A 288,358-nucleotide genomic window follows, 5' to 3' on the forward strand; every position below is an offset into this window, starting at 1 on the left:
CAGTCCAACATATGCGGAAGATGCTAAATTGGGAAAAGTTGTGACTGGTATCCTGATTCACGATATTGATTTTCTCTTTGAAAGTAACAATTTCTGGTTATAAGCAAAATAATGAGATTTAGGGGACATGCTGATTAAAACAGCAGGATTCTTGTGCGAGGAATGGACTACAAAGTGTTCTGGCTTATATTTATTAAATTTCTGGGTGGATGAGTTTGATTTCTGTCTTTGCACAGCCTTTAGTGGACACAATATGGGAAATTTTCATGTTTAACCTCAAGCTTCCGCATCCACCACTCCCCTCCGGATATCAGTGCTCAACCACACCATGCTTACATGCCACATAATTTGGGCAACACAAGTACAGTGATGGCTTGACCCAACACAAAATAAACCTCTCAGTGCACAAGTGATTTTCTTCCTCAGATCCACGAATTTCAGGCTTTGAAAGAGGGGCTTCTGCCTGTTCTACAACTCAAAAGATAGGAAGAAAAAGGGAGAGCGAGCCAGCAAGAAAGAAAAAAAATAAATAAGCAAAACAGCCCCCTTCCAAGGATGCTCAAACCGGATTCACATCCACGTTTGTTTGCGTCCTAGCAAGCCTTAGTTAGCTGTCAAGGTCCCTTTATAACGCTGCAATGATTCCAAACGCGTTTTTTTTTTCCTCCCCCCCGCGCAAGGCAGCTTCCTTTCCATCTGGTTGATGTATATACGAAGCAAAAGTGCCAGCTTTCCCGCGGGGGAGAGGGGGGTGGTGGCGGCGGCTATTCGCAGAAACCCGGGAGGCTTAATAACCGAAGAGCCTCGGTCTTTATCTGTCTTTTTCACTTCCCCTTTGACAAGCCGAGGGACGCCGCCAAAGGCATCTCGGACTCAACTCGGCCCGTTCGGACATCTCCGAGTAAAGAAGCAGCCCCACAGCTTCTCCACGTTGGCGGCCGAAAGGAAAGCAAAGGCTTCCCGATCCGGATCCATCCCTCCCCATCCCGGAGGGAAGCCCAGCCGTTTCCCCCCACCCCCGTTTTGTGGAGCCCGCGGTAGCGTCTCTCTTTCTTTCTTTCTTTCTCTCTCTCTCCATCCCCACATGTTAGCTTGCCGCCCCGATGGACGGAGGTCGTCGGCGCTGAGTATAAATTAGCTCCGGATAAATTCTTCAATTCGCCCGGCTTTCCTTTCCTTTCCTTTCTTTTTTTTTTTTTTTCTTTCTTTTTCTTCCCCCTCCTTCGGCCGGCTCTCCCTTTCAGTGCCAGGCGTCTTTGTGCCCAATTAACAAGCAGCTCTTTTATAACCTCGGGAAATCCTGCCTTTCTCCCTAAATGGGAGAAAATGAAAAGATCCCAATCTCTCCCTCCGAGTCTAAGCCCCCCCTCCACACACTCTCTCTCTCCCTTCTCCCCTCACTCCTCCTCCCGCTCTCCCCGAGAGTCTAACCCCCCACCTTCCCGCCCCCCCCCCCGGCTCTCACTCGGCGGAGCGCTTCAGTCCCGTTCACATGAAAATTATGCCAGCTCCAGTGGCGCGTAAAATTGATGTGAACTGAAAGAAGAAGCGGGATCGGCGCGATCTCCCCCCCCCCCCCTTCTCTCTCTCCCTCTTTCTCGTCTCAACGGGGGGTTCGGCACGTTGCACAAGGCCGAGCTTGTCTCTTTAAGGAGACATTGGCCCCTAATTAGTCCGCATTCCTCCCGGTGTGGGTGATACAGCGGCGGTGAGTGGCACTGGCTGGGGGTGGGACGCAGCAAGGTTCAATGGAGGCCTTCTCCTCCTCTCCTCCTCCAGCCGCACACCTCCCTCATCGCGCCACCACCCAGCAGACAAGCGGCAGCGGCGGCGGCGGCAGCAGCAGCAGCAGCAGCCGTCCCACGTTACTTTGATTGACAGCTGAACAAATGTTTCCCCTGTTCGAACGCCGGCGCAATCGAACGTCAGCAATCTCAAAGCTCCACCTCGGGCAGAGGGAAGAAGGGAGGGTTGGGGGAGGTCCCCTTCCAACGGATCCTTCGGATTGGCCACCGCTCAGGACGCGTCACTTCCCCACGTGGGGGAGGTCGGCGAGACTCGTCTCTCCTCCTCCCTCTCCCTCCTCCCTCGCTTCCCCCCGCGCCGCCGAGCCGTAAGCCCATTTGTCAGAGGCGAAATGATGGGCATTAATACAGAACGGCGATTAATGAGTGGCCGCCGCTGATTGGTCGTTGTTGACGCCCTCGGTGGGAGGAGCGGTTGGGGGGAACTAGACAGGAGGCTAAAAAGGTTTCGTGCTGCCTGACGGGAATGGTAGTTTCTGATTGGCGTATGTCGTCGGTGTCAGCTCGAACGAATGCTTGGATGAAGGACTACGCGTCCCAGGATGCTTTGCGGCAGCCTCGTCTTCCGATTGTTGTGAATATGTATCAGAATGTTAATGATTCGCTGCTGCTAAATTTGGTCAAAGGAGTCACCTCGCCAGAGCGTGTTGTTAGAGCTGGTCAGAGCGGTGGGTTTGGGCTGCTGTTGCGGTTTCGTGTTATATTGTTTTGCGTTGCGATTTGCCAGAGTTGGAAAGGAAAAGGAGAGGATTTTTTTTTTTTTAAAAAAAGGAAAATAAAAACTCCTTTGATCAAGACCGTGTTTCTTCATTTTTAATTTTTTTTTTTTTTTTTTTACAGAAGGGGAGGGAGAACCAGAACCATTTAAAGGGGAAGGAAGAAGGAAAAAAAAAACCCACAACAAAAGGTTATTGCACTTAGCTATTTGAGGACGCGCATAATTGCTAGGGAGAAAGACGAGAATAACAAGCGATTCTTTTCATTTCGGGAGTTCTGAAAGAGGAGGTTGTTTTTTCTTCTTCTTTTCCTCTCCTCCCTTATCGCGCTCCTCTCCTTCGTCGCGAAGGGCCAAGCAACTAAGATCGATAAAAGTTTTCAAACGGAAGAGGCGGCTACGAGAGGGATCTCGGCGAGAGAATCCGATCTGGTATGAACGGAGTTGTCCTTTGCTTTTCCTTTGCTTGCCGTTTAGGGGGACGGAGAGAGGGGCAGCCGCAGTGAAAGCAGAGCCGACTCGGGGAATCGAGAAGCGAGCCGAGGGAGCTGGCGCCGCCGGGAGCCGCGAGCGAGAAGCCTTCCCAACGCCGAGACCTCACCGGGGAACCGGTCCACGAGCGGGGCGAGAGGCAGACGGACCTTCGGAGCGCCGAGGCCCTGGGCGTGGGAGCGCAGCAACCGGGGGAATCGACCGGGGCCTCGCCGGCGATCATGCACGCCGGGCAGTGACAGCCTCTGTGGAATGTTGCTCGGCTTCCCTTTCGCCGGGGAGAGAACCGTCGCCGCCGCCGCCGCCTCCTCCACCTCCTCCTCCTCTTGTGTCTTCTTCTTCACTCGTGTCCGCGGGGTGGAAGAAGAGCCCGGGCAGAGCCGGAGGCGCTCTTTCAAGCGCCAGCGTCGGGCAGCTCCGTCCCCTTCCTCCGTCTCCTTTGCATTGTTGCCGTTCAAATCAATGAACCGAGTTTTCCGGCTGGCCCAGAGCACCCACTAAATCGGTTTGGATGATTCGCGATCTGAGCAAGATGTACCCTCAAAGCAGACACCCGGTGAGTAGCGGAGAGGCAGGGCGAAAGGGAGGGTGGGTGGAAGGAGGGGGGGGGAGATGGCGATTTTGGTGGCGCCCGTGGGGGGAGACGACACCCACCCAACCCCCCCTCCCCACCCGCGAAAGTCTTGTTTACGAAATGGGAGGGGCGGAACCGGGAACTGGCGGCGGTGGCGACGGCGGCGGGGGACCGGCGAGAGAAAACAGATTAGGGACGATCCGCAAGAATAAAGAACAAATCTCTTTCCTCCACCCGCCATCCCCCCCCCCTCCGCCTCCCCGTTTGCCTCCCGCTTTGAGACCGCAAACGAGAGGAAAGAGGGAGGGGGGGGTGGAAGCGACGGGGAGGGAGAGTTGGGTGAAACAATTGAGTTGTAGCCATTTTCTTATTGTTGTCTTTTGGCTTTCCGGGCTTCGCGATGTCAGGGAATAATGTTTACACTACTTCCGTCTTGCTAGCCTTTGAAAGCTTCAAAGGCGATCTTGGAGTTGGGAGCGCGGGGCTTGCTTAAGCTGAATTCGGTTTCTGTTTCTCTCTGGGTGCGCTGTCCATTTTTGCCTTGTGATTTCACCTCCCTCCCCTCCCCACCCTCTTTGCTTACTCCTCCTCCTCCCCTCCTTTTATCCTGATTAATAACAACCCCCCCCCCCGGGGCAACTGTTGTCTACTTTCACCTTGCTCAGCTTTGTGATTGTGGGTGCTTTTGTTGGCACGGAAAGATGAGCAATCAAAGGCAAGACGCTCCCTCAATTAGAGAGGCTTACTTGAGGTGTGGACCAGACTTAGACTTTGTGCTTGTGTAGGGCTAGGAGAGCTCTTGTGATGAGGAAAGAAAAAAAAAAACAAATAAACCCCGTGTTTGTATGTGCGCGCACACACCTTCCCCAAAGTGAGTTTTAATCGCTCTTTCCATCGGTGGCGGTGAGGTGACTTCACTGGGTGTGTTGATATGTGTTATGTGCACTAGCAGGCTGGCTTAACACAGGAGTAATTAAAATATTTTATATTCTGATGACCGCTTCTAGGCACCGCATCAGCCTGCTCAACCCTTCAAATTCACCATTTCTGAATCCTGTGATCGGATTAAGGAGGAGTTTCAGTTTTTACAGGCTCAGTACCACAGGTAAATTAATTGTGTTTACTTTCTCTGATCCTGCAACTTGTTTCTAGTTTGGGTTTTCTTGCCTCCTGTTTCCCCTAAAATTCATGGACATGTATGGGGAGTGACCCCCTTCTTTACACAAATTATACACCTATCAGTATGAAGAAGAAGGTATCTTTCTCAGTCTAAACACTTCCAGGTTGTAGCCTTGAAGGCTGTTCTTTTCAGTCTTGCTTGGGATGCATCTCCCCCTCTCTCTCTCCTTTTAAAATTGTGCTTTTCAAAAGGTAACAGCCCCACCAGAAGAAAAGACCCTCCCCTACTTTCTGAGATCTCAGCTTTTATCAACCTGTTTTATCTTGTTGTCAAAGACTGACTTAAACTGCGACCTCTCTTAGCAGAACAAGGTTCCCAAATATTACAAGTGTGCTTTTAAACATTGTCCCGAATATATTTGAAAACCCTTTATCCAGAGCACTTACATTTCTCCCTGAATTCACCCAAACAGAAGATTTTTTTTTTTTGCCCCTGAAGCTTAGCCTTGGCAGATCTGTTACCAACCTATAAATAAAAGAGCTCTTATGAGTTCAACAAAGCACGATCAGAGAAGCTGTTTCAGAAATGGGAGCTTTGGAAAGGAGGAGGCTAACATTTCCCACCACCTGCTCCTCAAGTTGGGATTGCAAAGGGGGAAAGAAAGAAAGAAAAAAAAGGGGGGGGGGCTTTTTGCTTTTCCCTCTCTTTTCTCCTGGGTGCATTTTGGTTTAAATATTGTTTGGGTGGTGCATTTGTTATTGCTCATTTTCTTCATTGGTGACAGCGGGACGATACCAAGTGCTGATTAATTAGACCTGGAGCTGGAGTGTTTGCTCATTATCCTTGGGGGGGGGGGAGACTTTATACTATTTTTTGTTTTTGGACAAGAAAGGTTCCCCCCCCTTGTGGTTTGGTTTATTATTATTATTTTTCTTAAGTGAGAAGAGTGCAAGAAAGGGTTTATTGCTCACAAGATGTCGCTTGTGGATGCTGTTGTGCTGCTTTCTTTGAAAACTGAAAACCTTTCAACTCTTTTTGTCTCCGAGTGGTTTACTCTGAGTTACATTGTCTGTTTGAGGGCAAGCAAGATCACACGGAAAAATCAGTTTAGTGGTCTTTTTGAAAGAGATTTTTACAGTAGCATACAATGTTATGCTTTGGACATAATCAGCTTTCTCAGTTTTGGTGTTTCAATATTTTTTCCCCTCTCTTTTTTTTTCCCCAGGAAGATTATTTGTTTTGCTCTTTTTCCACTCTCCTCCAAAATACCTTGTCCATTTGCTTCAAAAAGTTTCCTTATATCTTGTCTGAGAAAAAACCAGTGTAATTGTCAACAAAGGACACTAAAGGGATGTTCAAAGTTTTTTTTTATAAATTTCATCAACGTTACATAAGTGACTTGCAGGGAATGCTTACATATATATTAAGATATTTTAAAAAGTGATTATGTTATATATTCAGAGATGGTTGTCTTTTGTCTCCCTTTCCTCCCCCTCCCAACAGTTTAAAGCTAGAATGTGAAAAACTGGCCAGTGAAAAGACGGAGATGCAGCGACATTATGTCATGGTAAGCAGCATAACCAGTTCAGAGTGTCTGTTTTGTTAGTTTGGTCTTCGAACAGATCCAAACGTTCCAGTTGCTGCAGGCAGCTAGCTAGTGTGCCATAAGGATGCTATTAAGAATGAAGATGCCAGGATAAAAGGCTGGGTTTGAAACCCTTTTTTGAATGCTTAATGTTGATAGCCCAGGTGTGAATTTACCTTTTATGGTTGCTCAGAGTCCTCTTGGACCTTTTTATGATCAAGCTTCTCTTGAAAGTGATAGATGCCCTCCATGGGTCCTGCAAGGCTGAGAGCCCTTTAAGATTGCACTCTGTATTTTAAGTATACAGAATCCTTGCACCCCTTCATCTATTGACCGATCCGGGTAATGTCTGCATTTTCATACAGCTTCAAAGGGAAAGCTGACAGGTTTATGCTATTCCCTTCCCTTGAGATGTGGAATAGTCCTGTATCTGTGTGTCAAAGGAAGAAATGTACATTAATAGACGTGAGGGAACAGTTTGCTCACATCTTAATCAGGTTTTCATTCTTAAACCTGTTGCTTATGAGCAGGCTTCATGTTTAATTGGGGATGTCAGCTATCAGAAGGTTGGAAAATATTTCGGTACTGTTTTTATTTGCCGGCTTGTCCAAATTCCCTTTATCGGTAATTGGCAAATGATGGTGTCTCCATACCTAATTTTTCTGATAGATCCTGGTAACACCCAAAGAACTGTTTTTTTATCTGTTCCTCTGTATTTAAGATGGGAAAATAATTGCTTTTTTATGTGATGGAGTGACTCCGTTTTAAGGAGGACAGTAACCTTGAGAGATATGCTGCCTTCTAGCCAAAGCAAAGCTATCCATCAAAGTTTATATTCTGGCTTTCTCTTATCTAATGTGATTGGTACATATGGTGCTATCTGGCAAAATTGAGCAACCATTTGGTGCAAGAAAATACAATGATGTAACTCGGTAGCTTTGCCTGTGTGTTGGTTTCAGAACACACACATATATATATATGTGTGTGTTATATATATATATATATATATATATATTATAATATATATATATTATAATATAGATGCAGCTATTCTATTTTTAAATATAAAATATAGGATAAATTTCTGTTATTGCCTAAGAAAAGAATTTTAATGTCTGCTTTTTAGCATTTCCAACATTTTAGCATTTTTATACTGAAAATGTATATATGTGCATATCTAATATTTAATAATTGGATTTGCCCTCCTGCCCGTATTTAAGTGAAACTTTCCTTTTTTGGAAATTTGATCAGTGTAGAATTAAAATAGACAACAATTAGATGTGCTATAATATGAAAGACGGAACATTTAACTTTTACATAGCACAATTCTTCAAAAGTCTACATGTGGGTATTGTGTCCTTGCCAATTCTAAAATAAATCAATGTTATTTTTTTTCCCTTAGTATTATGAAATGTCGTATGGGTTGAATATAGAGATGCATAAACAGGTAGGCAAACTAGATTTTGACTCTTGTCTTGTGGTTAAAAACTGTTTGTTGTATTTTACTCAATTCTGCAAAATGTGATTGTTTCAGCAGACTGAGGGAGCCAGTCTTAATTATTTTATGAGACAAACCCTTCTAGCTATGCCTAAGAGAAACTGTTGTGTTATATTAACAGCTCTCTAAATACTGTCTTCTTTCAAGTATTTGTTGTTTGCAAAATCAGGATTGTAGGTTAAAGTTGATTATTGTCAATTGTTGCTTTTTGATGCATATACCAACTCCCACCCTAAAGTAAATCTAGCGTGAATGAGTAGTTGTCTTTATTTTAAGTGAAACAATATGTAAGTAGATAAACTGATCGGGCTACGTAGATTAAAAATGTTGCCAAAAATGAATTGTTGCTTCTTCCTTCCTTCCATTCATTAATTTATTTACTCAATCGTGCATGCATCTGTCTCTTTTAGAACCAGATATAGTTCATGTAAATGATTCCATGCTGAAGTTTAGTCCTGGATTGCAGTCTAGCAGTTTAGCTAAGTTTAATAAGTTGTTAACTGATTAAGGAGCATAGCCTCATTGATAACAAATGGAAAAATTTCCTGACATAGACCCAAATATTTTGATTAGCTTTACAATGAGAAATTATTCAGTTTCTTTATTACCATGATTTTATTTTAAAAACATTCCTAAATAAAGTTACTTTTTAAAATCCTCCTAAAACAAAGAAGTGTGGCAAGGGAAACATCTGATTTATTTGATCAGTAGCGAATTCTAAACTTGAGAACATTTAACTTGAAATTCTACTTGTGAGTTCATCCTAGAATTGCACAATTTATGAGGATAGTGTAATTAGAAACTTGTTACACTGGCCAGAAAGTGTATTTCATAATATGTTTTATTTCAAATCACTGTCTTGCGATATAATGAACTGTGTACTATCAATATTTAATTGTCTCTAGTTCAGTGTTGGAAATATGCACAGCTTTTGAAATTAATACTTAAGTCAACAAATGGGTACTGTAAGTGACATCAGGTGCATGACCTTTTATGAATGTTGTCTTAACAAAGGGAAACTTTTTGCTGAAATTAATTCAAAGTTCAGCCTTTTATCCTTTTAATGCACTCGAATAAATGACTATAACTTGTATAAATAGGATGATTGCCAAAACCCATATGTATCATCCATGTATAGAGTTTTCCACAGGTTTTCCAAATCAGCCACCAGCCAGTTGTCCCACGTTATATTTACACTAAGTAGTTAAATGCGTGTACTGAAACTTTCTTTAAAATATCTGTTAGAAATAAAAGGTTTGGATGCAAAATCACTGAGGATTCTTGAGGCAGGGTGAGAAAAAAATGGCACTTTTTAACTTTTATTTCCAAAATCTTACTTTGTAAACAACCTGTATTACGGGATTGAGAAACTTCTCCATTTTATACCTACGGTGGTTTTGATGGAGTGGGTTAAATGAGGCTACCATTTCCTCTACTTACTCTCCTTTCTATAAGATTAGTGATATAAATGCTGCATCTTCACAAAACACAGTCTTAATACTTTTCCATCACATGCTGTAGATGAAATGCTTCATGGAAGGATATTTTTTTTTTAAAAAAAATCTTTGTCCACCTCTCCCTGCTGTACAAGAAGAGGGTTTGGTGATATGGATTCAAATATGTTTCCCCATCCAAGCTTCGGCTGTGGCTGTAACATTCTTTTCCGACCCTTTTCATCTGATATTACAGAAATACTGAAGGCCGCCCTTTCAAAACCTTCAAGCCTCCACCTTAAATCCTTCCATCTTGTTCTTCCTCTCTTGATCTCCCCCCCCCCCCTCCTCCTCCACCTCCTACAACCCAGTTCAGACTGACTGATCTGCTTTGGGGATTATTTGTGGGTTTTGTTTTTCAATTCAATCACATAAAAAAAAAAAATCCTGAGGGCAGTTTATCACATTATGGAATCCTTGCAGCTCAGCAAACCACCAACTTATTATATTTTCTTTCTCCGTGCCCCTCCTCCATCTCCCCACGCCCCAACACAAAGCCGAAAGACCTATCCATCTTTATTTGTTTTCCTAGGCAGATAGCCTTGGTTTCTTTTAGCTTCTTTTCCAGATGTAGTGGCTGGATGCCCTTGTAATGGAAAGCAGGCAATAATGCGGCTGAGTTGCCCTGCGGCATAATTGGGTCTAGTTCTCTAGATAAGGTTAGGCTTATTCGCTTATTGGATTTGCGTCTCAAAAGTGGGGCTCCCTGGAGTCCCTGAAAGTACCCTAGTAATTGGTGACCCTGATATTTGAAACCTTTGTGTATTTTTTTTTTTTTTCTGTTGAGGCATCTGTTCTTCTTGGCTGCTCCCGGCCACAGAGTATTTATTTTTAGAGAAATTTTTCATTGGAACCGAAAATGATTGCTGTGCTGGTGTCAAACCTCTGTGATTTACCAGATTGATCAAAGGATAAATGCATAGAGCATTCTCCCTCCCTCTCTTTCTCTCTCTCTCTCCCCCTCCCTCCCTCTCCCTCTCTCTCTCCACATGCACTTCAGGGTGGGGTGAAAAGGATGTGGTGTGGTTGCTTGCCTTCCCCATCTCTTTTGCTAGGCTGATCATCAGTCATCCCGTGTTGGTTTTGATAGAAGACTATTAAAGTGAAACCTATGGGGAATTTGTCATTCTGAAAGGAAAGCTAATGTAATTAGTACCAATTAAAGTACATTTAGTAAATTGGATTTAATCTTAATTAAGCCTGCATAATGTTGCCAATTTTTAACAATTATGTTTGAGAACATAATTAATTTAGATTTTGGTAACTGGGTAAATAGCATTAGACTGATAAAATGAATTCTCTGAATTATTTTGGTCTTTTTTTTAAAAAAAATAATAATAATAGAAACTAACAACCTGGTGTGTGGTATAAAAACTTAAGTGTTTAATTTGTGTTTAATTTTTCTTTTCGGCAAAGTCTGCTGACACCAGTAAGTTGCCCTAGAGGCATTTAAGGGTCTCAGATTGGGGCACAGGGGAGGGGGAAATTGCATGTTTTTGCTTCAGAATTGGGCATAGAATGCCACTGTTTCTCCTTCTGACTGGATACTGTTAAAGCTATGAATATATTTATCTCTGTTGACAGTACCTTGAAAATTCTCTAGATCTCTCCCCTCCCCAATATTTTATGGCTTATGAATGTAAAAAGCAATATGTGAATGTGGTTTGCCAGGATAGAAAGGAATGAAAAAATAAATGGTTTGGGATATGCTATAGATTTTTGCTACAATTCCCTCCCTTTTTCTTCTCACATGTCTGAATTCCTTTGGCTCATCTTCCCCCCCCCTTCCCCATTTTCTGAGCTTTGCATAATGGTGCTTATTCCAAAAGGGAATACTGTGTGATGGGCATACATATACGGGTACGTGTGCCATATATTATAGCTTTAAAAAAAAAAATCAGGATTTTGTTGCATAAATTTGAATGTTATTTTTGTTATGCTAAGTAGATTGTCATACTGCATAAAAATATTCTAAATCAGAGTTTGTGGGTTATTCCCTTATAATGAGAATCAGCACTTGGCTACAGATAAGACACTTGCAAATAGGACTGGTGGGAAGTCAGTTAAATTAATTAGACTTGAAGGAAATCTCAAACAAATCTCTCTCTCTTTATTTTGTCTTTGAAGAAATCAGAACTTGAAGCTGGGCATATTTTGAAAAACCATTTCGAAGGAAATTTCATTCAATCCATTCTTTGCTCCTTTTCCCCTTTTTGCACCAATCCAAGTAAATTTTCTTCCAGGTCTTAGGCAACAATCTTTGGAGTGCTACTAAAATATTAATTAGGCTGAAATGAAAGGGCTCTGGCCGGCTGATAGGATATCATAATCGTAGCTGCCGCATTTGATGGTAAATGATGATAAATGGCATTAGGAACCTTTTAGCAAACTGTAATAACTACACAGAGGGAAGTGGTATGGATTTGCATTATATCTGATACCCTCTGGTACCAAGTGGATTGCCAATACTGCTTGTTTAGCATTTTCTAAGGGCAATAGGATATTGATTTCTGACTTACAAGGAACAGCTCTATTTTCACCATTGAAAAGTATTGCGGGTTGTTAAGATGAAATAGACTTGAAGAGGCCTGACTGCTGCCCATCATGGAGCGAATAAAGCAAAACTGCCAAAGCATGGCGGTGCAGTGAGATGGGGCCCTCAGCAATTTGTTGCTATTAATTTACCATGCTCGACAGCAAATCAATCGGCATCTACTTCATCTGCTGGAGAAAATGCTGTCCAGGGCAGATAAAAGGCCTCGGCGTAGTACAGGGAATAGGCAGGATTGGCCAAGCGGAGGCGGCAGTTAATGTGTAAATAAGTGAAATCAAGGCTGCTGTTGCTGCAGAGGAAGCTGTTTTTAATTAGGTTGGGGGCTTTTATATGGAGCTATTTAAGAAAAGAGCGGAGTAGAGCAGTGGAGGGTTGAGGTTGCGGGGGGGGGAGAGGAGATTTATCGCTGACGGCGGTTAATATATGGTTTGTATGACAACCTAGCCTTGAGTCCACTTACTGCTTGGGCTTGGGTGAATTATTGCATCCAAGACTTAGATGGGAATCCATTTATTTAATTTAGAACCAACCAACCACTCTTGTTCAGCCCTGAAGCTATAGGAGGCTGGTTATTGAGAGCAGCTGGTATACAGGTCCTTGACTTACAGCCATTTGCTTAGTAACTGTCTGAAATTACAACAGCACTGAAAAAAAAAAGACTTATGACCCGTTTTCACATGACTGTTGCCTCCCCACAATCAGGTGATCAAAATTCAGGCGCTTGGCGACTGGCATGTATTTATGATGGTTGCACATGACCTGGGGTCATGTGATCATTTGCAACCGGATCTCCGAACTGCTTAGAAAGTTAACAACCGGTTCTCCTGAATAGGTGCGAACTGGCTGAATCCCACCACTGGGTGTAACTCATGGGCTTAGAGGAGTGTTTCTCAACTTCTTCAGCAACTTTAAGATGTGTGGACTTCAACTCCCAGCATGCTGGCTGTGGAATTCTGGGAACTGAAGTCCATGCCTCTTAAAGTTACTGAGGTTGAGAAATACTGCTGTAGAGAGCAGACACTCTTTTGTACGCATTAGTGTGTTCTTGCTTTCAAGAAGCTATTGTATCAGAAAGTTTCTGTTCCTGTATCTATTCTCATAAACATCTCAGTGATCGCTGGAGATTAAAACAAGATCACTTTGTAATGTTCTGTTTATTTGACCGGCTATTTAGCCAGAAGTTTTGGATTGTAAATTGGACTGTATGTGTGAGTAGAATTACAAAATGTACATGTGCGATATTGATTTCTGATTGGAGATGTATTGCTTTCTACTTGAGAAGAAGCTGGAAAACCAGCTAAAATTACATAGTTAAATTTTGCTCTTCATTTTTAAACCTTAAGGAAGATTTTGTTTAAAATATGAACAATCAGAGACCCGTACTGTAGGACTGGAAAGCGAAAATAAAGTAGATTAGAAATGCAAAGGTAAACACCAATAACAAAGCTTACTTATCAAATTTCAAAATATAAAGCAAGAGCCGATGAGCAAAAATTACAGTCAGCATTTCTTCATTTAAGAAGATCTATCCACCACCTTAAAATTGGTGCTGTCAAACTGTATCTGACTTTGGATTCATGCAGGTCTCCTATTGATTCAGCTTTTTTTTTTTTTTAATGGAAATATTAATGACAGGATTAGTGGAGAAATGGCATAGGCAAACTTGCAGAAACCAACATATGAGAGGAAGAAAATATTATTGGAGATTAGATCACCCAGTCACTTCCAATCAAAGGTGTAGAATTTTAGATTAGATTTTTAAAGCTAATCAATAATTTTTAGGTATGCCTTCAGCATCCAAACAGTGTAAAAACCAACCCTATGGAGTAATAACTTAGGAGAATAACATTTCAACAATAGAGTTAAAGAGTTACTGCATACGCATTCTAAAATATAAATTATTCAAATTCTTCTTTTTTTTTTTTAATGGGGAAGGAGGCTTTTAATTTCACTGCTGCCTCTCTGTCTCTCCCTTTTTAGCATGAGCCTCATTTTCCTGCTTCTAGAGAGAAGAATCATTTGAATAATTACATTTTCTTTTAATTGGGAAGAATGTTTATATAAGGTTACATTGTCCCACAGGGATGCATAGTGGAGAAGGCATCTAGTTTGCATAATTGGGGATGGGCTGTACTGCATGCATACATGCTGTTTGATCATAGGCTCCATGATATTTTTTTTTCTTAGCATGGGTTTCTTGCCGCTTTTTAAATGCATACAAATGTTGGCACTGCATTATCTGTTGAGCGCTCATGATTGCTTTGTTTCTCAAACCAGACACAACCTATGGTTGACATACCCAATGTCTTTAAATATTGGTGCTACAGTTCTACCGTGGTATGCATAAGCAGCGATATGAAAATTTATTATTATTTCATCATGACAACCAATTAAAATGGGGGAGGCAACATTGGACCAGTATTAATTCATCAATAGCAGTTGTTATTTGCCAATAGCAATTGTTATTTGTTATTACTACATGGGAGTAATTCCAAAGTGGCCTTTTCTATAGCAAACACTGCAAGTAGAAAAAGAAGATTATGCACAGAGAGTGTTGCAGTTTCAATATACTTTGGCCAAATGTGGTTGTTTTATTCAGCATGGGCTGCTCGTAAGCATATAAGTTCTCCCTAAATTTTAGCTAAAAGTTCCACTTAACTCCCATCAAATAACTCGGGATGATTTGCGTTTGCATTTATGGAATGATTTAAGCATTCCGTTTCCAGATGAAATAAATGCCATGGATGAATTTGTTTGTTAGAAACCGAGTACGATTTTATGGACCCTAAATGCACAGCCTGTTGCAGATAATCATTTGGCTATACAGTGTTCAGAGATAGTTTGGCTACTAGTTTTCCCAAACACGTGATCAATTGTATTTGCAATTTCTTGCCGACTGCTAAGCAGAACCGGAATCAGTTGGACTGCTTCTACTTGAAAACATGCCTCAGCTTATGATGGCAAACCAATAATATTATTCTTAAATGAAGTGGGTAAACCAAAGACCTGTTCTGCCCCAGCTACGGACCCCAAAGAACGCAGCACACACAAGTCCATACAAACCTTAGTTTACTAATTAAAGATTACTAATGAGCTTTCTTAATAGTTGTTCGAACACAAGTACAGTTTAAACCAGTCTTTTCTGAACAAGGGCTGTTAATTTAACTTCATTAACAGCCGACAAGAATCCAAAGAATAATAACTCAGTTCTGAGGTACAGTATTTCAGATAATCGTAATATTACTGTGGTTGGCAGAATGCCCAGAAGCAATTTGCAGGAAAACTGACGAGAGAAACAAGAGCCGAATCAAACGTTTCTGGAGTCAAGTCGCGAAGGAATTTGAACAAAGTTGCTTCCTGCAAATTGCATCAGTTGTCGTCCTTCCTTAAATAGGCTAGGGGAGTGGCCAATTAACCCCAAGCCTTACTCTTGAGGAGACCTCCTCCTGAGGAGCCACTCCTGCCTTTTAACAGCTCTGCGTGCTCGTGCATCGAGAAGAGGCTCCTCCTCTTCTTCCTCTTCACTTATGGGAGCTTCTGGAGATTCTGAAGGCCCTGGCTGAATCCCCGCCTCTGGCACCACATCTTCTCCAGCCTCCTCATTGTCTGACTCGAGTGCCAGCTGCACAGGCTGCTGGCGCAGCACCACACCAGCCTCCTCGCTGTCAAAATCAGCTACTAACTGCACAGGCTGCTGATGGGCCACAACAAGACCAGTTGTCGGTATGTTATAGCCAGTGGCGGGTTTCAAATCTTTTTACTACCGATTCTGTGGGTGCGGCTTGGTGGGCGTGGCATGGCTTGGTGGGCGTGGCAGGGGAAGGATACTGTAAAATCTCCATTTCCTCCTCACTCCAGGGGAAGGTTACTGCAAAATCCCCATTTCCTCCCGATCCGCTGCGACTTGGGAGGCAGAAAATAGATGGGGGCGGGGCCAGTCAGAGGTGGTATTTACCGGTTCTCCGAAGTACTCAAAATTTCCGCTACTGGTTCTCCAGAACTGGTCACAACCTGCTGATACCTACCTCTGGTTATAGCGTAAATCAGCAGCCCCCAACCTTTTGGGCACCAGGGACCGGTTCCAAGGAGAGAGGACAGGAAGGGGTGTGGTTTTGTGTGCTTACCTCATCCCATGGGTGGGGCTTTGCTTGTTTGCGTGGCCTGGTTTCTGGCATGTCCATGGACGGGACCCACTTATTTATGTTGCAATCTCAGTGATACTAGAAGAAGGCTTCATGTGTCTGGAGTAACACTGATGATGGGCCTGTGCAACGGATAGTAAGCAAACTCCCTTCCCAACATATGTTGTATAATGATGTGCAACATTGGAATGGAATGTAAAATTCATGACTACAAAAGTAATGTTTGGAAAAGCCTGTTATTTTTGTTTGGTAGGTTTCATATATTGTGCTCCCTTAACCATGAAAAAGAAAATGTGTTCTCTGTGTGGTTCAGCTTAAAACAATTTACATAATAGATTTTGAACAGATATTTTATTATGCTGTCTCCTCCCACCTCTTCACATTTCCAAACCTGCAGGCTGGAACTCGCCAGCTTCAATGGAGTGAAACTGAAGCAGAATGACCAACTTTGGTAGTAGTTTATGGGTTGCAGTGTAGCTTTCTCTTCCTCTCACAACCTGTGAAAATTTTGTTAATGGGTAGATAAGATATTATTTACATTTTAATTCAATAGGATAATTTGTTGTCTTTAAAATATCTTTGTAACTGAAGAGGATATTTGTAGCTTAGAGGTTGAACTGTGCTCTCTGAGTTTGATGGTTTTCCTGCAGACATTTCATTACCAAACTAGGTGACATTATCAGTGTGGCAAGAGAGCAGTGCAGTAACATCATCAGTGCTGCAAAAAAAAAAAAAAAAAGAAAGAAAAAGAAAAAAAAATCCCACCAAGCTCAGAGAGCACCAAGGATCCCACAAGTATTTGTATCCCTGAGACAGAGACAGAGAAAGAGAGAGAGGGAGGGAGGGAGGGAGGGAGGGAAAGAAATTGAAAACATTTATCTTTGGGGCTTTTTATATAATGCTATGGATTAACTTGAGTAGATACCTTTCTAGTAACAGTGAAGACTTAGGCCTTTTCCTTACAGCCATGTCAATTCTTGAGATCAATCTGAGTTGCGCTGTCCCTGCAGGTTCTGTTTACATGCCTCAACACTGAAGCCAGATAGAGTTGCTGCTCTCATACAGTTTAACCTAGCGTAGTTTCAGGGCATCAGTTAGTAGTTTCCCTGGCATCTTTTGCCATAGGAAAGATCAGCTGAAATAATTTCATTGATGCTGCCATCTAAAGACCGTCTTGATTACTGCAGGTTGGAAATATAAAGTATATTTCCAATCTGCAGAATATAAATCCTTCCATTCTCGGATTCGGGATGGCTTGGACTCCGATTGGATGAGTCCACGGGAGGAGACCGGGGCAGGCCTTGAGAATGTTATCTGGGAGGAGTTTGATCCTGTGACTCCCGAGGATGTGGACAGGGTTCTGGGTAAGATTAGTGCCGCCACGTGTTTATTGGACCCGTGTCCCTCCTGGTTGGTACTGGCCTCCCGGGAGGTTACACGAGGCTGGCTCCAGGGGATTATAGGTGCTTCTTTGGGTGAGGGTGCCTTTCCTGCTGCCTTGAAAGAGGCGGTAGTGAGGCCCCTCCTCAAGAAGCCTTCCCTGGACCCGGCTGAATTAGCCAACTATCGTCCAGTCTCCAACCTTCGTTTTGTGGCGAAGGTTGTTGAGAGCGTGGTGGCACGACAACTTCCCCGGCACCTGGATGAAGCTATCTATCTAGACCCGTACCAGTCGGGCTTCAGGCAGGGGTACAGCACAGAAACGGCATTGGTCGCGTTGGTGGATGATCTCTGGAGGGCTCGGGACAGGGGTTGTTCCTCTGTCCTAGTCCTATTAGATCTCTCAGCGGCTTTTGATACCATCGACCATGGTATCATGCTGCAGCGGTTGAGGGGGTTAGGAATAGGGGGCACCGTTTTGCGGTGGTTCTCCTCCTTCCTCTCCGACCGCTCGCAGTTCGTGTTGGCAGGGGGGCAGAGGTCGACCTCGAGGCGTCTCGCATGGGGAGTGCCGCAAGGGTCGGTCCTCTCGCCCCTCCTGTTCAACATTTATGTGAAGCCGCTGGGTGAGATCATCCGTGGTTTTGGAGTGAAGTGTCATCTGTACGCTGACGATACCCAGCTGTACATCTCCACCCCAGACCACCCCAACGATGCCCTTGATGTGATGTCCCGCTGCCTGGAGGCCGTGCGGGCCTGGATGGGGAGGAACAGGCTCAGACTCAACCCCTCCAAGACCGAGTGGCTGTGGCTCCCGGCGCCCCGATATAGTCAGCAGGTGCCATCGCTGACTATTGGGGGTGAATCTTTGCCCCCCGCGGAGAGGGCTCGCAATCTGGGTGTCCTCCTGGATGCACGGCTGTCTTTAGAAGAGCATATGACGGCCGTGGCCAGGGGGGCCTTTTATCAGGTTCGCCTGATTCGCCAGTTGCAGCCCTTTCTGGATCGGGACGCCCTGCGCACGGTCACTCATGCCCTTGTTACTTCCCGGTTGGACTATTGTAATGCTCTCTACATGGGGCTCCCCTTGAAGAGCACTCGGAGGCTCCAGCTGGTCCAGAATGCGGCCGCGCGGGTGGTTATGGGCGCAACCCGTTATGCCCATGTGACACCCCTCCTGCGCGAGCTGCACTGGCTCCCGGTGGTCTTCCGGGTGCGATTCAAGGTGTTGGTTACCACCTTTAAAGCGCTCCATGGCATAGGACCCGGGTACCTCCGAGACCGTCTTCTGCCACCAATAGCCTCCCACCGACCAGTTCGTTCCCACAGAGAGGGTCTCCTCAGGGTGCCGTCAGCCAAGTTATGTCGGCTGGCGACGCCCAGGGGGAGGGCCTTCTCTGTGGGAGCCCCAGCCCTGTGGAATGAACTGCCCCCGGAAATTCGTAAGATATCTGACCTCCGGGTGTTTCGCTGCGCATTGAAGACCCTGTTGTTCCGCCAGGCCGGACTATCAATACAATAGTTTTAAATTGGGGTATTTAAATTTATTGGGGTTTTAAATTTGAGCCATTTATTTAATTATTTTAAATTTTATATCATTGTTTTGTTTGTGTTTTTAAATAGGCTGTACACCGCCCTGAGTCCTTCGGGAGAAGGGCGGTATAGAAATAAAATTATTATTATTATTATTATTATTATTCTCCACCATTCATTCAGAATGGAAGAAACTTCTTGGATGAGAAGCGAACTGTCTTCAAGCAAAAACAAAGAAATTCCAGTTGCCTTTTGAAAAAGCACCTTTGAGTGCAGGGAATCAGAAAATTCTGATTCTAACCTGCAGATAACCTCTATATTTCTGTACCTGTGACTTATTTCAGTGAATTACTGATCTTCTGGGAAACTGATAACCCTGCTAGTTCACTATACCTATGTCAATTCCTCCAAATCCCTAACTCCGTGATGGCGAACCTATGGCACGCGTGCCATAGGGGGCACACGTAGCCATATCAGTGGGCACATGAGCTCAGCTCCGGCGTGCATGCGCGCACTGGCCAGCTGATTTTCAGGCCTTCTAGGCCCACCAGTAGAGAAACAGGCTGTTTCCAGCCTCTGGAGGGTCTCCGGGGCGGTGGGGAAGGTCATTTTCACCTTCCCCAGACTCCTAGAAAGGCTCTGGAGGCTGGGGAGAGCAAAAAATGAGCCTACTGTGCCATCTTGTTCCAGGAGCGGGTATGTGTGTGGGGGGGTTCGGGTGCACATAGAATTATGGATGTGGGCACGTGCACGTGTGACCCTCCCTCCTGGCACACCATGGCAAAAAGGTTAGCCATCACTGCCCTAACCCATATATGTACGTGTATGTAAATTGGTTCTGAGTTGGTCACTATTTCAAATGTATCATTCTTTTAGATCAGGGGTGTCAAACTGGCGGCCTGCGGGCCAGATGCGTTTCTGCAGACCATGGTCACCCCAGCTCCACGAAGGGAAAAACATTGCAAAAGTCACATGACAGCAACGTGACACCGCGAGTTTGACACCTGTGCTTTAGATGGGCTAGACCAGGGGTGGGCAAATGTGGCTCTTTTACAACCTGTGGACTTCAACTCCCAGAATTCCTGAGACAGCCAACCTGGCTCAGGAATTCTGGGAGTTGAAGTCCACAGGTTGTAAAAGAGCCACATTTGCCCACCCCTGGTCTAGACTACGGGTGGGCAAATATGGCAATTTTACCTGGCTCAGGAATTCTGGGAATTGAAGTTCATAGGTTGTAGATTTGCCGTAGTTGCCTGCACCTGGTTTAGATGGGGAAAATAGGGATGGAAGTAGAAGGCTAAAGGAGTTTCAAACTGCAATAACTAAGAATAATTCTAGGCCGCTTTAACAGTGGATGGGATGAGATGGAGGCAAAGTCATGAGGATGTGTGCAAATAGTTGTGGGCAAGCAGGATGTGAGGAAGCCAAACGGGTTGTGGGAACGCTGGAGGCAAGCCAGTTGACTCTCTATCTCAAAAAAGGTAACTCAGTCCAGCTGCTGAGAGAGGTGGGAAAAAGCACTTCAAAGAGTCTCCAACTTAATTAACTCACTAAAGTATAACTGAGGCTGGGAAGTTCCAATTATGGTTTTTAAGATTCTATATTTACTCCAGACTAGTATTAAAGAGGCCTGACAAAATCTGTGTTGGCCTTTGGCCTTGATGGCTAGGTGAGGTTTGATGGGATGAATTGTTAAACTACTAGTTATCTCCAAACTGGCTATGGGTGTTGCAGTGGGCTGTAAGGCCAATTGGGGAGGGAGGGTTGAGAGTTGCATTGGATATATGGGGGTGCAGGACCTACACTACCTCTGCTTTAATCTGGGCGAAGTCATCAAACAGGGGCAAACCTAGAATTGGGCAGGAGGATGACTATAAAATGAGGAACAGCCCTCTAAGAACCTACTAGAGTCTCTCTGCACCATCAGGCATAACCCTTAATTCATTATCTCTATTTCACTTGCAATTTACTTTGCTTTTTCTATGTTTCTGCTCTAAAAACTACCAAGCTCAGTGCAACAAGACTAACATGTGTCCTCTACTAAAGCTTAATAAAAGTATTTTGCTACTTGGAGGCAGTGTCAGTAACACTCTTGTAGTAGAGAGATTGTGGAATAGAAAGCAGGAAAGAGGGCAAGAGATATATAGAAATCCCCCCCCTCTCTCTCTCTCTCTGTGTGTGTGTCTCTCTCTCTCTCTCTCTGTCTCCCTCCCTCTCTCTCTTACACACACACACACACACACACACACGGGGGGGGGGATGAAAAGGAAGGGGAAGGAGGGGGGAGAGAGATAGTAACAGTAGTACATATTTGAGCAATTCACCAGTTTTACACTGAAGCTCTGTACTGAAGATAGAAATGAAGTTGGAGAAAGCAATGTGAACCACAGTTGCTACCTATTGAAGGAAGGAAAGATTCAGCCAAGGCTAGTGGGCCAGATTTGGGGTTTTTGTTTGTTTGTTTGTTTGTTGTGTGTGTGTGTGTGTGTCTCTCTCTCTCTGTGTGTGTACTGTTATACCGATAAAACGGGCTATAGAAGTTTGGCAATCCTGCCTGGAGGCTGCGAGGTTGTTCAGATTAATGAATTTACCTTCTGCAACACCTTGGGTGCTCTTTCCTTCACAGTGGGGTGGGTAGAAGTCCAGCATGTGTAGTTTTTCTTAGCCTTGCACAGTAGTGATTACTCCCGTGTCCTGGCGCAGAATATAAATATTGAATAAGTGGTGCACTTGCTGAGTTTCTCACAGCTATAAATGGTACTTCTTTTGGTCAGGAGTTCACTGCCTTGTAAGATTGAAATTAACACCGTTGATGTGTTGTGCTTTTAATCATCAGGTTAGTTAATGTTGTGATTTTTGGAATACAGCAGCTTAGCAAACCCTAGCTAAAAATATGTAAAATCTCATATTTCCCTTAAAACCATACTCTGTCCAAAATTTAAAAGCAAGTAAAACAAAACAAAACAAAAGATTCTCCGATCCAGGCAAACACCACAGCTTCATTCAGAAAATGTTTTCTTACTACATAGTCTGTTCCTCTAATATAGAATTCTAGCTGATTAATTTCTTCCAAAGTAGAAAATCCTACTTTTCTGACTCAGAAGAAATAGGAAATAATGGCTGACCGGAGACTTTTGCATGTTTTTCAGGCAAAGAGGCGAGGAGCTTAAATATGCAGACAAAAGTCTCATTCGTAGTTATTAAACTGAAATATGCAATGCAGCTATAAGCTTTCGCCAGCAGTGAGAGAAAATACCTTATGTGGTCTTAAACTTGTTTTAATGTTGAATGGAAACGGGCTCCTCATTTTATCCAAATGCGCACAGTACATTAAAATGCATCGGGTACGCTGCTTGTAAACAAATCTTTCTTTTTGAATAGTGCTTTGGGGTTTCAGGTGAGATTTATCTGTGCCTATCCATTGATGGCATCATTTATGAGGAAAATGGATTCCTCCTGCCACTTTGAGCTCTGCTCCAGAGGAGAGACTGCAGGCAGAAAAAAGGAACTCTCTTGTCTACCCAGGCTATGTTGGAAGTCACCCTTTGTCATTTTAGGCTTTCTTGTTTTCCAGCTGACAACAGGAAAGAGATTTAGCATGCATAGTAGAATTCCAGCTCCTAGTTATTGTCCCCACTGAATGCATTAATCCTTTGAGGAACTCCTTCGGTAGACCAGCAAAACACCAGAGAATGCAGCAGTGAAGCTTGCTTGTTTTTATTGTGTTATGGTTCAAAAAACATAGAAATTGCAACTGGATTTAGTAAGTGTGGAGAAAAGCACTTGAGGGAATGGCTTGGCAAGAATAGAGGATGTGATCGGGAAGAATATTGAAGCTTTGATGGTTGTGAATGAAAAGATAAAAATAACCCATCATTGAAATAACAAGGATGGGGGAGTCTAGGCTGATGTGAAAAGTAGGAGTGCTAAGTGATACCACTCAAGCTTAAAACAAGATCTTTGAAACAAACATTGGCAGAGATCTTTGATAAATTAGAGTTTTTATTCAAGTAAATGAATATTATGACTCTCTTGAGTGAAAAGCACTGTTTGCTTTATCCCTACAATTAAAATAGCATGTGTGGAACTTGTCTGCCATAAGTGAGTCTCTGCAGCAGACTGTTCCCTTGCACGGAGCTACTTTAGATAACTTCATATTTGTATATATCTTTTATATCGAAATACTTAGACATAAATACTCTGATAACAGATAAAAGCTTTGTTAAATATTACAGTTTATGTATCACTTAGTTCTTGCACTGTGAAATTGTTGGAAGAGGCCATCTCTCCAATCAGAAAAAAATACCTTCGACTGCAGACGAAACCCAGTTATATAGCTACACCAGGTTAAACTGAAGATCCTGTGGAACTTCTGAAGTCTGGGAAGATAAGAAGATATAGAAGATAAGAAGATATCAATTGGGAACATAAGCTCAAATTAAATTAGATTAAGACAGAACTCTTATTTACAAGGGAAAAAAAGATGACAACCCAACTTCATTGGTCCCATTGGCCATTCTTGGCTTATGTTGCCCTCCCCCCATCCCAAAGTAGGTGTTTGGTGAATTGGTGGTCCTTCTGAACACTGGATCTCTGCTGAGGCAGCAGGTAGAAGCCATAGCTAGGATAGGTTTTAATTTAGCACATCAATTTGCAAATTTTACCTTCATTATTTGCTGGCCAGAATATGTGAGGATTGGGATGAAGTATACATTTTATTAAAATAATGTCTTTTTGGTCCAGCTTCAAATGTTGCTCTCACAGACTGAACACTCATTGCAAGATTTTCTACATCACCCAATATGCAGATAGTTAGGGAACTGATTTGGAGAGCACTTGATGGGAGGTCTAGAATTAGAAAATGATGTTCTTTAGACAAGGGGATCACCCAACCGGCAACCTTAATCTAAGTGAGTTGAACTGATGAACATGTTTTGAGTGGCATGATATGCTCTCAACTAATAAGTGAGAAAGGACATAAGCTACATTATATTTAACATAATTTAAACTTAGGTCTAATGGCAGTTAATTCATGTAACTATAATAACATCATTATTGCCCCAGAGTATGCTTTTTTTTGCTCTGTAATATTAAAGGTTACAGTTCAGTGGGAACATTTGGAGGTCTCTGGAGGAACTGCATCCTAGCTTTTGACAGGGAAAAATGCCTTTAGAACATTGAAGAACTCTGACTACTTACTATGTAAACATAGGAGAAGATTGGGCAGAGCTGGGGGTGGAGTTAAGCATGTCATCAATTTGGAAACATTGTGTGCCACAAAGAGTTCAGGTCCAACCCCTCTTGAATTCCGTTGACCCTTACAGTATCTGGTGCCAACTTAGTATTGAACTTTAGTTGACTAGGTTCTTATGTGTAAGCTTGAGCAATAAATCCTTTTTGAATTGCAACTTTTGATGTACAGTCTTGATCCTTGGTGCCTGACAGTAAGCGTTCTTGGGAATGCTGTATTCCTGCTTTCTCCAATTTGCTCTCTTCACAGATGTGTTAAATTTCAGTTCTCTTGGGCATTGACCATGTGTAGATGAGGATTATGGGAGTCAGAAGTGCAAGTACATCTGATAGGCTACTTGTTTGGGAAAGACAATTGTAGTCATTATTCACTGCTTTTATGCTTTGGTGATATTCCTGATTAGAATAAAGAAAGGGGAAGAGAAAAAGGGTTGTAAACATATGCAAAAGGAAAAGAAGTGGGAGAGGGGAGACATTGTTTAAAGCAGGGATGTCCAACCTTGGCAACTTTAAGACTGGTGGACTTCAACTCTTAGAATTCCCTAGCCAGCCATGTCCACCAGTCTTAAAGTTACCAATGTTGGATCCCCTTGCTCTAGAGTCCACAGTAGATTTCCAGATGTTTGCATCCCATATATCATAGACCTAACCATGTTGACTGGAAATCCTAGGAGTTATCATGGAATCAGTTGATCAAAAATGTCTGAGCCAATGACATTGGACTTCTCCATATGCTTCTCAGGGAAGCAGTTAGATCAATAATCTCCAACTTTGGCAAATTTAAGACTTGTAGATTTCAACTTCCAGAATTCCCTAGCCAGAATTTTGCCAAGGTTGGACACCCGTAGTTTAGAGGCTATCCAAACTTTCCCTTGTCGTTGTTTCATGAATAATATGAAATAAATTGCTAGAATCTCTTCTATTACTCTGCTGTAAACTTTGCTTCCCTTTGACTAATTCTATGTTAATGAGTATCTGAGAATAGGATGGACTTGTTCCTGCATGGATGCAGGAGAAATTCTGTTTCTTTCCTTTCCTCTCCTATTATGGGTTGTTTTGGAAAACTGGACAATGTAGTTATCCTGGCACAAAAGGTATTGCGCACATCAGGCACAAGTCAATCAAAGTCTACATTAAAGCCTTAGTCTGAGGAAACCTTGCAGAGAAAAGGAACAATGGGAAGAAATTACTTAATTAGTTTTCTCTACACGTCTCTGATTTCCCTGCAGTACCATTCACTCTGTATGACAGCCTTCCCATTTCACAGTACTTTCTTTGAAAGATGGCAATGTATTAGCATGTAAGACAACTAGATGGAAAGGGGAGAGAATCCACCACAGCAATAAACACTGTCTCCAGTTCTTGAAAGAGGGTAGGAGGTTAAAAGAAAGTGTGTGCCAGACACTTACAAAAAAGACAACTGTTCTTGAGAGAAGAAGCTGAGCTTCCTTCCTTCCTTCCTTCCTTCCTTCCTTCCTTCCTTCCTTCCTTCCTTCCTTCCTCCCTCCCTCCCTCCCTCCCTCCCTCCCTCCCTCCCTCCCCCCCAGTCTACAAGTGAAAGGATATATCTCTTTACATTATGTCTTTTAGGGTGATTTATTATGGTCAATTTCTAAAGTTGTAAACTTAATTGTATGCCTTTTAAATAACTGATTAATTATGTATATATCTAGAAACTGTTAAGAGCCAGTTTGATGTAACGCTTAAAGCATCCGGTTAGAAAATGGTCTTGTATTAGACAAGAAATCAGCAGGGTGACTCTGGGTCAGTCACTCTTTACCAGCCCTAAAAACCCAAAGCCATTCAGCGTGCCAGTGTTTAGCTGAGGCCTGCTGTTCTTCATCCAATACCTGCAAGCATCAGGATAAGATGATCATGCCATTGCTTAATTTGCCAGGGGTAGAGAGGTATAATTGAGTAACATCAATGAGCATATCAATGATACCTCACCCTATGATGATGGATGAGTTGATCGAGCGGTCTCAGGTAGATGTTAAAAAGGAGAAGAGAAAGCACTGAATCCTGTGGCACCCCACATAGCAGGGCCTGAGGGTAGGACCTCTCCTCTCCTCCTGATTCAGCGCTGAAGGAAGGAAATGAACCAGCACAATAATGTGCTGCCCAGCCTCGACTTCAGAGTTCATGCAGAAGGATACTATGGTCAGCGATATCAAAAGCCACTAAAAGGTCAAGTAGAGTAGCGGTCCTCAACCTTTGCGGCTGGGGGGAGGGGAACTGGGCAGCATGAGCAGCGGGCTGGTGTGCATGCACAGCTTAACTCGCACGAGCAGCCTGCTGGTGCACATGTGTATGCACGCGCAGCTGAGCTGCAAGTGTGTGTGCCAGCCTGCTGCTACTGTGAGTTGAGTTGTGTGCATGCACCATCCCTTGGCCTAGTTTTGAATAGGTTATGGCCCAGTAGTTGGCTGTAGCCCAGGGCTTGGGGACCCCTGATGTAGAGCAAGGATGGATGTGGTAACCCCATCCTCCCATGCCAGAGGTCATCCGTAAGTGCAGCCAATGCTCTTCTGTCCTGTCCAAATTCTGACTCAAAAGGATTCAGATAATCTGCTTCCTCCAAGGTCCTTTGAAGTTGTTCTACCATCTTCTCTACCATCTTGGAGATTAGATACTGGACAAAAATTGTTCATATAATTGGGTCCAGTGATGGCTTCTTGAGAAAGGGGAGAACTGCAGACTTTTTGAGAAGCAAAGGAACAACGTGGTCACACGGAGAAGATGCTATAGATCAATGATGGCTAACCTTTTTGCCATCGCGTGCCAGGAGTGGGGGGAACATGGGGGGGTTACTCATGCACATGCCCACACCCATAATTCTATGCGCTCCACCCCCACGCATGCGTATGCGACCCCCACCCCCCACTCACAACATTCGATGGCCCGGTGGGCCCGTTTTTCTCTCTGCCCAGGCTCCAGAGCCTTTCTAAGAGTTGGGGGAGGGAGAAAATGGCTTCACCCCCCCCCCAGAGGCCCTCTGGAGGCCAGAAGAGGCTCGTTTGCCAACTTCCAGTGGGACTCCTAGAAAGGCTCTTGAACCTGGGGACAGCAAAAAATGGGCTTTCTAGTCCCACCGGAAGTTGGCAAATGGGCCGTTTTTGGCCTCCGGAGGAGGAAGGCCATTTTTGCACTCCTAGAAAGGCTCTGGAGCCTGGGGACAGCAAAAAACGGGCCTTCCGGTCCCATAGGAAGTTGGCAAACGGGCCTCGTCCGGCCTCCGGAGGGCCTCGAGGGGGGAGGGGAGGCCGTTTTTGCCCTCCCCAGACTCCTAGAAAGGCTCTGGAGCCTGCAGACAGCAAAAAACAGGTCTTTCCCACCATCACCCCCCGAGGCCCTCCAGAGGCAGGAAACAGCCTATTTCCCTACTTCTGGTGGGCCCAGAAGGCCCAAAAATCAGCTGGGGGAGCTGAGCTTGCGTGCCCAGGTGGCATGCGTGACATTAGTTCTCCATCACGGCTATAGATGATACTCAATTGTACATATCTAATCATCTCCAGAGCCCACTTACATGACACCATCCATGTCATTTTAACAAGCCAGGAGGAGCATGGATCCAAAAAGCAGTGACTGTATTCACTGTCTGAGACCCTCTCTGTTTTCTCAGGTCCAACAGGTTCAAACTGTTCCCAGATAACCAGGCAAGACTCTTTTCTAAATATCTCCTCTGGCCCTGTGACAAAGTCAGCGTCCAACTGGGAACAAATCCAAATGACTTTATCCAACAGATGTTAGGCAAATCCCTTTGTACATCCCTGTAAGAAGATTTGTTCACCCCTCTTACCCAGGAGAACTCATGTCACCCAAAACAGGGCTGCAGGACAGCAGTTGGTGGGTGCACTTAGGGCAGAGAAGTATTGACACTTGGCTGCCCTTACTGCTACAAGGTAGGCCTTAATAGCAACTCTAACCCATGTTTCATTAAGTTTGTTCTTTGTTAAGCATCATCAGTCCTCAAGATGTCTCTTCTCCTGTTTCATCTCCATCAATTCTTCCATAAACTATGGGAAACCACAGAATCCTTGAGAGGAGAAAGGCCCCATGGGTGTGATTTGATCCAAGACTTTAGCTGCCCCCTTATTCCAAGTAGCAACCAAGGCTTCAGATGGACCCTGCAGAGGACCAACAGGGATAAACCCCCAGCTCCCATTGAAACCACATGTACTGTATGCAGTGATTAAGGACAAATCTAGTAAAGAAAAAATATTATTTGTTCCCAGCTTTAGAGATACGCTAGGATATTCATTGCACCTAAAATAGGACTAGAACACGGGGTCTCCTGGTTCTAATGTAGTGCCTTTAACCACTACATCAAACTGGTTCTCATGTTAGGATATAAATCTGTATTAATATTGGTGTGCTGAGTCCAAAGCATTAAGGATTCTGTAATTATTCATTTGTTGAAATTAGGAGGTATTCTTCAGATCTGGATGAAATGCTTATTTGGAGAATAACTGCTTTGAATCCCTTTACACCAGGGGTGGGCAACTGTGGTCCTTTTACAACCTGTGGACTTCAACTCCCAGAATTCCTGAGACAGCTGTCTCAGGAATTCTGGGAGTTGAAGTCCACAGGTTGTAAAAGGGCCACAGTTGCCCACCCCTGCTTTACACCCTCATCCACTGCAGCAGTACATAGGGTTGCTGTTCCATTAGCAGCATACAAAATTGGGTGACAACATTAATATGGGAGGAAGTTCAAAGAGTAGCAATGTTGCCAATCAAGCGTATGGAAATTGTAGGACTCAAAAGGCCTACAGAAGGCTTCAGTTTTGCTCAGTGGCAGCAAAACCACAAAGGTTTTTTTTTTTTTTAAAGAACATTAGGGAAGCAAAAGATGTGGTTTTCTCTCAGTATGTCTTGTCACCGGATGACTTATGGTTAGCTTTCACAAATCTGACCAGTGTTATTTTTTTTTTCCTTCCTTCACATAGTTCCATCTATTTTACAGTCAAAAGTACTTGTAATTTTTTTTTTCCTATTCACTTTTAAATAATAATGGGAATGAGTTAGTATAGTGTTATTCATCCATTCAGAGACTGAATATCTTATTCATTTATTTAAAGTATTTTTATATCACTTATACTTACATTACCAGATTATCGATTTTCAGTGGCATGATAGGACCTGCTCGCCAAGAAATGAATGGGGCCAGGATAAAGAATATTTTATTTTCTTTATATGTTATTAAATATGGCTAATATTACCTTCCCAAGTATGTAATTATCCCTTCTGTCCCATTACAAATCGTAAGTCTTCTGGTAAGATTCTGTTGTGAAGACACTGGATGTGGGACACAAAAGATCGTGGGATCAGAAATATTACAATTCTTAATTTAAATAGGATTTGGAGGAGGAACAAATAGAAAACAAAGGTTTTTTCGCCTTTGTATGAAAAGGCGTTTGGGGGGAACTTATTTGAGAGTTTGTTTGGTGTAACTGGTAAAAGTGGGATTCACACGTTTCCTCCACAAGTAGCTGCTACAAAGATATCAGTCTGTCTTGTTCAGTGATAGCTGGAAACACGATAGGATTTGCACGTTCTTTGTCACCAGTTCTCTGAATATCACTACTTGCCCTGAGCGAACGACTAAAGGAATCTGTCATCTCCTGCCTCAAGAGACTTAGAATGCTTTAGTAGCTATGGTGAATGGGTAGTGTGTTTGAAAATGAGAGGTTTGCTCGAATCACTTTTGTCTGTGAACTTCGCTGGGTGGTCTTACATACCTGATTCTTACGTACCTGATTCTTGGACAGCCTTTTTTTTCAAGAAAGTTCTGGATGCATTTTGAGAATGCAAGAAGTTAGTGGCTGAATGAACAAACTTTGCTAAAATGATTACACAGGCTTATAAGTTGTGTGATTCTCTTCCATCTTCTCTCTTTGGAAAAAAACAAAAACAAATCTCATGTCCAAATCTCATGAATCAAATGCTGAAGACTTTGAAATGAAGTGCAGTTTAATATATTTTACATCAATAACTATGTAACACACACACACACACACACACACACACACACACACACACACACACACACATTTTATAGTTCTCGTGATTTCCTGTGGCTAATTGTGCCATAGTTCTCCATCTCTTGACTTTGTGTCTTTCAATGTAATTTTCTCCCTTTCAATCCAAATTGTGTATTATTTTCTCTGTATATTATGAGCCTTAAATGGAAAAAACCCAGTCTTGATTTAGACCTTAGTTGATGTTTGGAAAGTGGAATTAAATTTCTCACACCTACAATTTCTCACACCTATAATTTCTTACTCCCCCAAAAACCCCTTTTTTAAAAAAATGGATGATGTGTGGTAGAATCTCCAGACAGACTGGAGGAGGTGTTAAGAGGGGACCAAGTTTAGAGTCTTTGTATTGAAGCAAGCGGCCGAGGCCTGACCTACCCCAGAATCCCTGAAGCCTTATCTGATGCAAGGGAATGCAGTCAGTCTGGTGAGATTCTTGTAACAAATAGAAATAAAGCTTCTGTTTGGGACTAATCATGAGTGAGTCTGGTTGCTATTTCCTGGCATCATGATTATTTGTATTTTGAGTTCTAAGGACAGCTGTTGAAGGGGAGGGGCTCCATTAGGGGAACAAAACTTATCCCAACTCTAGTGTTGACAGTAGGGTAAAGAGTTTTTTGGTACTCCGGGGAAAGCTTTCAGATGAGTGAGAGAGTTCAAGTGCCAAGTCATGGTCCTCACAAGGGCTACAGTTGAGGGTAGAAAGGGAGGAGGAAGGTCATATGGACACTTCTTCCCTGCATTTGAAACAGCAGCAAGGTTGGCTCCTTTGAGGTCCCCCTTCACATCCTCAGACAATTCTTTTCCTGGTTGAGCAGATGAAGTAAAGTACTGCTATCTTACCTGGGCTACGAAATCCAGATGATCTGCTCTTCCATGATACTGGTTGCAAAGAGTAAGGAAGATGACATTGTGAAGAAAAAAGCAAGTACTGTTATCTAGGTAGAACATTCTTTAAGCCTTCAGAAACAAGGTAACAAACAAGGTAGCCCTTGAGAAACAAGTGCCTCAGGCAGACAGATCCAGGGGTGAAATCCAGCAGGTTCTGACAGGTTCTGGAGAACTGGTAGTGGAAATTTTGAGTCGTTTGGAGAACCGCTAGCGGAAATTTTGAGTAGTTCGGAGAACTGGCAAATACCACCTCTGGCTGGTCCCAGAGTGGGGTGGGAATGGAGATTTTGCAGTATCCTTCCCCTGGAGTAGGGAGGGAATGGGCATTTTGCAGTATCCTTCTGCTGGAGTGGGGTGGAAATGGAGATTTTGCAGTATCCTTCCCCTGCCATGCCCACCAAGCCACACCATGCCACACCATGCCCACCAAGCCACGCCCACAGAACTGGTAGTAAAAAAAATTGAATTTCACCACTGGATAGATCCCTGATTCATTAGGCTATCAGAAGAGGAGGTACAGCACTACTATCAGGCTTGCAGGCTTATGATATTATGAGCCAATCTCAAGAAAGTATAGTTCTAGTTTTTTTGGGATTGATTTATTCATTTGGTTTGGCCTACTACTGGTAAGTAGGGCTGCAACAAGTGGATACCATTAGAAAGTGGCTCCTCCTACCTTTGCTCATTTCTTTCCACTCTTTTGTTACAAGACAAACTACAGTTGGCTGTCACTGAGGTCACCATCAATAACATTTGAAAAATGCTCTGTTTATCAGTATATGTGTTTATATATATTAATCAATTGTGAGTTTTTTGGATAGTAGCATTGGATCCATGACTGGAGATTGGCTTTCTTTGTTTAGAAATTCAATATATGTTAGGCTCAGCAATTAGCTCTGATGAGTCTGTTTGAAAGATAGCTGAAAGCAGCCTCACCCACAATATGGCTTCAACAAATTGTTAAGAGGATGGAGGTTCAGATATTTGCCTTGGTGAAGATGAACAGCGTTGGGTATATTTAACTCTATCAAGTCTGATCAGGGTGCATAAGAACACGTATGCATTTGCCAATTCTTCTTGTAATAAAATCTAATTAGAATATATTTCCAGATAATTTCCAAGGTACATATTTAGCAGTCTACAAAGATGGCTTTATTGAGATATTATTACGTGGTATTTTCTTTAAATTTTTTTGCACATTTTCCCCTCAAAGGCGTTAAGTATAAGAAAGCGTTTGTGTGGTCTGTCTTTAGATGAATGGATTATGGCCATATTCTAGTTTTTTTCAGTTGTATCCTTCTGAATAACTGGAGGATTATATCTTCAGTAGATTACTTTCTCTGAATTGCAGTTGGATAACACCTGTAGACTAGGGGATATAATACTTGGGTAATTATACTTAACGCACTGGCAGGTTAGACATGCAGAGCAACTTACAAGCAACATAGTGCCTTGTTGATTCTCTAACCTTATCATTAGTATCTGAGATCATTTGGCTGCTGCAAGTGTTGTGATATATTGTGCTGCTCGGTTTCAGTCAAAAGCATTTGCTTTCGTAATTCCCTGTGCTGTATGATGCAGGTTTAAACGCTTTGAATAGAATCTGGCCATTGACAAAACCATGTACTGCAAATTCAAATTGAGATCACATAAAAAGGCCTTGAATTGAAACTGAAGCACAAAACATAATAGCAACCTTGTACAGGGAGACCAGTTTTTCACACTATAGTCAACCTGGGCATATGCATAATATTTGTTTAAAGCTTTGCATATTCTAACTTCATTTCATGAATTTCTGAATTTCATATTATTACTAACATGGTTATTTTTATCTGGCTTTGGATGTGCATACAGCTGTAAACATACAAATATATTTATAGGAGGCATGCTTTTGCATTTAACTAGCAGTGATTTGCTGTTTAATAAATTTTTAAAATTATTATTATTATTTTAGATTTGGGGACTAAAAGGAAAGATTTCCTTGAGCTCTAGCACATTTTTTCATGGATGGCTCAAGTCTGCATGTTAATCAGCATATCTAGAAATTCAAAAGTAATTAAAACTTGCTTTCAATTTTACTTGTAAAATAAACTACATTTATATTAATAAAGTACAGCAGGAAAGATAGTGCCAAAGAAAAACTGTTTAAAAATGCCAGTTTCCTAACCTGCTGTCTTCCAAAATTGTTAGATCTGCAACTCCCAATATTCTCAGTTAACATCTGGAGGGCATCAGGAAACTGTTTTGAAGACAATTATTTTGACACATTTACTTGGAATATAATCCCCATATTCAGACCCACCAGTGTGCTTAGTTAATTTACCAACTGTGCATATTTGGAGAGAGAGCTCTAATACCAATACTTTGGGAGGACAAGCCGCTTAGGTTCAAGTCTGTGTAAGCCAATATAATTGGGGTTTGGTAAAATTGCCCAAATAGTTAGGAAAAAAAAAAAGCTGAAGATTGTAGGAACAAAGAGAAATACACTGCATGCAGATGATTTCCAAGGAGGTATTAATGCTTCCCAAAGACCTCTGTCTAGTTATGTAGCTGATACTATATGGTATCATTAGATACCATTTTATTAGAATATAAATAATTATATTCTAATAAAATGTTATAAAATACTTTAGGTTTTTTTTTGTAATAGTGTAACCAAACATCAGTATAAACATTGATATATCCAGTTGGTCTAGTGCTTAAGACACCAGGCTAGAAAGCAGGAGACCGTGAGTTCTAGTCCTGTGTTAACCATGAAAGCTGGCTAGATGACCTTGGGCCAGACACTCACTCTCAGCCCAACCCACCTCACAGGATTGTTTTTATGGGGATAATAGGAGGAAAAAAGTTTTGTTGGATATGGTTGCCTCCTTGAGCTATTTGTAAAAATAGTAAAGGCAGGATACAAACAAACAAACAAACAAACAAACAAATAAATAAAAAATATTGAAACCAGACAAATCTGTTGGTGAATTTGAGATGCGTTTTGATTTTGGAAGCTATTTGGCTCAACTCCTGCAATAATGTGGTGCCTTAACTAAATCTGTTTTTTTTTTTAAAAAAAACAATAGTTTCACACTGAGTAATGTGACTGTCAACTAACCTTCTGTGATTCCAGAGATGGAAGTGGGCTGGGAGGGGAGGGTGGAGAGATATATGTGAAGTCTTAGTGCAGGTCCATGTCCTTAAATCTGTCAATCTCACAATGCTGAGAACAAAGGAGAGAAAAAATAGAAAGAAATCATTGTCCCTTTTCTAGTTGCTGCAGGTCCTGTAGCAACAGCATTATCAACAACATCTCACTCTCACTCTATGCTAAAGGGAAGAAATAAATTACTTGCACCCTCCCTCCTTCATGTTGCATTCATTTGTCTGACTGTCTGCAGAAAGAGCCCCACAGCGGATCCTGTTGGGATGGGCTGAAAACCCATCCGCCACCTTCCATCTCAAAAGAACAGCTGCAACTAGTATTTGAAGCCTAGGAGGTGGGGTGAGGACGGTCTCTGTGCAACTCGGGAAACAGTTCAGCCTCAGCAATGATAGAATCACGCCATCTCATCACAAATAAACCACCAGTTTAACAGAACTTTCAAGTGCACCTTAGCTGAGCAGGAAATCAAATGCTTCAGCCGCCAAAAAGAGACAATATAATGGAAAAATTGGGGTTCAGGGCCAATCCTGGAGCAGCACATCTTACAGGGGGCTATTTCCTAAGGCAGGGGTCTCTTTATACTTGGCGACTTTAAGACCTGTGGACTTCAACTTCCAGAATACCACAGGCCATCATTCCCTCGGCCTAAAATAAGGGGTTAAAGACAAAGTCACTTTCTGTGAATCAGTGTGTTCAGAAAAACTCCCTGCCTAATACTTAAGCATCTGTTCTTGCCTGAGCCATCCCTGAGTATTGTTCGGAGAAAGAGAACCTACGGTCTTCTAGAAGTTGTTGAGTTACTAGTAAAACTTAATGGCTTGGGCAAACTAAGAAATGTGCAGGAAGGCTGGGATTGAAATTTAGCAACTGGAGAGTCACTTACTTACCAGGTGGTTTATCTACTCCTATACATATCTTTGGATCAGAATAAATTACCTGGTTGTGCAAATGGCAATCCTGAATGCATAAAATTGATAGAAAAATGCGTGGAGCACAGGCCACCTCAATTATAGGTGCAATTACCGTATTTTTTGCTCCATAAGATGGTCCTGGCCATAAAACACACCTAGGTTTAGAGAAGGAAAACAAGAAAAAAAAATCTGCCTCTACCTCCCAGCATTCATGTGGTATTCATCTGGATAGCATCCTTGCAGCAAACAGCAGACAGCCTGGTCAGCTTCAGCACGTTATTGCAGCCCCAGCATGTGGTTTGTCAGGGCTCTGCTCGGTTGCACCCACCACTGGTCAGCTGAGCGATGGCTGGATCCCGGCCTCCTGTAGCCTTGCCAAGAAGCCTCACCCAGAAGACTGGGTGACCGGAAATGCCACCATTGCTGCCTCTTCCATGTCTGTTGCGTCCGCTGTGAAATGCTGGAGCTTTCACCGGCGAGCAGCTGATCGGCGGTTGGATTGGCCTCCCAGAATAGTGCTGATCAGCTGTTCCAGGAAGCGAGGATTGCTGCCACCATTCGCTGCGGATCGCTGCCGTCATTTGCTGCTGCTGCCTGTCACCCATATTTGCTCCATAAGACACACAGACATTTCCACCCACTTTTTTGGAGGGAAAAGTGTGTCTTATGGAGCAAAAATACAGTACATTTGGCTCTGTTCTAGTCTAGAGAAGTATTTAGGATATTGGAATAGGACTGGGTTAGGACTGTGGAAAACTAGATTCAAAGCTTCTGTTTGACTATGAATCTTATCAAAATGTGACTCAATCATTTTCTCCCAAACAAGTAGTTATTCTGAGGATAGACAATATACTTTTCAGTTCACAGATGGAGCTTGCAGAGGGAGAAAAAAGTGGAATACAAATGCAATGATAGGCAGCTTGGTGTAGTAGTTAAGGTGCTGGACTAGGAATGGGAAGATCTGAGTTCTAGTTCTGCCTTAGATAAAAAGCTAGCTGACTTCGGGTTACTCTCAGGCTGTAGAAAACATAGGAAGAAGGCAATAGGAAACCATTTCCAAAAATGTTTCATGGACTTGCCATGCAGTTCCCAGGAGTCCAGTCTGAATTAAAAGGCAGGAAAAAAAAGAACCATAAACCTCAGTACATACAGGAATATTTAAAAAGGTGATTGAGGCTAAAGAGGATTACTTTGTAATGGTGGGTGGAACCAAACCCCCTCACTCTGAATTCTTGTGAGAAAAGTATATGCAATATGAATCAAGGTAGTGTATTTACTTGCACGGAATCAAAATACAGGGGGAAATGGCTCAGCGGTTAGACTCTGAGCTGTGTCAGCTGGAAAGTTGATGGCCTGGGTTCAAGACCCGAGCACCGCCAGGCAAAATGAGCTCCCATTACTTGTACCAGCTCCCGCCAACCTACCTGATTGAAAGCATGCAAATGCAAATAGATAAATAGGTACCACTACGATGGGAAGGTAACAGCGTTATATGCGTCTTGGTGTATAGTCATGCTGGCCACATGACCTTGAAAGTGACTTTGGACTACGCTGGCTCCCTTGACTAAGAAACACCGCCCAACAGAGTTGGACATGACTGGACAAGAGAAACTTACTTTAATCAAGATGCACACACACGCATACCCGAATATGTATATCTTTCTAGAAAACTTTTAAAAAAATAGTATCATGGGTATGCTAATGCTGCTTTTCAAAAATGATTTTGTGAAATGATCCTTTTTAAAATGCACCCATCATTTGATTGTCAGTAAAGACTACTTTAAGAAAATGAAACCGTTTGTGTTCTCTGGTCATCACCAGAGTGTTTTAACGCCTGGGAAATGCTTTTAACTGTTAAGAGAAAGAAGTCACAGACATGTCAGTATTTGTTAATGTTTCCGACAATATATGGCAAGCCCGGCTATCCTTTTTAGGGTTTGGCATGAACAATCACCCTTTTATTGGGCCATTAATGCGCTTTCAGAACATTGTGCCATGTCCACAGGCCATAATTTAGCAGCTGTTTATCAGAAGCTTTCATAAAGCACTGAATAGTCTCCTTACATCCAGTGGCCCTCACATCAGCCTTTGAGAATCTGCCTGCTTCTAAATGGGAGATCTGTGCATTTAGTTGTTCAGAGATGTGTGTGACCCACATAACCTATAAATTTGATTGGAAGTTACAGTGCTGGCATAGGCTGATGGATAGCAGATTAGAACTCTGATTAACCATGTGATTCTCAGGCTGGCAATATATTGTCTAAACAAGATTCATCAGATGCAATCAGAATTTCAAGTGGTCAGATGAAATTCAAATGGGCTAGGCAGCTTCTTCCCCTCTACCCTTGCCAACCTCTTCCTTTTCTTCAGAGGGGATATTGTCTTTATATCCCCCTCCCAACCCAACCCCCCCCATTCCATTTCCATTGCTGAAAATACAACTTTGATGAATCTGCTCCTCGCCCTAAAGCTGTCTGTCTGTTGTTCATCAGAAAGCAGGTCGCAGTTCAGTGAGCAGAAGAAAAGATTTTAATAGAAGTTCTGCCAAGGGCTGTAATGCATCATTTTAGAGCCCTAATTACATTACAATGACAAATATCAATGGTGACAACAGCAATAACCTACATCCTTTAATGGCTGTGCTGGAAAAAAGGAGTTTGGGCGCTGTGCCATTAGATTAGACTCGGTTTCAAAACAGAGGCCATTAGAAGTGTGTGTCCACAGTATTATTGGCCGATAACTGAAGCCCACTGGAAAGGCTTGTAAATAAATGCCTCTCTAAAGCATGGCCCCCTGGGACAAAAGGAGCAAAAATTAGATGACCATGGAATCAGCAGTGTTTCCGAGGCAACTTTAGCTTTCAAAGTGAAGAATTGCCTACTTAATTTTGTGAAACCCTCCTGCTCCCCCTCCATCTCTGCCTCGCTGTGCCCTTTCCACCCCCTCTACCAATGCCTCCTCCTGCCAATTAGGAAGGATCATAAAAACTCTGTCGGCAAAGCACTTGAACGAAGAAAAAGAGCATCTTAAGCAAAAGTCAGCTTCCTTGAAACAGGGTGCAGAACATCGGAGAACATTTTGCCCTAGCTTCGAAAAAGAAAATCAATGCAGATAAGTTGGTGTGCAGTATTAAATGCCAGCTTCTATCTTCAGGAAATCTTGTTATAAATATTTAGCTCCCGAAGAAGACTTGTTTTTCCCTTTCTCCCTCTTTTTCTTAATTCTTTGTGCAAAATAAATTAAATTAAATCATGCTGGATACTTCTATAGCTGTTTGAAGAATCAGGCTTTAATGGTATCTCCTGAAAAACAGCACACATCGCCACTGTGTGTTATAGAATATGGTTTCCGGCCTTTAATAGCTACTGGTACTGATAGAAAAACAGAAACACTCCCCCATTCATATTAGAATATCTGACAGTCTTAAGCCTTCCCTACTTTAATGCTAAACAGTGAATGTGCAGTCACAAATAAAATTTACATTTAGGGTTATCATATAGGACAAGGGTCTCATATACTGGCACCGATCCATATCATGTCAGCAACCGGTCCGCGCAAAAAAGTGAAGCCCCATCCACAGGATGCAGGCAGCACAGAAAACCATGCCCCCTCCGGTCCATGGAAAAACCTTTCTCCATAGAACTGGTCCCTGGTGCCCAAAAGGTTGGGGGCCACTGAATTAGACCCCCCCTTCTGAACAACCTCTACAGCAGGGGTGTCCGAATTTGGCAACTTTAAGACTTGTGGATTTCAACTCCTATAATTCCCCATGAGAGTTGAAGTCCACAAGTCTTAAAAGTTGCCAATGTTGGACACCTCTGCTGTAGAGGTTGTCTAGTAGCCACCCAGATGTTTGCATCCTGTGTACCGCAGGCCTAACTATGTTGTCTGGAAATTCTAAGAGTTGTCGTTTTAACAGATCTTAAGGAAACATTGCTAAATCAGCAGTTCAGGATTTCCTTTGCGGCAATGTTTTTCAGCGTGGGGACAGGAGAGGAAAAATTAGAAATTAGAAGAGTGCAGTAAAGTAAAGGAGAGTAAAGAAGAGTTACATGGGCTTTTAATAGAAATGTAAGTCTCATAGAAAGGCATCTGAGCATCTTGACTACCACAGGTTAAAAGATGTACAGTCCTGTTTCAACTGTAAATGTTCGGTTTCCCCCTGCCTGTTTGTTATGCTTCCTGTGGTCTGAACCTCAGTGCTTTTGACGCCTCTCAGGAGATTGCACGTGTGAGGGTGGTTGTTGAAGAAGCCTGTAGTTGCACACCCGTGCATGTGCATACACACAGACTCACAGCAAGTGATTCCTAGGAGGGATTGCAAACTAACTAAAACAAATCAACCAGGCAGCCTAGGGGTCTTTTCTTTTTCCGCTTGTGGTTTTTTTTTTTTGTGTGTGTGTTTTTTGTTTCTGTTTTTTGCTTTCTGGCCATTTGCCAGCAAAGCAAGATGTAAAGTTGCCTTTTTTCCTCGCCCCATTGCTGCTTTTGTCTCTTCGTGCATCATAACTGAATGGATGGCTTGTGCTACCAACCACCACTAGTACTTCATCCTTGGATTCACTCTGGCCTTCGCCCTTTGGCTCTTTTCCAAGACGCATTGCCTGCCCTAAATGGCTCGTTATATGTTTTATTAAGTCCTTTAAAATCAAAATAACAAGATGTTTCACGAATCTAGGATTGGGCTTTTTTTAAAAAAAAAAAGCAGGGACACATGCAAACACACACAATCTGCATGATTTATGTAAAAATCCAAGCCTTTATTGGTAACTGCGGTTGATATTTGGGCCTTGAAGCAAAGAGTAACCATGGAGGATATTCCTGGCATTTAAAAGGATTTGTCTGGAATTTCAGCTAAGTAGAGCAGTGATGGCGAACCTTGTCGGCACTGAGTGTCTGTGCATGTGCGCCCGCTGGAGCATTGGAAATCTGAAGACCAGCTGGCCAGTGCTCACATGCCTGTTTTTTTGCCATTTTCTGGGCCGTTTTTCAGGCCATTTTGCAGGCTGTTTTTAGGCCTAAAAACAGCCTGAAAAATGGCCTGAAAACAGCCCCCCAAAGGCCCAGAAACGGCCTTTAGCCATTTTCAGGGTGTTTTCCAGTGCTCCAGCACCCATGAAGACCAGCTGGCTGGCGGAGCGCGTGCCCACAGAGAGGGCTCTGTGTGCCACAGGTTCGCCACCACGGGCTTAGAGCATTGTCTTAGATGTGGTAGACCGGGATTCAAATCCCGACTGCTAGTCTTTTTTGAGAGCAAGTTTAGTTAAGGTACCAGGCTGGAAAGTGGGAGACCGGGAGTTCTAGTGCCACCTTAGCCATGAAAGCCAGCTGGGTGACTTGGGCCCAGTCAATCTCTTTCAGCTCAATTCACCTCACAGGGTTGTTGTTGTGGGGGAAATAGAAGGAAGAAGGTGTGTGGAATATGTTTACCACTTTGAGTTATTTGTAACAATAATAAAGGCGGGATATAAATAATCAAATAAATAAACATGCTACAAAGTCAGATTGTCATTATGGAAAATTACAATGGAGTGAAACATCCTCATTGCCCAACTGCAGTTGTGTTGCTCTTCTGTTACTGTCTTTAATAGGAAATGAATACAGGTAATCCTTGATTTATGACCATAATTGAGACCGGAACCTCCATGACTAAACAATGCAGTCATTAACTGAGTCATGCTTGATTTTACGACCTTTTTGGTTGATCATAAGCGAATCCAGTTTCCTTGATTGACTTAGCTTGGCAGAAGCCCTCTGTTGCAAATGGCAATTTCATGACTCTGGGGTACCACAACCATAGTAAATATATGCTGGTTGTCAAGTGCCCAAATTTTGATCCATCTGACCATGGGGAAGCTGTGATGGTCATAAATGCGAAAATCAGTCGTAAGTTGCTTTTTAGCGCTGTCATAATTTTTAAACGGTGAATAAATGAATGGTTGTAAGTTGAGAACCCTCTGTATAAAAGAAAGGACTGAAGAACAGTTTGAAGAAGCCCAGTGACCAGAATAATCAGTCTACCACTAATAATATCTTTGTACAGGTTCTGCAGATAGGACAAATGGTTTTTCTTGTGCCTGGAATGTTATATAATCCCACTGTTATTTTTTTGTAGGGCACTTATACCACAGTATCCGGGTGCTTTAATTTCAGGTGTCTCTGTGTGTGTCCTCTTAGAATATGAATTCTCCTTTGCAGTAAGGGAGAGGTATCTTGAATTCTCCTTTTGTCCAAATCTCCTCTTACAATTATCTGGTTTAACAGGTGGCAGGTTATAGCAAGCTGTGGGTGAACACCTCAAACAACCCAATTATTTGCAATAGATGTTTATTTGATGGTTAAGATAAATCTCTGGCTTTGAGGAAAAGATTTAGATCGACTTCTGGGTGGCCAGCCCCAAGTCTTGTAAAAACAATGAGTCAACCATTCTGTTTAATCACCGTTTAATCATGAGAACGTTAAAATAAACCTTGGTTCTCACTTCATTTTCTAGCATTCTTTAGGTCTTTTATTGTTTGCCTTCATCCAGCAGAAGAACAGGATCAGCAAAAGTGCACACCTCATCACTGGAAGTTGCATATAGCCCTTCAAATGTTTTAGATCGGGGTGTCGAACTTTGGCAACTTTAAGATTTGTGGACTTCAACTCCCAGAATTCCCCAGCTAGCATGATTCCCCATGTCTAGCTGGGGAATTCTGGGAGTTGAAGTCCACAAGTCTTAAAGTTGCCAAGGTTGGACACCCCTGTTTAAGATCCTTCTTAGTTGTTGCTCTTAAATTACATGGTGTTCTACTATGCAAAATGTGGCACTAAAGACTAAGAGAAATTGCACAGGGCAGGCAAGAGCAGCCTTTCCTCCCCTGACACATTTCAAGTGAAATACTTTACTTTTCATTTCACCTCCTAGTAGGTACCATCATTGCATTTGGCTTGACATTTTCACTTCATTCCACCTGCTCAGTATCCCATTCTGCTATTTCCACTTCTTCTCTTCATCTGATTTTCCAATTATTTTTTTTTAATCTTATACTTGCGTTTGTTTTCTTTTTGCAGGCACATTGCTGGCTATTGATGGGGGAACCCTATCTCTATCTAATGGGTGTTAAGTTGTCTAGATACCGAGAATTTTATTTTCAAAAATTGAATGATATTGATACTAAGTTCTGGCTCTATGCAAGATTTATGTCTTATACTGGAAATCAAAGAAGGTTGTACTAGTTGAAAGACGCGCGCGCGCGCGCGACACACACACACACACACACACACACACTTCCAGCATATAGTATTTTAATTTCATGGGGAAACAGACTACTTCTTAAAATATTCTAGCTAGTACAACTGTAGTACAACACTGAATTTTGTTTATGGGGCAAATGTTTGTACCATTTCAAAACCATCATCCAAACAAAATTCTTCCTAATCACATATTGCCTAATAATATTTTAATGGATATCTCATTTTATTTATTCAATTTACTTATTTTTAAATTTTTTCGCTGCCCATCCGTCCTCGAGGTTTTATTACAATTGGAGTAGAAGATGAAGAGATTTAGTGGATCTAAACATTTTAGGAGCTCCATCTATGTACTACTTATTTTCTTAAATCTTTTCTTTCTTAGTGTCAGCTTACATGCTTTCATGCTCTTCTTTTTAAGTCAAAAGAAATAGTAGTGTTTTTCAAGAAGGATTGAGGACCAAGAGTAAGACTGCTGCTTATGGTCACTCTTATCTTAGATATCTCCTATAATGTGCTGTATAGGATTGCTGTTGTAAGACCATTCAGAGGTTGTAGCTGGTCCAGAATGCAGTGATGTTGAAAGTTATGGCATGTCTATGGCACATCGCTGTTTCATGGGCTTTACTGGCTCCTAATTTGCTTCTAGGTGCAATTCAAGATGCCAGTTCTGTAAACCCCTTCATGGCATGGGGCTGGGTTATCTGTGGGATCATCTCTCCTTGATAGTTTCTACCCATCTCACTAGGTTCAACAAACGGGGCATATTCCAGATTCTTTCAGTTAAAAAAATATCATCTTATGGGGCCTTGGAAGTGTACCTTTTGTGTTGCAGTGGCTGCCTACCATAGCCCAGGAGATCAGTTTGGCCCCAACCCTGCTGGCATGTTGTAAAATGTTGAAAACCTGGATATGCTGCAGGGCTTGGGAGTCAGAAGGTTAGATGGCCTGTTGAGAGGTTTTGTTAATTGTTTTGTTGCGGATTATCCTCGGTGAACATTGTAAATTTTTACTCTTTGCTAATATTGTTTCAACATGTTTTTATCCTTCCAGAGTTAAAATTTACAAGATGGACAGCCTCATAAATCAGATAGATAGATAGATAGATAGATAGATAGATAGATAGATAGATAGATAGATAGATAGATAGATAATAGGATTTAAATCTTTGTTTTATTCAGTCTATTATAGTTTGTTCTCTTATCAGTTATAAAAAAAACCCCTGATGTTTAGCCTCAAACCATGGGAGAGATGATAGTTTGAGAGTGGTACTATTGTGATTAGAACTACATCAAGGATTTTTGTAACTCCTGCTTATCCTCAAGCAGAACGTAATTCACAATTATTTATACATAAATATGCTTAAGGACATCAAATTCTTTTCACCCAAGGCACTATAAGCAGCTTCACTGGAGCTTGGGAACATTCCAGTTTGAGCAAGTTCTTGAGCCTTCAGGTTTAGAAAAGTTTTCATTTTTCAGGATTTTAATTCTCAGGTTAGCACTATAAAAAAAGATTTGTAATTTAAATAAGATATATTGCTCTACTTAAATTTGATTTCTGTGTATCTGAAGATTTTTTATATTTATTTGGAAATAATTATAGTGCATTGCAGTCCTAATGGACCCCGAACAATGAACAACAATACTACTCTCTTTCTCGTGACTGTGTAATTTCTTCTGGAAATCCCCACTACCTTTAATAATTCACCTACTCTTTCCCCAGATCAAGATTACATCAATTCAGCAACTTTAAAATTAATCTTATTTTACACTAAGAGAGTTGTTCCACCAGCAGTATAGCCACATTATTTTGTACCAACTGAAGTTTCTGAGTTGTTTCCAAAGGCCAGCCACGTGTAGTGTGTATTATAGTATGTAGTGGGTGGTGTAAATAACCTTGAGGAAGTGGGCGTGGGGGAGGGGGAAGAGAGAGGCAGCCAAGACAATGGTCAAGGAATCTATAGCCAAACCGGGAATGTAATTTGAGAAATGTTTAGACTTGTCTCTATAGTTCTCTTTAGGATAAAGGCAAGGAAGGGGGAGGTATATTCAAACCTGCAAGATTGTGGCGCAGTGGTTAGAATGCAGCACTGCAGGCGACTTCTGCTGACTGCTGGCTGCCTGCAATTTGGCAGATCGAATCTCACCAGGCTCAAGCTTGACTCAGCCTTCCATCCTTCTGAGGTCAGTAAAATGAGGACCCAGATTGTTCGGGGAAATATGCTGACTCTGTAAACTGCTTAGAGAGGGCTGTAAAAGCACTGTGAAGCGGTATATAAGTCTAAGTGATATTGCTGGTCTGGCACTATAATACGGTAATAAATGTAGTTTTAGTATTTATAGCTTTGGTTTTCAAGTTTGGTCCTCCTCGAAAAGCTGATATAGTAGATCAACTAGATGATGATCAGTTGTGAGTTACCATCCGAGTTATAACTTGGAGACTGGCTGAATCTGGATGTCAACCCTCCCCCCCCCCGGACTTTTCCACAGTTTCCCAGTTGCTGCATTAGCAGGACTTAAGAAAGAGGTCATGAATCACCTTTTTTTGGGTGGGGGGGGGCAACATAACCTCATCCTGAGTCACTGCTAAGGCCAATGTTATAGCATTTCTCCATTCATTGCCCACAAACAGCAACTGCAACTTCATCAGGTTTATTTCAGCTTGCTTCAGCCCATTCAGTTCCTCATAGCTTCCAGACACTAGTTAAAGATTTTGGCTCAGGGGAATTATGTAGAACTGGGTGCCATCAACATGTTGATGATACTCATCCTGAACTGATGGTTGGCCTTTCCCAGCAGCTTCCTGTACTTATTGAGTAACTGGATGGGGGAAGGCTTAAGATGCCATATGGGACTACTGACTGCCTCAAGGCCTTTCCCCCCATGACCATTGATTGGAAACCTGTCACTCGGAATTGGAATCACCATAAAAGGGAATACTCAAAATTTAAAAAAACAATCCAGAAATATACTATCATCACTATTCATGATATCAAATGCTACCAAGAAGACTGATAGAACCAGAAGGGCAGACTCCTACCATCTAAATCCCAACAAAGTTTATCTAACTTGGTCTAGTGGTTAAGGCACCCAGCTAGAAACCGGGAGACTGTGAATTCTAGTCCCACCTTAGCCATGAGAGCCAACTGGATAACTTTGGCCAGCCCTTCTCTCTCAGTCCAACCAACTTCATAGGGTTGTTGTTATGGGAAAAATAGGAGGAGGAAAGTGTGTTGAAAAGCGGACATAGATAATTAAAAAGGATATAAATGGAAGGAAAAGGAAGCCTGTTTAATTTTCTTGGTGTCCTCAATAAAAATTACAGAAAAAACTAGCAACTCCCCTCCCCCCAAAAAACACCCTACTTGTATATGAAGTATGTTTTTCCAGCATCAGAAAGATAGATTTTTCAATTGCAATAATTTCTGCACAAATCTTTATGTTTAAGAATATATGCTGGTGACAATATAGAATCACCGACGACACTCTTTTCAAACTTCACCTTGGAAATGTATATTGAGCCATGTGATCTACAGAGAACAGTGATCAATAGAGAACAGCGATCATGGATTGGAAGGGGATGGACTGAAACCGATTACTGGAATCAGGAAATAAATTAAATCTGTTGATGAGTCTGCTGATGGACAAGGGAAAAGAAGCAGATAATTTTCAAGGTCACAATACAGAAATGTTTGAATGGAATCCATTTTATTTTATTTTTTTTAAAAAATTAACACTAAAAAAGTCAGACAATATTTGGTTTCAGGACTATGCCTTCTAATCCATAGCTGACACAATTCAAAATTACACAACTTCACCATCCACTTCCTTTGAGGTCCATAAACCAGAAGAACCCCATATTGCAACATCAGATGCTTGCTCACCACAGCAGTATCTGCCTAATTGCCTAGTTGCATTCATCTTTGCCTCAAAGAGCCTTGGACATCTACTGTTATATAGGAGTTTGTGGATGCAGTATACATAGGGAAGAGTGAGTGTTTTGCCACTCTTAATGTTACCCCAAAGGCTCAGATGTGAACTCTTGCCAGTGTTCAGTCATGTCCATTTCTGCTTTTCTACTATCTTCTCTTCAAGCATCTTTTCAGTCAGCTAAGCAAGAAGCTGTTTGGGATGCAACTGGGAGAGAGAGAGAGAGAGAGAGAGAGAGAGACCACCACAGGAACAATGTCTGCTATTTAATTGTGCTGCTAGTATTCTGTGCTCTTCCACGATTTACACAAGCTTAATGGTGAAGTATGGAGGAGGCTCTTTTGTCATGCACAAGCTTAGACCTAAGTTACCCTTGATTTCTTTGAACTTTACAATTGTCTAGATTGTATGCACCCTTCAGCAGGAAATAAAATGCAAGGAACAGCAGCAGACCAAGATCAGCAATTAGGAAGTGAATAATGGTCAACTATAATCACTCGCTGCTCTGAGAGTTCCTTGCAAACAGCATGTGCCTGAGATTCAGTGCAGGGCAGATAAATTAATTTCCATCACTGAACCAATCTGTCTACAAAGACTCCTTGAGACCTTAACGACACATTAACAAGCTATATTGTTCATATACTTTCCTTTTTCTTAAAACATTTTTTTTCTAAAAGAAAAAAAACCCCAAACCCAGATCATTTCTTTAAGATACATGTCACGGGTGAAAAATGTATTTTTCTTCAAATAATAAAAGATGGTCTAGATAATATTTCATATTTACATTACTCCCCTTTTAGTGAATAACACTCTAATTAAATAATATTCCATCTTCTTTTGATCTACTAATATATATGTGACCTAAATTTCCTCAAGCTGGAAATTGTTCCAAGACTTCTTTAACATGTTCATATATTCTGATTTTTACAGGATTGAACATCTTTTCAATATGCTGCATATGATCAAGGGATAAAAGTCTGTAGAGTATTAGAAACGGAAGGGGGAAAGAATATTATGATTAATGACAAACAATTTTGTGCCTCTGCTTCAGTTTGGAATATCTTGACTCTGCAAACAAAGGCATAATTGCAGAACGGGCAGATGTAAGAATTGGGGAACAAGATATGATCTGAAAATAACCTAAAACAATAATTAGGGAATAGAGCGAAAGGCCCAGAATATGCATGAATTCACTACAACAACTGGCACAGTGTTACAAAGAGGTAAATTGTAGATTTAGTCCAGATTGCCCAAGTATGCAGTAAATCTTGGTCTCTTTCAGAAAGAAAGGATTGGGGGGGGGAATGATATACTAGAGCAAGACCTTTTAAATTAGATCCAGAAGAGAGTTACACAGATTGCTTTTTGTTTTACTAGTGCTGGATTGAGCTTTTTTTAAAATGCCGGAATGAATTCTGTCAAAATATTTGGACTCTATTGTGTACATAAGCTTGCATGCTGATAAACCACAGCCTTGACCAACAGGTGTACATTAGCCTACAGGACTCCGGCCTAACCTACTTGAGTAAATAAAAACAAGGATGTTGAAGTCCCAAATTAAATAGCTCTGCAATGAACTTTGTATCAGGGTCACTTCAGACAATTGTTGTGATATTTGCTTGACATTCCTGCTTTGGTTGGCTCATCAAGCACAGCTTCCTTTCATGCAGGATTAAAACTTTATGCCATTGTAAACATACGTGTACATATTGGCTACATACAATCAGTTGGCTATTGGCCGAGAGCCAGGATGCACAGGCATTTGGAGTAGTTAATATCACTCTGAGGTCATGTAAACTGCCATTCCTTGCTGATTTATAAACAGTTTATATTGGGACAAAGGCCTCTTCCTACAGACTTCCCCTTCAGCCGTCATACAATTAAATCTATACATTTTAATGTTTATATTTCTTTCAGTTTCTCTCAGATTCTCTTTCACATGTACTCTTTGTTCAGTTGCCTTCATATTTCTTCTTTTGAATATTATCTATCTTTTAAAAACTTGAGGGCACGGATACACTTACAGGTAGTTCAACTTACAAATATTTGTCTAATGACCAGTCAAAGTTACAATGGCACTGAAAAATGTGACAAATGACCATTTTTTACTCTTGTAACCATTGCAGCATCCCCTGGCATGTATTTATGACAGTTGAACTGTCCCAGGGTCATGTGATCACCATTTGTAACCTTCCCAGACAGATTCTGACAGACAAAGTCAATGAGGGAAGGCAGATTCGCTTAACAACCATGATTCACTTAACAACTGCAGCGATTCACTTAACGACTGTGGCAAAAAAAAGTCATAAAATGGGGCAAAACTTCCATAACAACTGTCTTGCTTAGCAACAGAAATGTTGGGCTCAATTGTGATCCTAAGTTGAGAACTACCTGTAGCCTCTTGATTTTAGCATCACCAATCAGTAGGAAATGTGAACTTTGATCATTAGTAAGTTCTGTCCAAAATTGGAACTGCAAAATAAAAAGAGTAATGTTGGATCATACTGAAAGCCTGTGAATCCATCATTCTGTTTCTACAGTGCTTCATCAAACACCTATCAGCAGCAGGAGAAAATCTTATAAAAATGCTGACAGATGTATTTTCTCCGCAACTTATATTCAAAAGCGAAATGCCTCTGGTGCATCTTACTTACAGTTCTTGTGAAGAACAGCAGTTGGTAATTTTATTCGCCATGGACCTAGCTCACGTTAAAGCACATCTACATGAAGGTGATTGCTTTATCTTCAGGCATCAACTTTCACCTTTAGACTGTTCTGGATTGCCTATCATTCATTGGATTATGAGAGAAAGGGAGAGAGTGTGTGTGTTTAAAAAAAAAAAAAAATCTTCCCCTGCTTTTTCTACACCATCCATCATTTTAGGCCTTCCCGCAGCATGCTTCCAATTTAGAGCCAAATTCCAGAACAGTAGCTCCATTAGTCTATTGTATTATAAATACAAAGTATTTTGTTTCCCAAGGTTTCCTAGGTAAAAGCTTTCTTTTCAGTTAACAATGCATGCTGATGAAAGATATTCTCATATGTAAATGCAGACCCTCTTAACATTTCTTAGAATTAGATCCCGAGATTTGTAAGTCAAAATCCACACAGTGGGGTGCTCTTTTGCAATCCTCTACTCCTAAAAAGGATTAACTAAAATGGTTAAAATGGGGCCACAATACCCTCTTTACATCTACTGTAAAGAGAGCATTGGATAGAAATTGTGAAAGATGCTATTCATGCAGGGAGACTGCATCGGAATCCACAAGTTGATTGCCTTATTAAAATATTTATAAAATGCCTTCCTACGCAGCGAGACCATCACTGCTTTGCTTTCTCCAGCCTTTTCATCTGAAAGTAGTAACCATAAGAAGTCTTATTGTTACCCAGTAACCTCACTGACTCTCTTAGGCTACCAGATCCCATTATTATCTATAGTTTAGGTTCCAGATTCCATACTTTAGACCAGTTTTTCAACCTCAGTAACTTTTAAGTAGCGTAGACTTCAGCTCCCAGAATGCCACACAGCCAGCATGGGGAATTTTAGGAGTTGAAGTTGCTAAGGTTTGTTTGTTCGTTTGTTTATATCCCACCTTTATTATTTTTTTACAAATACCTCAAGGTGGTGAACTTATATATAATGCTCCTTCTTCCAATTTTCCCCAAAACAGCAACCCTGTGAGGTGAGTTGGGCTGAGAGAGATTGACTGGCTCAAGGCCACCCAGCTGGCTTTCATGGCTAACAGTAGGACTTGAACTCACGGTGTCCCATTTTCTACTTTGGTGGCTTAACTACTAGACCAAACTGGCTCTACACTGCTTTGGACCCCAGTTTGTGAGAGTGTCAGTCTAGGCCACACTGTTGTGGCATAGTTTGTCAGGAAGTGTTGGGTTTAATAGCTAAAGCCCTGTTGTCAGAGGCAGAACTGGAGTCCTTTTAAATTGGGGAAGGGAAAATGGCAGTAGCAATGAAGGAGAATGTTGAGTGAGAAAGTGCAGAAAGGGGCTGACAAAGAAGGTGTTGAAGGCCAATTTTACAGCGACTCTGCTCCAGAATATTCTCAATTTGAAGGGGAGAATGAATAATTGAATAATGATTTTAATATTGTTTCTTCTGGGTTAACCAGGATTAAAGAAGAGAAGACCTAAGGAGAAAAATCAGGCAACAATATAAACACGAGAAAAGAAACATATATATATATATATATATATATATATATATATATATATATATATATTCAAATTTTTCTTTCCTTGGTTTTTTTTTTAAAGAATGAAGTTCCCTCTCTCCAGTGCTTTTAGTTTTGCATTATAATGCCCCCTTTTTAAGATTAGTCTTTGAAAATATGCAAGATGAAGTCATGTATAGCATTAGAAAATAATTCCATACATTATCAAGTTTTAAACTAATAGGCAGCTATGCTGCTAGGGTTTAATATGTTTTTAATGGTGCTATATAATAAAAAATTGGCTTGAGCAATCAGTTTTCTTTTTGGCAAGTGCATCATTGGTGGGATTTATTACCAACTTCTAAAATATTTTTGTAGCAAGATAGCTAAAATCTTATTAAACCTTTAGCTGATGTCATAACTCATTGCCTCAATATGGATGTCTCTTTCTCATTGATTTTTTTATATGTTTTTCCTCGGATTTTTTACATTACACAACTGCTTAAATTACATAAAATGCCACTTTTTCCCTCTCTTTCTCTAGCATTAGGTATCGTCCTAGCTTTGCTTTTACAAAACTAATGCTTTCTTAAAGAAATAGAAAACCAAAGCTACAATCAGCTTACCTGAGAAGTCCGGCTGAACTCAGCAAAACTTTTGAATAGAAATGTAGGCATTTCATTGGGAATTACTGAAAATAAGCTCTGTTATAATGGTAGGAATGAGGCTTAATTCTAATTAAAAACAAGTCGGATTATTTTATATAGGACACCTTATAAAACATTGCCTAAAAAAAAAAGATTTTAAAAAATGCCAAATAGTACACTTTCATATGCCAATATATAAATGACCCTTTCTATCTTGTTAAAACAATAAAATAATCTGTAATTCTCAAAAAAGGGGGAAAGCATATTCTCCATTACTGTACACATTACATTTTATACTTTTTGTTCTGTACTTTATACTTTTCACAGTTCCATGTGTTTTTTAACTGGAGAATTATTAAGATACTAGTAGCTGCACTGATCTTAACATCAAAGATTCTGTCTTTTAATCTTTTTTTAACAATACGATGCTTTTTATTATGGAATGTTTTCATGTTTGTTTGTTTGCTTATGGTTGTTTTTTTATTGTATGCTGACCTTAGTCCCTTTGTGAGATGAGGATCCAGATAAATGTGAGGAATGAATGAATGAATGAATGAATGAATGAATGAATGAATGAATTTTATATACCAATAAAGACTTCTTATTCAAGATTCAGAATTTTCTTAAGCAGGCTATGAAACTGAATCATTCTATTTATGTAAATATTCCTTTAAAAGTCATGAAGGAAGAAAATCTAGTTGCTCTCTCATCCTACTTCAGCAGAATTCCCATACCCTTTAATATATTTTTCTCAAAAAATCACCAGATATTTGTGGAGTGTAAAGTATTGCTGAAAAGACCTATTTAGTCTGTCAGAAATGAGAGCAAACTCTTTAAGGTAGTTCACATAAAATAAAGACCAAAACCTTTCGCTTTGTAAACTTCCCTCTGTATTTGACTGAAATAACATGAGGAATTACCTGTAAAAGTATGTTTTCAACTTGCTTTCTACTTTTGGTTAGTTTGCAATTACTTTTGGGGGCAGAATGCTCTTTCATGCAAAATCATGATCCAGATGACAGATGTACTTATACTTGTGCAATTTTGATTTCCTCCTTTTGCTGCAACCCCTTGTTGTTCTTGGTATGCAATCTGATGAAAGGGAAAGAGTTCAGATCCTTTCCAATCAATTAAAAAAATAATACTGTACTAGTAAGAAACTGAAGTTCTTGACAAGTATATAATAGATGGTATCTGGATATCTTTCTGAAAGCAATTTGAAATTTGCATTTTGAATCATACTGTATCGGTTCCCAGCCTCGCATGTTGAACTTCAGGTTACTTCTTCATTCAGTCCAACCTGAAAGACTTTTCTCAATGGCAGCAATTCACTAGGGGCTCTGGAGAATATTTTTCACCATACATGCCCTGACTTTCTTGCCCATTTTGACCATTCTTTTAAATAGATGAAGGTAATCTGATTCTTGGTTCTACCGAGGGTCTGTAGCTCTGTAGCAACAGATGTTTCTTGGAATGGTTATAGTGCAAGAAAAGAAAATAGATTTGAAAATAGTTCATCTGCTAATAAAACTTCAAAAATCTTTTCATTCTTATAATTATCTGAAACTAGTTTTTTATTTCTGACCGTTCTTCTCCTCTCTTGTCATAAGTCTTTAGGTGTAATAGTAGTCCTCGCTTACCAACCACTCATTCGATGACTGTTTGAACATGTGATGGCACAGAATGTGAGGTATCTATGACCAGACTTCAAAATTCTCTTGGTCACACCATCTTGGTGGCCACATGGTAGCAATTTAGGTGCTTACATTTACAGTGGTTGCAGTGTCCATGGTCACATGATCACTATTTGTGACCTTCCCTGTCAGTTTCTGTCATGTAAAGTTAATGGAGAAGCCAGCACAGAAAACCACAATTCAGTGTAGTATTTTCTTCCAGTCTTCTTGTGCTCATGTCCTGCCACATCATCTGTACCCTGGCCTTCCTGCACTTGCATGTGACCTTAACAAGCCCTCTCTGGGATCCCCCGACTCATGCACTACCTGCACCAGTACTCCAGAGCCCCACGCAACACTGCAGTGTTGCTTATCTGGGACTCCCACCACTACCTGATTAACCTACACATCTTGTGGTTGCAAAGGCAAACAAAACTGTGATTTTCACTAAGCGATATGGTCATGTGACTTTATGATTGCATCGCTTAGGGACAGACATCCCAATCCCAAATGCCGTTGTAACCTGAGGACTATCTATATATGCTTATTTCCTTAATGGGCTGAATGGAGTTTTCTTTTGCAATCCTGTTTCTCGTATTTGTCTCTTGTTTTTGAATCTATAATTCATTGCTCCTGCAGTGATTTACCATCCTCGTGGTTGGTCCTCACCCACAATGTTTTTGGTAAAAATCTTCAGCCTACGTCAACCTTTTTTAGTACAATTTTGGCTTACTTTCTTTTCTCAGGTTCTTTCTATAGACCATTTTATTTTTTAAAATCTTTTCTTGCTACTTTTGCAATTGTTAAGCCTTCTCATTTGGTTGATTCTTTGTACTTGTACCCCTTTGAATTTTGTTCATTTCTTCTGAATGACAACTCTATATTGTTCTTCATTTGCTGTTTCTGTCATTTTGAGTCTTTATTACTTTTCCTTAGTTTTCCAAATAATCTCTGCCATCCTCAAAAGCTTTGTTCTTCCCTTTTTTTATCCAATTACCTAGAATGATTTCTTTATTTTGCCTCCTAAAATGATTACTTATGCCTTAAATTTGATTTTATATATTTATATTTATATATATGGTATATCTTTTAAGCAGATCGTTTTTCTGTCTTGAATTTGTGCATTTTCACTGAGTTCTAACATTTTTTCCTATTCCAAATCTCATTTAGTTCTGCTTTGAGTTTTGATTTTAAAACTGATTCTTGTTTGTCATCATTAGTTTTCTGTTCTGTGGTTTCTAAATTGAGCATTTTTCCTCCACCATTTGAATTCTTTTTTATACAACTATTTTACCAATTGGTTTCTATGTTAAATTTGTACACTATATTTTACCACTGTAAATTTATTTGTCTAAATAAACAGAATATTTTATTTTATTTTTGCTCGGTATTAATTTTTTGAAGTAGTTGGTAATTTTCTTTCTCTACCATCCTCAGCTACTTGTATTTATATTTATATATCTGTCAAGCCCCCTTCATTGGAGTCTGAATTTGTGGCGGAAAATGAGCTGGAACAAGAACTGATAGCGAGTGAGAGGGCAGCTCCGTTGGCCTTGGAGGAAACTGGGGAAGGGCAGAGGCAGTCCAGACAAGGCTGTTCGGAATTAGTAAAGTGTTCAGGCAGGGAGGAATAGAGGTAGGATGAACAGGAGAGACAGAGCTCAGACAAGGAACAAGAACCACCCCTTCCTGATGCAAGGGCTCCGAGAGTGCAGAGAAGGCGTGATCAGTGCAGACAGAGCAGGCCACTTGTGAGGAGAGTGCCCCGCCCAGCTTCACCAGGCACACCTGGGGAATGAGACTTAAGGAGACACCATGGGGAGGGGCATTTGTCAGGAACAAACACTGAGTTCCTGAAGTGTTGTGTGCTGACGTTTGAACTTGCCAAGAGTCCTTGCATTCCTTGTTGGCATTTTGGACTAATTATCTGGATCTTTTGCTCCTTGAACTCCTGCTCTTGTTTTGCCAAATACATTTGGGATTTATTGCCATGTAGCCTTGGTGAAGACAGTGCTGGGCTGGACTAATTGCAGCCAGAGGCTGCTTGAGGTGGTGTGGGGAGTTTGTTATCTCTCTGGTCTGGGACTTGCCAGAAACATGGGAGGGTTTGGGGAGATTTGGAGCAATAAAGGGGCAGTTTGAACTGCCAGCTGTTTTGTGTTATCTCTATGCCAGGTCCTGGGTCATCACAATATCTGTATATTGATTTTAATGATATTTGTCCATGTTGTTTTCTCTTTTACTTTTCTTAAATGTTTTCAGGTCACTGTAACTGAATGTGTGTATGTGTGTGTGTGTGTGTGTGTGTGTAGATGGTTCCTTAAAATAGTGTATCTAGCATTTTGGGATTTTTATGTTATTGTCCAATGGAATGAATGCAATTATATAATTTTCATCGATTATTTGTTTTTATTATTGAATTTATATCACATGTTTTAAAAAATTTAAGACAGCCTTCATAGTTTTCTTTCATCCCATTTTCATTCCACAACACTACATTGTGATATAAGTTAGCTGAGAAAGATTGCCTAGTGCAAAATCATCCAATAAAATATTATGGTAGAGAGTTGACTTGAACCCGAGGCACCACAGTGCCAGTCCAGAATTTTTAGAACTACCTCTCACTGTCTTCAGTACAGATTGCCTTTCACTAAAAATAGACTCAAAGAAATTAGTGACGTTTTGGTCATAACTTATTTTGTCCTTGTAATGTCAATGCCTCTACTCTGAGAAACATTAAGTTAAGTTTTTGTTTCCCATCCTGACCACCTCATGACCGTCTCCTCATATTTTCAAACTATATCTTTTGCAGATACATTTTTTTCTTGTTTTTCCTTCTAGCTTTGTAATTTTTAAAATGTTATTACAACACCTGCTTTATATTTTATATTCGTTGTACTTTTTTGGACAGTTTCCAAAATTACTTTCATCAGTAGAACACATTATAGCACAGTTATCAAAACATGAGGCAGTTAAAGCATACAATGACTGTGGCCAGCTCTATGTTCCAGACCTGACCTTCCAAAAATACAGGTCTTTGACTCCAGACCACCCAGATTGCATGTCTGGCCTTTTAAGAGAATACTACTACAGACTGAACAGTTAGAAATACCACCTGAGCTGTGTCTCAGTCTATCATGCCTGGATCAAGTATCAAGTGGTTCAATGAAGTTTGGTTTCTTACAGGTCCTGGCAGCAATTCAGGACTTACATGTCCATCTTGGTATCTAGTATCCTTTTTAAGAGGCGGGGGGGGAGGGGGGAGGGAGGGCGGGGGGGGGCGGGGAGCTGAGACTGATTGTTATGTGGGTATCTTGTACGTTGCTATCATATGTCATTCCTAATACCATTGTAATCATTGTATATTTTTATAACTTTCAGTTGTCAAATTTACAGAAGTTTTACTAGTTTGAACTCTACACATGTAGGTCTGGAAAAATTGTCACTGTGCTATCCTAGAAGTAAAAAGGTTCAATAGGCAGTTGTAGGCTTCCTACCGTGTGTGTGTGTGTGTGTGTGTGTGTGTGTGTGTGTGTGTGTGTGTGTGAGAAATTGGCCTATTGTATGGATAGTTCCACTAGAGAGGTGCAGCTGAGAGATCTCAGATGTGTTGGGAAGAGAAAAGAAGTTTTTCTGACACTACAGAATGCAAAGGCTGGAAGGAAAGATCCTTAAATGAAGTCTAAAATAAAATTAGTAGGACTTACAGTAGGTTGCATCCAATTCTGGAAAAAAATGTTTCAGGAAATAAAGAATAGGGTAAAGACATGTTCCACTTATATTAAAGGAAGGAAAATTCTATACAGGTAGTATTAGTATTTGACCTATGACCATAGATGAGGCCAAAATTTTGGCAGCTAAGCTGTTGAGTGAACTTTGCCCCATATTGTGACCTTTCTTGTCAGAGTTGTTAAGTGAATCACTGCAGTTGTTAAGTTAATAACACGGTTGATGTGTGAATCTGGCTTCTCCACTGATTTCGCTTGTCAGAAGGCCACATGATTCTGAGACAATGCTAGCGTCAAATATATGAACCAGTTGTCCGAATTTTGATTGTGTGACCACAGAGAATGCTGCAATGGTCACAAGTATGAAAAATGGTCATAAGTCACTTTTTTCAGTACCATTGTAACTTTGAATTGTCACTAAGCAAATGGTGGTAAATTGAGGACTACTCGGTATCTGAAATGTCTGTGATTCTGAGAAAAGCTACACAGAGCTATCCTTGTCCAGGATTCAGTATGGAATGTCAGAATGTTTTTGAATCTTTTGGAAATAAGTCTCATACCCACCATATTTAATATGTAAGAAAAGAGCAAAGGAAAGTCCTACATACATTTGACTTCAAAAGAGAAGACAGTTGAAAGATGATGAGTCTGTAAAAAAGAACATTGAAAAGGGGAAGTGAACACAGTCATATCTCTTCAGAATATTTGAAGTCACTTAGAAACCTAGTGGCAGAAACTTAACTAGAATACATTCCACAGAGCAGAAAATATACCACCGAGTTGAAACTCTGATCTGTCTCATAACATAAAGAAAGAAAGTAACAGGGAAAAAGAAACACTTTCAAGGGGACTTGAAGAGAAATTTTACCCAGATAAAAGGGATATAAAAAGTGGCATACATTTGCACAGAAGACATTATATGAAAGAAGGGTTTCAAACATTGATATTGAGGAATAAACTGTTGATAATATTATGTCTTTAAAACAACAACAACAAATTATTCAAAAATTAGGTGGGTAGAAGATGGAGAGAGAAAGCTGAACAATTGCAGAGATGAACAGCCTTGGAATAGATGAAATCTCAGAGTTTTTGTTTTTTGTTTATATATATATATATAAAGAGAGAGAGAGAGAGAGAGAGAGAGAGAGGGAGAGAGAGAGAGAGATGGTACATTGCAAACTTCTTGGAGCTGGAAGTTTCTGGAGTTTTCTTTTCCAGAACTTTTTAAAAATACTGTATATTTTCCCCTTTAAAAATAGCAAGAAATAATACCACAAAGTATGATCAGAATAATTCTGGAGTCTATGGAAAATAGGTGGTGGAGCTTATAGATGGCCTTGGGTCTCTGGCTATTTACCCTAGCCATTTATTTATTGATTTGATTTGTATGGCTGCCCATCTTGCGTGAGCAACTCTGCGCAACTCACAGTTTGGATAATGAATGTTCTTGATCTAACAGTAAGGCCAAGCTTTCTATTCTGAGATAGTAGAGTTCCCTAAAGCTAGCCTTGTTCCTACTTTTCAAGAGGTATGAGGTCAAGTAGAATTAGACTCCTATGGGAACTGTAAATATTGGAAAAAAACTCAGCTGTTACTGTATACCAGTAGCAGGTAACAGGGTTTTTTTGCTAGAGAAAACAAACACTTTTCTCGCCCCCACTCCTCCCCCCCCCAGTTGTTTAGACTCCAAGTATGTGTCTGGAAACAGAGTAATATGATCAGGGATGGGATCAAGTGTTTTCAGTCAGTTTTGTTTGATTAGGGGTTTCAAAGGGAGAAAGGATTTATTAAGCCCTTTTGAAGGTTAAAATGCTCATGTGAAAAATCACTAAAATTTCTGCAGCTGGAAGTCAGCGGTTTTGCCACCAGCATTTAATGACACAGTCTGTGGGTGTTTGGGGGATTAGGAGCTTGCATGTGACCCATAAACTGCAGATTACCCACCCGTTCTGAACTCAACGGGGATTTTTATTGCAAATGTGGAAGATACCACATACCTCAAACCACTGGCGGTTCTTTTTTCTCAAGCATGCAAGCTACTGAAGCTGCTATGGTGCAAACTTGAAAAGTATGCCATTATAACATCTGGAGTCAGTCCAAAGAGCTGAGCTGTCTTTATCCAAATCACCACTTTAAATGCACTTTCTTTTTATATGTGACCACAATCATATGCTTGCAACTTGTTGCTCACTAACTTTTTCTTTCTCATCCATAGGCGGAAATTGTCAAGAGGCTGAATGCCATATGTGCCCAGGTCATTCCGTTCTTATCCCAGGAGGTAAGGGTGGTTGTTTACGTGTGCTGACCTCAAATTATAGGGAATTGCTTTAACTAAAGAGGAGTCAAGGGCTATGGGGCAACACAAAGCTTGAAAGTCTTTATATTTCACTTTCCTGTGGGTTTCACTCTTTGTCCGCCCCATTGGGTTAATATTAACTTGGTCATTGTGTGGACGCATGAAGCAATTTTAAATCGTGATCTACCTTATTTGTGCCAGCAGCATCTCCGCCTTTAGTACTTAGCACAAAAGCAAAAGCAAGCAGGACTCGGGATTCAGTTTGTGACAGCAGCCAGCTGGGTGGCTCTGGAAGCTGCAGGCAGGATAAGAAAATTATAGGCAATCTTTTTACAGGAGTTGTTGACCTGGTGCCCTTCAGATGTTTTGGATTACAACTTCCACCAGCTCTAGTCAGCAATGCCAATGGGATAGTAGGAGTTGTAATCTTAAAATATACCGTCTGCCTTATTTTCCCCCTTGACAAGAAATAAGTGGAGCTATACTGATAAGGAAGACTTTATCAAGCTATATAGGAAAAAGCCACTGACAAAGCTGCCCTCCTTGCATAGATCTACCCTTTGTTCTCTTTCCCTTAAATCTGCCTTAGTTGTTAACTTCATAATATGAGAAGGCCAATTTTGACTTGTAAAACCAGTTGAAAACAGCTGCATCCCACAGTGCTTCATCCTGCTGCAATGCCAGTTAGGTTCAGGCTACTTTATACAAATGTTTGCCTGTCATGCCAGTACATTGGTGCTCAAAAATATGAGCCTGTCAAGCTGGTATCTAATAGGAGATATTGAAAAATTGCTAGAAAGCTGTGATTTATGTAGCCTTCTTGGCAGAAAATATGATGCTCTAGGCAATAAGCAGATTAATACAGGTGTGTCCTTCTCTATTCACCTCTTCCCCAAAGCCCCCCCACTCCTCCCCTCCCTCTCACAATTCTTCATATCAAGAAAAAGTTTTGCTTTGGGGAGGGGGAAAGAAGCAAGAGTAATTTTTCGGGCAAGGAGTGCTGAATACTCAGTTTTTGATGCTAAACGGAACTTCTTGGTCTACGTTTCTTGGAACTTAGTTTACTCATAAGGTCTGTCCTGAGTCAGTATTTTTTATCTGTTTCCAATTAATAGAGCTTGAGTTTCTAGTAAAAAGGCTAATAGTCCTCTGAATGAGTTTGTATCTAATCTGTAATGTGAAACATGCTAGTAGTTAAGAATACTAAACATTCTCTTCTAGATTTGTAGTTTGTTTACTTACATCGGTGATTGCAGCTTTTGAATGTTTCTCTCTGGAATTCTGAGGCTATATCTCTTTGCCCATTTTTAGGTAGTATCCCAATTTACAAAATCAATTTTTCTTCCACGTATAATCAACAGAGCAAACTTGAAAATGGTGTGGGGGGGGGCAGTAATTATTGATTTATCCACTAAAATTACAAATACACCTGCAGCGGTTGATCAACAATACAAAGTGTCTTCTTGTATTGCTTGATCTTATTGATTTCCTAAACAGGTATTTAAGGATAATTCTCTGCATCTTGGGAATCTCTTGGGTGCTAATTATATAAGCATTGCTGTGCTTCTCTTTCCCCCGCACCCCCCACCCCCCATCTTCCAATTTTCGTACATCCTGTCATATACTTGCCTAATTGGGATAATGTGACTCTGAAAAGGGCACATATCAGATTTTCTAATAGATTTTAGGTTGAATTCTAGAAGGAAAACATTAACATTAACATTAAGGGTTATATTAGTCTCTCCCTTTGCTCTACACATAGGCATGTTCCTTGTACTGTGAACAAGGAGTTCATACCAGAAACTAAATTAGAATATTCTCCTTTTCAGTGCTACCACCCTGCTCTCTCCTTTCACCATCAAACATCTGGTGTCCACAGGAAACATATTTTTAAATGGCAATAACCACAGGTTTTTGTTTAAGCAATGTCTTCCTAGAATTGTGCTAATCATTGCTGAAATGTGTCAAATTCTCCCACTTCTCTTTCTAAAAAGGTTTTTAAAAACCATATCCACAAATGAACTCTATTTAGAGTGGAACACAGTTGAGAAATGAAGAATATTGAATCTCTAACATTGATTTCTTAGTTGATTAGTTTCTCTACTACTTCACAGCTCTACCTTGCATGGGTAATGATTTATTTAGTAATTTATCAGATTTGAGTTGGAGGTGGAGTTGACAACTAGGCCAGCCACATCCAGGTTAAGTGTTCTCTTTATTAGGCTATATTAGCGTTATTTTGTTGTAAATGAATGCAAACATATGGTCCATTTGAAGAGCATTTGGGCAGTATCTAGTTACAAGCTGGAATTAAGGAGAGAGAGCCAACAAATAATGAATGCTACCAGGCACAACACTGCCATGCATAAGAGTGAAGAGATAGGTGGCATCTGACCATGATAGATAAAGACAGGGCTTTTTTAATCTAAAAGATGCAGGAGCTGTTTTAAAACAATGAGTTTAGCTAGTGGCAAAGTGGCACTGGTGTCATTATTTTGGCTCTGCTTTTTGGTTGACACATTCATGGAATAGGATGAGGGGATATGGGAGTCCTATAAAGGGGGAAAATGGGGGTTGAAATGTGATATTGCATGAAATCTCCATATTTGTTTTTTTTATTTCTATGAAGCCAAATGTTAAGTCTGTGTTCTTCTTAAATTATATATTTGGGGTTTGCTCTTAATGGGGAATAGATGGCTGAGAGACAATTTTTATGTACTTTTGGGTCAGAAACTCTTTGCTTTGTTCCAAAATCCAAATTTCTTAATGATTCTTCATTATCTTTGACAAGCTAATCTCCCCAAAGATTATAGATGGCCATATAAATTTGATATAGATAAAAATATAAAATGATGTCTTGTGTACTTCGTGCTTTTGAAATTTTTAATGATGACTTTTTGACATGTTTATTGTTTTATATCTTTGTTGTATGCCACCCAGAGTCAGTTCTTGTGAAATGGGTGGTTGTATAAATTTTGTGTATATGTGTGTGTATGCCTATGTATCTACTTATCTATAACTCTATATAATACCACATGTTCATTCTGATGTATGCTATAAAAATCAGTTGATAGTCCTGTAAGAAGACAGACCAAAATGAAGAAAGTGAGTGTTCAAGGAAAGTTGAGAGTTTAGCAAAAGTACAGAATCAGTATCTTAAGTTTTAAATTATTAGTATCAAATTTATTTGCCACTCATCTCATAGTTCAAAGTGACTCCGAGCGTCTTATATCCAATATCTAAACAATGTACAAATATCAAAACAATTATAAATATTACAACAAATTAAAAATTACATTAATTAAAACAAACTAATAACATGGGTTTGGAGGGGAAAGGTGAAGGACCTTCTCTGTTAATTCAGCAACCATCTCCAGCCAACAGCTTCTTCTTCAGGACCTCATGCCAGCTGGCATAGCCAGCTTTTCCTGAAAGCTAATGAGAGGGGGTGGATCTTATCTCCATGGCAGATGTTCCAGAGGGCAGGGACCGTGGCACCCAAGGCTCTTTTCCTGGATCCCACCAGATGCTATTTCTTGGTCGATGGGATCTGCATAGGCCCCTTCTGCCAGCATGAGTGGGGCATGCTTTCCACTGGAGAAAGATGGTTCCATTGATATCCTGGATATGTGCTCTAAAGCAGGGGTCCCCAACCTTTCGGACCTCAGGGACCACTAAATTCATAATTTTAAATCCCGTGGACCACTCATATGATCTGCTTATTGACTGGCTGGGTGTGACTGGGTGGGTGTGGCCAGCTCGATGTCACTCTCGTCGAGGGGCACCTCGCTGGCCTCTACTCGCCCCTCCCCTCCCCCCCACTCCTCGCCTCCCCACCTGAGCTCCTTAGGCCCCCTACAGGAAGCAGTTGTTGGAGCTAAGCAGCCACCATGAGTAAGAGTTGGCAAAACAGCTGGCTCAGTTCAAATTGGATCTGGCTGAGAAGGAGGCTCAGCAGAAGCACCTCACTGAGGACTAGGAGCATAGGCTTTCTAAGCAGAGGGAAGACCTGCATGAGTGCAAGGCCAGGTGCCAACACCTGGAGGCTCAGCAGGCTGAGATGGTCAGCCAGTTTCAGGCCATGATGCAGTCCCACTGGAACAAGGCCCTCTGGTTCTCTGCCACCAGCGGCACTTCCCTCCAGCCTTCACCCAAAGCCCTGCACCAGGAGGCCGAAGCAGACCCCAAGTTGGAATTTCTGTCCCCCTCCAACCCACAAAAATACCCCGAAGGAGGTCTTTGCAGCAACACAAGTGTTCATTGCACGTATCTGTCCCAGGGGCCGTAGTTTGAGGACCCCTGCTTTAGTGCAATATAAAAAAAAAACAAGTTTTTCTGCAGACCACCAAAATTTTATTGTGGACCACCAGTGGTCCACGGACCACCAGTTGGTGACTGCTGCCCTAAAGAGTTTAACGCAGAAGTGATTTTTCCACATGTTTTTGGAAGGGCCACTTGTAAAGATTATGTTAGGTAGCTCTTACTTCCTATTGTCAGTTTCAGCATCAATACAGGTACAACAGTTCAGTTAGTGACTGTTAGAAGTTACAGTGGCGTTGAAAAAAGTGACTTATGACCATTTTTCACACTTACAACTGTTGCAGCATCCCCATGGTCATGTGATTAACATTTGGATGCTAGACAACCGATGCATATTGTCCCAGGGTCATGTGATCACCACCTTCTGACAAGCAAACTCAATGGGGACACCAGATTCACTTAACAACCATGTTACTAATTTAACAACTGCAGTGATTCACCTAACAAACATGGCAAGACAAAGTTGTAAAACGGGGCAAAACTCACTTCACAAATTTCTCACTTAGCAACATAAATTTTGGGCTCAATTGTTGTGGTCATAAATTGAGGACTGCCTGTAATAAAAATCCTAATTGTAATCTCATTCCACGGAAGATTCCAGACCTGCTATCTTCCAGGTTTTGAGAAAGGTTACTACCCAGTGCATGCTCAAAATGGATCCCGTGCAGAAAATTACAGGTAGACCTCGACTCTTTTACCATAATTGAGCCTGGAATTATGGTCATAAAATGAATAGTTAAGTGGATCACCATGTAACCATGCTCAATTTTATTACCTTTTTTTGCAGCAGTCGTTAAGCAAACACTATGATCATTAAGTGAATCCATTTTCCCCAATGGATATTTTTGTGTGATGGTATGATCAGTGGTGGGATTCAAATAATTTAACAACCGGTTCTCTGCCCTAATGACCAGCTGGGTAGGTGTGGCTCAGTGGTCATGTGACCCTGTGAGTGTGGCCAACTCAATGTCACTCACTTCGATGGGCGCTTCGCCTTAGCTGTTACAATGTAATAAGGGTTAACCAGAGAGGCAGTTTCTGTAAGCAGGGCAATAAAGATTAGGCTAGAAACACCACCAGAATCTTTCCTTCCTGCCTTCCTTACAGGATTAGCTCTGTAAAGTGGAAAAAAACAAAATAATATTTCTTCTAACAACTGGTTCTCTGAACTGCTTAGAAAGTTAACAACCGGTTCTCCCGAATAGGTGCGAACTGGCTGAATCCCACCACTGGGTACGATGCTGCAAATGTCTGTAAATGTAAGCCAGTTACCAGTGCCCAAAATGTGGGGAGACCATCAGAACTTCAAAAATAGGTCATAAGCAGCTCTAGGGAGATCTGTCATTGTTAAGGGAGGACTACCAGTAGAAGCAGCTATCATAGAGATGAATTAATCACAGCTTTTCCTAATTGCTTTAAGGATTACATCAAGTTAAGTTTCTGGTGAATAGGGTGGATATGTGCAAGTAGCTTTCTAAACTAAAATGGTTTCTGTTATGTTCTTCCTGGATTTCCCCCATCTAGTTTGTAGCGCTGGGATTTTTCGGTGACCCCCCCCCCCCTGTGTATTTACTAGCCAGATTTAAAGCCTCTTAACAAGGTCATCAATTTGCTGCCATCTGCCATGATGATATTGAAACTGTAATCTCTCACAAACCCCAACAACTAAATGGGACTTGTAGGTATTTCTATTCCACAAACACACCAGAGAACATTAGGTTAGAAAAGGCAAAATTTTCTTAATCATAATCATGAATTACAGGTTTGTTTGCATGTTTCTTAATTAAATGAATTGGTGTCTTGATTGGGAGTGGTCTGTAGGGAGGGGAAGAAGAGAGGCAAATGATGAAATGTGTATAGTGCTATCATGCAGATACAACAACGTCGGGATTCAAGGACACGGTTGGAGGATTGGTATAATGATGTCACTGTGCCCCAACGTCCATTGGCTCCATTGGTGTTGGTGCTGCTAGTTTTGATAGTGTTGAAGTAGCAAGTTTAATGGAATATTAGAGTTCCTCGGGGTGTTTTTTCCCCCCTCTATCTTAGAAGCATTGATGTTCCAGTATAGAAAATATTAGATATCTTAGAAAGGAATGCAATGCTTAGAAATCCTTTTAAAAGGTTTTGTAAGAAATTGAAAAGGACAAAACAGCAGGTGGTATGGTTTTGAAAAATGAAAGATTCTACAGCAAACAAGAAAATGAATGTTATGATATGGAATTTTACTGCTTACTGTTTTTACTTGGGTTGTTGATAGATTTTCTGTGGTGAAGAGAGCTCTGAAAAGTTTTTTTTTTCCCACCAATAGAAGAGCAATGCTAACATTTGCTGGTTCAAATAAGTAAATGACATAACTTGTGTCTTTTATATGTTACAATATTTATTCTCAAAGTTAAATAATAAGAAAAATAATCATGCAGATATTGGTTTCTTTTTTTTTTCTTTTACTTTGGTGGAATTGCTATTTAACTCTGACAGATTTGATGCTATCATTTCTCTGCTAGCTTGTTTGCATTTTTTAATTAAAAGTTGAAGGTTCCACTTCGGTCACTAAGGTTTTGTAAGTTAACCCTATGCAAAAGCCACGTTCAGTGGAACTCTCCCCAGGTACAGTATTTTAATGGGTTGTGGTTGTTTTTAAGTGAATATTTAAGAATGAAGATTTTATTTATTTATTTATTTATTTATTTATTTATTTATTTATTTATTTATTTATTGGTTCGATTTATATGCCGCCCTTCTCAGGAGACTCAGGGCGGCTTACAATGCGTTAAGCAATAGCTTAATATACTTTGCGTTAAGCAATAGCTTAATATACTTTTATATATACACCTGCTTAGTAGGGCTTTCGCCCCCTCCCCCCCCCAAGCGGTGTTCTTTTTATACAAAGTCAGCTTCTTGCCCCCACAATCCTGGTCCTCATTTTACCTACCTTGAAAGGATGGAAGGCTGAGTCAACCTTGAGCCTGGTGAGATTTGAACTTGCAGTAGTTGCAGGCAGTTGGTGCTACTTAACAGCACTTTAGTCGCTGCGCCACCAAGGCTCTTGATGGAAGAGAATTAACTCATTTGAGTATAAATAATAGAAAAAGAGGATAGGCCATAGCAATAAACAATCCACAGATGATAATTTTAAGGCTTGCACTATCTGTACACTACTGGATAATTTGTCCCTGTGAGTTATACAATATATGGCAAATTGGGCTTTGCATTGCTTCTAATTGGTAGTCAATAAGCTGCTTAAAAGTGCACCAGAGCGCACACTTAGCTGTCTCTGTAACTCTGTCTTTGCCTAGCATTGTGCAGAGCCTGTGGTTGCCAGTGACACAATCCCTGGAGAAGCTGCAGCAGTTTTGAAGAATTGAAGGCAGGCTTTTGCACCCTGAAGCATCTTTTTGAGTTTTGAATCCAAATCACTGTGTAGCTTTTCTTGGCAAATGGAGTAAGGAGAAGCCATTCCAGAAATACAAGTACAGAAGAATTGTGAGATGGTATCTTAGGTTTCTTTGATGCTTTTGTCCTGTAAGGACTATTTTGGAAGAGATCAAAGTGCCTGCAAGCCTGTTCCTTCCTCTGGACAAGCTGGAGGAGAAGGGAGAGCCAGGGCAAAACTAATTGTTTCTACCAGCCTAGCCTAGCCTCTGTTCACACACCATGAGTTCATCACTGGCTCATTGGAGAAGTTGTAGCTACCCGATTGACTCACAGTAAAAACCAGAAGAAAGGGGTGTGTTCATATGTCATATTGAGCCTAACTGAACCCACAATGGCTTAATATTCTCCTCGAACACTTTATGGACAAAAGGTCTGAAAAAAGTAGTGTATCTTTTTGACGGGCTATTTTATTTGTGAATATCAGAATAGAAGCAGCTTAAAGAAATTGTGTTTGAAACCTGTAGTTCAGAAGATGGAGACATTACATTCTGGTGAAAACACTCACTGAGGTTTGGTTTTTCTTTTCTTTTTTTTAAGTATAAAGTATAATTGCAAAGGAATTTAAAAGAGGCTGGAAAATGTTATCATTCCTTTCTTTATTGTGCCTGTGGGAAAAATGAACAAAATGCTGGGACTGCATGCACTGATAATAGTGCCAGGTTAACTCGTTGCACTGCTTGTTAACTTTGTAAGAGATCAGTGGCTTGTTTGATGCAAGAGATCATCATCAAATTCACCAGGGGTTTCTTGCTAAGGTTGAACTCACTATTGTACAAACTATTTTCAGGGCAATTTAACCAGTAATCTGTAGAACTTTTCAAGAATATAAATGATGTTGAAGACAAATTAGTTATGACAGAGGACAGTTTGACCAGCTTCTTATGTTTTATTATTTAATACTTTATATTATATTTTTCTATGTTACATTATTGTTCTAAAGTCATTTTAATTTTGCACGTTAGGACCAAACTAAAAGTTAGAGCAAATACTTGGTTGTCATACTGAATGGCTGACTGTTATTGAAAATAGTATTTCTTTGTTCAATTTTACCTTCTAGAGATGGAGTGTTTGCGTTTAGATGCTGCTGTTGTTACCATTTTTATTAGGAGTTTTGCTATAGTTAGAACAGGTTTATTAAACTTTGTAAACCTCATCTTTGTGAAGTCACATTAAAAAACATGTAATACCAGAAATAATGCAGAAGGAATCATAATTTCGCTGTTGCACCTGAGTCGGCATGATATAGTGTAAGTGTTGATTACATTTCAACCAGAACCATCTTTAAGATGGTTTTCTTCTCTCTGGGGAGCCTCATTTGCTATGTTACCATTTAATTGCTTGCCAGGAAAGAAACTGGTAGAGGCGGTTACTTTTTATTCATACTGCTGCTATTACTTTCATGATTTGCCTTGCCACAATATGGGTGAAGAAAAAGAACAGAAAGATCATGATGTTATTAGCAGTAGATCTTCTAGGTCTAGACCAGGAGTGGGCCTCATGCTGGCTGGGGAATTCTGGGAGTTGAAGTTCACAGATTGTAAAGGGGCTATCATTTCCTACTCCTGGTCTAGACCATACCTATGAGGAGGGACCTAGAGTTGTTGAGTCCTCGCTCTTACGATGAGGTCCTCGCATTTACAACTAAGTCCTCGCACTTACGATAAGGTCCTCACACTTACGATGAAGTCCTCGCACATACGACGCGAGGCCCTGATTGGCTAAGACACACCATCCAGCCAGCGGGAGAATACTAAATCCTTATTGGTTGTTGGTTAGACAGCTATGGTATAAATAGCTGTCAAATGCCTAGCTCTTTGCTCTGTTTCTCTCTAGCTGTTCTGTTAGTAATAAACGTTCCTGTTTGACTTTACCTGGTCTCGCCTCAGTTACTGACCCCCCGGGTTGCCCTACAGAGCACTGGCGACGAAGGTGGGATCCTGAGGACAGAGACAGGTTGTCAACAGCTGAAGTCACTAGTGCTAAGCCAAAGCGCTCAGCTGAGTCACTAAACGACGAGACGTCGTGTTAGAGGAAAATTCCCTCAGAAACAGAGCCCATCCGTCTAAAGGATGGCACCTCCAACATTCACCCCCTTCAACCAGGCTACAGAAACCTGGAAATCGTATGAGGCACAGTTCGAATGTTTCTTGGATGCGAATGACTACACGGGGCTGACCAGCAGCCGGAAAAGGGCGCACTTCTTAAATGCCTGTGGTCCTGAGATGTTCTCTGTCGCCATGGCCCTGCTAGCCCCAGTTCCAGTACAGTCGGTGCCATGGGAGGTCCTGAGGGAAAAGCTCAAGCACCACTACGAGCCCACCCCATCGCGCATCGCCCGCCGGTACACTTTCAGGCAAATTTTGCAAGCAGAGGGAGAGTCCATTAACCATTACATCGCCTCCCTCAGAACTGCTGCTTTAAATTGCGAATTTGCTGACCTAGAAGACTCTCTACTGGAGCAGTTTGTGTGCGGTGTGAGGGACCTGAGGGTGCAACATCACTTGCTCAAGAGAAAGGAGATCACCCTCACAACTGCCATTGAAGAGGCGCAGGCTTGCGTTATCAAGCAAGTCCACTTTAGAGATTCGCAAATCGCACACCAGCGCCCCTATCCACAAGCCCAGCACTGTCCTCTCAGAAGAACTAGACCCTGAGGTAGCTGAAGAAGAGGACGACGAAGTTAGCCGCCTCAGAACTGTCAAAGGACAGGGAAACCCCCCAAACAAAGCCTTCACGGGGTCTCCCTGTCAAAGGTGCGGAGAATTGCACCCTAGAGCGGCTTGTCGCTTTAAGACCACCATCTGCCGCAGATGTGGTAAAAAAGGACACTTGGCACGGGTCTGCCGGGCCATTCTACCTGGCACACCATCCAAGCCCACTAGCAGACCGTTCCAGAAAGGGCCGAAGCCGGGCGGTGACTGTTTTGCCATTTCCAGGGCCAACAACGCCCCTGTGAGGTCGGCCCGCCAAGCAAAAATCAGTCCCAACAAAAAAATCTACCTCACGGTGACCATTGAAGGAACCCCTTGCCGGATGGAGCTGGACACAGGGTCATCCAAATCTCTAATCTCTGGGATACCCTGAAGCGGCTGGCCCCAAAGATGCGCAAAAGCGCTCTCCTGCCAAGCCAAGTTCACCTCAGAGACTACCAAGGCAATGACATTCCCATTCTAGGTGGCGCCAATCTCTTGGTGGAACACAGAACCTTCACGGGCAAGCTACCCCTGCTCAGCCTGCTTGGACTTGACTGGTTTGGCGCTCTGGGGCTAGGCATTACAGGCATCCATTCCACCACCCCGCATGATTTTGAAGACATCCTGGCAGAATTCGCAGATGTCTTTAAGGAAGAGTTGGGTAAATATAAGGGTTCACCCATCACCCTCAATCTAGATCCTAAAATTGCCCCTATTAGGCTTAAGCCTCGACGAGTGCCTTTTGCACTCAAGCCACTAGTTGACAAGGAGTTAGACAAACTCATAGCCCAGGGCATCCTAGAGCCCACAGACCACGCCTCCTGGGAAACCCCTATTGTCATACCCATCAAACCTGACAGGTCAATCCGCATCTGCGCGGATTACAAAAATTCCGTCAATAAGGCGCTCCAGGCCAACCCATATCCAGTGCCCGTGGTGCAACACTTGTTGCACTCCCTGGGCAAGGGCTCCATTTTTGCCAAACGACATGGCACAGGCTTACCAACAGCTCCCCGTTGATTCGGCCACGGCTGCAGCCCAAACAATTGTTACACACAGGGGAGCATTCCTTTGCCATCGTCTCCAGTTTGGCATAAGCGTTACCCCGGGCATCTTTCAGGGCCTTATGGAGCGACTCATGCAGGGGCTGCCTGGAGTCATTCCATACTTCGATGACATCATCATCGCAGCTTCTAGCCCAGCAGACCTTAAGGGGAACTAAGGATTGTCCTGTGCCATTTCCAAACGGCTGGCCTCAGGCTCAAGAAAGAGAAATGCAGGATTGGGGTATCCCAGGTAGAATTTCTAGGCTATCTAATTGATGCCTCCGGCATACACCCCACACCATCTAAGGTAGCTGCCATCAGAAGGGCCCCCACACCCACTAATAAAACAGACCTGCAAGCCTTCCTTGGCCTCTTAAATTTCTATAGCTCTTTCCTCCCTCACAAGGCCACTGTAGCTAAACCCCTTCACCGCCTCTTAGACAAGAAGACCCCTTGGCGTTGGGGCACCCGAGAAGCCACGTCCTTCTCAGCAGTCAAATCTCTTTTGACATCTGAGGCAGTCCTCGTCCAGTACACAGACAGCCTCCCCTTAATCTTAGTAGCCTACGCCTCCCCCTTTGGTAATGGGGCAGTCCTCAGCCACGTCCTTCCTGATGGCACTGAAACCCCTATTGCTTTTTATTCACGCACGCTCTCCTCCACGGAGCGCAATTACGGGCAAATTGACAAGGAAGCGCTGGCCACCGTGGCGGCCATCAAGCACTTCCACAAATACTTATATGGCCATCCGTTCACTCTTGTGACAGATCACAAGCCCCTCCTAGGCATATTAGCTGGCAACATTACAACACCCCAGGTTCTCTCCCCCCGCATGTCACGCTGGGTTGAATTCCTGGCTGCCTATTCTTACACCCTCATTCACCGCCCTGGCAAGCACCTTGCCCATGCTGATGCTCTCAGCCGCTGCTCCCTTCCCATCTCTGTATATGACCCCTCTCCTATCTCTCCTGTCCTTCTAATTGACTCTTTACACCTGCCAATCACCGCTGCCGACATCGCAGCCCACTCTGCCAAGGACCTCACTGTCTGCAGAGTTTTAGACTGGGTGCGCAGGGGATGGCACCTGGGAATGTGGGACCTGAGTTCAAACCCTACCATATTAGGCAGCACGAGCTATCTGTGCTGCGAGGGTGCCTGCTATGGGGCGATAGGGTTGTAGTGTCGGCCAAACTACAACAGCCAATCCTAGAAGCCCTGCACGAAGGACACCCGGGCATAAGGAGAATGAAGTCCCTAGGACGCAGCTACGTCTGGTGGCCGAACTTCGACCACGCAGCCGCCCATGGGTTGCGGGATGCCAACCCTGCCAACTCTCTAGACCAGTGGCCCCCGCTGTCTCTGTTAAAGAATGGGAAATGCCCAAGTTGCCCTGATCAAGGATCCATGTGGATTTTGCTGGGCCCTTCCATGGGCAAACGTTTCTAGTGGTGGTAGAGGCCTATTCTAAGTGGGTAGAGATAGTCACCATGGCATCTACCACGTCTGCTGCACTCATAAGAGCCCTACAAAGACTCTGCCACCCATGGGCTGCCAGACGTCATTGTCTCGGACAATGGCCCCCAGCTATCCTCCGCAGCCTTCCAAGTGTACTTGGCAAGCCACGGGATTCGCCATGCCAGGGTGGCACCCTTTTGCCCTGCCAGTAACAGGCTGGCAGAGAGGGCTGGGAGGTCCGCCAAAGAAACCCTGTCATGTTACGGCCATGGGGAATGGCAAGAGAAACTGACCCGCTACCTGTTGGCACAACATGTAACTCCATGCCCCTCGACCAACAGGAGTCCCGCGGAACTTTTGATGGGCCGACGCCTCCGCACTGACCTCGACCGCCTTCACCCTTCCTACGCCCCAGAAAAGCCCCCAGACTCCACTGGCAGGCACCTCAGCTTCGTTGTGGGCGACCCTGTCTATGCCCAGAATTTAGGGGGGGAGCCAAGGTGGCTCTCCGGGACCATCGAACAAGTCACCTGCCCCTACTCGTACCAGGTCCGGCTGCCCGATGGCCGGCTATGGCATCGCCATATTAACCAACTAAGAGCTCGCTTAACGCCCAGGCCAGAAAACCCAGCCGACCTGGAAGACAGTGCAACAAATCCAGTCCCTGACTACTTACCCATATTCCCTGACTCAAACCCGCCTCCGGAACCAGTCTTACCATTCCAGCCGCCCATGGAAGAAGTCGACGTCAGGGTGCCAGACGAGTCACAGGGAGTTCCACCGATAGCAGAGACACCTCCAGCTCCTGCCGCCGCCAAACCCGAACTGCGCAGATCTACCCGGCCGCGCAGGCGCCCTGCCTACCTGGCCGACTACGCCTGCTCCGTCCAGGGGGAAGGGGTGTTGAGTCCTTGCTCTTACGATGAGGTCCTCGCACTTACGACTAGGTCCTCGCACTTACGATGAGGTCCTCACACTTACGATGAAGTCCTCGCACTTACGACGCGAGGCCCTGATTGGCTAAGATGCACCATCCAGCCGGCGGGAGAATACTAAATCCTTATTGGTTGTTGGTTTGACAGCTATGGTATAAATAGCTGTCAAATGCCTAGCTCTTTGCTCTGTTTCTCTCTAGCTGTTCTGTTAGTAATAAACATTCCTGTTTGACTTTACCTGGTCTCTCCTCAGTTACTGACCTCCAGGTTGCCCTACAGAGCAAGAGTGGTATTCCCAACATGCTGCCTTCCAAAGTATTGATACTATAAATCCCAAAATTCTTAGCCAAGGTGCCATACTTGCTGACATTTCCAAGAACTGTATTCCAAGGGTTATCTCTGAGCCATAGCATTGTTATGACAGTATACACAGCAAACGCGATGACCATGCTGGATTTCGTATCCCGAATCACTAGTCAAACACTTCCCAAGCGTTTAGGACTGTGTGATGTATCGGCAGATTATGCGAGCAGATCCCAGTAAGATGGCCTTCTGCAGCTGACCAATGGTGATCTTGTCAGCGCCAATTGTTTTTAAGTGCTTGCCTAGGTCTTTAGGCACAGCACCCAGTGTGCCGAGTACCACTGGAACCACCTGCACTGGTTTATGCCAGGGTCTCTGCAATTTGATTTTCAAGACCTGATATCTGGTGACTTTTTCAAGTTGTTTCTATTTTTTTTTTATTTTTATTTTTATTATTATTATTATTATTATTATTATTATTATTATTATTATTATTATTATTATTATTATTATTATTATTTATAGATATAGGTATACTTATCTTGTGAAACAAATGATTCATAGATAGATAGATAGATAGATAGATAGATAGATAGATAGATAGATGATAGATAGATAGATGTGTGTGTGTGTGTTTGATTCATCCCATTCTTTAGCTTGTGAGGAGTTTCTAAAGTCGAAACAAACCAATGTTTAGTGTATAGTTACAATAGCATGTTTAAGGGCCACTGGCATGGTGACCTGTCATGGTTTCCTGTTGTTTCTTCATCATGCCTGGAGAAAGGACAGCTTTGCTGTTAAAGCTTTATTGGGAAAAGATAGATGTCTATGGAGATTCTCAGTCATGCAGGTCTGAGTTGTCCCAAAGGTGTTTTTTCAAAAGGCAACTAGACATTGTTTTTCTTTGAAGACGTTTTTGCTTCTCATCCAAGAAGCAGGCATGATGAAGAAACAACAGGAAGCCATGATAGGACACCATGAAAAAGCATCTTTGGGTGAAAAGAGGGAATTTCTATATTTACATTTGCAAGAGACCAATGTGAGATTGGATTTAAAATATTAAATAAAATGTAACACAATAATACAGGATATATTTATTTAATGCATGTTGGAAAAGTGTTGAATGTACTATTTAATAGAGTCCAGAGACTGTTTCCCTGTTTGTCAACTTTTTGTAAAGCCATATGATTGTGTTGCGGAAAGTATAGTTATTCCCTATTAAGAATATACCACACTTCGTTAGGAAAATGTATTTTCCTTCTCTTTTACCACCTCTTTTTAATTCAGCTTTGAGGCACACAATACAAAGCAGTAGCAAACTGACATCCTTTTTAATAGAGTATAAATTTCCTAAAATTTCTGATATTGTCTCTTAGTTTTTCATCTTCCTTTTATCTATTTTCCACTTCGTTTTTATCAATACAGTAATAATCAGGAATGTAAAATCTCCTTTTTCAGAAATGTTGTTTTAGAAATTTATCAGCATATGGAAATCTCGAAGATTTTCAGAATATCTGGCCTGGTTTTCTTTGCAGACATGGCTTCCAGTATGTTTGATGTCAATTTATGTGTGACTGAGAAATAACTGTCACAATTCTCTTCAGGATGCCCAGAATAGTAGATGAGTGTTACAGGCATTCTGATTTAAAAAAAGACTAATGTTTAGTTTGCACATGAATATGTTGCTACCAAAATATCCGTATACGTTGTTGCATTGTCCTCTTTTCTGTATTGTTCTTTTTCACTTGGAGATGCTGCAGTTTCTATTCTGAGTAATTACCCCAATTGTAAAAACATTTTTGCATCTGTGTCCTAATGGTAAGTTTACTATGATTAGTTGGCCCATGATGGGAATAGTGTGGCATTAGCCTTTGGCCAATACTCAACATGAAATCTGAGAAATGCTTTATAAGGTAAAAGAAAAGCTCAACAATTTCATATCCTGTTGTTAGTACGGTATACTGCATATTTGTCATAGAATTGATGTGAATATTATAGTATGAGAACTCTAGTCTTCCAGGAGTTATAATGCAGAGTAAGAAGGGCATACACCACAAATTAGCATTAATAAAGTGCAGATTTGACATAAATATTTATGAGAACTTATTTGTGGCGCATTTATCCAGAGTCATGCTATAATACAGCATTGGGCAGAAAGTAGGTTATGGTATAATTGTGGCACTCTACATGATTTATTGTGGTCCAGTTTGTGCCTGATTTCTTGCAAAAGCTTGTAATCTCATTACATATTTATTTTAAAGGAAGAAGACTTGGAGAACAATTTAATGTTGAGTAATTATACTTTATCTATTAAGGTATTCAAAGCATTCTTATTTATATATTTAAAATATATTGGAAAATTGAGGAGAATTTAATAAGACAGTGAGTTAGATCACTGTTATGAGACTAAATGAATGAGAGTATATACACTTTGCCTCTATAACTTGCAATATAGCAACATTACCAATAGATACAAATGAAATATTTCCTGTTGGTCAATATAAGTAGAATGGATGATAATAAATTCCCTCCACAAGTAATGAGTATTTTGCTTTCATTCCTATCCCTCTGCCTTTACTATGATATCATTTTTTTTGGATCATTTGCATTTATGATAAAAGAGAATTGGTGATTGGTGGCAATTACGACTATTGCAGCTTCCCCGCAGTCATGTGAACAAAATTCAGGCACTTGGCAACTGACCCGTATTTATGACTATTGCAGTGTCCTAGGGACATGGGATCTCCTTTTGTGACCTTCTGACAAGCAAAGTCAATGGAAAAGCCAGATTCACTTAACCGTGTCAGTAACTCAACAACTGCAGTGATTCACTTAACAACTATGGCAAGAAGTGTCATAAAATGGTGCGATATTCAATTAACAAATGTCTCACTTAGCAACAGAAATTTTGGGCTTAATTGTGGTTGTAAGTCAAGGACTACCTGTATTTTACTATCATCTTTCCTACTCTTAGGAAAGAAAAACTAACTTTGCTACGGGCTTCATTCACTTTCTCAGCATAGTTAAATTTTTTTAGCAAAATGATTTTTTTTTTTAGATAACCTGGAGGCTACTGTGTTCTTTTTCCCTGAAAAAGAGGTACAGTGGATATATATATAAACTTCATGAAATGCCTTATTGAAATTTGTCAAGGTTAATATCCTACTAATGATTTATAATCCCTTCTCTCTCTGCCCAGTCTATCAAAATTTTGTGAAATGTTTTGAGGTTCCCCCTTCTGTTGCCTATGGCAAATTTTGTAGTTTTTTTTTTTTCTTTCTTATTTTCAGATTGAATCTTGAAACAGGCTCATATTAAATTAGTTTATTTTCAGGTTGCAAACTCAAGAAAAAAATAATGCCTTCTCTTAGTCTCTAAATTCAGAATCAGAACTAATGCAGGCCCACTTTTTCTAGATAAAATTTATCTGAATATTTTATCATGTGATAGATGTTCTTTATTCCATGTGCTTATTAATACAATGTCTTTGATTTTTTCTTTGTCCAGTTCTTTATAATTGATGACATGTCTCTTACTATATTTACAACCTTTATTTCCCCGTATGCTCTAACTCACCCACTTCCCATCAGCATAAAATAAATCCCTTAGTTCTTTTTTTCTGCCACTATGAAGTATTAAGATATTTTTTAAAAAAATAAATAAATGAATAAATTGGCTAACTCTTTGAGTAGGAGTACTAGTGATATTTTTGGTTACATCTATTTTTCTAAATATTTAAAATCATTTTCAAAATATATGCAAAGTCAGAAGGTATTCCAAAATGACTAAATTGCCTTGAAGACTAAACGAGTATTCAAAAATGCATACATTAATGCCTAGCAATAATTGCTTAAAGTATAAGAATTGTGTACCTTTCTATTCTTGCCCGAATACTGAAAGGAGACCTCAGATTTGGAAAGAGGATGCGATTAAAGCTTCCTTATGCTTCTCAGCTTTTGGATTATCTGGGAATTAATGTAGTCCCAACCTATTAGCGTTGCCCTGAGTGGTGCTGATAAATTGTGTCAGATGGAAGTTTCTGTTGTCTAATATACCAAACATTGATTAGAAGTAATCTTATTAGGCTAAGCTTTCCTAAACATATTAAGCCCTGTTTGAACTCCTATGTTATTATGAGCAGGAAAGTACTCCTTGGCTTCATCTCCACATAACCTCTCTCACAATTCTCTGCAGAGATTGGTGCCTCATATTGTCTCTAAACTCGAACCTAGCATTCAATCTGGGCTCTGAGTTGTGTAGGGAGTTAACATGTGTTGATGGACGTCTACAAGAAGGCTTTGATTTTTTATTTATATTCCACCTTTATTAGTTTAGAAAGATGGCAGATTTATTTAATACTCCTTCTTCCTTCTATTTTCCCCGCAACAATAACCCAGTGAGTTGAGTTGAGCTGAGAGAGAGATATTAACTCAAGGGCACCCAGCCAGATTTCATGTCTAAGGCAGCACTAGAACTCACAATCTCCTGGTTTCTAGGAGGGGGCCTTAAACACTAGACCAAACTGTCTTATTTTCTAGGTGTGGATGTAACCAGTAGTAGGTGAGGACAAGCTAGGTAGGACAAGATGAAAGCACAAGATGAAGGAATCACCAATTACAGTATTTATAACAATAGGGATCATTTTTGGAAAACAGTGGCACTATGATTACAGGGAATGCCTGGCCACCATCTCACAATAGCAAAATGAAATAATACATTTCTATTGCCTTTATTTTTATCTTCCAGCGATGTTGGTAAATATGGGTTTTTTTAAAAAAAGAAATTTTATGCAACATCGTTAATAGCAAAGATTTATATGAAGGTTTTTGTTTGTATTAAACTGGTTGCTCTAATTTTAGTAAGCTTAGAATTTCTAGAATCAAGGCAAGATGTCTCCAGCTTAAATGTGCCTGTCTTCTTACTATTTACCCTTCAGTGGCATTTGGTTGCATTTCTTCATGCTTTATGGAATTCCATTCTATTTAAACATGTTCTGTGTGTTTGTAGTCTTACGTCAGTTCTTTGAAATTGCTTGTGATTAAATAGATCTTAATGTGTATCTGGAAGTTTTGTATTTTAATTATATTTTAAACTCAACATGACTCATAATAACTATGAACATTCCTGGTTATCTCTTGGATATATTCATGTAATATTCTAGGCAACAGAAATGGCAATATATTCATTGCCTTTTTCAGGATGTTATCCCCCCCTCCCCAATTTCCCAGTCTAATTTACATTTCCATTATTCCCTGGTAGTATTCTGCCTAAATAGAACTAGGCCTAGACTAACTTTAGTTTAGCTTTAGGCCCACCATCCTACTTTTTCTTTCTTTTTTAACCTTATTTGGAAACAAATAAACAATACTTAATGAGGCATAATTGTATAACTCTAATAATATATGCTTTTTTTGAGGGGGTGGAGATGTATGAATTTTTTTCTTGAGGAATTCTTTTGATAAATGTAACATAGTTACTTTTGATATACAGTGCAATGCCCCTGCAATATATCTATTCTACTAATACAATCTACTCTGGAATAACAGCATTTCATTGTTTTTCATTATTCTACCAGATTTCTCATTTGTCTGCTGTATCTATATTATTTTATTTGCAGACACTCAATAATTATTGGTTTATAAGCCCTATCCATCGGCTTATTTGTACAAATAACTGCTACATGGTGTGTCTACTTATTGTTCATGCAAGTAGACTGCTTGAGGGCATTTATTTGTGTGAATGAATTAGCAGATATATTACTGAAGAATCTCTGTTTTGCTGTTTTGGCATTTGCATACAATACTCTTTTGTCCCTGCTTTTGTTTGTTTAACTATTCCTTATCTGAAAAGAAATATTTCTATGTTTTTAGCATTTACCAATGTCATATGCAGTACATTGGTTTTTCTAGCTGACCAAGATTAATCTCATTTTTTCTGATCCATCCATGCCTTAATTTCTAAAGCTTTTCTCCAGTTTAGAATATGGAAATAGAGAGGAGAAATTCTTATTTCATCTTTTTAAATATGATGGAGAGAAATAGACTTGCCATGCGCTGCATCTTAGGACACTGTATCTGGGAAATACACTGGGAACTTTAAGATGCATAGTCTTCAACTTCCAGAATTCCTGAGCCAACAGGCATTTTGAAATTGCCAAGGATGAGAAACATTGCCTTAGGACAGTGGTGGGCAACTATGGCCCCTTTAAGTTCTGTGGATTTCAACTCCCAGAATTCCTGAACCAGCATGGAGTTGAAGTCTAGAGATTTTAAGGGGCCATAGTTCTCCACCTCTGCTTTAGGAGGTACTGGTGGTCATGGAACATCCATCAGATTTGGGATTACATTTGCTTACTTTTGTGTCTCAAACAGTTTATAGACAAATATTGCTTTCTCTTGGAACACCTATAAATTTTTTGAGACAAGTTATATATCTTCATTTTTATTTCTATATTTTGTATCTCTATTTCTTTCTATCTCCTTGGCTTGGAGCTGGGGACAGAAAGCAGAAGAGAATATTTGTCAGTAGGTGTTTGGAAGTCAGATTCCTTGTTAGGTTCTGAGGACATGTCTACATTTCTTCCATTCTAGCTGAGGATGAGACTTTTTATGGGCCTATATTGACATACAATCAACTGTTAAACCAATTTCCCAACTTTGACTAATGTGTAATTGGAGATTTGTTCCTCATAGTAAGATAAAAATAATAACAAAAACAATACACACAATTACTAAACTAAAAGGTGGAAATTAGAGACAAAAATAGTGCCAAGATTAGAAAGGAATACAAATACAAAGAGAAGATTTGAAGAAGAAGAAAATGAGAGTAAATAAAATAAGAGATCAAGAAAGAATAAAAACCGAAGGGGCAGTCTTAAAAAAAATAGAATGTTTTCCAACCAATCTACTATCATCAGAACAAAACGACAATTCATGGCAACAGTGTCTAGGACTGCCATGTCACCCTGGCAGGATTTTACATAGTATTTTGTCAGTCTTTTTTTGTTTTTTTCTTAATGCAGGCATTATTCTTTTTAACAATTTGTGTTTATACGTAACATTGACTAATATGTAACATTGACTAATGTACACTACTGAAAACATTAAAAAATATCTATGGTTTACATTTTATAGTACAAGAATTGAAGTAGATGATGGGGGGGAAGTAGGTAAAGAGATCTAACAAGGAATAAATTATAATTAGAAACTTCAGAAAGCTGAATATGTAAAAATCAATACAATAGTGTGGAAATTAGAGGCGGAATGAACAAGAAATGAATAGAAGCAGGACCTAAGACGCAGAAATACCTCATGAGAAAGAGAAATGGTTCCTTCGGCCTCTTTGGCAAAGTAGGCAATCAACAGGCTCAGTATTTCTGTCAAGATCTTGGAGGTAGTAGAGCTGTAGATCTTTGCAGTGCTGTTGTCTGATGGATAGATCCCTCACATATAAAGCATTCTTCTTCTCAAAATGTCTGATAAGGATGCCATATGCCCAATTGCTTCTTTTCTTAAAAGATTTAAGCACTTACCCTTCTTTTCTGATAGTAAGGCAAAACTGGAGTTATCCTAGCATCTGGCTGATGGGAAAATTATAAGTTTAGCTAGCACCCTAGTTCTTCTTGAAGCATCGTTCCCTAGATGAAAATCCTTATGTTGTTCTGGTCTTGTAAAGCTTTGAATCTATTTTGTGAAATATCTTCTTAGCTGTTGGATGAATATTGAGCATCAAATCACATTTTCTAACTGAACATATGGTCTTTCTAACTGATCTTTATGAAACAAACTCTATATGTCTGTTATGGCTCTTAACCATAGTTGAGAGGAAACTGTAGTTCTTTTGTGGAACTAAAATTATTTAGCACAAAAGTTGTCAGACTCCTTACAAAAACTGTAGTTTCTGCAGTTCTTTGAAGGTAGGAGAACTCATAAGAGTTAAAGCAACGTAATATTTAATAATCCCACATCAATTCAATTTTAGATTACTTATCACTTTTTTATGCTAATTCCTATATGGAGAGAGAGAGAATTTTGAGCATTTTGTGTTCAAAACATTTTGAACATCTGAGCATTTTATTTGGTTAGTAAGTGTATGCATTTCAGGGAAACATGTTTAAAATGGATACCTTAAACTTCACAGAGACCAAAACAATTGAAAAATAAGCAAAGATTCAATATGTAAATTCCTGTAGCTGAGCTGAGTCTCCAATAGCTGTGTTCTGAGTTAGGTTTACAGTTGTAATAATCTTAAATATAGTAAATTTTACGTTCAGAATAATGTCAGGATGTTTAAGCTATGCTCTCTTGCTCTTCCACTTCTTTCTATTTTTCTTGCCTTTCAGTTGCTTCAGCTCTTGATTAATTCCTTTGTTGCATAAATAATAGCAAGGCTGGAACAAATTGAACAATATTAAAGCTAAACAAGCAAGCGGATATCTGAATAATAGAGAATAAGAATTAACATTTTGTTTGGGGGAATTTATTTTCCTAATCATGAACTGGTGGTGAAGGTCTAACACACTCCTTCCTTTCCAAACACATTGTTTTGTTCATAGTATTCTGTTGTCTTCAGCCCAGACAGTTGTTCTTGCAACCCAAGACAATTATTTCTGGCGTAAAGGATTGATTGCTGTTGCTTCTATTGAGTTAGCTGAGTTTTCTGTCTGGGAAGTAAAATGGATATTGAATTCCAGTTATAATCCCTTAATTTAGATAAAATAAACCCTCACTTTGACCTATCTCCGCGATGGCAAACCTATGGCACGCGTGCCACAAGTGGCATGAATAGCCATATTGGTGGGCATGCGTGCTCAGCTCCGGCATGCATGCATATGCCGGCCAGCTGATTTTCGGATCTTCCCCACCAGAAGTAGGGAAACAGGCTGTTTCTTGCCTCCAGAGGGCCTGGGGGAGGGATTGGGGAAGGTCTGTTTTCCTCTCTCCTCAGGCTCCAGAGCCTTTCTAGGAGCTTGGGGAGGGCAAAAACGGCCTTCCCTACTCCCAGAGGCCCTCCGGAGGCTGGAAACAGCCCGTTTGCCAACTTCCAGGAAGTTGGCAAAGAGACGTTTCCGGCCTCCGGGGGGAGGCTGTTTTTGCTCTCCCCAAGCTCCTAGAAAGGCTCTGGAGGCTGGAGAGAGCAAAAAAAGGGCCTACCGCACCCACCGTGCCATCACGTGCCAGGAGCGGAATTCAGTGGGGGGGATCACACACGGGGGTGGGACACATAGAATTATGGGTGTGGGCACGCATGCGCACGACCCCCCCTCCCCCCCTCCTGGCACACGATGGCAAGAAGGTTAGCCATCACTGACTGATTAGTCCATCTAGAATTCTTGCTGTTTAAGGCACATATTATTTCAAGCCTGCATGCAGTTTTTAGTTTATTTTTAGAGGAGGGAAAAGGAAATAGGAAAAATCTATGCTTAATTCACTAGAAAGCAAATAATTTTATTCTGTTTCTGATCTTCATTTATAGCACCAGCAACAAGTGGTGCAGGCTGTGGAACGTGCCAAGCAAGTGACCATGGCAGAACTGAACGCAATCATTGGGGTATGTGGTCTTTCCATTTTAGTCTTTTAAAAACTAGCTCACATTCCTTTTTTTTTTCCCCAAATAATGTTTTTGTTGTTAGTCCTCCTAGATAATAGTAGTAATAATAATAACACACTGGGAACCATTGGACTTTATAATTTGGTTATATTGCACTGCTGCACTTGCAACAAATTGGCCTTTTGTTCAAATATAGCTTGGACAGTGGAGACTTCCTAATTTCCACTTTGCAATCAGGTCTGCCATTGACCATGACTCACTTTCATTTCCTCAAGCTGCACACTATAAAGGAGTATAAATTCAGAAAATGATTATTAATTTGATATTGATCTACAACACCGAGGTTGTTGGCTAGATGTATATCTAAGGATATACATCTACGTTTCCTATGTAAACCAAGATTTTTATGCAGTCCTACATATATATATATATATATATATATGTATGTATGTATGTATGTATGTATGTATGTATGTATATTATATATGAATATATATATATATATATAACCTTCATTTACCCAAGGTATCCACGTTCATGAGCAGTTTACAGCATCAGTTGTGATAGCAATCTGGAATGCAGCAATGTGAACATGGAGAAGCATCCACAGTGGAAAATCGTGTATAAGATAAGAGGATTTGCAGAAGCCTTGTGTCTCTCATGTTCTGCATTTAATCATCCATTTATTTTTTCAAATTGTAATCTATTGCTCAAGCCAAAACTCTCAGGGTGGCTAACTGTAACAATTCCATGTCAAAGCATGATAAAACATTAATGCAAGACCACATCTCCTAAGAGGAACAAACTATCAGCTACAGCAAATGCATCTGTGTATTTTGGCCTTCGGATCAGACTATTTTTTTCTTCGCCCGCACAAGTTGTTTATGGTTGTGGATGCCTTTGGTGAATGAAGAAAAAAGTCCAAAAATAACATATGTGGAGGATCTTTAATGCATTTCAGACAAGGTTCCCCAAACATGTCATATTCTGTGTGTCTAACAGTTTTCACAAGGTGCATTAAACACACACAGAGGAAGAATTAGAACATGGACCTTAGCAGGAAGAGTTTGATGTGCCAAAAAACCCTAGGGCAATGATTCTAAGCCCATTAGTCTGTAAATGGTTGGGCTGCCTTATCAGGATGTTGCAGGAAAGCATATTGCAACTTCAAATTGTATTCTTTTATTTATCTGGAATCATACAATTAAGTATTTTAACTTATCCCCCATTATAATGAGGCCTTGATGGCCTCTTGTAATTTGGCATGATAGCAGTCTTTCTGTATAAGTGGGTTACATTGCGGTAAAATAATTATATTTTGGACTGCTTAGCCATATCTAGGGAGCTTTGGATTGGAGACTGTGTATGTCTCTCTCTCTTCTCCCCCCCCTCCGTGTGTGTGTGTGTGTGTGTGTGTGTGTGTGTGTGAGAGAGAGAGAGAGAGAGAGAGAGAGAGAGAGAGAGAGAGAGAGAGCGCACACTTTCTTGCAATTTCAGCTACTTGCATTTGAAAATTACATCCAAATCACCGGCATGCAGTTTGTTGGCGAAAGGGCCACATCTAATTTTATGCAACAGGTTGAAAGTTGCACTCCTAAAATGGACAAAAAAAGTGCCTGTTTTGTGGGAAGTGAGACGTTTAAAGAGTAAAAAGGGTGTCTTAAACATTTGAAAATCTTAAAGCACCTATTTTGTTCCTTTAAAAAGGCCAAACCTTTGGGCCCTACCCATTATGGAAGGATTCTAGGGGTCCCTAGAGAGGATCTTGAAGGACTGTATAAGTGCTAGAGCAGTGATGGCCATCGCATGCCAAAAGTGGGGGGAGCGCGGGGGGTGGGTCGCACACGCGCATGCCTATACCCATAAATGTGCCCTGTCCCCCCGCGCATGCGCACATGACCCTCCCGCACTACCCCCGCTTTTGGCACGCAATGACACGATTTTCACACTCCCCAGGCTCCAGAGGCTTTTTAGGAGCCTGGGGAGGGCAAAAATGGCCTTCTTCACCCCCCCAGAGGTCCTCCAGAGGCTGGAAACAAACTGTTTCCCAACTTCCAGTGGGCCCAGAAGGCCTGAAAATTAACTGGCCAGTTCGTGCATGTGCACTGCAGCTGAGGTAGGGCAACACTCGCGTGCCCACCAATATGGCTCTACCTGCCACCTGTGGCACGTATGCCATAGGTTCGCCATCACAGTCCTAGAGGTTGAGAAGACTTACACAGTATGTTCAATACAAAAAGCTATAGGTCCCAGGGGGAAATCAGTTTATACAGGACATTGTTCAGTTGTAAGCAGAACTTTAGCAACAACTTGGAACTTTCACCCCCATGGAGTAGTATTTGAGCATTTTATTGAAAATCATCAGTTTTCCTCTGAAGTAAGTGGTCTTCAGAACTGACATATCATCACTTGGGAGATTGGATGAATTGGCACCAGTACCTTATCAAAGAGATTTCTGGAAGAATTGAAGACTTCAAGTTCCTAAAACTTCCTTTCCGTTTGTATAGCACGTTGGGGGAAAAAAATTTTTCTTTCCTTACTATTGATTTTTTGTATTGATTTTTTTCCCCTTTTTGTTATTCTTTAACAATAAAAATATAATAATAATAAAAAAGAACTGACATATCATGCACTATAATTCTTAGTGTCCATTTGCCATTATGTTTATATTGACTTTTGATTGTTTAAGAACTGGCATGTTTAACTTTAGAATCAACTGGGATGAGATTTTTAACCTTATATATTAACTTTAATGTGAAAAGTTATTATTCATATATGGCCAAAAAAGCTTCCTTCTCTATATGGAGCATGAGAAATATAGTATTTAGCTAATACGAAGAGTCCTTGCTTAATGGCCATTCATTTAGCAACTGTTCGAAGTTATGATGGCGCTGAAAAATATGACTTATGACTGGTTGTTATATTTATGATTGTTGCAGCATTCTCATGGTCATATGAATGCGATTTGGATGCTTGTCAACCATCACACATTTATAATGTTTCCCACAGTCATATGATTTCTATTTGCAGTCTTCCCAGCCAGCTTCTGATCAACAAAGTCAGTGAGGAAGCCAGCAGAAAGTCACAAGTCATGATCACATGATGTCTTGCTTAATGACTGTGGGTGATTCCCTTAATAACTGGGCCTGCTGTAATATGTTCAACAGGGTGATCACATGATCACTTTGCTTTGGGATGGAGTTGCTGGTCCTAGTTAGAGTTGTTAAGCAACGTTGAATACGCCTTTATGGTTTCTTAGGGTTTTTATTTTCATTATATTGTGTGACTCACTAGTAACATTTTTTTTTTAAAAAAAAAAACCTTATTCAGAAGAATTATAAAATACAGGTGGGAAAAAAATCAGTAATAGTCCATGATTGATGTCTGTAATTATTCAGTTAGGGCTGGCTGTTTAAGTTAGCGTAATGAAGACCATAGCATTGTGCCTTTGTTTTTATCTTTTTCCTTTTCTGTACAGAATGTACAGAAAAGTCGCTCTTTTAGAAAATGCAGCATATCAAACACACTTTGAAATGCTAATTATTCCATTTACTTTCATTAAAATTCAAATTGTTGAGTGAAGATGTGGATAAGAGTTGGTGAATAATCAATCTGTTGTGAAGATATTCCTTCATTTATGCTTCTTACTTTTAACAAGAAAATAGGAGTGCTCGCTAATCATGGCCAACAGTACTGTAAAAGCGAGACTTGTTTTTCTTTAATAAGCTGTTTGGAGGGCTTTTTCCTATCCTTCTGACCACAAGAAAATATCAGCAGTCAATTAAAAAATATAAACGAGGGGGAAAATAACTCTTATATCCTCTGAAGTGCCCCTTAGAAAGAAGGGGTGAATCAGACAGAGTAGATTGTATATAAAAAGTCATGAACAAGTTTTGCTGTATGTCTTTACATTCCAATAGGAAGACCAGAAGGTGAATAATTTTCCAATTAGTTTTCGTTATCTAATAAAAACTACCCCTATCCAAATATTATTTAGATAAAATAAATTTCTAAATGTCATTTGTAATGTAATTCTTTTCAGCATAAGTTATGAAAGTGCAAGCTTAGCTTCACTCTAATTTTTAGGCATTAAAATAATTGGACATTGTTTTAATCTGGGAGATTGTAGTGTATGATCTTGGATGTATACAGTTTGTTATGTTTTCATATGGAAATTATACTTTATAATCAGTTAGTATCTTCTGTAATAGAATCTATCTATTCTAGCGGATATCTCCAAAACTGATTTTAGAAATAGGTTTTAGATTCTCTAACTAAGGGGGTCTTCCATAATCTGTTGCCCTTCAAACTCCTCACTGTTATTTGAAAAATCATGGTAGTTGAAATCTAGCATATCTACTGGACTCAGAATTGGAGAAGACTTTCTACTTGGCCCATATATTTAAACCAAGAAAAAAAGAGCCCTAAAGGATAACTAATTATGCTATGAATTTTCCTAAATATCTATAACCAATGATATTTCATTTATCCCATTGCTTTGAGCGTATTTTCTTTATCCGGGAAAACAAGACGTAAAAGATATAAATAATTAGAAGTGTGAGTTTGTTTTTTAAAAGTATAGTTCTATATAGTTAAAAATGTATGAAAGAAAGATACAGAACTCATCAAGAATTTGTTTAAAGGAATTCAATCCTGTTTGAATGTGCATACTATTGATCCTTCATAGTCTGATGTTAAAATTTCATGAAACTCAATGAAACACCTTGTTAACTTTACAATATTCTCCCTTCATTGGTAAATGAAGCAAACCACTGATCCATGCTATTTAAATGCAGAATGCCAAAGTGAACTTGAAATATGGAGAGATGGGTTGTTCACTTGACAGTAAACTAGTTGTGTTTAATGGAATGAAACACTTATAATGACTTCTTTCTCAGGTTATGTTCTGTTGAAAATTACTGACAGATTGACACAAGTTAAATATTAGCTGTTCTTTCTTTTTTCTTTTTTTTATTTTGGGGGAAGAAAAATGATTGGAGGCTGGCTTTAAGATGAAGGCAACAATTATTGGTGAAAACATAGCAGTTGTTATTACTGCAGAAGCTATTTTGCTCTATTGTCTGTAGAGTCACCAGGAATAGAACTCAACTTGAGGCAGTTTTCATGATCAGATTAGATGCGTAATATTAAGCGTTCCTCTTTTGTTTCTTCACATTTTCGGAACAGCTTATATATAATTACTTGGTTTTGATTTTTTCTTGATATAGAAGGATTATTTCTGCTCACAAAACAAGTTGACCATGCAGAAGACACTTGCTCAGGATACATTCGGAAAGATTTTTATTTTTAATTGATTCCAAGCCCACCGTTTCCTCTTTTCTGATGAGTTCCATAAATCCAAAGTAAATTTTTAGGGGTTATGGGGCAGTCTGAAAAGAGAACTATGGAAATTAATTAGACTTGTAATTATAATATTGCTGTAGATCCCATTATAGCATGTTAATTGATTGCAGTAAAACATTAGTAAAGTTTTACACTTATTAAAAGCAATGAGATCAGCTAGCCTTATCTGTATGATTATGGCTTAGGAATGGAAAGGTCACACACTATTGGAATAGTACACATTATATGGTTTTCAATCAGATTTTTTAAAATTTCAAATGTGCTGGGCTAGTGTGTATGTGTGTTTATTGTTTTCCACAGAAATCTGGTTTGGGAACTGGCTGCCCAAAGGTGCAGTTTGTCAACCTAAGGTAGAATGTAAGCAGAAGACTGATGAGGATGAATAGGATTCCCTTTGTTGTTGGAGGAAACAAATGCTTTCAAGTATCTTTTTTTCAAATTTCTGGAAAGTATAGCACACAGAGACACACAAACACACAGACACACACAGACACAAACAGACACACACACTTTTACATGGTACATTACACACACACACACATATATATGTGGTCCTCAAAATCCCCATATTTATAGGTAATCCTCAATTTACAACCATTCTTTTAGTGATTGTTCAAAGCTAAACTGACACTGAAAAAAAGTGACTTATGACCAGTTTTCATATTTAGCACCGTTGCAGCATCCCCATGGTCATGGGATCAAAATTTGGACACTTGGCAACTGGCATGAATTTATCATGGTTGCTCTATCCTGGGGTCACGTAGTCACCTTCTGGAATCTTCTGACAAGCAAAGTCAATGGACAAGCCAAATTCACTTAACAGCCATGTGACTAACTTAACAACTACAGTGATTCAGTTAAAAACTGTGGCGAGAGAGGTCATAAAATGGGACAAAACTCACTTAACAACTGTCTTGCTCAGCAACAAAAAAAATGGGCTCAATTGGGGTTTTAAATCGAGAGCAACCTGTAAATATGGGGATTATTCTCCTTGGAGAGAGCAATTTAAATATGTAAAAGGTGTTTCCTTACTGAAGTTGCAAGGTAGAGTGGCATTTCCATCTTGCTTTCTTAATTCTGAGGCCGTAATGACTCCAGGAGGAAGGGATTAAAATCTCTCCCTAAATATGAGGGACAACGTTCGGAAAAAAAACAAATATAGAGGTGAAATAGTTTCCTGATTAATTTTTTGTATCATTCCATTTATTTATTCAACTAATTAAATCATGACTAAAGAGATGTGGGTTTGGGGTTTTTCCATGTGGGTGTATTATCTAATTGATCTTGACTCTAGGGCAGTGATGGCTAACCTTTTTGCCATCACGTGCCAAAAGCAGGGGGAGTGCAGGGGGGGTTGTACACGTATGTGCCCACATCCATAATTCTATGCTCCCTGTCCCCGTGCATGTGTGCATGATCCTATCCCCCTGCGCTTCCCTCGCTTTTGGCGCACCGGGCCGGTAGGCCCGTTTTTCGCCCTCCCCAGGCTCTAGAGCCTTTCTAGGAGCCTGGGGAGGGTGAAAATGGCCTTCTCCACTTCCCTGGAGGCCCTCCAGAGGCCGGAAATGTCCTGTTTGCCAACTTCCAGTGGGCCCAGAAGGCCCAAAAATCAGCTGGCCAGTGCATGCATGTGTGCCGGAGCTGAGCTCGTGTGCTCACCGATATGGCTCCCCGTGCCACCTGTGGCACGCGTGCCATAGGTTCGCCATCACAGCTCTAGGGGATTGATTGCCCTGCAGTTTTCTTGGAAAGATTTCAGAAGTGGTTTGCTATTGTCTGCTTGTTAGGGCAAGATCAGAATTCACAACACAGTGGATTCTAATTTGGTGCCTTACCCACTACAACAAAACTGCCCTTAAATCAGTTTGAGCTATTGTTGAAAGATTCTGAGAAAATTAAAATTAGGGAGAATGTTTGCCTGATGAAAAACTATAGCAAACTGATACAATTGTGTTTCTCCTCAAGAGAATTAAACTGGAAGCAAGAAGCTGCAGTTCATATCCGCTCTAAATGTTAAAATTAACTCTTACAGCATTTGTCAAATTTATTGTGATGGTTTCTGAAAATAGAAAAGGAGTTGAGATTTTATGAGTCTTGTGTGAAAGAATACCAACATCTCTCCTGAAATCTTAAAATTTCAGTGTGGTCGATTGAAATTTTACAGGATCTCAAAGAAAGATGGTCACATTTCATAAGATTGGCAATCTTTTTAAATTTCAGCTATTTCTTTATTACCCCAGTGACCTTGAATGCTGTTTGAATGTGTGATTTATTCAAAGGTTTAAAAAAAAGAAAATTAACAACAAATAATGAAATACGAAATAAGGTACTTTTTTTTGCATGTGGGTGTCTTTCAGTTACTCTTGACTCTTGTCAATTGCTTAGACAACTCTCTGCAGTTTTCTTGGAAGTGGTTTACAACATGAGCTATAAGAATTCTATAATAGATGGTTGAAAGAGAAAAAGATTTTGGGAAGTGACACTCTTATCTTTGGGGATTGTCACTCTGCCCTTTCCTCATCAATATTTACCCTCACCAAACAAAGACTGATTTTCCCCCCTTCCGTGTGGTTTAATTTCACAGGGTTTTTTTCCAGTTTTGTGGTGTAAATTGTTTTTATTAGTTTTATTCTTGTATTTTTATGGTTTTAACAATATGTTAAAACAACAACATGTAACTGCCCAGATTAGGTGGGACTACAAATATTGTGTTATATATTCAGGGACAGAACATTCTAGTTATCACTAGATTCATTCAAAAGCAGCAAAACCTCTTAAATCAGCCATAAATGTACTTCTTAACTAGAAGAGTAATTTATTTATTTATTTGACAACATCAAAAGAGAGTCTGGGTGGCTTACATTTTAAAACAAAACAATGATCTGTAATGTACAAAACACAATGGAAAGTATACAAAAGCAATGAAATACCCACAATAGAAGAGGGTTGTCAGGGTTCCAAGTAATGCGCCCATAGCAAACAGGACTCCCAGGCAGGTAGGTTCCTCAAAGAATAGTTTTATTGGACATATCATATTGGCACAAGCTGGTGAAAACCGACTCTGAATGTTCCCGCGGTTTTCACCTAATTTTTCCCCTTTCCCATACAATCAGTCACATGGTCCAATCAAGGTGCTGTCCGGTTGCCTGGTAACTTCACTCCTCCCTGGCCACCTGTGGGAATGTCCTTGGTTCCTAGGCGAAAGTATTTTGTTTTGGCTACTAAATCCCAGCTATTTCTATTCCCCCCTCCCTATCCCTGTTTCGGTGTGGCAACACTGAAGCTTCAAAATAACTTTGGTCAAGTCAGCGTCAGGGTTGACAAGTGGATTATAAAATTAACTAAACTTGCAGAAATGGCAAAACTGACCAGTTTAGTGAGAAAAACAAATAACAAAAATAGTTTTGAAAGATCTCTGGATTTTTTGGTTGAAAGAAGAAAAGATTGAATTTATTATTTTGGAATTTGGAGACTAGAAAGGCATGAAGTGGATGGGAAAAAAACCATGATGATGATACTTATTTGACAGGACAAACAGTGGAAGGCATAATTCTGTTTTCTTTTTTTCTCATTTCTTTCTGTATTTTTTTCTTTCTACCTTTTTCTTTCTTAATTTTTATTATACAGTATTTTAAAATTATACACACACATACAATATACAATATACATATTTCTACCTTTACAAAACTTGATAATTCTTTACCACATTTGGTATCTATTGATTTTAATTTCCTCCTGTATGCATGCTACCAGTAACATGTATATGTAATTATATATATATAATTGTCTGATATACAAATAGACACTTCCAGTTTTTATTATTTATATTGTGGCCCACAAATGAAGACAAGTATTTCTGTACCTGTTTATCACTGAGAGAAACATAGCTAAAATGTAAGAACCAGGTATACAGTGATGTTCCAAAAAATACAATTTAGCACCAGAAGTGCTGAACCTCAATTTTTAGCAGTGACACTTTAATGATAGGAAGCCTGCAAAATTATTTGCTATCAATTGTGAAGGCAATAACAAGCCTTGGTGGTTTTTCACACTCTCTGTATTAAGTGCTTTCAGAATGACAGCGTAAACTGTGTTAGAGAACTCCAAGGAAGTAAAACTGATTAAAATGTTCATGCTTGAATGGTGCTGATGGAATAGTTCATTTGGACTTTCTCTACCTCCTGCAGCTCAAGCTGAAATATTAAAATTCAGTGGATTTAAATCTCTCTCCCCTAAGCTCAGGGAAAAAAAAACATTACATTTTAATAGGTTTTAAACTCATAATTCACTGGTTTGGAGCAGTGCTATTAAATCTATTTAAATATTACTTGTATTACTAAGGAAATGATTTAAATGATTTTGCCTGTACTATTTCTGATTCGTATATGAATATGAAACACACACACACACACACACACACACACACACACACACACCATGTATGAATTTATCATTTTAAAAAAACATCATTCTGGCTGGAGTATTTTTTTTCAGTGTTTTGCTTTATGAATTTAAAGTATAATTATTTGGAATATGTTTAAGAATTGCTAAAAACTTTATAATAATTCTCCCTTCATATTGCACAATGATTAGCTGAAGGAATTTGTATTTCTCACTGATTCACTAGTTGTCAACATACCAGATTCATGGAAGAGAAAGCAATGCCCCCCCCACCTTATTTTATAAGGTTTTCTGCTTCTTTAACAAGTAGCCCATCGGTCATAGCTTTCACCAGGCTGGGCTAAGAGTGACAGTCAAATGGACAATACATTATCTTAGCTTGATAAATTTGAGCTTTGGGAGGGAATAGAAACCTTTGGATGGTCATGTGGGATAGATAAGTGCATAGACATTCTAATAAAAACTTAGCATCAGTGCATGCTATTATCCCCACGGTGCCACTGGTCCGTGGCTCATGCTGCTAAATGCTAATGCATTTTTGTACCGGTGCTTAACACAGGAAGGGATTTCTGTCTCTGTGTGTGAACGGGTTGCCTTTTGCTTTTCAAATGAGTTTACTCTTTGGGTCTCTGGTCTGAAACAAAGGTTAAGAAATAAAGGCTAGGCTTTCGGTTGGCATAATTTGGCATAGCTCCATTGATTTCATTTGATTTCTCCCGGTTGAGAGTGTCTGCTCCTGAATCTGTACTAGGGCAGAGAATTTGATTGTGCCCGCTGATTCAGAACATTTTGATTTAATGTGGAAGGGAAAGCCACATTTTTTCTCTCTCCTTCAAATATGGATGGTTAAATCTGACTCTATTTAGTGAAGTCATTCCCACCAAATGTGCGTGTTTTTAGAGCTGCCATTTCTCTGAATCAGAGGTGGTGTAGGGTAAATTAGTAATAGACTATGACCTCTGTGCAGTGATTACTTATTTTCCTAGCTTTTTATTGTTTGATCAAAGACTCTGCTTATATTACACTGTGCTTGGAGCTTTAAAGCTGTACAATAAACTGGCCACCTGTTGTATACTGTACACAGATTGCTGTGATGGCAAGACAGAAAAGAGGCTTGGCTTAATGAGGTACCTACTTCATGTTGTTGTTGTTTTACATTGTAAGCAATGCCAAAATATATCTTATTTAATCATAATACTATGCATGGAACAGGAATGATAACTTGGCTCAGATTTGCCCTGAGATTGGTTATTATGTGATTTGGTACCTATTTCTGTTTCGTTGTATGCAGCGTAAATCGGCTTAATGCATTCTTGATGAATCCCATTTTTTTTCAGTGAGTTTTATTTATCCTCTGTTTCATTCTTATTAACTTGAAAGCAATGATTGTTAGGCGACGAAGCCTTCTGAAACTGCTTCATTTGTGGTTACACTAATACAGTGTACAGAGTATACATGTTCTCAGTAATCTAGTTCCTGGTGTTGTAGTATTGCGTGTATTACCTAAAACAGGGTTGTCCAACCTTAGTAACTTTGAGACCTGTGGACTTCAACTCCCAGAATTCCCCAGCCATCCATGCTTTTCAAATGAGTGAAATGCTGGCTGGAGAATTTTGGAAGTTGAAGTCTGTTACAAGTCTTAAAATTACCAAGGTTGGACATCCCTGATCTAGTACATTTTTAAAAAAATGTGATGTCTCCTTTATTGTAATTTTGGCACCAAATACCATTTTGTTTTCCATTACTTTTCATCTGTAAAGTTTCTTCTATATTTCCACTGTTTGAATATGGTTTATTTTTCCTGGTGATTTGTATTGTAATCCTTATCTGATTTAATTTATATATTTTATCTTGCTTTTGTTCTCCATGTGAGCCATTGTGGAAACTTGGTTATGGAAAGGAGTGCCTGTAGTTACATTTAAAAACCAAACAAACAAAGATATGCCTGCTTTTATTGAGTTTTCACTTTGCCTTTGCTTACTTTAAACAAACTTTGCCAGTGAGTTTTTTTCTCCATTGTATAAAGAAAAATAGAAGTAAAACCATTTGTTTTGGGGGATTTTTTTTCTCAAAAATTCGGTCCTACTGAAAAAAATAAGTAACATAAAAGTTAAAAATGACCCATTTAGAGTCATAAGGAAAGCAAACAATCGGGGCAAACCGTTTAGCTCAATTACTTCAATAAACCCAAATGGAAAGGTTCAGCAGAATATTTTTTTTCAGATCGTATCTTCCCAGATACAAGCTTTCACACGTGCATGCTCAATATTTAAGTTTTTTGTTCCATGATGATCTTGTATTTGAGATTATTGGCTGTAAAACTGAAACATGTGTTTCTTTATCATGATTTTCTCCTATTCCAGACTGAAGTATTATTATTTATAATAATTAAGTATAATTATTATGAATTATTAAATAATGCATAATAATTCCAGTTTGAATGGAGAAGAAGGTTAGTAGGATAAGCATCACATGAAATTGTAGGGAGCCTAATAGTTCTCTGTGAATCTTCCCCCCCCCTTTTTTTTTTTTTTTGAAGATTTGATTTATTAATACAAGGCTGGCCTTGCCTCCTCAACTCATTTTGGTTGCGCGGCAAGCAACCAGAGGAAATGGCAGGACTGGCTGTGCATGTGTGTGAGTAGTTGGTGGGGAGGAGTGGCTTATTTTGCAGGGGTTGCTTATATTATCACATGGGCTGAAAAACTCAATTGGGCTTATTATCTGGACATGTCTTATTTTCGGGGAAACATGGTATATACTGCTTCACAGTGCTTTACAGCCCTCTCTAAGAGATTTACAAAGTTGGCATATTGCCCCCAACAATCTGGCTCCTCATTTTACTGACTTCAGATGGATGGAAGGCTGAGTCAACCTTGAGCCAGTGAGAATTGAACTGCTGACATTCCACAGAATTAGCCTGCAATACTGCATTCTAACCACTGTGCCACCATGGTTCTTTGATCAAACTAGTGATCAAATTATGCCCTTCCTAAAGTAAACGTTTCACGGGTCCTAAAGCCAGGCAGTACTAGCCGGATTATGTTGCTTTTCTGTACTTCTCTAAAAACAACAGCCACATTGATTGTGACAAAGGTAAGGGAACTGGAACAACTTTGTTCTCTTATATGTAAATCTCTGACACCTTTTAATCAAGTTAGTATTGGACGGAGGAGCCAGATGGCCCAAACAAGGCAAAGCCGTATCGTGGATGAGAGAAAAATCAGTCATCCAACAATGCAACATCACCTTGGTTGAAGAAAACCCAATCAGGCATTTCTTAGATAATTAACGTGTGAGTAAAGGATAAAACAGTCAGACACAGATTTACATGCTCCTTTATTTTCTATATGCTGACGTTGAGTATCTGCAGTGATGAACCTTTCCCATTCATATAGATTTTCCCATATAATTTAAAAAGTAGAAAGCTAGGGTTGTAACTTCCATCTGAAAAGTGAAAAGCAGCCTAGACTTGCAATGTCAGTAGGAGCTACATATTAAAACATTGCCTGGAGGGAGACTAAAGTATTGTTAGCTAAGTGTTTTTTTTTCCCCCACGAGAAAGTCATACACAGAAATTGTGTTTGTGTTTTTCCATAGATAAAGTCTGTGTTGTGCAACTTGACTGTTGCATTGTGTTTGAGATTGGGATATGCTCTTATCTAGAAATACTACCAGCAATAGACATTTGATGATATATTTTTTCAATGCTCCTGAGCTCTGCCAGGAATGATTTTGGGAAAGATGTAATAATTTACTTTTAATAGCTGAAGGGGGCATTGCATTGGAGGCCATGACCTGTTCTCTGTCATGTCAAAGAGCAAGACATGGAATAATTTTTTCAGATTACAAAAGACCAAATTCTGATTGAATGTTCAGAAGTCTTTTTAGTAATAAGAGCATATTGATAGTGGAACCAATTCCTTAACAAGGTAGTAGATTTCATCCAATACAGATAGCCCTCGATTTATGACCCCAATTGAGCCCAACATTTTTATTGCTAAGTGATATGACTATTAACTGAATTTTGCTCCATTTTACGACCTTTCTTGCCACAGTTGTTAAATGAATCACAGCAGTTGTTATGGTTTACGATTGTAAAGTGAATCTGGCTTCCCCATTGACTTTGCTTGTCAGAAGGTCACTTAAAAGTTAATCACATGACCCGGGACACTGCAGCCATCATAAATATCAGTCAGTTGCCAAGCATCTGAATCTTGATCATGTGACCATGTGAAAAATGATCATAGGTCACTTTTTTCAGTGCCGATGTAACTTTGAACAGTCACTGTTGTAAATCGAGGACGACCTGTATATGCCATCAGAGGTTAGACAGTCATGTGATAGGGATGCCTTACATGGAAACCTCTCTGTACTGAGCTTTGGGGGAGGGTGGGGATTTGCTGGTCTAAATATCTCCATTCAATTTGTGATTGTAAGAGTGCATAATTTCTGCTGATAGGATTTTGATTCAGTATTCCAGATTAAAGTGCATCCAGCATTCTACTCTTATTTTACCTTGCTGTTTCCATAACACACTTTCCAGGTTTCCTTATTATTCCGCCTCACCCATCTAATACTCATACTCCTCCCCTCCCTTTGTAGCTGTTTTCATATGCAGTGTGATTTGAATCACAATACCGTTGAGAATATTTTTAATTGGATGTTGCTTCTCTTTTTCCCAGCAGTGAGGAAAGGATGTACCATACAGCATGTATGTGGGTTGAGATATGAAGTGAGGTTTTTGCGAGATTAATTTGTCAGTTAACACTAAAGTGTCTTTGAGTTGGAAGAGGAGGTTAGGACTGTTTGGATAATGGCAATAAGCTTTCAGGGTCTGTAAGGGGAAAAGCACTAGATTACTCTGGCATTGTGCTGGCTGGAAAATATCCAGTAGAAACCTGAATACTTTCCAGGAAAATTGGCTTCTGAATGTGCTGACTCCAACTAGAGGACATTATCAACTAATTTGTCCATAGGATACATGTACATTGTTGTTGTTTTTTTAATTCGTTAACTTTTTAGATATGGGCAGAAGGCATCCTCCAAACTTCTGTTATCATTATTTCAGATTTCACGTTAGGAAATGACAGTGAAATCAATGTTAAAAACTTTTAAAGATTCTTTTCCGCTTCGTATGCTTTTCCATCAAATATACCAAATGTCAGCCCGGTTTATTATTTCTAGATTTTTGTACCTAGGGATGGAATGAATTGCATGCCATGTGCTGATACTTAGATATTTATGAATGCATTTAGACTCCCTTGTCAAATATGAAAGTTGCACGGAGGGAAAATTGGACATATTTCTTGTAAAATACTTCAAAATATTTATTATTTATTGAAAACATGGTGTAACTGCTCATCTTATATTGAATTTTGGGCATCTCCCAATCAACAATAAAAAAACAACATAATTCATATATCTACTAAAAACATAAGCATTAAAAAACTGGCACGAAAGTTAAGCTTCCAAAATCCTTGTTAAAGCCTCTCATCCAACGCGCCCTATCCTATCACTTGGAGGTAAAGCCAGATCTTAAGTGGTTTCTGGAAAGCTAGGAGGGTAGAGGACTGCCAAACTTTAAGGGAAGGGGTATTTCACAGAGCAGGGTCTATCACAGAAAAGATACACTTCCTGGATCCCATAAGGTAGCAGTGTTTAAGGGAAGGGGCTAGGAACATGCCCTCCCTATCTGGTCCAGTAGGACAAATAGATGCCTTTAGGGAGAAGTGGCCCCTGGTCTTGTGCCACATAGGGCATTATAGGTAATAACTAGGTAATAACTTGAATTGTACCCAGAGGGAAACTGGGAACTAGTGCAACTCACACAATAGAGATGCCATATGGATAAACCCATCACTTCATACACTGCCTCATTCTGGGCCATTGTAGCTCCCATGTAGTCTTCAAGGGTAGCCCCATGTAAACCGCAGTACTCCAAACTGGAATGGCCAGCCAATTTTTTTTAAAGATAAAATGTGCCACCCCAGACCACCCCAATGATGCCCTTGCAGTGATGTCCCGCTGCCTCAAAGCCATGTGGATCTGGATGGGGAGAAATAGGCTCCGACTCAATCCTTCCAAGACCGAGTGGCTGTGGCTGCTGGCGTCCCGATATAGCCAGCTGATACCATCGTTGACTATTGGGGGCGAGTCATTGGCCCCCACAGAGAAGGCTCGCAACTTGGGTGTCTTCCTGGACATGCGGCTGTCTTTAGAAGAGCATATGACGGCCATGGCCAGGGGAGCTTTCTATCAGGTTCGCCTGATTTGCCAGTTGCGCCCCTTTCTAGATCGGGACTCCTTATGCACAGTCACTCATGCCCTCGTCACTTTTTTTTTTTTTTTAATTTGATTTATATGCCGCCCTTCTCCGGAGACTCAGGGCGGCTTACAATGCGCTAAGCAATAGCCTTCATCCTTTTGTATATTTATACAAAGTCAGCTTATTGCCCCCACAACTGGATCCTCATTTTACCTACTTTAGAAAGGATGGAAAGCTGAGTCAACCTTGAGCCTGGCGACATTCGAACCTGCAGTAATTGCAGGCAGCTGGTCTTAATAACAGGGTGCTTTAGATCACTGTACTACCAAGGCTCTTCCCGACTGGACTACTTCCCGACTGGACTACTGTAATGCTCTCTACATGCAGCCGTGCGGGTGATTATGGGAGCGACATGGCGCTCACATGTAACACCTCTCCCATGCTTAATGTGCCCCTTGGTTTAAAGATATTACTTAAAACATTTGATTCCAGAAAATAAAGCCATAAATGATTGCCTTAATTATAAAGTGTTTAATTATCTTGTAGAATACACTTATTCTACAAGAATAAAAGAGGGATGGGGGAGGAACAATCAAAAGGTTGCTCATGATGGTGATTATGATCAATCAAAATGGAACAGTGATGAATTATGGGAAGAATAAGGTGAAATTCTTTAGCCAGTAAATGTGGAAAAATTGCCCTTGGACTGCAATTAGGTGAAGGCTTGGAAAAACCCAATATAATATTTATGCATTATTGACTAGAGCAGAGGAGAGTGGAATATATGGTTTTGCATTGATAATAGGACGGGCTGATTTAATGGAGCAGAAATGCTTAAATTAAATACTTTAATTCGTATCTTTGAAATATTGGCCTGGTAATTCTGCTGGTGTTTTAAGATTTAATATTAATTTGAACAGATGCCCACTGTTGGCTAACTTTAGAAAATTTGGCTTGAATTTATTTTTTTGGCAAAAGCATACGTTTTCATTTAAATAAAAACTAAGCACTGATTAATCTTTTCCAAACTTTAGAATAATATTGGCTTGATAGATTGTAAACCCAATTATGAGTTTAAAAAAAAAAAAACTCCAGTTAAAAGAAGGGTTCAATTAAATGCCCTTCTTTCCAGTTATGAATTTGAAGGGCAGAAGAAAAACAAATACGTGGAGAAAATTGGAAGAGTTTTGAAGCAAAGGAGTAGGTGTATTTTTTTTTAATGTATAGCAAGACAGTTGTTGGCCCTCCCTCCTTTGAAAAGAGTCTTAAAACAGGAAGGAAGGAAGGAAGAAGGGACAGCAAAATGAGACTTCATTTGTTTAAATAGCATGGTTTGGGAAAGCGAAAGCCGATTTTTAAAGTCATCTTGCGAATTATTGTAGGTGCAAGTGTGAAGTGAAAGAGTTCCCTGTTCGGGGAGATTGAGTGTGACATAAACCCTCCCTCCCGCCCTCCACCCACCTTCCTTCCCTTCCTCCCACTCTCCTCTCCTTCAGCAGCGACATCAACAAACCATCTAGGCCACAATGGTTAGTACAGCAGAGAGCTTGAAGCAGCTTGGGCTGAGGTCAAGCACTCCAATTCTAACCTCTCAAGGGCTTTCTCTATGTGTTGCCAGTGTACTGGTAAAAATGACTTTAAACTCTTGTCAGCGCAGCTACTGGTGCATGCATCGCAGTCCCACTCAAATAAACCTGTCACAACACAGAGTCAGCAGCTAGAGAAGAGTACAAGGGCAGGCCTCTAGCTTTTCATTCGAGCATCACTAAACGTGCACAGAGTGCCCAATTATTTCAGCATTATTGAGCAAGCCTACAGGAGGACCCAAGCCTTGCTACATTAGATTTTCTTTAGTAATTTGCTCAAGTACCGCTGAGGACACTTAAAGGACTTTAAACGGTGGCTGCAACCAGTTTCCTTTTCTGGATTGTTAATTCAGGTTTCCTTTTTTTCAAATTAACTCTTGCTGCATGCTGGGTGGCTGCTTGGGGAGAACAGCTTTAATGCTTGCTTTCTCAATTTTCAGCTTTCTTTTCCTTCAATAAATAAATAAATAAATTAAAAGCAAAACTTAATGGCTGCCTTGATAGTCAACTTGTGCATTTTGATTAGACTTTCGGTGTCCTTACGAGACTGCTCCTGGAAGAATAAGACTGAAGGAGTTTCACTTCAAATGTCAAGGTGCTATTTTCCTTTTGAATATAGTCCATGAAAAATAATATCATAGAGCGAATAACGTTGCAACCTCTCCCCCTAATCTTGACTTGAGCCAGAGTTATTGTTTAAGGCAGGCGTTCAGAGGTAATGCATTGCATTAAGCTTTGGTTATAAGCATCGGTCACAGCCATTCTTTATTCTCATGTATACCATGTTTCTGCCCTTTTGTTTCTTCAAGGGTTGGAATAATTTGTAGCAAATCAGGATCATTGATTAGTTGACAGCCCTTGAAGACACATGAATCCAGGACCTGCACATTGTTAGCTACGCTGAAAGTTTCTCTTCCTTGGAACAAATGCAATAACTCTGTTTAATTTTTCACAGCAGCAGCAACTCCAGGCCCAACATTTATCACATGGACATGGCCTTCCAGTGCCTCTCACTCCACATCCTTCCGGATTGCAGCCACCCACCATTCCACCCATTGGCAGCAGTGCGGGCCTCCTAGCCTTGTCAAGTGCCCTTGGGGGGCAGTCTCACCTACCAATCAAAGATGAAAAGAAGCATCACGATAGTGATCACCAAAGAGGTAAGACTTATTTTCTAGGTTTCAGTTTTCAGAGAAAGTTGCTTCGAATGTTAAAAGTCCTTGCCAAGTTCCTTGAGTTTTTTTTTTTTCACTTCCTACCATTGTCTTTACTTCTGCTGTAACCTTCTAGTGCAGTTCTGCTGTCCATCTGTGTTGGCAAATATGGGAGCTATAGCTCAAGCTAGCCAAAAGAATCCAGATTTGGAAAGGGCATTCTTTTACCCTGTTTCCCCGAAAATAAGATCCAACCAGAAAATAAGTCCTAGCATGATTTTTCAGGATGCTCATAATATATGCCCTACCCCCAAAATAATCCCCAGTTAAGATTGTCAGCCAAATGGGTGCATTTAGTGCCGTATTTTCCCCAAAATAAGACCTAACCAGAAAATACACCCTAATGTGTCCTTTGGAGCAAAAATAGAATAGAATAGAATAGAATTTTTTATTCGCCAAGTGTGATTGGACACACAAGAAACTTGTCTTGGTGCATATGCTCTCAGTGTACATAAAAGACAAATTAATATAAGACCCAGTCTTATTTTCAGGGAAACACGGTAGTTCTCCATTTGTCTATTTTAGACTCTAGGTTTTGGGGCAGAGCCCTGCCTATTTAATGAAGAAAAGTTAAGGGTTCATTCTTGATTCTTCTAAAGCTTGGTTGGTCTATGAATGGAACTGAAGAGAAAGTGGCATTCTTCTCTACAAACATCCAGCATGTTTTAATAATGGGAGGCAATCAATTCAATCACTTTTTGTTTGCAGTGTTTAGGACCATAAAAGAAAATGGAAAGAGTTAATAATTCTTTAAGATTCCATGATATTGAAAAGCCCTGATCTTATCTATTGAAGGGGGATTCTCTCTGACTTTGGATTCTTCTCTACAAATGTCCAGCTTGTTTTAATAATGAGAGACAATCTGATCTCTGAGATCAGAGCCATGTTTCCAACCTCATACAGGGTTCTCCAAAGAATCATATGAGCCAGTGACTGTCCCATGTCCTGTTCAGCTTCATACAAAGTCTCTATAAGCTGCTATGGCATCTTTTGAAACCGACTTTATTTTGCAAGGACCAATCTGGGTCAGCCTTACTTGAGCAATTCTTATTCTTCTTCCATAGGAGAAAGTGGCCAATAACTGCTGGTTATTATGTTTATGTGTGCAATAGGGTTAGTTAATATACAATAATAATGGCTAGAAAAAACTGTGAACTGTCTAAACAAAGAAGAAGCCATTTTTAGTTCCATGACAATGGAATAACAGGGGAGGAGAAAGGTGCCAGGAAAATGTGATCATAAATAAACCAATGTATCTCAGTGTGTGTAATTAAATAACTGTGACATTTTGGTGTTTTATAATACATAGGTGACAATTTGGAAGGGTAGTGTTATTAAACATTAAAGATTGAGGAGGCCTATGTGCTAAGAAATAAGGATCAACCAGTAAGCATGCAACTGGTTTACAATTCTCTCTTGAAAAGATGTTCAGCCCTATATAATTTTGTGCTACTGCTGTAGCATCTTATAAAGGCTCTTGATCGACCAGTTGTGGTTAATGGAATCAACTTTAAACATTGGTTGTGCATGCTTAATAATTAACTTTATAAAAAAGTTAATATCTTTGCCATTTATCTTTTCATGGAGACTAAGGTTGTGGTATGTTTTTGGAGATAGAAGAAATACACAGTCTTGTATCAAATATCTTATATTTCTGTCTCTTTCCTTCTCTCATTTGCTCATGTTGCTGCTGCTGTTCTGCTTGAAGACAGAGACTCCATAAAGGTAAGATTCTATTTCACAGATGGAAGGAGTGAGCTAAAAGAATTGCAGTGCATTTATAACAATTGAACTAAAGCATAGGAAAAGTTATTATGGTAACTAGATGGTGATATCCATATTGATTAGTCTTGGGTAGACAATTTTAAAGCACTATATACACGTTAAAATTCACTGCTGGACTCTGTGAGCTTGTTATGTACCATATCATCAGAAGGGTTTTCCATTGTCAGTTGGCATGGAGATGCTTCTATTTTTGTTCTGATATACAGAAATCCCTTCCACTGGGAAAGGGCTGTAGCACATCTACTGTGAAGAACCTCTATGAAGATGTAATTGTTATCAACTGAGAAAAACATTGTCAAGTCTTGTGCAAACAGGGAAGAAAAGTGGCCTCATTCTGCATCATATATATGTACATATACATATACATATACATATACATATACATATACATATACATATACATATACATATACATATACATGTATGTATGTCTCTCTCTCTCTTCTTGTTTGTTGGCTAATTCTTGAAAATGCAATCTACTGTTGTCAGAAACTTACTGGGGAATAAAGCAGAAGAGGAAGATCCTTCAGGGAGATGTTTTGTGTACCATGGCAGGAAAGATTCATATCAGAGTCTTCCTGCCTATCAATCTCCAAGGAGTTCTTATTTCTAGCGTATGTCTCCACAAGGGCTGAAATGGCAGAGAATAAATACATCATGGGCATGACTTTTATCTGTTAAATGGCTTAAGTCCCATACTATGAACCCTATAATGCATATTTCAGTGGGGTTAGCATTGGCATCTGGAAGATTATTTATATTTCAACAGGCCTGTACAAAACACTGCCTTTCAGAATTTTTAGTCAGAAAAGCATCCTAGATCTGGCACTAATCTATTGCTAAGCAGGGACATCTAAGATTGTATACGATGTAAAGCAAAGTATTAAAGTCCTTTTAATCGTTCTGAAGTCTGTGGGTTTTTAAAACAATGTTTCTGCCAACTAGTTTCAATAGCGACTAATATGAAAATATAAATACTAAGACAATTTCATTAATCAAAGAACAAAAAAGGCTGCAACAAATAAAAATCTGCCCAAAGCACAGTAAAATTACTTAAGCCAGAAAATAAATTAAAAATCTTTATTTTCTAAACAAAACCAATGAACCCGCCAACTCCTGTGGCATAAGGACATCAGAAAAAGCTTTGGCAGAGCATAAAATGAATTAATTTCATGCCATCAACATTTTATGCCATCAACGTTTGAGAGCAGACTGCACATCCAGAATGGATTCTACGTTTCATTTTGGTTCTTTTGAAGGAGATCCATAGATGGGAAAAAGCCAATCTCGCCTCCATTGGTAACATTATAGTATTGTTTTAATATTTATATTCTGCCTATTCTGGGCAAAGCTCAGGGCCTGGCTGAAATTTTTTAAAAAATAAGAACAATAAGGGCAAAGAGCAGAGAACTGAAAGTCACAGCAATACTTCAACTGTGGATGTAATGTCTCTTCTCTTGAGTTAATTATTTGGCTGTTAATGAAGTTCCAAGCATTTTTTTCTAAGACAGCTATTATTTAATTTGGACATAATCAAGATATGTATCGCAGTGACTAGGCCAATGTTCCAAAGAAGACACATTGTTGGCAAACAAATCTTAGATAGTAAAGGTTTTTAGTTGCCTAAAAATAATTGATGGTTAGATTGAGCAAGGAAAAGGTATGGGGAAAAGCATCGGGGGTTGGGGGGAGGATGGAAGAAGAAAATTCTGGTTTCCATCATAAATACTGCAAGCTTTCTTTAGTCATATTGTATCTCATATTCTCAGTCTGTATTTGTCAAGCACAAAGAATCTTACGTTAAGTTGCAGTTTATTATCAAGCCTATATACAGGAATCTAGTCAAATAAAGTTCAATACCAACTTGATAAAGGTCAATGGAATTCAAGAGGGGTTGTATTTAGGCCATTTGTGGGATTGTAACATCTCTAGACTGATGGCTTATTTAACTCTGTCCCCCTCCGCTCTTCTCCTAAAATATTACATTAAAAAAAGCCAGTTCTGGACATTAGAACAGATATTAATCAGGTACCTATATTTATTGTATATACCTGATACAGGTAGTCCTCAACTTATGACCACAATGGAGCCCAACATTTCTGTTGTTAAGTGAGACATTTGTTAAGTGAGTTTTGGCCCATTTTACAACCTGTCTTGACACAGTTGTTAAGTGAATCATAGCATTTATTAAGTTAGCAACATGGCTTCCCCATTGAGTTCACTGGTCAGAAGGTCACAAAAGCTGATTGCATGATCCCAGAACACTACAACCGTATGAACAGTTGTCAAGCATCTGAATTTTGATCATGTGACCATGGAGATGCTACAATGGTCATAAAGGGTGAAAAACTGTCATAAGTCATTTTTTTCAATGCTGTTGTAACTGAATGGTCACTAAAGGAACTGTTGTAAGTCAAAGACTACCTGTACATAGTATAAACCACTGATGTTGTACTTTGAGTTGATCATGGAATTATGAGTGTATTTTACAGATGGGGGAAATAGGTTTACGTTAACCAGATGAAGGGTAGAGAAATGAGATACCTAAAAGCCGTTCCGTCGAGGCTTCATGGTTTCATTTTTTACCAGTTCTTGGTCTCTTTTTTTTAATATGAAGACAGAGGTCTGAAGCTTGATCCTCAAATCAATCCTTTGCTGGTTTTGTTGGCTATTTTGTTATGTTATAACAGAGTAGAATTGACCTTGTTCTTGTCAACTTCACAGTTAACCTCAGGGTTCCTAATAGCTACAAATTGATAGGAACTGTCAGTTTTCAATCCACAACAATTTTCAGTATGTGTAGCTGTGGCAGATTAAAAAGAGGGAGGGAGAGAGAGAGGGAGAAGGAGAGGGAGGGAAGGAGAGAGATAGAGGGAGAGAGAGGTCCCTGTGACACAGCTACGTTCGGCTTTTCTTGTCACAGTTTACGACTTTTCTTGCCACAGTTCCGAATAGGCTGCAGCCCCTTAGTAGGCTGTGGCTCAGGGGTGGAGACCCCTGATGTAAAGAATAAATCTTATCAACTGTCCCCTTCGGTGGTGACATGTGCTGAATGCATCCAGCAAGACCTCACTTTCCTTTGAGGTCTGAAGGTAGGATTGAGGTAGCAAGTCTGAAGACTTTCATTGTTGTGAAGTTTCACTCTAGAACTCCTCCCCAGTATGTATGGCCAGGTTGTCCGCTTTTTGATCTTTAGAAAGGCGTTGGATTAATGAACTAATGTGCTATTACTGCTTTTGCTATGTTTTTGTTCATTTTTCATATTGTTGTGTGCCAAATTTATTTTACTATGTATTAGAAGATTAAAGTCTGCTATTTTTTCAATTGCTTCGGATGGGGGTGTATAAATACTTAATGAATTGCCTAATGAATGCTGAATACACTTTTCAGTTTTCTTTGAATGTGCAACCTTCTAATTCCAATTAATATTATGCTTTCAATATAAACATTGACACCCCCTTCTTTCCCCAATAAGACATCTTGTGATTAATCAAGAAACTGCATCTTTCAGCCATTCTTAGTGTCTCTTCCATTTTTTTCTGGTTACCCAGAAATGCCAAACCAGTAGTTGTCAGGCAACTACCAGGCGGCTAATCATATACAACTGAACAACTGCTTTTATTGTACTTTTAAAGGGTAGTCCTCAATTTATAACCATAATTAAGCCCAAATTTTCTGTTGCTAAGCAAGACAGTTGTTAAGTAAATTTTGCCCCATTTTATGACCATTCTTGCCACAGTTGTTAAGTGAATCATTGCAGTTGTTAAGTTCATAGCTGTTGTGACCCCGACTCCTGAGCCTGTCCTAACAGAGGAAGAGGACTCAGGAGGTGATGGGGAGGAACTGACAAGGCCTCCCTCTCCAGGATCCTCCTTTCTGGCAATGCCTCAGGTTCCATCCGAAGGCCAGGAGGAACAGCCTGGGATGTGCCAGGAGGAAGGCATATCGGAGCACCAATTGATAGGGAGCGAGGATGATGAATCCTGGCTTGATCCCAGGCAGCGTCGGAGGGAGAAGCGTGCGCAGCAACAGAAGAGGTGTGGGAGGGCCAGAGATTGAGCTGAGTCACGGAGCCACGCCCCACCAGGAATAAAAGTGGGTGGGATTGCTCTTCAGGCTTTGTGATGGACAAAGTTAAACCCTGAAAGTCACATTGTGATCTCTGAAATTCAGCTTGGATATATTTTGGACTGAATATTGACTAAACTCTTGTCTCGTGGATAATTTGTTGCTCCTGGAACGAACTGAAGAGAAGTCCTCTTCTGCTTTATGGGAGTGACAACGGTCTTGGCAGGCATTTGGCGGTTTGCTGCCAAAATCTTGGTCTGCCAAGAATTCTAATCTGTTTACCTAATAAAATATTGGCAGGCGTCCTTGGTATTACGTTTGCCTGTGTGAGGAAGGGGGACAGAATAATAGCATGGTTGTTAAGTGAATCTGGCTTCCCCATTGCTTGTCAGAAGGTCGCAGAAGGTGATCACATGACTCTGAGACACTGCAACCGTCATAAATAACTGCCAGTTACCAAGTGTCCATATTTTGATCATGTGACAACAACGTTGCTGCAGTGGTCATTTTTTTTGAAAAAAAATGCACTTTTTTTCAGTACCATTATAACTGTGTGGTCACTAAATGAATGGTTGTAAGTCAAGGATTACTGCTATTGGATCACAAGTGACTGTAGCTATTTCCATGCGTTTTTCCATAGTAGGATGTGCAAGGCTCTTTGATTAAAATAGCAAACTTTATATAGTAAATTCTTTAAAAGCTAAATATTATGAACTACTATGCTTGGCGGGTTATTTGTTTCATTTTTTTCCAGTGTAGGAACACTGAGAATTTATGGTTAAATATGCTTTTGAAATTAAACCTAAAAGAGGCATATTAATAAATTGCTGAGTGAGTTGTGAGTGTGTATAAATTCTCTTGCTTGCTGGCCAGCAATGCTCAAAAAGTCAAGAAAGGGCAATGGAAATGAACCAATGAGGTGTGTCATTGTTTGGTAGATGAGACTAATTCACCTGTCATTATTTGGGTTCCTCCTTTCTAAACCATTAGGTGGGCATCCAGTGTGACAGCATACAAAGTACAACTCTTTTTCCACTGATTTATTAGACAATGAGAGCTATAAATAAATGTTTGTCTTGTACAGCCATCAAGTAGCAAAGTTGGATTGTCTCTGCATCTCGGGCTTGTTGCCAGCTTTGCAAGGTGAAGTAGTTTGCTAATTTCTTTAAATGTTATCCATAATACCCAGAGTAGCAGTTAGTTGCTTGTTCTATTGATCTGTTCTCTCTTAAGTGGCTCCTGGTTAAGAAAGGCTTTTTATGATTGTCTGCTATGTGACTTGAGATGGTTTTTATTGGCCAGAACGTGCCAGTTGCCAGCAGCTGGAGACTGTGTGCTTGTATGAAATAATTTATTCATGCAAGATAATGCTCCTTAACATTTAACAGGTAATGAACGTGACATAAATTTCCTGCTTGCTTTTAATTTTCCCTTTCCTCTTCTAATGTGCAAACAGGCAGCTTTGGTGCTCTAAATAATAAGTAATTTTTGGCCATCTGTCAAAAGGAAATTTCAATACAAATTTAAATTAATGGTGCCTGAAATTTTTTATAGCTTCTCTAAAAGCCTCTAATGTGCAGAAAATTCTGAATCTGCTGGTAGTAATTAGTGTACCATGTAATGAGGATGTGGGCAACATTATGCAGCCCCAGTGTAACATTTTGATATGGTAGCAAAAGTTTGATTTATACAAGGTTGTGGCTGGGTTTAATTGTGAGAGACGCTTTCAAGTGTTTTCTTGAAGATACAGATTATTAAGCAGGGCAGATTTTAGAACAGCTCATAAAATGTAAATTTAGGTGTTGCTGTAAGAGTGAAATAATTAAGGTAAGCGACTCACTGGTATGCAAAGGAGAGAAACCTGTCCAATTATATTTATGTTCTAATATTTTGGAAGAGTGCTATTGCCCTCATCACATGGTTGTCAACTTTGTCATTCATTCCTTCCCTTTTATGTTATTATTACACTATTACTATGGTAAGTCCTACGCCCCCCCTCAAATTCTCCCCAAAATAAAGGATTTGTGAAATAGCAAAAGAACTAAATGTTTATTATTACATATTTTATTTATGAGTTGCTGTGTAACTGAAACTATTTAGGCAATGTATGCAATAAAATTCATGAAGAGGTATCCTTAAGCTAGAATGCAAACTCTTAAAGAAAAATAGGATGTTAATTATTCATCCTAAAAAATGGATACAGAATTTTTTCTGACTGTTTTGAAAAGAAGGGTTAAAGATGTCCTAAATCTTAAATTGATATCTATAGCATAGTTCAGATAAACTAGAATGATCCTTTTTTTTTTTTTTATTCACTGTAAATCTGTAAATCTGAGTTTCTACCAGTAAGTTAACTAATGAAATGAGTAATATGAGTTTTAGACAGTAATGGGACATAGTGAAATTTACTTCCAAATGAATATGCAGAGAATAGCACTGCTCATGGTTCTTGTCTATGCTTGTTCTTCATGCATTAAGCATGTATTGCTAGACTGTTTTGGAAACCTTGTGGCTCCTTACTCTGTCCTCAGCACTTGTGAATTGACTACCAATGGAGAAACACTCAGTTTCTGAGGTCCAGGAAAGCCATGAGAAACAATACCCTTGCCTGTCCATACACTTAAACCTCTGGTGTTTTTTATTCTTGAAAAAGCAATGTGATCTAAATACTGGCACTTTCCTATCTATGCAGTCCTTGATTATATAGATCCCCTCTCATGTGGATTAATTTATACAGAATAACAGAGTTGGAAGGGACCTTGGCAGTCTTCTAGTCCAGTCCCTGCGCAAGCAAGAGACCCTGTATCATCCTAGACAAATGGTTATCCAATCTCTCCATAAAAACCTCCAGTGATGGAACACCTATAACTTCTGGAGGCAAGCCATTCTACTGATTAAGTGCTGTTAAGCCATTATGCAGTGATGAATGTGGAACTTGAGAGAGATCTATACAGGGGATAAAGAATGTTGGTGATGAGAGATTTGGAGGAAATTAGGGAGGTGTGTGTATGGTCACTAAACTATCAAAAGCTCTTCTCGGGGTTGGGGAAACATATTTGTGTCAAGAAGGCCACCAGCAGGATGCAACACATTTGCTGCACTCAGTTTCTGCTTCCTTAAAGCCATCTTAGTTCAAATACATATTTTTTCCATGACCCTACAGCTACTGTGAAACTTTTTAAGGAAGTCAACTACTAACTGCTGCAAGATGCTAAAGAAATAGGGGCGCTAAGGCTATCAGATTGCCTTGCCAAATAACTTTGTAAATATATTTTTGCCATTGCTTAAATACTACATCAGTCATCATACCAGGCACAAGAAACTAGGAGCCAGGATAGAGTTTAAAAGCACTGCGAATTTATTCCATGCAAACATACACTAATCTACCAACAGTCAAAGCAAATTGGTGCTAGATAAGAGTCAATGGACTTCAGGGGGAGGGGGGGCAGGACATGTCTCTTTCAAGGGCTCAAGGAGTCCAGACTGATGATGCGTTTGTCTTTGCCCTTGGGCTCCGCCTGGTATTGTCTGGAATAATAATAATACATTTCTAACCTCAAAACTCAGAATGGTTTTGAATATCAGAAAGGCCTTTTCTACAATAATAAGCTGCAAATATTTTGCTAGACAAGATTTTTTTATTCCATGCCATGCTATAACCATTGACCATTAGATGGAACTTCTCATTAGATCCCATCCTGTCTTTGAAAAGTCAATGGTTATTTTATATGGTGGAGGTTTTTGTAAAATATTCAACAGTATTAATGGAAGAGGCGCCAGTTAAATTTGCATTTTCTAAACAAGTTACAGTGTGACTCTGGTCAAATTATGAGGATTTGGCCACCAATGAACTTAGCTGTTGGCAGTAGAAGAAATACACTGCTGTCAGGCCTATTGTATCAGTTAGTGGTGAAATTGTTGCATGCATAATTGGGCAATGGGAGTCTACAGTTGTAGCAGATATCAATGTGTATGTAGAGAGAATGACCATCCATGTGAGTAACAATACACCATGGTTGCAAGAACAAGAGGCTACTCGGATGGAGAAAAATTGTGGGGATCAAATCTATCTATGCTCCAATGAACTGCAGCAACCTTGATGGGTGAAGGGAAGATTTGCAAAGGTTGTCTCACAGCCCAAGAAATTCCTGATAGTGTAAAATATTATGGGAGATTTTGTAGCAAGGCATTTGGGGATAGAGCAACTGAAATCCATTCATCTACGAATGCCTTTTGTCTTATTTGTCTTTCAAACAGAAATAAGAAACTATAACCATATATTTTGTGAGGACTTGTGATGCTGTTGAGAGACTGAACAAGGTGACATAAAATAGTCTGGGCCTACTATAAATCTAACCTATTTCTTATGATGCAGCTGAATAAAAATAGTGCCTTGAATTCTGTAGAGATGCACTAGTTTCCATAGCAGAGCAGAGGCGAAATACCATTTAACAATTTGAAATACAGATGTATTTGTTTTTAATCAAAAAAAGCTAAAATGGCCCAAACTCTGATATTTTTCTTTGTATGGAGAAATAGTGGGAATTGAATCTGGTCTCACAGGACTTGTAGGGATTAGCTCCGTTGGTCCCCTGCTCAACATAGCTGAATCTCTTGAAGTAGTAGTTCTGATGATTAGATCAGAAAAACAAGAGTGCTGGAAAAATTGTGCTGTGTAATTAGAAGAGATTATTTTAAGAGCCCAGGAGTCTGGTGATTGTCTTGCTCTCTGTTTAGAAATATGGCAGATGGTCAGAAACCACAACGAAGAACCCCACAATTTATCAGGCAGGCTACTATTTACTCCAACTCAAAGGATGACATGAATTTAGGAGAGTATTTTGCAAAGAAACCCAGGGTGAATTACCCTTTCATTTAGAAGGAAGTATTAGTTCTAATATTGGAAAAGGAGGGGCTGGTCCTTTCCTGCAAAATAATTAGGGTTTGTTTTTATTTCAATTTATTCTGATCTTGCAGTACAACATGTTGTTTGGCATTAATTGATACCTGCCTTGGGGCATATAGACTGTGGGGAATGTTACAGGTGCTCTAATATCTGTAATGTAATTGTTTGTGAACCAGATGAATGAATATCTATGGGGCTCAGCCAATTCTCTGATGATGAAACTTGAGTGGACTGATGATGTGATTGGGTGAGACAAGCTTGCTTGTTCAGCATCACATCTACTAAGCACCGAAGTGTAACAAATATTAATTAGCAAAGCTTTAATTTTTATATTAGTTTGTCGTAAATGACTAACACTGCATTTTTCTTCAAAATGTATTTTCCTGTTGACTTAATATTCTATGCATATGTATTCATACAGAGACACGTATGTATGTATTTAAATTGCAATTTAATTTACAGTCTGGTAAATTGACCTTTCTACCCCCACCTGCTTTGTGTTTTTTTACATATGTTTCTTATGGTGTTTGTTGTATATTGATGCTGTTTTATGCATATTAAGTAAGCATGGAATGTTTATTTAAGGCTAACAACATATAATTAGAATGACTTATTTTACTATATACTTACTCAATTAATTATTTAGAATAGGGACCTTGGAGCCCAGAGTACAGATGTTCTAGTTACCCAGAAGGCAAACATCTTAAAAGACCTTAACTTCCAATATTGAATAGATCCGTCAAATACGTTCACTAGGAACAGAATGTGATATTGGCTGTGAGGGACTGAAATGTGAGTAAATTTGTTGCTGGGCTTCCAGTACTTCCAACTGGGTTTTTTTTTTTTTTTTTTTCATACATCATGGTAAACCACAGTACAATGTTTTGGTTTGGATTTGTATGTTGTGTGAATCTAGCCCACTTTATTTTCTTTGCCATAGTTTGTGGCCTAGGTTTATGCATGAATCTGCCTATTTTTGGCTCATTCATACACTATGATTAAGCAAACTATAGCTTATGTTGATGTATGAACCCAGTCTGAATGTGGGTTCTCATTACTGAATGATCCTCTCCACAGAAATGTAGTGAAGAGGACAGTAGGTCTACTGTGACTGACATAACTTTCCATTTGTGGGAAATCCTTTTTGTGTAACATAAGAATCGGTTAATCATGTGAATCCACATCTATATACTGAGCAGAATTAAGGTGAGCATAAGATGTGATTTATTGAGTAAAACAGTTGTTTTAAAAATGGGTAAGCTGTTGCCCACTTCAAAGTTTTCTACCTCCGAATATTTATTTCTAAGAAAAAAGGGGAAAGAAACTACTGAACTGTGTCTTGAGATTACCCAAACCGTCATATAGTTTTACTATCACAATTAGCTTTTATGTTGTAATATTGAAAAGTGCTGCATCTTCTTCACACATAAAAAAGTTTGTGAAAAGAGAATAGTTATATTCCAATGCAAATGTAGTAAAAATATTTTTTACTCTGGCCCAAGGAAATACCGGTAGGTGTTATTGTTTGGCAAATTTTAAAGTGGTTTCTTTTTTCTCTTTCATATATTAATTTTATAATTAATCTGTAAGTCTCTTTTGAGTCAATCTTGATTACTCATGATATTGTGGAAATGTAAAGTAAATTTATTGGCAAATATTCAGGAGTTGTTTGCCATTGTGTTTTTCTGAGCTATGACTTCAAGGAACCTGGGCAGTTGCTTGGACTGTACTTACATCACAACTGAATATTGATTGTTCTAGTTCAATATCATTGACAGTGATGCGAAACATCTCTCCAGAGTTTTAGACAGGAATGTTTCCCATCTTTTCCTGGAGGGACTTGAGTCTGGGAACTTGTACATATAAAGCATATGTGCTACCATTGAACCATAAGGCCTTTTCCTTTAAAGATCTCTGCTGTTTACTTTCAGCACACTAATGTGCTATATTATGGGGAACTAGAAATTTATGGTGGCTGATAGGCTGATCTTATTTCTAAGAGTGAACAGGGACTTTGCTCACTATCCATGATATTAAAATATTGAATTTTTATTAAAAGGAGGTCCTGTGGCTGCTATCCATCAACATTACTATTTTGTACTGCTAGAAGACAATATTTGTAGCTCATGGTTGAACTTTGGGGTCTTTGATGCTCTCTGAACTTGGTGGTTTCCTTGCAGAGATTTCATCAGTTCTGATGATGTTTCCTAGTTTGGTAATGAAACATCTGCAAGAAAACCACCAAGCTCAAAGAGCACGAGTTATTTTGATTATTCCTGCAGGGAATTCTACCAGGGGCAGCTGCATTTAGTAAGGCCATGTCTTCTTCACCAATGTAATGAATGCTTTCCCCCATATATGTAAATATCTGTTAAGATCAAGAGAAGTAGAATTCTTTGTTTTGTGAATGGTAGATTCAGAAAAGTCATTTTAACTTTTGCAATTCCAGAAAACCAATGTATCCCTAATTAATTCAATGTGCTTTAAAAATAGTGGAGGAAAATAGTGGGCTCTAAATGTTCGCCATTTGGAAAAATCTGATAAGAAGGAATTAAATTATTTCCTCTTCAGTTTTTCATGCCTAATTCTTTTAATTAGGCTAAACAAACACATCTTGGGTGACCCATTGCTTCTGGCAATTTTTGAAGTACTATATTTTCCTAAGCAACATTTGGCCTTTTGAAGAACAAAATAAAAATGGAAATGCTAATGGATTTTTTTTTTCCAGCCAACTAAAGGGAAGAAAATAAAAATGTCACCATGGTAACAAAGCTGCTTTCTAGATGGCTTCCTAAGATATGCCTGAACTAGAAGCAGATGTCTGATTTAAGAATCTTGCCTCCTTCAATGTAAACAAATAACTTCTAGGCAGGTGTTGGAAATAATATGGAAATCCTATTAAGGGGCCCAGAGTTCCTGTCAGTCAGGAAACCCCGGCCACAAAAGAGCTGGTTGTTTGAAAAGAGGCAGAGTAAATTCTCATTAGGCTTTAGCTTTCCCAGGAAATGATTGTCTTTGCATGTTATTTCTCCTGTGAATCTATTGATCCATTCTGCTAGCCCTCTTTTCCCCCTCCCTCTCCTTTGGGGGGTGGGATTAACACTTGATAGGGGCTGCTGCTCCAAGATTTGTGACATTTGTGATTTTAACCCTTAGCCTCTTCAAGGAAGATGGGAAAAGACCCTAACAAAACCTCTTTAGTCCTAAACCCTTGCTTGTCTGTTGAGTGTGAAAAAACAAATTAAGGTGGAGGGGGGGAGGGAAGATTCTAGATAAAAGCCACTGCATTAGGGTATTGGTGCAGGAAGAGAGACCCTGTACACTTTTGAAACAACTGTTTAAACTTCAGTATCATCGATACCAAATGTTTCTGGCAATTGGAGAGTTTGAAATCACTTGCAGGAGGACAGCTCAGATTAGATTAATTTAAAAAGTGATTTAAATGAATGAAGGCTCCCCCCTCTTTTTTTTTAAAAAAAAAATAGGACTAGGAGCAATTAACCCACATACAAATTTATTTTATCATGGACTTATCTAAATTTATCTTTAGGAAATAATGTCAATATAACTTAGATTTGGCAACTGACTATCTTTCCCACCCTATTTATGAATATGTTGACTGGTGTGTGTGTGTGTGTGTGTGTGTGCGCGCGCGCACCATGGCTGTGCATAGCAATGTGCTTAATAATACTCTGAGGGTTAAATGTGGATAAACACAAAACAAGGCTCTGAAAAGCCTTGCTATTATCATGCAGCATTTCTTGGCCTATAGTCCCTGAGACGCACTTCATAAAGCCAATAAAGCACACACTGGTGGTCTCCTGTTGCCCTAGCAACGGGCCATAGGGCACAGTGTATGTGAAATGCATGAACATCTGTGAATTAATCTTTTTTAGTTTGTTCTTTTCTTGGCCCTGATTGGGCCATTCTGGCTTGCGCTTGTGACAATGCGCGAGGAGGGATAAACTGAAGAGTTCCCCTGGGCCCTGCCCTAAGTGGTTGGCAGAATGGAAAGTGAAGTGAGATTTATCCAGGCAGTGCTTTCAGTAGTTGAGGGATTTAGTCTGACAGCCCTCTCGGTGGGACGTTATTAGCTTACTTTCTTCCTGCATTGGGGAAATGAATAAAAAAAAAAAAACCCAAGGAAATCTAGGCATGATGGGCTTGATTGGACGACCACAAAAAATAATCTGGGGAGAAAATTGAAATAATCACTAGGGTGTATGCTATAGTCCACTGGACCTTAACACACACACACACACACACACACACACACACACACACACCGAGAGAGACATACCCACGCTTGTCTTTTATCGGGCGAGGGGGGAGGGAGAGAAAGGAAAAACACATTCAGGAAAAAGCCCAGATGGAAACCTGGAAGACCGAGCACTGCCCTTTGATTAGAGCGCATGTTGGCATCTCCTCTCAGATCTTTAAATGTGAGAGCTGAAATGGTGGCGGTGGTGAGTATTGTTTTAGTATTGCTGGAGCTGGAGCGCAGCTCTTTGTAATTGCAAAACGGATCGACATCAGCCAGCAGTGAGCTGTTCAGATGAGCCTGCGCGTTCGTAGGTAGTGCGTCTTTCCAGGGCACCCCTTGGGCACACTACAACGTAGATCTTGTGTTCGGCTCCTAATGTCAATACCAGATGCTCACTTGTAAACTGCTTGGCTTACCCTTGTTGTTTTCCACTGTGTCGCTGAGAGGACTGTAGGGGGAACACTGCGTACGTCATATAATCAGTTAATGCTGCATGCAGTCAGTATCTTAATGAAGTGAAATACAGCTTTAATCTGCTAATTGCATTAAGAGGGCAACAGATTGCTCTGTATTTTTCTTTCCTCTGAGCTATAAGCTTATCAAAGAATACCAAGTTGTGTTCGAGTGATGCGTGTTGCATTCAGTCAGCCCTTAACTATTTATATCTAAATATCAACTGATGGAAATTTTACCTCTCGGCGGTCTGGATCTCCTGAGATGGAATATCTTTCTATGAATATTCTTTGTTTGGGGAATAAATAAAAGTGGAAATTGCTGCTGCAGTAGTTTTTTATCCACATGCAAACTCAATGCTAGTTTAATTGGAAGATGAACTACTGTACTCAGTGGGGCTTCTACTGTAGGAAATGTTACAAATTGCAAATTTTATTAGCCAACAAATTTCAATTATATGACAGGTATCCAAATACTACTGATTATTGAGTTAAAGATAAGGATAAATGGTCCTTAATAATATTTACCTTGGAATAATAATCTTTGGATCAGGGTTAAAAATTGGCCTTATATATCTATCTATTAAGCAGCATGAACCACTTTTAATGGTGGAAGAAAATATCCTGTACTTATTAGAACAGACAATAATAGATGTGATAATTACTAACGTAAACTGTTATAATTACACCATCTGATGTAAGTCCGTTGGCATTTTTACTTCATATTTTTGCTGTAGTGAAATACAAGATGTTTGGGTGTGAATCAAATTAATGATTTATGTTTGTTTAGAAGGACTTTGAATGTATGAGTCATTTTTAGCTTGTAAACTACCGGTAATTTGTATTTTCACTTGCTGTCCTGAATTGATTTTATTAAGAAGCATATCTTGTTTGTTGATGGTTGATGCGGCTGTCATTACTGTCTTTGATTGACCGCTTTGTTCTTTTTTTATACTCTGCTTCTAACAAATTATTTTTTTTTGAACTATTGTTTCTCATCTACAACTTAAGCAGAAGTTGGGGTACAGCTTTATTATGTAACTGAGTGGCTGGAATGCCATTTACTTTTGTTTTTATATTCCTATGTTCTACTAGCTTTGCATTTACATTGCTAATAGATCCAAAACCCAATAGATAACAATAAAAGCAGAAGATGAAGAGCAACCACATAATTAAAACAGGGCATTAAACTGTGTGTGTTTGTGTGTGTGTGTGTGTGTGTGTGTATGTAAAAGAGAAAGCGGGGAAAATACGTCAGGAGGATCAGCTGAGAGAGATTAGGAATTTTTTCACAAACTCAAAATTGTTTATCAAAAAGGACACGAGAATGAATAGCAAGTGAGTCTCCTGGGGAGACTCTTTCAAAAGGAGAAGATATAGTCAACAAGGTTTCCCCACTGATTGTCAGCTGACTGCCTTCAGAGAATAGAGGCACCCAGAGAAATCCTCTTGCAATGGCCTTAGTACATGAGTGATGGTGGTGGGTAATGTTTACTTATCAATGCTTAACATACATAGAATATTCATCAGTATTTATGAGACATGATCTGTTTCACATATATTTTTCACATATTCATGTAATATTCTGTTTCACTTAACAGAGGCAATGTGTTGTAGTGTTTCAAGTAGTCCATTAGAAGCTTGGAAAGGTTTCTAGTTATCTCTGAGCCATGGAAAGCCACGAGTAACTGTGAACCACTCACTGCCTCTCAGCCCAACCTAATTTGCAGGGTTGTTGTTGTTTTAAAAATGATTTTATTGAAATTGTCAAAAAGGAAGATAAAAGTGAATGCAAACCAGTGTAGAATAAGGGAAGGAAGGAAGGAAGGAAGGAAGGAAGGAAGGAAGGAAGGAAGGAAGGAAGGAAATAGCCAAAAGTGCAGAATAAAGAAGTAAAAGAAAATATAAAGAAATAGCTTCTGATTTCTTTATAACAGTTATAAAAATAAGAATACATTTATCCCTTACTCTGGTTACAACATGACTCTCAATTTTTCTATAATCAATTTTTTCCTAATCGTCAAACCATAAGTCATGTTCCTTTTTTCTGTTTCACGCAAAAACTAAAGGGGTTTTTATCTATCAGTAATAAACATAAATAATGTCTTTTCTCTAATCGAAGAAGTCAATTTGCCCATCTCAGCAAGTTCCATCATGTTTATCATCCACCTCTTCATTGTGGGTAATGTCACATCTTTAAACCATATAAAAATCTTCCTGCAGTTATCATGTATAAAAAGCAAGCATCATGATTCTTTCCCCGCAATTTGTTTATCCATCAGTACCCAAAGAAAAGCCTCTGATTTCAATTGTATATTAATCTTTAACATCTTCTGAATTAGAGTATGTATTTGAACCCAATACTTTCTGGCTTTTTTACACATCCATCAAGCATGATAAAATGTCTCTTTTTGTTGTTCATATTTACAGCATAAATTTTCAGTACCTTTATACATTATAGACAATTTTTCCAGTGGCATATATAATATATCATTTATAAAAACTCTCTTTAAGATTATAACACACAGTGTAACTTTCAGTCCTTTCAGCCACATATTCTCTCATTGTTTCATTTGTAGGTTCTGTTTCAAATTTCAGTAAAAGTTTATACATTTTAGCAATAACACATCCAACATTTGTACATGGTTATGTTTCAAACTGTATCTTATACTGTTCAAAACCAAACGTTATTTTGTCTCCTTTAAATCTTTTTAATCTTTGTATATAAGAAAATTGTTGACAAGTATGTCCTTCTGGCATAAGATCTTTTCTTGTACTAGTTTACATTTCCCTTGACAAAACTCTGCTATCTCATAATAAGCTAGCCATTTGTGCTTCTTTATCATTTCTCATCTATAGAACACACTTGGGCTGAGAAACACAAAAGTGTTTTGGGCACAATCTGAGTTTATATCTATTCCATATTTTCAGTATGGCATGCTGACAAAATGATTTTTAAAATTTTGTCATATTATAAATATCCATGCCACATGAATCTCAAGTCATGGTCTCTTAGTTCTAAAAACCTTTTACTTCTATTTTTCAACAACATCCAAATTGTTCATCCAAACTATACAGCAAGCTGTAAAATATAATTTCAAATCAGGTAAAGCAAATCCTCCTTTTTCTTGTATTGTACATCTTATATTTAACTCATGGTTTTTTTCCCCCTGCCACACAAATTTAGATATATCCTTCTGCCATTGTTTAAATGGTACATCAGTTGTCAAAACAGATATTGTCTGGAACAAAAATAACATTCTATGTAAGACATTCATCTTAATCACAAAGATTCTCCCCAGCAATGACAATTGTATTTTCTTGTATCTTTTTTAACTTCATTCCATGTGTGAGTTATTTCAAAATAGTTCAATTCATATTTGTCATAATGATATCCAAGTATTTTACCTTCTTCTCCATCTTAAAATCCATTTTATTCATCAATTCTGTTTGATCTTGCATTTTCATGTTTTTGTTAACAACTTTCTCTTCTGTTTATTAGTAAGATTAAAGCCTGCTAATGTGCCAAAAATTTAATTTACCCATTAATATTTCAACTCACTTAAAACATCTTCTATAACCAGCATCAAGTCATCTGCAAAAGCTCTTAACTAATGAGTCTTTTTTTAAAATTCTTACTCCCATATGTCCCAGAGGTACTGTTCAAAATGTAACTGGACTTTCTTGTTTCTTTCTTTTTTTTCCCTTGAAAATGTTTCACTTCTCATCCAAGAAGTTTCTCAGATAACAAGCAAAACTTTTTTTCAAGGAAAAAAAAAGAACAAGGAAGTCCAGTTGCCTTTTGAACAGCACTTCTGGGACAACCATGACCTGGATGACTGAGAATCTCCATAGATTTTTACTCCCAATCCTCTCATCCTATTATATGACTGTTCAGTATTTCAACAACCAAAATAAACACAAGAGGAGACAGTTAATAGCCATGCCTTATTCCTTTTTGTAGCTCATATGGTTTTGTTAGATTTCTATTAACAATAAGGTATACTTTGTCTGAAGCTAAAATTATTTTACCCATTTTAAAACATCCTCTCCCTTTCACATCTTCCAAAACGTTAAGCAGAAAAGTCCAGTTCAAATTATCAAAGGCCTTCTCTGCATCTAAAGAAGTCAATGCAGCTTGTTTTTCATTATACTATTCCAAATATTCTAAGATGTCCAACACAATTGTAATATTGTCCTTTTAGGTAAGAACCCACATTGGTTCTCATGAATAAATTCTCACAAAATTATTTTCAATCTATCACTTAGAATCATTGTGAATTAATATTACTTTAGTTTAAATCTAGCAATTTATTTTCTGCTAGATTTTCTCCCGTATGTTTTTTTCCCCAAGTATTATTGTATCAAAGAACAGTAATATTGAAGTGGGGTGTGCAACTCTTTTATTGCTGAGTTCAGAACATAATAGAAATATTGTGAAATTCCACTTCAAAACTGTCCTATTTTCAACAATTATCTGTCTTGTGGGCATATAAAAAGTACTTTGTGTTGAAGACGAAATAACATAAAGGTTTCCATGTTCATCCAAGTAAGCAGTATGAACATAGAAAGAGAAGCACTATTTCATCTTATATCTAGACAACACTCCTAATAATAGCCAGAGCTAGAGTATATTTGGTCCTGAGAATCTTTTCTCATAAATACTTTTATTGCTTCATTGGCTGTTTTACAATCCCTCCTTTTCATGTCTTCTCACTTCCCTTGATATCATTGTATGATTTTTCTCAACTTCTATCTTTCACCCTTGTTTCAGCCAACTTTTTATTATACTCTCTAAAATCCTACTGTACATTAGTCTAACCAGGTCAGTCTTAGCAGTCATACTTTTTGGAAGTTAAGGGAAGTGATTTCACTTTAATTTCCAGAAAATTAAGGCTATATTTGACATTGTTAGACTCACAATACAATCAGAAAGAATCTCTACCAAGCTTGAAGCTAGTGAATACCAAAGGAAGAGCTGAAAAGCAATAAAAGTAGAAACAACTTCAGGAAAGCATTGTTATCAGAAAAACATAGGGAGTTCTTTAGGTGATTCAAAAATAATAACTTCACATCTCAACAAGGGGCAAATCTGAGCAAGGAGATCTCAGTTCAACATTGGTTCAGCATCTCAACAAGAGGAAATATTTTGCCTGATACTTGCCTGACTATAACAATTTGTTTAGTGTTGAAATATTGCATTTTTATACAGTATTTACAACTGTGATATACAGGTAAACCACACATTTTGACTATAATGGAGCCTGCCGATTATGGTTGTGGGTCATAATGGTCACACCAAAACAGGTCGGTCACATGGCCATCCTGATTTTACAATTTTTTTTTTTTTTTTTTTTTTTGTGGTGATCATTAAGTTAATGTGGCAGTCATAAAACAAAAGTCGTGGTCCTCAAGTGAACTCTACAGTTATTTAGTGAAGTCATTATTCACTATGATGCAGTTTTGCCAAAAACCAGAACTGCTAGTTTTTGGCAAAATCATCATAAAACATGATTATCTGACCATGCAGATGGTCATAAATGTGGGTGTGTTGCCAAGCACCCAAAGTGACCAGGAGGTGTGACTGTTGGAAATTAAGATCTAGGTCATGTTCCCTTTTTTGCATCTGTTGTAATTTCTAAGTGACTTGTCATTAGTGGAGGACTACTATTACGTTAAAGTACTTTTATGTGACTGAAATTGAGCAGATTTGAAGATATTCAAGGTCTTATAGCATAGGTAAATGGCCATGTTGTCAATTGATCAGCAGGCCACAATTACTACTCTGTTGAAGTTTTAAATTTCCTTTATGGAAATGCTTAACTGATTAAGTTACATCTCAGATGGTTACCAGATAAGCAAAATATTGATGCTGATGGAAAAATTATTCCAGAATACAATGAAATTAATTATAGTGGCCTTAAGTGCTAATGAAATAATTGACAGGGAATATTAGGAAAAACAAATCAACAATACATAAGTTTAACAGTAAAACCAATTACTATTAAGTCCACTGGGTATATTCACCAGAATGGTGAACGGGCCTGGTGGCTCAGCAGACTAAAAGCATTGTGATTAACACCAGCTGTCTGCAATTACTGAAAGTTCGAATCTCACCAGGCTCAAGGTTGACCCAGCCTTCCATCCTTTCTAAGGTAGGTAAAATGAGGACCCAGTTTGTGGGGGCAATAAACTGACTTTGTATAAATATACAAAAGTATGAAGGCTATTGCTTAACGCATTGTAAGCCGCCCTGAGTCTCCGGAGAAGGGTGGCATATAAATCAAATTAAAAAAAAAAAAAAAGCTGGACAACCACTTTTAAAAAAATTATAAACCTTGATTCAAGCAGGCATTAGACTCAATCGCCTAAGCCACTCATTTCAATTAAGCTCTTGGGCATAAAATTACTGTAATACTATAACAGCTCAGCAGTTTTATTGCCAATCATCCTGAATTAGAATAGTGATATTTTCCAGTTGAATCTAGATGCTAATGAGCATTAATATTGTATACTGGTTTAAGATGTTGGACTGTGCCACTTTGGCCAGTCACTTTCTTTCAGCCCAATTTTGTTACAGAGTTGTTATTGTGGAGAAAAATAGTAGGAGGAAATTTTTTGTATACTTTTTTCCCCCCCTTTTGTGAAAGCTGGTCTAAACTCTCCACTATTTAGTATATTCCCCCTCCTGCTTTTTGGGAAAAGAAATGAATGTCTAAAAGAAAAAATAAGAAAGTGAAAAAGCTAATTGGGAATGAAAAAGAAAATATCAATAAATAAAATGTATAGTTGACATAACATTTTAAATTCATTATTTCATTGATTAAATAATTAATTGAATATATACTGCTGCACTGATCTTAAGAAATAACCGAAAATCACTACAAAACTCTAAACATTAATATTTATATTGTCACCACTATTTGTCATTACTCGTAAAGTAAATGAACTTGTAGAAGGAGAGCAAACTAAGCTGGAAGGAAGGGTTAAACATGCCATTGGTTTGAAATCATTGCGTGCTACAAGATATCTAAATCCAGCTTACCCCCATGAATTCTGTTGACCCTTATTTACGATCAATTTAGTTTTGATGGTTAGTTGACCAGATTCTTGTATTAGATGTAAAAATAATAAACTCTTCTGTGCTTTGAACTCAACTAATCTCCCTGGCAACACATGATTTTACAAAAATAAATAAATAAGAAATAACTTTAAAAATGATTAAAACAATGTTAAATTCTAAATTCCTTCTGATTGTACATAACTGGTAGTTACATCAAAATATTTATAAACAATAAAATTGCTTCTGGTTACTTTCTTTCTTACATCAAATATTTTCTCTTTAAAAATACCTACCTTCAAAAATATTTGAATTTGCCTTGTTGTGTGACATGTGATATATATATATATATAGAAGCTTTTATTGCTTAAATTTCTGTTCTGGATGTGTACTGTTAGTTTTGCCATTGCTGCAAAACTAACAGTACACATTAGGTTAGGTTTCACAGTTAAATCTTCCAAATCTGATGTTATCAGCAAAGTACCTCTTTTCCAATGCTGGACAAAATTTGTTCTTGTATGTAAACTTCCTTGATTTTCTGAGCAAAAAGTCTATACTGTGTATAAATCTATGAATAAATATTCCCTCCCCAATTAATGACTTTAAGAGACTTTTGACATCATCAAATTATTTATGCACTTACATATTGATTTTTTTTTTAAAAAAAGGGAACATATATGTGATGAAAATATATGGGGAATTGAAAAAAATAGCCTAATTTCATCCATATGCAGTGCTTACTCTGTAATAAAATCTAAATCATTATGCAACATTTTGTAAGTTTATATATTTATCTATATATTTATTTACTCTTAAGTAACATTAAGTTCAATGGTACTTATTCTTAAATAACTTGAATTGCAGCCACCTTGAATAGATTTTGGATCATGAATTGGTTTGTGAGTCCCTAAATTAAGATGGCTTTTAAAATTATTCCAACATTTAAACATAGGGCTGCAGAATTAAATTAATTTTCTACATTTTAGAAAATCCTAAATCCTGGATTATTTAAAAATTATGTATATGTGTTTTCCATTATATGGTATTAAAATATGTTTAGATGACTTGCTTATTTAATGCCATATCCAATGCTGCTAGATTAAGCTGAAATATTCAGTCGACTTAATAGACTTATTTACAAATGTAGTCAGTTGTAGATACCTTCTTTCTATTATATAAAAGGATTTTTAAAATACATTTTAGTACCTACTTAATGAATTACCATTACCAAACTCTTGCTCTCGCCAGATATGATAACACTTTGATAATTGAACAGCTTCAATATAACAACTCAAAATAGTTTTGATAGGAAGTTGAATCTATATATTGCATTTATATCCTATTCCAAGAAGATAAGGTGATGTTTAGAGGATTCCCAGATACTCTCCTTAGAGAAATATGAAAGTTCACTTTATATGGGCCTTTTTCTGTGTGTGTGTGTGTGTGTGTGTGTGTGTTGTTTCAACCCCCAAAATTAGCTACCATAAAGTTATACTTTTATTAAAATCAATAGATCTAGTTCTCAACTAGCTGTGAAATAGTTAAATGGTGATATTTGCTCATAGATTCTGTTGATTATTATATCTGATTACTGCACATGAGCACCATCTTACTAAATATTTGCAATATACAGAGATGCTGTATGTTTGCCCAGGGCTCCCTGTCGATTAACCTGCAATTAATTTTGGCCATATAGAACTTAACAACAACAACAAACAATCATTATTAGCTTGTTAATTGATAATTGACTTATTGCCCCTTGTACCTTGTTTCTGCAACGGTGACTCAATGAGCAGTTTGGTTGTTTAGTCCAATCTCTAACACATTTTCTTAATCTAATAATGTCAGCCAAATACTAGCCTGAAACCTTATAATATATTTGACACAAGACATCGTTTTATTGCCAGTATTACCTAATTTTCACCAGCAATTTCCTATTAAATTTAGAAATTAAAGAATATTACATTCTTAATTATGCTCTTTCTTTGGAAAACCAAATATAAATCACCTGTTCTGTGTTAATTTTATACTTTCTCATTCTCCAATTAACATGAGTATGGAGGAAGGAGTAAGAGGTATATCACCAACAGATTGCTGAAATGATATGATATTGAAATTTGTTTGTGATAAGATTCTCTTTGTCATAGTACATTTTTGCAATGGCAAGCATTTAGTCCTGAAAAATTCAAACATAAACCAACCATAAATAGCAATTATCTATTGCTACTCTTGCCTGGCACTTATGTTAGAGTTTTGCTGTAGATTTCATGACTTCAATTATTAAGCATCTTAATCTTGTGCTCCCACCTCAAATGATGCTGCCCAGTATAAAACTAGGTTGCAGTACTAGGCATAATTACTGCTTTCCCTCTTTTAATAAAATGTTACACGAATTTTTTATGTTAATATGACTTTCTATTAGTGATTTGGGATGGATATTAATCTAATCCTTAACAAGGGAGAGAAATGGAACAATTGGGACAGTGTTTCAAAGAATATGCCGTAAATTGGCACATATGCAAGATATATAATGCTGCATCTCCTCATATTTTTATTATAGATACGTTTGCCTTAATCATTCATCTTCTGTCCTGAAGTTAACATTGTCTTGTGTATTTCCTCAAACCATTATATGTAGATGACAGACTAGAGGCGTGATTTTTACGAAATACTTATTTTATTTTACCAAAGTAATATATATATATATATACATACATACATACATACATACATACATACATATATATATATATATATATATATATATATATATATATATATTCTTTATATTCTGGAATGTGTGAGAACATTGGGCACAACCAGGACACTTCCTTCCAATCCGTGAGTGGACAAAAAAATACACCCTGGTATAAATCTTAATTCCCACATTGCTGATCCATATTATCTCTCAGTATTAAGACTGACAAGTGGTGCCGACCTTACTGGTGTAATGCAGGACAAGTTAAGAAAAGTGATTGCTGGATTCCCCTGGCTGCATTTCCCTTCCTAGTGAGGGTCACCTATCACCAATCACTCTTCTTAATATGTGAAGATGGGTAAGTATAGATGAATGCTTAGGACAGTGAGCCACTTGTCACCTCGCCTGACTAACAGGTGACAGGTGAGGAGTTGTTCTGCATCTGCTATCTGTCAGACTACTTCCGAAAACAGGTCTGGTGCTCTTCTAAATGAACACTAGGCCCATGTCCAGGAATAACCTGGCTGCAGAGCACAGGTCCATATTAAGGCATTTGGTACAACAGAAAGCAGCAATCAGTAACAAGCTGTGAAAGCTGGGCTTCACATGAATAGGATGCCTTCAAAACAGTCTAGCTTTCAACAGAAGAGAAACTGTTCCTCTCCTTTCCACCAAAAAAATCCAAAAAACCCTTCCCAAATCCTGGCTGGCAGCACTTGGAAGCAGCCTCTGGAAGAAGAGGGAAAACATTACTACATGAAATAGCTTAACACAGTGTTAAGGTCAGGGGTGGGTTCTACTTACCTTTACTACCGGTTCACAACGGGATCACACACACACACTTGTTTTGCTCGTGCATGCGCATGCACAGATCGCCGAAGACGACATCCGGGGCAGTGGGCAGGGCCTCCTGCCGGTTTTACTACCGGTTTTTGTGAACCGGTCCGAACTGGGGGCAACCCACCACTGGTTAAGGTACTTCAACCTGGGCCTGGATGAAGAAAACAACATGAAGACAGTCGAATAAAATGCAGGGGTATTTTAATGTGGCGCTTAGGAAGACGAAACCTTTAAAGTATATACTTGATTAATACTTTTTTTCAGTTATCAACATTCACATATTTAGCTTGACTGTGCAAAGTAGGTCATTGTTTGAGTGGTTCCTTCCTGAGAAATCAATATCATCCCAGGGAAGTGAGATAGAATTTGGGCCTGTTCATTATGGGGTGCTATAAGTCTCTTTACTTTTCCCTTACTATTAAGCATCTGTATAAAGCCATGAGGTGAGATCATTTGTGGGCATGGGGCAAAGGTGTTGTCAAAATGCTAATGATACCCAGGTCTCCATCTCTGCCCTCCTGTGTCTGTAGACAATTAAGGCCTTGATAGGAAGAAATAGACTCATGCTGAACTCCATGGAGCGACTGAGGATCCAAAGCCTTCTGAATCAGAGATGGTTCATTTATACCTCTGGTTGAGGTTGTGTTCCCTCATTACAGGGATTAGTTCACAACCGAGACTCTGTTGTGACCTGTCAGCGGCCTGTGCAGATAGTAGCTGATTCCGACAGCAAGGAGGCTGGTTTGGTGATGTGCCAGCAGCCTGTGCAGCTGGCACTCGAGTCAGACAATGAGGAGGCTGGAGAAGATGTGGTGCCAGAGGCGGGGATTCAGCCACGGCCTTCAGAACCTCCAGAAGCTCCCATAAGTGAAGAGGAAAAAGAGGAGGAGCCTCTTCTCGATGCACAAGCACGCAAAGCTGTTAAAAGGCAGGAGTGGCTCCTCAGGAGGAGGTCTCCTCAAGAGTAAGGCTTGGGGGCTAATTGGCCACTCCCCTAGCCTATTTAAGGAAGGACGACGAGTGATGCAATTTGCAGGAAACAACTTTGTTCATATTCCTTCGCGTCTTGATTCCAGAAACATTTGATCGGCTCTTGCTTCTCTCTTGTCAGTTTTCCTGCAAATTGCTTCTGGGCATTCTGCCAACCACAGTAAGATTACGGTTATCTGAAATACTGTGCCTCAGAATTGAGTTATTATTCTTTGGATTCTTGTCGGCTGTTAATGAACTTAAATTAACAGCTCTTGTTCAGAAAAGACTGATTTAAACTGTACTTGTATTCGAACAACTACTAAGAAAGCTCATTAGTAGTCTTTAATTAATAAACTGAGCTTTGTACGGACTTTGTGTGTGCTGCGTTCTTTGGGGTCCATAGCTGGGGCAGAACAGACTCACAGTTCCTGCTTTAGCACAGGTGAAGGCTGTAGCAGAGCAGCCTTTGTACAATATCATGTGCGGCTTTTGACCTTTCAAGGGTCAGGAAATGTTGCATGTCCAGGTTACCTTACACTTTGCCTATTGCAGTTTGCTCTATATTGGGCTGCCCTTGAAGGTCAACTGGAAGCTGAAACTGATTTAGTGTGTGACTACTCCGAATTAAATTAAGGACACCTAAATTTGCCCATGTTAACACCCTTTTTCTGGGAGCTGTATTAACTTCCGATAGGCTTTCTAGGTGCAATTGAAAGTGTTGGTTATTAATTTTAAATGCAAGGACTAGAAATTTCCATGGTTGCTTGCTGTGGAATAAATCTGCCTGTCCAGTGAGATAATTGCCTTTTGCTAGTAAATGTTCATTTTAGGATGTATGAGCATATATGCTTTCTATACATGCCTGCTTACTCAGAATGTGCAATACTTCAGATTCACTTTAAACAGATGCATGTATGGATGGATGGAGATATGAATGTAATTCTTCTTTGTAATCCTTTAAAGCAGCCATTTTTCAGCATCATGTAGCTATTCCAAAGGACATCTGTTTGACCCTAAGAAAATACAAAGCTGCTTTAAAAAGTTGTAGACAAGTGGCTATGTCTATGCTTTTACCCAAACAAGAGGCCTGTTTTAGAATGGAATTTAGACAAAATACAGTGTGAAATATAAATCTCTCCCCACCTTCACACATAACATGCTGTGTTGAAATAAATTGGAGGACATATGTTTTTGTCATGGTAAAATGCAATTTAATAAATGACAATTTGGATCCATGCCTTTTCCTCCATCACATGGGAACACTTTTGTAGAGTCAGTGATTAAATGCACGCACTGTCTATTACACTGTTGTTTTTAGATTCCTTTCCATTTTCTCCTAATCTAATTATATCCTTGTCTTCTAAGTAGTGCTGGTAGGCTACCTTGTGAGGTTCCCAGCTGAGCAGAAGTTAGAATATTAAGGATCCACTGCCTTACTCTTTCATCCAGTACTATTCAAACACGATGCTTCTTGCTAATCACCCACCTCTGAATGTTAGCACATAATGAGAGTGTCTCACTGTGTTTTCTCATCAAACTGTGGAGTATAAATATATCCTCAGAGATACAAGCAACCAACCTCAGATAGTTACCACAGATACATATATACCAGAATCCCCTTTGTAATCGTACCCAAACATATTTAGAGAATATATATATATATATATATATATATATATATATAAAATCAATATCAGTTGAAAACTCTCCAGCATTAAGTTGGTCTTTTAAAATAAATAAATGAAGTTTACTCCTGTCCTCTGTGTTAGGATTTGCCTAATGCGCCTTCCGCTTAACAAATTGGACAGCTGGTACTTCCTCTGAAATATTTGAGGAGCTGTCCTTTAAGCAGTTTATGTGACGAGCCTTGAATAATTCATGCACGACAAATGATTAGACAAGGCCTCATCTATCTGGCTGAATTATTCTGCATGTTTGCTGAAGCAGTAGAGCGGGAGAAGAGCATTTCCTCCTCCAGAGGGTTTTACAGTGGTAGTATTGACCCACCCCTGGTTATTGGGTTTCAGCCTTTTGTTGACATTGTTGTAAATGAAAGCGGCCTGGACAGGCCTTGAGCAGCTGGGGTTGGATAATTGTGAAGGATTTGCTGTGCGTTGCTGTTACCCCCGGTGTTTGTAGTGGGTTGTTTGCTTTGCCTTGTGTTGAACTGTTGACAAAAGCATTAGATACAAATGGGAACAAATAAAGTGGTGAGGTGCCAGGAGGGCCTGGCAGGCAGACTGGTTTACAGACTGACTGAGATGAGAGCTGTCGGCACTTAGCATGGATGGGAAAGTTCCTAGAAAGTTCCTACACTATTTGCATTTCTCTCTCTCTCCCTCTCCCTCCCTCCTTCTCCCTCTCTCTCTCTCCCTCTCTCCTTCCCTATTTCAATTGCTGTTTATAGGCAAAGATGTTAATACGTCAGAGTAAGATTGCTTCTCCCCTTTCTCTGCTCGAGCATTTCTTTGTTTTTATTCTGGGTGGAGTTTCAGCTTTGCCCTTGGCTGTTAATGTGGGTGAATCTGGTTCATGACATTGTAAGAGTTAAGCATACAAAAAGAGGGGGGAGTGGAAGAGACGGAGAGTTGAAAAGAATGGTGGGGTGGGAAGGCAGTTGCAGGATTAGACTATTGCCCATTGGAATGGTATAACCAGCAGAATTGAAGTCATTTACTGGAACGCTTTTAATTTGGTTTAAACAAAATGCTCTTTTGTATATTCAAATAGGGAATAGCTCAGCTGTTGTGAAGCCAGAAAATTAATGGTATTTTTAGTGAAATAGGGAAAAAAGCATGTCAACAACATTGCTAGGGATGATAATGCTGGAATTTTTATTCATGAGGAAATATCAATTCAGTTTACTGGACAGCACAGTATCACTGTGAGTGACAGCTATCCTCCAAAAGATGGTTTCATTTAGTGTTTTAAAAGGAGGATGAAATTTGAATTCTCCCCCCCCCCTTTCCCTTTTGCTCTTTCTGATCTTCATAAAGTGAATGGAGTTTATTACAGAATTTCTGACTGCGGAGAGTCATAATCTAGCAATGGGGAGATTATTAGTGGATTTGAAACCAAGAAAATTGTGGTGCGTGAGAGAGGGAACAATTCTACAACATAAGGGATCAACCCCTTAAAGTTGAATTTGTTCTTTACCGTACATACAGTAGAATTGTGAAAGTGGTTCACAAATCATAAGACATAGAATCATACCTGTTGATCAGTTACTACTTATGAATATATATCTATATCTATCATCTATCTACCTATTTATCTACCTACCTACCTACCTACCTACCTACCTACCTACCTACCTACCTATTTATCATCTATGCCTCTTATCGATCCGATTTTTCTATTGTATACCTAGATGTTACCCAACTATCATTCAAGCAATAATTTTTCCACATCAGTAGTGGTTTCCACTTACCTTTGCTACCAGTTGTGGGTACTGTGAGCACATGTGCGGGGAATGCGCAAAGCGTCCTTGATGACATCTGGGCAGGTGGGCAGAGTCTCCCACCGCTGCCACTACCAGTTCGCCTGTTCCACAGCTGTCTTTTTTTAATCAGAAAAGACTTAAAAATGCTCACAATAAGCAAATATGTAAAATGCAGACAATATTAGCTTGGCTCACACATGTTGTAAACTGTTAGTTTTAAACATAGTTGTTTGTATAAACCACATACATTCTACTAACATAAGAACCATGGCTAAAAAAACTATAGAGGCTGGATTGACAAAACATGCCAAAACAAAAGAAACCACATTACAAATTCAGTCATTGACACCTTTCCCCATAAATGGTAAATATGGTCAAGAGCTCCTAATCTAAAATGAAAACAGTCATAGAAGAAAGGAAATCTGTAACAAATTATTGTAGAGTGGAATATTCCAGGCCATTTTGCTGGAAAGTTATATCTTCTTTGATGGCTTTTTTTCCCCTACTCCTCCTCTTATCCAGTTTTCAGGGGGGGGGGGGTTCTTTTCATTCTGTCTCCCTCCCCCCCCACTTCCCTTTACATTCCATAATTGCTGAAGACATTAAGTCATCATAGGAATCTCCAGTATTTCTGCCCTTCCCCATAGACTTAATTTCCCTGGATTTTTTGCACTTCAGCTAATCCCAAGGCTCTGCTGAGCCTCCTAATCCTTCCTGTTTATGTGTGAGTGTGTGTGTGTGCGTGCGCACACATGTATGTATTGATATAGTGGTAGAGTTTGTGCTGCTTAGTAGCCTTTTATAGAAAGAAAATGGTATTTCAGTGCAAGGACAAAATTTTTGCTGCTTGAATATTTGAGGCCTTACTGGACAATTCAAGGTCTGTTGGTGTGAACCTTTGGATAGAGGTATTAGCTAACTGAGGTGCTGGATAGTTTTAACTAGATGCAAATTTAGAAGCCTTTTCTGTGTGTAGTAGTTACAAGTGAACTTTAAAATTTTAAAACAAAGCAAAGCAAACTGAACCACTTCATAATGTAATAGTCATTTCCAACTCTCCCTTTAGAGCCAGCTGTGCATGAGCTATGGGTATTTCTTTATTGATTTATAGACTAGGCTCATATATTGTTTTAAGTCATGGTTGAACCCTGGTTTTATTGAATAAACTGCAGTTGATTATGTTTATGTGATACAGGCTGACAAGGTTTGCTTATTTTATTTATTCATTCACCCTCATTTGCATGTCATCCCATCTAGCGATTGTAGGAGGCTTGCATTATAAAACTGTCATATTAAAATAAAAACCATAAATAAAATAAAAGTATATCAACATGAAACAAACCAAACTCTCTATCACAACAATTAGAAATAATCATATTTCTGGAAGATAGCAACAGATAGCAAATGCAAAGAAGCTGAAGAAATAAGCCTACCAGCTAGCTGCTACAAGAACATTACGCAGACTAACTACAAACAATTGCACGACAAAGTAACAACAGTGGTGCATAGGAATATTTTTGAGAAATACCATTTGCCTACAATCAAGAACTGATAGGACCACAGAATATACAAAGTAATAAAAACTGGGGGGGGGGATGAAGTGCTTTGGGACTTTAGAATTCAAATGGATAGGCACCTACCATATAACGCCCCAGCCATAACAATAGTCAATATGGAAGACAAAAAATTCTGAATAGTGGACATGACAGAACCTGGAGACAGAGAAGAGAAAGAACTGGAGAAAATCACAAAATTCAAAGACCTGCAAATAGAAGTAGAATAACTGTGGCAAAAGAAAGCAAAAGTAGTGCCAATAATAATAGGCACCTTGAGCGCAATCCCAAAACAACTGGAGTACCACTTGAACCCCATTGGCATTGACAAATTCACTATTAGTCAGTTGCAAAAGGCAGCTTTATTTGGAACAACTTACTTCCTGCAACAGTACCTTTAAACACCATCAAACAACCACATCTGCCTATACCAGGCCAATAGGGGGATAAAAATATCAAACTTAGTCCAAACATCTGGCTTATTGTGTGGCAAACCATCATTTATTACATTTATATGCCGTTTGACTTCCAGTGACTCATAGCACATGATAATTAGAAAGTGGAATTTGGATTTTGTCCTGTAAAAGTAACCACCTTTAAATTGTCCACTTTGGTCTGGTAGGTCTCATGAAGCATCCCAAACTAGGATACCTACAGTTCACATCTGAAGTCTGATAACTAAGGATATGGTTTCCTAGACAACGTTTATGAAACGTTAACTTTTGCAAAGAACTAAACCTACACCAGAGACATTGTTATCTTTGTCCCTGCTGGGTTATTTGTATACTGGAGTAGCTTGTTTGGAAACATGTCTACACTCCTTAAAATGATACTGCCAGATTGCTACCGAAGCATATTTTTCTCCTTCTGTTTATACAATTTCATTTCTAAACTATTTAAAATGAAGAATGCGAGGCTATATAGTATTCAAAAACCCTTCCAGATTATGGTTTTGTTTTTATTTTGTTGTGTTTAAAATGCCTATTCATTATGAGAACGTTAAGAATAAAGCTAAGAAAAGCTCAGCTCGAGTGTTGGAGCTATAATACTAACACATTAAATCCCCTTTCCTTGAAAGTGATTGTAACAGCTGGATTGACCCTCGCAAATTATATAATGTAGGAATATATGCCAGAACACTGTTTTACTGGGATTACTATAATTCATTGTTAACAAAAGCAAAATGAAATATGGATTCTCTTATGGAGTACTCATCAAAAGACATTTTCATGAATCTGTAAAGATAACTCATTTGAATAGAACAGAAAGTTACATGTATGATATCCAGCTATGACACTATGACACTTACTGTGTTGATAAAATTTGGGGAGGTGTAAACAACAAAACCTGTTTTTCAGCTGTTCTGTTGTGAAGTAAAAAGTTATTGGCCACTCAGTGCTGACATATTTTTTCTTACAGATGCAATCTCCTTTCCTTCTTTTTTATTTTGGCTGAATTTAGGATCTTGTGGTTGGGATAGGGCTCATAATAAACCAAGCAATGTTTGAAAATTATTTAATATTTTCCTTTATTCTAAATGTAGTAACTATTGGTTCTAGGTTAGATAATGGAGAATAGTATGCCTAATCAAAAGCTTTCTGGTTTGATCAGAAGGACTAATTCTTACCCAATTTATTAAGTTGTGAGGTATAACTGTACAGATGGGGATAATGTATCTAATATTTTTTTATTACTATTACCAAATTTTATTTAAAATTAGTAATATATGGGATGTGCTTTCTTCTTTGCTTTAGATCAGCATTTCTAAAACTATGTCAAAAGCCATCACTAAAGGCAGTTCTGTCACAATTTATTAGGGCAATCTTTGATAAGCTCATGAAATGTTCAAAGTGTAAAAAAGGTTGTACCCCATGATTATCTTAATGTCTTCAGAATTGCATTTGGAATAAATTATCTGCCTTTTCTCTGCAAAAACTTTGAAAATGATTGTCTCACTAGAACAATAAAAATATATTTCTACAGTTCTATAATTGCTACTGATACTAACTCAAGGGAACTGTTTTCTTTTTCAAAAAAATGGTAGTGTGGAGTTTTCTTTGAAATCAGACAAAATAGCTATTAAGTCAGTGTATAATTGTTTAGAATGAGCCAATTATTTACACATTTAGTAGAGCTATAATAAATAATTACTCAGTTGGAGAATCTACTAGAGTTAAAAGTACAGCATGTGAATGAACTCAAATTCTGTTAACTTATTTACAAGTTATTCTTAAAAAAGAATGCTAATAAAGTTCATATCTAAATATACTAGAGATGTTTAGAACAGATTCATTACAATGCTGGAGAAAATCACTAATTATAGAGTTCGTATTGTGCATTAAACTGTAATAAGTTCTGTTTGATTTTAATTTAATGAAGGAATTTTCAAACTCTGTATCATGATTCCTAACACATTACAAATAATTTAGATGGGCGGGTCACTGTTTTTTTTAAAGCTACTGAAGCTTGCATAGGGAAAGTGAGTGGCAAAGCCCATAGCACTCGTGTTTTGACAAGGCAAAATGGCTTGCACACCCAAAGTGAAAACACTTAAAGTTCACTTCCACTTTGTGTGGGCAAGTCACCAGGGAGACTATCAAGCCATGCTTGGTTTTGATGGGAATTTTTCTTTTAAAAAAAATCAGTAAAACTGAGAATTGGCACATATATAAATAAAAAAAACACTTTTCTTTTAATGTAAGAATATTTAATCTTAACTCTTGAAACCTTATATTTCATTAACAAGTAATTCCCAAATCCATGTTCTGTTATTTGAAGTACAGTGTTTTCCAGGCAGACTGCCATTTGTTTATTGTATATAGCAAATCTTATTTCTGGGTGTTCTCTTTTTAGCCAGAGCAAGAGTGTTTCATTTTCCGTAGCAACAACCAAGTTTTGAATGATCAGTCAAATAAGTTGCCATTAGCTACAGTCTTGGAACAAAATTCTTCCTACTGATCACTCTTCCAAAGTGGATGAAAACAGAAGTTGTGTTTAGCCTATGGACTATTAGCCTACAAATATACATTGGCAATTCTTTCCATAATCAATGAGTCATTGTTGTTCATCAATATCAGGGGGAAATGCTACATTTTCATGAACTACTACAGTGCATAGTATGGATGTGTGGGGTTCTGCAGGGGTTAGTGTTGTCTGCTCTCTTATTTAGCATCTACATGAGACTGCTGCGTGAGATCATCCGTTACTGTAAAGTGAGGTATCATCAATGTACTAATGATACCCAATTGTGTATCTTTGTCCTTGGCAAATTAACCATTGCTGTGGCTGTCTTATCCTGGTTCCTGGAGGCTGTGAGGGTTAGGATGGGTAACAGCAAGGTTCAAATGATCCCTGACAAGATTGTGTGGTGCTGGGTTTGAAATACTCCGACTTTGGGATTATGCCATCTTTGGTGCTGGATGGGCTTACATACATGATATTCCTTTTGAAATCTACAGTTAAATTGTGGCTTGGTTATATCTCAATCACTGTTAAATTTCAGTTGACCTCCACATTTAGGCTTAGTTTGCAGGATTCCAAGCTCAGTCATTGGCATTACCAATTAAAAAGACAGGTGATACGGGAAGGCGTTATTCATATCCTGGTTCCTAGATACTTTGGGTCAAGTATATAGAATATAATCCTATATAACCAGATTCTACTGTCCCTACTTTCACTGCAGCAGCCAACAGGTCATCCCAGGCAGCTCTTACTTATACTGAATTGATTTGTGTGTGTAAACTCATGATGTTCAAGCAACAATGACATCCCGTAAGTTTTGAGATTGTCACAGCCCTTCTTTGTGTCTAGACATGTTATTTCCTCAAATCAGCTTTATACCACCACTATCTTGATCCCCAGGCTTTTTCTCTTTTTTGAAATTGTGTTTGTATCTGTTGCCGAGATTTATTAGCTTTTACCTACGCTGACTGCACACCAACTCCTCTGAAACTTGCGCAAAGACTTATGTGTGCAGAACTTTGCCGTCCATGCAACCAGAAAGGAAAAGGAAGTGTGTATTAGGAAAGCACTATATAGTTGCAAAATACTTTCCTTTCATGGAAGACACCAGTGTGCACATCACGTGCAAGAAACAGGGCCAAAGCTCTCCATATGCACAGATACATGCAGATACAGACAGTCTTTAGTTAGCTACCATGACTGGAACTGGCAGCTCCTTCATTAAACAAAATGGTCACTAAGTAAAACCGCACCTGGGCTTCAGCCTTTCTTTGCTTTACAGACCTGTGAAGGTGATAAATGGTGGTAAAGTTACTTTTTCATCACCATCGTAACTCTGAATAGTCACCAGACAAGGCAGTCACTAAAAACAAACCAACTGCCTGTCAAGACTGTGATTCCTGGGCATTTTGGCCTTTTACTGTATGTGGGCCTAAGTAGCAAGTTCTTTATCACTAACAAATAGAGAAGAGGTTTTTTTTTGGACAGGGGAAGTTTTTCCCATTTGTTTCCTTCTGCAGAGATCCTTATTATTATCTTGTGTCGCTTTATTTCTATTAGCTTTCCACCCCATGATGATGTTCCAATTACTCTTTCCCACCAGCTTTGCTGCTGAGGTCTTGGATTCCCTTCACTGCGATATTTCAAGCATGGTTGATTACTTTTCCACCCTCCGTTGACTTTCACATTTTCAGTACTGGAGTAACTGTACCTCAGTGGCGTTGCCTGTTTTCAGGTCCACAATTGTAGAGGAAACTGGCCTGTAAAAGGATTAAGAACATTAAACATTCATCCTGGCAGTGACCCTAGCTTCAGCTTTAAGCTGTCTTCTGTACCCCTGCGCCTCGGGAGGAACCAAAGGATCCACATTCCATTCTATTAGAATTGTGTTATACAATAAAACTGGTATTCTGTACTTAGTTGTGAAAACTAAACCGTCTGTATTGGCTGTACAGGTGATCAAGACATAAGATAAATTTATTAAATAAATGTTGTTTTTTTTTAAAAAAGCAAACTCTCTTTGTAGCTTCCTGGATGAATTCATTTAGTTTTCTTGGCAAGATTTTTCTTTCTTTTTTTAAATTTATTTTCCAGTTTATGCCAAGCCTTACCATTCCTTGGAGGTCTCCCATACAAATCTCTAAATGTCAGCTATCACACCTGAGCTCTTGAGGCCTTCTGAGGTTTCCCCTCCCCCCCCCATCCTATTATTATGCAATGCTATTGCTGGTGCCACTTCCTTAGCAATTTGCCCTATGTGGGTTTTCTAAATAGAAGCAAACAAAAAGGAAAAGAAAACTTATTTTTTTCCCCAAAACTCATCAACTTTGTAGAAGGGAAGATTCATATTCTTGTTATATAGGACTTTGTTCCCTGTTAATTAATTAATTTCACTTAATCAGCAATTAGTGAAGTTAATTAGTGGGTAAAATGCCATATAAACATCAAATGCCACCTCTTAAAAACCAGAGTTTCTATTAAAAAGTAATGATCATGTCCTTGAATTACTAGCATCAATCTAATTATCTGAGAAAGCCAAGGAAAAGGGATCCAGGCATAGGTGAGTTGTTTATAAATGAGAAGGGATATACACCAATGCCCAAGTGGCTTCAAATATATTTACACTCCAAAGGTCAAATTATTTTGCATGACGTTACTTCAGAGTAAAACAGAATCCGTCAGCAGTGCATTTCGTTGTGGAAAACCTCCGCGGAAGTGCAAAATCAGCCACATAGCTTTCTTTGAAGGTCATTTTCCTGCTGCGCTTACTTTATCACTTTTTATAGTTTCTTTTATACTTTGAGCAGGGTTTGCAACCACAATAATGTCATTCAGATAATTATGGTGTAATTGACCATTGAGCTGAGCATCCTTGGCTTTAACTAGGGTTTGTTTAATACCTCAGGATGGTCAATTATCTCATAATCCTGACTTTGTTGGGAATTATTGTTTTAATTATTGCACTCTAAATACATCATTGTCCCAGCGCTGTAAAGCTTCACAAGGGAATGATTACACTTTGCAGAGGTTTTGAGTTCCCAGCCTTATTGCATGGAAGACTCCCTGCCTGCCTTTAGTCATTATTTCTAGTACTAATTTCATTGCCTTACTTTTTCTTCTCTGCCCACCTGAGGTCAACTGCCTGATGCTTTATCAAATGGCTGAACAGCATGGCTGGGCAAAAGCCAGTTGCTTAGTTTCTTCTTTATTCAGCTGTATTGCTTTCCTCCCTTCATTGCCCTTGGAGCCATGCATGTTAATGTAAGTAATCTTCAGCAGACATTGGGGGTTGAAGGGTAATAATAATTTTTGGCTTGTTCAAGTGATCTGAAGGACTAATTATTGCAAGCAGACAGGACATCGATGCTTGCCCTCATGCTGATGAGATATTTATGACTTTCTAAGAGAGGTTCTATCACCTTGTTAATGATCAGGAAAAATGAGCACAGTCATAATGGGACTTGTTACCATCAATGTGCTGAAATCTAAAATTATGTTAACAGACAGTGTACCAACTCCATTCATAGGTCCGATTAGTACCATCCTGTAGATCACATTTACATCCACCCTAATTGGTGGTATTGCACTCTCACTATGCTGGGTCAGTGTGAACATTTCTAAATGAAGTAGTTCCTCTTATAATACGCTTAACGTATCGTAGAAATCAAGTGCCTTAGCAAGGGACTGGATTGGCTATAGAGATATCATGTGGATGGAAATGTCATTTATTTATTTTTTAATTTATTATTAAACTTGCTGTGCTGTCCATCTCGCTGAGTTAACTCTAGGTGGCTTGCAGCCGTAAGTCATTAAATAGTCCTGACATAATTATTGTAACTCTGATGATAAAGAAAACACACTAAAAAATGCTTAGTCTTATCAAACTAGGTAGAAAAAAACCCTCTAAATGTAGCTATTGGTATCTGTAGTATTAGCTAATAACCCACTGTAATTTCATGTATGCTTTTAAAAAGATGTGTGTCTTAATCTTTGATTAAGATTTCCGGGTAATGAGTATGGAACATTCATATAAGAAATTAAATCTCCATAAAGGATGAAGGAAGTAATTTGACTCTTAGATTGACCCAAGACCAATTGTTTTGTCCGATTGCCTTTGCCAGACCTAATTGCAAAAGTCCTATTGCCTTTGCTAGACTTAATTGCACGTTTGATATGAAAACAAAATTAGGAAGATGATATGGGTGCTTCTTTCAGGAAATGTGAAATATAAAAATGGGGGGGGAGAAATGGGATTTGTACTTAAACCATAGGTCTGCTAGCAGCATACTACATGATCTTTGCTAATTCAATTCTTTTAGTAATTAATTCATATCCCACCAGCAGCATATAGAAAGCATTTTAAAATAACAATACAAAGATATTTCTGTGTTTTCAAACAACGGAAAACAGTTCTTGTCATGGCAGTGCATTTAATTAATCATATTGCAATAATTAAAGGAATGTGGAAACTTCTCAGAATGTTTAAGCTTAGCCTATGAAGTTAAAAATTATGTTGTAGGTAGAAGCAAGTAATACTGTGTACTATATCAATGGTCAAAATCTAATTCATTTTAAAAATGATTTTTAAATGGAAAAACACGTGTATTTACAGAAATTCCAGCACACTATAAAAAATCAGTAATTTTTCAATATGGAACAAAATGTTAGTCCTAAAATAAAGATATATGACACTTTCTATCGTTGTGTATTTTACTACAATTTCTTGTATTTGGAACATGATGTCTATATATTTTTTTCAATATTTGAGTTTTCACTCACCTTATATTTAAAAAATGAGAATTTGCTACTTCAGATTCATTCTGTTGTATCAACCAGATCTGAAACCAGCCAGTTTCATATTAAGTTACAATAGAGTATAGTATATGAACCTTCTTCCATGGAATTAATAAAACAGAGAGTGAGAGTTGCATTTACAATCAAAATTTTCTGTCCCACTTTTTTTTCAGGAAATCAAAGTAGTATTCATAACATTACCTTCTTATAACCTTTTTGTCCCTCACACTTACTTTTCAAAGAAATATAGTGATGGTTTAAGGTTAAAATGTAATAGGTTTTCATGCCAGATTTGGACTGGATCACACCAGCCTTAGTTCATTCTAAACAATACAGTTACTGTAATTTATTTTGGGGTAACTTATCTAGTGCTGGCTGTGTCTAGGAGGTGTCATTTTGGTGACTGAAACTGAAACAGATGTGTTGTTCACCCAATTCAAATATACACTGTCCAAATCTACACTGTCCAATAACGTTTTCCTTCTTACTATTTCCAATTTTGACAATTCTGGTCTCTAATCACAAGCAGCACATCTTGGTTAGTTGTTCTGTCAATTTCAGACTGAATTTAAGTAACTTTAAAACATTTTTTTCTTCTGTATCAGTGGTCAGAGGAAAACCTTGGATAATTGTTACACAAAAATGATCTTCTGACTGAAAGTGTCCAGTTCCAGTCCATTTCAAATTGCTGATGCCGAAAATGTCATTAATTCATTTCTTCTTCCGCTGTGTTGAACTTTCTCATATTCCCACTCTGTTTCTGTTTTTGCAGCTTCAGATTTTTATTTCTCAAATGGCACATCAGCAACTAGATGTTGGAAAGAGGTTAATTTGACCCTGTCATAAACTTCATCAAAAGATCCTTAATTCTTCTTCTGCAACATATTGAACTCCATCTGACTCTGGAACCTATAATCCAGCATCTGGACCCACAATCACAATTGAGCCCAAAATTTCTATTGCTAACCGAGACATTTGTTAAGAGACTTTGCTCCATTTTACGAGCTTTCTTGCATCAGTTATTAAGTGAATCACTGCAGTTCTTAAATTAGTAACATGGTTGTTAAGTGGATTTGGTTTCCCCATTGACTTTGCTTGTCAGAAGATCGCAAAAGGGGATCACATGATCCCAGAACACTGTAGCCATTATAAATATGTGTCACTTGCCAAGCATCCAAATTTTGATGATGTGACCACGGAGATGCTGCAATGGTCATAAGTGTGAAAAATGGTCATAAATCACTACAGTGCCACTGTAACTTTGAACGGTGACTAAATGAACTGTTGTAAGTCGAGGACTATCTTTATATTGTCAGTCACTTCATACTGTCTACCCATATGGTTCTCTTGCTAAAATATAGGAGTGGTTTAGCATTGCTTTGCCCTGTATTTAAAATTAGCTCCTGTGTATCTGGAAACAACATTATTTTCACTACAGTATTAAATTGTAGCCTGACAAGTAGAATTCATGATTCCGGAACTAGTGTGGCTATCCTTCCTGTCAATAATTGATGTCACTCAGGTTTCTTGATATAACTTCATCCCTACTGCATAGAGAAATCAAGTGGAGGCACAAAACTCCATTTGTGCAGATTGCAGCATAAATGATTTATTGAAGCCTATACACAAGTATCTGCTCAACTAACCATCAGCGCTAAACTAGTGCTAGATTAAGATCGAGGGAATTCAAGGGGGCTGGATGTGGTTCTCTTCTGGCAATGCAAGGACTCTAAACCTGGAAAGTTTAAGACTTGGCTGGCTGGCTGAGGAATTCTGGGAGTTGGTCCATGAGTCTTAAAGTTGCCAAATTTGGAGACCCCTGCTCTAAACTGATGATGTGTTTTACTCCACATTCTCTTCCCCCCAGCTCTACCGCTCTTCTCCTATTTGTGTGCCATGTCTTAGAAACAAAAAAATAAAAAATAAAAATGGTAATGATATAATTGTCATACTACTTCTCTCAAAATTCAAATGCACGCAATCTTCTCTTAGACACTCCCAGCCTGGCTTTCTGAACTCATCAGAAAGCTAATATGCTCATTTTAAAATGATTTTCTTTTTCTCAGAACTGTCTCTCTCTGCTTATTATACTCTGATATCAAGGTCAGGCTTCAGGTACCATAACAAGAGCACTCCTTGCAAATACATATTTGTCTACACATGTTCCAAATTGTTAAGCTACTGAGCAGCATAGATTGGCACAGTGTGCAGCTCATCCTTTAAACAGCTAATCATAATTAGCTACTTTATCACACTAGTAGGGTGTTCTAAATTATAATTTTATTAAGCACCACAATCAGAGATCGCAACACTCTTTGTAGCAATGAAGCTAACTAGATTGAGAAAAATATATCTATGTTATTTCAAATTTATGAAAATAAATACTTGGGTTGAAATCAGAGTGGTAGTTTACTCTTGGCTCTTAAACCATCATTCTAATTGTCATTCAGTAATTAGTTTTCTCCTTTATTGCAGCCAATTACAAAGGGAAAGAGAGAGATGAGTCATAGTGAATTGAATTCAAATTATAATCTGTCTTCTCTCCATTTGTACAATGAATATAAATGGAGCAAGGGTATTTTTAAGACATGCATAAGACAATTTGCATAAAGATGTGTAAAAAAACTACAGATTTTAATAGCACTGGGATAGAAGGAACTGGCCCTGCTTCTAAATGTTTCTTCTTATAGATAAAGGAAGCTTAAAACATCTTTCTATTGATCCCTTCTTTAATCAAACTCTCTCAATATAATATTAAGAAATAACAAGGATGGGGGAAATAAAGCTATTATCTAGGAATGGAAAATGGAATATACATAAATCATACTTATTAAGAGGTACGCCAAAATTGTATGTTTCTGATGTAATTTTTATGGTCCAATCTATGTTTTTATTTACGTTACGTTACTGGTGCAGCCTAGGACCAGACCACTTGGAAATCGCTTCTGTCAACTAATGCTAAAACATGAATCATAGGATATATATTCAGATACACACTTTCTGTATCCATCTCATGTTTCTTTGCACAAACAATACATTGTTAGTGTTTAGTTTTTGATATCTTTGTTGCAAAGTTTGAACAGGCATGATATTCTTACATGAAGGAAATGTAATCAAGGACTTGGAACACAAAAAGTTGCAAAAAATATTGACTGCATCATTTTCTTCCACCAATCTAATGTTAGTTATGTCCTTACTTTTTAATTATTCAGAAATTATTCACTAATAACTATAAAGTTAATTTTGGCTGAGTTAAACAGATTGTTTTGTATTTCTACATTGGAGGATGTCTATCACGTACTGTTCTCTGTTTTATGAAGTGCAGAGTGCAGAATAATGCAATTAAGTTAGAAGAAGGAACAGTTTCACCATGAAACCAATTTGTTTAGAGAGGAGGGGTTCACTCCTTTCACTAGAAGGTCATGGAAAAGGTAGATAGATAGTCACCTCTTAGCGAGGCTTTAATTTTGATTCCATTCCACTGAGTGAAGGATCTGAAATGGTGCTTTGCAACCCAATGAATCTCTGATTAATTGTTTTTCAGTAATCCACGTCAGAGTAGAAGTGGTCCTTTTTTAACAAATATAAGTTCCAATTCTTTCTTTATTTCCTTCATACGTGTCCTGAATCTTGCAGAAAAATTACTAATGCTAGTATGGTATTATTATGATATAGTTTGCTGGATAGTTTGTGTATGTGCTTGTGTGCGTTTGTGGGTCTATAAGCATTTCAGTGTGGGGTTTTGGCTGGGGGGGGGGATTGTGTGTGTATGTATTGTGGCACTAACTTTTGTGCAGCATTCACACATCAGAGGAAATAGTGTTTTCTCTCAGATTTTGTACTGAAACCAAAACACAAAATACCTGCACCAGTACATGGATCTGCTGGGGCAGAAGTACCCCAGCTTTATCTTTCATGTAACAAACTGAAAAGTGGCTACTTGAAAAGTAACTAGCCTAGTTTTTTTTCCATTGACATCAGAAAACTATGATGCCTATTAGGAATTGCATCCTCTGGGGACTCTAGTAACCGGTCTTACTAGCTTATTGCAAAGATAACCTGGAAACGTTTCCTTTCAGAGATCTGTTCACAAGAAATGGTTCCACTTTGCCATGTTGTGTTGCAGGTCTACTTTTCAAGTAATGTAAGCACGCCAGCAGCCTATTCCTTTCAATAAAAGTCAGATGGCTCTGTTGGTAACTGCAACCTGATTCTGAAGTGGTAGACTAGCATTTTAGTTGCTGCTGTGTTGATCCAGGAGCAGCTCTCATGGAGAGATCATTTATATCTGCTTATCTTAGAAAGGCGTAGATTGCTCTGTCCATGCTGGCATAGCTTTTGTTCTCTCATCGGGGTGTGATATAAGCAAAGCTGGAAGACTGGGCCATCAGTCATCTTTCCTTCTCTTTCCCTCTCATTTTAGAGCTCATCTGTATCTCCATCAGCAAGTTTTAGAGCCTCCGAGAAGCACAGAAACTCAACAGATTACTCTTCTGAAAGTAAAAAACAGAAGACAGAAGAAAAAGAGATAGCAACTCGTTATGTGAGTGAAACCATGTACAGTATATTTTTCCCTATTATTTGTTATTTTATACTGCCGATAAGGATGCACCAATTTCACCCCCAAAGAGTTTTAGGCTGTTCTGTACAGTCACAAAGGGATCCTGTCTTTTGTCTCCAAAAACCCTTCTCAGCTGAACTTAGGTCAGGAAAAAGAAAATATAACAAGCTTGGCTTTCCTCCTCAACACAGATGCCTTCCATGTTGAAAAAATATGCCAAAATGGAAATGGTACCATCTCCCAGTACTCTCTTCGACAAATATGCAAACTTTCCTAAAGCTGTTGCATTTCTTTTATACACCTTAAATTTATATTCTGCCTTTCTGTTTAAGCGAGCAGTTATTTTTTAAAAAATAACAAAAACCTGATATTAAAAGTATCCCACAATTAACAGACTAAAATAAATGTATATTTACTGATCTTCTAAATGTTGGGGCTAATTTTTATAATTTTTTTTTAAAATGCCAAATGCATTTCTCAAGAAAATTGTTCTATAACCTAGGAGTGATGCAATAGGAAGTCCTCTCCCGCACACCAGATAGACAAGCTTTTTTCTATCCAGAAAGGTCTTTCTGCAGATATCAACATTCAGAGAAGTTTGCGATGAGAGAGGTAATCTCTCAGATAATCAGGTTTTAAAGTGTTTAGCCAATACCAACATGTTTACGTCTGCCAAACAAGTAAATATTTTGTTATAATATAAGCACTGACTGATTCCTGTTCTTTACTCAGTTATCTATTCAGATCCTGCATTTGCAACATCCAGTTGCAACTTCCAGAAACATAACATGCTAAATTAGAAAGGGAGGGATACTCATTGCCAGCTTAAAATTCCTGACGAGCAATCTGATGAGATTGGTGTTCCCAAGCTCCTTTTTTATAAGCTCATCCAAATTTTGATTCATCGTCTAGTCTGTATTACTCCAGAAGCAATGATCTACTAACCGAATATTTAAAAATATAACTGTGGCTTGTTGTATTACAGCCCAAGGGCAGCTATATGGATTAAAATGAGTTTTAAAAAGTCCCAACTGATGTTGTTCCCCATTTTGCATTGCATTTCTAGAGCTTTTGATATTTAAATGAAAAGTATAGTTTTGACAAGCAAGTGTTTTTGGGTACTTAGCTGTTTTCTTCTTCAATGCAGGATAGTGATGGTGAAAAAAGTGATGATAACTTGGTGGTTGATGTATCCAATGAGGTATGTGCAACTTTACTTTGGGAGGCATAATTTATTGCATGTATTCCTCAGGTAACATTGAGGATGCTTAGAAAATGGGGGAGTGCTACACTGCAGGTGGCCTATACACTAATAGCAGATCCTACTTCACTCCCTGCATACCTTGTTTCCCCCCCCCCCCATCTTTTTACCATCACTAAACTTTTATTGCTACATATATTTTTATGGTTTACTGCTTTTAACTTTGTAAGCCACCCAGACTCACCTTGTCTGAGATTGGTGGTGAATCAATATAACAAATAAAATATAAAAATAGTTTTGCTTTGCTGTAGTAAAAAGGTATCATTGTATTAATCCATATCTTGAGATGGAAGTATGATTTCTTTGTGAATAATGATTTATGCAGGCAGGAAAATATAGTATACCATTCATGAACTTCACTATGGGATGCAATCACAAAAGAGCCATAAGTTATTCACTGGAACAAGTAGGAGACCTTGATAATCATTACGCTTCTTTTTTAGGATCCGTCATCTCCACGAGGAAGCCCAGCACATTCTCCAAGGGAGAACGGCTTGGACAAGGCTCGCCTACTCAAGAAAGATGCACCAATTAGCCCAGCCTCAATAGCATCTTCAAGCAGCACTCCTTCTTCCAAATCCAAAGAACTTAGCCTTGTAAGTGACTGTACAATCCACATTCATCTTCATAACTGTGTGTGCACTGTTGGGTATCTAACTTGAGGTGGAAGATAATGAGATGTGTCGCAGTAGTACATCATAATATAACACTAAGTTCAATATATTTCTACCCAAAAAATATATTTTGCACCTCAGGATCTTTTGGAGTGATAGAAAGTATTTATTCAGCTATCCAGGTCTGAAAATAATGTATCTATCTTTTATTGTATTTTTTTCCTGTCAGGAAGCTTGCTATTCTGTGAATAAATAAGAGTACACAGGGGTTCTTTGAACCTTATTTTATTTTATTTTGAAATGACAATTTACAGTAATTTTAGCTTCCTGCTTGGTTGTGAGTTGGTTCTTGGCTTTATTTGTGTTACTTGGCTATATTCAGCTACAGTCATATTCTGCCTAAGAAATAATATGTCATTTACAATAGCCTTTCTTTTCTTGCACAAGTCACAATTTAGAGAAAGGCTGCTTGCAAACTGAGAACAGTACTGACTTCCTTTGATTGATATTCTGTGTATGTATATGAACTTGCATGAGAGCGACTAGTTGTTTTTCTAGGATCTCGATCTGCTACAATTTCCTCACAACTAGTCTCTTCACCTAAGATTTTCACATGAATATTTAAGACTGAGGCGTGCAATTTAGTGGCAGTTTTTAAAGTCTTTTGGTGGCAGTTTTTAAAGATGTTTGGAGGATCATATGTAATTTTGATGTTACAAAATTGTCACACTAAGGAGGTTCAAACATAAATTTCAGGTAGCATTCAACTTTTTTTTTTTTTTTTGAACCTGTAACACGCTTAATTATTAAAGGAACTTCTCCAAGTCACGTTTAACTCTTAATAACACAAAGGATACAACCCTGTTTTTCTGTAATTATGCAGAAATGTCTTGCTGTTGTCATCTTCTGGCATATACTTCAAATAATGCTTGTTACATGAATTTTGGTAATCCAGCATTTTCAAATTTGACCCAATAATATTTTGCTTGAAAATTGAGTTAATAATAGAAGAAAGCTGGTTTTGTGTAGAGGTTAAGATACCAAGTTAGAAATTGAAAGAATGTAAGATCTGATCCTGCACTAGGCACAAAGCCAGTTTGGGTGATTGTGGGCCAGCCACTCTTTCTCAGCCCTAGGAAAGAGACAATGGTAAACTACTTCCAAAAAACCTTGCCAAGGAAACTGCAGGGACTTGTCTAGGCAGTCGCCAGTAATCCCCCTGCCACCCCCTAAAAAAAGAGTATAGGGCTGGTGGTCTCAACCAGGAGATAAGCAACACTGTTGCAATTTCAGGAAATTAATAGGATAGACTTAGTCAAATCACTAAAATCCTTAACTTTTTCTAAGGTTAGACTATTTTTTTCTTACAAATTCAAAAATACAGAAGATGGATTCCTATTTAATGTAAAGAAAAAATTCAACTCTAATAAAAAGAGTTGACTATAAACATAGTATATACCGTAATTAGGAAGATTGTTAAACTTCTTTCTGCTGAACAATTTCAAGCAGAGGTTGGATATCCATCCAGCAGGGATGCCTTCATTTAACTGCTACGTGGAGCTTTAAAGGCGTCTTCCAATTCTGTGATTCTATGTCTCATTTTATTCAGTTTTAGATAGGCTCTAGGTAAATATGCATAATCTGCGAAGCAAATATGCAAAGGAATTGTGACAATCTAAGGAACTGAAGTAATCTAATACAGGAGTTTTAAAGGTATTGCTTGTTTTGGTTATGTTGTGTGGTTATAATACCATGTTCTAGTTTATAAATTAGGTAAAGGGATTTTTCACATTCTGAGTATTTAGAAAAAGCTGATGTTTGAATATTATTAGTTTCATATTACATGTTAACAGTAAATAAGACTGAATTCTCATGAGCGTAATATGCCATTAATATTTTGCAGATTTAGATTCAAACAACCACTGCTATTTCTCAATACTGTCTCAGCTTCTATCATTCAATTTGCTTGAACTCTATTGTTAGCACAACCAACTGCAGGTTGGACTGCTATTGGATAATACAATATCCTGCATTTTGTTAAATGAAATATTGTTTGCTCTGTTCTGTTCTTTAAGTGAAATATTGTTCGTTAGTTCTGTTCTTTATTCTGTTCTTTGGGCAATCATTCAACTTGGCATGTTCTGGATGGCGAGTGGCAAGGAAATGTATGAAATAACAAAATTCTTTGGTTCAAATAATACAATGGTTTAGTATTCATTATAATAGCCAAAGAAATGCTACATCATACATGTGTTCCCTGTTTTAATGCCTACTAAAAAGTACACCAATGTAGATCTCAATAAAATCAACTTGTGCAAGTTTCATTCACTGTGATTTTTTGCATAAAATCTGCTTCTTTCCATATCAGAATGAGAAATCCACCACCCCTGTGTCTAAATCAAATACCCCAACTCCACGTACTGATGCTCCAACACCCGGAAGCAATTCTACACCTGGATTAAGGCCTGTTCCTGGAAAGCCACCAGGAGTTGATCCATTAGGTTAGTAAATGTAATTGGAGAGGGGAAAGGGTAGATTTGTCTGTCAAGTATATGCTGCGTGTTGCATGCACACAACTGTAGAGTATTGAATGTAGATCTAGGGTCAGATTTTATGTCTTCCTTAGATTTGCTACCTCATCTTGGGCAAGTCTCATCTGGTTTTTCTAGTCTGACATTGTCCAAATGGGCTGATCTACAACTTCTGTAATCTGTAATCAGCATAGCTAACTACCATTATGATTGAAGATTATATGAGCTGTAACGCAACACATTGGAGGGAATCCGATTGGGGAGGAGTGAAATACACCTAGACAGGGATATTTCTTACAAACTTGTTCAAAAACAGGATTAGTCTTTCTACTCCACATTATAGGAGAAAAATTGTGTCTGAATAACTCTGTGTAAAAAAACAACGTGCTATTTGCACTCAACATAGGAAATGTCTGTAGACTTTTTTTTTTTTCAAAGGGCACCTGGACTGTTTTTTATTTGAGGAAGAAGACATTTTGCTTCTTACACAACTGATGAAGCTTCTTGGATAACAAGCAAAACATCTTCTTCTTCCTCAAATAAAAAACAGTCCAGTTGCCTTTTGAAAAAAAATAAAAAGCACATTTGAGTCAACATTTCTTTTGTTTATGAATATGACATTTTTAATTGGAAGGATAAACTCCAATATTGTTAGCAATATGTATGATTTCAGGGAAGAAAGCTAATAGGATGCGTGAAAGTCCTTAAAAAGGATCTATATGTTTAAATTAAAAAATCCAAGGGAAAAAATAGGAGTCAGTCTAGCTGCGTTATTTTAGGATGTGCTATCTGAAAATAGAATAAAACAAACTATACCTCAAGAAAATACCAGATACCTCACAGCACAAAGGTGTCAGAAGGACTACTGAGAATGTATGTTGAGATTAGTGTAGGTTGTTGAGAACTACAAAAGAAATGTTTAAAAAGGGGGGGGGAGTCAATTTATTTGAAAAAGAAAAAGAAAAGAAAAAAATCAGTGTACCAACTACTCAATGTTAAAATACTAACAGGTAATGAAATATGGCTCTTTTTCTTCTGCCAAGAAAAATGTGTCCCATTTAGCAGTGGTCAAAGGATTGATAGGGATTTGGGAAACCTCATCTTAAAAAAGGGTTCAAAGAAAGTTTAAAAAAGAGTAACAAAAAGGATCAAAAGCCTGGAAATTAAGCCATTTAATAAGAAAGGGAGAAAATGAGTATCTTCAGTTTTGAAAAGACCAAGCAGGAATATGTTATCATTCTTTTCATTCCTAAAAGAATGTTACATTAAATAGCACCAGGTCTGATTGATGATGAAATTATAGTTTTTAGTTACAAGAAGACAGATATCAGTCGAATGTAAGATAATACTTTTTAACAGAAAAAGCAAGTCAATAGGGGAAACCGTTGACTAGGGAGGTGGTGAACTTCATTCTTCTGCATAGGTAGAAGACTAGATAGCCGCCGGGCAGGGATTTCTTCATTTGAATTCCTCCACTGAACTGAAATAGCTTCTTCCAGTTCCGTGATCCTAGGTCCAATTCCTTCAATTTTATTTGGGACCTCTTCAATCATGGAGAACTTGGGAAGAATCTCTTTGAGTAAATTTGCAAAGGAATTATGACACTCTATTTTAGCCCTCTAAAAACTGAGATAATCCAGTACAGGATCCTTGTAATGTACAGCTTGTTTTTCTTTTCTTACCCACCTGAATTTCCCTTTCCTCAGTCCAGCATTTTCTTATGATATGATTTCTAAATAGTCTTTCCTTTTCTCCCGTTTCTTAATTTTTGTAGCTTCAGGATTAAGAACACCCATGGCAGTCCCATGCCCTTATCCTGCCCCGTTTGGAATAGTACCCCATGCTGGAATGAATGGTGAACTGACCAGTCCTGGAGCCGCATATGCGGGTTTGCATAACATCTCTCCTCAGATGAGTGCAGCAGCCGCAGCTGCCGCTGCTGCAGCCGCCTATGGAAGATCTCCAGTGGTACGTTTCATGCATATTATACAATAGTAAAAGGTGATTATGCTGGGAGGAGCTTGTTTTCAATAAGATGGTGGCTTATAAAGACTTCACTGTTTGCTGGGTTAAAATTGAAGTGTTCATTGAGAAATGGGATTTACTTAAGATAATGGTTGCTGATAGTATTTTTTGTGTTAGAGACAATCTATACCATGGAGGACACTGGACATTATAATGACTTAATTCCAGTGACTGCAATTCAGAAGTATTTGTCTATTTCTCTGCCGGGCAATACATTGTGATTGCATGAGTTACCACTTGTCAACCTTTGTGCTTATCTAGGGACTGATTAAGGGGGGTGGGGATGGGGGGAAAAGGTGGACATTGCATTCTTTGTCCAGATTATGAAAGTTTTGAATACAGGTAGTCCTCAACTTACAACAGTTCATTAAGCAATTGTTCAAAGTTACAATGGCACTGAAAATAGTCACATATGATGAGATCCCGCACCTATGACCATTACAACATCTCCATGGTCATGTCATCAAAATTTGCCTCCTTGGCAACTGGCATGTCTTTACAAGGGTTGCAACATCCCAGAGTCATGAGATCCCCATTTGCAACCTTCCCAGCTGACTGGTGACACAGGACCTTCCTCCCACTTGTGACACTTCCCGTAGAGGCTCACCTGGTACATCAAGTTTTCCAGGCACCAGATAACTGCTGTTCCATTTTTATTTTCCCAGGCATCTATCGAACGGATAGAATTTTGAATTTCAGTTAATCTCTCCAGGGCTGCTTTCTACTTCTGTTTACCGCTTTCCTGATAATTGATGCCTTAAAGGATTTCCTTGCCACTATCTTCAGAGGCCCTGTGTCTCTGAATATTATTTGATGAGGTGGAAAGTCTCTTTGAAGCAAATGAGTGGCTAGTTTTAGAAACAGGATGTTGAATTGTGGACCTTGGCACAGTCCAGTATGGTTTTTAATCTTTGTAGAATTGCTCTCCATAGTAACGTTTGATGTAAGACTGAAAAGCAGCGTTCCAGCATTTCCCATTAATGCTTAAAACTTTCTTTGTTCTGTTTGTGGGAAAACTCCAGGTTGGTTTTGATCCACATCATCATATGCGAGTCCCAGGCATTCCTCCGAATCTGACAGGCATCCCAGGAGGAAAACCGTGAGTGTTAAACACACTAACTCAATCATATTATTAAGCTTTTGTTCCCTTTGCTTCCTCTCGATACTGAATTCCATGTGTGGCAGAGGGTGGTTAATCCTCCTTTTAATCTTAAAAGCCTATTTGGCAGTTTTTCCTGTAGGAGACTATATGCCAAGGGTATCAGATGCCGTGGATAAAAGAAGGGCATAGGGAAGGGGTTATGTTTCTGCAATGGGGCATGCTGGACTAAGGTAACTCTGCTTGGCACAGAAAGACAAATTACAAAAGGCTCTGTGGTGTGCATGTCTTTAGTGTTTTGCCCCTCTGTTTTAAAAATAATTCCTTTGTGCACAAAAGAAGCCCTGCGATGAAATGCAGACTTACTGGATTCCATAAACAACAACGTTGCACAAAAGAACACTGGAGTGTTCTGTTTGATTGAAAATACCGAAAAAGAATTATGATATCATAGCGCACAAATGGATCTTTGAGGAAATTGACTAGCTGACCTACTGTAACTAGCTTGGTTGTTAAGAGAAACAATTATAGAAATAAAGTATAGAGTTTTCACCTCCTTCACTTCTCGGCAAGAGAAAAGTACACAACAAATCTAGTATAATTATTTGAGCTCTTCTTGTGAAAGCAAGCAGCAACTTAAATAAAGTCCAATAAGACTAAGGAGAATGACTTGCCCAGTTATATAATGGGTGTAGGATGATCATATATGTAGAAAAGATCTATATATAGAAAATATATTTAGTTGACCTATCCTGAATGATACCATTCATGAAATAATAGAATTGCCATGTTCAGTTCGTAACTTAGGACTTAGATCCTTTATAAGTAGAAGTTTGGCAGCCATTGGCGAATAGTTTAATCTCCTCAAATTCTTGCCTTTGTAGCTTAAGTCCTTTCAGATATTTTTTTATAATGTGATTACATTTTCAATCACTCAGTAGACTATATGATAGTATTTATTTATCTGAAAATAAAGAACAGGCAATGTAAAACCCTCCAGCTGTTTTGGATGGCAGTTGATATTATCTCCAGCCAGTATGAGCAATGGTTGGAATTGATAGACATTTTAATCCATAACTTTTATATACAGTAGCACTAAGTACCATTTCCTTGACATATTTTAATTAAGTTTACTTTCTTTTTCTGCAAAAAAGGAGGCAGGTTTCTGTTTCAAGGAAGACATTTGTGAGCTATCTTCACTATCCTAAATTAGATTTCCATGTGGACATTGTATCTATTAACTATACATTTCCTTACAGTATGCTCTAGATACATGATGGTGAATCTATGGCACACATGCCAGAAGTGACACACAGAGCTGTTGCCCATTGCTTTTCCAGGTTCCGGCATGCCGGCCAGGTTGCCTTCATGTGCACAGGAGTGCTGGAAACTGGAAGAGCAACCACCCAGGGTGCATGTGCGCGCCGGGCGGCTGCTCTTCCGGTTTCCAATGCGCACATGCACACATGCTCCCATTTCGGCACGTGGTGCTGAAAAGGTTCACCAACACGGCTCTAGTTCAACTTTAATAAAGTTTTATCTAAGGACTTCAACACATGATACCTTAAACATAGCAATTTTAAGCACTGGAATGCTCTTCCCCTGAAAGAACATTTGCAGAAACTTGTTGATAAATTACTTGCAGGTTACTATTTCCCTGACTGTATAGAATGCCCCAAGCTGCCTTGTGTTCCATTCAAAATAAAAATATCTTTTCCACTCAGCAACAACCTAAAATATAACAGTATAACATTATGTAGTTTACAAACTGTACATTAGCGTTAACCATGTTTAGAAAGTTGTCATCGGTTAGTAGATGAGTAATTAAAACAGGATTTCTCTCTGCTTAACCTAGAGCGTACTCATTTCATGTAAGCGCTGATGGTCAGATGCAACCTGTACCTTTCCCTCCTGATGCCCTCATTGGGCCAGGAATTCCACGTCATGCTCGGCAGATTAACACTCTAAACCACGGGGAAGTGGTATGTGCAGTTACTATTAGCAATCCAACAAGGCACGTGTATACTGGTGGAAAAGGATGTGTCAAGGTCTGGGATATCAGTCATCCAGGAAACAAAAGTCCTGTCTCTCAGCTGGATTGTTTGGTGAGTAAAAATAACAAGAAATCTTTATTGGGGTAACCCATGAGAATGATAGCCTTAGAAGATTATCTATGGCATGTGTATATAATTCAGTGGCTGTGATATTGTAATGTGTAGATATAAGTGGCTAAGAATTATTAAGCTTTACTAGTTTATTAATTCTTTAACCATTTCTTATAAACGATGGAATTTAATGAATGTTAAAAGGATCTCTCCACTTTTTAATAGAAATATCATGCTTAAGAATATTGGTTACGTGGCTAAAGGTAGGCAATGTAGTTAAATCGAGAGGTAGAAAGATCCTTGTTTATAAATACAACCATATTCCTCATGCCACAAGACCGTCTTCTAAAAGTCTTTCTTGCCTGTCCAAATTTGTACTGGAGGATTCCCAATCCTTTGGGACATATTTTTTAAAAGTTCATCAGCTTTGCCATTGACTGAAACCAATGTGACAGTAGGATACCTTAATAGAAACACCATTAAGCATAACTAGCTAGAAGTAAAATTTTAATTCCATATTCTTCACTTTAAAGCTTGATTCACTACACTTCAATAGGTTGGTACTTTTTAGAACACAAAGAAACAATTGCCTCTGTTATTTTCTCATCTTTGAATAAGAATCATCCAAATCCAAATGGCAGAATTCTGTTAGTACACTGAGGCAAGGTAAAACTCCCACAATAGATAGGAGAATATTAATTAATTCTATATGATAACCAGAACCCCATTGGTGAGCATTTCCTTATTCCCGTATTTAACATTGTTGTTTTTACTGAAAACACTACCAAATGAAAGTAGGCTGAACTCTATGAGCAGATTACGAAAGGTACAGGTGGGCCTTGTTATTAGCAGTCTCATCCATGGTTTCGTGTAGCTGTTAATTATAGGCTAGAACCCAGTATCCACATTAAACAATTTAATTTATCTTCGTTTTTTGACGTGCTGTTCTGATCTGTTTCTCATTTTGCATATGTGCAGAAATCTGCACCCGTCCTCTGCCCCCACAATTTCCCAGTGATCTGCAGCATTCTTGTGTTATCTTCATCTTCCTGCATTTTATTTCCTCCACAATGAAAATGAACAAATGCACAGCAGAGAACTGTGATGAAGTAAGGGGCAGATTTAGCACAACATTTTGGGAGAGAAAAGGAAACTCTCTCTACTCCTGATGGATCTTAGCATCAAGTTCAAAAGCGAGAGAGAGAGAGAGGGAGGGAGGGAGGGAGGGAGGGAGGGAGGGAGGGAGGGAGGGAGGGATCGTGCTATTTCTCAGGGCTCTAGGACCAAATCTTTCTCCTACCCATAGATGTGGTGTTTTTGTCATTCAGCATATATCTACAGATCATGAAACCTCTGTGAAAGAGATCCATCTGTATTTTACTAGATCACCCTTGCTGGAGCATTCAGATTTTTGGAACTTATTAGTCGTAGGGACATATTTTACAAAGATAACTCTTTGCTGAGAATATGGCTGCATCTTAAAGAACAACAAAGCATTGTTTCATTATTATTTTTTTAGCCCTGCATTCCTATAGTTCACGAGCTCATTAAAACCAAGAGGGAATACCGTAATTTTATAGATTTCAGTTTCATTTTATTATTGCTTTTCTTTCTTCTGAGTAATCTCTTGGTGGTGCTTTCTGTCTCTACAGAACAGGGATAACTACATCCGCTCCTGCAGATTACTCCCCGATGGCCGCACCCTGATAGTTGGTGGGGAAGCCAGCACATTATCCATTTGGGACCTGGCAGCGCCCACTCCACGTATAAAAGCAGAGTTGACATCTTCGGCTCCTGCCTGCTATGCTCTAGCAATCAGCCCCGATTCCAAGGTGTGCTTTTCCTGCTGTAGCGATGGGAACATTGCAGTATGGGACCTACACAATCAGACCCTGGTCAGGTAGGTCGATCAAACAAGATTAAAAAGCATTGGTAAAAGGAAACTGTTGCCATGTTTTGAAGTACTGTGCCTTACCTTTCAGAATCTTTCTCCCATCTTTGATGTTCTGTCTTTTAGACAGGGAAGAATGACAGGGCCTGTTGTGTGCCTTGCAACCTTTTCATTCCATCGTGGAAGAAATTCATCAGCAAAGTGCTGTTTCCCAACAGAAACCATTAGCCGCTCTTTCAACCTTAAGCTGAGCTTGAGTGTGTGTCTGTCTTACTGCCTGCCTGCCTGCCTGCCTGTCAGCTGGCAGTGAAGAGCTAGATTTCTGATTCGTGCAAGACTCTATTGATTTTCCAAATTCATAGGATGCCTCAGGGCATCCACTAGAATGTCAATTATATGTAGATATTGTAGGGAGATTAAAATAAAACGGTGTCTCTGTAACTGGATAAAGAAGAACTGGATGGCAATAGAAAATATATGCTTGCAGATGGTAATAACCATGTAGATATGATTTTGGGATCCTGCCAAAGAGTGTCACTAGTATACCAGTCATTTGTGTTTTTATTCTTTTTTTAAAAAAATCCATCTTTGCCTTTGTTGTTTCTTCTTTGTCTCATTATGAGTCCTGGGGGCAGAGGGGGGGGGAGAAAAGAAATGTTATGTCTGAATTTAATTTGCTCCTGAGATCTGAGGGCAGGGCAGGTAGTAAACCTAATTAAATAGAGATAAGAGTATGAGTAGCCCCAGGCTGGGAATTCACAGATATATTGGTTTGCAGTTATCTCTAGTGGAAAGGAAAACTAAATGAAAACGAATAGCCTGTGCAGAATCTAAAGAATAATTCTCTGTGAAAACATGAGATGTCATCAGCTCATAACCAAATGGAGGATATTCTGTATTAAAACCACTTTGAAGTCCTGCTCAGATGTTCACAGAGCCTATCAGATCAACTGTGTGGAAGGAAAGCAGAGAGAAAAATGCTTACTCCATCCATCTCCCTCTTCTTTTCAACCTTTCTGTGTAGATGTCTTTGCATAGCAAGATGCCCATTCTGTTTTAGGATCCTGGAATACCAGGCAATATTAGGCAGCCTCCATGGAGGCTCTGTAAGGATAATTGTGCCCTAGGCATGACGAGCGACATGGATGGCAACAAATGATAGAGTTAACAATTGGTCATATGCAGGATGTACTTGTCTTATCAATGATTGAAGGTGCTTAAGAATCTTGGTTTTTTTAAAAATATATATATATAAAGAATTGGTTTTAAATATCATTTAAAAAAGGTCTTACTCGGATAGAAGACATGGTCCTGGGTATATACTGAGCTGTTAAATATCTTTATTTGATTATATTCCCCAAAAATCATAACTGGAACATTCTTTGAATTACTGTATTTTTCGGATATAAGATGCTCCAGACTATAAGATGCACCTAGTTTTTGGGGAGAAAAACAAGAAAAAAAAAATCTGCCTCTGCCTCCCAGCAATTGCCTCCTTACAGCAAACAGCAAGCCTGGTCAGCTTCAGCACAGCCTGATTTAGCACAAGCAGCTGACTGGCAGTTGGATCAGCCTCCCGGAATACCGCCTATCAGCTGTTCTAGTCTGTGGGGATCGGTGCCAGCCATCGCCGCTGCCAACTATCACTGCCTCTACGTGCCCCATTTTTGACCTCTGCTTCCCATTTTTGGCCTCCACATGCACCATTTTCTGTCTCCGGGCACCCCATTTTTGGCCTCCATGCATTCCATTTTTGGCCCGTTCCAGGAGATGGGGATTGCCGCCGGCGCTGCCTATCCCCACCGCTTGGAACGGACTGAAAATGGGACACGCAGAAGCCAAAAATGGGGCACACGGAAACTGAAAATGGGGCACACGGAGGCTGAAAATGGGACGCGTGGAGGCCGAAAATGGGGCACACAGAGATGGTGATAGGCGGAGGCAGCTATGGACTACAGTGGCGATGGGCGGTGGCGATCCCTGCAGCCTGGAACAGCTGATAGGTGGTATTCTGGGAGGCGGATCCAACCACCAATAAGCTGCTCGTGCTAAATCAGGCGATGCTGAAGTTGACCTTGCTGTTTGCTGCAAGGAGGCAAATTGCTGGGAGGCAGAAGCCGAAGGGTGGGGGCCGGCGGGTGGGCAGGCATTTCCACCCACTTTTTTTTGGGGGGGGAAGTGTATTTTATACATCAAAAAATACGGTACATAGATCTCTTCAGAATAAATATCACAGTAAGAGGCATTATTTTATTGAAACAGTTAGCATTTAAAAAACTGGAATTGAGGGCTTTTATGATACAGAACTCTTCTCCAAACGTAACCCTTTATTTATTAATTTGTTTATTGCTGATATTTCCATGCTGCTCTATGCCAGACTTTAAAAAATGTGTTAATGTAGCAGGTTAACCTTATATTGTAATAAAACACATATCCTTGCTAAGGGCCTTTAAAAATATCAAACCCCATTGCATTTATGCTTTTGAAAATGTCCTTTCCTTTGCAGTCTTAATCTATACAGATAGTTTTACTTTACTTATGACCACATTTTTTTTTTTAATTTGATTTATATGCCGCCCTTCTCCGGAGACTCAGGGCGGCTTACAATGCGCTAAGCAAAAGCCTTCATTCTTTTTGTATATTTATACAAAGTCAGCTTATTGCCCCCACAACTGGGTCTTCAATTTACCTACCTTAGAAAGGATGGAAGGCTGAGTCAACCTTGAGCCTTGGAGAGATTCAAACCTGCAGTAATTGCAGGCAGCTGTTCTTAATAACAGGGTGCTTTAGACCACTGTACTACCAAGGCTCTCGGAAGCACGTGTGGGCATATTTGGGGCCAGAATTCCATTGCTAAGCTAGGCACTTATTGAATCATGTCTAATTTCACAATTTTTGCCATGGCTGTTAAATGAATCACTACAGTTGTTAAGTAAATCATATGCTCGAGATGCAAATGTGACTTCGCCCATGACTTTTGCTTATCAGAAGTCAGATGGGAAGGTTACAAATGGGGAATCACATGACCCTGGGATGCTGCAACCATTGTAAATACATGCTAGTTGCCAAGAACCTGAAATTTGATCATGTGACTATGGGGACACTCGTAAATGCAAGGATTGATTGTAAGTCACTCTTTTCACTGCCTTTGTAATTTCAAATAGTTGCAAGAATTCAGAAAAGTGCTTCCAGCATTTTAAAATTCAATAGATGTCCTTCTCCCCTTTAAAAAATCATTGCTTTGCTTTCTCTATTATTTGGAGGAACTCTTTAAAATCGGCATGGAAGCTTTTGCAATATTTTAGCAGAAGAAAGTTTTCCAAAGTGATTGTCTCCCAACTTGGCATCTTTAGGCAATTCCAGGGCCACACAGATGGAGCCAGCTGCATTGACATTTCTAATGATGGCACTAAGCTCTGGACGGGAGGCTTGGACAATACTGTGAGATCCTGGGACCTGAGGGAAGGGAGACAACTGCAGCAGCATGACTTCACATCCCAGGTACTCTTCTACAGAACCCATGACATATGGAAGTCATTGTTCTCTTCAGTTTTGCTTTCTAGATTAGGCCATGAAAAGAAGAATTTTTTAACATTGTAGATTTGGGGAGATAACAGTTCTTTCTTGATCCCCAAGAAGTTATTGAGTCTTATTCACAAGTTGTCAGACTGAATGAGTCCTCTAGATCAGAGATGTCCAACCTTAGCAACATTAAAATTATGGATTTCAGATCCCAGAATCAAGCCAGTCATGCTAGCTGGGAAATTCTGGGAATTGAAGTCCAAAAATCTTAATGTTGTCAAGGTTGGACACCGCTGCTCTAGATAATCATTATCCTTTCTGTAGAATTTACATCAAGATAATTTCTTTAAGAATATTACTTCAGTCCCTCTGAGCAATAGCATTTAATATTACCCAGCATTAATTGGGTTTTAGTTATAGGAACTTATTATATTGATCTACTGCAATAGATCAATAGATCTTTTGAAAGAAAACCGTAGACAATTTTTTCTTTTCTTTTGGTTTTTGTCTTTCAAAGAACAATAATTATGTCACTAGATATCTAAGTCATAATAATCTGTGTGCATTTATAATTTCAGATCTTCTCGCTGGGCTATTGCCCTACTGGAGAATGGTTGGCAGTAGGGATGGAGAACAGCAATGTTGAAGTGTTGCATGTCACAAAACCAGACAAGTATCAGCTCCATCTTCACGAGAGTTGTGTGTTATCCCTTAAATTTGCCCATTGTGGTAAGCAATTTAGTAAATGCTGGCTTTATCGTCTGTTTGCTCAATATATTTCTAATAGATACAGAAAAGGAAAAATACTGTTTAAATGTGCATGTGTGACTGAATGTTCGGTGCAATGTATTGCTTTGACCAGAAGAAAACACAAATGGAAACAGGGAAATAAGAAGTGGAGCTTTGCTGATGTAGAATTAATCCATTTCCTCTAATTATAATATAAAATGTGTTTTCAGGCAAGTGGTTTGTAAGCACTGGAAAGGATAATCTTCTGAATGCATGGAGAACACCCTATGGAGCCAGTATATTTCAGGTAAAAATCATTACCCGGTCCCTCTCCCTTCAGCCCCAAATCATGTAGACCCATGTCAACTTTGAGAACTCTGGACTTCAACTCCCAGAATTCCCCAGCCAGTCATGCTGGCTGGAGAATTCTGGGAGTTGAAATCCACAGGACTTAAACTTGCCAAGGTTGGATATCCCCGACGTAGACCTAACGATCCAGTCCAGAGCAGTTCAGGAAGGAGAAATGGAGGAAGATAATATGAATATTCTCTGGGCAAATCCCAGGGATGGACTGATATCATGAGTTTTAAGTGCTTCATTTGATTTTAGCTTATGTCAGATAATAATTGCCCGTACTGTATAAACTCTGTCAGTGGTAGATTTTACAAAGCACATCCGTTGACCAAATCTGCTCTCAGTAGTGTTGCAGTATTCATCCTTTGAGAACATTATATAACATTTTAAAGCCTTGCTGTTTTTAAGCCTTTCATTTTATGCTGAATCCATTTCCAACCCCATTGCTGAAATTGCTATTAAAGAGAAATAACAGTGGTTTTTCTTCCACACCTATTACAAAATGGAATCTTTGTAGCAATCAGAACTTTTTGTGGTAGGCATGCGTGCATGTAAACACGTGTACACACAATAACAACAGTATGATAACCACAAGGATAAATGCTATAATAGGAGAAATCCGTGCAATGTTGAACAAAACAGTAGAAGCAATGAAAGAGAAACAAGGCATATGACTCACTAGGGAGAATTTAAAAGTGCTTTTGGTGGCTTTGGGTAGTACTCTGAAACCAAGTATGGAGACTTCAATCATTTGTCTCGGAAGCACGTGTGGGCATATTTCCCACTCTTTTCTTGATCCCAAAGATCTGTTTTCCTGATTCCAAGGATCTGTTTTCTTGATCCCAAGGATCTTGTTTTGCTACTCTGGAGTCTGGCCTTCCTGAGCCTTCCTCTCACCCCACTCGGTCTGCCTTTTGCATTTTTCTCATGCCACGCCTCTATTTGGTTTGAGGCCTGTTTCCCACAATCAGGCAGCAAAACCACAATTGGCTGACAGGATCACTGAGGCCTAATTGTTCCCCCTGCGAAGCCTGAATTCAAACTAGGTTCCAAGTTTTTTCTCCACCGCATGGAGCATCTGACTGATTTTTTTTTTTTCAGCTAAAAGTAGGCTTTGAACTGTATTTAAGCAAACCAAACCATTCATTTTCTATCACAAACTGCCTCCTCTGTGGGCTGCTTTTAGACATCTGGTTATCCCAATTGGTTATGAATACACATTAGGTCACTTCTGTTTTATTTAAACTCTTCAAGGCTGCAAGAAAGAAAATAATACTGTGTAACAAGTGTGTTTTGTTGATTTTAATCTCTAGAGAAGAGTACATGTATGCCAAGTACAACCTTATTATTCTCTCAAGCCTGGAGAGTTAACTGCAATTAAGTTTGAAGATTCACAGACTGGAGAATAATACCAGACAGGAAGCAGAAATGTATAATTGAACCATCCTGTAACTGTTTTATTTCTTAAAAGGAACTAATTTACTATTTCATCTGATTTATGCAGAGAATGGTTAACACATGCTTTTTCTTTTTCTTCTTGTTTTAGTCCAAAGAGTCATCTTCTGTACTTAGCTGTGATATCTCTGTGGATGACAAATACATTGTCACTGGCTCTGGGGACAAGAAGGCTACAGTCTATGAAGTTATTTATTAGAGACAAATCTGAATGAAAACCGTACTCCTTCTAGTAGCACTTTGCTGTATATTACTTTTATTTTTCTCGTTTCCCGATCTGAGGGATGAAAATGTTCAACACGGTTGTGGAATTTTCCCACTAGACTTGCTATTTAATAGCAAGCGCTCATTAAGAACATATAAAACCAAATCTTCAGCTATCTACTTGGAAGAAGATGGAATAAGCATACTTAACAGGGAACTGACTCTTTTAATTATGTAACATAGCTGTAATGTATTTATTTTGTTAAAGAAATCTTTCTAACAAGGAACTGACTAAACAAAGTAGTCAGCGTCTGCCTTGGATTTGAAGGTGTGTTGCATTCTTGATGACTTTTACGTTGTTGGGTTGTATGTGACTGTTGGGAAGCAAAGGGAAAATATGATGTCTGTGTGTGCATGCAAATTATATATATATCTGCATAAGTTATGCAGATATTATTTAAGCCAAGAGTTTCATTAAGTCATGTAGTTTAAAAAGAATACAGTATTACAAATGGCAATGACCTAATTCACATTAGCCTGTAGAAATATGAAATATGAAACATGCTAGAGAAACAGGATCTTTCCTCCATTACTTATCATGCCATTCAGATATGGATGGTCATAATGTCTGAACAGGATACAGAAATTTCAGTAATGATAGGCCCACCTCCCAGACTATGGATTTGTCTAGAAATAACACTAATCTATTATTAAGTGTTGCTTGTATAAACCTTCCGAAAACCACAGGCTTTTTCTGTAGTATATTGCAATGAAATGAAAAGCATTCATTTTCATTATAAATAAAATATGGCTGCTTATGTCTACTGAGACAAACTGGTTAATATTGAGTGGGATTTATAAAAAAAAAAAAACGTACTTCAAATCATAGTTGATAGTCTTGTGTTTATTTCTCCTAAACTAGCTTTCCTCAGGCTATTCAGCTGTTTTGGATGTTAACAACTATCTCAACCAATACAGCCAATGACCAAGAATAATTTTTGATCTCCTTGAAGTTGCTCTAGAATAAAAGGAAGCTTGTAAATCCAAGGCTTAGCCAGATTTATTCCCAGAGCAGAGTCTTATGCAACTTGGACACTATCCAGTTGAGTTGACTTTCAACTTCCCAAATTCCCAGCCACTGCTTTTTCCTAAAGTTTACACATCTGGAAGGAACTCAGGTCAGGGAAGATTGCGATAATTACAATTACCAAACTGTACTTGAGGTTTATGTCTAAAAACAATAATGGACAACAAATCTATACATTTTATCAATCTATATTGCATTGTAGTCTCTCTCTTTCTCTTTCTTGCAAAATATGTATCCATCAAAAATTAGAAAGGAGTGAAATCCTATTTTACCATGTTCTATAGAAGGGGTGTCAAACTGGCGGCCCGCGGGCCAGATGCATCATATGCAGGCCACGCCCATCCCAGCTCTGCGAATGGGAAAAATGTCGCAAAACTTCAGGTGATGGGAACGTGATGTGGCGCGTTTGACACCCGTGTTCTATAGCCTCTACTCATCTGCAAGTTTTATTTAATAAGACCACTTTCTTGTTATTTTAGCCTGAGTTGTCAGTGACTCATGTTTTCTCTGGTGGCTTGGTATACAAACTAAATATTCTTATGATGTTTTACAAATCATTTAGGTAGTTCAGATAATATCCATTTCTGATTCAAATGAGTATTTCCTCAAGACCTGCTTAAAAATAATAATATTGTTTTGAGGATATGCTCTGTTATGAGAGGCAACCACATGCAGAGGCATGTGGGATCATGCATGTTTTTGTGGACCCCATATTTTGAGCAAATTCAGTAAGTTCATATTTCTAAGGGAAAATTAAATACAAGAAATTGTGAAAATACATGCCAAAACCAACTATGCTCTTAACAAGTTATTTTAAGCAGCCATTTGACAGTGTTTTGTCAACCCCCTGTAGAGTATATAATGGCTATACTTTGAGACATTTAAGTAGAATGCATTGGTCAGAATTTTTAATATCACTTTTATTTTGTATATTTCAGAGAGAAGTACAATAATGTGTCTCAAAGATCATCTTCATTCTTTCTGGATGTTTTTGCTACATTTCTTTGAAAAGAAAGATACACGCCTTTGGGCAATTTTGCAGTTCTAAAGATTACAGAAAAAAATATTTGATACATTCATTGGAGATGGCACTGAGAAGGGAATGGATTCCGACACAAATACAAACTATAAAAGTGAGGACCTCAGAGTTAGAATTTAGAAGAGCACTCATTCTGAAGTGCAGAACAAAATGGATTTTTCACTCGGAGAAGGACTTGCTTTATTTACCGCCAGTTCTATCCAAGTCTTAGTTGAAAGTCTCTGAAATGGACGCAGGCTGAGCCATTGTGCCAGAAACCATGTGTTATCTTTTTATGTTGTTGTTGTTGCTGTTAAACTATGATCTGTGACATATTCCTTTTGAATGCTTTAAAAAAAAAAAAAAACCTTTTAAGTCTGTGGATCTGCTGATGTACAGTGCCTTTGCTGCTATGGATCAAAATCAAAAGAACTGTGTAGATAAACCTTTATTGTGTAAGTAGAAAATTACTTAATTTCATACTAGAAATGGGTTAATGCTGCAAGTTAAAATGGACTGTTCATTGAAGTTCCAAATGTGGTAGCAAATAATAATATTAATAATAATAATAATAATGTGTTAAGTGCTCAGTGTTTGATGTCATTAACAGTTTCGTAATACTCTACAGTGTAGAAAGATTTTGATACTAAACTGTGTCATTGTACATAGTTCTAATACATTGTATTGACCACAAGTACTTCTATAATGGTAGGTTATTGTTTGTGCATTCAAACTTTTAAGCATTAAACATAAGTAACTTGTAAGAAAAGATTTTTTTCTAGTTTTTCCTTCTTTTGTGTGATACAGTATGAAACCAGCAAACAGATGTTATTGCTTTTTCAACTTACGCTAAGAACATATGATGTATATTAAAAGGTATTTCCCATTCCAGAGTTTTTTTTTTTTTTCCTGAATGAGTTTATTAAACAAAAACATTGTGTGATTATATGAAGTGAATTGTTTGGCAACTTTGTAGATGTTAGTGCCAGATATGGTTTCAGCATATGGTTTCCATTAATATGTCTTTCTTCCTATAGTACAGCTGTAGTGACCCGCTTTGCATGTGGCTGTAAACCACAGTGTGTTTGGTTGTTAACTTAGGGTGGCATGTGAGCCATACCGTTCTGACTTGTTCAACAAATCACTGTTGTGGGGAGGGGGGGACTCTTATTCTTAGAAGAGAATATTTGAATTTCAGGGTTGAACTGTGGGGTCCTTGGTGCTTGCAGGAAAACAACAAAGCTCAGAAAGCACCAAAGACCCCATAACAGTTCCAGAGACCCCTCTTAGTTCTTTATTCAGCCTATAAAAACACAAGATTCCTTCCCAGGCATGAATGGGGTGGGTGTACGCAATTATCTTACATCAGCTGAAAAGAACAAACGTTGCTGTTAAAAAAACCAAAAATAAATAAAGTATAAACGTGAAGTATAAACGGTTAAAATATTGGTGCTGAAGAGCATAAAAATATTTGAAGATTATTCATATTTAATAGAGTTGTATGTTGCATCAGATTTCAAAGAAACAACAACGAAAGGCTTCTAAAGGTGTTGGATACTCACATGGCAGCTGCCAGAAACTCCTTAAAGTAGCTGCAGCTTTTCCCAGGTTCACATGACTGCCCTCCATGCTGTAACATAACCTCAAGAAAAGACATATTTTGTCTAAGAGAGCAATAGCACTTAGACTTATGTACTGCTTCATAGTGCTCTCTAAGCGGGTTACAGAATCATCATATTGCACCCCAACAATCTGGGTCCTCATTTTACCAACCTTGGAAGGATGGAAGGCTGAGTCAACCTTGAGCCAGTCAGGATTGAACTCCTAACAGTGAGCAGAGTCAGCCTGCAATACTGCATTCTAACCACTTCACCACCACAATTCTATGTGTGTACCCATGTGCCCATTTTTCTCTCCTCCTTTCTCAGCTACCTTTTAGCTACCTACCGTGTTTTCCCAAAAATAGGACATGTCCCAAAAATAAGGCCAAGCCTGATTTTTGGGGTGGGCCTAAATATATGCCCTCTCCTGAAAATAACCCTCCCTCTCTCACACACAGAGGTCCCTCAACCCCCCCTCCCAACACTCCCAAAGTAGCCACATCCCTGTGAATTCCTGTGCCTCCCGCCCCTTTTGCCACCCGCAGCACCAACCATAGACTTCAAGCGCCTGCTCCTGTTCCTGCACCATGGTGGCGGCCCGCCTACTCTCACCCCCATGCTCAGGCATCTGCATAGCCTGCACTACAGAGCACCTGCCACAGCAGTCCCAGCGCAAGCATCACTGCCTTCGGGCTTCCTTGGCAGGGCAGCCACCAGCGGCAGAGAGGCCTCTATGTGCAGCAGGTAGTCACGGACTACAACGGCAGTTGCGGGTCTCGGGATGGCTGAGGTGGTGCAGGTGTTGCTGCTGCTGCCGCCTATGGAGGCCCAGCAGCAACACCTGCAGCCAAGCTCAGCCACGGGCGAAGAGCATTGGCCATGGCTGGGCCAGCCGAGCTGTGTCTGTCGAGGCTGCCCTTGGCGCGGCTTCCCAGCGTCTCGCTGCCGGGTGCCTGGAAAGAGTAAACTGAACCTGCGGGAGGAAGGGTGGGAGGGCAAGGGTCCCGCAAGGCTCCCTTCCCCAGGAAGAGTCTGGCCTGATCACCATCCAATCTGGTGACTCCCAAGGCAGAGGGGCTTTCCAGACTCTCCAGCGGGTGCTCCGGTCAGTCAGTGGTCAAGCGATCGGACCAGAGAGGAGCAGAGGGGAAGGGGACGCCCCCGGAGACCATCACCATAGAGTGGGAAGCACACTCCCAGAGCGGCCGCTATCCTGCCTGGGGTTTGGAAGCCGCAGAGGTAGAGTTTGGGGTAGAGAAAGAAAGACTTCTGCTGCTTCTACTTTTGTCTGCATGCAAGGAAAGCAGCAGAAGTCTTTCTTTCTATCCCCCAAACTCTACCTCTGCGGCTTCCAAACCCCAGGCAGGATAGCGGCCGCTCTGGGAATGTGCTTCCCACTCTATGGTGAAGCTGAAGCTTGACCCTGCAGGGAGAGCTGGCCCAGGCCGTGACTTCCGCGCGGGTGCTGGTGGTGGGTGCCAGCGGCATTGGCTACAAGTTCCTCAAGGCACTGGTGCTCACCGGCTTAGCCCACATTGACATGGTAAGACCTGGGAGGCGCGTGAGTGGGGGGCAGGGACAGACACGCAGCTTGGTGCCTTCGGGCCACTCTCGTTCTACACACATATCCCACAGGAGGGGAGGGGCTTGATGGCATGTGAAGGGAGCCTCTCTCTGCCGGATTCCTGGCTGTGAGTGCGCAGGCTGCCCAGGGCCTCCTGCACCCCTGAAATAATAAGACCCCCGCCAAGCCCTTATTTCGGGGTTAAAAAAAAATAAGACCCCGTCTTATTTTTGGGGAAACACGGTATGTCTATCCTGGTCTTGCCCCCCTCATTTATTTATTTATTCATCCATCCATTCATTTACTGATTCTGATGAAAGGCGGGAATATGAAAGAGAGAGAGAATCTCTATGTGGGACAATGATTGGTATATGTGGATTGGCTCAAATGTTTTTTTTTTTTAAGCAAAATATTTTATGGACAATTTTAATCCAAAATTATTTACTACATTTTGTAATGCTATGCTTACATATACATTTATCATGGAGGGGTATATTTCCAATTCAGCAAAAACCACGGAATTATAGTCTTTATCTAGAACTACAATTTTGGAAGCTCTGGATGTGTTAAGAGCATCCAACAGAAACTTTCCATGTGTTTTTTTATGACATTGCCAAAAGGCATTGCTAAACTTAAACATAAACCTGACTTAGGTTATGATATAAATACATTCTTGCACCTCAAATTTTGTTTTAGTAGTTTTATGAATAGATTAAAAAACAGATCATATCCCAGTGTATATTATCCTTAGATATCCAAGACCATAACGGATGAAAAGTTTCAGAAGTGAGTTAGTCAACACAGCAATAAAACTCCAAGGCTGTTTTATCCCTTTAGGTCCTTCAAGGTTTGATTCATAGGGTGAGCCCTTCCTTCTATTTATAGCTATCAACCTAGATTTTGAGGGTAAAGTGTTTGTCTCCTTTCATCTCGCAAAGTGTTCAATAAATTTCAATGCTGTCGAAGTGGATCATGTCGTATGGCATGATCATCATAGTATACTCATACACTGCAGGGGTGAAATCTACTTACCTTCCTTACTGGTTCGGAAGTGCACGCACCGCATGGGCGCTCGCTCGCTCCACTCACGCACATGCATGCATCATATGGGTGCGTGGACCCTCTGCGCATGCGCAAACCCTTCTGCGCATGTGCAGAGGGTAAAAAACAGGTTACTTCCTGGTTAAAACCAGGAAGTAATGACGACCGGGTGGGTGGGCAGAAACTCGCACCGCCATCGCTACCAGTTCTTCGAACCACCCGCCGCCATCCTTACCGGTTCAGCCGAACCAGTCCGAACCGGTAACATTTCACCCCTGATACACTGGCTTCAACTGCACACTGAATGGAAAAAGATAGCCCACTGGACGTTTTAGGATTGCACTGATCAATTCTCAGTGAGATGACGTGTGATCCCTGTTCCCATCTCACCTTGATGCTGATTTTACTGACAATAAGATGAAGTTAAAGCTTTCATTATGAAGTTATCCTTAAAAGTTGTTTTCTTCTCAGCATTTCATTGCTGTCATGCTTCCAGGTGGCTTTCTAAAGGTACAGTACAGGTAGAAGAGCCTTGGTGGCGCAGCAGACTAAAGTGCTGTTAAGTAGCACCAGCTGCCTGCAATTACTGCAAGTTCAAATCTCACCAGGCTCCAGGTTGACTCAGCCTTCCATCCTTTCGAGGTAGGTAAAATGAGGACCCGGATTGTGGGGGCAATAAACTGACTTTGTATAAAAAAGAACACCGCTTTGGGGGGGGGCGAAAGCCCTACTAAGCAGGTATATACAAAAGTATGAAGGTTATTGCTTAACGCATTTTAAGCCACCCTGAGTCTCCGGAGAAGGGCAGCATATAAATCGAACCAATAAATAAATAAATAAATAGTCCTCGACTTGCAACATTTAGTGACTGTTCAAAATTGCAATGGCACTGAACATAGTGACTTATGGCCATTTTTCACACTCATAACTGTTGTGCCATCCCCATGGTCCCGTGATCATGGCAACGGACTCATATTTATGACGGTTGCAGTGTCCTGGGGTCATGTGATGACTTTTGCAACCTTCCAACAAGCAAAGTCAATGGGGAATCTAACAACCGTGTTACTAACTTAACAGCTGCACTGATTAACTTAACAACCATGGCAAGAAAGGTCATAAAAAGGGGGAGCAAAGCTCACTTAACAACTGCCTCACTTAGCAGCAGAAATTTTGGGCTCCATGGTGGTCGTAAGTCGAGGACTACCTGTATATGCTTCCCCCCTGGGTGCCGTTGGGTAGTTCTCATTTGCTTGGGTATATTTCTATTTGAGGTATATTTATATCATATGCAAGGTTTTGAAAAAAAAGAATGTGTAATCAAAATTGGAATTCTAACACGAATAAGTTGCCAGAAGATTAAGCTCTTTGGAATGGATGAAGATGTTATAATCCTTATTTGTACAAAGGATTGTGCACTAAGATTTTAAGGGGTTGGTGAAGAATCTGCTTATGTAATACAGTCTGGGGCAACAACAGAAGCATTCACATGGGCACAACAATGATTGATGCTTTCAGCTTCCCTTTTTCCACCGTGGGCCCCTTTTATGTTTAACAGGAGAGATGAAGCGTGAAAAAATATGCTACGGAAGTTTCTTTTTCACAAGCTCTTAAATTATGTACCTGCCACATCTGCTTTTGAACCAAAAGTTTCTTAACCTAACCTTTGAGACCGTGTTTGGAGTACAGTAGTATCTCTGCTTCACGGTAGTTTTTCTTTTTTTTTCTTTTTTTTTTCTTTTTAATGTCAAACCCAATAAATGTTTTTTTTTTTTACTTTTACCAAATGATTTTCTGTCCCGGTTACAAGGAAACAGTATTACGGTGTCTTTTTCATTATTAAAAAAGGTGTAGTCTGACATTTACAACTTGTCCATAAATCTGCTCTTGACTGCAGTAAAGCATATCTGTCATTCACTTGCTTCCATATGGATTGAGTCAAGAATGTTTTTCCCAGTCTTTATAAAACTATCTTTTTGTAGAGACCAAGAGGACTATCTTGCCAGTAAAGGCGAGTGTTTTCCAATTTCTCAAAATAGAATGTTAGACGGAAAAAAGAATGTCCCAGAATATGCCGCTGAACATTTTGAATCGCGCCTTCTGAAAAACTGAAGCAAAATGTAAGATGCGGCATTTTGAGGCCAACATTTGAGACAATATTATAATTACAGTTTTCCATTCTATATAAATAGTAAAGTCTATGAATTGTCACTCCCCCCCAAAAAAAGATATCCAATGGGCAATTTTGTGTGGGTGGGTATGTGAGTACACAGGCAGTCCTTGATTTACAACCACAATTGAGTCCAAAACTTCTGTTGCTAAGCAAGACAGTTGTTAAGTGAGTTTTGCCCCATTTTCTAACCTTTCTTGCCACGGTTGTTAAGTGAATCACTGCATTTGTTAAGCTAGTAACACGGTTGTTACGTGAATCTGGCTTTCCCATTGACTTTGCTTATCAGAAGGCTGCAAAAGGTGATCACGTGATCCCAGGATACTGCAACCATCATAAATATGAGTCGGTGCCAAGTGTCTGAATTTTGGTCATGTGACCATGGAGATGTTGCAACAGTCATCCATATGATAAATGGTCATAAGTCACTTTTTTCAGTGCCCTGTAACTTTGAACAGTCACTAAATAAATGGTTGTAAATTGAGGACTACCTATATGTGTACAGACTCAAAATTGCTTTTGGGGAAAGAATTCGGCCAATGGAAAAAAAAATGGTTTTAAAGGATATAAATTTTCTATGTTGGGAAATGAAACAAAATTCAAATTTTAACCAAAAGAGAAAGGCAACGGGGAGATGACACTAGGTATAATACGTTAAATGTGCCTTTTTGATGACAATCAGTAATTGCTAAAAGCATCTTGTGGTAACCATGCTGCTTGTCAAGAGTGTTATCTATGTAATTTTACCCTAGCTAAATTTTCTGAAGTAGGCCAAATTGCTACACTGGGTCTCCTTTCCAAGCAGGAAGTGGATAGCCTCTAAGCTCAGATACAAAGAGAAAGGCAACTTTATTTATTTCTGAAGATGGGTCCTTGTGGCAAAGTGCCTTTTTAATGCCTCTCTTCCATTATGCTCCCCAAATTAGGGGTTGCTTCGAAAAATTAGATGTCATAAAATCATTCCGAATCATTCTACTAATGGATAAAATGCTGATACCTTTAGAATTAAGTTTCTCTCCCTGTGGAGAGCAGGATTTGGTATAATTAAAATCAAAGCACGCTATAATTCTCATCCAATATAGACTTCCTGGGTAGCCTACCTTTGCATTTAGGTGATTGGAAGTGAAGTGGAAGATCTGTTAAGATGATGGAGGAGTGGAAGGAAAGCAGAAGCGAGAGAAATGTTTTTTTTCTTTTCTTAAACTCATAAAATACTATTCCTAAATATGTATTGCTCATCTTGTGTGTAGCCAATGCATTAAAGCAAGGGTGTAAGCTTATGTCTGAAAATTGCTCTATTTTTCAAAAGATGTTATTGGTTACATGTCATTGAACTTCCCAGGCATCAGCATTTGATGGACTTGGACAGACTTCATGAATAAAGTTGAAACTAATAATACAGTTGTCTTCACCCTTTCTGTTGGCTGTCCTGGCTTGTGGAAAAAAGACCATTAAGCATATCATAGTGATAATCGTGACGGGTTAAAAAAACGAAAAGAGTGAAACACCCAAGGGATCATTGATACAAAGTAGGAGTATTTTACCTATCAACTTTTTAACTTTGAGAAGGTAAAGGTGCTATAGAAGGAACTCTGTTAGAGCTAATTTGAGCTCCAAGCCATAGTTACTAGCTAACTTTGTTAGCTAGTAGCCACATGGAAACCATGTGGTTCTTTCCCTGCTTGACAGAGCTATTGTCCTTTCAACTAAGCAAACTTGTAAAACTATACATTCCATAATAAAACTGGAGATGAATTGGAATTATGTAGGGATTATAACTTCTAGTGTCTTTTCCTTTTGCATAGAACTTTGTGTTCATGTGTTTCAAAGGGTGAGAGGGAATGTATTTATTTTTATTTTTATTATATATATATATCCCTCAGAAAGAAGCAACTCTTACCTAAACAGAAGGGGTGATTCTGATTTATACATACAAGGAAATTCAGTGAGCTCAGGTTATTGTTGTAAAGCAGGGGTGTCAAACCCGCGTGTCATGACAGCGTCACGTGACGTCTCGGGACTTCTTTCCCCTTTGCTAAACTGGGCATGGCCAGCATGGGATGCATCTGGCCCATGAGCCAAGAGTTTTACAGTTCTGGTGTAAAGGATCTCCTAGGGCAGTCTGCAACCTTAAACATTCAAAGAGCTATTTGGACCTGTTTCCCACAGAAAAAAAAAAACACCGGGAGCCACCAAACCCTTCCTGTGCTGACTATTTCTTGAATGGCCACAAAACTAGCATATGTAGTTGAATTAAATGTTCTGTTTTCTTCTGAAACTTTTCTTTTCTTGGATTTATCCATGATTGGCCTACCAGGAGTTGAAAAGCTCAGTAAATCGTGTGCCAGAGGGTGTCGCACATTGGCAGTTGTGATGCATATTTTGAGTGACAGGGAGCCGCAGCAGAGGGGTGAAAGAGCCACATGCGGCTCCAGAGCCGCAGGTTGCTGACCCTTGTCCTAGGGAAATAACACGTAGGTGGGGTTTGGTTAACTAATCTTTGCTCCCAATTTAAAGTTTCCCTTGATGTCTCTTTTTTTCCCCTCATGTTTTATCATTACAGATAGATTCTCCTGTTATGTGGAAGGCAAAAAAAAAAAAAAAATGCAAACAATTGAAGGAAGGTCAGCAAGACTACCTTAAGCATACATACTTCAGTTTTAGAATTAACTATGGAGAGTCTTTGAAGCCTTCAAGAGTGATGAAAAGAGACAAGATTCTACTTACGTTCGGAGGGGGCTTAGGGCAAGCATACTATCCTGCCCCTTTGCATCACCTTCCGTTCAGAGTGAATAAAAAGCTATAGGAAAGAGCCTCTTCTGTGTCAAGAAACTTGGGAGTCTCAACTAAGCGGAGAATCTCTATCATCAGAAGAAGCTTTCTCCTCCAACAACCATCCTCTAGTTGCGGAGGCTGATGTGAAGAGGGTAGGTAGGGTTTGTTCTTGCTTTCTCTGAACATGAGTAGAATCTCACAATTCCTTATGGAGCGTGAGGAAAGCTAAAGTTAAACCAGAGTTCAAGAGGAGGACTTAAATTATGGAAAATGGCGAAAGACAAGAAGGAGAAAGTCTACTTAGCACAATAGGGAAGCCACAATAAAGCACGGGACCTGCCATAGCATTTAGGCAGAGTAAATTAGTTGGGTGTCATGAGAGGGCAGCACATTGTTTGCTTAATGCTATTATTACTATATTTTTAACACCAAGGAGGGGAAGTGGTGCTTAGGAGATTTTCCTCCTCACCTGCCAAAATAATTTAACTAGCTTTGGTATTATTCGGCTTGACACAGAAGGGATGGCAAAGGAGGAGCGCCATTGGCTGCTGCATTCTGCCAAATAGAAGCAAAATTTACAGAGCCAGCTTTGCATTGTTAATATGAACTGTTTTGTTTTTTTTTTAAAAAAAACAGCATGTTTTTAAAAATGCAATTCTAAACCAGGGATTAAAAAAGTGCCATTAAAATTTTCTTTTTCGGGGTTAATGTGTGTATACGTGTCTGCATTAGGGGTGGGTTCTAAAAATTTTTACTACCGGTTCTGTGGGTGTGGTTTATTTTGTGGGCGTGGTTTGATGGTCATGTAACAATTCTTTACCATTTAGCAGAGGTACTGGTCTACCAGGCTTTTAACTGCTTGCAGAGCTGTACCGGTCTACCCATTTGTTTTTGGAGCATCCCGGTCTACCCATTTGTTCTTGGAGCGTCCTGGTCTACCCATTTGTTCTTGGAGCGTCCTGGTCTACCCATTTGTTTTTGGAGCATCCCAGTCTACCCATTTGTTTTTGGAGCATCCTGGTCTACCCATTTGTTCTTGGAGCGTCCTGGTCTACCCATTTGTTTTTCGAGCGCACTGGTCTACCACCACACTGCCTTTTAACACTGATCAGCTGTAGGGCGGCCCTTTGAAGCCCTGCGGCAAGAGTTTAAACAGTTTTTTCCTTCTAGCCATTAGCTGGGACTCGGGAGGCAGCGAATAGATTGGGGGTGGGGCCAAATAAAAGGTAAAAATAACCCGGGCGGGGCAGGAGGGCCCAGATCCTGAACAAAGAGAACCGGTTTGGTGATGTCATATCATCACCGCTACCAGCTCGGCTGAACCGGGCCGAACCGGGAGGAACCCACCACTGGTCTGCATGCATTTGTACAAATTTTCATTCCATAACGTTGAGAGCTAATCTATTTGGAAGATGTTTGGCCAACTTTAAAACAGTCACATACCCTCTTTCAAGCCTTTGTTCACAGAAAAATAATCTCCCTGATCTTCTTTACAGGGTTGTTGTGGTCAGTACGTGAAGTCCTTCATACATGGAGAGTGCTGTAAAAAAAATTAAAAAGCTAAGCGTTATTAAGTTGGCTGTGGTGAGTTCAATAAAAATTTATTGCCGAGTAATTGTGCCTAGCATTGCAGTCTTAGTCACAGATGGCGATCACTTGCATAATTTCATTAGAAATGTGAATAGCCAGGATTTGCTCTTTAGGCATTTCTGCTCTGGTTCACAAAAGTTCACACTGGCTGCAAATACAAGGACAGTGAGCGTAAAAGCAAATTTATCATCATGTCTTTTCTCCCATCCAGCCTGCATTCATCACTTAAAGTAATCAGTTTTGTTAGCTGTGGATTTCAGCTGATTGTGTGACTTTTTGTAGTCCATTAAAATTCCAGCTCGGTGAATTAATGTAAGAATAGCCCTTGACTACAAATGGCCTGACAGGGGGAGATGTACGAACTAAGCAACACTTTCCTTGTAATCTACAGCCACTCCAACTTCTGGCTGCCTATTTTTTTTTTTTTTTTGGTCCAGCTCTGCTTTTATATGTCTAGTTAAAAATCTGTTAGGATTTACTGCAGGCTTTGTTTATGCAAGGATTGGAGCTTTGGATTGTGTCAATTAGGCAAACGCAAGGAAGTGAAGGCTTCGGAGGTGAAACCAATGGATCACAGAGCAGGTTTGTCGGTGGGAAACCAGCTGTAGGATTAGCTGGGAAAGGAAACTACTGCGCTTTTCTGGCACTCACCGAGGGTGTCAAACAGCAGTCTGGAAAGATCAACTCTGATTTGTTTACATGAAAGCGAGCCGAGCTCTTCACTGCTGACAAATTGTGTGTGGCACATCACAACATTAAAGTTTACCATAAATCACTTAGTTCTTGCCAAGATGAAAGGAAAGTTTATCCTTTTGGTGCTCGTACACATGTGTCAGGGTGTGTGTAGCAGTCTCGCCCATGACAGCCTGATGGCTTGTAACAGTTAAAGAGGCCGTCAAAGATCCCTTTCACATACGCACACATTCTGTTCTGTTTCTCTCTCACACAGCCCTAGGGAGTACTTATTAAAAGACAGAATCCAGAAACAGAACAACAGAACACCCGGCTGTCACTCACAGCTCAGAGCTCAAACCATTTATTAATAAGCTATAGCCCATTCTGGACAACAAACAACACTGCACTTTCTCTGGCATCACTTGAATATTCATACTTGAATATGAACAACCACCCACCTTGATGCCGATTCTCACAGGCAACAAGAAACAATGATGCTAACATGGGAACCAGATCTTGCAACAAACCAGATATCTACTTTGCACCTCCATTTGCAGCAACTATCAATGGCCCCACTAAGTACCCCCATAAGATTAAGTGCACTATCAGAAGGTCATACAGGTAGTCCTTGACTTGCAACCACAATTGAACCCAAATTTTCTGTTGTTAAGTGAGACATTTGTTAAGTGAGTTTTGCCCCATTTTATGACCTTTCTTGGCTCCGTTGTTAAGTGAACCACTGCAGTTGATAAGTTAGTAACCCTGGTTTTTAAATGAACCTGGCTTCCCCATTGACTTCACTTATCGAAAGGTCGCAAAAGGAGATCACATGACCATGGGACACAGCAACGATCATAAGTATGAACCAGTTGCCAAACATCTGAATTTTGATCCCATGATCACAGGGATACTGCAAAGGTCGTAACTGTGAAAAGTGGTCATACGTCATTATTTTCAGAAAAATGGTACTTTGACTCCCACACTGAGCGAAGGGTTTTTCAATTGCCACACATCAAAGGTTTCAGGCCATCTCAGAAGGACTCAACAAACACAATGGGATTTTGACACACTACAATTGTTAATTGATCATGTACTTGTAATCAGTGTCTCATGTAACATGCATCTATACAACCAAACTCCCTTCCCTTCCCTTCCCTTCCCCTCACCTCAACCCAATCTAAATCCTAAATCAGACTAGCTCACTGTTTCCTAACCACAACAACTTCCAGGTTGTGGGCTTCAACTCCTAGAATTCTTATCAAGTCAGAATTCCATGCTGATTGTGGAACTTTGAGATTTGAAGACTGCAGGTCTGGAAATTGCAATGGTTGGGAAAAACTGATCTAACCGCTCGATACATCTGATGAAGTCAGTAGCAGCTCATGAAAGCTTATGTCTTTTAATCAAATTTGTTGGCTGGAAAATGTGTTCCTCTTGATTTTTCTCCCTCACGTACATCTCTATAATTCTCCTTACAATTCAATTTCACTTTTCTTCAATGAAGCAGCACCATATCCTAATACCATTAGCTTCATTGAGAGAACTGTGCATTCAAAGCCCCACCTCTCTTTACAGACATAAAAGGATACACTCTGATTGCATGGGAACAGCCACCATCTTGGCTTTTTCTATCCTCCTCCCACTTGTGGATGGATGCCTGTGCTTTGGTGACATCTAAAAGAGAAGGGGAAAAAGTTGGTTTTTACACTGTTGGATATTTTCTAATTTTCTCCCTTTGTGAAGCTGGGGAGATAAATTAAAACTGAACAAACAGAAAAGGGTATGTAAACAAGGAGGCAGGTTTATCAGTGGGAAAGTACAGGGAGATATTGTTCTTTTTTTCATTTTGATTTTTTAAAAAAATCCTTTAATTGGCACACACACTCAAAAGTGTGGGAGTTTTTGTCACTCATTTTCCAGAATAATTACCTGACACACAGATCACATCTGTGATCAAGACAAGCAGGGAGGAGAAGGAGGAGGAGGAAGAGGAGGAGGAGGAGGAGGAGGAGCAGCAGCAGCAGCAGCTCTGGTGGCTCAGCAGACTAAAGCACTGTTATTAACATCCACTTACATCTGCTGCCTGCAATTACTGCAAGTTCAAATCTCACCAGGCTCAAGGTTGACTCAGCCTTCCATCCTTTCTAAGGTAGGTAAAATGAGGACCCAGATTATGGGGGAAATAACCTGACTTTGTATAAATATACAAAAGTATGAAGGCTATTGCTTAACGCATTGTAAGCCGCCCTGAGTCTCTGGAGAAGGGCGGCATATAAATCAAATTAAAGAAGAAGAAAGAAGAAGAAGAAGAAGAGGAGGAAGAGGGAAGGGGAAGGGGAAGAAGAAGTTTTGTGAAGTCACAGTGAAAGACAGCACTCCTTGAGCCCTTTTCCTTTTGACTTCCATCAAACTGATGCATTTGCTCAAAGCAAAGGGTAGCCATTTTTTTCCTTTCTTAAACTTGGAAGCTTTTCCTGTTATAGAAATGGCAATCCTTGCAGTAAAGGCTCTATAGAGGCACTTCTGGTGTAATAACTGCAGTAATAAAATAATTCAGTCACATTTAATGTTTGATATCAAATATTCTTGTATGAACTAGATATACTTTAATCACATATAGTGCTTACTCTTCAGTCTGGATACTGCATACATGCACTCTGTCTCACATGCACGCACACATGCACAAAAACACATCCAACATGCATATTTTCAAACAAAATACATTTAAATGTGAAAAAACCCTGATCTTCACTGCAACCATTGCGATATTATCATAGTTTTTGCTTTTGAAGATGAATTGATTTGACTCTTGTTAGTGCCATGTGCATACATTTTCCTGATTGCCTATTAATTCAGTTGAATATGCATTCATGAAATGACAGTGACAACCATTTTGTTTTGGTAGAAATAAGAGGAAAAGGCTCAATTGCTTTCCTGTATAGGCAAATATACACCTGTTGTAAAGGGGCAAATATGGCCCCTTTACAACAGGTGGACTTCAATTCCCAGAATTCCAGAGCCAGCCATGCATTCCTGAGTCAGGAATTCTCAGAGCTGAAGTCCACAAGTTGTAAAGGGGCCATAGTTGCCCACCATTGCTATACAGGAAGGAATATTTACTTTCACCCTAAGGTAGTGGTGAAATCCAAATTTTTTTACTACTGGTTTTGTGGGTGTGGCTTGGTGGGCGTGGTGTGGTGTGGCTTGGTGGGTGTGGCAGGGGAAGGATACTGCAAAATCTCCATTCCCACCCCACTCCAGAGGAACGATACTGCAGAATCCCCATTCCCACCCCACTCTGGGGCCAGCCAAAGGTGGCACTTGCCAGTTCTCCAAACTACTCAAAATTTCCGCAATCGGTTCTCCAGAACCTGCCGGATTTCACCCCTGCCCTAAGGGGAACAATGATGAACCTTACAACCAACTGTAAGAAACAGTTTTCTTCTATTTTATCTCCCTTTCTTGATTAGCACTGGGGAAGTGTCAGACTTCTGGCCCTGGTTTGATTGTAAATCTCAGTTCTCTAGAAACTCAACCCTACATTCTGAAATTAGATAGCAGCAGTTTCACTGAGTCATCTCTGATAAATTGTTTTTCTGCAAACAAGAAGGAAGGTACATCTCAGATCAGTTTACTGCAAAACAGGAATAAAACCCTATATAGCACTCTGTCTGAAAGAAATCAGTAAACGAGTGAATAAAGAATCTTTAACTTCTTAAGACACAGACATAATAGTTGAAAAAGACATTCAACATAGATCTGAAAAATAATTTTAATCAACTAAAGAGCATTTTGGAAACAAAATTGGAATGAGTTGTTTGCAGCCCAATTCAAAATAAAAATTACAGATTTGTATACTTTGGAATTCTTCAAATCTTGATAGACTTCTCAAAAGAGAAAAGCCAGACTGTGTAGTTTGTTCTCTACGTTTATGTATCTGAAATACAAATATTCTTCCATCAGCTTGAATGGTTGCTCTGATCAATGTAATATTTCACTCTATTAAATATTATTCTCTATTAAAATATTATATAGCATGTTGATATGCTCAAAGTGCCAGCCTTTTTCCTTATTCATCCTCTGAATGATATCAACAGTGTGTTCTTCTTAATAATGGGGAATTGAAATTCAGAAATATAGTTATTAGGGCAAATGAATTGTGATATTATAGCTCATGTATTCCCTGCTCTTTTAGACAAGAGGCAATAGGCTCATCTGCTTTTGTCTTTGCAGACTTTTCCGAATTGCTCTGACAGGGGTTTTTGTTTGTTTGTTTGTTTTTTTACTAAGCACAATTCTAATAGGTCATGATGTGGTTATATTAGCTCATGATAAAATAAATTCACCAATTATTGATATTTATTTCTGCTTATTATTTAATTTTTGTATCACCATTTCAGGCAGAAATTCCAATTCAGAATGGTATGCAAGCTCTTATAAAATATAACCATAGAACATTATAATAGAAATCCATTTCAGGTCATGTTGCCAGCCTTTAAGATGGAGTTGTTGCGGTTACAGCATCACTCCCAATTAATAAAAACTGGTACCATTTTAACAAAAAGGAGACGCACAGGTGTAATAGTAATAATCACTGAAATTGTCATCTATGGAATAAAGAGTCTATTTCATTCAACTCTTTGTTTGCAGCTTACAGTAATTAAAATGTCCTGAGTACCAGGGCATCCATACAGTTGTTCTGACCTAGGCTCCCTTAAACAGCAGGAAGCAGAGTCTTGGTCTCAGCAAAACCTCTTTTATTTACACGACTGCGAATTACTTTCATTCACAGTCAGCAAGGCTTGTCCAAACAGTTTTTCAAAGGAATAGTTATCACACACCTTATCTTGCTTGGCAAGCTGCCACGAAACTTGTTTCCAAATGAGGCAAATGAAGCAAAAGGCAAAACTTGGCACAGAGTCTCACAGAGTCACGGAACAAATGAATTGTTTCCTGCAAAAGCCTTCTCCCTGTTCGCTCCTCTTTTGTTTCCTATGGGAGGGGCCAATCATCTCCAAGGTGTGGCTTTACTCCCAAGTCGACCCTGCTTTCTGAGTTGTTCCTGTCTTCTTCTTTTTTTTTTTAATTTGATTTATATGCCGCCCTTCTCTGGAGACTCAGGGCGGCTTACAATGTGCTCAGCAATAGCCTTCATCCTTTTGTATATTTATACAAAGTCAGCTTATTGCCCACACAACTGGGTCCTCAATTTACCTACCTTAGAAAGGATGGAAGGCTGAGTCAACCTTGAGCCTTGGCGAGATTCGAACCTGCAGTAATTGCAGGCAGCTGGTCTTAATAACCACCTTAATAACAGGGTGCCTTAGACCACTGTACTACCAAGGCTCTTCTGGCAGCTCTGTGCATGTATACACTGGGAACAGGCTCCAGCTGTTCCTCTGCCTCACTGCAGTCTAGCTCCCTCTCTGCCTCCGATGCAGAGCCCTCGCCAAGGCGTTCCCCAGCCCCCAGGACTGGCCCAAGTTCCTCCCCAACCTCCTCACTGTTTGACTCTGCTGCCAGCTCTGCTGGCTGCCAGCAGGTCACAACAACAGGTTGTATTTGTCAAAAAATAAACATGGTGGTTATGACTGTGTGATTGAAGACCCATTCTCTGTTTATAAACATTGTAGAGGTAGCACATTAAAAAAAGAGAGAGATGGGGCTTGCATCACACACTTGCAACTACTAACTTCACATTTTAACCAATTAACATGTCTGCATATCACAGTACAAAACACCCACAATAAATATATTCTAATGATTACACTAAACAAACATAAACAGAGCAGTTGTGGCGCAGTGGTTAGAATGCAGTACTGCAGGCTATTTTTGCTGAATGCCGGCTGCCGGCAGTTTGATTCTCACAGGCTCAAGGTTGACTCAGCCTTCCATCCTTCCAAAGTCAGTAAAATGAGGACCCAGATTATTGGGGGCAATAGGCTGAACTCTGTAAACTGCTTAGAGTGGGCTGTAAAGCACTGTGAAGCGGTATATAAGTCTAAGTGCTATTGCTATTAAAACATCTACCGTATGTTGAATTATTTGAAATTATGGGTATTTTTTTTAAAAAAAGGGAATATCCTAGTTTTCTTTTTCTTTTCTGTGGGATTTGGCAATAGAGTTTGGTACCCTTAGCCAATTGCTTCGTTGTTGATTGCTGTCGGTGATAATTTTCTCACAATGTTGGTGTTGAGTGATTTTTTTTTAAAAAAGACAGATAGATTAGAGCCAAGTAATGCAGTTCCGAGAATGACTATCAATATTCATCACAGCAAGCTTATTCCTGGACAGGTAGGTGATGGTTCATGGAGACATTTTGTCAAAAGAATGGAGAGAAGAGCTGGCTCTGAATCTTGTGTTACTGGTTTGATTACATGTTGATTACATGGCTGTAATTTGCAAATAAATATTCTGGAAGGTACAATGTATTTTTAATGAATAAAGGAGGACCTGATCCACACCTACATACATTTCTTTTGCTTACATTCATACCTTTGCTTATGTATGCACCTGCTTAGCTAACCATACAAGAAGAGGCTTGCTCTTCTTGCATGGTTAGTTCCATGAACAAATAAACCACTGCTGTTCCAAGGATCACAACCTATAGAAAAGCATGTTTATAATTATGAAATACCTTTAGTTTAAACAGAAAGAGTTACCTAACATAAGTTGTGAAGTTCTAGATATCTCTCTGGCTACCATTCAGTTCACTAAATTCCATTCTGGCCATTACTTACACTATATGAATGAAATTAAGATTCACCTTAGGAACTGGATTGGTAGAAGTTACAGTTACAGTCTGTCTGTTTGTCTGTCTGTCTGTCTGTCTGTCTATCTATTCATCCATCTATCCATCCATCGTCTATCGTCTATCTTCCTCATGCAAAGAGCAATATTTGAACCTTAGGGTTCGTCTCCTCCTGAAGAGAGGGTTGAGTGTTAAAAGATATCATTTACCACTGATATCTGCTTAATATCAGTAGTATCCTTCTACTTAGCATAGAGAGTAATGTTTTGATACCATTTAAGATTTCACTTCTACATTAAGATGTACGCAATTCGTAAATATTTCTTCCCCAATTTCATAATCATTTAAGCAGTTATTCTGGTGACTTTCATGATATAATTGTCCAAATTTCACCCATTCTAAAAGAATGGGCAAAGTGTCACATCATAGCTATTCTATTAAGATGATGATGATGATGATGATGATGATGATGATGATGATGATGATGGTAGCTGTTCTATTTAAGCTATGCTATGCAAACAGATATAAATTAAAATACTTGGAGAAGACCTTTCAGTATTCTTCTTTGCCTAAACAAATGAATGCATTACTAAGCAATTTATTACAACACCCCTAATATTGCTGCTGGCCACTTGCCAAGGGCCAAGAGTTTCTGGGCAGATCTGAAAAAGGGAGCCACAAAAGAAAGCTGTTACCACAAGGCACAAAATACTAGCCTTGGAAAATATAAATCCTGCTGTGTGTAGAAACCCAATTAAACATTATCACAGATCCTGTCTTCTTCAATCCCATTCCTTCTCACCACTTTCTTGCATTATAAGTGGTATGGTATGTGTCTTCCTCAATCTCAGGTCCTCTACCAGAGAGACTGGGAGTTTGAGGTTCTGTGCAGTATCTTAGTCGTTGCCTTCTTCTGGACAGACAGTTCTGACATTATTATCCTGAGATCTGTTGGAGACACTTTCCCAGTTTAGGAATCACTGCTCCAAGTACTTCTACTGCCACTGGGACTACTTTGGCCTTGATTTACCACATTCTCTCCAGTTCCTCCTTCAGGCCCTGGTACTTGTTCAGCTTCTCATGCTCCTTCTTCCTGATGTTGCTGGCACTGCTATATCTATCACCACTGCTGTCTTCTGGACTTTGTCAACCACTACAAGGTCTGGTTGATCTGGATCTGCAAATTTCATAGGATCCTAGCCCTATTATTTTCCACAACCTTCTCTGGAATCTTCCATCTGGACTTGGGAAAGTCTTGTGCATACACTGTGCAGACATTCAGTGCCAGTTACTTGGTTGTGCCATTCAGCGTACACAGTTCCTGCCTACACCTCACATCCTGCCACTTTCATAATTATCACTCCATGGTTTTCTTGGAAATGATCGGTGGGGCAGTACCTTTGTCCCGCCATGCCCTCTAAAGGCTGGCCACAACAATCATGAAGAAGTCATGCAAAATGAGAAACCAATGTGAGACTTGAAGCATGAGTGGGTAATTCCATCAGACCCCAGTTGAGCAACTCACTCAGAACAGGGTTAGTGTCATTGGGAAGCAACCTAGAGCTTTGCACCCAGGTTGACCTAGCAAGATTTGCCACAAATGAATCAAAAGAGGAGCAAATCCAAGTTCAATTTTTCTTATGGGAGAAAGAAGACAACCATAAACTTCTGAACCAACCCCCATCGACTCCAGATCTTGTTTTTCATAGTTTAGTTATTTGTTGTTTCATGCTGGAACATAACCCCTATGAATAACAAGAGCCACCTGTTACTCTTCTGCATCTTTTAAAATTTGATTTAATTTTAACTGTGTTTGTATCATCTTTAGAAAATGTTCCACATCTGCAAATCTGCCTGATTCTAATGCCTGGAAGCCTTTGACAGGAGCCATAACTTTAGAAGAGCTAAGACAGAGAGGAGGATACCAGAATTTGTTTATAAAGGGGATATTTCATGTTGGAAGACTTGTCCAAGTGATCCCTTGACCTCTTCAAGGCTCTTGTGATTACATTAGCCACAATGTTAATCCCACCATTCTCCCAGCGATTTGTATAATTTTATTCTAAACATGGCAGAGCCAAGCTGGGGTATGAAATAAACACAAGTGAACCACAAAATGTCTGCAGAGATGAAATTCAGTAGCAAGGATATATGTGTGTGAACACATATCCTGATATCCCCAAACACCTCAATATTCTGTACTGCAGTGCAATCTGCACACTGAGTATAAAGAGCTGCAAAGGTTTATAAACCTGGCTTGCTTATTGTACCCTCCATAGTTGGTGGCTCTCCTGAATAAAAATTTCCAATTTGGGGCAAATTTCTGTTTTATGTTTACCTGAAGGATACCTGTTTGTGTCCTCTCTCTCTCAGCCATCTTCACAGAGTTTGTATTCAAAGGAGAAAACATGATTTGGAGCACAATTAGACATCCATATTATTTATTTATTTATTTATTTATTTATTTATTTATTTATTTATTTATTTATTCATTTGATGTATTTATATGCCGCCTTTCTCCCGAAGGACTCAAGACGGCGAACACAATTTTAAAAGCATGCAACAATAAAATCCCCTTAAAACCAAATAAGTAATAAATAATAAAATATTAAAACCCAGAATCATAGTCAGCCCATTTGTTTGAACAGCCAAGTCTTCAGGTCACGATGGAAGGAGCGGTTATTATATTATTCCGTTTGGAAGAAACTGCTTTATTTATTTTTTTCTGTGGAAGAATAATTTTATACAAGGAGGCAAGGTCAGATATAATATGTAGCCTCATGTATGCTCCAGATTACCTTCTTCCACTGAAATCTAGATTGCAGCACAGCATTGCACGCTAATAGTCCATACAAAGCTTGGCAGATTTCAGTAGCTGGTAGAAATATTGAGGGTGTGAAGGCAACATCACTCCCGTGGTCCCTCAACACTTGTAGATGACTTAGAAGTATGTGAAACTGTTTTGTTGATTATACTTTCCTTCAGAAAACTCAAGGCAGCTTACATTACTCTTTTCCTGTATTCTAAATTTATCTGCAAACAACTCAGTAATCTGAGTTGGCTGATCCTGCAAGAATTACAACAGCTCTGGAAAGATGGATTTTTTACTAATTGAGTGCTTAGACCAAGCGTGGCTGGCTGAGGAGTTCTGGGAGTTGAAGTCTATTGGTCTTAAAGTTGTGACAATTGGACACCTCTGGTTTTGACCTTAACGCCCGTCAGTTCCAGCAAACTAATTCAGAACAACTGGAAAGCACCAAGTGTCCTATCGCTAAATTATATAAACAATGTGAGGGAGTAGCTGAGCCTGCCTTGGGGAAAAATATAAACATGCTTATTTGTTGCCTCCACAGCAAAGTATTTAGATGTACACAATTAAACAATCTTCTGTGTATATCTAATAATGTGATATGTGAAGCAGTCCACTTTTTAAAAAAAATCTTCCAGCTTCTTTTTAAGGGGGCAAAGACCAAATCTGAATTTTTAGTGAATTGATTGAAGTTATCAATTTTTAGCAAATTGATAACTTCAGGCAAGGTCAGAAGATTTTGACCCATCCTTCTCTTATCTTAAATAAGGAAAATATGTGGAGCATGCAACATTTTATATCCAGTTTATTGGGTTTAAAGATAAAGATAATGTCCTGGGAATAATCCAAGAAAGAGATTGCTGAAATCATTCCTGCTTCTTTCCTCCTCTTTGTCCTTTCTCTTATACTCTCAGATTTTTCAAATTAGTTTCAGTCTTTCATTATGGACAATAAATTTAGTTTGGCCTAAAAGAACAGCAAACCAATATGAAGTTATCCTGCTATATGGGCACTCTGGTGCATCCAACTGCTGTCTCTGCAAGTACGGCTTTATAACACTTTAGACTGAAATAAAGCACCTTGAATTCCTTCCAGTAGAGACTAATAATACAGACTGCTATTTTCTATAGCAAAAGTGCTGAGCTTGCAGAAGCCAAAAAGATGTAAATTATTTGAGAAGATGTGTTATACACACACACACACACACACACACACACACACACACACACACACACACCAACAAAAGTGTGTATAGTCAAGGCTATGGTTTTTCCAGTTGCAATGTTTAGTTTAGTTTTAGTTTAGTTTAGTTTTATTAAATTTATATACCGCCCTACTCCCGAAGGACTCAGGGCGGTGAACAGGCACAGGATAAAATACAGAAATACAAAAGTTAAAAACAATTTAAAACCAAATTAAATAATTTAGCCCACGACAATTAAAATCCCAATAAATTTAAAACAAATTAAAATTTCAATTTAAAATTTAAAAGAAAGGGGAGAAAAATTAGACCAGGCCGGCTTGCTGGAATAAGAGGGTCTTAAGAGCACAGCAGAAGGTGCGTAGATCCGGGATCCTCCGTATCTCTGGGGGGAGCTCGTTCCAGATAGTGTTCCCCACAGAGAAGGCCCTCCCCCTGGGGGCCACCAGTCGACACTGCTTGGCTGACGGCACCCGGAGGAGCCCCTCTCTATGAGAGCGTACCGGCCGATGGGAGGCTATTTGTGGTAGTAGACGGTCCTGTAAATAACCAGGTCCTAAGCCATACCAATGTATGGCAATGTGTGAAAGTTGTACCATAAGGAAGGCTGAACACCAAAGAATTGAGGCCTTTGAACTCTGGTGCTGGAGAAGACTCCTGCGAGTCCCTTGGACTGCAAGGTGATTAAACAGGTCAGTCCTAGAGGAAATCAACCCTGACTGCTCTTTAAAAGGCCAGATCCTGAAGATGAAATGCAAATACTTTGGCCACCTAATGAGAAGAAAGACTCACTGGAGATGAGCCTAATGCTGGGAAAGATTGAGGGCAAAAGAAGAATGGGACGACAGAGAATGAGGTGGCAGGATGGAGTCACTGAAGCAGTAGGTGTGAGCTTAAATGGACTCCAGAGGATGGTACAGGACAGAAAGGCCTGGAGGAACATTGTCCATGGGGTCATGATGGGTCAGACACGACTTCACAAATAACAACATCTACTTTCTATCTATCTATCTATCTATCTATCTATCTATCTATCTATCTATCTATCTATCATCTATCTATCATCTATCTATCTATTACATACATACAAACTGGGGAAGGATGTATTTCTCTCCCAGTTCCAGAAAATGTTGCAATGTATGCCCTGAATCAGATGGAACCATGAGATACAGAGCTGGCAGGGTAACCTACAAAAGGAAAGCAGATACTTAACCAAGTCCTGAAACTGATGCTGACAAGGAGTGATCAGGAGGCTGCACGTCTGCTTTGAGATGTTTTCTTCCCATTGCCTAGATATCATTTATCGTCATACGAGAGGGCATGAACTTCACACAATCTATTTCAACAACTTTCCTTTTACTTTCTAGAGTTACCTGAGTACATGTACCATCTGGGCCTTCTGATAGGTCCATAGTGTACTCAATTCTAGTTTTGGAATGCTGATCGAGGAACATTTTGATAGGTTCAAAGACTATACACCAGAACTGTACATGCTTTGATAAATATTTGGAAGGAGTGCTTGGGATATTCAAAAACATAACACTTCTCTGTGTGATTCAGTAAACATTCCATTATTTACAGACTTCCATCGGAACATGGGGAGAAAAAAAAATCTGTGGTATCTTTAATGAAGCAAATCTTTAAAGCGATAGATATATAAGGCAATTTTGTGTGACCTGAACTTTTTACATTATCTATAATTATTACAAGCCAGTTCTAAAACTTGTTACTAAATCTTCAAACTAAATTCTAAATTTAGTTTCTTTTTATATTTCAAGCATAAAAACTAGAAGCAATATTGCAGTAGAAACAAGACCAAATAAAATCTCTTTGTTTAAAACCATTTACAGTACATTGCCATCTTAATCAAATCTATTTTTCCCCTACACACACACACATTCTAAGGGGTTGGGGACCCCTGATTTATATTAACAAAGATCACTATACTCTTTGAGATTCTTTAACGTTAAAGGGAAAACTCTTTTATATTCACTTTAAAACTCTAAACATTTCTTAAGAAATTTTAGCTTTACCATTAAAATCAATTAATTCTATATCTTTTAAAAAATTGTTTAAGTATACATCCATATTATGTGTGAACAGTGTTAGATTTGAGCGTCATTCATATTGATCCAATTTACCACAATATTAGTGTTCTTTTTCACATTCATCAAATTTAAATAATTATCTTTATATTATTTAAACATACATAAAAAAACCTAGCATCTATAAGCCTTTAATTTTTCTATCTATTATTCTTTTATTCTATAGAAAAACAAATTTCCCCTAACTAATTTATTTCTGCTTAAGATTCTAATGCATCCTTTTTTAAACTTCCTTTTAACATACATTTTAACAAATTCACAGGAAGCCTAAAACATGAATGTACCCTACAATTAAGAGTGGCGAGATGGGTGAGGAGGGTCTGAGGTACTTATTCTGAATAATTCTTGAAGCTTGCAAGTATTGATGGTACTATGTGAGTTTGATCCTATACATCAGTCTGAGTCCAATTGAAAGGGATAAAAAAAATCTGTTTCTATAGGACTGATGCTCAATCACATCTCCAAACCTTCCTTGGAAGGGAAGACCAGACAGATGTTGTTAAATATTAGGTTAAAAAAATGTTTTTTTTCTTGAGATGTGGTGCACCACCATCTCCTTCAGGGCAATGGATGCGCCATCTTCTATTCAAAGAAGAATTATCATCTCTCAGAGCCAAACACACACATTCGTACACAAACTCCTGAAGACGTGAGGTAGAACATGGGCCTAACCTGCAATTATGTAGAGTTGCATTACAGAGAATTCTATCCTTATTATCCAAATGCAAAGTGAATCCCAGATGACTTAGCAAATTGTTGCCCTAGTCCACTCATTGGATTCCATTCAAGTGAGTCTATTCCACAACAAATACGAATGATTTTTTATCAGCAAAATGTCTAACAAACATGTCACAGCGATCCAAAGAGAGATATGAGAATTAGTTCTCACACAGTCAGTGAAAAACAACATGACAGAAAATCTGAAAATTGCAAAAACAAAGGACAGATGGAGACAAACCAGCCCACTCAAAGGAGGAGGCCAAGTAATCAGTTAGAAAGGGCAGGGAGGAAAATGAAATCCAAGGTTTGAACATGGTTTTCTATATATAAGGCTTATTATTGATTCCCAGCCGTTTCTGACATGCTTTAATTATGGCTTCTTACTTTCTTCCATAAATATTTCTTATCTGCGATTCCTGGATTTCTTGTGAGTTTGCCATCATGGTTTGTTTCTGCCATATAAAGCCTGATAACAGATCATCCCATCACTCTCTTTCCAACAAGATACGTATTAACATTTGCTGACCCAGTAATGATTGAAAACTGCTTATTATCACAATGTAGGCCTAAAACTGATTTCATACAGTATCTGCATTTGCTCCTACTAATTCCTCAGGCTCTAGGCCCTGTTTTTAGTCTTTCATCTCTTAAGAGTTCCTCAGTCAATCAAGAAGTTTCTAGAATTGGTGAACAAACAGAAGCTACTTAAGGACTATCACACCCAATGTCCTCATTGTATCTACATTCCAGAATTCACTCAGACATATAGTTTGCCTGCCAGATCAATGGCAAAATCTATAAGGTGTGTGGTTGGACCAGCCAAAGCATTGAATCAAAGGTATCAAGGAGCTACATGTTAACTAAGAACTGATGTACCTATGACAAAGAAGTGATCACAATGTCCTTCTCCTTCAAATCACTGTTCCAAGGTAAAAGCTAGATCCATTGTATTATCATTTCTATGAATTTGGCCTGTTAATCAGGGACAGGCTCATGGTTACCACAGAGATCATAAATTTCTGGTCCTTCCCATATCGCAATTCTAGGATTTTAAAGACTGAAATGCCTCACTGTCAACATTTGAGAAAAATCATCAACATTGTGATGAGCTCTGAGCTAAGAAAATAATTCTATTGTGCTTCAGAGCATGAAGTACATCCTCAGAATCTCTTTTGGGCCTCACAGTCCAATTCAGGCATTCACATTCAGTCAGTTTGAAACAGAACTCCTAGTCACAACCAAGGTTTCAAAGGATCATCTCCCTCACCCTCCAGCCTTGGACTTGCAAGATGAACTTCAAATCTAATGGACAAATCTCTGTTAAGGCAACATTACCATCCTCACTTAACCAGGACTTACCATAGTTACACAGAACAGATGTGCTTGTTCATTTGTTTTAGGGCAAATTGATAGATTAGTGAGGCTTTATTGCCAACAGCTATCTGAGTCTCTAGGACCATGATGGTGAACCTATGGCATGCGAGCCACAGGTGGCATGCGGAGCCATATTGGTGGGCACGCAAGCGTTGCCCTAGCTCAGCTCCAACACGCTTGCACATGCTGGCCAGCTGATTTTTCAGGCCTTCTGGGCCCACCAGAAATTGACAAATGGGCTGTTTCCGGCCTCTGGAGGGCCTCCAGGGGTGGTGGGGAAGGCTGTTTTCCCTCCTCAGGTCCTAGAAAGCCTCTGGAGCCCGGGGAAGGCGAAAAATGGGTTACCGGGCCCACCATGCCATCACATGCCAAAAGTGGGGGGACCATGGGGGGGTCATGCACGTATGCATGGGGGGCAGGGTGCATAGAATTATGGATGTGGGCACGCACACGTGCAACCACCCCGCACTCCCCCCACTTTTGGCACATGATGGCAAAAAGGTTAGCCATCACTGCTCTAGGACATGGAGAAGGCTGTTGGACCAGAAGAGGGACCAACACCAAATTGCCAGTTTGTGTCCTGGAAAAGCTGATCAATACTTCTTGTTGTATCTTCTCCTGCTTGTCAATGGGGAGATGTGGAATGAAGAGTCCTAGACTGTTTCACTATCAATCACTTATGCAGAATTCCTGCCAATAAGTCATTAAAATTATTCACTATCTTCCACCTACTAACAAAATAATTCAGCTATCTAGTCAAAAGCCACTTCTGCTAACCCACTCTCCATCTTAACAACCCACCCATAATTAACTGTACCCCCATATTAAAACCAAGCTCATCCATCATCCTACTTCCATTAGGGTCCCAAAGTTAAGAAGTATAACTCACCCATGGCCGCCCTCTGCCTCTCATCTGCAGAGTTACAAACTTTGCCAGCAAGACTTTATAAAAGAGGAGGACGCAAATTCAAAACTAAGTACATTTGGACTGTGTTGATTGAAGGCGAATGACCTTCTACCATGAGGTCATCCCATCATCTCTTGGTTTATAATTAGCTTAAGCTCTGCTAAAAAAAGATCTAATATTAGAAAGTTTCTATCTTGCAATAGCTAAATCTAATAGTTATGTTTTACACTCCATCTCCAAAAAATGGGGAGGACACCAATAATCTTTAGATAATGATCAACGATACAACCAAATACTGCTTCTCTCTGTTACATTGACCAATGTCCACATTCCATGTTCTATGCTGGTGTGGTCATAGTTTAACAGCTATCATATTTTCTTTGTTCTCCGGCTTTTCTCTGGATTTCCTTAACTATTTAGTTGATGAATAGTTTTTGTAAACTCCAAAGCTTATATACTATTTTGTAAAACTCCAGCTATTAACTTTATATGGATTTGGATGCATGTCTCTCTTAATAATTCTCCTGGGGAGCATTACTGGGTTATCATGACATTCTAAACTGGTCATAGCAAAATGTCCTATATGTGGTTTAAAAATAACATGGGTTCACTAATGCTCTGGAATGATGCTCTTAAACTTCCATTAGCTATCAACTCCACACTAGCAAGGAGTGTAAAGTTACAGCGAGATGTCAGACTGAACTAGCTGGGAATGTGGTATGCAATTTAGAGGAAAGTGATTCTAATGCTTGCACTCTTTGCTTAAACCATCTAAAAGGAGCAGAAAAATGTTACCATCACACTCAAAGAGAGATTTATTTATTTATTTATTTATTTATTTATTTATTTATTTATTTATTTATTTATTTATTTATTTATTTATTTATTTATTTATTTAATTTCTATACCGCCCTTCTCCCGAAGGACTCAGGGCGGTGTACAGCCTGATTAAAAGCACAAAGACAGACAAAATTTAAAAATAATTTAAAATTATTAAATAATTGGCTCAATTATAAAACCCTCAAATTTAAAATCCCATATTTAAAACCGATTAAAATCTTTACATTGATAGCCCAGCCTGGCAGAACAACAAGGTTTTGAGGGCACAGTGAAAAACACGGAGATCGGAGATCTTATGAATTTCTGGGGGCAGTTCATTCCAAAGGGCAGGGGCTCCCACAGAGAAGGCCCTCCCTCTGGGTGTCAGTCGACATAATTTGGCCGATGGCACCCTGAGGAGACCCTCTCTGTGGGAGCAGACTGGTCGGTGGGAGGCTACTGGTGGCAGAAGTCGGTCTCGAAGATACCCAGGTCCAATGCCATGGAGCGCTTTAAAGATGGTAACCAACACCTTGAATCGCACCTGGAAGATCACTGGGAGCCAGTGCAGCTCGCGCAGGAGGGGTGTCACGATGCAGAATATTTGGTTTAATCAAGACAGTGTCGGTAATAATCAGAATTGCAGTTGATTGGGAAGCAAGACAGACAGACAGTCGGGGGGGAGAGAAGTTGGAACTTCTCTTTTAGGTCAGAAAGTTGGGAATGAGGCTGGATTCTTCATTGCACGCAAAACATTCTAAGAGCATTGTGGATAAAATAAGGTGAAGGAGAAGAACTCAGGACAATGGGGGAAAGAAATTTTATCTGAATAAGCTCTTTTTAATATGCACAGAGGTATATAAAGTCTTTAAAAGAGTTCAATTATCCATTATGCAGTGGTTAGAATGCAGCATTGCAGGCTAATTCTGCTGACTGCCAGCAGTTCGATTCTGAGCGGCTCAAGCTTGACTCAGCCTTCCATCCTTCCAAGCTCAGTAAAATGAGGACCCATATTGTTGGGAGCAATATGCTGACCCTGTAAATTGCTTAGAGAGGGCTGTAAAGCACTGTGAAGTGATCTATAAGTGCTATTGCTATTATATGAAAGACACATAAGAGAGATTAGATAGATCCTTACTAACTGCCGTTTTTATTAGTAGTATGGTAATTGGCCAGCAAATGTAGACTTTATTTTTATTTTTCCTTTAAATTGGATAGCCTTCCAGTGGTCTAGCCACTGTACAGTACAACTGGCCACACTGTGCAGACCTCAGCTACTGAGAAAGAAGAGCAGATGAGGCAAGGAAAGGAGATTTAAATCCCTTTCCCATTTTCCACTCATCCTCATCCAAATTAAACATTTTGAAATTGTTATTTCAATTGACTGTCCTCTCTTTTTTTCCTTCCTTCCTTCCTTCCTTCCTTCCTTCCTTCCTCCTTCCTTCCTTCCTTCCTTCCTTCCTTTACTCCCTCCCTCCCTCTCATCCATCCATCTTCTTTCTTTCTTTCTTTCTTTCTTTCTTTCTTTCTTTCTTTCTTTCTTTCTTTCTTTCTTTCTTTCTTTCTTTCTTTCTACATTGATTTCTTGTGCCATCTTTCATCTTTCCTTGTTGCATCAGTTAGTTAGTAGTTATATTTTTACTACCTCCTTCAAATTCCAACTAATCTGGACTCTTTGTCCTATTGATTTCTCCTATGTATATTTAAATATTATGGTAAATTATGACTTGGGAGCAGGTTACCTGAGGGACTGCCAGTTTTCATGAGTCTCTGTCTATCCAATTTGACCTAGCAGGCATCCTATAATGGGGCATGCTGCACATCCTGTTAGCCAAAGAGGATTGGCTGATGGAGACTTGAAGACAAGCCTTTTCTGCAGTAGGCCTGCAGCTCAGAAGGCAGCTCATCCTCCCCTCAGAAATTAAAATGGCCCTAACCTTGATAGCCTTTTGTAAGGCTCTAAAAACTTGGCTGTGTTTCTGAGTCTGAGGTGCTGAATGTGCTAAGGGCCCCATTTCCTGCCTTCATTGCTACCTGGCCAAGTATGTCACGTGTTGTATATATTTATTTTGGACTTTTTAATATTGTTTTCATTATTTTGAACTGTTTTTATTGCTTTCATTATAGCATATTTTTTGAATTGCAAGCTTCTCAGATTCATTGTTTGAGATGGGCAGTTATAGAAATTGAATAAATATTGTAAATATTAAAAATTGCTTTCTCGATGTTCCAAGGATGCACCTGAGTACACCTGCTTCAGTTTCATGTCTCACTTACAAACAGAACTTTTGGCTCAATTGTGGTTGTTAGGCCGAGGACTATCTATAGTTCATTTATTCATTTTTTAAATTTTATTTATTTATTTATTTATTTATTTATTTATTTATTTATTTATTTATTTATTGAGTACTTATTAGATTATATATATATATGCATGAATTGAATACATAAAATGAATACAATTAAAGGGAACATTAGGACAAGGATGGTAGGCACTTTGCTGCTCTTATGCACGCACCTTACAGACTTCTTAGGAATGGGGTGAGGTCAACAGTAGATAGTCTTAGGTTAAAATTTGGGGAGATTTGGGATGAAACCACAGAGTCAGGTAGTGCATTCCAGGCATTGACCACTCTGTTGCTGAAGTCATATTTTCTGCAATCAAGTTTGGAGCGGTTCACTTTAAGTTTGAATCTATTGTGTGCTCGTGTGTTGTTGTGGTTGAAGCTGAAGTAGTCATTGACAGGTAGGACATTGTAGCAGATGATTTTATGAGCTATGCTTAGGTCATTTCGAAGGCGACGTAGTTCTAAGTTTTCTAAGCCCAGAATTTCAAGTCTGGTGGCATAAGGTATTTTGTTGTGAGCAGAGGAGTGGAGGACTGTTCTTGTAAAATATTTCTGGACACGCTCAATTGTATTAATGTCCGATATGCAGTGTGGGTTCCAAACAGATGAGCTGTATTCGAGAATAGCCATGGAGTTTAGGTAGTTGTTAGTTGTCTTCTGGCTGAATTCCATGTTCCCATGGTTGTGACCATGATTTTAGGTCTTCTTATGACTCTGTCTTAAGATGTGACCAGTTTGCATTCAGATGACAGGGATTATTCAAAGAAAAGAAAGGGGAACAGTTCTTCAAACTTCCCTTGGCTAGAACAGCCAAAGGAGATTAAACGAGCAAACCCCTCAAAATCTTTCCTGGCTCTCAAAAGGGGAGAAAGAGAGTTCACACTCAACATGAAATCTATTTTTGTTTTCCTCCTGGGTCTATGCATCCAAATGCACTTTGCAAGACATTTTACCTACTCTGAATTGCACTAGTTCTGTTCTCCTTCAGCTTTCAAAAGTGTTTATGATTGTTAAAATAAGAATGAAAAATAGGGATGTGAAACAGATGTTATTTTCTCCCGGCAAACTGTCATTTGTTGCTGCAATCCAAGATCTCTCTTTTACAGACAGAACAATGAGTCCAAATGAAAAGACTATAGGCTGCTTCTGCAAACAAAGGATTTTGACACGTGGGGCAGCTGTGGTGGCAAAATGTCACACTTTGCATCTTTGTACTGGCAAATACTGCATTTAATGACCATCTATAGCTTCCTTTTATTTCAAACAGCATCTAATAAATTATAGATATTTGCAGCAAATATACAGCTAGTTCAAGGAACAAACGGAATGACAGCTGAATGGTGGGGTAATCCAGAATGCTTTGTCATTATAGTATATTTGTTGAGATATGAGTCTTATTTGCAACACTTACAGTTATCTCTGTATATGATATTCAGAATTGAATTTTCAACAATGATCAACCAGAAATTGTGCAGTATTCTCCATGAAGAAATTTCAGTGGGAATGATTGGCCACAAGTCGAGTTGGAAAAGGGTATACATCAGCTGTGAAAGATGAGGTCCATGCATGAAGGTCCAATTACCAGTAAACTAATTTATTGCTAATCATGCCTATGCACAGGAATCTTCTCAACTAACAGCGAGCATCTGCTTGGAGTTTTTTTTTTTTTTTTAATTTGATTTATATGCCGCCCTTCTCCGGAGACTCAGGGCAGCTTACAATGCGTTAAGCAATAGCCTTCATTCTTTTGTATATTTTATACAAAGTCAGCTTATTGCCCCCACAACTGGGTCCTCATTTCACCTACCTTAGAAAGGATGGAAGGCTGAGTCAACCTTGAGCCTTGGAGAGATTCGAACCAGCAGAAATTGCAGGCAGCTGTGTTAATAACAGGGTGCACTAAACCCCTGTGCTATCAAGGCTCTTAGATAAGGGTCCATGGAATTCAAAGAGGGTTGCACTTAGTCCACTTGTGACTATGTAGGGATTCTAGGAGGATCCCTTTTTAAACTCTGTCCCTAATTCTGCCATTCCTTCTACAGCATACTCTATCTGCTATCTTCAGCTTTTGAACAAAAGGGACAATATAAATCTAGGCAATCAATAAATAATAAGTAAATGGTGTAATCGAATCTTAACAGAATCCAGCCTGCATATGTGGGAGATTACTTTTCTTAGCCTTTTCATTTGCAAATCCTTTTCTCTAAAGTTGGCATAAGACACACACACACACACACACACACACACACACACACACACACAGAGAGAGTAGTGTGTTTTGGTGTTGTTTTGTTTTTTTACATTCTGCAGCTTTTTTTTTTTTCAGTGTAAGGAATTTTGTTATTTTATTTGGAGACAATAACAAGATTCTGCAACAGTGAGAAAAACCAGATCCATTTTGTAGTACCTTGGCCCCCAAGACCACACTGCCAAAATCTTGTGACCTAATATAAAACGTTTGTGGTATTTGTTTGTTTAATTTGTGTTTATTATGTTTCTTAACTTACATGTTTTATTTTAAAGACTCATCACCTCCACTCCACTCCAAGGGTCTGAAATTTTGGCTTATTTAATTCAACCTCATAAATTATCCTGTAAATGATACTAGCTACCCTTAATTGCAAAAGGATTAGTTGCTCCATGTGGATGGAGGCAAGGAAAGGATGGAGAATTTGTGCCTAACAGACATTACTGAAACACATACTTTTATACTGAAACTTTGCTTACGTGACAGATTGCAAGCTTCTGAGAGTGAGATCTGAAGGACCACAGATCCTGCCTTGAGCTGAGAATAGGGACAATTAACATCTTGAAAAGTCAGACGAGAGCTGGGAGGGACATTGGAAGTTTTCTAGTCCAACCCTCTCCTCAAGCAGGAGACCACAGGGGTGAAATCCAGCAGGTTCTGACAGGTTCTGGAGAATCGGTAGCAGAAATTTTGAGTAGTTTGGAGAACCAGTAGCAGAAATTTTGAGTAGTTCGGAGAACTGGCAAATACAACCTCTGGCTGATCCCAGAGTGGGATGGGAATGGAGATTTTGCAATATCCTTCCCCCAGGAGTAGGGAAGGAATGGGGATTTTGCAGCATCCTTCCCCTGGACTGGGGTGGGAATGGAAATTTTGCAGTATTCTTCCCTGCCACGCCCACCAAGCCACACCACGCCCACCAAGCCACTGGGAGCCCCTGTATAATTTTAGACAAATGGCTGTCCAGTCTCTCCTTAAAAACTCCTATTGATGAAGCACCCACAATTTATAAAGGCAAGCTGCTCCACTAGTTATCTCAGTGACATCTTATACAATTGGCCAAACTTGGACTCAACATTATCTCCTCTGGCAGAGTTTCTCCAAGATGAACGATTCTGTCTTTTGTTTATGAATCATTTTTAGTAGTAATGCCAGTTATCACCAATGTGGTTTTGCATATTGCGTGCTCTACCATTAAACAATGGATAATGCCATTCCATGTCTCTCAACCTAACATACCTCCTTGTTTGCTTAGCAAAAATGAAATTATTCCCAAGTACAGCATCTCGAAAGAAATTATTATGATTATATTCCACCTTACTAGTTAACCTAAATATTTATTCCTGCATGCTGAATTTCACCCTGTGGTTCTTGAGGCTGGTGAGCTTATATTTTTAATTGCCCTCCTTTACTCAGATTGCCCGTATTCATTTAAATGATCAAATATGAAATTTTCCTTTCCCTGCATGCTTTCCTTTTCTTTGTTTTCTATAGATTTAAATGTGACATGAAACTGTGCAGCACATTTGTTATTCTTGAATGCTCGCTGAGAGCATTTTATAACCCAAGAGAATACACATAATTTTCTGCTTTAAAGTCATAAGAAGTTATTTGTCACTCAATCAAAATAAAAATGTCACTTCAGTATGGATTTGCCGAATTGACAGAGTTTTATTTTCCTGAGCAAAACAGACAAATCCCTATTCCTAGCTCACTAATATTTGCAGTTTTGCTAATTCTTTCTTCTTCTTCTTCCCCCTCTATCTTGTCAGGAAATGTCACTTAATGGAAGTTTTAAGACAGACATATACTTGTAGTACTAAGTTCACACCACAGATGTGGCAAAATTAACATTATGATAGTGTTGAATCTTTTAATAATCTTTGATTTTTTAAAAAAAATCTGATTAGTTTGTCTCCCAACGGAAGAACAAAAAATGTTCTTTGACCCTTTGAGAGAGGATATTTTTGAAGTTTGCTCTGTCAGTCACTGGAAAATGATTTGCATGCTGAAGGGTTTGTTGCATATGATCAAAATAGCCCATTGAATGTTGTTGTTTCCATTGATTTAATTAGACAGCAGATCTCTTTAGAAAGTGTTGGGGAAAACACCAGTAATTAAAACCACGACGGTTATCAAATGTAAGTATCATATAAGCTTTTATGAATGAATTTGTCAACGGGATGAAATGGAGCCAGTGAAAGCTGTATGTGCATGCAAGACTCGTTTCTGAACACGATACCTTCTGCAGCTGATGAAATAGGCTTTGATCCATGAAAGCATGTGATAATAAACTGATTAAGTTTTAAAGGGGTGCAAGCTTCTTGTTTTTGCTCCAAGAGCTAAGATGGCATTATGCTGGGAAACATCCTAATTTCCTCTGCTGTGAAGACAGATTTCCCTCGGTTGGGATCAATCTGCTATCACACTATTCAGGTGCAAGAAAATAAAATTAAGGGATGTTTGATGAGTTTGCATGTTTTAAGCCTGTGCACTGCCCAGCGTCACTTGCATGAGATGGGTGGCAATATAAAATGTATACATTAATTTATTAATTAGATCTAAATCTGAAGAAAATGTTAAGGGGAGAGAGAGAAAGAGAGGACAGCTAAAAATCTTCCAGAAATAAAAGTTGGCGTCTTTTATTTGACAAGAACTGAGGTTAGAATGAAGAATGAATGAAGAATTCCGAAGTTAATTAAGCTATCACTATGCTGGTGAAGATAACAAAAGGGTAGCTATCAATCCTTTGTTACTTATAGGCAGAAGAAAGAAACTTTGGATTTAACCCTCCATTAGGTTTCTCTCTCTGTATGGATTCTTGAGCTCAGAAGAAATACCTTTGGTCCTTTTGAAGTCACTGTGATTCCATAAAAGAATTGAAATATCCAGATCAGTTCCTGGTCTTTACTGTGACTCTGTTGTATTTCAACAAGAATAAGAGGCAGTCTTGATGTATTATTTCTCCCCTGTTTGAAGATCTTCTAGATTCTATTTAAATAAATTTGAAATATTGCATCCAGTTCTGGTCACCATGATACAAATCTGATGGTGAAGCCATAGAAAGAGTACAGAGAAGACATACTAATATGCTAAGGGAGCTGGAGGCTGAACTATATGAAAAAATTTTGAGGGAATTAAGTATGTCTAGTCTAAAGAGAAGACTCAGGGGTGACGTGGTAGCCGTCTTCCAATACTTGAAGGGTGCAGAGATGAGGGTATCGATGTATTCTCCAAAGCACCTGAGGGCAGGGGTGGTATTCACTTATCTTCACTACCAGTTTGTAAATGTGAGCCACCTGCAGCAGCCACTACTGATTTGCCTGAACCGGTTAAAACCAGCTGAATACCACCACTGCTTGAGGGCCGGACAAGGAGCAACTTGTAGAAGTTCATTGGAGGGAGATCCAATCTGGAAATTAGGAGGAATTTCCAGATAATCAGAACTGTTAATCAATGGAACAGTTTGCCACCTGGAGTTGTGGGTGCTCCATCATTGGAGATTTTCAAGAAAAGACTGGGCAAACAATTGTCTGGAATGGTATAAGGACTCCTGCCTTGGGCAGTGGGTTGGAGGTTTCTTTCAGCCTGATGGGTCTAAGATTCTAAATAATATATATATTTATCTTTTAAATGTATTGCTTTTCAATACAAAAAGGTGGCCTGATCTGTAGATCTGTAGCATTCTCTGTTTTGGAGGCCTTCAGCCCCACCACATGAATATGAGGGCTAGATTTCCCAAGTGGCCTATGTTAGCTCCAATCCAAGATTGGATCAAGCAGGAGGCAGGGTTTTGTGACATCTTTGCTTTTGGTTGTGTGGTAATAATAGGGTTACAAAGATCAAGATAGGAACTAAGTCAAAGAGCTTGCCCAATCCATGGTTAGCAAACTCTGCCTGATGCTCTTTAATTTTCCATCCCCAGTTTATTGCAGGTTTCGTTTTCAGAAGGTGTGGTGCTACACCACAGGCAGAGGTGGGTTTCAGCAGGTTCTGACCAGTTCTGGAGAACCGGTAGCAGAAATTTTGAGTAGTTCGGAGAACCAGTAGTAAAAATTCTGACTGGCCCCGCCCCCATCTAGTGTCTGCCTTCCCAAGTCCCAGATGATCAGGAGGAAATGGAGATTTTGAAGTAACCTTCCCCTGGATTGGGGTGGGAATGGACATTTTACAGTATCCTTCCCCTGCCATGCCCACCAAGCCATGCCACGCCCACCAAGCCACACCCACAGAACCAGTAGTAAAAAATTTTGAAACCCACCACTGACAGGGTATCGGTAGCCTGGCCCTTTAGCACAATGAACAATATTTGTCACATTGTGGGTATGAATTGTCCAGAGCTTGAAGACTCTCTCTGGTTGGGGAATGCTGGCTAGGGAATTCTGGGAGTTGAAGTCCACACATCTTCCAGTAACCAAGGTTGGGAACCACTACCATAGAGACTTCCTGAGACCAACTGTTTCTCTCCTTTCCATTCCCTTCAAAGTCTGGAAATTTCACACAATATTTTCCCTTAGGCTTTAGAGTTCAAAGTGGGACTCTTTAGAAGCTGCTGCCTGAAAAATTCCTTTTTGTGTCAGGTGGAAGAGCCTGACTTGTTTGTGTATTTTGCTAGGCAGTCTACATGTTTATTAGTGAGGCATGTCTATCAACACATGCCCACATGTTACCTAGGGATCTAAAGCTGCTATCAGACTCCAGGAACTCGTGTCTTTCCATTTTTAAGTTGCCTTTGCTGCACCACCTGCTTTTCTGCCCTTGTTGAAATATTTATTTTATTTCCTTTGTGCATCTGCGTTTGTTCTGAATGTGTGTGTGTGTGTGTGTGTGTGTGTGTGTGTGTGTGTGTGATTGTTTAAAATCCTTTTGGTGCTGAAAAACCTAGCGCCTTTTTCTTGTCAACGTACTTTCTTTTAGCCTTCGGCTGTCAGCGTTCTTTCTGAAGCTCTTTGCTCTTGCACGATCCTTTATTTCATTTGTGAAACCTGTCATTTTATAATGTCTACAGCTCTTCATGAGATGTGGCATCTCCCAGCTTCAGATCCATTAGCTGTTCTACTTTATTCCAGATGATTCCAAAGTGTTTTGCAAGTTCTCCACTTCACTGCACTTAATCAATGGAGACACTAAGCAATAGATGTAGTTGGTAGATATTAACACAAATTGAGTCGAAGCTGCTGGTTTCCCATTTCTCCAGGTAAGCTACTCATTATCCTGTGTGACTATATGCCAACTGATTTGAATGCATGAGAATAAACAGAAATAACTATTCATCCCAAACTTTCCTGCCCACCTTTTCTGCTTATATTAAGGCAATTCTCATTAGGCAATTCTTTTCTGGAAGGAAAAGATTTACAGGAATGTTCCAGCAGCACCAGCCAAAATGTAGTCCTACTGTTTAGCGTTGAAAATATCAGAAGGAAAAAAAAAAAATTGGAATGAGCTTCCTCTTACCTGTATTCCCAAAATGTAACCTGAAGTTGGCAAATCATCCAAGAAAATATTTATTAGGAAAATGTGCAGTAACAAATGAAATATATACACAAAGTTTATATTACTTATAATTTATAGAGGAGAATATTAGTAATTCAGATTTGAAATGAGGGGTCCTTGGTGCTCTCTGAGCTTGGTGGTTTGCTTGCAGGCATTTCATTAATTTTGGTATTGAAAGTTCTGCAAGAAAACAATCAAAGACAGAGTGAATGAAGTCCCCCCCCCCTTTACTTATTATCTGTTGTTATTTTTATCGCAATAACCATGTTATTTATTAGTATTGTGGATATTAGATATTATTGTTGTTATTTGTGAAGTTGTCTCCGGCCCATCGCGACCCCATAAACGTTCCTCCATGCCTTCTTGTCAGTGGTGAAATCAAAAATTTGTTACTACTGGTTCTGTGGGCGTGGCTTGGTGGTGGGGGTAATGTGAGTGGGTGGGCGTGGCCAATTTTTTTTTTCTTTTAAAACCATTTTTTCTACAACTTCTTCGGCAAAGAGGTTGTAAAAAAAATGCTTTCAAAAGGCTCTGACAATCCCAGCTGAGTTGCTTGATCGGCAGAGGCTTTTTTTCTTTTAAAAGCCTCTGCCGATCCGGCAACTCAGCTTGGATCATCAGAGGCTTTTAAAAAAAAAAAGCCTCTGCCGATCAGGCAATTCAACTAGGATCATCAGCTGATGATCCCTTTGATGATTGCAGCTGAGCCGCGCGATCATCAGAGGCTTTTTTTTTTAGTTTTAAAAGCATTTTTTCAGCCGAAGAGGTTGTAGAAAAAATGCTTTTAAAAATTAAAAGAAAAAGCCTCTATGATTGTGTGACTCAGCTGGGCATGGTGGGGGGAGGCAGGGATTTTTGTTACCGGTTCTCCGAACCACCCGCCTCCATCGCTAACGGATCGGGTGATCTGGTCCGAACTGGGAGCATTTCACCCCTGCTTCTTGTCCTCTACCATCCTCTGGAGTCCATTTAAGCTCATGCTTACTGCTTCAGTGACTCCATCCAGCCACCTTGTTCTCTGTCGTTCCTTTCTTCTTTTGGGCTCAATCTTTCCCAGCATTAGGCTCTTCTCCAGTGAGTCCTTCCTTCTCATTAGGTAGCCAAAGTATTTGAGTTTCCTCTTCAGGATCTGGCCTTCTAAAGAGCAGTCAGGGTTGATCTCCTCTAGGACTGACATAGATGATTAAAATAAAATGTGGCGACCAGAAGATATTCAGGGGAAGTCGATAGTGTCAAAATAATGGGTGTGACCAGGAAATCATAGCCCCATCTCTTATTTACGGGGTGCATCACACAAACAGAAAAAATGGCAGCGGGTTGATCACTCGTTGCACTGATACCCACCATTTTGTTGCCAATTCCTGGAGGGAGAGGGGGTGCCTTCCTTATCCCAGATACAGTAGTGGCCAAAATTGTGGAAACCTTTTGGGAAAAGTGTATTTTCTAAAACTTGCTAATAACACCACTTTTTCTTGGAGTAGTACCATAAAATTATATATCAATGGAAAGATAATTTAATCAAGAATGTAATGCAATAACTTTTATGAAGGATTTGCTATTAGAATAGCAGTTACAGTATAAAGAAGAAAAGTGAAACACATAGAAAAAACAAAATATACAAAAATTATCACCATAGAAAAACACCAGATATTATCACGTCAGTTAATACTTAGTTGGGTAACCTTTAGCATGAATTACAGCCTTACAACATCTTCCCATGGAGTGAACCAAGTCTTTTAGTTCTGCAGCTGTTATAATGTGAAACCAAGATTGAATAGTTGCTTCTATTAACTGGGTTTTATTGCTGGGTTGCTTCTGACTAACAAGTTTCTTTAGTCAGCTCCATAGATTTTCAATTGGGTTAAGGCAGTGGTGAAATCTGAACTGGTTTACTACCAGTTCGCTGGCCAAATAGGTTATAAAAAAATGCTATTAAAAGTAAAAAAAAAAAAAAGGCTCTGATGATCAGCTGTGATCGTCAGAGCCTTTTTTTTAACCCTTTAGAAGCATTTTTTTAAAAGAAGCGAAAAACCGGCCTTCCGGTCCCACCAGAAGCCGGCAAACAGGCTGTTTCTGGCCTCCAGAGGGCCTCTGGGGGGGGGGGAGAAGGCCCATTTTTCATGCTTCCCAGGCTCCAGAGACTTTCTAGGAGCCTGGGGAGGGTGAAAATGGCCTTCCCCACCCCCAAGGGGCCCTCTGGAGGCCAGAAACAGCCCGTTTGCTGACTTTTGGTGGGACCGGAAGGCTTGAAAATCAGCTGGCCACGCACACATGCGCGCTACAGCTGAGCTAGGGCAATGCTCACATGCCCACCGATATGGCTCTGCATGCCACCTGTGGCACGCGTGCTGTAGCTTTGCCATCACAGACCTAGAAATCTTCATTTAGTGACTGCCTCATTTATCAACCATTCACACTTTTAACCTTTGCAGATCTGTAAATAAAGGAAAGTTGAAGTATTGTTATGGTTTCACTTAGCGACTGCTTCACTGAACAACCAAGTTGCCAGTTCCAATTGTAGTCACTAAATGAGGAATTCACATACTTTTTAATATATGGTAACTATTTTGTTTGTAAGAGGATCATTTTGGACAAACTAGGTCAGGGGTCTGCAACCTTAAACACTCAAAGAGCCATTTGGACCCATTTCCCACAGAAAAGAAAACACCGGGAGCCACAAAACCCTTCCCGTCCCTGATTATTTCTTGAGCAGCCCCAAAACAAGCATATGTAGTTGAATTAAATGTTCTGTTTTCTTCTGAAACTTTTCTTTTCTTGGATTTATCCATGGTTGGCCTACCAGGGGTTGAAAAGCTCAATAATCGCGTGCCGGCGGGTGTCACACATTGGTGGTTGTGACGCATATTTTGAGTGACAGGGAGCCGCAGCAGAGGGGTGAAAGAGCCGCAGGTTGCTAACCCCTGAACTAGTTACTTGCAGAAAAACTCAGTAGAAAATCATTACTAATCCTCTTTCATTGGTCACCTCTACTGCTGAAATGAAGGCTGATGTCCTTTGATCACAAATATTCACCAATATTATTAACATAAGCCTTTCATTTAGGGAAAAACATGTTTACATGTAACCACTTCATGTAACCACTTTTGTCAGAATTCCAATGGAGGAACAAGAAATAATTACCTTTCTTAGAGACTCATTTGATATGGTGTATTCTCCTCCTTCTCCTTTTGTTTATATTCACTAAAAGATCTTGAGTTGCAACAATTCCAACAGAACTGCCAAAGATGTCAATGTGGCTACAAAAGTATCTTAAAACTAAGAAAGTACATTCAGAAGGGAAATGGAAAGGAAGACTATCAACGGTTAGCTTGGAAATGTAACAATGGAAATAGGACTGTGAAAGCTTAAATTGAACAGAAATTATCAAAGGATGCGAAGAGTAGGGGGAAAAAAACAGGCTTTTTAAGATGTGTTCACGGGAAAGGAAAAAGAAAGAATTTGTATATTGGTGGCCTAATAAAGAAGACACATATTAACAGACAAAAAAAGAAAAAGATTCCCATTTTATTTTATTTTTTTTACAATAAAAAGATTGCGAAGGCCATGTTGAAGGGGCAGGAATGAAGTCTGTGATCAACAGAAACATGGTTAAAGATTGTCACTTCACTTGGAATGAGTTTAAGTTTCCAGGACCAGATGAAATTAATCTTTGGGTACTGAAAATTGTATGGCATATCATAAAGAGATCAATCTGCAAGCTTTTGAGAAGAATGCTCTAATTATGGTAGTCAGCATAGATCTGTCAAAAACAAATCTTAATAGACAGATCTGTTTTGTTTTGTTTTTAATCAGCTATCACCCTTAATGGATTATGGGAATGCTGTACCATACAAACATATATTGACTTCAGTAAAATATTTGACAGAGTATCCCAATACATGTTCATTAAAAACCTAGTTAAGTATAATTTGATGTCTTGACAATTACATGTATACTGAGCTGGCTCAAAAATTGTACTCAAACAGTGCTCATCCAATTGGAGAGACAGATTAAGTGAAGGACCTTGACGATCAGTCCAGTGTATTCTTTAATAGTTTCATTAATGCTTTAGATGAAGTGGTGCAAGGAATGCATTATCAAATCTGCAAATGGTACAAAATTGGATGGGATAGAAGGCAGAAATAAAGCAGTCTTAATGGGCTGGAAAAATGGATGGAAAATGCCTGAACTAAACTTAATAGAGAAACTTGGCCAATAGGAGTTGAAGAGTTCCCACCCGCAGAGTGCAACAAAACATCTTAGATGGTAACCATGATGAAAATCACATTGGGAGAAGACCAGTGGTGGGTTTCTACTGGTTTGCCCTGGTTCGGGTAACTCCACCCACCTGCCCAGATGTCATCATGGATGCTCTGGATATGCATGGAAGGTTCTGTGCATACGCAGAAGTGCCACACACGAGCGAAGCAAACACACACACACACGCGCATGCTCACAGTTCTGAACCAGTAGAGATGGTAAGTGAAACCCACTACTGGAGAAGACTAAGTGACCTATGCTATGAGCTAGAGATAAATTGAAGGGAATATTATGGGACATGCCAATTAAAGACAGCATCTTTTTTTAGGCCCACCATGAGAGGGATTTCAGAATGAACCCCTCCTAATTTTGGAACAGGTTCAAAGAAGGGCAACACAGATGGTCAGGGAATTAGAAAGTAAGTCCTACAGAGAAAACTGGGTCCATAAAGCTTTGAGAAAAGATGATTGAGATGTAGTATGATAGTACCCTACAAACAGACCACATAGAAACAATTCAGTGCCAATCTCTTTCATTCCAGAATGCAGAACGCAGGTGAACGGGTTTGAATGACATTCTAATTGAACATTACAAAAACTTTCTTTAAAGCAAGAACTCTTTTTATGATGGAACCAATTACTCAAAAAAAAAGGTGTGGGCTTCCTTTCATTGGATGTATTCAAGAGGAAGTTGAACAGCCTTCTCCCTGGGATGTTCTACTTTGGATTCCTGCACTAAGAAGAACATTGGACCCTTTAGCTTAAATGGTGCCTTTTAACTTAACTCTATGCAGTGAAATGAAGCCCATGGTTTCATCAGAAACCTTCTCCCATATAGGTTCTCCTAAAAGACTTTCACCCCTGAAATTTGAACACTGAACCATTTTAGGATTACAAGTAGTCCTTGGCTTAGGACCACAACCGAGGCAAAAATTTCTGTTGTTAAGAGAAACATTTGTTAAGTCAGTTTTGGCCTGCTTTATGACCTTCCTTGCCACAGTTATTAAGTGAATGATTGCAGTTAGTTAAGTTAGTAACATGATTGTTAAGTGAAACTGGCTTCCCCAGTTTGCTTGCCAGAAAAGTTGATAACATGACCACAGGACACTACAATTCATCATAAAGATGAGCCAATTGCCAAGCGTCTGAATTTTGATCATGTCACTACGGGGATGCTGTAACAGCCATTAGTGCCAACAGGGTCAAAAGTCACTTTTTGGAATGCCGTTGTAACATTGAACGGTCACTAAATGAACTGTTGTAAGCCGAGGGCTACCCTGTTTACAGATAGAAAAGCCTTCGTAGCATAGTGGGTTTGGATGGACAAATGGGATTAGAACAGGGAAACACGGTGAATTCTCCTTTCTTTATTATCTGCTCCAGTTGAAATGGTGAACTTTTGCTCCAGTTTAACATACAGATGTCCACAGGGAGAGGCAAAAGTGACAAAATATATGCTAGTTCATCATGATGCAAAACCTGCAGTTTACAACCCATGACACATGTCAGGACCAGGGGTGAAATCCAGCAGGTTCTGACAGGTTCTGGAGAACTGGTAGCGGAAATTTTGAGTAGTTCGGAGAACTGGCAAATACCACCTCTGGCTGGCCCCAGAGTGGGGTGGGAATGGAGAATTTGCAATATCCTTCCCACAGGAGTAGGGAGTGAATGGGGATTTTGCAGTATCCTTCCCCTGGAGTGGGGAGTGAATGGAGATTTTGCAGTATCCTTCCCCCACCAAGCCACGTCCACCAAATCACACCACGCTCTCCAAGCCACGCCCACAGAACTGGTAGTAAAAAAAAATGGATTTCACCACTGGTTAGGACGTATAGCTTGGCAGCATGATGTCGCCGCATGTGTGTCCTTTTGGCTTGATATTTGATTGATTCCTAGTCTGGAGGAGTAGATTCAACAATGCTTCATACGGATAAGGAGGCACGTAGGCCTCCTGATGAAAAGTTAACTGGATTACAAATTCCATTAATACTGACCACTCTAAATGCAAGGGGAAAGTGTGAGACACTAAGAACAAGGAAGTCTTTTCAGAAATCGATCCCGAGTAAGTGGATGACTCATTGAGCTAACACAGCACACAAAACTGATGTTTTGGCCAGAGCGGGAGAAAAAAAAATTAGGGTGTTTTTTTTTTTTTTTGAGATAATCTCTCCATCAATTTCTAAAGTTACTTATGGGAAAATTGCAGAGCTGTGTAGCAAACTCTGAGCTCTTCCCTTCTTTGCCAGCCTTTGATTATCCTGGAGAGAAACCATATTTTAAGAATTTTTCATTTCTAGCTAAAACCACTCAAAGGGAAGCTGAGCCACCGGGCAGCCAACTCTGAGCTTTTCCTGTCCTTGAAAGCTTTTGCTTATCCCAGGAAGTCTCTCCCTGAGCCAACTGAGGCTGAGTCTCCTTGAAAGACTGGATGTAAGCCCATTGCAGCGCAATGACAAAGCAGGCAGAAGTCTGCAGAGGGTCTCACCTAAAATGGACTTGTAGTTGCAGCCTCCAGGAAGCTGCTGAGCTTTCTAGGAGTTGATCTTAATACCTCCAGTCAATGTGATGCCTCCTTAGACCACATGGGTATCCCTGGAGCAGCCCTACTGAGTTGTGACATAGCCTGGAAGATTTTGTCAAGCTAAGTCCAAGAATGTCCCAAAGGACCTTTGGGACAATCATGACCTGGATGATTGAGAATCTCCATAGACATTAAGCCCAAGAATGATGCAGACCAATTCTTCCAGGATTCAGTTCTTTATTTGCATACACACAACAGAATCTTTTCAGACTAAACCCTTACTACTCTTACCCTAACAGATATACTATAAGTGATTCTGGAGAGTGTCTATCCTAACTCTCTTCCTCTTCTCCTAACCAGCCCTGAGCTATGCTGCTACTTGTCCTCACCCCCCACATTCTGGAATATACTCCTTCCTTCCTGGGAAACTTCTGCTTCACCGTAGTCTATTGCAAAGTTATCTGTAAAGTAGTTGTGTATGGATCAGAAAAAAGAGTGATACATCAATAGTTCCCTGAACTGCCCTCACCTATGCCAAGCTGTCCAAGGAAACCAAGAAGCACCCAGTTAAAAACACTAAAAAGGTAAAGGTAAAGGTTCCCCTTGCACATATGTGCTAGTCATTTCCGACTGTAGGGGGTGGTGCTCATCTCCGTTTCAAAGCTGAAGAGCCAGCGCTGTCCAAAGATGTCTCCATGGTCATGTGGCTGGCATGACTAAATGCCAAAGAACGCTGTTACCTTCCCACCAAAGATGGTCCCTATTTTTTTACTTGCATTTTTTATGTACTTTCAAACTGCTAGGTTGGTAGAAGCTGGGACAAGTAACGGGAACTCACCCTGTTACGCGACACCAGGGATTTGAACCGCTGAACTGCCGACCTTTCAATTGACAAGCAGTAACAGTAACAGAGTTGGAAGGGACCTTGGAGGTCAACTAGTCTAACCCCTGCTCATTCAGGAGACCTGTACTAGGGATTTGAACCACTGAACTGCTGACCTTTCTGATCGACAAGCTCAGTGTCTTAGCCACTGAGCCACCACGTCCCTTAAAAGCACTAACAAGTAGCTATTGCAAGGGAACACCAACCTTAATTCTCTTCCTTCTATGAACTTCCGGAAGCCCAGTGTTCACCAGTCCTTGAGAATCAGATCTATAGACAGAAAGTTATATTCCCTTCCTTCCTTCCTTCCTTCCTTCCTTCCTTCCTTCCTTCCTTCCTTCCTTCCTTCCTTCCTTCCTCCCTCCCTCCCTCCCTCCCTCCCTCCCTTCCTTCCTTCCTTTTCCCAGTATTATCCATCTTTATTTACAAGTTGACTTCTCAGTTTCCTTTCTCTTTGTTTACCTTGAGCCTATCTACCTCTAGGCAAGATTGGCAGCAAACAAGTCAATGAGTGAATGAATGAATGAACAAATGAATGATCTGCCTTCTCAGTCTCTTTTTCTTCTTCTCTCTGCACCCTTGACCCTCAAATTGAATTTCTTCTCCTTGCTCATCCAACACCTTCTATAGGAATAGTTTGCACAGACCACTTCGCTCTTCCTAAAAACTGCTGGGTATGTACAGACCCATCAGTAGGGCCCCAAATTCTTCATTACTGTCTCTCAAGACTGTTTAAATGCCCTTTCCTGATTGAATGCAATTTCTCCAATGATGGCTACTTCAATGCTATTTCCCACCGACTTGCTTTCCTTCTGCACATTTAATGGAAAACCCTAAACCAACACTTGGAAGCAATTACATATTCTTATTTCCCTCTAGCTTAACTTTCTTTTTGTAAGAAAACCTTGTTCGGTTCTAGGATTTCTTTTCTTTTTTATTATTTCAATGTTTGGTTTCATTAGTAGCACTCTTTTATGGCTGCAGGTAGAAACCTCTGTAAACAGATTTCACTTGGGGGAAAAAAACACTTATTTAGCATGACTCCGGAGACCAGCTCCCTAATAAATTTCTTACACCCTGCAGTATTTTTAACAGTTAACACATTACCTTGCTTATACACGATCGATAAGAGAGTTAATTTACATCCTGTAAAGGTGGGAAAAATGCTCCCAGTATTAATCTTTCTGGTCTAATGCTAATTGCCAGTGCATGTATTGTAGCAATGTGTGTTAACACCAATGCAGTTAAGGGTTTGGCAGCGTTCCTGCAATATTTATTGCTGTTCTTCATGATGTGAAAGTTTGTAATAAAAAATAATTTATAGAAATCTGAAGTTTGGCCCAATACTTTTGCAAATATATATTCATGCTAATTTTAAGAAATAGTGTCTTTGGTATTAGTATTGGGAAGTATTATTTGATTTTCTGGAAGCAAAAAAAATAGATCTATTCATGGACTATGAATGCTAACATGCTTGTGAAGAAGGCACAGAAGAGGCTGTACTTCCTGAGAATGCTCAGAAAGATAAATCTATCTCAGCATCTACTTCTGTCCTACTATCGCAGCACCATTGAGAGTGTCCTGACATACGGCATTCATGCATGGTATGGGAGTAGCTCTGAGGCGGACAAAAAAGCTCTACAGAGAATCATTAAAACTGCCCAGAATATCATCAGACTCCAGCTACCAGCCCTGGACGACATCTTCGAATCTTGCTGTTTGAGAAAGTTGCATAACATTCTCAGAGATTCTTCCCATCCTGCTTACAATCCTTTTGGACAGTTGCCTTCTGGCAGAAGATACAGAACAATTAAAACTCAGACCACATGTTTTCTGAATAATTTTTATCCCAGAGCTATAATTGCACTCATCAGTGAGCTGTTGGACAGTATTACTTGATCTGTTGTGTGGATGTTTGGGTGGTTTAGGGTTGGGGAATTGTGGTGGGTGGGAGTGTTTGGGGATTGTTATGTGTGTTGGACCTGGTCTTTGGGTGTTAAGTGAATTTTGTTGTATGGGTATACTGTATATACTCATGTAATGACAATAAAGTTGTTTTGTTGTTGTTGTTGTTGTTGTTGTTGTTATTATTATTATTATTATTATTATTATTATTATTATTATCTTTATTCATTAAATATGAAACTCAGACAACTGAACATTCAAAAATGCATCACAAATACCATTGATTGGTGCTAATGGTTGATACGGGGTGCTGCCAGCGTCCTAGGTATCAGCCAAGTACCTTCTTAAGATGTACGATGTTCCAAGTAGCGCAGTTTTTTGCAGTTCCGCTGGTGTTATTGCAGGAAGCTGCAATTTGCTGAATTTGTTATAAAATTCTTGGACATGGTACCAAGTGCCCCAATGACCATGGGTATCACTGTTGTTGTTGTTGTTGTTGTTGTTGTTGTTATTATTATTGTTGTTGTTGTTATATGTTTGTTTTTATCCAGTATATCAGATGCTTAAAATGTTATATCTTATATGTTTTTTAATGTTATAAACGGAGTTTTACCCCTGATAAAAGGAGTAAAGAAGAGCAGGAGTTTTTAACACTGTCCACCCGCATGGTTTATCCAAAAGGTATCCAAATTTTATTGTTTTATCCACTTACATAGAAACCTAGAGCTTGTTCTACCCAAGTGGCAAAGTGTGCATTACAAAAATACAGATCTTTCATGCTCTGACCAAAAATTAAAAAAAGAAAAGAAGGAACAATATGTCAAAACTTTATATATTTCAGTCATATATCGAGGACTTGATATCAGCCCTATTAAATATGTTTTTTGGATCATTCTAAAACATACTTAGGTTTAACATTGTTGAGTCTGTGCGGTCCTTGTTGGACTTTGTGCTTGGTGGTTTTCTTGCAGACCTTTCATTACCATACTAGGTATCTGATGATGCAACGTAGTTTAACAGATTAACAGAGTTGGAAGGTACCTTATAGGTCATCTAGTCCAACCCCCCGCTCAAGCAAGAGACCCTACACAATTTCTGACAGATGGCAATCTAATCTTTTCTTGAAAGTCTCAAGTGGTGAAGCTCCCACAACTTCTGAAGGCAAGCTGTTCCATTGGTTGATTGTTCTCACTGTCAGAAAGTTCCTCCTCATTTCCAGGTTAAATCTCTCCTTGGTCATCCATTATTCCTTGTCTGGCCTTCAGGTGCTTTGGAAAATAGCTTGGCCCCTTCCTCTCTGTGGCAGCCCCTCAAATATTGGAACACTGCTATCATGTCTCTCCTGGTCCTTCTCTTCACTAGACTAGCCATGCCCAGTTCTTGTAACCGTTCTTCATATGTTTTAGTCTCCAGTCCCCTAACAATCCTGGTTGCTCTCCTCTGTACGTTTTCTAGAGTCTCAACATCTTTTTTATAGTATGGTGACCAAAACTGGATGCAGTACTGTAGGTGTGATCTTTCTAGGCTTTATAGAATGGTATTAGTACCTCATTTGATCTTGATTGTATCCCTCTGTTAATGCAATTTAGGATTGCATTGGCTTTTTTGGCTGCTGCTGCACACTGCTGGCTCATATTTAGCTGGTTGTCCACTAAGACTCACAGTCACTGATATTAAGCCTGGTTTCACCCAGTTTATATGTGTACCTTTGGTTTTTCTTACCTAAGTATAGGACTTTACTTTTCTCTACATTGAATTTCATTTTGTTAGATAGGGTCCAGTGTTCAAGTCTGTCAAGATCCATCTGGATCTTGAGCCTATCTTCTAGGGTGTTAGCTATTCCTGCCAGCTTAGTATCATCTGCATATTTGGTAAATTTCTCTTCTATTCCCTCATCTAAGTGTTTATGAAGTTGTTGAAGTAGTTGATGTAATGAAACGTTTGCAAGTAAACCACCAAACACAGAGAGCACCAAGGACTTCACAGTTCATACCTGAGCTACAAATAATCTCTTCTATTAATGTTGGGCCTCTCCTTAAAGTCAATCTTAAAGGACCAAATGCAAGGCCTGTGTCTAGAGTGGAATAAAAATGAAAGGAGATTCCTTCAAACCAACATCACAATTTGAATTGCACCTCCCTGCACCTCCCTATGTAGTTTGCAAAGATATTCATGTAATTGCTAAATAGGTCACATCTCATGTCATATATATTTGGAACAGCAATCCTATATTCTATGATTTTGGAACTACAATCAGTGCCTTTTTAATCATAGGCACAACACTTTTTTTGAGATCAAAAGCTTCATTTGAATCTTGTGGAATATCTTAATCTAGACAAGGGAAAATTGGACTAGACAAAGTAGAAAAAGGGCATGTTTAGGATGGAAGTCACATATAGCATAGCATAGCATAGCATAGCATAGCATAGCATAGCATAGCATAGCATAGCATAGCATAGCATTTATACTTATATACTGCTTCACAGTGCTTTACAGCCCTCTCTCTAAGTCCTCTACAGAGTTCAGCATATTGCCCCCAACAATCTGGGTCCTCATTTTACCCACCTTGGAAGGATGGAAGGCTGAGTCAACCTTGAGCCTGGTGAGATTCGAACTGCCAAATTGCAGGCAGCCGGCAGTCAGCAGAAGTAGCCCACAGTACTGCATTCTAACCACTGTGCCACCATGGCTGCGCCACCATGGTCCACATATGTCTTAAACTCATCATCAAATCAAATTCTTATTACAGTCAAAGACTAACATAAGGGTCTTCTTTTTCTCATGTTGGCCATGTTGAATTTAGGTTATAAGATGTAAAGTTTCACCACATCTGAAGAATGCTGTTATGCATCTCCTGAGCTAGATTTGAATTGTTGTATCCACTGTGTTTGTATCTCCAGCTATATGAGACTCATGAATTCCTCCAATGCTTATAATAAAGGATGTTCATGTTTAAATTTTGAGAAAAAAGTAAAGTTGTCTCAATATGCTAACCTCCTCCATCTGCATGCAACAATATCTTTACATAGAGAGAGAGGGTTATTATTAAATATGGTATTATTTAAATCTCACTAGATGGATAATTACCAGCGGAAGTAAATTAAGCAGAGACATTCTGGATTTAATGAATTATTGCACAACCATTCTCTAGTTCATACACTTTCTGAAAAAGGTGTAAGAAGATACTGCAATTAGTTGACGTACTATAGCTTATTTAAAACCAGAGACCATTATACAATAATTAGATATATTCTTCCATTGCCTAAAGTTTTCTCAGCATCAAGTAAATTGCATCTTGAGTAATGCATAGCACTGGTCACCACATAAATCAAGATTTCATTTTTTTTCTTTCTACCAAATACAAGGCCAGTTTTTAAAGTATGAAATGTATTTTTGTTGATTAAATCAAAATATTTTAATTTTAAGATTGGAAAACTTCCATCCTCCTCCTCCTCCTCCTCCTCCTCCTCCTCCTCCTCTTCTTTCTTCTTCATGCCAAAAATTATAAGAGAAGTAGCAATTTTAGAGAGAGTTTTATGGCTGAAATAACAAGACCTGTTCAGGTGTTCCATTTCACTTCCAGTTCTCTGAGAATGTCTTAAAGGTTTCCTTACTAGCGAGATTCATTCTCCCCACCCCATTTTAACTTCAGACATATGGCAGCAAAATTGTTCCTTGGAAAGCTCAAAGCTGGATGACAAATGCTTCTTTCCCTTCTGGTGATTCATCCTCAGTGTTTTTTAAATAGCAAGACATTGATAATGTCTACCAATCTAAGCCAAGTCAAAGCTTCCTACTGTTTCTTCATTAATGGGTCTTTGTAATGAATTGCCTTTTCCCACTGCATCAGTTGAAGAAAATCCAGATAAAGCAAATTATTAAAATTCAAAATTCAAGGTTGTTACCATCACTGTGGCAACTAGATGTCTTTGCTGAATTGGTAGCTGCAATTGAACCCTCTTTGAAATATATTCAAATGCTCAGTTATTACGGGGATCAGCTAAAGTTCTTTATTCCAGATATACATCTTGGATTGAAAATGATTTAATTTATTGCATTAGCTATATAATTTATTTTGGGCAACCCAGATAGTAGTACAGAATGTGAAATATGTCAGATTTCTTCCTAGTTATTCTAATGTAATGAAAAGTTACGAGACTGATGCAATTCTGCACCACAATAATTTTTGTATTATATAGAAAAATGCCAAATAGGACGTATATGAGGATCCAAAATCATTCAAATTTATACCAGCTGTAGTAATAATTAGGAGCTTTTGTAGAAATGTTCTACTTACAACTTATAATATATATTTTTTTTTAAAAAAAAAACCCTTCCAACATTTTACCCTGCAAACCATTCCTTCTTGGAAAGGCACCGTAAAAATATTTTCCAGTTTTGGGGATTCTGTCTATTGGAAGAACAACAAACTGAAAACCTTCCACTGTGCCTTTTCAAGAAGAAAATTTGTTATTTCAACTTCCTTCCATTTCAAATATATGCATTTTTTAAAAATCCAGGTCCAGTTACATAGGCATAAACTCAGGTTTTCTTCTAAAGCTCCATTTGGTGCCAAATGCAGCAGCCCACATGGTTTTGCGCAGACCCCGGTGTGCACATATATTACCTCTCGTGTGGGAGCTGCATTGGCTGCTGATTTGCTTCCAGGTGTAATTCAAGGTGCTGGTTGTCTCCTTTAAAGCCCTTCATGGCTTGGGACCAGGTTATCTGAGGGACTGTCTCTTGCCGGTCACATCTACCTGACCCATTAGAGTGGGGAGGCAGGGACTGCTGCGGGTCCCATCCCCGAGGGAGATACACCTGATAGGACCCAGAAGAAGGGCCTTCTCTGTGGTGGCTCCCTCTCTCCATACCATGGTATGGTATGGTATGGTATGGTATGGTATGGTATGGTATGGTATGGTATGGTATGGTATGGTATAGTATATAGTAATTTTAGAGGTTCAATCATTATGCTGAAGCCAGGAGGTGGGGGATAGTTATTGCTTTTTGTTGGTTTTTATATTGGGTTTTTATTTTTGTAAGCTGAAAGTGACTTGGGCAGACATGTAAATTTTCTTAAATAAATAAACAAACAAAATCTGTCTATTCTCAGTCTTATCTGGCTGAAGTTTTATAAAAGGCAGAGACAGAAACCTCCACAGACAATCATTGTGAGGGATGTGAGTCACTTTTTCTCCATACAAGGTTATGGTGGGGAAAATAGGAGGCTGGGCATTAAGTAGGTATTGTCCCTTGAGTTGATCCAATCAATTTATTTTTGAGAAAAAGAAATAAATAAATGCCTTGGTAGATCACTATGAACATCCACCCCTTAGGTACAGTACCTGCACTGTGATACCACACCTAAAAGGAAAGGGGGAAAGGTTGTGTTGCAACATATTTTTCAGAACTTGTTCCTCCCATCCTTCTGCAGGTGCCTATAGATAGAGGTCTTCTCTAGCCTCCTTTCTTAGACTAAAAATGAACCAACTTTTTCAGACTGAGGGCATTTGGTGTCTGTATGATGCGTCAAGGGCTATTTTCAATCATTCTCACAAAAATGGGTAACATTGGAAAGGTCAGGACAAAAACAATTTAAAATGTAAACCTTGGTGCTTTTTGTTAACTTGAAGAATGTTTAATCTAAATTTAATTGAAATTCAATATTTCTAAAGTGTTGTGTCATGAAAGTCACCAGAATATTGCTGCCATTTTGTGGAAAGGATCTGAGGGTAACATATCGGGGGTGCATATTGTAGTTGCCTAACTCTAACTAAAAAAATGGTCCAATCTTTATGACATTGAAAAAGGCCAACTTTAGAAAATGAAGGGTGGATTGAAGGATCCAAGAATACCACATATGTGATATACCACACTTGTCTTGTATACCTGAACAAACATTCTCCATTTTGAACTTCTGATCAACCTACTTCTGTCGGTCATTGACAAAAGACACAAATTGAAATTTGGAACTACAAATCTCCTACTTGAATCACCACAACACTTTCTTAAATCATCTATGCCAGGGGTGTCCAACCTTGGCCGCTTTGGGACTGATGGATTTCAACTCCCAGAATTCCCCAGCCAACAACTGCGATATGCAGCTCTTGAGAATGTTACCCCGATATCCTTTTTTACAAAAGGGCAGCAATATTCTGGTGACTTTCATGCATGGCTGGCTAGGGAATTCTGGGAGTTGAAGTCCACAAGTCTTAACGTGGCTAAGGCTGGATACCTCTGAGCTAAACCAAGAAGAAAAAGTAGACTAGCCCGAAAGAGGGGAACATAGGTGAGACACTTCCACTCTGCGGAAGAATGCTTCTTCTGTCTCATCTGCCTCAAAAACCTTTCCAAACATGACACTCCTCAAATGTAATATACTTTGATAATAAACTAGATTAACTTTCCCCAGTGCAAGAGAAAGGCCACCTGTTGCCAAAATGTCCATGTTCTTGTTGGCTGTCTTGTAACTGTCATCACTTCAGTGCAATCTGCACCTAACATGATGGAATATAATGAATATGTCAGGAGTTGGCCGTCAGCCATCCGAGTACATGAAAACTTGGCTTACGTACAGTGTCAGCGTGGAGGCCTTGCCTATCATCTTGTGCAAAGGATTTCTGCACCACTTGATTTGTTTGCTCAGGGTTTGTTTTTCTTGGAGGGGAACACATTTACTGAATGGCTTTTTGACAGCCCATCCAAACATTTGCAGTTTGGGAAACCAGTGCTTCCTCTTGCAAGCCTCTTAACTAATGGGCGGTATGAAATGCCACTGCTGCTGATTGCACGAGGTGTTTATTCTTGGTATATTACCATGGAAAGGTTTAAATGAGGCTTGAGTGTTTACTTAGGGTGGAATAATCCCATGATGTAAAAAGACTCTTACCGTTTCAGAGCTACCCTTTTAAATCAGGCAACTGTGTGTTGGTTTTTATGCACAGGCAGTCCTTGACTTACAACCATTTGTTTAGTGACTGTTCGCAGTTACCATGGCACTGAAAAAAAGTGACTAATGAGCATGGTGGTGCAGTGCTTAGAATGCAGTATTGCAGACTAATTCAGCTCACTGCCTGGAGTTCGATCCTGACCGGCTCAAGGTTGACTCAGCCTTCCATCCTTCCAAAGTTGGTAAAATGAGGACCGAGATTATTGGGAAAATATACTGACTCTGTAAATCGCTTAGAGAGGGCTATAAAGCACGGTGAAGCAGTATGTAAATCCAAGTGCTATTGCTTTTGTTTTTCACGCTTGCAACCACTGCAGCCCATGGATCTATGTAAGCAAAATGTGCGCACTTGGCAACTGGCATGTATTTATGACAATTGCACTATTCTGGGCTCATGTGATCACTATTTGTAACTTTCCCAGCTGGTTTCTGACAAGCAAAATTAATGAGAGAAACCAGATTCACTTAATGACTGCATAATTCACTTAATGACTGCAGCGATTCGCTTAACAACTGCAGCAGAAAAGGTTGTAAAAGGGCTGCAAAACAACTGCTTAACAACTACTTCGCTTAGCAATGATATGTTTGGGCTCAATTGTGGTCATAAGTCAAAGACTACCTATTCTTTCTCTATTGTGGACTTTATTTTCTTTAAACAAAAAGGGACACATCCAATATTGCATAAGGGAATGTCGACTCCTGTGATGGGACTGAGCTTTTTCTCCTTTCATCCCTAATGTACCCTCAAAAGCCACTCTGGGGTTTAGTGGGACACTCTCAGGGGTGCAGGCAAAAGATGGGGAATTCTGATCTGTACTAATTGTTAGATTTCATCTATTGTTATTGTTTGCAATGTTGCAGGATCCAATCTGAGTCAGTCACCAGGGACCACGGATTGGTTCTTCCAAGCTTTTGGGCTTGTCCTGGAGGTCATCCTCAGGGAACTTCTCAGTCTCTAGGATGTGTCTATGTATCGCCACACATTGATCAGACTCCATCTTGAGAATTGTACCTCGTTCTGGGTACTACATTGTAAGGAAGAGTAGAGAACATGACGTATGTAACACATACAAAGAACGATAATGAAAATGATCAGGACACTGGAAAGCTACAGGTAGTGGTCACTTAACAACCAGTGGTTTAGAAATCAAAGTTACAATGGACCTCCCCAGAACTACTTACGATCTGATTTGGAACTTCCAACAGTTGCATGATCATATGATCAGATTTGGAGCACTCGGCAACCAGCTGACATTTACAGCTGTTTGTGATGATCTGCTGTTTGTGGTGATGTCAACGTGATTTTTAGTGTTTTTCTTTTTCTTTTTCTTTTTGCTGGTTTCTAGCATATACTTCAATTTCTAGTAAAAAAATGCCCATTAGGGAAAATGGGTTTGCTTAATGACTGTGGTGCTTGCTGAACCACCACTGCAAAAAAATTCCAAAAATTGGGTGGGTTATTGATCACTTAATGATCACTAAGTTTTAATGATCATTCTTCTACACAGGAATTATTGAGTCTGTCATCTGCACCTCTGTAACTGTCTGGTTTGGCTCTGCAATCAAACAAGACAAACATAGACTTCAGCGGATAATTAGAACTGCAGAAAAAACAATTGCTACTAACCTGCCTTCCATTGAGGACCTGTATACTACACGAGTCAAAAAGAGGGCTGTGAAAATATCTACAGACCCCTCACATCCTGGACATAAATTGTTTCAACTTCTACCCTCAAAACGACGTTATAGGGCACTGCACACCAGAACAACTAGACACAAGGACATTTTTTCCCCCTGAATGCCATTACTCAGCTAAACAACTAATTCCCACAACACTGTCAAACTATTTACTAAGATTGTATTACTATTATTCTTCTCAACCTTCCTATTACCTACAGTATCTTCTTCTACTTATGATTCTAACCTTGTTGCTTGTATCTTTATGATTTATATTGTTTTATTTAATTTCCTAGTATGATTTTGATTGCTTATTTCGTATCCTATAACTATCATTAAGTGTTGTATTGTATGATTCTTGATGGATGTATTTTTTATGTACATCGAGAGCTTATGCACCAAAGACAAATTCCTTGTGTGTCCAATCACACTTGGCCATTAAAGAATTCTTACTACCACCATAATTCCAGGCTCAATTATGTTCAGAAGTCAAGGATTGAGTTAGGAAATTCTGTGTTTAATTCTGAATAAAATTGCTTGCAGCAGGGAGGTGATATGATAGCATATGTTATTTTCATGCAATTGACTGGGTTTCCCATGCACACAAAAATGCTAAAATTATTCTCCATTGTCTTTTAGCTGTTGTTAGTTGTGAAGTCGTGTCCAACCCATCGCAACCCCAAAGACAACGTTCCTCCAGGCCATTCTGTCCTCCACCATCCGCCAGAGTCTATTTAAGCTCACAGCATCAGGCTGTCCTTTCACCACCAGATACATCCACACAGCTGAACGTCCTTTAAGCTTTGGCCCAGTCGCTTCACTCTTTCTGGCGCTATTAGTACTAGCCCTCTGATCTTCCCCAGTAGCATATTGGACACCTTACGACCTGAGGGGCTCATCTTCAAGCATCATAGTCTTTTGGTACTATCCATGGGGTTTTCATGGCAAAGATACTGGAATGGATTGCCATTTCCTTCTCCAGTAGTCACGTTTTGTCAGAGCTCTCTCCTATGACCTGTCCGTCTTGGGTGGCCCTGCACGTCATAGCTTGTAGCTTCATTGGGCTACACAAGCCCCTTCACCACGACAAGGCAGTGAAATACAGGACTAGGATAGTATAATCTGTCCTTCTCTTCATTATCCTTCACGTTTGCTCTTATTTCGTAAGAAAGACAAGAATCCCTTATACCAATATACATGCCAGGGTGAAATTCAAATCCAACTCTAGCACATTTGGTTATGATTAGGTTATAAAATCAGAGGAAAATAGTTCAAAGTGGTTGTTAATGAATTGGCCAGGATTAAGATTATCTTTGTGACAATCAGAAATAAAATTAAAACGTAAGTAGTTTGCAAAATATTCCTTCGGGGAATATTTGCCACAGATGGGATCACAGAGACTTAGACATGAGCCTTATCTAAATCTAGCAGCAAAAGAGAAAGTATGAAGGCCGGGAAATTAATAATGGAATGAGCTGAGGTTAATTGGCTTGAGAAAGATGTTCTTGCTCGGATGGTAGATTATGGTAATAATTCCTTCCCTTGGGCGGAAGAGGAGGAAGTTATGAACATTGAGGAAACCAACTGTGACTGACTTGCAGCCTCCCTTAACATGCTGTAAAGATCATATGTAGAAGAAAGACAGCAATGTTTGTTGAGTGTATATATTTACCTGGGATGCTGCTCTTTGAGTATCATTCAAGCTTTGGTTATTTTTGGATGTAGGTAGGTTTGATTGACTTGGTAGAATTAAAATTAGGACTCATGAACACATGGATTCTTCTCATACCCATGACAAGAGATTCCTGACGCTGTTCTGATTTCTTGAGATCATCTACATCTGATTGAGGTTAGATCTTGTAAAAAATTTCCCCAGCCACACTAGAGCTGCTAATGACATAATGGTTCCCACGAGACAAAGGCATTACGGAAATGGTCCCAACGTCGGTTACTTTAGCCTTCCCTAGATATTACTGCTCAAGTGGTCATGCTTTTAGACATGCTTATCATATTTAGTAAGGCTCTCACAATGACAGATGACTCTATCAATGTCAATTTCTCTTGGTTTCAAATCTGAGAGTCATTTAATCCTCTTCTGCATCCATTACTTCTCACAAAAAATGAATAATTTTTGTGCATCTTTTTTTAAAAAATGTACAAATATTTTAATACAATGTTGCATAATGTATGTATTTTTGCAGTGCATTTTCATTGATATGATCTCTTTTGGTGTGTTATTCTATGTTGTATGCATATATTTCCAAAGGCCTTTGGAAAGAATGACTAGTGCTCTTTCTTTCTTTCTTTCTTTCTTTCTTTCTTTCTTTCTTTCTTTCTTTCTTTCTTTCTTTCTTTCTTTCTTTCTTTCTTTCTTTCCCATTGTTTTTCTTTTCTTTTCTGGTGTTTTTGTGCTTTCTGTACTGTTCTTTGTTTTTCAATTGCAAACCCAATGATGGGATTCAAGCAATTTAACAACCAGTTCTCTGCCCTAATGATTTCTTCCAACAACCAGTTTGCCTAAGTGCTCAGAAAGTTAACAACCGGTTCTCCCAAAGTGGTGCGAACTGGCTGAATCCCACCACTGTGCAAACCACTAGATGATAGAAATAGGGGAGCATATACCATTAATAAGTTGGTTGCACAGTCAGCCAAATGTTTAGGCTGGAATTGGCATTTTTGTCCACCTACTTGCTAAGAATCTGAGAAAGGCAGATGTTGTTGCTTAATAATATTAAAGGTATCATTGCAGGATGTAAGCTCTTCCAAGTAAAGCTGCCTCATGAAACTGACTTATGGTGATTTTGTCAATGCTGGTAGTGTGCAAGTGGGACTCCAGATGTTTTGGGATTGCAACCAAGGCACCTATTACTATTGATACTATATTTGCTTTGTTTTGCCACAGTTGTTCTACTTCTATTTGCAGATCTTTATATTTTGGGATTTTCTCCAGTTCTTCTTCTGCTGTCTACAGATACTTCAAGGGTTCACTATACAGATGTTTTTGTCTTTCTTATTTACAACTGTGAAGTCTGGGATGTTATGAGGCAGGTGCTTATCTGTTTGAATTCTAAAGTCCCAGAACACTTTAACTTCTTAATTTTTCCTTACTTATATACTTTGTGGTCCCATCAGTTCTTGCTTGCAATCAAAAGTTGTACCATTGTTACTATTTTGTCATGCCAATATTTGTAGTCAGTATATTCAACCTTCTTACAGCAGCTAACTAGATGATCCGCTGCTTCTTTAGTTTTTTTGGGAGAGGTGGCATTTGCTGTCTTCTCAGTTCTTGTTTTGTATCCATTACTGTTATTATTATTTCATCTTTTATGCATTTTATGCACAATGTTCTCTCTTATGCAATTTATATCTCAGGATCCAGGATTAGGCCTAAGAATAGTTGGATTGTGGTATAAGTATGGAATATATAAATAAGTATGGGGGCGAAGCATTGGCCCCCATGGAGAGGGCGCACAACTTGGGCGTCCTCCTGGATTCATGGCTGTCTTTAGAAGAGCACTTGATGGCCGTGACTGGGAGGATTTTTCATCAGGTTCTCCTGATTTGCCAGTTGCGTCCCTTTCTGGATCGGGACTCCTTACACACAGTCACTCATGCCCTCGTCACCTCCCGCTTGGACTATTGTAACGCTCTCTACATGGGGCTCCCCTTGAGGAGCACCCGGAGGCTCCAACTGGCGCAGAGTGCAGCCGCACGGGTGGTAATGGGAGCAACATGGCATTCCCGTGTAACACCCCTCCTGCGCGAGCTGCACTGGCTCCCGGTGGTCTTCCGGGTACGCTTCAAGGTTTTGGTTACCATCTTTAAAGCGCTCCATGGCTCAGGACCTGGGCACTTGTGGGACTGCCTACTACCACCAATAGCCTCCCACCGGCCGGTACGCTCTCATAGAGAGGGGCTCCTCCGGGTGCCATCGGCCAAACAATGTCGACTGGCAGCCCCTAGGGGGAGAGCCTTCTCTGTGGGGGCACCTACTATCTGGAACGAGCTCCCCCCAGAGATACAGAGGATCCCGAATCTGCACACCTTCCGCCGTGCTCTAAAAACCTTTTTATTTCACCAGGCAGGCCTGGCCTAACTTTCTCCCTCTTTTTAAACAATTTTTAATATTTTTTAGTATTTTTAATATTCAAAGTTTAAATTTGTTTTAAATTGATTGGGGTTTTAATCTGTCTGGGCCAAACTATTTAATTCGATTTTATTTCTGCTTTTTAAATTTTGTATGTATGTATTTTATTGTTGGCTGTTCACCGCTCTGAGTCCTTCGGGAGTAGGGCGGTATATAAATCAAATAAAAGTAAAGTAAAGTAAAGTAATATACATGATAGGGAGAATGTCATTAATGTCAGGAGCGGGTTTCAAAACCCGTCACTACCGGTTCGCTTGTAGGTGCGTGTGCACTTGTGTGCAACACTTCTGCGCATGCGCAGAAGAGTCCGGGTGGGTGGGTGGAGCCTCTCACTGCCACCGCTACCAGTTCGCCTGATCCAGGGTGAACAGGTAGCAACTCAACACTGATTACTGTATAAATCAACAGACTGAAGGGCAAATTCTGTGATCACTTGGGCAACAAAGTAAAGAATTCATTCTTGTCTGTATACTTACAAAGAATCCTGTGTTCAGATGGGTTTATGGATATGTTTTTTAAAATTTCAAGTTCTAACAAGATGCAAACTATAAATAGGCAGAAAAAATAACCTTGAGGAACAGGAGGAAGAACTGCTACCAAGAGAACAGTCAGATAAGAGAAATCCGAGTCCAGAGCAGTACTGTAATCTGAGTAAGCATCTCAGATATGACCCTCTCTAGGACAGGTAGTCCCTGACGTATGACCACAACTGAGTCCAAAATTTATATTGCTAAGTGAGGCAGTTGTTAAGTGAGCTTTGCCTTATTTTATGACCTTTCTTGCCACAGTTGTTAAGTGAATCACTACAGTTTTTAAGTTAGTAACATGGTCGTTAAGCAAATCCAGCTTCCCCCATTGACTTTGCTTGTCCAAGGTTCACAAAAGGTGATCGCATGACCTCCAGGACACTGCAACCGTCATAAATATGAACCGGTTATCAAGCATCCGAATTTTGATCACATGACCCTGGAGATGCTGCAACGATCATAAGTGTGAAAAGCAATCTTAAGTCACTTTTTTCCAGTGCCATTGTAACTTTGAATGGTCACTAAATGAACTGTTGTAAATTGAGGATTATCTGTCCTCACAAATATAAAGGGGAGGTATGTGGGAGGGGAGAAGCACATCCAGACCTGTAGGTCTGTTTACAGCAGGGGTGGGAACTGTGGCCCTTTTATGACTTGTGGACTTCAACTTCCATGCTAACTCCGGAATTCTGGGAGTTGAAGTCCACAAGTCATCAAGGGGCCATAGTTCCTCACTTCTGGTTTACAATAACCTCATAATAAAAGTACCATAGTATTAGAGTTTGTGACTTTGATTTCCTAGTCTGATCTACCTTGGAGCATTGACATAAACACAGATAGTTTGACAAGTCAATTGTTGGAGACAGGATCTTCTTAAGGTGTGTAACAGCCACTACCTCAGGCTGTTCTTGGTTCTGCACTTTTTGATCTTAGCTATAACCCCTTAGCTTCAAAGGAGACACTGACAGTGCAGACTTGACCATAACCATCTTGTTAATTGATTTTTTAGTTAATATCCCACATTATTTCAACCCCTAATTTGTCTTCTTTTCCCATGGGTTCATTTGAATAAAAGGGGATTTTCCTTATGTCAGATATTACCATCTGGGGAGAGCTATTGTACATAATGACAATCTTTTAATATATTCTATTAGGTTTTAACAGTCTCCATATCGGCATCATAAAATGAAGTTATAATGGCAGTCTATATATAATGTAGATCTTTTTCCCCTCTATTGTCTTCTAGATTTAATATATGCTATACAATTTAAAAAGAGAGAGCAAAACCGAACTTTCTTAGTTTTCATCTACCTCAGCATACAGGTCCCCTTATTCCACACATAAAAGGGCATATATATTTTTTTAAAATAGCCATTGAGAGTGGTAAATTTACAAGAAGCTGAGAGGAACTACTGCCTAGATCAGGGGTCTCCAACCTTGGCAACTTTAAGCCTGGCTGGGGAATTCTGGGAGTTGAAGTCCTCTAGGCTTAAAGTTGCTAAGGTTGGAGACTCCTGGCCCAGATTACTGTTAGACTCAAGAGTTTTGTATTTTGAGTGCCACAATCACTCTATCCCCTCATGATAGCTGTTTCACATTTATAACCATTAAAAAAACCACTGTTGGGTTGAGTTTTGAAGATTTAATTAAAGTTTCATTGACATCCCTTTGTCCCACTTTGAAACTTTTGAAACCCACAGGTGGTACATATAGTATTGGTTGGGAACTACTGGACTAGGGCCATTTTGAGACAAATATTGATTTTTGGTAACATGCTGATGCTGGAAGAAGTAATTGGGAAGAAAATTTAGAAGTGGGCAGGGACATAAGCAAAAGGAAAAGGCCTTTTACAAAATCATTTAGATTGCACTAGTTAGATTGGGCAACATTTCATTTAACTGAAATGTCATGCTTCACTCTTATTAATGTTAAACTTTCTTACCACACTATTGAATGCCAGCAGCACCAAGGAAAGTCCTCTGGATCTGCTATCTATGGAAAAGCAAGCTCTGCCTTGGTTTAGACAGAACTGAATTTTAGACAATCTTGAGCAGGGGTGGACAGCTATGGCCCCATGACAACCTGTAGACTTCAACTCCAAGTATTCCAACAGCCAGCATGGCTGGCTTAGGAAATCTGGGAGTTGAAGTCCACAGGTGGTCAAGGGGCCATAGTAGTCCACCTGTGGTCTTAGACTATATTTATTTCAATTATAAACTTTTTTGGGGGAGGCAACTGAAGTTCAGAGCTGTCCATTTAGTATCATCCCATCTAGAAGAGGGTGAGTTTCTCAAACGAACCATTATGTGACTGTAAAGTAGGAATCACCTTCAATGAAGAATAGAGAATAGTAGTTACTGAGTCAGTGCTGCTCTATGCAACTTGTTTTCCTGCTGTGTGTTAAAGACTTGAGACAAATGAATAAAATCTACCCATCGATCTTCCTTTTTCTTTTTATATTTGTACTAGAGGAGGAGGAGGAGGGCATTTAAATATTAAATGTAACACGAGGTATCAGATATCACTGAAAACGTCAGTTCCACAAAAGCATTTGTATTCATTTATGATACAAATGGAAAGTAATAATTCTCTGCACTTCCCTAGCATTTTTATTAAAGGTTCCTGCTGTGCTTTGTAAGCATCCATTAATTAAGCCATGAAGTCTCCTGGAAGAAGGCAGTTTGCTACAGTCCTTTTAACAATCCAACCCAGCAATATGTAGCATAGGATTTGCAATATGTCTAATTTGACATAGTGCCTTTCAAAGGCACATTAGAGCTGAACACTTAAATTGTTCCGTAGCTTTTCAAAATCTTATTCTTCAGGGTGCATATTTTCATTTCAGCTTTATACTGCTTTATTGAAGGAATAATATGCAATTTCCCATTCACTAGAGGATTCATATTTTACCAGGAGCACTTTAAGGTTAAGTCGTGTTTTGGTATGTCTGCTAGTTACTGAAAAAAAAAAAGTTGGATTTAATATGCATAGGTGTAGAACTGAGTGGCATGCTGGCTGCCACCCTCCCAAAGGCAGGAAATATCTGACAAGACCAAGAGAAAAATTCTATTTTGATTCATTTCATTTCAGATACTCTGAATTTAATTTTATAAAGTTAATAGGATCATTGCCCACGTATTCAAAACCTGTACAAAATTTGCTGCTATATTTTGGAAGGGTTCTGGAGGACACAGTGAAGACTTTTGACGGGTGATTGCTACCCAGGGCCTCAGATGGTCTTCTGTCTATATCAGGGGTATCCAACCTTTGCAACTTTAAGATTCGTGGATTCTACTTCCCAAAATTTCTCAGCCAGCCATGCTGGCTGGGAATTCTGGGAGTTGAAGTCCACAAGTCTTAAAATTGCGAAGGTTGGACATTCCTGATCTAGATTATGGATTATGGATGCATAATCTGCAATCCAACCAGTGTATGTAGCATCCTGGAAGTTTTTTGTAGAACCTCAGCCCTGGTTTATCTGATTAATTTTTTGAGTCTTATATATTAAAACTAACTGCAAGACTGGGTAAGGCAGGAAAGGATGAATGAAATAACTGTCAGCCCTGGAGGCCACCTTTTCTTTTGGATCTTCAGGGCTGCCACACTTAGTCTGTGGGAAACTGGGAGGGGGGTTTGCATGGAATTGGTAGAAGTATTTAGCCATAACAACATTCTTTTCTCTGAGAGTCAAGAACGTTCAGCCTGCACCTGGAGTGGCGTGACTGGGAGGCATCTCCAGTTGGGACAGTGGATTGATTGGACCATGTTATGGACATGTGGGTCCAGGGGAAGGGACTTCAACTTTTCTTTGGGTGGGGAAAACCCGGGTTTTCCCCAGATGTGCCAATATGACAATAAAATGGAACTTTGAGGAACTGCTGGCCTTGGAGTCTTCATTGGTTGGGGGTGTTACTTGGAACCCTGACAATAACCTTCTTCATAATAAAGCTTTCACATCTTTAGTAATCAGTTTTGCAGAGAACAAGAGAAAGAGCAGATGGAATTGAAGAATAACCCTTTAGCCACTAAAAGTAGTACACCCATGGTTAAAATGAACATACAGAGGATTCAAGAAGGACTGAAACAGTTAAGGTATTTATATTAAATATAGTATTTTCTATTTCTCTCTTGCTTCATGGAGTATGAAATGGTAGGGACACCAGCTGCTGGTGACACCTGATGATAACAATAGTTTTTACAGTGTTTGTATGGAATACATTGTTACTACAACTTTTCAGGGTGCAGGTGGAAGAAAGCGTCTTGCAGAAGGAACATAAAAGATTCCAAGGATACACATTCATCAGTTCCCTGGAGCAGTTCCATTAGACCAAAAGAGCCAAATATTAAACTTATTGCATTAAATGTAAACTTTGTAATTATACACCAATTGTTATTCCGACCTAATCAACATAATGTGGTTTCCAGCATAGTTGCCATAGTTAGTGGAATTAGGGCAAAACCACATTTTGGAGAATCATATGTGCTCAACCACTATTGCTGTATTGGAATACAAGTAGGTGACATCTGTAGACTATGGAGCAAATTTAAATGGCACTCAATATTTGAGGAAATGCTTCAGTGTGGTGGGCTAAAACTGTGCCATTTTAATATAATTTCTATTTTTCATTTTGAGGGTTTGGAAAACTCCCCTCTCCCACATGCACATAATATACAGAGACTCAATGAATAGCTCAGCTGAAAGGAAGCCAATACAAGCAGTCAAGAGTTGTTATGTAGGATTAATTTATCTGGTTCCCAGGAATCTCTTGCAATTTATCAGCTTGGTTTCAGTGCTTCAACAAAGAAGGTTGAGAAATCCCATTATGGACATTCTGGAAATAGCTACTTGACTAGGACAGTCAGTTCCATGACCCATGTCCAAATTGTTTCATTCGACACAAATTGCTTCCACATCTTTAGTAATCAATTTTGCAGAGGACAAAAGTTAAATGTACCCTAGATATCGGCAGCTTAATTCTTGTGTTGTCTAAAATGCATAACCACTTGTCTGCCTGCTTTAGCTGCTCAAGACTGCTTCATCAATCCACTTCCCATATTTTAAAATTATTCCTCTCTCGTGGCTGCCAAATCAGCTACATCATACTGGTTCTATAAATATGTCATCATTAGTAAATGTTCTGCAAAATTACTGTTATTTGAATTCTTAGGACAGCAAAACAATAGTGGTTTCATGCACTAAATGACAACTCTGATGTTTATCTCTTTTGTTTTTTATTTGCTTTTCTGAACCATTACAACTTACGCTCAATTTTGTTTAGTTGCCCTTTGGAAAGAAAGGATCCTATTCTGCCTAATAGATTTGAGACTTCCCATTAAAATCTATGGAGTCCATCTACTTCATCTTGAGTTTTGTTCATTAAAGAAAGCATCAGCATCAATCAGTGTAGTTATTTCTGTAAAATCTAAAGAAAAGGAAATACCACATTTTAAAGCTGTGACCACTTCAGCAGTATGCAACATCATGTATTATTTAGATCAGCGGCCCCCAATCTGTCCAGCTGTCTGGTTTTGGTTCCCAGCAGGCAGGCTATGGACTGGTTCTGGTCCACGGGACTGCCAATTCAGATTGTCCGAAAATTGGGAATGTATTAGAACTCCCTGCTAAGAGTTGGGCTCTTCTAAATGGAGGGTGTGATAATATATGAGAATTGAGACTCTCCCTGACTTCATGTTGGACTAAATACAAAGAAAACTTCATGAACGTCACATGCAGTAATCTCAAAGATGGGAAGTTCTACTTTTAAGGCAGGTTGCCAGAATGTTGTTGTTCTTGCTTTAAATAGTAAGAGGGCACTGATGGGTTACAGTATCAGATCTCTATTTTTATTTTAAATCATTTAGCCATAAAAGAAAACAGTTTTTGTTTTTTTTGTTTTTTAAAAAAACAAGGATTTAAAAACGATAATCATTGTCAAGGTTGTAAAGATATGGGTTGAGAGTCAAGTCTTCCTGTGTGTTAGAGCTACTGTCATACTTGCAGGCATGGGCCAAAAGAATGGGATATATTATATTTAGGAAAAAGTTCACCATATTGTTTATAGAAAAGAAAATGAATTGCATTTTCATTTGGCAGTAAAAAGGGCATTCACTGGGTCCACTAAATCCATCAAGGATGGCTGGATATAGTTTGATAACTGTAGATCAGGGCTGTCAAACTCAATTTCATTGAGGGCAGCATCAGAGTTGTGTTTGACCTCAGGGGGCTGGGGTGGGTGTGGCCAGGGTGGGCATGGCCAGCTTGACATCACTTATGTCAGGGGCACCTATGGTGGCCTGAGTGCTCTGCCAGTTAAAACAGGCTCCCAAGCTCCGTTTTCAGCTGCGACAGCCTCCTGCAAACCTCTGCCAGCAAAAAGAGAGCATGCAGCCCTCCCGCGGGCTAGTCCTTCGTGGGCCGGTCCTTTGTTGTTTCCAGGGTGGGCCCCCAGGACAGATCTAAGCACTCCGTGTGCCAAATCCGGTCCCCGGGCCTTGAGTTTGACACCCCTGCTGTAGATGGATCATTCTCTTTTAAACAAAAACAAAAATATACTTTTACAAAATCAGTGGAAACTAGAAATACTGGCACATTGCAAATTCAAACATAAGAAGGTTTCTTCTGTCTTTAGGAACTTCACCTCAGAGTGAACTAGGTAGACTGCATTCCAATTAATTTGAAATACTGTATTTGATTTTTCCCCTTCATGGATTACTGCCTTGTTGTGGCGAAGGGGCTTGCATAGCTCGATGAAGCTATGAGCTATGCTGTGCAGGGCCACCCAAAAATCTTAAAAGATGATGCAGTAAAAATGCTACACTCCATTTGCCAGTAAATTTGGAAAACTCAACAGTGGCCACAGGATTGGACAAGGTCAATTTACATTCCAATTCCAAAGAAAGGCAATGCCAAAGAATGTTCAAACTATCACACCATTGCACTCATTTCACATGCTAGTAAAGCTATATTTAAAATTCTGCAAGCTAGGTTCCAGCAGTATGTGGATCAAGAACTACCAGAAGTACAGGCAGGATTTTGAAGAGGCAGAGGAACTAGAGATCAAATTGCCAACATACGCTGGATCATGGAGAAAGCTAGGGAGTTCCAGAAAAACATCTACTTCTGCTTCATTGACTATGCTAAAGCCTTTGATTGTGTGGATCATAACAAATTGTGGCAAGTTCTTAAAGAGATAGGAGTACAAGACCATCTTATTTGTCTCTTGAGAAACCTATATGCGGGTGAAGAAGCAACAGTGAGAACTGGACATGGAACCACTGATTGGTTCATAATTGGGAAAGGAGTCCGGCAAGGCTGTATACTGTCACCCTGCCTATTTAACTTATATGCAGAGCACATCATGAGAAAGGTGGGGCTAGATCAATCAAAAGTTGGAATTAAGATTGCCGGGAGAAATATCAACAACTTCAGATATGCAGATGATACCATCTAATGGCAGAAAGCAAGGAGAAACTAATAAGCCTCTTGATGCGGATGAAGAAGGAGAGTGCAAAAGTTGGCTTGAAACTCAACATTAAGAAAACTAAGATCATGGCATCCAGCCCTCTCAATTCCTGACAAATAGATGGGGAAGATATGGAAATAGTGACAGATTTTATTTTCCTGGGCTCCAAGATCAATGCAGATGGAGGCTGTAGCCAAGAAATTAAAAGATGCTTGCTCCTGTGGAGGAAAGGACTCCAGAGAATGGTGGAGGACAGGAAGGCCTGGAGGAACATTGTCCATGGGATCGCAATGGGTCAGACATGACTTTGTAACTAACAACAACAACAAAACTTGATTTTCAGTTTAATTTTGTTTAAGTAACATTGTTTTTGGTACCCCTGATATATACATAAAATGAATGATGATAAAGTGATAAAAAAGTTATAGATTTGTGAGAAGGGAATATCATGAGGAAATAATTGATTTAACTATGATCTCCCTGCATGTCTATGTGAATTCTACTCTCAGTTATGCTAAGCTGAAATACAGTCTTAACTCTTCTTCCAAGATTTACTGTTGTCACATTCCATTTCAGGAACCACATGCATGGAAATGCATAAAGTTGGGGATTGACTCTTCTTTTGGAGAGGATGACTTAAAGCTAGCATAGGAATGTTTACATGAGGAATTCAGGAAACTGTTCAGCGTCATTTCCCTTAGATTCTTACCTTGGAGTCCAGGGACAATCTCTCAAACAACCTGATGTCAACAAATCTATCACTGTCAGGTCTCAGCTGCTCATGATGTCCAACTTCTGTTATGAGGACCATTCAGGGCAGCGATGAAATAAGGTGAAGCAGAAATGTTTGAAATAACTCTGATTTCTATAGCCAGCCATGCCAGTATTAGCAAGTATTAAAAATGACCAGATGGAAGATAATCCCAAAGTGTCTGCATGGGAAACAAGATCCAAAATTAAATGTTCTTGTGTGATCTTGGGAGGTCTGCTGAAAACTGTCTGTCTTGCGGCATTGATACCAGATGGTTAGAAAGTTCTTTAGAAATGATTCTAATTCATATTCATTTAATAGATAAATAAATAATTAAACAAATGGAAACTGCTCTATGTGAAATCATAATGGTTGGGATAGTGACAACTGCTACATGTTATATTCAATATCTCTAATTAGGCAGAGAGAATTAAAAACTGCCAAGCAGATGTTCTACGCATCACAGTTAATCTCTTATACCATAGAAGTATTTAATGTTCATTTTGTATTTATTAAGTCAACAAATCCCTTTCAAAAATTCAAATTAATTATTTAATTGTCCTCAGAACATGACACCAAAGCCAATTATTGATTTTTTATTGAATACATATTGTACCTTTCAGTCCTAATAACTTATTTAAGATTGGATGCATAAACATTGACTCCCTAATTAAGCATTATGTTTAGCTCCACAGCAATGGGAATTGAGGCACTAAAGCATCACTCCAAATAGTTTACAGCTTTTTAAAAATGGATCTTTCCTCCAATCCCTAAGAATTCCCTATTTAAATTTATAGGTGAGCCTGTCAAATATTCTGGGCAATTTTCTGCTCATGGACCAATTCCTGAGAATTGCTGAGAGTAAAATCAAGATTCAATATATCCCACTTTGTCTTTTCTATCATTTTATACCCCAGATAGCAAGATAACTTTATGAAGGCAATTTATGTGCAGCATTATGTGTTGTATATATTAGCTGGGGAGCCCACGGCTTGTAAACCTCTATTTGAATAATCTCCACAAGCATTGAATCCTTGATAACATTCCAAGAAAGTTTTTCCCACTTCAGATTTGAGGCACATTTTCCCCTATTTTTTCTTAAGTAAGTATACAAATCGGTGCATAAAATTCAGACACTGACTTAATTAACGGCTTGGCTTCAGAACTTGTGGGGGCTCCATCCCTTGAGGCTTTTTTTTTTTTTAAATTTGATTTATATGCCGCCCTTCTCCGGAGACTCAGGGCGGCTTACAATGCGCTAAGCAATAGCCTTCATTCTTTTGTATATTTATACAAAGTCAGCTTATTGCCCCCACAACTGGGTCCTCAATTTACCTACCTTAGAAAGGATGGAAGGCTGAGTCAACCTTGAGCCTTGGCGAGATTTGAACCTGCAGTAATTGCAGGCATCTGGTCTTAATAACCAGCTTAATAACAGGGTGCCTTAGACCACTGTACTACCAAGGCTCTTTTAAGATATTGCACAACCATTTGTCTGAAATGGTATAGGATCTCCTGCCTGAACATGGGGTTGGACGAGAAGACCTCCAAGGTCCCTTCCAAATTTGTTATTCTGTTATTGTTTAGCTCCCATTGAAATAAACCCATTAGTTTTAAATATTGAGTAAAGAGAAAGAAAAAAGAGAATTAGTTTACAAATTGGACTAAGGTATTGGTTACTGTTTGTTGTCTGTTGTCATAATTTTCTAGCCTAAGTTTCCAGAAAAAAAATATATTTGAGTTCACAGAACCAATTAAACTAACCAAATCACCTTATACAGATAGAACTTAACTTACGACCACAAGTGTGGTTGCTAAGCCACGCAGTTAAGCGAGTTTTGCCCCTTTTCACAATCTTTCTTGCCACGGTTGTTAAGTGAACCCGTCATTAAGTGAATCTGGCTCCCCTCATTGAATTTGCTTATCAGAAATGGTGATCACATGACTTCGGGACAGTGCAACTATCATAAATATATGCCAATTCAGTTGTCAAGCGTTTGAATTTTGATCATGTGACTGTGGGGATGCTGTAACAATTTTAAGTGCGAAAAACAGTCATAAGTCGTTTTTTTTTCAGTGCTGTTGTAATTTCAAATGGTCACTAAATGAATGATTGGAAGTCGAGGACGACGTGTATGATCTCCAGTATATATCATTGAAACAAGAGGGTTGCTGCTTACAATGATGTTCTGCTTGTTAGTTGGTTGGGTTTTGGGAGAAGGAAATAGCCATTCTTTTGGGGTGATCACTGCTGGTTTCCTATTTTTACTGATTTTAAGGGTTACCATTTGTGTCCAGTGATACTTTTAAGTGGAGTTTCTCTCTTTCATCCTGGTTCACCTTGTTTCTCTACCGTCCTTGGAAGCTGCCTCTGTCTCTTCATTGGTATGCTCAGCTTTGCCCTCTTAGCTGGTCCTGGGAGTGTAGTAAGAGTTTCCTACAGGCAGTTCCCAAGGAAGATATATAATGGGTAGTGAAATAGTTTTCCCCAAGGCCCTATTTATCTGCACACTATTTATCACTCCGAATGTATTATTAGGTGGGGGGAAAAAGTGCTACTGGTCTATGAAAAGCTCTCTCTCTCTCTCTCTCTCTCTCTCTCTCTCTCTCTCTCTCTCTCTCTCTCTCTCTCTCTCTCTCTCTCAGATGCTATGGAATCTGCTCAAATTGAGAGAATTTACTAACATTTCTCCTCACAGGTTCATTCACAGGGAGTTTCCTTTACTTTCAGCTCAGTAATTTAGAAGCCTTTGGAAATTAAGGAAACAGCCCTCTAAGGAACTGATATCTTTTGTGTGAAGAATCTGTCTATAGACTCCGCAAGTGTAATTTAAAACAAATTAAGTTTTTAATGTCTTCTGGGTCTGTTCACGATAGACACATTTCTTCAGTTTTAATCTATTTGAATTGTGAGCATATATGGGCAAGAAACAACATAGTTCCCTTTAAGGAGAACATTAATGGTTGCCTAAGCTGGGAGGAATGAATCATTCATCATTTATCATCTCATGCTGTTTTCTTCCGAGGATGTTTTGTTGATCATAATATACTTGATTAGGCTGAAAACTATGGCTTTCCCTTCTATCCCATTCACCTCCTTCCAACACTGATTCTGTGGTTGCTTTTTTTTTTAAAGGCATATCTACTAGTAACTAATACTGAATGAAGAAAATAGCAAGCATAAATCAGTATAAACCTCAAAGTCCCACCATGCCTACAAAAGTAATTTTGTTAAAAGTTATGATTAAAAACATAAAAACTAATTTAAAAAAAAGATAAATAAAAAGAAAAAAATGGACAGTGCAGAAATGAAAAAAGAAAAAATATATAGTAAAGAAAAAGAAAAGAAATATATAAAGAAGAAAGATGAAGGAAAATTTATACTTGTTCATCTCAACAAGTATAACTTTTAGTAACTTACGTATCACTTTCTCTTAAAATAAAACAAATGATCTCTTAGCAATGAACAAATCCTTAAAACCTCATTGTCCAGTCTTGGTCAGCAAAAGCCCGTGAAAGATTATCAGATATTAAAACATATCTACTTTAAACTTGATGAAATAAACCATGTTTATATTCTTTCCTTTTATTTTAAACAGCCTTGATGTTTAGCCCCCTTCAAATAAGTTCCTAAAACTGGATTTCTTTTCATTTTGTTTTCATTGTTACTTCTCATAACATTCTTCAAAGCTTTAACAAATGTTTTCTGTAAATCCATTATAGGAAAATTATCCAGGTTAGTCTCTTGATTTGTTATTTGCATATCCACATTCTTTTGTATGTCCAGGGTAGCATCTTTTTTCATATCATTCTTGTGGTATGTCATTTTTAAATCAACTTTCATGTCAGTCTCAATATCATCAGGTAAATTTGTTCCTCTTTTATAACAATTTTGAAACATAATCTTCTTATAAAGGCAGATAATCTTAAAATTAACTTCTTGGTCCATGGTTCAAAAATAACCTTCAGTATTTCCAATATTAAAATATTTTGCACTGACGATGTCTCCTCAAATGTTGATGGAACGTTTGCACCAAATTGCCCAGCTTGGAGCTCAACGAATGAAAATATTTTTCATTCTGCCTTAATAAGAAAAAAGTAAGTGTTCTTCTTTAATTATAACTATTCATTCCTTTGGTTATCTTGGGTATTAAAGCCTCATCCTATCATTTAAAAAAAAAAAAAAGATGTTTCAAAACAAAAGCATTTTCCCACTGGAAGGACTCTTATAATTAATTCCAAAATCTTCTTTTAAATACATTTGGACCCTTAGCCCATATACAATATTCATAATCAAAGTTCTAATCAACTTTTTGCTGTTTATTCTATAACCTTTTTTAAAAATGTCTTTAAACTTGTATTTAAAACTTGTTTGGCTAAGGATTGAAGGAATTGCTGAGGCACTGACCTCACTATGAGCAAAACGATGACTATTCCCTTATCTCCTAGAGCTGTAAACTGCTAGAGACCATTATCGTTAGGTTTCCTCATGAGAAGCACCTGTATGGAGTACTTGTGGGCAAACTAAAGGCTTCTCCTTGTCCAGAGAGGAATTACAAAGAGCCAGTCTACTCACTGCCTCTTTATAATACTGTGGTTGTGGGTTGTGCACCATCTTCAGTTCTCCATGTCTTCCCTGGAAGTCCCAGATAGCTGCAGATAGCTGTTGATGAGTTTGCCGTGCTTACTGAACTGAATAACTATAACAGAGCTTCATTTGCATTACTAGCTTTGGTTCCAACATAACTTGCTAACCTCTGAATATCAGATGGAATCAGGGGTTGAGAAGGAATCTGCCTGCAAAGTAGGTAGGATGACACTCTTGATTACCCTCTCTAGATCCAGGTTTCAGACAACCATAACGGGTGTTTTGACAACCTCTCATTTATAGCCAGGTAATAGTACAGCAGCCCACATAAGCCAACACTCTTTCCCATCTCACTTCGACCCCGTCCCCTATACAGCCTCGTGGAACTTCTTGAAATATGAAGCCTACAGAGGCTCTGAAACCTGAGATTGAAATGGTTATGAAGAGACTTTTATTGGATGATTTTTCCCCCCTTGCCAGGCACAAATAAACACTCTCAATAGGGTGCTTACCACACAGTGTGTCAGCAGATATTATGCAGTCTGGTGCTGAGTGGATGTGTCAGCTGCCCATTAGACCACACTAAAATAGAATTGCCAGGAGCCTGAAGCATGAAGCATGATATTAGATAAAGTGATGAAATTTCACTCGATTAAAGAGCCAGGTCAAGGACAGTTACCTCAGGAAATTCTTTTTTCTCCCTTCAAATAGTTCTTGCACTTTGATGAATTTATCCCTTTTCTGCTTATTTCTTTATTATCATATTTCAAACTATCCGGGTGATGAATTTTATGCTCTCCAGCCTCTGACAGATTGAGAAAGCTGGAATCATCTGCCTTATTTATTTATTTGGGGGGAAGAAGGAGGGGAGGGATTACCCAAAGGCCTCCAGAAGAAACTGACTCCAACACTGAGACCCCAGCCTTTGCGTAGAAGATGTTGGCTTGGTTTGTGAATGATGTGTGATAATAGCTGCTTTCTTTTTTTTTCTTTCTTTTTTCATAGAAGAAAAGGGATTAGAGCAAGTTTGGTCTCTCAGCATTTTATTTAGGATAACTGAGAGTTAAATTTAGTGCAGCTCCTAAAGGCACTAAATGCATATTCCTTTTATCTTTCTTTCTTATTTATTTATTTATTTATTTATTTATTTATTTATTTATTTATTTATTTATTTATTTATTTATTCATTCCTTCCTTCCTTCCTTCCTTCCTTCCTTCCTTCCTTCCTTCCTTCCTTCCTTCATTTTAATTTATATTGCCGCCTATTCGCCCATGGCGATTCAAGGTGGTTTACAGAATATAAAACCATATTTAAAACAATAAAACTAATAAAAAGAAACAAATAAATTAATATAGTATAATATAATAAAATCACCCCAACCCCCCATCCCGACGACAGCAGATCACATGAGCCATTTAATGGGTTCCATCCTCCTCTGGGTTCCCCAGGCCCGCTGGCAGCGCCTTCCAGAAGAGTATTAGAGTGGGGACCATTTTAATCTCTGGGGGAGTGATGTTCCAGAGGAAGGGCGCCACCATGGCCCTTCTTCTGGGTCCCACCAGGTGTATCTCCCTAGAGGATGGGATCTGCGGTATTCCCTGCCTCCCCGCTCTGATGGGTTCTGGTAGATGTGACCGGCAAGAGACAGTCCCTCAAATAACCTGGTCCCAAGCCATGAAGGGCTTTAAAAGTGACAACCAGCACCTTGAATTGCACCCAGAAGCAAATTGGCAGCCAATGCAGCTCCCGCAGGAGAGGTGATACATGTGCACACCGGAGTCTGCACAATACCATGCAGGCGGCTGAATTTTGCACCAACTGGAGCTTCCGGATGCTCTTCAAGGGCAGCCCCATGTGGAGCATGATACAATAGTCAAGACGGGAAGTGACTAGGGCATTAGTGACTGTGAGTAGAGATTGTTGGTCCAGGAAAGGGCATAACTGGTGCACAACCCACAGTTATGCAAAGGTCCTCCTGGCCACGATTGCCACTTGCTCTTTGAGCAGGAGTTGTGAGTCCAGGAGAACCCCCAGATTACGCACAGGGTCTGTTTGGGGTAGTGCCACCCCATCCAAGACCAAACATGGCAATTCTCCCTGAGCCAACAAACCCCAAACCCAGAGCTACTCAGTCTTGCTAGGGTTTAGTTTCAACCCATTGCTCCCCATCCAGCCCCTAACAGCCTCCACGCACTGCAAGAGGGAGGACACGGCATCGCTTAACTCACCACAGGCTCAGACATACAGCTGGGTATCATCAGCATATTGATTATTCCTCAGTCCATGGTGATGGATGATCTCACCCAGCAACTTCATATAAATGTTGAACAGGAGTGGAGAGAATACTGAGCCCTGCGGAACCCTGAAAAGCAGTGGATGAGGGTTGGATCTCTCCCCTTCTATCAACACTGACTGAAAGCAGCAGCAGAGGAAGGAAGTAAACCCAGGATAGTACAAGACCTCCCACTCCCATCCCCCAAAGCCGCTCCAGGAGAATACCATGGTCGATGGTATTGAAAGCTGCTGAGAGATCAAGTAGAGCAAGGATGGAGGCACTACCCCCATCCCACTCCCACCAGAGATCATCCAAAAGTGCAACCAATGACATTTCTGTCCCAAATCCAGGCCTGAATCCTGACTGGTGCAGGTCAAGATAATCTGTTTCATCCAGAAACCTCTGGAGCTGCCGCACAACCACCTTCTCAACCACCTTCCCCAAAAAGGGAAGATTGGAGACAGGTCGGAAATTATCCAACTAGGTAGAGTCCAGTGATGGCTTCTTAAGAGGGTGGACCACAGCCTCCTTAAAGTGCTGGGTCACTGCCCCCTCCTGTAGGGAAGCATTAATCACCATCAGAGTCCACCCGCCTATCACCTCCTGGAAAGCTTTCATAAGCCAGGAGGGACATGGGTGTAAAACACAGGTGCTTGCACACATACTCCCTAGGATCCTGTCCACTTCCTCGGGAGCAACAGGGTCAAACTGTTCCTAGATAACAGGACAAGAATTGGACCAGCAACCACTCTGGCATCTAACTGGGAACTAAGTCGAGCAATTTTGTCTTCCAGAAAATCTACAAATTCCTCAGTGTGCCCCTTCAGGTGGACCTCAATCTCCTCCTTCCCCAGGAGGAGGAGGAGGCTCACCTTAAAGAGGGTCACTGGGTGATTATCTAAAGATGCAATTAGCGTGGAGAAGTATTTACACTTCGCCACACGGATCGCCACAAGGTAGGCCTTAAAAGCAGCTCTTACTCATGTTCGATTGAGTTCATCCCTTGTCTTCCGCCATGGAACAATATAACTATAAACTGTGGATTTGAAAAGGGGAATGTTGAGCCCTGGTGGTAACAGTGGTTGGAATACATAATTGCAGGCAACTCTGCCCATAGTCTAGAGTTTAATCTTGAAAGGACTTGAGGTTGACTTAGCCTCTCATCCTTTTGAGGTCAGTAAAATGAGACCCAGATTATTGAGGGCAATACGCTGACATTGTAAACCACCAAGAAAGTGTGGTAAAAACATTATGAAGTGATATACAAGTCTAAGTGCTATTTCTATTTGTATTTCAGCCTTCAGAAGAAGTCCTGTGACTTCACACAATATTCTACTACTTGATTAACTCTTACATTGATTGCTATTTCCCTCTTTTTTTTGCAAGGGTTGTCTAAGCCAGCAGTCTCCAAACTTGGCAACTTTAAGACTTGTGGACTTCAACTTTCAGAATTCCTCAGCCAGCTATTCTATGCTGGCTGGAGAATTCTGGGAGTTGAAGTCCACAAGTCTTAAAGTTGCCAAGTTTGGAGACCCCAGGTCTAAGCATTAATAATAATTCCTGATGGTTCTGATTTTTATTGTATACTCTATACTAGTAGTAGTTACTATTCTAACAATAAAATGGTGTTACTTCTCCAGTATGAGGCTGAGTTGCCCAAATCTAAATTGAAATTGTTTTCAATCCAGGACAGCTCTTTCTTCTGACTAATTCTTCTCCCATAAATACTATCATTTTCTTCTAATAATAACCTTTCAATCTGTTCTCAGTGTATATATTCTTGAAGTGCACAGTAGTGATTGATTTCAGTCCAGAATCTAAAGAAATAAAAACATAGATTGCTTCTAATATGCCTGCACTGATTTAAGCTTTGGGCTTCAACTCACCTTTATCACCAATACATGACGTTTCCTCCCATGTCCCCAGCCAAGCATATCATCTGAGGCTTATTTCCTACTAAATTGTTATGGTGAGTGGCTGTGGCATAAAGGGAATTTTTAGTGGTAGTATCAGATGTGTAGGATATCTTCCTTCCCAATGATGCATTGGTTGCCTGCTATATGTCAGCCCTGGAAGCCATCTTTTCTTTGGATCTTCAGGGCTGCCACATTTAGTGCTGTTGGAGGGGGGATTATATAGAGGGGAAGATATCTAGTCATAATAACATTTTTTTCTCTGAGAGTCAAGGACGTTCAGCCTGAACCTGGAATGGAGTGACTGGGAGGCATCTCCAGTTGGGAAGGTGCATTGACTGAACCATGTGATGGACATATGGGTGCAGGAGAAGGGACTTGGACTTTCTTTTGGGTGGGGAAAACCTGGAAGCTTTCAGATTCGGCTTTTCCCAGACGTGCCAATATGACATCTCTAATAAAATGGAACTTTGAGGAATTTCTAGCCTCAGAGTCTTCTTTCGTTGGGGGTGTTACTTGGAACCCTGACATTAAAATTCCTTCATGGAATCAACCAAAGACTATTTTTAAAAAAGTTCCTTTAGTACTTTGAAGTGTGTTACACAGTATTATTCATTCCCTCTCTTTTTTATCTTGTTCTCTTTTCTGTGGCTGTGGTGCAGCGATATTTTATTTTCTTCTTTGTGTCTAAAGTGATTCCTCTTAATATGACAATTGTAGGTTTGAGACATTTTAATCATAGTTTTTAATTTATGTTCTATAAGTACAGAAGGAGTATTTGTGTGTGTGTGTGTGTGTGTGTGTGTGTGTGTGTGTGTATTTCAACTCAATGTTAACTTCCTTCCTAGGGCTGACAGAGATTGATTGGCACAAGGTCACCCAGTTGGCTTTGCACCTAAAATGAGACTAGAATTCACAGTCTCGCAGTTTCTAGCCTAGTGCCTTAACCACTACACTGAACTGGCTCTCATACATATTGTATATGTAAATATAACAAGCCAGGTATAAGAAAATTGTTAGTGCACCACTTATAATCTGAGTGAATGAGCAAGTGAAGAGGTGAGCTTTATAACCCAACAATCTCTAGATAGGTGATGTCCAAACCCTGTTATCCTAGGTTTGGTTGGAAATTGTGGAATTATCAACTCATACTACTACGGAAATAAAATTGAATTTCCTCCTACAAAGTACCAATCAATTTTTGACACAGGGAGTTGTTATCTTTGCAGAAAGGCTAAGGGGGAAGGGGATAGTAGATTCTGCCTGACATAACAGATTATATAATGCCTATGTTTCATACGAGCCTGACAAAGTGTATTAAAGTTCCTACTCCATTTTGTTAACCATTTCAGGTATTTTAGTGTGTTATAAAGATTCCATTATTTTAGGTATTATTATTTAGATTGAGATTTAAATTTATATAACTCATTAATTAACACTGAGAGCTTATGCACCAGGGACAAATTCCTTGTGTGTCCAATCACACTTGGTCAATAAAGAATATCCTATTTTAGATTTTAATGATATTACCTTGTTTTATGTACTTATTGTGGTTACCCATAGTATACTTAAAATGATCTGGAGACTTCTTCAATTTACTATTTACTTATTCAATATAGGGCATCAGGTTGGGCAAGCTGAAACAGAACCTGAAACATTACAGGTAATTTAATTCCCAAGCAATTATAATTACCTAAGCAATTGTGACCACAACTATTTCCAAGCCTAAATACTTTGATTCAGCATCCATAAAAACTAAATGGATATTCTCCTTGACTTCCGGAAATGGCCTAGACCGCTGGCTACAATATACAATTCTAATTTTAAATGGTGCAATATTTATTCTTTCTTACAGAAGAGTTAAGGTTATGTTTTTAACCACACGTATTATAGAATTACATTACAGATTTTGCTTCTCATACTTGAATAAATCATTAAAATAAATCAGTCTATGAAATTAGGGAAGACTTCTGCTCAGGATAACTTTCCAGTTAGCTTCTATAAAAATTATACATTTTTTTCTTCTATTTTCATTAATAAAGCTTTTCCCAATAAATCTCTCTTACTTTTAATGAGGCAAACATCATGATACTTTCAGGGAATGAATCTGCTGTGTCTAATTATGGACCAATTTCCTTGATAAATAAGGAGGTGGCGATGTGGGCATTTAACCAGATCATAGCCAGTTCAGTCTGGTTTTATACATGTTCATCAGGTTCCTGACAGTGTTAGATTTATAACTGCTGCACTTGCTTTAACTCAAAATAGACAAGATCCAACAGCTATAATTTTTTGAGTTGAACTTCCTAATATTTTTTGAAAGCAGTTTTTGATTTCTTATGGGTTGAATTCAGTTTCCTAAATCATCAGTGAATACAGGTAAATCTTTGACTTACAACAACAATTGAGCCCAAACTTTCAGTTGCTGAGTGAGACATTTGTTGAATGAGTTTTGCCCCATTTTATGACAATTGTTAAGTGAATCACTTAAGCACGGTTGTTAAAAGTAAATCTGGCTTCCTCACTGACTTTGCTTGTCAGAAGGTTGCCAAAGGTGAATCACATGACCCTGTGACAATGCAGCCATCATAAATATGAGTCAGCTGCCAAGCATCCAAATTTTGATCATGTGACCATGGGAATGCTGCAGTGGTCGTAAGTGTGAAAAACGGTCCTGAGCAGTAGTGAAATCCCAATTTTTTTACTACCGGTTCTGTGGGTGTGGCTTGGTGGGCGTGGCTTGGTGGGCATGGCAGGGGAAGGATACTGCAAAATCTCCATTTCTACTCCACTCCAGGGGAAGTATACTGCAAAATCCCCATTCCCTCCCCACTCCTGGGGGAAGGATATTGCAAAATCTCCATTCCTACTCCACTCTGGGGCCAGCCGGACTACTCAAAATTTCTGCTACCGGTTCTCCGAACTGCTCAAAATTTCCGCTACTGGTTCTCCAGAACCTGTCAGAACCTGCTGGATTTCACTCCTGATCCTGAGTCACTTTTTTCAGTGCTGTTGTAATTTCAAACAGTCACTAAATGAACTGTTGTAAGTTGAGATCTACCTGTAGAAGGGACATATCTTCCACTTGGTCTTGTTAATGTTAAGATACACCACAAGAACGCTTTCTTTCTCTTAGTTTTAATTGGGCAGTCTGAATATTTAGAAATTTTTAAAACACCCCTTGCATTCTGAAGAGAGTAGAGGATAGGGAAAGAGTATGTTGTCATGTGCTGATACTATTTTATGCTTTATAGATAGATAACAAAAATCTCTACCATGAATTTTCTTAATTAATTAACGAAACAGTTGGGGTTCTTCTCTTCTTATTCTGTAAATAAGAATCCATCAGGATCTGTGGCAACTGGATCACAGCAATAGTCTAAAAAAACCCTCCTCATATAGTGACTGCCTCATTCAGCAATCATCCACAGTTATGACAGGTATGAAAAAATAAATTTGTGTCCAAGCCTCACATTTATGAGGTTCTGCAAACAAAGGAAAGCTGAAAAAAAAGATAATAAGCATAGTCACAATTTCACTAGCAACTTCTTTTAGCAACTGCATTGCTTGTCCCAACAATGGCTGTTAACCCAGGATTAGCCATATTTTAATGTTGTAGATTAAATAATATATTTTCTTAAAAGTAAGCCCTTAAATCCTGGGGTGGGATTCAAAAATTTTAGCAACTGGTTCTCTGCCCCATTGCTGGGTGGGTATGGCCATGGTGGGCATGGCCTACATGTTTCCAGACTTCCAGAACTTCTGGGAGGCCGTTCTCGCCCTCCCCAGGCTCTGTTCCTCGAGCCTCCGGCAGGGCGAAAACAGCCTCCCCTGGGCTCCGGGGGCCCTCCGGAGGCTGGAAATGGGCCTGTTTCCAGACTTACAGAACTTCTGGGAGGCCCATTTTTTATCCTCCCAGAGCTTCCATGTGGGCTCTGCACTTATCTCACATCCAAAATGGGCCACGTGGAGACTCCTGGGAGTGGGGCAGGGTGGGGTAGGCAGAGCCAGCCAGTCCTTGCAACTACCAGTTCGGTGAATGAGATGTAAAATTAGCATCTGGTTCACCCGAACTGGTCAGAACTGGCTGAATCCCACCCCTGCTTAAATCTAAACCCCGCTTAGTACAACAAATCCCTAAGCAATTAAGCCTTGCTTAAAGAGGAAGAAATCACTATACTCTGAGGTATTCGGTTCCATTGTCGAAGTCTTCTCATTACATTTTCCATAAAGTTCAACTGAGATCCATACTCTGATAGAGTAAGGCCTTGAGACTTTATTGGAGAGTAGAGAATAAAACTTTGTCCATTGTAGACTTTTTCCAGGTATCAAAGTTCATCATTATAGTTCACTTTTATGAACACATCTAGTTTCTTCAACTTTCTGTTGACAGTCTTTTTTTCAAACTTCTGACCATTTTTGTTCATCTCTGTGGATTGTAGAAATTTGTATACATTCTACCTCAAGTACAATATGCATAACAGAATAGTACAGGTAGTCCCCAAGTTACCACCAGAATTGGGATTGGAATTTCTGTCACAACTCATTATAATCGTAAATTGAGTCACTATATAACTGTACCCAATTTTACGACCACTTTATGGTTGTAAAGTCAATCTCTATGATTGTTAAGTGAATCACTAGGGTCATTAAGCAAATCCGGCTTCCCCAATTGACATTTTTGTTGGAAACCCACTGTGGGAAGGTCACAAATTGCAATAATGTGACAGCAAGGTCCTGCAACCGATTGTGAATGCAAGCTCATTCCAAGCGCCCAAATTCCGATCATGAGATTATAGAGGCTGTTGTAAGTGGAAGGACAGGTTATTAATCACTTGTATTGAGGCTGTTGTAACTTTGAGCTGTCATTAAATGAATGGCTGTAAATTGAGGACAAACCTATGCTGTATTCTGAGGAATTCTGTGTGATGCTCAATGAAATGGAAGTAATGCTGCATATAATCTGGAAATTTATGGTTCGATCATATAACATTTCATGCTTCTGGGCTGCAGAAAACCTTTCAGTGAGATTAGGTGGGCAGGAAAAGCTAGGAGGGCTTGGAAATTTTGTTCAGCTTTAGGATTTAACGATGAGAATAGAAACACTTTCTGTTACAGACAAAGAAAAAGAGAGGACTCTAGCTGAGAAAGCTTGGACATTGGTTCTTCTGTTTTTGATTTTTCCACACTTTCTTGTAGACTTCTAGCATAGCACATTTGGATGATATCTGAGAATGAGCTGATTAAGAAGTGAGCCAGGGTAGATGGGGAAGTGATAGCCACCAGAACATTGGCTTTCTTTCTTTTTTATAGAAAACAATCCAACCTTCTCAAAGACAACAGAATCAGGACCTTCTTCATTTATTCAGATTGTCAACGTTTTCTATATTTTGCAGGTGCCTTTCAGGTCTGGGATAGTTGAAGCCGATCTCCACTGCAGCGTGCTTCCATCTGCAAAATTTTCACCTGCGTGAAAATGATCAATTTGTTACTTTTCATCTGCGTGAGGTTAAGATAAAAGCAACATAATCCTTCAGCAAACAGTTGATAGCACCATTTGAGAAAGGTGGGTTGCGCAAAATCTCCCTTTCCATCTACTCCTTGACCTGCATTCCTCAAAGCCTACCGTATCTGTCATCACGCACAGAGCGAAGAACTGGGAGAGAGCTTCTGTTTATATTCTCACTGTGGTTTACACTCAGTAGGGAAAAGATGCCTGCAGCTAAGTGCTCATCCTTCTTCTCATTGTTTTCATTGAGTTACTTCCTTCAACAACTTGGATCCTTTGCTTAATTTATTTGAACTTTCTAAAGCCCTTTATGAGGCTGCCAGAATCCTACAATTCCACATGAAGGGGAAGTTGACAGCACGGGAACATGGCTTCTTCTTAATGCAATTAATGGCTTTTCCTGTCTACCTTCTGCCCTCACCTTTTCCATAACAAAGTAAACTGGGGGATGATGGATGAGAGTGGTGGCATTTGTGGTACAAGCCTCAAACAGCTAAGGTTCCTGCAGATTATTGAAAATATGTTGGATTCAGGCCTTGAAGAATTCCTGGATGTATATGTTTGGGTACAGGGTACGATGTCTTTGAGGGTACAGGGGGTACAGGGTACGATGCCTCTACCAAAACAAAAAAGCAGTAACTCACAAAAGCTTGCATTTGCATTCTTGCATTAGATCTCATAAGGCTTTGCAATTTTGCAAGGTTTCAATGATTTAAGATGTTATTTTATTGGCAATGAGACCTCTTGGAGATGTGTCAAGCACTGCAGAAGGTTTTGCCAGCTCCTGGCCTTCAGTTTTAGCTTCCTGAAAGCAGGCTGTATTGAAGAATTAGCAGAATCAAGCAAACTATAATTTGCCAGATTATTGAGCACAATTGATCTGGTTTAATCCGTTGACCTTTCATTATACAAGGGTATACAAGTTGAATCCCTAATTATCCTGGGAAACAGGATGTGGCTGCTGCAAGAGAAATAATGTGATACAACATTTGCATAATATAGGAAAGGAGTTGATCTGATAAAGAATTTTACACATCTCTGATACACTGCTGGGGGGGGCAGGGAAGGGGGGAGGGAAGGAGGGAGATTAATGCAAATTCCTACTGCAATGTTATAGGTCCCACTGTATTTGCTGTGTAAGGCTTAAAGGAATTTCGAGTGACTGGGAACACTTTAAATGTTCATTTTTAAATGTTCCAAAAAAGTTTCAGGCTAACGAATCAGAATTGTTAGATCTATCTATCTGTCTGTCTGTTTGTCTATCTATCTATCTGTTTGTCCATCTATCTGTCAGTTTATCTATCTATCTGTCTGTCTGTCTGTCTATCTATCTTGGTGGCACAGTGGTTAGAATGCAGTACTACAGGCTACTTCTACTGACTGCCAGCTGCCTGTAGTTCAACAGTTCGATTCTCAATGGCTCAAGGTTGACTGGGCCTTCCATCCTTCCAAGGTCGGTAAACTGGGGACCCAGATTGTTGGGGGCAACATACTGACTCTGTAAACTGCTTCAAGAGAAATGTAAAGCACTGTGAAGCAGTATATAAATCTAAGTGCTATTGCTATTCTATCATCTATCATCTCTTCTATCCATCTATCCATCATCTATCTTTCTCGTCTGTCTGTCTGTCTGTCTGTCTGTCTGTCTGTCTGTCTGTCTGTCTGTCTGTCTCTATCTATCTATCTATCTATCTATCTATCTATCTATCTATCTATCTATCATCTGTCTATCTGTCTATCATCTATCTATCTGCCCATCCATCATCCATCCATCCATCCATCAACTATCTATCTATCTATCTATCTATCTATCTATCTATCTATCTATCATCTATCTATCTATCTATCTATCTATCTATCATCTATCTATCTATCTATCTATCTATCTATCTATCTATCTATCATCTATCTATCTATCTATCTATCTATCTATCTATCTATCTATCTATCATGTCTGGTATATAAATGGTGTGTAATTACCATTTACCCCTTTGCTCCTTCCCAATCCATGGTAATTCTGAAATGAAGGGAATTCAAAGAGTTGACATATTCAGAATGTCAGGGGTAGAGATACATATTTGAACCAAACCTATAAAAAGATCCTGCTCTCCGCTGCTGTATTTTTAAGCAAAATGGGCAGATGTTTACAAGATATCACTAAAGAATGCTGAAGTCCCTCATAAGATCTGCATTCAAAGAGATTTAGATCTTGAAAGAACTCAGCTGAGAAGACTGACATTTTCTCAGATTTGAGGAAAGGGGGATAGGCAACCAGAGTCTAAAAGAATGCAGGATTTATATCTAAGTAAAAATACTTAAATAAGGGTTGTTGACTCTTATATAAAAACATTTTCCCTTAGATGTAAATCCCCATGCATTCAATGATATTTAACTCGATAGAACAATCTGCGTGAGGATTGCCTTTTTCTTTAAATGATGAAAGGCACATTAAAACAGATTATTCCTATTTCAAATGCAAAGTACAGTCCTCGCAGGCTTATCTTTCTGCTTCTCAAATGAAAATCGAATATTCAGAAAATTGTTCCTCTTGGTGTCAATGGAAACTTTTCCCATAAAGCTCCAAATGTGTTGGAAAAGTAGTTGTCAGTTGAAGGAAAAAAACCCCATTCAATCATGATTATCTGCATGGTGAAGTCACAGTACCATTCCACTCCTATTTGTTGTACATACCCTGTTTCCCTGAAAATAAGACCTCCCCAGATAATAAGCCCAATTGGGCTTTTGCACGCATGTGCTAAAATAGCCCCCCCTCCCCCCCGGGGAAATAAGATCTCCCCAAAAAATATTTAAACGCATGCGCAGCTGGTCCTCACCATTTCCTCTGGTTAGGGTTAGGGAGACAGAGCTGGAAATCAGGTAAGATGGCAGAGTAGCCTTGCATCTTGTTCCACGCATCCCAAAATAATAAGACCTCCTCGAAAATAAGGTCAAGCGCTTATTTTGGGGTTTAAAAAAAAATATAAGGCAGGGTTTTATTTTCGGGGAAACACGGTAGGTACGTAAGGTCAAACTTGCATTGTGACATCATAGCATGTTTCATCATGTTGATTACATCTTTCCTTGTTAGAGATACCACATCTGGCAATTAAAGAGAGCAACCTTCCTTCAGTGAATACTGCATCCAGACTGTTGCTTTCCCATAACTCTGTGGCACATTGATTAAAAAGAAAATAAAGGCAAACCAGTGGTGGGTTTCAAATTTTTTTACTACCGGTTCTGTGGGTGTGGCTTGGTGGACACAGCAGGGAAAGAATACTGTAAAATCTCAATTCCCACCCAACACCAGGGGAAGGTTACTGCAAAATCCCCATTTCCTCCCGATCAGCTGGGACTTGCGAGGCAGAGAATAGATGGGGGTGGGGCCAGTCAGAATTTTTACTAACGGTTCTCAAAAACTCAAGAAACATCAAAAACTATATCACTGACCTAATATAGTGTCTCTTCAACCATTAGTATAAATCAGTGGTGAAATCTATTTTTTTTTACTACCGGTTCTGTGGACGTGGCTTGGTGGGCATGGCTTAGTGGGCATGGCAGGGGATGGATACTGCAAAATCTCCATTCCCACCCCACTCCAGGGGAAGGATACTACAAAATCCCCATTCCCTCCCCACTCCTAGGGGAAGGATATTGTAAAATCTCCATCCCACCCCACTCTGGGGCCAGCCATAGGTGGCGTTTGCTGGTTCTCCAAACTATTCAAAATTTCCACTACCAGTTCTCCAGAACTGGTCAGAACCTGCTGAAACCCACCTCTGAGACAAACCATACAAATCAAGGTTCGTACCAATGCTCTTTTCAATGACACTTATACTTTAGATTCTTATCTTTTTTTAAAAAAACAAAAACATCAGTCTCAGTCCCTTCTACATGTGAAGTAATTCCTCCATGATCATAATCTCAATTTAAATTGTGCTATTTTAATAGGCGAAACAGGATAATAAACCCTGAAATGAACATTTATTACCTACATTTACTTCTTCACATCGTCATCCCCATATGCATTTCTGCCTATTATACAGAAGCATCTTAAGGCATCACAAAAGGCCTTCATACTTTCCCAGTTTCCCTGTAGGTCCTACAGTCTTTTTTGTCTCTTCATTTGACTCAAATAGATGCTCACAAAGATATTCTTTCCATTTTGGAAAAAGGTGGAAAATTATTCGGTGCCAATGGCAGATGGGGTAAGATAATGTGATCTAACTTTGCAAATAACAATAATGAAAATAATTTCTTAAATGTATATGCTGCCTGACTCCCTGTGACTTTGCTGGTTTGTCTCTTTGATTGGTGGTGAGGCTTAGCATTGTCATCTTGCAGTACAATTTTCTTCCTGTGCTTCTGAATTCTGCTTTTTCAGAGTTTTGACTATTGCAATGGAGTTCACAGTGGTGCCAAGTTCAAGGAAATCCATATGAATAATAATATCTGCATCCCCCCTGAAACAATGATTTTTCCTGATTTTCTTTTTCCCTAGGTAAAGCTTTGTGATGCAATTTTATGTACTTGTGGTTTGTTTCTGGGTCATAAAGGATCCGATGTTTCATCAGTTGTTATGATGCTGTAAAGGAATTACCTTCATTCTTGAAGTGTGACAAGGATTGTTGGCAAATTTGAACACTTAAGGCTTTGATCTCTGCCATCAGCATACATGAAACCCATCTTGCACAACCTTCTCGTATTGAAGAACATCAATAATGTGACCCAGACATTCCTGTGAAATGCCAAGCATGAGAGCAATTTCTCTTTGAGAGATCTTCCAATTGTCTTTACAGTTCATCAAATCTTCTCATGTGAAACTCATTGGCTGCTATCACAGATTATCCATTTCATTCTTGGTCACACAAATCAATTCTTTACAGTTCACTGTGTGGCTATATATAACAACATGCAGTACTAACAGCAACATAGTCATCACCATAAACAACTTATACTTGGTAGTGAATTTCAATTGGAAGGACTCCTTCAGCGGTAAAAAAAAAAGAAAGAAAAGATCATGGTGCATTGCTTAAAGTACACTGATGAGAAATAACTTCAGGTTGCATTTCACAAACAATGCCAACACAACCTTTTTTCACTGCATCTTCCAGCTGACTACAGTGAAAAAACATCTGCTAAGAACACGTAAGAGTTTCTAGGACGTCAGTGCTGCCATCTGCTGTCAATTTATAACATTGGAGGCATTACTCTTAATTCAATTCTCATTTTTTTAAAAATCCTTTCTCGCTTTCAGTAGTCACATCAGTAGTGGGATTCAAATTTTTTTACTACCGGTTCTGTGGGCATGGCTTGGTGGGCATGGCATTGCTTGGTGGGCGTGGCTTGGTGGGCATGGCAGGGGAAGGATACTACAAAATCCCCGTTTCCTCCCCACTCCTGGGGGAAAGATACTGCAAAATCCCCATTCCCCCCCACCCCACTAACCTGCTTTCCAGTTCCGTTCTTCTGTACAGGGCAACAAAAGAAGATCCAGCTGATCAGCTTGGACTTGGGAGGCAGCGGATAGATGGGGGAGGGGCCAACCAGAGGTGGTATTTGCCAGTTCTCTGAACTACTCAAATTTTTCCGCTACCGGTTTGCCAGAACTGGACAGAACCAGCTGAATACCACTTCTGAGTCACATGCATAAATACTCAGCAGAGCAGAGATAAAAACATCCCAAATCATGACGAAGATGATTTTTTATTAAAAATACTAGCAAAAATTTTGTTTGTTTGTTTGTTTATTTAAATATAAGACTGTGAACAGACTGGAAAATGGCACAAGCCTGCTCCTAATTTAGAGACAATTATGTTGTAAAGAGAATCCAGGCTGCATAAAATTTGGAGTTATTTAGCTTGTTATTATTATTTTATTTAGAGTACGATGATAATGTAACATAAGATGAGTAAACATATATACCCAGGCCATGTAATTATAAATAAAATTTCTATGAGGGTAAGGCTGTGGTCTCATAACTGGATGTCCAAGTCAGCTAGCCAGGTGATCGCCTCACCTGGATTTGTGTTGCTTCATGCAAATCTTCTAGGGAACCAGAGACCACATATCATTAAGCTTATATGGAGCAAAAAGAGAGAGAGGGACAGTATGTTTAAACACATATACAGTAAACTTAAAATAAATAATCTAAAAAGTGAAAGTAAAACAAAGTAAAAAAAGTAAAACAAAAAAAATAAAAACTTCATATGTAGTATTTCTTGCTGAATGTTATTTTATCTATCTTTTTAGAGATTACTATTTCTTGAAACAATTTCCCACTCTTTTAATTATTCCTGAATTCCTTTCTCCTCCCATCACTTGAGCTGAGTCAGTTAATTCTGAGTCTGGTGGAGAGGAATGAGATTCTCATCTCAGCCTTCTGACCTCTTTTTTTTTTTAAAAAAAAAGACAACATATTTTTTTCTACCCAACAGAAAGAGAAGCATTTGGGTTTAATTTCGCCACCTTCATGATCCCATGAGAGGCCTAAGTTAGCCAATTCTGGCTGGCTAGCAGTGGGCTAGTCTTCCCATTATGATAGTCTAAGCCCCAGGTATCAAACTCAGGATGTCACGTTGCCGTCACGTGGCATTTCATGATGTTTTTCCCATTCACAGAGTTGGGGTGGGCATGGCCTGTGCACAATGCATCCGGCCCATGGGCCATCAGTTGACACCTCTAGTCTAAGCAAATAATGTCAATAGAGTTGCCTCCATCTCTGTGTGTGTCAATTCTCAAAAAAAAAAAAAAAAAATCCACTTAAAAGTTGGTTACACAGGATTTACCTTAATAGAATTCGGCTTTAGCAAAGCCTCCATGTGCTTAGTATGTTTATTTATTGTCATTTCTACTAATTTGCCTGAAAAAGATAACAAAGGCCACCTAACGTCGTCCTTAAAGAGCCTTAAAGAGGTTACAATCTACATCTTCTCTTGATACTTCAGTTTGTCCCAGTTGTTCCATTTTCATCCCTGAGAAATCCAAATAAGTCATAAAATGATAGATTTGGTCTGACTTTGCCGTTCTTTGTTGCATGAATACAGCCAAATGTAGTGTATTCAATAAGCCATGATGAAACAAACCATAGTGAAGTATGCTTCATCCATTTAATCTGTAGATCTGCTTAAGGGTTAAATAATACTACTGTTAAGGATACCTTGTCAAATCCTAGAAATAATGGGACCTTGATAGAGTTTCTCGTAGGTACTTCAACTCCGCTAATTTGAATTCTGCTTCTGGCAATTTCAGAACATCTATTTTTAAAAGAAATATAAAAAACATAGGGAAGTATTTATCCCATATTAAAAGAGCCAGATGCCTGCAAAATGTTTGCATTATAAACACTCTTGGCTCATTCTCCGGGGTTTGGGAAGGGAGGTAGCAGGAGTCATTGGAATATTATGTTTTATTCTTGCATTATTTTCAATCTGCAAATGAGAAATGTCTGAGGAGATTTATATATTTGTTTAAAACATGTATTACAAGACTCTTGTAATGATTTCCTCCCACAGAACCGTCTTTCGATTTTGACTTGTTTTTGAGTGGTAAAAATGGTGTGTGTGTGTGTGTGTGTGTGTGTGTGTGTGTGTGTGTGTGTTGTGTGTGTGTTTGTGTGTGTGTGTGTTTGTGTGAGGCGTGAGGTTAATTTGAGCTGAAGAAAGTATCTACTTCTAGAGATGTGAGAGAATCCTGATAATATTATAACTACTATATGGAAACCAATGATTCAGCCAGATATACATGGATTCTAGGTTTGCCATCCCATTGCCTTGAGTTTGTCACCATAACCCTAATACATTTCACTCCAACCAGTAATGGGAAGTCCCAGCTTTCTCCTGTCCTCCTAGGTTTTCTTTTTCATTCCTCTGCTGTTGATGGGATGGACAGATGTGAAATCATCATGTGAAAATGGTATGCAGGCTTGAAATAGAATTATCTGTTTCTTCCTGCATGCAGACGGCAGAAGACAGAATTGATAGCAAAGACAGTGCTCTTTTCAAAGCCAGTGGATAAGGAGTGAATTTAACATTAAAGACAGAGATATTATTATTCCCCAACTGCATATTACTTTCTCTTTGTAATGCTGCATATTGATAGCAGGAACCTCTGACATTTCCAGGTCCTGCTGGAGTCATTTGCAACTCTTTCTCCCTTTTTGGCTATAAAAATATCAATTTCCTAACTGAAGTCTAAATTTTCCTCTGAAATGGGACATTGTGGAAGGTTTGGGGTTATTTGAATCCAACTTTTTTTTTCTTCTTCTTCTCCAGCCATACCAAAACTCTGATTCTTCACCTTTTGCCTTCTTCTAATATCAGAGCTCCCATATTAGAGGTATGAAAGAGAAGAGATGATTCCACCAGGTCCGAAATGAGAGATTTCATTTTGGATTTGGCTTTCCAGAGTCAGAGTTATCCCTCCAAATTTTTCAGGAGAAATGCAACCAATTTATGGGCATAGGAGATTGTACTCCAGTTTAATTTTACTTCAAAGTAAAATTTGAGACCTCGGAAAGTTTGTAGTACCTTGGAGAGAAAAATATGCACTTTCTTGAATGCTCTCTAAAACAGGATCAACTGGAATTTCCCCTGGGTTTTAGACATTTAGTGATCTGTTTAGGTTGCTCCACTTGTGCTCCTACTTTCTTGTATGATGACTTGTTTGGAACACAATTCCAAAAGCTTAATTGTTCATTGTTTCTTTCTACCCTTTCAGCTGTTTTTCTGCAACATTCAGATCAAGCATTGTGAGTCTCTTTTGTTTTAATTTATCTTCCTCCCCCCTCCCCCGTGGTTTCCTACCTATTTCTGCCTCACCCGAACTCATGGAATAAAATGAATGAGGGTGGAGGAAGCATGGTAAAACAGGGAGCTTTTTACTGCCAATATATGTCATTTTTATTGACTTCGATATATTGCTCCTTTCTAACCGAGAGAAGGAAGAATGATGATGGTAATCAGCCTCCTGCAACCAGAAGCCTTGGACTTCAAATCTCACAATCCCTAGCCAGGATCATCAATAGATCTGAAGGGCTTCAGATTCAGAAAGGCTGTTGATGTGTTGCAATGCACTGTAGTGGGTTACAAAAATATAATCCTATGAAAAGAAGATTCTATTAAGAGAGAAACTAAGGTGGGCAACCGTGTCAGTGAAGATTCTCAATCATCCAGATGGAGTTGTCTGAAGGTTGTCTGAAGTTGTATGAAGGTTGAATCATGACAACTGGACTAATTCTTTTGTTAGTTTGAAAGATGTTTCTCTGCCCATCCAGGCTGTTTCTTCAGTCAGAGCAAGGCAGGGAGTCATTGGAATGTACCAATTCCTACCACACCAACCTCAGGGGTTTCTCTCCAAAATACATTGAAATATGCTGATGAAGATTCTCAATCATCCATGTAGAGTTGTCAGAAGGTTGTCTGAAGCTGTTTGACAATTAATGTCAAAGTTGTGTGGGCAACAGAATTTATATCAATGGCTTCCACCTATCAGGGGGACATCCTTCCCAAATATAAATCTATGTATTACTCCTGCAAAAGCAGATTTGTTGCCAACTATGTAGAGTTCTGTAGCATAATTTTGCACTTTATACAGTGACTTTTTTCTTAAAAACTTTTTAAACTTTGATTAAGAATGATAATTGAGAAAACATTTATTGCATAGCCTCTCAAGGAGGATACACCTTAAAACACATTGGGCATTTAAATTATCCATATCTACATGCATATTTGTAAAAGGCCTCCTGTACTATTGTAACTTTTGAATAGTTTTGGAGTTTCATGTGTTTGTTTGTGTGTGGAAAAGCAAAAAAGTAAAAAAAAAAAAAAAAAGACATGAGAGATCAGAGAGGAATAAAACCAGAAGAAATAATACAGAGGGTACAAATAAAAGGCAGCAGAACTGTAGGACAGTAGAAGTTCATTCTGGACTTGCAAATCCTACTTGACATGCAGGTGGTAATCATAGAAGACCATATGCACAGGTGTACTTTGTGTACCAATTGCACCTATTTCTGAATTAGGAAACTTTATTCATGATGAATTATGCTTTAGTCAACTCCAAATTGGATTACTCCTTGAACATTTGAAAACGATAGCTGATCCACAGACTTTTTTGTGTGTTCCATGTGATATCTCTTCTCCATGATCTCTATTGTCTCCCAGTTGGCTTCTGGGCACAATTCAAGGTGCTAGTTATCACCTACATGGCACACGGCAGATTATTGTTATGTCTCTGGTTATCTCCTTACCCCACAAAAAGCAGCAGAGTCCTTATGTTCCAGAAGCTCTACCTTCTCCACCATTGCATTTGCTCTGTAGAAGACCATTTCTCTGGAGATCTAGATGGCCATGATTTGTTGGCCTTTCACAAGATGTTAAAGATTTGATGTCCCACAGAAATTTGTCCTGGGAAGTTAAGTGAGCCCTATGGACTGATTGTTTAGTTACTGTTTCAATGATTGCAGTGGAATGGAGTTATTCAGAAGAATCCTAATCACAGGGTATACATTGCATATAATTTCATTCCTTTTTATTTCCACATGCTTTCATTATTGATGCCTGCAATTTTCTTTCATGTTTGGCACCAATGCAAAGCCATTGTTATTTTGTAAGGATTAATACACAGGCTGGAAATATGACTCCTGACATTTGTCCAGTGTCCAATCTCCTCCCCCCCAAAAAATAAACAAATTTTTAGAATCTCTAGAATCTCAAAAAATGTCATGTGATAACCCAGAAGAATACTAAAGCTTCATATCTCAGAAACCTGTGAGATTTTGACAGTCATGTTTCAATATTTCAGTGCTGAGGGCACCTTAACCATTTTAAGAATGTGTGATGGTACTCAGGTTCTGGGGAAGATAGCTTTAGGATATGAAGCTCAGGCTCTTACAATGAGATAAAGGTATCATAAAAGCATAGAGCTGAGAAGTCATCAAGTCCAACCTCCTGCAAACTACAAAATTCACTACACCATCCCTAATAGATGACTATCCACCTATGTTTGAAAACCTCCAATGAAGTGGAAGAAAGCACTCCATGAAATAAACTACTCCACTGATTGAGAACTTTACTGTCAAAAAGTTTATTTATTTATTTATTTGTTTGTTTATTTGTTTGTCAACAAGTACAAGGAAACAAGTATCAGTATAGACATAGACATGGACACATGAAAAAAATGGCACCAAAATGGATATAAATAGGCAAAACATAGCCATAAACACATAAAATGATTACATATAAATGGGGACAGTAGGACAGGGATGGTAGGCAGGCTGGTGCACTTATGCACACCCCCTTAGGGACCTCTTAAGAAATGTGGAGGGTCCATAGTAGACACTTTAAGATAAAAGGTATGGGAATTAGAAAAACTAACAACAGGATCATGTAGGGTGTTCCAGACATTTACTACTCTATTGTTGAAGTCATATTTTCTGCAATCAAGATTAGAGTGAATTACATTTAGTTTGTATCTATTGATAGCCCTTGTGTTATTGTGGTTGAAGTTAAAGAAGTCATTAACAGGTAGGAGGTTAAGTTACATAATCTTGTGTACTAAGCTTAGGTCGGAACGTAGACGGCGTAATTCAAGGTTATCCAGGCCTAAAATTTCAAGTCTGGTGGTATAAGGAATTTTATTGAGACTACAGGAGTTGAGTACTTTTCTTGTAAAATACCTCTGGATTCTCTCAAATGTATTAATGTCTGAAATACAGTGTGGGTTCCAGGAAGGTGAGCAGTATTCAAGGATAGGTCTGGCAAAGGTTTTGTATGGCAAAGTTCTTCCTAGTATGTAATCTGTATCTACATCCTTGAAGTTTCATTCCATTAGTTCTAGTCTTTTTCTCTGGAGCAAGTCAGAATATGTCTTAACCAGTGGTGGGATTCAGCCAGTTCGCACCACTTTGGGAGAACCGGTTGTTAACTTTCTGAGCAGTTTGGCAAACTGGTTGTTGGAAGAAATCATTAGGGCAGAGAAACGGTTGTTAAATTACTTGAATCCCACTACTGGTCTTAACACTCTGGGATGTGACTTCATATATTTGAAGACAGCTATTATGTTCCCTCTCAATTTTATCTTCTGCCAGTCGAACCTACCTACGTCTTTTAATCAGTCTTCATATGTCTTGATATTCAATCTGTTTACCATATTGGTAGTTCTTCCTTGGGCTTGCTCTCAGCCTTGCAAAATTTCTGTGAGGATAAAATTAGAGGAATGGTAAGATAACGATGGAAAAAAATAATACATGCAGCAAAAGCTTATATTTATTATGTTTTTAAAAGAATACATCAATAATTTGTGAATTGTTATTAGGATTGAATCCATATTACAAATGCATCTGTTGAAAAATTTACCTTTAGAGCTGCCCAAAGACTGAAATATTAAGCAACAGAGGGAAAAAAAAAACCCAATGAAAATGCACATTATTTTGAGATAGTCAGGATTCTAAATTATTAGCAACCGCATCACTGGATCGTTGCATCCATTAGAATTCTTTGTGTGATAAAAGGTAACACATTAACATTTAACCAGAAGAAGGGAAAAAAAGTTCTTCAGAATTTACATTAAATTATGGAGTAAACTCCAAACAGGTCGTCTTAGAAATATATTATTATGCTCAGCAGTCCTGTCAGCTTACATGGAAACAATTTTACTTCTAATCATCTTCTGCTTTTATTAACTCTAGAATATATCATTAAAATTTTCACAGAACAATGAAGCTTAATAGGTGCTAATGCAATTGTGAATTGTGGTAATTGTTACCTAAACTAATCTCTGTTCTTTCCATTTCTGGGTGTTTATGCAAAACGAGAGTGAAAAAACCAATGTACAAATTGAAAATTGTTTAAATTGCTGAAATCTTTTACCATACTCCTGCTCTTTGGTAGAATTTTCTAGCATGTAAGACAAAATCTATTGATATATTGAGCTTTTTAAATAGAAACTACATGATGAAAGAATTTAAAATGTTTTTGTAATGTGTATGTTTAAGAAATTCACGTACCTATTGCTATAAATGTAAAAAAACTGAATCAAAATTTGATTTTATAGTAATCAAACAAGTCTTGCAAACTACATGATTTATTATACCATCCCTGATAGGACTATTGTCTATTAGGACTATACATGATTTATTACACCATCCCTGATAGGATTATTGTCTATTAGGACTATTAAGTGTTTGTCTATTAGGACTATCATATATGCACTGCAAAAATCTAGAAGACCCTGTAGTATTAGAAGTTCCATTAGAAGATTGGCAAGGAGGAATTGAATAATTGTGGGTACATTTTCCCCTCAGTTGCATAGTGCATAGATCTCTGTATGAGTTCATATTTTTTTATTTACTAATTCAGTATTGTACAGAATTAAGCAAGGATTTATTTTAGTCACTGAAGGGTTGTACTTGACTTCTACTTTATTTTGCCTTGTCCGTGATGAGACACCTGTGTTGGCTAGGAAGTTTTTTTTTTCTTCTCATCTTCACTCCAATTAACCTTGAGAAACAAATATTCCGTAATTCTGAGATGGTTTCATCACCACTTGGTATATGCAAAGACTCCTTAACCTTGATGTTCTCATTCTTGGCAGAAATCCTTAAACTTGAACCTTTATGGTCTCATTCTTGGAAGGAGAGCAAAGCAGCTTTCAAGATAAGATAGACTTATCATCCCTGTCTTTCATAAAAATCTAGTGAGATGGGATCATTGAAAAATGGATGTCCTTAATCCGGGGGAGACATGATAGCAGTGTTCCAATATTTGAGGGGCTGCCACAGAGAGGAAGGGGTCAAGCTATTTTCCAAGGCTTCAGGTCAGACAAGGAATAATGGATAGAAACTGATCAAGGAGAGATTCAACCTAGAAATAAGGAGAAATTTTCTGACAGTGAGAACAATCAATCAATGGAAGAGTTTGCCTTCAGAAGTTGTGGGAGCTTCATTACTGGAGGCTTTCAAGAAGAGATTGGACTGCCATTTGTCAGAATTGGTGTAGGGTCTCCTGCTTGGGTGGGGGTTGGACTAGATGACCTACAAGGTCCCTTCCACTTTGTTAATCTAATCTAATCTAATCTAATCTAATCTAATCTAATCTAATCTAATCTAATCTAATCTAATCTAATCTAATTATGGTTACGACCCTATATTGCTTAATCAAAGTTCACATGAAATGGAACTTCAACTGAGAAGGTGCTGCATATTTACGGGCTGTGGAGGAATTCATCTGCCATATTTCTTTGGACCCCCTGACTGGCAGAAAGGTATAAGGTCCTTCTTTCTTTGTCTTATTTTATTTCTCAGTATTTATCAATATCCTTTGTTTGCGGTCAATTGTTATATTATAATGTTGTTTTTGTATACTAACGGTACCTCGGAATATAACCTTACATTCTCATACTTTGTGGTCATTGCTTCCAAGTCCAAAACAACCTATGACTCACCTCTGTTGGATTGGGGATTGAGAAAACAGACCACTGGATGGCAACTTAGAGCTATGGAAAAAAAATAGCTATTTTGCTGCTATCTAATGGTTATCTGGAGAGCTACAGATCCTGCTATCCTCAGAAGATGAAAATGAGGCCAAATGACAATGTGTGACTGCACCATCATGCAGATATTTACATATTTATATTTTTGTATTGCAAGTATGTAATAATGCTCTCTTACAGCAACAGGATTTGCATGATATCATAATCTACTGTAGATTGTGTCATTGTGATTTTTGTAGTTATGGGGAGGATATTTGTAAAAATTGGTTCCTCATCTCAAAATGGAAAGAAACCATGCTACCCAATTGCAGCTGCCTGGTCATAAGAAACTTTAAGTGTGATCAAAATGGGGTGAGACTATGGTATATAGGAGATCTAACTCTCTGTTGTGTGCCACAATATGTTGTGCAAATCCAGTCAAGTGTGATTTCTTTGAAAAAGTCATAGTTACACAAATGATGATCTCCTAATATCTATGAATCAGATCCTTGCGTTAGCAGAATCCTGGAGGAAATTAATTTTAATCTAAATAGTAAAGGAGGTACATATATCTTCTTAAATTAATTAATGGAGTGGAAACTTTAATAGATTAGCTGTTACTCCCCTGCACTCATTGGAATCATTCTCCTGTATAACAGCTTCCCAAGCCTGTGGCTTAACTGCTATTATTCCCTCCTAAAAGGATTATTGAGCTGAAGGTATCAGTAGAATACCCAATGAAGCATACAAGGGGCAACTAAATGTGAATCGAGAAAGAAACTGTTGGTAAAAAGAATGGCTAAATTCCTCAGTTGCAGTATTCCACCATGTATTTTGGTGCATATCTGACTTGCATATTCTAATCTCTAATTCATGCCATTGCATTTGGGGGTATCTCAGGGTATGGCTGAAAAAAAGCCAAGATGGCGACTGCAACACTGTGATTGATCAGGGGTTGCTTCGATGGCACTATCACAAACAACTTGATTTTTTTTGTTTTTAACCGGATCCTGGAGATGCCGTTGATCAAACTTTTCCCCTCACAATTAAATGAAACTACTAAAATGAAATGAGGGACGTGGTGGCTCAGTGGCTAAGACACTGAGCTTGTCAATTGAAAGGTCAGCAGTTCAGCGGTTCGAATCCCTAGTCCCACGTAATGGGGTGAGTTCCCGTTACTTGTCCCAGCTTCTGTCAACCTAGCAGTTCGAAAGCACATTAAAAAAATGCAAGTAGAAAAATAGGGACCATCTTTGGTGGGAAGGTAACAGCGTTCCGTGCACCTTTGGCGTTTAGTTATGGCGGCCACAGGACCACGGAGACGTCATCGGACAGTGCTGGCTCTTCAGCTTTGAAACAAAGATGAGCACCGCCCCCTAGAGTCGGGAACTACTAGCACATATATGCGAGGGGAACCTTTACCTTTACCTTTTTTACTAAAATGAAGGGAGCAGCAAATATCATAAGCACTAACTGTATCTTGGTAATTCTTCAAAAGTGTGTTGGCGAATCTTAATTTCCATCTTTAGGCTAAATTTGAGACGATTCTTGACCTTTCAGCAGCCGCGCACTAACATAGTCCTTCTTTCTCCTCTTTTCTCTTACTGATTTATTTGCTTTCAGATTGCAGTACGTTGCCTGAAGAACCAGTGTGAGATATTTAAATGCCGTCACTATGTTTGGATGACAGTGACTGTAATGAGAATCGGGCACAACATGAATATATTGTGATGACAAGCACTGCGAATGCAAGACTGTGAAACTGACACCCATCCTAAGCTTATTCTTTGCCATTAAAAAAAAAAAAGTGTTAAATCTTAGAAGCCGATTCCTTGAGATTTTCCTGCTACCTCCCCTGGTGCCAGATTTACAAAAAAAGTATTTATACATTCCATCTCAATTTTTTAAAAAAAAAAAATCAGTGAAAGCTCTCTGGCAGCTTTGAAAAAAAAAACTGTAAAGGTTAGCCTTTATGCTCGTTAGCATATCTATTCATGTCTCTATCATTTCATTGAATTACTCAGCTGAGCTTGCACACCAAAGCCAAGGAAGGAGGCAAGCAAGGAAGGAAGGATGGCTGGCTGGCAGCATTAATATTTCATTAATCCAACAATCATCTTTTTTAAAAAAAATACTGCGTTAGTACTCTCTTGAAAAGTGAATTCTGGTCTAAGTCGCAGTGCTGTTCATTGGCGTCATTCAAAAACAAGAATTTCCCCCACAAATGGTTAGCCAGAGAAAGAAACTGTAGTGTTCATCTCCTTTTACACTCCTTTTACTCCATGTTTCCGTGAGATTACCCTAAAGTAGGACTTGCCATGGAAATGTTTCCTTGACAATTTTTATATTTGAATTTCGCAAGCTCCTGCAGGCCATAAAGAACTTTCAATGTAAGTTTAATCCTCTGCTACAAAATAAATCGGATTTGGGGAGGGAAGGGGGGAGGGTTGGAACAGATTCTAGATGCCAATTATGGAATTAACAGGGATATACAATCTTCTTGCCTTCTTCAGCTGGATCAAAAGTGATGCTTTTGTCAGGCTAGCCTATCTTAAGTGGAGATGTACTTATGTGTGGAGACACACACACACATACAATTAAACCTCCCTACTGAAAAACTGAGGCTATTAACATATTTTAGAATTAACTTTTTTTTTTTCTCCCCAGGAAACAAGTTGTGATGAATGCTGCAGCTGTTGCCTGACAACAAATTGATTTGAGGCAGTATTTATAAAGGATCAAAATGCAAGCCTGAGTAATTAAGAAGGTTTAGAGAAGTACTCCAACAGAGCACCCATTACTTGAGGAAATGATACTCTGGGTCTAACCCAGTGTTTCTCAACCTTGGTAGCTTGAAGATGGGTGGTCTTCAACTCCCAGAATCCCCCAGGGGGTTGAATTCTGGGAGTTGAAGTCCACCCATCTTCAAGCTACCAAGGTTGAGAAACACTGGTCTAACCCATTCATCCTCTAACTTCTTCACCAACCTTCTCCACTGGCATCATTGAAAGAGAGAAGTCCAATCCCACCTGTCTCCTTGACTTTCATGTTCCATTCCAGTCTACGAATTGCAATAAATAAAGAGTAATTCAGATGATGCCAAAAATTTAAGAAAGCACTGGTGAAAAGTTTTGGGATTGTCTCAAAGGATCCAGTATTGGATAATGTTTTTCTTGGATGCATATGTACATTTCGTGATAATATTAATTGGCATCTCCATGGATGGCTACATCTGATTGATTCTGTCTACGCAACCCAAATGAAGAAAGCATGCCCTGACTGAAGAGAAAATGTTGCAAGATCTAATCTGGATCGGTCACTGGGACCAGAAGTTTACTCTTCCGAGCTTTCAGTCTTGTGCTGGAGCCCATCCTCAGGGATATATCTGTCCTGCTATTCTATGAGTTGTATTTATGTGGTGCCTTCCAATTGGTTGATTGATGAGTTGATGGCCGGTGATTGGCTGTTGTTTCCTTGTGCTTATCAGGTATTTAGGAGCTGAAGGCTTAGCAGCACAAGGAAACAACAGCCAATTGCCAACCATCAACATACCAATCAACCAATAGGAAGGCACCACATAAATACAACTCATAGAATAGCCTAAAACACATATTCCAGTAGAGAGAAGTTCCCTGAGGATGGGCTCCAGCACAAAACTGAAAGCTCAGAAGAGAAACCTCTGATCCTGATGACTGACCCCGATTGGATCTTGCAACATTATCCTGAGATACATATATTTGCCTTCATTTGAGAAAATGTCTCACTTATTGAGAAGTATGGCAGGAGGGGGCTCAGAAACACTTATTCTCCTTGGAACTCACTTTTTGACCCCCCCCCCTGCCAAAGAGAGGGTAGATCCCATGCTTATGGTTCATTCGGAAGGCTTTTAGGATCTCCTCACTGAAGACTTATCAATGCCAGAGATGGAAAATGTGAACAATATATTGCATTTCTGTTTATTTACTGCTCTTGAATTATTGCACTTTTTAAACTGTCTACAATTTTAAGTCTGAGGTCATCCTAACATTGTATAAATAAAAATAAATAATTTAGCTACATCAGACCACTCTTTAATTTTTTTTTTACAAGTGAGGCTTTCCTCATTTACATTCCTCCACATTATGCTAATCCCAAGCCAAAAATTCCACTTTATGGCCTAGTGCAGTGTTTCTCAACCTTGGCAACTTGAAGATGAGTGGACTTCAACTCCCAGAATTCTCCAGCCAGCATAGCTGGCTGGGGAATTCTGGGAGTTGAAGTCCACTCATCTTCAAGTTGCCAAGGTTGAGAAACACTGGCCTAGTGTGACCAGGGCTACCTGTGGGCTAAGTGTCAAAACTAGGGTGCCTATGGCAATGCAGTAGCTGCCCCACCCATTTGTATATATGAACGTGTGAGAATTGTGTGTAAAATTATGCAGTTGCAGCTGCCCTCTTGACTTTTTGATCTATCCCTGCAGACACCTCTGAGTGTGACAAACGAGGGTATGTGGAAGTACACAGTATGTGGAAAATATACAGTTTCATGAATTCGTAATTCTGACTCGGTAGAAAGCAACTTCCTACATTCTAAAAAGAAATACATATTTATAAATGCTAAAGATAGGACACTGTGACAATTCTGTGTAGTTATGGCCAATCTTTTAAAAAGTGATATGCTGTAAGAGTTTGGGGGCTCTGAGTAAAGTGTCATTTGGCCAAATAGGAATTTATTTTACAGTTTTTCTCACCATTTCACTTTCTTCAAAAGCCTGGCTGTATCTCTATGGGAGTGAAAGCATCACCCAAGCCAATCATATCTTAACTGCTGCCACCCACTGATCTTTAATTATATCTGGAAGACAGGCAATCTTGGATACAGCATCTTCAGAACAGGCCATTCTAATAGCCTGGAACACCCAGTGATCAGGGCAATCTGGTTTCCTGCTCTAATTTTAGGTCCCATATTCTTTTTAAGAAACAAAGCCATCTAGGGACTCACTTGCAAACACTGTGAAACCAATGCTGCTCAGCAGAACTCTTAGCCAATCAAATAATTTGCTTCAGAGAACATAAAGAAGAGCCTTGGTAGTACAGTGGTCTAAGGCACCCTGTTATTAAGCTGGTTATTAAGACCAGCTGCCTGCAATTACTGCAGGTTCGAATCTCGCCAAGGCTCAAGGTTGACTCAGCCTTCCATCCTTTCTAAGGTAGGTAAATTGAGGACCCAGTTGTGGGGGCAATAAATTGACTTTGTATAAATATACAAAAGGATGAAGGCTATTGCTGAGCATGTTGTAAGCCGCCCTGAGTCTCCGGAGAAGGGTGGCATATAAATCAAATTAAAAACAAAACAAAACATTTTTTTAAGAATTAAAGGAAGCACCGCAAAGGTGAAATAATATAATATACAGATGGTCAAATATATAGATAGGGAAGAATTGTACCCTTCTTGATGAAGAGGACTAAATATGAAATCATGGTTGGAAAAGTGGATTAGTGGATTAGGACCAATAAGATAACTTATTAAACTTTTTAAAGTCAAGTTTGACTTCTCTGACTCTAAAGACAAATTCACGTAAGTTTCTTGGCAACAATTAAAATAGAAATGGTTTGCTATTGTTGCCTCTTGGCATATATTTTTGATTTCTCAATCCAGCCTATAACATTACCTGGTGATATTCACCCAAGTAATAACCAGATTTAATCTGGTTCTAAACTTCTACCTTTTTAAAATTAGCCAAGTTGATCAGATGTTCCCATTTAGTTAGGCAGGACCAAGAAGACCTAACTTTAGATCCCACCTCAGGGCAAAAACTCAATAAATGAAATTCTGTCAGGATCACCTCATGACTTCATTGGAACATGGCCACAACAATGCTTTTTTGGATTCTTTAGAGGAAAAGAATGCATTTTATGTATTTCATAAAATAATTATCAATTTCCTATAAGTAGGAATAAGAAAGACTATTATTATTGGATCATTATATAAAGACTTAATAGCACTGTAGTGACACTGTGATTAGAATGCAGTATTGCAGGCTAATTCTGCCAACTGCCAGCAGTTCGATTCTGACCGGCTCAAGATTGACTCATTCTTCCAACCTTCCGAGGTCAGTAAAATTAGGACCTAGATTGTTGGGGGCAATATGCTGACTCTGTAAACCACTTAGAGGGGGCTGTAAAGCATTATGAAGTGGTACATAAGTCTAAGTGTTGTTGCTATTGCTCATAGTACATATACAGACTCCTTTCGTTTTATGGCAGACTTCGTCAACTTGTCAAAATATGAACAGGAACTAGGTTCCATATTTGTTTCTCTTTGTACATTGGAAAAACTCTATACTCAACTTCATTGACACAAGCTCATGTTCTTCCAGTAGATACTTGCACTAACTTGTTTCTTGCAATTGTCATAAGTCAATGAGGACAAGCAACTATGAAAGCCTATCTTGTGAATTTTGGAGGCACAGTTTTGATGCTCTGCCTGATATTAGTAGGCTTGCTGCCCCACACCAGATGTATATGCATGAGCTCCTTTAGCCAGATGAGTCAGAAGAAATTACAAGAATCGGGATGTCGGATTTTATGAATATTTTAAAAAGAAAGCTTTTGTTTCAGCATCAGTGGAAAGACCTTTCCAACAAAGAAAAGTGGTGTTGCATCTGTTGAAAAAAGGTCAGTGTTGTTTTTCAGAAGGAGACAAAGCAGCTTCCCTTGAAGTCTTTGCCTTTAAAATGGCTTTGTGTGTAATCAAAATAGATAAGCACTTGATTAAAAAGGTATTTGGGTACCAAATTATGTGTGGTCAGGACCAGCAGCAGGTGGTTTGTTGGCATTGACCTAAGATAATGAGCTAAGAAAATGTCCATATAATCTGTCACAAATCCAGATGCTGATCTTGCTAGGTAAATCACAAGATCCAATTCACAGGGATTATGGATTCTCCTTGTCTTTTAGGTCCACTCAAAGAATTAGTGGTATTTCTGTTGACCACAGCTAGAACAGAAACTCAAGGCCTACGGGCCAAATCTGGCCCATGGGGTGCTTAGATCTGGCCTGTGGGGCCACCCTGGAAACAACGAAGGACCGGCCCGCTGTGCCCCTGTGGCCCTCCCAAGCTCTGTTTTCGCTGACAGAGCACTTGGGCCACCACAGGCACCCCCAATACAAGTGACATCAAGTTGGCCAAGGGCACCCAGCCCCGGGAGTTGAGGGCCACAACCCTATACCCTTTCAAACAAATGGTTGTCCAATCTCTTCTTAAACATCTCCAGTGATGGAGCACCCACAACTTCTGAAGGCAAACCATTCCATCCCAATTGTTCTAATTGAATAAATTCAGTCTGATTTATTTATTTTTTTGGGGAAAAATTTGTATATTGAAATGAAATTGAGACCACACAGGGGTGCTTGGGGTTAGAGATTCAGTCCTTTTGATGCAATTTTAGTGTTCCTGAAAAAGCAGTTCATAATCTGAAAATGCTCCTTTATCTTTAGCAGTCATTGGATTGAGAACAGTAGTTATGGAAAGGAACAGACTTATAGTTATTATGCTGGTCAGATTTGATAACAATTATCCATGCCTTGTTTCCATTCTCACCTTTATTGTTTTAATATCAACTACAATGCCAGTAGAGTAGTCTCTTTCTCTATTCAGTGTCCTTACACAGTGCAGTGTGGAGCATGCATGCAATTTTATGATGTATGTTAAAAAGGGATGGGATTTGTGTTGCAATGCCACAACTCCCTTAGATCACTCTCCTCCCTTTTGCACCCACTCCCATGGATGCCACTCTATAACAAGCTCCTCACTTGTGGGGTGCCGCAAGGGTCAGTCCTCTCGCCCCTCCTGTTCAACATTTATGTGAAGCCGCTGGGTGAGATCATCCGTGGCTTTGGGGTGAAGTGTCAACTGTATGCCGATGACACGCAGTTGTACATTTCAACCCCAGGCCACCCCAATGATGCCCTTGACGTGATGTCCCATTGCCTGGAGGCTGTGCAGATCTGGATGGGGAGGAACAGGCTCAGACTCAACCCCTCCAAGACTGAGTGGCTGTGGTTTCCGACGTCCCGATATAGCCAGCTAGAACCATCACTGGCTATTGGGGATGAGATCTTACCCCCCTCAGAGAGGGCTCGCAACTTGGGCGTCCTCCTGGACTCACAGCTGTTGTTGGATGATCATATGATGGCCGTAGCCAGGGGGACTTTTTATCAGGTTCGCCTGATCTCCCAGTTGCGTCCCTTTCTGGATCAGGACACCTTGTGCACAGTCACCCACGCCCTCGTCACTTCCTGTCTGGACTATTGCAATGCTCTCTACATGGGGCTCCCCTTGAGAAGCACCCGGAGGCTCCAACTGGTCCAGAATGTGGCCGCGTGAGTGATAAGGGGGGGGGCAACCTGTCGCTCCCATGTAACACCTCTCTTGCGCGAGCTGCACTGGCTCCCGGTGGTCTTCCAGGTGAGTTTCAAGGTGTTGGTTACCACCTTTAAAGCGCTCCATGGCTTAGGGCCTGGATATTTACAGGACCACCTGCTGCCACTGACTGCCTCCCACCGACCGATACGCTCCCAAAGAGAGGGCCTCCTCAGGGTGCCATCGGCCAAACAATGTCGACTGGCGACTCCCAGGGGGAGAGCCTTCTCTGTGGGGGATGAATTGCCCCCGGATATACGAAAGATCTCTGACCTCCATGCCTTCTGTTGTGCACTGAAGACCCTGTTATTCCAGCAAGCTGGTCTGATGGGACAATAATTTTAATTGGGTTTTAAATATGGATTTTTAATAAGGTTTTATAAGGGTTTTAGAATGGGAATTTTAAATTCGGCCAAAATTGAATTATTTTAATATGGTTTTTAAATTTGTCTTTTTGTATTGTTTTATTATGACTGTTCATTGCCCTGAGTCCTTCGGGAGAAGGGCGGTATAAAAATATAATAAAATAAAAATAAATAAATAAATAAATAAAATAAGCTCATTATGGACTACCACTGAGAAATCTCTGGAGGTTGCACCGGTATAAATTGTGGCACTTAGGCTGCTAACTCGTGGAAGTTATAGAGATCACACAATGCCTTTACAAAATCTATAGAGATAATGCCACCTTTCATTAAATGCAGAAGTACACAAGTGAGTATTTTTGATAGGATTTCATGTCTTGAAAAATGCAGGTTAATGAATCAATGAGTGAAATTGAATTATCTAAGATGATGTAAAAATTGCATGAATTGTATATATACCAATTACACTTTTCTGTGACAGCTTGTTCTAGTCTCACTGCTAACTGAATTATGAAATATTCAAGTTTCCCTGGTTTTCTCTCTATCTCCCCCTTTCTTATTCTTAATAAAGATGTGACAAGCTTTTTGTGTTCTGTCTTAACTGAATGATTTCACCCAATGACTGATCTGTGAAATTTGTAGATCCAACCTTTATACTATAGGTCGGGGATGACAACTGTGGCAACTTTATGACCTGTGGACTTCAATTCCCAGAATTCCTGAGCCACTTGTGCTCACTCCTGCTATAGGTACTGAGTGTATGCACAGCTCTCCAGATATTGCTGAACCCTTTGTACAGTACATATGTAGCTACATCCCACAGTGCATATATACTTTATATACAGAACAATAGAATTGGAAGGGACCTTGGACATCTTCTAATCCAGGGGTCGGCAACCTTAAACACTCAAAAAGCCACAAAGGTCCTAACTTGAAGCCCCCCATTCAATTCTGGAGCCGAACGGAAGTCCTGTTCCCCCACCATAGAGTCTTCTCCTAGCATGGCATCCTTTTTCCTTTATCTGTCCTAACTGAAAGCCCTATCAGTTGTGGAGCCGACCGGCAACAGGGAGCCGCAGCAGAGGGATGAAAGAGCCACACGCAGCTCCAGAGCCACAGGTTGCTGACCCCCAGTCTAGTCCAACCCCCTGGCCGAGCAGGAAATCCTATACCATTCTCCACAAATATCATTCTTCATGCTAGTCATGACCCTGCCAATTCTATTGTTCTGTATATATGCACCTATAGCCATGAGTAGTGGAACACTCATATTACAGTGGCATAAGTTGTTAAGCAAGAACTACCTGTGCTATGTCACTGGAACCATGGGTCTCTTATGGATGGGAGGAGGCATACTATAGTGTAAAAATCAAGATAGCATCTGAAACTGTTAGATCAGGCGCAGGAACAGAAGACGTGACCAGCTCGATACATGTAACAACTTTATTTACAGTGTAGCAAGTAAAAGAAGACTGCTGGCGCGCTGCCGGAGCTCTCCTTATATTCGCTCCCGGCAGACGCACCGCCCCTAGACAGGGATTCAAATCTCCCGCCCGATGGCTGGCAGCCAATCAGGGCGGATGTCCTTATAAGGACATAACACTCCTCCCCCCTTAGTCTGAACTGTCAAATCTCGTTCACAAAAGTCACGTAGTCCCGCAGGTACGTAGGACGCCTCGGCACCCTAGCTGACCTGCGCAGTCTCACTTGTTCTCCGTCTCCGACCTGGATGGACGGGGCTCTGTCATCTCCCGGCTCCCTCTCCGGAACCGGGCTTGGTTCGGCTGTCGAGTGAGCGGGGTCACCCCCAGCGCCTCCGGCCGGACCGCAGACCTTGGATGGCTGGTTCTGGTGGTCTTCTTCCTGGCCTGTGGATCTGTCGCCTCGTCTCGGTGGCTCGGTTCCGACCCGGGAAGAGCGTCTGAGTCTCGGTAAGTCCATCGTTTGCTCCTCCCTGGTCTCCCGGGCGCTGCGGTTCGGTTGCAGTTCGGCCTGGTGCTGGGTGGGTGGTGGTTCTGTTGGGTGCCCTCTGGACCGGCCCACCGGCTGCGGGTGGTGCTGGCCTGTGTTGCGTTGTCCGACCTCGCAGGGGTGGCGTTGGTCTGCTAGGACGGGCTGGCGTTGGTCTGCCCCGTCTGGTCGGTGGTGGTCGACCTGGTCGGGCTGTTGTTGCGGCACTACCTCTGCGGGGCGGCGGAGGTCTCCCCTGCCGGGGTGGTGCAGGTCTACCTGGCCGGGTTGTTGTCGGCTTTCCCTTCCCCCTAGTCCCTGGTCTACCGTCGGGTGGTGCCTGGGGTCATCCGGGTCAGGGTGTCGTTTGTTGGCTGTCTTCCATGATGGGCGGGGGTCCCCCACGTCGGTGAGCCGTGTGCCACCCTCGCCCGTGGGTCGTGGGGTGCCCATCTTGGCTGGGTCCCGGTCTACTCGCCTGGAACTGCAGTCTCCCTGGCTGGGCTGGCATAAGCTGCTGTAACTGGTGGGGTGCGCTGCTCCTCCTCTGGGCAGGTCCCGGTCTACCTGCGGGCTGGGTTGGTGGTCCCTGGCCTTGCCGTGCCCGGTGCCCACCTGGCTGGGTTGGTGTTGCCATCCCCCGTGCGGCTGGCCCCGGTCTACCTCGCTGGGCTGCCGATGTGACAGCATCTGGTAGTGGGCTGGGCCAACCTTGTCGGGGTGGTGCTGCTCTGCCTCGTAGGGGTGTGGTAGGCCTACCTCGTCAGGGTGTTGTAGGCCTACCTCGTCGGGGTGTTGTAGGCCTACCTGGTCTGGGTGTGGTAGGCCTACCTCGCCGGGGTGTTGGAGGCCTACCTGGTCGGGGTGTTGTAGGCCTCCCTCGTCAGGCTGGTTTTCATGTGCCCCCCCCCACCTTTTTCGGAGTTGGTCGATGTGGCGTCTCGTGAACTGTCCATCTTCCAACTCGACGATGTAGGATTTGGGGCCGGTTGTGCTGGCAATTTTCCCCTTCAGCCATTTAGGAGAGCCGCTAAAGTTTAGCGCGAAGATTGAATCTCCGTTGCTGAAGGCGCGAAGCGGGCGGCTGGCGGTTGCGGTCACTTCCGGGCTGTATTGGGGGTGCAGCCGGTCCAAGGGTGACCTCAATCTTCTGCCCATCAACAGTTCGGCCGGGCTCTTGTGGGTGGTGGCGTGTGGCGTGATGTGCTGTGTGAGGAGGAAATTGTCTATGCGCTCTTGCCAGTCCCCCGGGCCCATCTTGGTGAGGGCCTCTTTGGTCAGTCGGACCATGCGTTCGGCTTGTCCGTTTCCGGCCGGCCTGTAAGGGGCGGACAGGGCGTGGCGGATGCCCAGTCCTGCCAGGAAGGACTCCATGGCCAGGGATGTGAGCTGGGGGCCGTTGTCTGAGACCAGCACATCCGGTAGACCATGTGTGGCAAACAGGCGGCGCAGGGCTCGGATCGTAGCGTCTGTTGTGGTAGATGCCATGGGCACCACCTCGAGCCATTTGGAGAAGGCATCTACCACGATGAGGAGGTGTCGCCCTTGCATCGGACCCGCAAAGTCAATGTGTATCCTCGACCAGGGGTTGCTGGGGGTCTCCCACTTCACGACTTCGGATTGCGGTGGCGCTGGGCGGACTTCTTGGCACGGGTCACATCTGGAGACCCATTGTTCAATGTCTCTGTCCATGGAGGGCCACCAGACATAACTCCGTGCCAGGGCCTTCATGCGGACGATGCCCGGATGCCCCTTGTGTAAGGTTTCTAGCGTCCGCCGTTGCAGAGTGCTTGGAATCAGCACCCTGTCTCCCCATAGCAGACAGCCTTTGATGGTGGACAGCTCCTCCTGTTTCCTGGCGAACGGGCTGAACCTTTCCTCTGGCTTTTCCGCTGGCCACCCTCTGAGGATCCAGGACTTCACTTGGCGGAGTGTGGGGTCCTTTTGGGTGTGGACGGCCACATCTGCGGATGACACCGGGCAGCTGGCGTCGTCATCAATGTGAAGTAGGTGGAGCGTGGGGGCTGGGTCCTCGACCGGCTTCTTCGACGGGCATCTGCTGAGGGCGTCAGCGTTCCCTATGGCTGTGCCTGGCTGGTGCACGAGCCTATAGGAGTAGCCAGCTAGGAAGATGGCCCATCTTGTCATTCTTGGGGACATGAAGGTCGGGGTTGGTTGGTCGCCTGCGAGGAGTCCCAGGAGAGGCTTGTGGTCTGTGACTATGGTGAAGCGTCTTCCGTAGAGGTATTCGTGGAAGCGCTTCACTCCGGCCACGATGGCCAGGGCTTCTTTGTCCAGCTGGCTATAGTTCCGTTCTGCGCCGGACATAGTCTTTGAGAAGTACGCGATTGGGGCTTCCGAGCCATTGGGCAGTTCGTGGCTGAGGACTGCCCCCACCCCGTAGGGCGACGCGTCGCAGGTCAGTCTGATGGGGAGCGTCTCGCTGTATTGGATGAGGACGCTTTTGGACGTCAATAGTCCCTTGATGGCCCGGAATGCTGCTTCCTCTTCCTGGCCCCACTTCCAGGAATCCGATTTCCCCAGCAGGCGGTGGAGTGGCTCAGCAACTGTGGCTTTCTGTTTTAAGAAAATGGCGTAGAAGTTGAGCAACCCAAGGAAAGCCTGAAGCTCCGTTTTGTTTTTTGGGCTTGGAGCTTCATGGATTGCTTCCACTTTTGATTTGGTGGGGTGTATGCCTGTGCTATCAATGAGGAAGCCCAGGAACTCGACTTCCTGTACTCCTATGATGCACTTGTCCCGCCTGACCCTCAAACCCTTGGCCTTGAACCGCTGCAGGACAAGCCTGAGCCTTTCAAGGAGTTGGGGTCTCGAGTCACCGGAGATGAGCACATCATCGAAGTAAGGCACCACCCCTGGAACGCCTTGGAGAAGGCGTTCCATCATGGATTGGAAGATGCCAGGGGCAGCGCTGACTCCAAATTGGAGGCGGTTACATTTAAATGCCCCTCTGTGCGTGACAATCGTTTGGGCCTCCGCCGTTTTGTCATCCACTGGCAGTTGCTGGTAAGCCTGGGCCAGGTCCAGTTTCGCGAAAATTGATCCAGATCCCAGGGAATGCAGCAGATGTTGCACCACTGGGACTGGGTATGCGCTCTGTGCCAACGCCTTGTTGATGGTGCAACGGTAGTCAGCACAGATGCGCACAGACCCATCATGCTTCAGTGGGGTCACAATGGGGGTCTCCCATGAGGCATGATCGATCGGTTCCAGTACGCCCTGGGCGATCAGCTTATCCAGCTGTTCGTCTACTTTAGGCCGCAGGGCAAATGGAACTCGGCGGGGCTTGAGCCTGATTGGGGTGATTCCCTTGTCCAGATTAAAAGAGATTGGCCTCCCCACAAATTTCCCCAGCTTACCATCGAAGACTTCTTTGAACTCTTCGATGATGGAGTCGAGTTCGTCCCTGCGGATCTCGTGGATGCCCTGAAGTGAAAGTCCTAGAGGCTTGAACCACTCCACGCCCAACAGGTTCGGTCGGCTGTGCTGCACAATGGTGATGGGTAGCTTTCCATCGAAGTCGTTGTACTTCACCTGGATGGTTGCTCTGCCTAGGATTTCAATGGGGTTTCCGTTAAAGTCCACAAGTTTGTCTTTCGGGGCTTTCAGCTGGGTCCTTTTGTATGCCGGTTTCAGCTGTTGTAGGTGCTGCCAGTCCATGATGGAGAAGGCGGATCCGGAGTCTACCTCCATCTTGCACGGAGACCCCTCTGCTAGCAGCGTCACGTGGAACTTGGTGGTCCCCTCGTCGCTTGTGTGAGCAATGGTGGTGGTCTGGTGCACCGTTCTGTTTCGGGGATATTCCTCCTCCCCGCGCCGGGACTGGTTTGAGGACCGTTTGGATGTCCTCTGATTATCTTTGCGATTTTCCCGGAATCGCGGTCTGGGCGGCTCCGGGACTGGGTCTGTGGCTCTGCAGGCCTCGGCGATGTGGCCCCTCTTCAGGCATCGGCGGCAGGTCGCGTCCCTCCATCTGCAGGTTGCTCTGGGGTGGTCGCCTCTGCAGCTGCCGCATCGCTCTCCACGGTCGCCATGCTGTGGTGTTTCCCGCCTGGGAGGGCGGGACACCTTGTGGACGGCCATTTCCTCATCAGACTCGGATTGAGTGGTTGCCTCGTCTGATGAGGTTGGGCCCGACTTGTGGATCTTATGGATCCCTCTTGCTTTTACCATTGCGGCGGCTGCTTGTTCGGACGTCTCCGCCGCTGTTGCCTCGTCGAGGACGTCTTTAAGCGGAATCCTCTTCCTGCTGAGGAATTTCTTTTGCAGCCCCACATCTCGCATTCCAAAAACAATGCGGTCCCGGATGGCGTTGTCCACATTATCGAACTCACAGTTGGCAGCGAGTTGGCGGAGCGCTGCCACGAATTCTTTGATGGATTCACCTTCCCGCTGGTTTCTTTGCTGGAAGGTGAACCTGTTTGCGATGGGGGTGCCTGTAGGTGCATAGTGCTCCTGTAAGACGTCCTGCAGGTCATTCCAGGACATCTCCTCGATGTCCCTAGGTGCCACGAGGTCCATCGCCATCTCTAGGACGTCCGATCCGCAATGAGCCAGGAAGAGGGCTCTTTTCCTCTCATCATCGAGGTTCTGGTATCCATTGCCTCGCAGGAACTGCCGGAATCGGACCATGTATGACCTCCACTTCTCCCGGGATGGGTTGAACGGGTTCAGCGCGGTCATAGGGGCTTGCGGGGTAGCCATTCTGGAAGTCGCTGTGGTGAAGTGACTTCAGCTCTTGGGCGATCGTGCCGTGAGTCTTTCTCAGGTTCTCTTCTCTAGTCCTTCGTCGCCAGTGTTAGATCAGGCGCAGGAACAGAAGACGTGACCAGCTCGATACATGTAACAACTTTATTTACAGTGTAGCAAGTAAAAGAAGACTGCTGGCGCGCTGCCGGAGCTCTCCTTATATTCGCTCCCGGCAGACGCACCGCCCCTAGACAGGGATTCAAATCTCCCGCCCGATGGCTGGCAGCCAATCAGGGCGGATGTCCTTATAAGGACATAACAGAAACCAGATGATTTATGTTCCGATCCATTTTATTAGGGCAACACACTTAAAAAACCAACAGGGCTTCAAGCACACACTTCTTGACTTTTTTGACCCCTCTTCTAGGCAGACATGAATGTTATAGCTTGGCTGTAAAACCCTTAACAAATACTCTTGGAAATACAGCATTGTGTTGCATAAGGTTAGGTCCCTAGTAAGCAAGCGTAGACTATCTAACCTCAATAAATTCATTGGACTTTATTTTTGTATAAACATGGATAGGATTGCACTGTTAACTTTAGAAACAGTAGTAAATCAAGTAATTCCAAGATATGGAAAAGCAGAAGTAAAAATATAAAGTTGAATTTGTTCACACTGTGACAACAACTAATCCTATGATTCTTGTTTTGTTTTATAGTCACAGCTTTTTTTTTCCTCTGTGGCATCCAGATCAGCATTTATGTTAGACCTGAATAGATTTGTGTGTATAAAACCCGGGCCTGTATTGGGAAATAAGCCCCATTTCCTCTGTCTTCCTGACAATCGACTCTACCCACGATTTTGAGACTTTGTCTGATTTACAACAGGTAATACTGCCAATCAATTGATTATACATTTGATTCCACTTTCTCACTTCCCTTGTCTAAATTAGCAGAATGGCTTTAAAGGGAAAGTGATTTTTACAGCCCTGCTGTGAATAAGAAAGCTTTTTTGAGGGGGTGTTGTGTTTCAGGAGCATAGCTTTAGCCATTGTACATTTGCTCTAAGCTTATACGCTTTATGTAACACAAACAGCTCAATTGCTGGATACTTGATTAATCCAAAGAGCAAGCTATTAGCAGAATGGGAAGAAATAAACATGAGCTGAGAAAAAAGCCCAAAATATGACTTTTCCTGTGACAATAGCACTGCCGTAGCTGATATGCAAAAATGCAGACCACCAGTAGATGATAGCAAAGAGTTAGAGTTGTCTGTGCTGTATCTTTCTACTGCCACCTGGTGTTTGCCTAGATGTTTGCAGCTTAGGTAACAATCATCAATCTTCACTGGTAAACCAATGAATTCACTACTATAAATTAACAACTAAAGATATTACTATACACGTTCACAGAATTTCTCCATAGTAACAAATATTGTTGTATCCTTTGATTAGGTGTAAGACCTATATTTGACCACAGACCTGCTGTCACAGGTATAAAGATTCCTAATGTCAGGCTGAGGAAATCAGGAGCTGTGATAGAGTTCTAGAGCACTATGTGTTCATTCCATGAAAATTATACACAAGAATCTGATCTACTATCAGTCAAGGCAAATTGGTACTAGATAAGTCATCAGACTTCAAGGGGAGCTGTATTTAGGTCTCTTATGGAGATCCTGTGATGTCAAACTGACGATGCATTTGACCCCACCCTCGGGCTCAGGACTCTAAAAGTGAAACACATAATTGGGAGATGTTGGTCATTGAATTTCCGTCAATAATTGCATATGGTCTCAAAAAGCAAGGGGTTATTGCAACGTGAACAAAAAATGGCTGGAATCATCTAGGAAACTTCTTTACTCCAACCAAACCAAACCAAACCATGTAACACAGACCAAGGAACACATGGCAATATTGGTGAAAGTTGGGCAAAATTTTCTGACCACAAGTTCCATCTGTTCTGCCAGTGGAGTTGTGAATCTAAAACAATCCCCAGATCACAGATCCATTCTCTCCAGGGAGCACAATCCTATCTAAATCCAAAGATGAAATTTATAAGAAGCCAGACAACATCCGAAGGAAGAGATTCCTGGTTTAATCGGTGAATTATGTACAGAAAAATTCTATATAGATACTCTTCTTGTCCGTTAATAAAAATTGAACCCATGGACCATTTTTGAAAGAAACTACCTTGTTGGTTAGTCATTTTTTTTTTCATTCCTATTCATACATTCAGTCCAGTTGTACACAAAAGGGACTGCGCTTCATATGGGAAATTAAAATAAAAAAGCAAACAAAATTGAGTGCGCTTAGCTGACCAGTGTAATTAATCTGCTATTTGTTCTCACACCATTGGGAGAAACAGCAACATTAAACAAAGATTTGGAAAAGCTTTGGAAAAGGTGATATTTCACTGTATCAATTATCTATGTATGAAAGGAGAACAGGAGCTGTACAGTTTGAATTCAGTTCAGGTTCATCTGTTGATGTTGAGATGGCCTAGCATTATATCAAAACTGAAATTAGATTGTGATAATGCTACTTGTGTTTTTGTAACTGGTGGTCTCACACTGAAACAATTGTTTAATTTAAAGCACAAAGGTGTGTCTCAAGGAAAGGTGTTGGACAAGGTGGACTGTTGCAATAAACCCAGAAGGCTTATATATATATGTAAACTAAATTAATACAACATTAACTTCTAACTGTTTGGGGGATATAGCAAAGTTGCAAAGCTTCTCAACTTCTATTATGTTCATTTAAAGCATCAAATGTATTTTAATAGACTCATATAAATTTCATTCTATTTATGAATTCTAAGCTATAAGAGGATCTTCTTCAGAATCCTTTCCACCAAAAAGATGAAAATATATAGCATAAGCATGCATGTACATATGTACTTAATATCCTACTTTTCCATTCAGAGGATTATAGAGGCACTTCACAATACAAAAATTAAAGAATATAAAATGCATTAAAAATAAAGCTTTAAAGTTCTGTTAACTAACCTAACATTTAAGGCTTGGCTGAAGAGATGCACCTGAACTACACCACTTAAGGTAACTTTAGTTGTAACCAAGCAGAACTCTTGAGTAAGATGTGTGTCCCTAATGAAGGAGGTCTCTTCTCATATTCCAGAAAATTCAATAGCAGAACTTTTAAAAGACACGCTCTTGAAGATTTTATTGTTGGGGCATATTGAAAATGCAGGAAGATTATTTGGGATTGGACAGGTGATATAAATGATCTACAGAAGAGTTGTACAGATCTCCAAAGGGAGATTTGCTTTGAAGGAAGTTGACTTAGGCACTCTGCTGAAACTACTTCATAAAGAAAAGTGCTGTCTTCATGTTGGGGAATAAAACAAAATAGCTATATTGCTTCTCTTTATCACTCTTCTGGGGCCTTTTCCAGCATTTTCAATAGCTGGAAAAACTTTGCATGAGTCAAGTTGAATAGATAGATAGATAGATAGATAGATAGATAGATAGATAGATAGATAGATGATAGATAGATAGATAGATGATGGATGGATGGATGGATGGATGGATGGATGGATGGATGGATGGATGATGGATGGTTGGAGGGGTCTTTGCTGCTCTCTGACTTGGCTGTTTTCTTGCAGATGTTCCATTACTCAAACTAGGTAACATAATCAGTGCTAGTAAGGAGTGATATTTGCTCCTTATTTACATTCTAGTGGTTTGCCCTGTCAGTGTTGGTATGAGTGGTCTTGGAGGTTCTTTGATTGGGTTATCTACTGTTAGCTTGTCTGGAAATTCCTTGATTGGGGTACTGTTTACCTCTTGATTGTTGGTCTGATGTTAATCTTGGTGTTAATCTATGCTCATCTGGGTGTTATTGCTGGTAGGGGAGGTATTTTGGTCTTTTTGTTAGCTTTTCAGCTTGTGGGTTGTCTAACGGTAGAATATAAAGTGAAAGCAAATCCCACTCTCTTCTAGCACTGATGAGGTTACCTAGTTTTAGTAATGAAATGTCTGCAAGAAAACAACCAAGCTCAGAGAACACTAATGGCTCCTTATTTCAACTCTGAGCTACAAATATTCTCCTTTATTGATAGATTTGATAGATTAGACAGATAGACATTTCTTAGCTTTTGGAACTGGTGAGTTATACTTTTATGTGATTCAGTTTTCCTTCAGTTTTGTGACTGCCAGTTGCCTGCAATTTAGCAATTTGAATCTCACCAGGCTCAAAGTTGACTCAGCCTTCCATCTTTCCAAGGTCAGTAAAATGAGGACCCAGATTGTTGGGGGCAATATGTTGACTCTGTAAATCGCTTGGAGAGGGCTGTAAAGCACTGTGACGTGGTATATAAGTCTAAGTGCTGTTGCTATTGCTATCTCCATGTTATGAAGTGCCGCCTCATATAGAATGAATCGACAATGCAATCTGAATCCCAAATATATGGGATTCAGATTTAATTCTGTTCGAAATTGCCACATCACATTTTCAAATACAGCTTCCGTGTCTTAATAAATAGCTATACAATTATTATATAATGAAACACACCAGTTTTTTTTTTATTGATTGAATTAAGTGCCAGTCTGAGTAACTCTAAATAAAATGTGTAAACAAGGCCTTGTTCAGAAAATCAATCTTAGGAAATTTCAGATTTTTCTCTTGCTTATCCCTCCAAATGTCTCAGAAGTACTGAAAGAAGCTAGAATGTGAGTTGGCCTTGCGCCTTTCAACTTGCTGTGGGATTATGCGTGTGACAATGCTTCCCATTTGGCAAAATTCCCTCTGTATACCCCATCTATGCTGACTTCTATTGGAGGTTCCACATCACATGACACATAGCAAAAGGGGAGGAGGGGGATTAGCCACACTGTAGGAGAAAAAGAGAGTTCTAAGAAATGCCAGAATATACAATGCACAGTAGTTTGAGTGACTCTTCATAAGCAGAGAGAGCTTTGGGTGGGCAGTGAAGTCAGGCGCTTCCTTCAAAAACCTATCATCCTTTTATTTTATTAAATGATAAAGGATTTTTCTTTACAAAATCATTTCTTTTTCAAAAGCAGCTTAGAGGAGTGAAGTAAACAGCTTCGTTTATCCAAAGTAGATTTATTTCAGCAAGGAAATGAAGTTTTCTTTCTTATGCAAAGCAACTTTGTATTGTCTAAAACAGCTTTGATGCTGAAGTTCTTGCTCATCCAAACCAGTGCGGTCTTTCCAAACATTTCTGAAGAATCCAAATTCCACTATGGCCAAACAGAAAGTCAGGCAAAAACTTTGTAGAACTATTTTTACTTCCTCCGAATCGGCATGGAATTCAGAAAGCCACACCGAAAAGGAAATAATGAATAATGATAGTGAATCGTTAATATTATGACTTCTCAATGTATCATAAGATTCATAATGTCAAGGGGCACATGTTGTAGGTGTTGTCCAGCAGAGTGTAGATTTACATAATCCAGTGACATTGGGAACTAAATAAATGCAGAATTATTATTTTTTTTTTCCAGATACTTTTTGTTCAGTACAATTTGTGATTCACTGTAAATGACAGTTTCAGTAAACTGGAAAGAAAATGTTTCCAAAGAGTGAAACAACAAAGAACTATCTGCGTGAATGTGCCAAAGCCAGTCACCTTATCCAGTGTGTTGGAAAAGAGAATATTAGATGTTATCTAAAAGCAATTATCACAAGGTTCTAGTGATTAAACACATACATACCCATACACACACATGCACACATTTCACTGAATATAAATGGCAGTTCTGACAAAGTGCACAACTTCTCTCCGGTATTTTTCATCTTTGTTGGGTTTCTCTTTCTGGGTATGCTCATTGCAAACAATATTAAAAATATACCTCTCATGAAAGGCTTAATATAGGAAATTGTGTGGCAATGTTGCTCTCATAGCTGGAGTTTGGATACATTTACAGAGAACTTTGAATAGTCGTTAAATTAGTGTGTTTGAGTGTGCATCGGTATACACACACACACATACACACCAGTGGTCGGTTGCCCCCAGTTTGCACCGGTTCTATAGAACCGGTAGTAAAACCATCAGGAGGCTCCGCCCACCGACCCCGACATCACCAAAACGCTTCTGTGCATGCGCAGAAGAGCGCACGTGTACGTAAGCGAAGCAAGCACACGTGCACGGCCCAACTGCGAACCGGTAGTAAAGGTAAGCAGAACCCACCCCTGATACACACACACACACACACACACACACACAGTTTAATGGTGAAGCACATCTTACACTTTAAGTCCAACTTCATGTTGCACGATGGTGATGACAATGAGACTCTTCAACCAAAGTATCATAAAGCAAGAGAAACATACTGTAGAAAGAATAGACCAGCAAAGATAGTGAAGTGTTCCATTTATTGTTTTGTTTCAGCAGGCAGTAGTATGTCAGTTTGAGATCTTTAATGTATAGTATTGTATTGTTCTAGTGAAAGGAATCTATATTTACCCGAGGTGTCCTGTTATGAAAAAATTAGATGCGGACCTATTAAGATGCTTTGTTAAATCATCAGTCATACTGGAAAAAGGATGATATAATCTCAAGGAAGATTTCTATGGTGAATCCATGATTAGTTCACATATTTCTTTTTCTAAATCCAAAGCTGGATCTCAGTGAAAGTTAGAATTTGATCAAAGTTGGATTGTGATAAATCAAGTGAAGTAAGGTTTTATCCTGGTCTATGAGAGGAAAAAAATATATCGTCCAGAAATCCCTTACCAAAAGCAGCAGTTGTGCTTGAACCTATTGGAAGATTACGTTTAATCTACACATTGGTAACAACTTTTCTGGAATCAATTCTTGATGTATTACAACAGAGCAGATTAAATAAAGGTACTAGGGCAGTGATGGCTAACCTTTTCGCCGGCGCATGCCAAAAGTGGGGGGAGCGTAGTGGGGGTCGTGTGCATACCCACATCCATAATGCAATGCCCCCCATGTGCCCCACCCCCTGATCATGTGCATGTGACCACCCCATGCTCCCCCTGCCCCCCCACACATGCGCATGTGACCCCCCCAGGCCTGTTTTGGGCCTGGCAGGCCTCCCTGAAGTCTCCTGGGACCAAAAATAGGCCGCAGGACAGACACGCCGCACCTCCCTGTGGCCCATTTTGGCATGGGGGCACACCACCCCGTGCCCACCAAGCATGTGTGTGCAACCCCTGCACATGTGCGCATGTTTCTTGCATGCACCCCGTGCCAGAGACCCAAAATCAGCTGGTCGCCAGGGGGCGGACGCACATGCACGGTGGAGCTGAACTGGGCGACAGCTCGTGTGCCCGCAGAGAGGGTTCCATATGCCACCTGTGGCACGCGTGCCATAGGTTCTCCATCACGGCACTATGACATTTTTATGATACTCAGGTCTCAAGATCTCTTCACTATGTACCTTGTGGAGGTAAAAATGTATTAGCTTTGTATTAGCTAGCTAAAATGCAAGTAACCATAATGATCAGCTATTTCTTATTTTGAGAAAATGTCTCAAAGGTGCTTTTTCAAAAGGCCACTGGCCTATGACCTGGAGAATTTCGATAGATATTTGAGAAAATGTATTTTACTTGTCCCATACAGTAATGTTTTAATGATACCTTTTAGTATGGTTAAAAAATGCAGTCAAGGATAGAATTTCCTTAGGGAAGTGAAAATCAGAATATATACATATTTGTGTGGTATACTAGAACTATTTTCTGAGGTGGGGATGAGATTCATTATCAATATTTCAAAAATACAGCTATACTTAATGGTTACAGCTATGGAACTAACCCACAGTATAGAATCTGCCACATATAGAAACTTGAAACAAGGAAAAAAGGTTCTTAAGTATTCACAGAGTTGCTTCACAGGGTTGATAGTCTTTGGAAGGGTTGACACACTGAAGTTGAAGCTCAAAAATTTTGGCTACTAAATGAGAAGGGAGGACTCATTGGAAAAGACTCTGATGTTGGGAAAGATTGAAGGCAAAAGGAGAAGGGGACGGCAGAGGATGAAATGGTTGGATAGTGTATCTACACAGTGGGCATGAGTTTGAGCAAGCTCTGGTAGACTGTGGAGGATAGGGGAACCTGGCATGGTGTGGTCTATAGGGTCACAAAGACTAGGACACAACTTAGCAATTGAACTATAAAAGAGTTGAAGACAACCTCATTGCCAGCCTCATTGCTTGCATCTGCAATTGACCAAAATATGATAGTGTATAATTCCCGTCACCTGTCAAAATTCCCATCAAAATCTCTAGGGATGATCTTAGTGATCAAGCAGATGTGTAACTTAAAACAGGAAAATCAAAGCTAGTAATAGGTTTATCTAGTCAAAGAAGTCTCTTGGCTTCTAGGAATAATAATACTTCTAGATTCGCCTCCAAATTACATATCTGTTTTTTCCTGACAGGATGCAATTTTATTTCTAATTTGAAAAAAAAAAATGGTCTCCAGCGCCTATGTCTGAAAATCAGCAATTCACAAATTCTCTTTTTTGATCGCCTTGGCCCTCTTCCAGCCAAATATTGCATCCCGACGGCATCTGAATTAGCGCTGGGTGCCATCAGAATACCGATAGCATCACTCCCCCAAATTCCTGAAAACTTCAACAGTCAAAAATGTAGACATATTCTTGGTTTCGCCTTAGGACAGATTGTTCCCACAATGCCAAGCACTGCTTCAAGCTTGATCAGCTGCCTGTCATTATTTAGATATAATTCGTAGGCTTAAGGAAGATTATTTCCATTGTGTTACAATAATAATGCTTGACTCCCAGATGCCAATGTTTTGGGGGGTTGTTGTTGTTTTGATCTTTTCCTTTAAGGCACAAAGAATGCATACAGGGAGTGAAACACAATGCCTGTTCTGTTCCTTGTTAATCATAAAAGCCATGGGCCTACTTCTCTTCTGATTCTGAAATGTTGGCCATCGTAGCAAAAAACCTCAAACAAACCATTTTATACCAAATTTATATTTGCTGATAAAGAAATAAAGGGAGACTAGTATAGATCTATTTCAAGCTATTTAGCTCTCATCAGCTAGCCATACCCTTACTCAGATTTGAACTTGGACTGCCTAATAACAACTGCCTAATATGCAGGCAGCCCATATTTGCAAAATTTGCAAAAAAATGTTTGCCATTTTCTAACAGAAACCAGCAAAGGACACTAATCAATTATGCTGTATTCATTTAATAATGATGTTTTACTTAACAAACACATGATTTGCTTAATGACCACATGGTTTGCTTAACAACTACAGTTGAAGAATAGTAATAAAATCAAGTCAGGTCATGTGGTGA

The 288,358-nt window shown here is 39.8% G+C and overlaps 1 protein-coding gene across 1 annotated transcript; it reads left to right on the top strand.

Moving 5' to 3' along the window:
• Nucleotides 1-2,437: 2,437 nt before the first annotated feature.
• Nucleotides 2,438-166,578, top strand: LOC139313198 (transducin-like enhancer protein 4). Its single transcript, XM_070938651.1, has 22 exons — nt 2,438-2,473; nt 2,998-3,568; nt 4,594-4,691; nt 6,210-6,273; nt 7,694-7,738; nt 58,729-58,791; nt 82,474-82,548; nt 101,123-101,327; nt 103,090-103,106; nt 145,600-145,719; nt 146,885-146,938; nt 147,442-147,594; nt 149,981-150,113; nt 151,918-152,111; nt 153,191-153,267; nt 155,123-155,372; nt 157,025-157,272; nt 160,617-160,764; nt 161,364-161,514; nt 161,745-161,821; nt 163,415-163,855; nt 165,553-166,578. Exons 2-21 carry the CDS (start codon nt 3,524-3,526, stop codon nt 163,520-163,522), a joined length of 2,325 nt encoding a protein of 774 aa, XP_070794752.1. The 5' UTR covers nt 2,438-2,473; nt 2,998-3,523; the 3' UTR covers nt 163,523-163,855; nt 165,553-166,578.
• Nucleotides 166,579-288,358: the final 121,780 nt, after the last annotated feature.

This window comes from Pituophis catenifer, unplaced genomic scaffold (assembly GCF_029215685.1).
Source record: "Pituophis catenifer annectens isolate HBS135680 unplaced genomic scaffold, rPitCat1.0.hap2 SCAF_2, whole genome shotgun sequence".
Classification (NCBI taxonomy): Eukaryota; Metazoa; Chordata; class Lepidosauria; order Squamata; family Colubridae; genus Pituophis; species Pituophis catenifer.

Excerpts from the sequence above, each read along its gene's own strand:
- LOC139313198 (XM_070938651.1), top strand. The coding sequence starts at position 3,524 with ATGATTCGCGATCTGAGCAAGATGTACCCTCAAAGCAGACACCCG. Across the intron at positions 3,569-4,593 it reads ACCCTCAAAGCAGACACCCG|GCACCGCATCAGCCTGCTCA; the intron begins GTGAGTAGCGGA and ends GACCGCTTCTAG. Across the intron at positions 150,114-151,917 it reads ACCAGGAGTTGATCCATTAG|CTTCAGGATTAAGAACACCC; the intron begins GTTAGTAAATGT and ends TAATTTTTGTAG.